This window comes from Equus asinus, chromosome X (assembly GCF_041296235.1).
Source record: "Equus asinus isolate D_3611 breed Donkey chromosome X, EquAss-T2T_v2, whole genome shotgun sequence".
NCBI lineage: Eukaryota > Metazoa > Chordata > Mammalia > Perissodactyla > Equidae > Equus > Equus asinus.
In genome coordinates, this window is record NC_091820.1 from 118600167 (window position 1) to 118888524 (window position 288358).

Genomic DNA, 288358 nt, shown 5'->3' on the forward strand with positions numbered 1-288358 from the left:
ATAGCCAAAGCTTGGACACAACCTAGGTGCCCATCAAGTGAGGAATGGGTAAAGAAGATGTGGCCACAATGGAATACTACTCAGCCATAAGAAACAATGAAATCTGGCCATGTGTGACAACATGGATGGACCTTGAGGGTATTATGCTAAGTGAAATAAGTCATAGGGAGAAAGTCAAATACCATATCATCTCACTTATAAGTAGAAAATATAAAAACAACAAACACACACACAGAAACAGAGATTGGATTGGTGGTTAGCAGAGTGCAAGCGGGGAGGGAAGAGGGCAAAAGGGGTGATTAGACACATGTGTGTGGTGATGGATGGTAATTAATTTTTCACTGGTGAACATGATGTAATCTACACAGAAATCAAAATATATAGCAATGTGCACCTGAAATTTATATAATGTTATATATCAATGTTACCATAATAAAAAAAATTTTAACTCAGTTGATGGTCCCAACAGCAGAATAGAGGAGATAGAGAAAAAAAATATATGAATTAGAAGATAAAATTATAGAAATTACCCAGTCCACACAACAGAGAGAAAATAGACTTAAAAATCATAAACAAAGCTCCATGGACCTGTGGGACTATAACAAAAGATCTAATATTTGTGCCAGTGGAGTCCTGGAAGGAGGCGTGAGAGATGGTATGGCTAAAAAAGTATTCAAAGAAATAATGTCTGAAAACTTTCCAACTGTCATAAAACATAAATCTACAGATTCAAGAAGCTAAGTGAATCCCAAAAAGGGTAAATTTAAAGAATTCCATGCCAGCAGACATCACAATCAAACTTCTCAAACTAAACTCAAAGAAAAGATGTCAAAAGCAGTGAAAGAGAAATGATTCCTTACCTATAAGGGAAAAATAGTCTGAATAATAGTAGACTCTTTATCAGAAACCATGAATGTTAAAGTCGAACAACATTTGTCAAGTGCTGAAACATAAAAATTATCATCCCAGAATCCTGTATCCAGCAAAAACATCCTTCAGGAGTGAAGGGGAAATCAAGACAATCTCAGATGCAGAAAAAATAAGAGAATTTATCACCAGCAGACCTAACTATAAGAATAGCCAAAGGAAGTTCTCTAAACAGGAAGAAAATGATAAAAGAAGGAACCTTGGAATAGCAGGAAGGAAGAAAAAACACAGTCACTAAAAATATGGATATATTCAATAGGCTTTCCTTCTCTTGAGTCTTCTAAAGTATGTTTAATGGTTGAAGCAAAAGTTATAACATTGTCTGATGTGGCTCTAAACATATGTAGAATAAATATTTAAAATAATCATATTATAAATGGGGAGGGTAAAGGGACATAAAGTATGGTAAGGTTTCTGTACTGCATCCAAACTGGTAAATTAATGACACCAGTAAACTGTGATAGACTAGGTATATGTATACAAAATATAATACCAAGAGCAATCACTAAAAATGCTATACAAAGATATACACTCAAAAACACTATAGATAAATAAAAATGGAATTCTAAAAAATGTTGAAGTAGCCCATAAAAAAGCAAATAAATAAATAAAACAGAAAATAAAAAATGGAGAACATACAGAAAACAATAAATAAAATGGCAGTCTTAAACTCTAACATATCAATAATCACATCAAGTGTAAATGGTGTAAATACATCAGTTAAAAGAAATAGATTAGCAGAGTGGATTTAAAAACATGACCCAACTTTATCCTGTCTACAAGAAACTTACTTCAAATATAATGATATAGACAAGTTGAAAGTAAAAGGAGAAAAAAAGATGTATCATGCAAACATTAATCGAAGGAGAACAGGAATAGCTATATTAATATAAGATAAACTTCAGGGTAAATAAAAGCAGCAGAGACGTAGAGGGGCATTACATAATGGCAAAAGGATTAATCCACCAGGAATAAACAGCAATCCTAAATGTGTATGCACCAAACAGAGCTGAAAGATATATGAAGCGAAAACTGATAGAACAGGTTTTATTTTGTAAAGACAAAACTCTTTCTCTACTTAGAGAGATGGACAAACCCAGAATTATAGTATGAGACTTCAACAGCCCACTCTCAACAACGGATAGAACAGTTAGACAGAAAATCCATGAAGATATAGAATTGAACAACACAACCAACCAACAAGATCTAATGGACATATATAGAGCACTACACTCAATAACAGCAGAATGCGTGGTCTTTTCAAGTGCACATCAAACATATATCAAAATAAACCACATCATGGGCCATAAAACAAGCCTCAACAAATTTAAAAGAATTTAAATCACACAAGGTGTGTCCTCTAACCACAATGGCATCAAATAAGAAATCAATGACAGAAAAATAACAGGAAAATTTCCAAACACTTGAAAACTAAACAACACACTACTAAATAATCCATGAGTCAAAGAGGAAATCTCAGGGGATATATAAAAATACTTTAAAATGAAAGAAAATAACACATATTAAAATTTGTAGAATATAGCCAAAGCAGTGCTGACAGGGAAATTTACAGCACAAAATGCATACATTAGAAAAGAGAAAAAGTCTCAAATCAGTAATTTAAGCTCCTGGCTCAAGAACCTGGAAAAAGAAGAAGAAAATAAAGCTAAAGCAATCAGAAGGAAGGAAATAATAAAGAACAGAAGTCAATGAAACTGAAAACAGAGAAACAAAAGAGAAAATCGATGAAATAAAGAGCTGGTTCTTTGACAAGGCAAATAAAGTTGACAAACCTCCAGAAAAACTGACCAAAAAAAGTGAAAACACAAATTATCAATATAAAGAAAAAAACAATAGTTAGAGCACAAACCCTGGAGACATCAAAATGATAAGGGAATAGTACAAACAACTCTACACACATAAATTCAACAACTTAGGTGATATGGACTGATCCTTCAAAAAATACAAACTACCACAACCTCATTCAATATTAAATAGGTAATTTGAATAGCACTATAACAAAATTGAATTCGCAATTTTAAAACTCCCCCAAAAGAAATCTCTAAGCCCAGATGGTTTCACTGGAGAATGATACCGAACATTTAAAGAAGAATTAACACCAATTCCACACAATAGCTTCTAGATAATAGAATAGGAAGGAACACTTCCCAATTCATTTTATAAAGCTAGTATTACCCTGGTACCAAAACCAGACAAAGACAGTACAGAAAACTGTACAGACAAATACTCTTCATGAATACAGATACACAAATCCCCAACAAAATATTAGGAAAAAATAATTCAGCAGCACATAAAAATAATTATATACCATGATCAAGTACAATTTATACCAGGATGCAAGGCTGGTATAATATTGGAAAAATCAATGTAATCCACCATATTAACAGGCTAAAGAAGAAAAATCATATGATCATATCAATTGATGCAGACAAAGCATTTGACAAAATTCAACACCCATCATGATAAATTCTCAGAAAAATAGGAAGACAGAGGAACTTTCTCAACTTTATACAGAGCATCTACATAAAACCTACAGCTAACATCATATTTCCTGATGAAAAACTGAATAGTGTACCCCTAAGATCAAGAACAAGGTAAGAATGTGCATTCTCATCACTCTTATTCAATGTAGTGTTGGAGGGTCAAGCCAGCACAATATGACAAGAAAAGGAAATAAAAGCCATCTGTAGATGGAAAAAAAAGAAAAAAAACTGTCCCTATTTGAAGATAACATGATTGTCTAAATAGACTACCCCAAGAAATCTACCCAAAATCCTCCAAAACGGAGTTTTTGTGAGTTCAGCAAAGTCTCAGGATAGAAGATAATCATATAAAAATCTATTATATTTCTACATAATAGCAATGCATACGTGGACACTGAAATGAAAAATGCAATACTATTTTAAATTGTTTTTAAAATAAAATAATGTGTAAATCTAACAAAACACATACAACATTTATAAACTGAAAACTACATAATGCTGATGAAAGAAATCAAAGATGATCCAAATAAATGGAGATACATAACACGTTCATGGATATGAAAACTCAATATAGTAAAGATGTGAATTTGCCCCAAGTTGATACACAGATTTAATGCAATTCCAAAAAAATGCCCAGCAAGATTTTTTTGTAGATATAGACAAAACTATTCTAAAGTTCATATGGAAATGCAAAGGAACTGGAATAGCTAAAACAATTTTATAAAAGAAGAATAAAGTGGGAAGAATCAGCCTACCCAAAGTCAAGACTTACTATACAGTTACAAGAATCAAGACTGTATGGTATTGGCACAGAGATAAACATCTAAATCAATGAAACAAAATAGAGAAACTATAAATAAACCCACACAAATATGTCCAACTGATTTTTGACAAAAGTGCAAAAGCAATTTAATGAAGGAAACCTAATCTTTTATACAAATGGTACTGGAGCAACTGGACATCCATAGTCAAAATAAACCCTCACCTAAATCTCACACCTTATACAAAATAACAGAAAATCGATGAAGGATTTAAATGTAAAATATAAAACTTTTAGAAAAAACATAAGAGAAATTTTTGGAATTTAGGGCTAAACAAAGTGTTCTTAGACTTGACAACAAAAGCACAATTCATAAGAGAAAAATTGATAAATTGGCCTTTATCAAAATTAAAATCTTTTGCTGTGCAAAAGATCCTGTTAAGAGGATGAAAAGACTAGCTACAGAGTGGGAGAAAATATTTATGAAGTACAATATCCAACCGAGTACTTTCATCTAGAATATATTAAGAACTGTTAAAACTCAAAGTAAAAAAAATCCAATTAGAAAATGGGCTAAACACATGAAGAGACATTTAACCGAAGAGGATGTACAGATGGCAAAGTACATGAAAAGGTGTTCGACATCATTAGCCATTAGAGAACTGCAAATTAAAACTGCTAAGAGAGTCACTACACACCAGTCAGAATGGCTAAAATAAAAAATAGTGACACCAAATGCTGGTGAGAATGCAAAGAAACTGAATTGCTAATATGTTTCTTGTGGGAATGTAAAATGGTACAGCCACTGTGGAAAATAGTTTGGCGTTTTCTTATAAGTGAAACATGAAATTTTCATGCAACCCAGAAATTTCACTCCTGGGCATTCGTCCCAGAGAAATGAAGACTTACATTCACACAAAAACCTGTCCACAAACGTTTATAGCAGCCTTATTCATAATAGACAAAAACTGGAAACAACCCAGATATCCTTTAGTAGGTGAATGGTTAAACAAACTGTGATACATCCATACTATGAAATACTACTCTGCAATAAAAAGGGTTAAACTATGCAACAACCTGGATGAATCTCCAGGGGATTATGCTGAGTAAAAGGAATAATAAAAACAGCCCCAAAAGTTTACATATGATATTCCACTTATTTAAGATTCTTGAAATGACAAAATTTTAGAAATGGAGAACAGATTAGTGGTTGCCAGGGGTTAACGGTAGGCTGGGGGCAACAAGGTAGTGAGTGTGGCTATAAAGGGACAACACAAGGGATCCTTGTGGTGATGGAAATGTTCTGTATCTTGACTGTATCAATGTCAAAATCCTGGTTTTGATAGTGTACTATAGCTCTACAAGATGTTACCATTGGAAGAAACTGGGTGAAAGGTGCATGGGAGTCTCTGTATTATTTCTTACAACTTTCATGTACACTTATGTCAGAATAAAAAGTTTAAAGTAATAATTATTGTTTTTAATTAAGCAAAAAATGAAGCAGTTATTAACTCCAGGATTAACAAAAAGTTGTACACAGAAAGACAGAGTCATCATAGCATGCTACTTGGCTCAGCAGTTATCCACACTTACACAGTTACCATAAGGCAAATACTGAATACTGATTTGAACAAAGATGATTTAATTATATGGAGGAAAAGATGAGCAGGGAATAATGCAAAAGTGCTAAATCCTCATATTCCTTAATAGAATGTCAATAGATGCTGTCTAAAATTCATATATCAGGAACTAGCACTAAAAGCATATTGTTTATCCAAATGGAAATAACTACCAGATGCAATAGTCAAAAGAGTAAGTGTTAGCCTTCTAGCAGGCTGGATGTGAAGGTTGGGAGGGAATGGGCAGGGGCTTGCTAACTAGAAAGACTGCGTACTATTTTATGTTTTACCATTATGCATGTATTGCTCTGAGAAAATCTGGTAAAATTTTAAAGGAAATTTGGTAAAAATTTTTAAGAAAGGGGAAGCATTCCTGATGGGAGATTTCTAGCTTCCACCTTCTGCAACTGTATTAACTACTCTCAGTATTAGCACCAATCTCCTAAATAACAAATCCAATGTCCTCTTCTCTAGCCTCAGCCTCCTAGACCTCTCTGCAACATTTGACATTGTTGATTATTGACTCCTCCCCTGACTGGCATGACACTGTATCTCTCCTCGCTCTCCTGTCCTTTCCATTCCCACTGCTGCAATAGCTAGTTTGGATCTTTACTAACTCTCATCAGAACCAATGCAATGGCCTCCACCCTCCTACCCATCTCTGTGCTGCTGTAGAATTTTTCTTATGAAGCAGTTCTCATCCTGTCTATTCTCTACTACAGCAGTTGGCAGCCTAAGGCCCACAGGCCAAATCCAGACCTCCACCTGTTTTGGTAAATAAAGCCTTATTGGAACACAGCAAGTCTCATTCATTTACCTCTTCTCTGTGGCTGCTTTGGTGCTGCAACAGATTTGAGTAGTTGGGACAGACATCTTCCAGCCTGAAAAGCCTGAAATATTTACTGTCTGGTCCTTTACAGAAAAAGTTTGTGGATCCCTCCTCTACTGCAAGATAAGTATGGGTCTTGTCGCTGCTCAGAAGCCCCTTTGTTTGTTTCTAGACCCCTCTTTCATATAAATCACAGTAGTTATTTCAAAACTTCTCCAGTATCTTCTAAGCCTCCTACCCTAGCATCTCTTCCTTCAGTCACAGAGAAAATAGAGGTCATCAAGTACGAATGTTTGGACTACATTCCCAATGTGCCATCCTTGCTTATATGTATTTGCTCTTGTACATACTTCATTCTTTCTGGAATGTGAGCTCCATGGGGACAGGGATTTTGTCCTACTTTTTTAAACTGTTATATCTTCAGCACCTAGAAGTGTCTACTAAGGTATATAAGCTCCACAAATCTTTGTTAAATGAAATTATCTTCAATTTCAGTAGACTAGGTGCCACTTCTCCTACCTCAAGGCTAATCCTGCCACCTGTGCTCTGGATCTCCTCTGTTCCCACCTCTCCATAGACCTCAGCTCATCAACAGATCCTTTTCTTTCCTACATCTTCAACTTTACCCTCTCCCTTTAGCACTCACTTGTGCTCATGTCTCTCCTGGTCTACATACATATATGTAAGTAACCATCTACCACCCAAATGCTCACCTCCCATCCACAACCAAATTTTTTGAAACAGTTGTCTACACACAGTCTCCACTTCTTCCCCTCCATTAAATTCTCAACCCGCTACAACCTGGCTCCAGCCCATCACACCTCTGAAATGGCTTCGGTTAAAGTTAGCAATCCCCTCCATCATGCAAATTCCTATGGAAAGTTCACAGTCTCTATCTAACTCTGTAGCACTTAACACAGTCAACCATTCCCTGCCTAGTTTTCCTCCAACTTCTCTCTCTGTCTGTCTCTCCCTACCCCCAAGTATCTGCCTATTCCTTATAATGCTCCTCTGGAGTTAAGTCCTTGGCTTTTTTCTGTACTCTATATACTTTTTCTGCATAAACTCTACATTCACTCTAATGGCTAATTATCATATATATCAAAGGTGGAAAACTGGCTGCTTGAAGCTTCATGTGGCAGCTGGGTTTTGTTTGGCTGGCTTGCCAGATTGTTTTTAACTTGAACGCCTTTGGGCAGGGCCTATACAAATCTCCTCCTTTTGTCTTAACCTCATATCAGCCCCAGCCAGGATCATCCATTTATGTTACCTGCCTGGGTCCCGTAGACATTTGGATTTGCAATTCCTGTTACAGTCATGTGTCACTTAACGACAGGAATATATCTTGAGAAATGCATTGTTAGGTGATTTTGCCATTGTTCTTCACACATCGTAGAATGTACTTACACAAACCTAGATGGTATGGCCTACTACACACCTGGGCTATATGGTACTAATGCTATGGGCCCACTTTCGTACATGCAGTCCATTGTTGACCAAAACGTCATTATGTGGCACATGACTGAACTGAGACTCCCAGAACTATATCTGCTGCCCAAACTACATACCTGCACTCCAAATAATATATCCAACTTTTTGCCATTATCTCCATTTGGATATTTGAGAGGCCCCTCACACTCAACATAGGTAAACTAAGCTCCTAACTTCCCCCTCAAATCTTCTCATCCTTCTGTGCTCCCCCTCCAAGCGAATGGCACTCCCTAACACCCAAGTCCAAGCCTGAGATTCATATTTGCACTCTATTATCCACCTTGTCACATAGATTGCACTGCTTAGCAAGTCCTGTCAATTCTATCCTTTAAAGCTCCTCAAAGTATGCCCTCTCCTTCCTCCTCATTGCTATATTTTTAATCCAGGGTCATATCATATACACTTGGATCATTGCAATAGCCTCTACAAGGCTTTTCATGACCAGGGCCCTATTGACCCCTCCAACCTCACCTCTTTACCACTTAATTCACACTTAGGTTCAAGCCTAGCACACCCAAGAACTCTCCAGGTTCTCTACACCTCAGTGACTGCATGTTCTCTCTGCTGGAAGCACCCTTCCCATTGCCTTTGTTTCAGGAAAATCCATACTCTCCTTCATATTTCAACTCAGATACTACCATCTATAGAATGCTTCTCCTGACACCTCACATCCTGTCTGGGATAGATGCCCTCAGCACCTCTCACCCATCTCCCCTACGAAACTAATTTCCTTGTGGTCAGGGAAGGTCTTCATCACTGTACTTCACATGCCTTTTAAAGTGCCTGGCACAAAATAGTCTATCAATAAGATTTTTTTTTTTAAGTAAACGATTCTCTGAGTAAAGTCTATCTCCATTAGATTGATGCCGAAGAGTCTTTGCAATCCAGTACCGTATCTGCATTTTCATCCATATCTCTCACTTTATCCCTACGTGTATCTAATGCTCCAAACAGTGTAAACAGTCAAGAATATCACATTATAGGTTTTGACTAGGGAGAAAGTCTGTAAAAGCCAACAGCTGTATTCACAAATTTAGATAAATTGCCACTGTGACTGTTGAATAAGTAACCAAATTGGTCTACTTAATTCCCTGAAGCCCCTGTGCTGGTTTCCCACATCTATCATTGCTCATGGTCTCCTCAATATCTCTTCTTATAATAAGTCTGTCCTTCATACACCAGATTAAATACTATCTTCCTGAAACCTGACCAGCTCTACCTAGCCAGAAATAGAAGTGATTGCTCTTCCCCTGAGCTCCTCCATGCCTTGGATTCTCTGACAAATATGTAATTTTGCCATGTTTTGTGGTTTTCTGTGTGCATAGTTTTGAGCCTGTCCCTGACTATAATCTCCCACAGAGCAGGGAACATGTTTTTGTTGACCTTTGAATGCCCTATAGCATCTTGAACTTAGCAGGAACTCAATGCATATTTTAAATGAATATTAAACAAAATCAGATTGGGGGAGCATTTCACCTAATTACAAATGCATTTGGCATTTGATTATCATCCCCAAAGCCAACTGCTTTGTGAATTTGAAAAAATAAAACTCATCCATGGTAATAATTAAGTATTAATTATCATGGTGGTGTTTCCCATTTACAAATATTAACATAGGCAAAAGGGGTTTTCAAAGTCACTGAGAGCAGTAGACACTTTGGTTTCCATTTCTAAAAGCAAAGCTACAGCATCCATTTCCATATGGTCTGCTTGGACAGTGAAGTGATGGCTTCAGCTTCCAACTGAAACAATATTGGCAACTCAGAGGTATCTCTTCAAGCCCTGAGTAGGTCCCCTGGAGCCTTCCTGAGATAAAAAGCTGTAATTAAATTTGCCATTGCATAACCCAGTCACGGAAAGCATGAAGGGGCTCACGTTTTCATTCCCTTCATAGTAGACATTTAATTATATGATAATTACTTACAGCTTGCTGCTCAGCTTCTACTTTTATGAAATGTAAATTAGACTTCACTCAAAAGTGCAAGATGAGCATTTAAAATACTTCACTAAATAGATTTAAGGAATTTTCTGACATTTTTCCCCAGGCCAAGAATTAGAAAGGTGATACACCTTTAAAGAAAACTTTCATTTAGACTCGCAGGAAGTTGAGTCCTTAATGGACATCTGAAAGAGAAAAACTTCCCAGGAAAAAATTTATATGGGGTTCTGAACAAGCTCAGTGGCCTCAGTAAAGCCAAAGCCTCATCTCTCAGAATAAGTCAACCACTTTATCAACTGTGCTTACTGGTGGATTCATTGACTGAGTTTTACTGGCAAGGCTGAGAACAAGAAAAGTGATGGCAATGATAAAATGATACAATTGGAATGACTGCTTTTGGAAGTGAATGTCAAATACATCTTATGATTCTTCTAGAGTTATTTTCACCTGACATTAGAATTATGGACTCCTAACAGAGGTCAAGTGGTTGGGAAAATCATTATCACCACTGCTACATTATACCTTTAAGTAGAAAACCTAGTCAGGAATACAAAGCCACAGGTCACTCAAAGGAATCAGGAACCATTCTCCTTAAACCCTGAACTTTGCATTTAGAGGCTTTGCCATTGTTTATTGCCAGCTCAAAATTTAAGAGTGTTCAGGATTACTATATTTGTCTCTTGTTTCTCATCCAGGGTCTTGACAGAAAAGTTCAAAGAAACTAGGAAATGAACAATAGCCAGAAAAGGAGAGAAGTAACTAAAATTTTCAAATGGGAAATAAATATATAGAAATTTAAGCAAATTGTGTACCATTGTTCGATCTAGGAATTCAAGGTCAATTACCAATGATAATATTAAAAGACCTTAAACTTACAGAGGATTTTATAATAATAAAACATTTTCACACAAAATCATAGCATGATAGAACTGGAAAGAAAATTAAAAATCATCCAATGCAACCCTCTTTCTCTCTCTTGTAATATATTTATTCTTATTTTATTTATTTTTATAAACTTTTTTTCTAAAGATTGGCAACTGAGCTAACAACTGTGGCCAGTCTTTTTTTTTTTTTCTGTTTTATCTCCCCAAATCCCCCCGGTACATAGTTGTATATCTTAGTTGCAGGTCCTTCTAGTTGTGGCATATGGGACGCTGCCTCAACATGGCCTGATGAGTGGTGCCACGTCCGTGCCCAGGATCCGAACCAGCAAAAATCTGGGCTGGCGCAGCGGAGCGCACGAACTTAACCACTCGGGCACGGGGCCGGCCCCTATTTTTATAAACTTTTAGTTGAAGTATAACATACATCCAATAAAGGTAAATTACAATTGTACAGGTTGATTAATTTTTATAAAGTGAGAATCCATATTACCACCACCTAGATCAGGACTTAGAACATTAATCAGCATCCCAAAAGCCTCTCTTATATCCCTCTTGGTCTACCACTCTTCTGATTTCTATCACCATAGATTAATTTTGCCTGTGTTTGAACTTGATATAAATGGACTCTCTTCTGCATCTGGCTTCTTTCTTAACTTTATATCTGTGAGATTCATCAAGTTGTTTGTTGTAGTAGTAGTTTGTTCTTTTTTTAAAAAATTTTTAAATTTATTTATTTTTTATTTTCGGATGTACACCATATTTCGAATTCTGTGTACATTACATCATGTTCACCACCCGAAAACTAATTATAGTCCATCCCCTCACATGTGAGCCTAATCACCCCTTTTGCCCTCCCCCTCCCCCCTTCCCCTATCGTAACCACCGGTCCCATCTCTAATGCTATGTGTTTTGTTGTTGTTGTTTTTATCTTCTACTTATGAGTGAGATCATATGGTATCTGACTTTCTCCCTCTGACTTATTTCACTCAGCATAATACCCTCAAGGTCCATCCATGTTGTCACAAATGGCCAGATTTTGTCATTTCTTATGGCTGAGTAGTAGTCCATCATGTATATTAAATACCACATCTTCTTCCGTTCGTCCCTTGATTGGCACCTAGGTTGCTTCCATGTCTTGGCTATTGTGTATAATGCTGCAATGAACATAGGGGTGCAAGTATCTTTATGCCTTTGTGTTTCCAAGTTCTTTGGATAAATACCCAGCAGTGGAATAGCTGGATCATATGGTAGATCTATCCTTAATTTTCTGAGGATACTCCATACTGCTTTCCATAGTGGCTGCACCAGTTTGCACTCCCACCAGCAGTGAACAAGGGTTCCCTTCTCCCTACATCCTCTCCAACGTTTGTTGTTTCCTATCTTGTTAATTATAGCCATTCTGACCGGAGTGAGGTGATACCTCATTGTAGTTTTGATTTTCATTTCCCTGATAGCTAATGATGTTGAGCATCTTTTCATATGCCTGTTGGCCATCCGTATATCTTCTTTGGAGAAACGTCTCTTCAGATCTTTTGCCCATTTTCTAATTGGATTGTCGGTTTTTTTGTTGTTGAGCTGTATTAGTTCTTTGTATATTTTGAATATTAATCCCCTAATCTTATATATGGTTTGCAAATATCTTCTCCCAATTGTTAGGTTGTCTTTTTGTTTTGTTGATGGTTTCCTTCGCTGTGATATTCCGTGCTCTTGGATTGGAAGAATTAACATCATTAAAATGTCCATACTTCCTAAAGCAATCTAGAGATTCAACGCAATCCCTATCAAAGTTCCAACAACATGTTTTACATAAATAGAACAAAGAATCCTAAAAATTTATATGGAACAACAAAAGACCCAGAATAGCCAAAGGATTCCTGAGAAAAAAGAACAAAGCTGGAGGTATCACACTCCCTGATTTCAAATTATACTACAAAGCCATAGTAACCAAAACAGCATAGTACTGGCACAAAAACAGACACACACACAGTGGGACAGAATTGAGAGCCCAGAAGTAAACCCACACATTTATGGACAGCTTATATTCGACAAGGGAGCCAAGAGTATATGATGGAGAAAGGAGAGTCTCTTCAATAATTGGTCTTGGGAAAACTGGACAGCCACATGCAAAAGAATGAAAGGAGACCATTCCCTTACACCATGCACAAAAATCAACTCAAAATGGATAAAAGACTTGAATGTAAGACCTGAAACCATGAGACTTCTAGAAGAAAACATAGGCAGTAAGCTCTTTGACATCAGTCTGAGCAGCATATTTTCAAGTCCCATGGCTGACCGGGCACGGGAAACAAAAGAAAAAATGAACAAATGGGACTACATCAAACTAAAACTCTTCTGTACAGCATAGTTTATTCTTTTTAATTGCTGTGCGATATTCCATTGTTTGAATATCCCAAAATGTATTTACCTATTCCAATGTTCATGAATATTTGGATTGCTTTCAGTTTGGTGCTATTACAAATTATGCTGCTATGAACACTTTGCACATATCTTTTGGTGCACACATGTATGCATTTCTGTTGGGTGTTTATAGAGAGAGAAGCAGATTTGTTAGGTCACTGGTCACACGTATATTCAACCTGAGTAGATACTGCTAGTTTTCCAAAGTGGTTGTACCAATTTTAACTCCAACCAACAGTGTATGAGAGTTCCAGCAGCTCCCCATCCTTACAATACTTGCTGTTGTTGATCTTTTATGTTAGCTATCCTAAAAGGGGAACAGTGATATCTCATTGTGGTTTGAATTTGCATTTCTCTGATGACAAACGATTCTTGCTGACCATTTAGATATCCTATTTTGTGAAATATCCATTCAAGACTTTAAAATGTTTTAATTGGGTTATCTATATTTTTTAATTGATTTGTAGAAATTTTTTGCATATTCTGAATACAAGCCTTTTGCCAGTTATATATATTGCAAATACTTTCTCCCACACTGATTTGCCTTTTCCATTCTTAATGGTGTTTTTTAGATGAACAGAAATTCTTTATTTTATAAGGTCCAAGAGAGAGGGCTCAAATTACTAAAACAAGGAATGAAAAAAGAGATATCACTATAGATATTATATGTTAAAAAGCTAATAAAAGAATAATATAAATAACTTATGCCAACTCTTTTGGCACAATAATAGTCTATGCATTGTCTATTTTCATCCTATAAGCTACCACCACAATATGAATTTAAAGAAAGAAAGATTAGAAAATGACCTCTGGGTTGTTACTTCACAACTATGGAAAGATTTTACTTCATTTATTCACTTAATCCACATTCTCTTACATCTTCTAAATGTCAGATATTGTAAGGTGATGGGTATACAACAAAGAACAAAAAAGGTCGGTCCTTATCCTTATGGAGCCTACAAACCAGTGGGAGAAACAAATATTAACAATAACCTTAATAGCTCATTACTATTAGGGCATGTGCTAAATAGAAAAGCTACAGGTGCTATGCATGTGTATAATGGGGGCCTCATTAGAGTAAGGGGCCATGGAAAACCGATCTTAAAGAGTGATATATAAGCTGAGACTTGAAGGATGGTTAGGAGTTTGCTAGGTGGAAGGAGGTGGAGAAGCAGGGAGGGTGAGAAAGAGAAAATTCAGAAAGAATGAGAGCCCCCTCCTAGCCCCAACACATGCACACATACACACACGTACAGACTCACATGCACAGCACGCATGCACACAGCCTACCTAGGGCAATATGAGCCTTTTAACCTAGAAACCTGAGGATTTAGCAGTTCCAGGTCAAAGTTAAAAGATGCTATGTTCTAAAGCCAAGGCAAAAGGAAGCATAGAGCTAAACTGCTGTCCTAAAATGGAAGTGGCTCTGAGGTTTGGTACCTCACATAAAGAGGTACCTAGAGCTTCAAGACTGGTAGAGCTATGGGAGTTTTACAGATTCTCCAGGTAGAGGGTATAGGCACCTTGTTCCCTGACAGTGCCCAGGGAGGTGACAAGATCTCAGAGGAAAATGGAAATGTGGTATCCAAGGAAGGCTAGACTCTAGGCCACTCCAGGGCTGGACAGAAGCCCCTGCACCTCAGCTTGGTCCAGAATCAGCAGAGCTGTCAGCCTTGAAGAGACCATGCAGTGCATAGACTGAAGACCTGGACTCCCTGTGATTGTCTGAGACACCCAGTACTTAACAGAACTCTGGGGGCCTCAATAACCACTGAGATTGAATTTTCTACCAAGTTTGGGGAGGGGATATGGTCTCTAAGTAGATTAAATCATGTTAGAGAATAAAAGAAATACAATATTTCTTTCACTCCACATTTTGGAGTAAATACATGCCCACCACGAGATTGAATACTAGGGGGAAGTAGTAAAATCTGGAGAGAGTCTCAAAGCAGTTTGGTGTGAGCTACAGGTGTCTTTTATAGGATTCCCTTGGTCATGCGTGGGGAAGGAGTAGTTAAAGTTGCGGGGCCAGTGCAACCAAACGCTCAGTGAATGAAAGAAGAAATGCTCCTCGCCCTTTCAGGGACCAATTCCAATCTCCAGAAAGGCATTCTTTCTATCTGACTTCCATCTCTCCCACAGGAGAGATACATAGAAAGTTGGGCTGCCTTACCTTAATCTATTGCTTCCCAGCAGTGAAAGTAGGCCTCCCAAGTGGCCACCAATGTTGTAGGGGCAAAAATGTGCTTCACGCTTAACTGGAAAAGAAGCTCCTCCTTGAGTTATGTGTCATTAGTGAATCCTAATGTCATTAGGTACAAGAATCAAAATTTGCATGGAAATCATTGCAGGGAATTGTTTCCTCCCCATGCTGGTATTGATTTCCCAGCGCCGTTAGCTGCTTAATGCTACTGCTTTTAATTGATTACTCCAGGGGAGTCCCTGAGAAGCAGGATTCTTCAATTGAGATGCTAGGACATTCATTGAATGTGATTCGACAACCCCAATTGACTCTGGAGACCTCTGCCTATCTATAGCGCAATCACAGCAACCCCACAAGGTTTAATAAATAATGTGGCCCTTCCAAATGCAATACTCAGGCCACAGCCCGGTTAAAAATATGAACCTGTCTCGTTCTGTTTACTTGCTAAAAAATCAATGATCAAGTCATACATTTGTAACTACACACAAAGTTGGGTATCTGAGGCTTATTTTTAAATCTCTTCTTGTTTCCACCTCTGTATATACGTGAAAACTCTAAAATGCCTGAGTTCACCCTCCTGCCTTAGTGAGCCATTGAGTGACTCTAACTAGAATCTCCTTTGACTAACCAGGGATATTGTAGTGTTCGGTATTTAGAACACCATTGTTGCTACTGAGGACTAGAGAAGCAGAGAAGTGCTGGGGTGAAAACATACTGAGATGAGGAAAGCTCAGGGAGCGCTTCAATACCTGCTAATTTACCCGAACTTCGGCAGGAGCTTCTTGTTTTCTGATTCACTTTCCTCCTAAATGTTGGCCTCAGCAAAAAGGCTGTGGTTCATCAAGTCAATCCAAATGACCAAGCACAGAGTGCCTTGGTGAGGCTGATTATAAATGTCAACCCACAAATTCAAATGCATGAGAATTTTTTTTAGAACATAGTCTATTTTGAGCTCCCATTCCTCCAGGTAATATAAAACTTAATCTCAGTCAATTCAAGTTCTCCCCACAATCTGTGCGGTTGTGGTTAAAACAAGCAGAAAGTATTTGATCTTCAGTTGTCTTCTGCTGTCCACTCTGGAGTCCACTGAGAGGTACACTGTCATGTATGGCCTTGATTGTCTCTGCACACGCATTCCACCCAGGCCTCAACTATAGCTGCACTCAGATCACTGCTGTGCCTCCTCAACCCTGAGTTGAAGCCTTCTCAGGCCTAGGGGCCCCTCATGGCTATCCAGAAAACACTTGGTTCTTCCCATACATCACCAAAGTCTAAGGAATTATGAGGCTCTCTCAAGCCCTGTCTCCTGAGATAACACATGCGGCCAATTCTGTTCTACTGCTCTGGCGCCAGTCTGGGTTCAAGGGAGCTCTTCAGGACTTGTTGCCTCCACCTCTGTGGGGAGAGGCAAGGCACAGACTCATCTGCTCACATTTCTCCATCCCCCACCCTCACATTTGAGGATTAGATTATTTCCTCAACCTCGGTTTTGGCCCCCTAGCACCTCTGTTAAGGGAGTTACCAAGGACTTTTGGTCTAACTCGTGTTCCTCTCACATCCCATGGAATTTTCATCTAGTCTTGAGAGAGAAAAACGGGCTACTATTGATCCTGCATCCTTTCAAATCTATTGTGTATGTCATGAAGTGTATGCCCTGGGTTCTTTAGGGCTTACTTCAGCTTTTGAAGTTCAAAAGCCCTGGTTCTGGAAATTCTAAATAGGTTTTAAAACTCAAAGGCTAAAAATTAACTTTTTTGTTTTCTGCTCTTCTACTGTAATAACCTTTCTCATAGGTGATAAATGTCTTTGGTGAATATGGGAGGGGCTAGGTGTAAGGATGCATGCACATGCGCACACACACACACAGAGGGTAATTTACTAAAACATTATCCCAACATGCTACTACATACTTAAGGCCATCGTAGAAACTAGGGGAGACAAAAGAAAGACAGTCTGTGTGCTAAAGGGAATACAGTTTCATTACAGAGACCATGATTTATATATCTGAGACACTCAAAAAATGCATTGTCACATATAATTCAGGGATAGCTTGAATGATACTTGAAGTGCTATAAAGAAGCCAAATAAGAGAGCTAACAACATGAACCATAGGGGTCAGAGACAGTTGCATGGAAACGATTGACCTGAAAGGAAGAAGGTAGAGAGGAGGAAGTAATAAATGAATAATTTCATCTCGAAAACTTTTCTCCAGGCAAGTGTCATGTCCCTTATATTAGGCTTTTTATGGTGCTTTCACTGTCCTCCCGCGATTTCGATGAAAAAGGCTATTTATGTCTTTTAAAAACTTATTTGCCCTAGAGCTCAATTCACTTATTATTCACCATGTACTTATTAAACACTTACAGTATGCTGAGCCCCATGCTAGGTACTATTAGGGCTATTTACATAGAAGGGAACAACCTGGATCTCTTACCAAGAGGGAACCATATAATGGGCAGTGTTGTGTAGAGCAGCAGCTCTCACATTTGTGCATGCATCAGAGTCACCTGGAGGACTTGTTAAAACACAAGCCTCACCTCCAGAGTTTCTGATTCAGTAAGTCTTTGGCAGTACCTGAGAATTTGCATTTCTAACAAGTTCCCAAGCAATGCTGATGCTGATGGTCTGGCAGAAATGACTGGCATAATGGTTGAGAACCCACAGGATTTATAGTCAACCAGACCTTGGTTCAAATTCTAGCTCTGGCACTTATTAGCTGTGCAACCCTGAGTATATTATTTAGCTGCTTTGAGCCTCTGGGTTTTTATCTATAACACTTGATACAACAAGATTCATCAAATATATTTTGAGATCTGTGTGTCTAGGTACAGGAGAAATAGCAGTGAGCAAGACAGATGTAGACTTTCTCGGTGACAACCATTAGATACAATCACAGAAGGTACTGTGTAATTACCATTGTGATTAGTACTGTAAAGGAGGGCAGGGTATATGGAAAGCAGGGAAACCCAATCCAGACTCAATGGTCAGGGAAGACATTACTGAAGCAGGCTGATACCTGAACTGTAAGTAAAAGGGCCCTTTTCATTAGTAGGGGTAGTAGGGTAGGGCTGCTACTATTTGGAGCTTATGGATGGGCAAGGGATGATGTGGCTGACGGTGTGTGGGGGGCTTCTGAGTGTGGCTAATAGAGAGTGGTAACCAGATGGGGCAAAGAGGGACATGGGTTATAGAAGAGGCAGATAAGGCTGGTGGTAGTGGGTGAGGCTAGAGGGTGTGGCTAATGGAGGAAGATGTGGCAGTGGGCATGACAGAGGGGGATTGTGGTGGGGTAATGAGGATATTGGGGAGGTAAAGCCTAATGGAAGTGGTGCATAGGAGGTCGTTTATGTTAGGCAAGGTTAGTCAGTGTGAGTCGTAAGTGATGGTGGTTTAAGTGAAATCATTATAAAGAATAAAGGGACATTAATTTAGACAAATGAATCAGAGAAGGCCTTCTTGCTGTAGTAATACTTAAGTTGAGACCAGAAGGATGAAGAGAGAGGTGATGTACGCTCCAAGCAGAAGGAATTGCACATACAACAGCTCTGAGACAGTAGGGAGTTGAGGGTTCTGTAGAAACCCAGTGTTGCTAGAGTAAGAAGAGTGAAAGGGAAAATGGTGGAAGACGAGGTTAAAGAAGTGGGCAGGAACCAAACCAGGCAGAGCCTTGTAGAAATTGGTAACGAGTCTAGTCTTTATCATAAGAGCGATTAGAAGCAATAAGATCAGCTTAACATGTTCAAAAGCTCACTCTGGCTATATCATGGATAATAGGCTGGAGGGGGCCACCAATTGGGAGACGTTTGGAGAAGACTGAAATAACCCAGCAACTCAGCACCGAGTCACATTTTTCTACTGATGGAATACCTCCATAATCAGAGCCCTTCCATGTCTTGCCTCCCCTGTGATTCCTTGCCTGGTATCCCAGGAGTGAGACTAGTTTTCCTACACAAAAATTAGTTTCCTGATCTGATTCTGGATCTGAATACCTAATACCCACTACCATAATCCCTTGATAACTGACCACCAGCTCATCTGGACTCTGCCAATCACCAACTACTTGGATGACCATTGTCAACTGCCCCACTTCTGCCTGACCAACAGCCTGATTCTTGGCTTAGTTTGTCATCGTGGATACTTACACTTGCACCTTACCTGCTTTTAGCCCTCTGTGGTCTGATTTGATTCTGAACCTACCCTGATTGAACTCCAACCATCATGTACTCAAACCTATAATAACCAAATCATTAAACCCTGAAATTACATGTTTGTCCCAGCCCCAGCCTTCCCCTTCTCCACTAAGCCCTCCTGAATTCCCAAGTCTTGTCTATTCCAATCTGGCCTATTCCACCACCACCCAAGCCCTGATTCTACTAGCAGGTATGTTGAAGTGGTAGAATACCATTCAATAATAAACATAGCCTGGTCTTGCTGTCTGAGCATGGGATGTGGACTATTTGATACTCTTGGGCTCTTGTAATTATACAACTTAGGCTGGGTAAACAAGTCAGAGATGCTCCTTTACAACATCTGAGCTCCCGGTGCAGTTCCTGGGAAGTCAGCACTCACATTTGAATGGATTTGCCTGAGGCCTCCTGGTAGTTTAATAAGTGAATCTATTATATATCCTAGATTATAGGCATCACTTGGGTGAAATCTCTGTATTCACTCTGAGGCAATAGCCCTAGGAAACAAGAAATTTCTCCTTCCTAGGTCGCTGAAACACCATATTAACTGTGTGGATCAGATACACATCTCTGAATGTGTAGGTTAAGGCCCAACTGATCGGGTCCATGTTCCTCATATTCAAGTCATCAAACTGCAAGTGGAGATGAGGGGGCAGGGGAGGGAGAGGTGATGCTACTAATAGGTTCAAAGTCCCTCAGTTTTCTAGACTTTTGTTGGAGTTCTCTGGGTGTGAGATCAGAGGTAGAGAAGTTGAGTGACCAAGTGTGATGGATGCAGACACAGAGGGCAGGTTTTTGGATTCAAGATCCTTCATTTGTAAATCTGCTACTTCTTATTGTAAAGACCAAAATAATTTGGGGGACCGGTGCAGTGGGGAGAATTCTCTCTCAGAAAGAGTCATCTTGCGAGGAATCTGGGAGGTCTCTTGATCAGGGCATGGTGGTGGCTTTGGTGCCAGGGGCTGGTGACAAGGGTTTATAGGTTAGAGCAAATAATTCCTGGGAGCAGGAAACTCAAGGCTCTGAAAAAGAAAAATGTCTGGTAGGCCTAGCCCAAAGAGCTGAAGTTAGAGGACGTCAGGAGTCCGCAATAGGCAGTAACGGCAGCAGGATGTCAGAGTACCAAAAAGAGACCAAAACCAACAGGAACAAACCAAAGAGTGGTTAGTCCTAAAGTCAGAGAGTTTGTAGGACTAGACAAACACAAGAAGTTCCTTTCTTTAAACTCACCACGAGCTCTATGGAACCAAGCTTGAAGATGGCTTAGTCACAAAGATGATGCTCACATCCAAAGTGTTGAGTTTTTGACTGGTTGGCCCCAGGACAAAGTATAATAAATGGAATTTAGTTTTTAGGTTCTCACTCTTCCCTTTTGGCACCCTCTCACCCCAAGCATCACTTGTTGCATCCAACCACACAGAACTCACCTATCAAGTCTATTGTCTCACACTGCCCCAAGGTCCAGAAATCCCTGTATCCTGGGTCCCCTCCCATGGTCTCTGACAGCCGGTCAAATCCAGGCATAACAGATTGAATGTTGCCTAACATGTTTTTCCTTTGCATTTTAGTGGAAGCTTTTAACAATGGTGTCCTTCAGTGATATCACCCAAAGCAATAAGTCTAATATTGGAAATATCTGGCTCTCCAGCATATCTGGGAGAATTTGGAGGGCCAGTATAAAACAAATTTATTCTCTTATGGTTCTGGAGCTCAGAAGTCTGACATGGGTCTCAATGGGATAAAATCGCCATGTATATATGGCTGGTTCCTTCTGGAGGCCCTGAGGGAAAAGTCCACTTATTTGCCTTGGCCAGCTTCTAGGAGCTGCCTGATTCCTTGGCTTTTGGCCCATTCCTCCATCTTCAAAGGACATCATTCTAATCTCTGCTTCTCTCACCTCATCACCTTCTCCTCTGCCTCTGTCTCCTCCTGAGTCCCATTTATTAAGATCCTTGTGATTACATTGGGCCCACCCATATAATTCAGGATAATTTTTTCATATCAAGATCCTGGGAGGCAGTGTCAAGATGGCGGTGTAGGCGGACTCTGAACTCATCTCCTCCCAAGGACACAATGAATTTACAACTACTCTTGGAACAAATACTCCTGAGATAGAACTAAAAACCAGATAAAAAGAATCCCAACAACAAGGGACAGTGCTGATTGAGGTAGGAGAGGAAGAAATTCCTTTCTGGAGAGAAAAACACCACTTTTTAGCTGCAGCACTTCATGGCCAGTCAGGAGCAGTGCTAAGGTATGCAACCTTCCCTGCAGGGGTGGGGGATCTGAGTGGTGGAGCATAACCACAATGAGCAGCTTTTGGAGTCAGTACAACCGAGATAAGTGTCATAACATCTGGCTTTGCTGGCTATTAACAACAACAGGGAATACCCCTGGAAAAGCCATCAGACATAAGGGGGGAAAAATCCTGCTCTTAAAGGGCCCACACACAAATTCACTCATTTGAGAAGGTAACCTAAAATCACCAGAAAGTACTTTGGTGAAAAGAGACTCACTTGATAGGTTCTAGGTGCATCTCAGTGAGAGGTGAGACCTCCCCAGGCTTGGACCACCTCCCCTGGGAATGAGACATTGGTGGCAGCCATTATTGTGACCTAGTAAAGATGTGCTGACACAGATGCTGCCAAACACCATTGGAGTTCTTCCCCTGGCCTATTAGCCCAGGGCTCTGCCCCACCCACTAGAGCACTGACTTAATCCAGCTCAGCCAAGGCAGGCAGCCTGCCCTAGGGCCTGGCCCCACTCAACAGCAAGCCCTGGGGCAACTTGTGGGCCCACACAGGCAGGGTGTATGGGACCTCTGCAGTGGGGTGAGCAGGTCTGCCTTTGTAGGGGAGGGTGTGTGTGAGGGGCAGGCTTGTATTGGTGGAGTGTGTGGGGCCTCTGCAACAGGACAACTGGGTCCACTTCAGTGAGTCGAGGCATTTACACAGGGTGGGACTGCGTTAATAGGGTGTGTGGACCTGTGGGCAGTGGGACTTGTCAGCTGCAGCAGACTTGTGCTTCTCAAACAGCCACATATGGGATCAGCCCCACCTTCCAAAGCCTGAAACAACTGGTTGCTACCATGCCTAGGGTCAGCCCCACTCAGCTGCACTCCAGAGAGAGCTGACAACAGCCTTGTAGGCTGGAGATGTACAGCAATTGTAAGCCACTGAGCCTAATAACCAGCCACAATGGGGGACTACTCACTTAACTAAATAAATGCAACAGGAATGTGCTATTAGGCCTTTCAGCGAACTGTACTGAGGCTCCCTATGCCCAATAAAGTGACTGACGGATCCATATCAGCCACACACAGCTGAGCATTACAACCAGCTGGCAAGGGGGACAGCTTAGCCTTCCCAGGTACCTAGGCAAGAACAATCCTACCACAACAGAAGGACATACATAGCCCAGACAGGGGACACTCCTGGGAAATGTGGAACTGGCGATGAAAGGAAGCACACTGCTAAGCCTCATAAGGCTTACATAAGACGACCTCTCCAAGATCAGGAGATGTAGCTGACCTACCTAATACCTAGATATAAGCCCAGAGACAGAAAGAAAATGAGGAGGCAAAGGAATATGTTTCAACTAAGGGAAGAGGACAAAACCACAGAAAAAGAACTAAATGAAACAGAGATAAACAATCTACCTAATAAAGAGTACAAACTAATAGTCATAAGGATGCTCAGAGATCTTGGGAGAAGAATGGAGGGACTCAGTGAGAAATGCAACAAAGAATTGGAAAATATAAAAAAGAACCAATCAGAAATGAAGAATACAATACTGGAAATGAAAAATCCACTAGAGGAACTCAATAGCAGAGTAGATGATACAGAAGAATGGATCAGCGAGCTGGACGAAAGACTAGAGAAAATCACCCAAGATGAACAGATAAAAGAAAAAAGCATTAAAAAGAAGGAGAACAGTCTAAGGAAACTCTAGGACAACACCAAGTGCACTCACATTCATATTATAGGTATCCCAGAAGGAGAAGAGAAAGACAAAGGGGCAGAGAATCTATTGTAAGAAATAACAGCTGAAAACTTTCATAACCTAAGGAAGGAAAGAGACAACCAAGTAGAGGAAACAGAGAGAGCACCAAACAAAATAAACCCAAACAGGCCCACACCAAGACACACTATAATTAAAATGTCCAAAATTAAAGATAAAGAGAGAATCCTAAAAGCCATAAGAGAAAGGCAACAAGTGACATACAAAGGAAACACCATAAGGTTATCAGCTGACTTCTCATTAGAATCCTTACAGGCTAGAAGGGAGTGGCACAATATATTTAAAGTGCTGAAAGGAGAAAACCACAGCCAAGAATACCCAGTAACGTTATCATTCAGAATGGAAGGAGAGATAAAGAGCTTTCCAGATAAACAAAATTAAAGGAGTTTATCACCAAGAAACCAGTGTTACAAGAAATGCTAAAGCATTTATTTAAGTGGAAAATAGAAGACCACAAATAGGAATAAGAAAATTTTCAAAACAAACAATAATATCACAGGTAAAGGGAAATATATAGTAAAGGTACAGATCAATCACCTATGAAGCTAATATGAAGGTCAAAAGACAAAAGTACTAAAATTATCTATTACCATGATAAGAGGGTAACAGATACACATGCACAAAAAAGAGGTTAGATATGATATCAAAAACATAAAATGTGGGAGGAGAGGAGTAAAAGAGCAGAGCATTTAGCAACAGGTCAAACTAAAGAGATGAGACAATCAACTCAGTATAGTTTGATATATACATAGGTTATTATATATGAACCTCATGGTAATCACAAACCAGAAACCTATAAGAAATACACAAATAATTAAGAGAAAGGAACTCAAATATGATACTAAAGAAAACCATCAAACCACAAGGGAACAGAGCAAGAGAAGAAGAAAGGAACAGAGAAAAACTACTAAAACGCCCAGAAAAAGGTAAAAAAAAAAAATGGCAATAAGTACATTCTTATGAATAGCAACCTTAAATGTCAAGGAACTAAATGCTCCATTCAAAAGGTATAGGGTGGCCAATTGGAAAAAAAAAAACAAGACCCATATATATGCTGCATATAAGAGAAACACTTCAGACCTAAAGACACTCACAAACTGAAAGTGAAAGGATGGAAGAAGACACTCCATGCATATGGCAATGAAAACAAAGCTGAGGTAGCAATACTTATATCAGACAAAATAAACATTAAAAAAATGTAACAAGAGACAAAGAAGGGCATTAGATAATGATAAAGGGAACAATCCAACAAGAGGATATAACACTTGTAAATATATATGCACCCAACATAGGAGGACCTAAATATATAAAGCAACTATTAAGAGACATAAAAGGAGAAATACACAGCAACACAATAACAGTAGGGGACTTTAACACTCCACTTACACCAATAGAAAAACCATCCAAACATGATATTAATAAGGAAACAAGGGCATTAAATGACACATTAGACCAGATGGACTTAGTAGATATATATAAAACATTCTACCTAAAAACCACAGAATACACATTCTTTTGGAACACAAATGGAACATTCTGCAGGCTAGATCACATATTAGGCCACAAAACACGTCTCAATAAATTTAAGATTGAAATAATACCAAGCATCTGTTCTGACCACAACGGTATGAAATTAGAAATCAGCTACAGGAAGTAAATGGGAAAAGCCACAAAAATGTAGAGACTAAACAAAATGCTACTGAACAATGACTGAGTCATTGAAGAAATCAAAGGGGAAATCAAAAAATACCTGGAGACAAATGAAAATGAAAATACGACATGCCAAAATTTACAGGACACAGCAAAAGCAGTTCTAAGAGGAAAGTTTATAGCAATATAGGACTACCTCAAGAAACAAGAAAAATCTCAAATAAACAATCTCACAGTCAACCTAAAGGACCTGGAAAAAGAAGAACAAAGACCAAAATCAGTAGAACAAAGGAAATAATAAAAACAAGAGTGGAAATAAATGAAATAGAGACAAGAAAACAAGAGAAAAAATCAATGCAACAAAGAGCTTGATCTTTGAAAAGATAAACAAAATTGACAAACCTTTAGCTAGAGTCAAGAAGAAAAAAAGAGAGAACGCTCACATAAACAAAATCACAAAGAGGAGAAATTACGATGGACACCTCAGAAATATAAAATACTATAAGAGAATAGTATGAAAAGCTATATGGCAACAAATCAGATAATCTAGAAGAAATGGATAAATTCTTAGAATCATACAATCTTTCAAAATTGAATCAACAAGAAATAGAAAATTTGAATAGACCAATCACCAGTAAGCAGCTTGAAACAGTATTCAAACGCCTCTCAAAAAATAAAAGTCCAGGACCAGATGGCTTCCCTGGTAAATTCTACCAAATATTCAAAGAAGACTTAATACCTAGCCTTCTCAAACTCTTCCAAAACCTGAAGAGGAGAGGAAGCTTCCTAACTCAATCTATGAAGCCAACATTACCTGATACCAAAACCAGACAAAGACAACACAAAAAAAGAAAATTGCAAGCAAATATCTCTCTGAACATCGATGCAAAAATCCTCAAGAAAAACCCAGCAAATCTAATACAACAATACATTAAAAAGATCATACATCATGATCAAGTGGGATTCATTCCAGGGATACAGGGATAGTTTAACATCTGCAGATCAATCAACGTGATACACCACATTAACAAAATGAAGAATAAAAATCATGTGATCATCTTAATAGATGTAGAGAAAGCATTTGACAAGATACAGCATCCATTTATGATGAAAACTGTAAATAAAATGAGTATAGAAGGAAAATACATCAACATAATAAAGGCCCTGTATGAGAAACCCACAGCTAATATTCTCAATGGAGAAAAACTGAAAGCCATCCTTCTGAGAACAGGAACCAGACAAGGAGGCCCACTTTCACCACTCTTATTTGACATAGTATTGGAAGTCCTAGCCAGAGCAATCAGGCAAGAAAAAGAAATAAAAGGGATCCAAATTGGAAAAGAAGTGAAACTGTCACTATTTGCAGATGATATGATTTTATATATAGAAACCCCTAAAGAATCCACTAAAAAAACTTTTAGAAATAATAAAAGAATACAGTCAAGTTTCAGGATACAAAATCAACAAACAACAATCAGTTGCACTTCTATACACTAACAACAAAGTAACAGAATGAAAAATTAAGAATACAATCCCATTTACAATTGCAACAAAAAGAATAAAATACCTAGGAATAAAGGTAACCAAAGAGGTGAAAGACCTGTACACTGAAAACTATAAGACATTGTTGAAAGAAATTTAAGAAGACACAAAGTAATGGAATGATATACCATGCTCTTGCATTGGAAGAATTAACATAGTGAAAATGTCTATACTTCCTAAAGCAATATACAGATTCAATGCAATCCTTATCAAAGTTACAATGACATTTTTCACAGAAATAGAACAAAGAATCCTAAATTTTAAATGGAACAACAAAAGACTCTGAATAACCAAAAGAATCCTGAGAACAAAGAAGCTGGAGGTATCATTCCCCCTGATTTCAAAACATACTACAAAGCTATAGTTATCAAAGCAGCATGGTACTGACAAGAAAACAGACACACAGATCAATGGAACAGAAGCGACAGCCCAGAAATAAACCCACACATCTATGGACAACTCACTTTCGACAAGGGAGCCAAGAACATACAATGGAGAAAGGAAAGTCTTTTTCAATAAATGGTGTTGGGGAAACTGGACAGCCAATTGCAAAAGAATGAAAATAGTCCATTATCTTACACCATACACAAAAATTAACTCAAAATGAATTGAAGACTTGAATGTAAGACCCGAAACCATGAAACTTCTCAAAGAAAACATAGGCAGTATGCTCTTTGTTTCAGTCTTAGCAGCATATTTTCAAGTACCATGTCCGACTGGTCAAGTGAAACAATAGAAAAAATTTTAAAATGGGAATACATCAAACTAAAAATCTTCTGCACAGAAAAAGAAACTATCAACAAAACAAAAAGACTGCCTAACAATTGGGACAAAATATTTGCAAACCATGTATCTGATAAGGGGTTAATATCCAAAATATACAAAGAACTCATACATCTCAACAACAAAAAAACTAACAACCCAATTAAAAAATGGGCAAAAGATCTGAACAGACATTTCTCCAAAGAAGATATACAGATGGCCAACAGGCACATGAAAAGATTCTCAACGTGACTAATTATTAGAGAAATGCAAATCAAAACTACAATGAGATATCACCTTACAGCCGTCAGAATGGCTATAATTAAGACAAGACAGAACAAGTGTTGGAGAGGTTGTGGAGAAAAAGGAACCCTCATACACTGCCGGAGGGAATGCAAACTGGTGCAGCCACTATGGAAAACAGTATGGAGATTTCTCAAAAAATTAAGAATAGGGGGCCAGCCTACTGGTGCAGCGGTTAAGTTTGCATGTTCCACTTCGGCAGCCCGGGGTTCACCAGTTCAGATCCCAGATGCGGACCTTTGCATGGCTTGTCAAGCCATGCTGTGGCAGGCGTCCCACATATAAAGTAGTGGAAGATGGGCATGGATGTTAGCTCAGGACCAGTCTTCCTCAGCAAGAAAAAAAAGAGGAGGATTGGTGGCAGATGTTAGCTCAGGGCTAATCTTCCTCAAGAAAAAGAAATTAAGAATAGAACTACCATATGATTCAGCTATTTCACTTCTGGGTATTTATCCAAAGAACATGGAAACACGAATGCATAAAGATACATGCACTCCTGTCTTCACTGCAGCATTATTCACATTAGCCAAGACTTGAAAGCAACCTAGGTGTCCACGAAGGGACGAATGGATAAAGATGTGGTATATATACACAATGGAACACTACTTAGCAATAGAAAATGACAAAATCTTGCCATTTGTGACCACGTGGATGGACCTTGAGGGTATTATGCTAAGCGAAATAAGTCAGAGGGAGAAAGTCAAGTACCGTATGATCTCACTCATAAATAGAGATAAAAACAATAACAAACACGCACTTAGAAACAGAGATTGGATGTGGGGATGTGGGAGGGGATCCCCCCAGAGGGGAAGCGGGGAGGGAGGAGGGCGAAAGGCGTGGTTAGGCACATGTGTGTGGGGATGTATTGTATCTAGTCTTTGGGTGGTGAACATGATGTAATCTACACAGAAATTGAAATATAATGATGTACACTTGAAATTTATATAATGTTATAAACCAATGTTACTGCAATAAAAAAAAAAGATCCTTAACTTAATCCCATCAGCAAAGTCCCTTTTGCATATCAGGTAACAGCTTCACAGTTTCCAGGCGTTAGGATGTGGAAATATTTGGGGTATCATTATTCACCCTACCAAAGGGAACATTTCAAATTATAACATGATTCAGACATTTTCTGTGTCTTCACATAGTTTATGGATTAGAGATTTGAAAGAAATGTGAAATAACTCAGTGTTACGTTTACCCAATGGTCATCTTCCAAAGGCTGTATGTGGACGGCAGGAGGTGACTGGCGGAGGGGGCACGCATGTTCCAAAAGTTCGGCAACGGGACATTTGGAATTGGCCTCTTACCTGAGTAACTCCACTGCCAATTAGGACCAGGCTCTGTCTTGTGCTTTCATTTGAAGCCTCATTTCATGACAATTCATTTCAGTGCTTCTGCTGCTTTTCCAATACAATTTGCTCTTGAGCCCAATTGGTGCTCTCAGCCTGGTTGGAGATTGAAGGTTAGCTTCCTTCAACTCTGGCCTTGATCAAGGAAATAGGAAGTGGACATTTGGAAAATTTATCTGGGAAGGGAGGGAAATTAAAACTGAAGGGAATCCAATTGTTCTTCAGAAATGTCTAAAGAAATTAGAGCAACGGTGACTCAAAATGACATTCTACTTAGCTCACAAGCTCCCACTTGTTTGGCACTCTGTGGGGCAGAAGATAGCCTGAGTGTCTGTGTGCAGGGAATCTGCACAAGCCTCAGAAGCTGAGAGCAAGGACATAGTGGTGAGCAAGACAAGACACTATGCAGGGCCATCACTTCGTGAAGTTTGTGTTCTAGGAAGAAATGTATCTAACAGCTACCAGTGATCATGTACTTACTATATGCTAAGCACTGTGTTAAGCACACTACATGTGTCTTGCCATTTACTTTAACCTTCATAACAACCATGTAAGGTAGCTAATATTACTTCATTTTACAGGTTAGGAACCCAAGGCACAGAGAGGTTAAGTGACTTGCCTGATGTCAAACAAGGCAGAGGTAAAATTTGAACCTAGGTATGTCTGACTCCAAAGCCCATGCTGTTATCCACTATGCTATACTGCTCCACATGGAGCCCTGGTTGGGGAATTCTGTGTTAGAGATGTGGAGGTTTATGGTACCAAATACGTCATCATACCCGCTTACTAAAACTATTCTCCTCAAGGACTTAACTACCACATTAAGGAAAGCACCAGGGACAATTTCACCAGATTTTCACGAATTATCATATTTGGGTAATGGGTGAGATCCAGGCATGTGTATATTTAAAAACAAATTATGTGATCATAAGTTAGCCAGGGCCAAAAATAACATGGCACACATATTATCGTGCAGGGGTAAACCCCCTTCTGGAGAAGAACCATGTCTGACCAGGGTGTTAATTCCGATAACCATCCTACCTGGAATGATCCTCAGTTTTCTCTCCATATGCATTTTTTAAAAGCCCTATCCAGTCATTCCCTACACACCTTACGAATGGAAGAAGCCCTAGGTCGCACATCTTTCAATCAGAAGCTTCCACGTGTCATCTGTTTCCAAGCCTCCAGACTGGTTCAGAGGTATGAAAGACTTCAAGGGCCTGGGATCTGAGATTTTAAAGAAAGAAAAAAAAAAGAAGGTATGTAAGTACCTTACCAAGAAGGTTTAGAAAAGGTTATAATTTGGAAAATTGATCATAGGAGCCAGATAAATTTGTGCAGGGCCTCAGCTTAATGACAGAGGCAGGACATCATCAAGACTTGCTTGTTGGAAGCTGCCCTTATGCCTCAAGCCAGCCCCCCTACCTCCAATACATATTGGCTCAACTCCTGCAGGTTTGGGTCATTCATTCAACAGACCTTTATTAAGGACTAATTATGTGCCCAGCACTATGCTAAACACTGCAGGGGACACAAAGATGTACAAGACACAATCCTGCTCAAGATAGTACATCTATCTTGCTATTCAGACTCCCCAGCAAGTACAGGAACTGCAGAAAAGTACAGAAACAAAAAATGAAAATTGACTCAATGATGAAGTTCACTTAACTCTGGGTCATTTTCCTTTTTGTTTATTATTTCCCTGTCCCCTTCACTCGGCAACTCCTCTCTCCCTGATCTCATTCTTTGAACCGCAGATGGCCTTTCCTCTCCCCTCCTCAAGTTACGGCCCATTTTTTGTTCTTCAATTATCTTCCTGCTGCTTCATGAAGATTTACCCCCAACTCCCTCTGATACCTGAGACTTTCACCTATTCACGGGCATCACACTAGCCCAATCCTAACACAGAGACCACCACCACCAACAACAAAAACAACACGGCCTACAGTTTGAATTATGAGACCATGCCTATCAAAGAACTGGCAACCACTTGGTGGCAGCACACCCAAATTCAAACGGCTGGAACTATTTCTAGGTGAGAAGGAACTGCCTGAATTTACAAAACTAAAGTTAGAAAATGCCAGATATGCAAAGCTAAAGTTAGAAAATGATAACTGTGTCACAGCTATAAAGTATTATCAGTTGTACTCAGAAAGACTGAATTGAGAGTATGTTGCAGCCCCAATAACTGCCAAAAGAAAGAGGGAAAGAGAAAGGAGACAAAATTTATTATGGGAGTAGGGAGTGCATCCTCAGGGCCATAGCCACAAGAAACAGCCCTGAGTCTTAATGTTTTAGCACTAACGGCAAAAAGCGTGTTGTGTCTCCATATTCCCTTAGAGAAAACTAAAGTTAGATTAATTGAATAATCCAGACTATTGGAAACAATGATAAGCCAAATGAAAACGCCTATATAGACATCTTTCTTGCTGGTATAATGGGCCATTAATAATAGGATACTTACAATAATACAAGCAGCAAGTGTATGGCTTTGGGAAATGCACTCATAGGGAGTCAAATCCTCCTCTGAGATTTGTATTAAATGTCAAATGAGTTCCCATTGATGCTGAAGGCAGTGGGCTGGTGTAGATGCCCTCCCAAGGCTCTTGAATTCTACAGAAACATAGAGACTATATTCTAGTTTTTAAGCAGCCAGAACATGGTAATTATTAGCAGCCCAGCACAACAAACTGTCCCTGATATCTTTGGAAATGTGGGGCTCAGAATAGCTTTGCAACTGGCACCTTAGTCAAATGATCTCCACTTGATTAAGGAATGCCCATGCCTTGCATCCTAGATGCCTGAAAAACAAACAGCTTTCCCTGTCTCATTAGAGCTTCTCTATTTCTAGTGGAATAAGTCTATAGTTTTCATTCATAATAAGACATCCCAGCCAAGAAGCTCAATGGTAAAAAGTAGAGAGTATTTTAGCTCAGCTGGCATGCATATGTCCAAAGCCAGTCAAAAAACATATATTGAGTTCCTACTATGTACCCACCCCTGTGCCAGCTGCTAAAGGGTAGACAGAAAAAGCATTAGCATGGTGACTGATCTCAAGTGCTTACAATCTAGTTGGGAGATAAGATTAACATATAATACAATTAGATAAAAGAATGTGTTTTGAGTTGGATTGTTCAGAGGCTAGGTGGTGGCATTAAGAAAAGAGGAAAGTGAGGGGCCAACCTGATGGCATAGTGGTTGCATGGTCCACTTCGGCAGCCCAGGGTTCAGATCCCAGGCACAGACCTAGCACTGCACGTCAAGTCACACTGTGGTGGCATCCCACATAAAATAAAGGAAGATTGGCAGAGATGTTAGCTCAGCAACAATCTTCCTAAAAAAAACAAAAAAAAGGAAAGTGAATGTGAACTGGAGTTGTTGTCAAGAACTGTGAAGGGTCTGATATTTTATTCTACTTAGAAGCTAGCAAGTTAGCCTGCCACAATCTCATGGATACTGGTAGAAAACTTGAGATTCCTGGATTAGAAATCAAGGACAATGTATTGCTCATAGCAATAGCAGCAGCCAGAGTATCAGCACTTTTACTTTGGTTCTAGAGTCCCAGTTTCTACAGGACAATGTGAAGAGGGTCAAATGACACCTGTACATGAAGTAGGTTGTATCACAGGAGAGGAACCCTGAGGTTACCGAACTCAAGCTTATAGAATCTTTTATAATGGGCAATAAGCATGCCTGCCCTTTGCACCTGAGGGAGATACTATCTCTGTATTGCAAGGCTTTTCCCTATATAAACATCCTCAAAAACATACTCTGGAACAATGGGCGATCAGTGTCTCACTTGCAAGACATTTAGATCCACAAGAGACTCGGCAGTTAGGCAAGAGTTGGTGGAGTCATGGCTTATGGTAGGGAGTGCAGATCACAGCACAAATTGCTCATGTGAATCCATGTCCATTACAAAGCACATGTCCTAAAAATGACTAATAAAATCCTAAATGGTTCAGAGCTGCAAAGGCCTTTGTCCAACATACTCATTTTGCAGACATGGAGACCGAGTCCCAGAGAAGTCAAGTGGTCCAAATATCATCGTGATGCTCAACTAGCATGTTTCTTAGACCTGATTAGACATGTATATTCTGTCCCCACTGAACAATGTCCTACTTTTATAGTAGGATGTTAGTCGAGCACCTCATTAGAAATAAAATTACTACCTGCACCAGGTTTATATTAATGTATTGACATCTACCGCACTTGTTAAATGAACCGTAAATCCCATACACTGAAGTCATTTTCCACCAAATCAAGACAGGCTTCAGTCAAAGAATTAGCATTGTGATATAGTTAATGCCTGGCATTTGCAGGGAGTCTCTGACTAGATCATTTCAGATAAAGAGAAAAAAGTGTGGAGTCACGAAATGGTGCTGACTAAATAAATCATGCTGCAAGCATCCTAATCCAGAGCTGGAAGTTTAAGGGCAATAATCAACTTGAATTGACTAGCTGGTGAAGCCATCTAAGGATTCATGGTTCTTTGTTTGCTAATGTGCCTGTACTTCACTACTTTCTCCTAGGTTCACAAGTGCCTTAAATAATACTACTTGCTTCGTCTAAGAATACCTTTGGTCTTTCTCAATTTGCATAGCAGCAGAACTATAGGAAAGGGTGAGGAGGGAATATAAGAACCATGCAGAACACTAAAACAGAACCCCAAGTATAAAAAGACCTTCTTGTATCTGTGGAGAATCTGAATAAGAATAATAATCCCAGAGCAAGAAACTTAATTGGACTTAAATATATTTTCTGGTTGGGTTTCATTAAACCTGGACCAGAAAGCCAGGAGCAAGAGTTGAACAAACGAAAAACCTACTTGTGAGTTTCTTATTTTTCATGCAAATCATGCCCCAGTGTGAGAAAATATAGCTCTTTTTAAAACTAGGAATATACTGGCATATAAAAGCCAAATACGGAATGAAGTTGAGTGTGTCCCTCAGCCCCGACCATCATCCCCCACCTCTAGGCTTTCAATGTCCCAAGGATGACTTAAAAACCATTGCTGCTTGTTACTGGCTTCAGAAGAATTAGCTTGTTCTTGCTCCATAAATTACTTTAACAGAAGACTAGTGTTGAGATCAAGGGAGGTGATAATCTCGTTGCACCTGGCAGCCCACATCTGAAGTATCTGTATCCAGTTGTGGACACGATATGTAATAAGAAACCTTGCAAAATTATAGTGTGTCCCAAAAAAAGCAGCCAAAATGATTAGGGGACTTGAAATCTTAGTCTTTGAGGACTAGTTGAGAAACCTAAAGATGTTTAGCCAAAAGAATATTTAGTGGGAAATCATTAGTGGTGTCTTCAAACTTTGGTAGGGTTCTTATTTTTAAAAATTACTTAGTCTGGATGGCTCAAGAGAACAAAAATGGGGTATTGGTATGGTTGAAAAAGAAAACAGATACAACTCAGTAAAAGAAATAACTTTCAAATAATTGCAGCTGTCTAAGAATGAAACGGGAACCAAGTAGGGCAGGATCAATCTTCTGAACAGAAAATTCCATTAGCAGTGTTACTCCCTCCCATAGGGCTTAGTACACTCATAGGGTCTGGGTGTCAGGACTTTAAAGTGGCATGCTTCCATTATACACCAGGACCCTCAACCTTCTGGCTGCAAAGCCTCTGGCTTTTTGAACCCATTAGATTAAGAACAATCCATCTTTCAGCAGAAGAGTTGGGATCCTGCAAATAAAACCTTTAGTTTTTTTCTTAGAAACTTCATATCACAGGACCATATAACGTTGGAGGAGAGGGAACTCTAAAATCATCTAAGCTTCCAATTAAGTCCATATCGCAGACCCTGTGAACCAAGGATGCCCAAGAAGGTTACAGAAGAAACACCTGTGGACAACTTGAGATGTTACATCGACCAACATTATTCTTGCCTTTAATTCTAAACACTCTTAAGTCCCTTTAAAAATAAAATTTCAACTTTCTTTGTGCCAGGCTGACAGTGCCAATGGTTTTACTCTTTGCTTCTTCTAGCATCTTCCATCACTGTAGAGCCAAGCTGGGTTGTGGCCCAATTCACAGCATCGACTATACTCTACAAGCAAGAGCCCCTGACACATGTAGTATGAATAATGCTCCCTGTAGCTCCTGCTGGGCTGTAGACTCTTCTGAATATCTTCCATATCCTTCATCCAGCTCTTTGGCCCATGCACTGTACTACATGCCTCCCTTCCACTACAAAGAGATCCACTGCAGGTGGAGTAACTCTAAACTCACCACAAAGACCCAAGGAGGTACATCTTTTCTCCGTATTACTACATTTCCACCCCACTTAAGTATGCTGAGGCATGCCTTATTGGCTCAAGACCCACTGCACAGAGAACAGGAGAAATTAGGCTATGTCTATTGCCTATCCTACCTCTCTTAGTTTTTCTCACAGTGCAGACCTAGAAGGCAAGAACTTGACCCCTTATACTTTGTGTCTGTATAAGTCTGGCTGTTGATACGTTGAAGGAGGAGATTTAGTGAATTTAGAAAAATCCTCTCTCAACAATGTCTAGCTTTCAAGCTGTATTCCTGGTATAGAATTCTATTTTGAATGTCAAAAGCCGAAGGTTAATGTTTCTTTCATATTTTCTTCTCAATCTTGTTTCCTTAGCAGTAGATGGATATCTTAAGCTAAGAAAAAAAAACATGTAACCCAAAATGCAAATTAAAAAACACATTTCTATTTTTTCAAACTATTTCCTCTGTTACATGTATTATCATTTATTCAGCATATTCATGGTATATGCTATAACACTGTATAAATCAGGATTCTTTCAAAAGCATATGAGAGAAACCCAATTCAAACTGTTTAAGAAAAAAAAAGGAACTTATAAATTGGGAAGTTCAAGGAGTAACCTTCTCCAGGCACAGGCAGATTGGAGAGCTCACACACTCTACCCTCTCAACTCCCTTCTGTGTGTTGGGTGTAGAGGAGGAAGACAATTCCTCTACTCTCTGGGTCCTTCTGGCTGGCCTAAGAATTAAATCGACATGAGACTGAATAACAGGAGAAAATCAAACACAGCTTTATAGCACGTATACGTGGGAGAAACCCACAAAAACTGAGTAACTCGCCAGAAGGGCTGAGGTCGCCACCTTAAATACCATCTTTAGCTAAAGACAAAGGAGTGTGTTTGGGATAGGGGGAGTCAGTTATGCGAGATTACCAGAAAAAGCACAGTAAACAAGAGTAAGGGTATTATGCAGATTTAAGTCCTTGCCTTCTGCATTGACAAGAGTTTCTAGAGATAAGGTCATCTCCCCTTCTTCCTGGTACAGAGAGGGACATACCTTTACAGATGGAGATTTACCTTACAAATGTAAATGTCTCTTACAAATGGTTACTTCTACTTGGTTTTCACAGCTCACCCCCTTTCTGCAATTTCTTAAAAGTTACCAGCCCAAAATAATCCTCATTCCAAAGAGATACATCTTGAGGTGGCAAATTCTGCTCCCCTACATGGGTTAATCCTGTAGACAGACTCTTTCCATATGCAAAGGAAGATGACTGCCCACAGCCCCAGTTTTATATGCTCCCAGTTTAGAAATCCAACCAGAAAAAAGTTTATATCCACCCCAGCACCCAAAAGTCAACCCAGAAAAGGCATATGATTGACCCTGCTTAGATCTGTTACCTACCTCTAGACGATTGTTGCCAAAGGATAGGATATTACAAGAGGCCCATTCTAGATTACACCATTATCACTATAGCCAGGGTTGGGGGTCATCACAATTAACAACCCTACAGGATCACATGGAATGATGGAAGGGACAGTCTCTCAAAGGACATAGAAGGTTGGACAACAAAACATCAGATGTCAACCCCACAAACATCACCTCAATCCTTAAAATTCTTCAACTTATTCTCATTTAATTGAAATAAGCTAAATATCTTTCCCAAAGTCACAGAGCTGTTTAATAGAGCTGGAATTCAAAGCCAGTCTTGACTGATTCCCAATGCCCTTGCTCTTTCCCCTGCATCTTCTATTTTTAATGTCACCTCACCCTCTTTGAGTGGTATCCAGTGCCCTCTGCTTCCATCCTTTAACCCCAGTCAAAACCTTCTCTGAGAAAAGGAGTTGACAAACTCATTGGCACTCAGCTGTCTGACACTGAGTGACCGAGATTCAGGTATTCCTCCAGGGAAAATTATAATTTAGCATGTATCAACTTTAGGAAGCAGAATGGCTTCATAATTAAGGGAATTCATTTATGGCTCAGACCTGAATTTTGGTCTTGCCTCCAATACTTGCTAGGTGTGTGATCTTGGGAAAGTTATCACTTTGAGCTTCAGGTTAACTCATTGGTAAAAATAGAAATAATACTACACACCAAACAGCCATGTTGTAAGGACTGACTGAGTTAGTTCTGTTAAAATTCCCAGCCCAGAACTTGCCACATGGTTCATGTTAAACAAATATTTATTTCCCCCATTGCAAAGGGGTAATTCAAGTTTTGTTTTTAACCCATAGATGAGGGGATTTTGGAGAAGGCCAGAGGCCCTTTCTTTCTGTTCCTCTGAAATCTTATCATAGAAATACCTTGTATGTACGGCCATGCATCACTTAACAATGGGAATATGTTCTGAGAAATGCATCAGGCAATTTCATCATTGTGAAAACATCAGAGTGAACTTACCCAAACCTAGATGGTATAGCCTACCACACACCTAGGCTATATGGTACTAATCTTATGGGGCCACCATCATATATGCAGTCTGTCATCAACCGAAACATCGTTATGCAGCACATGACTGTACATAGCTTTAGCATCTTAATTTTTTTTCACACATCTTGGCTCTTTTGATCATTTTAACAACCCATAATAGGGCAAACTTTGTTAAGCCCTATTTCACTGATTAGGAAATGCAGGTCTGGAAAAGTTGAGTCACTGCCAGAACTGAGGCTTTTGCCTTCTAATCCAAAACTATCTTCTGGTGGATAAGATCATATCTCTTGGTAGTCATAGTAGGGGAGAGAGCAGTTTCTTCTATTTCTCCCATGGAATTTTTTCCCCTCCTCCTCTTTTCCCCATCACTAGATTGTTCAGTCTGGGCTGTTTGTCATGGGTTTGTTAGGGGTGCGTGAAAAACTTCCTTTACATATAAAACTCTCTTCAGTGAAATAAACAAAAGGGCATCTCCTTTCATGGGTGGTAACATAATGTTTTGTTGTTTTAAGTTATATATTTCCCAAAGTTAGAATTATTCAAGTCTTAAATGTCACCCCATGTGAATGTCACCCTATTCCTGCCACAAACCTTTGCTTCTGGTGCTTCTCAGCAGAGATATGGTGCCCTCTTGTGAGTTTCTGCTTCACTGTCTCTGCCACCAGAAATTCTACCTGAGGACCAGATCTATGTCTGATTTATCACTATATCCCCAGCACCTAGCACAGAGCCTGGCCCACAGGGTGACAAGCTAGTCAATATTTATTAAATGAAGTGATCATTATACAAGGAGAGAACTCTTTTATTGATTCAATGACAATTAGAGGATAGTCCCTGCCCTCTAGGAGCTCAATGTCTACTTGGGAAATGTTTTACATCCCCCATTATAAGACCCTGGAGATTCATGGCTTGGTTTTAGTCATCTCTGTATCCTCATCACCTAGCATAATTCTTAGCATACCCAGTGTTTCTTAAACTTGCCCACTTAGCTACCCCTAATGGTAGAGAGGAGTAGATACATATTCCTGAGGGAATATAGAGACCTCAGATTGAAATGGCCTTCACAAGCAGAATTTTCTTTGAAGTCTTGAGTTCTACCTTAAAAATTCATATAAATATTATATACCACAACACAGCAATTTACACTTATAAAAATATTTTAAATTACTTAACACTGAATAAAAACATATTCCAGAAATATGCCCATGCCATGCTAACTCAAATACCCAGCCAAGTAGGTAAGATGCTCTAGATTCAACTTAACACTCGCAGTGGAGAGCTTAATGGCACTCTTCATGAAGGACCTGGTCTTTCCTGAGGCTAATCGGCACAGTTAGGAGTGAGGATGAATTGTGTTTGGATTTTTGTCTAAAATGACTTCCCAGAATGCCCCCAAAATGTCAAGCTTCAATTGATAAGCTTGGCTGCATCCCAGAAGCAAGGGAACATAGCCTTCTTTGGCGGAAGAGGAGCAAGGAGTGTGTAGGAAAGGTTGGCCTGCCTAGGGGCATTTTGCTCTGGCTCAGACTTGGAGAAATCCAGTGGTTCAATCACTGGCACCATCCGAAAATGTCTGCTCTGACAACAGTGGGCCTGAGTGTGTCACAAGACCATATTTGGACCAAGGGTGAGGGGGCTTGGCAGATGGTAAAAGAGCAAAACAACCTAAAAAGAAAGGGACATGGGATGGCATTACTTGAAATCATTGTTCTACAAAAAAAGACTCCAGTTGGGATGAATTAGAGAAAAATAAAAGTTTCAGGAAGCCAGTATCTATGACTCAAAGGCCAGTTTTGTGGTCGTTGTTGTACTATTTTATGGCCCTGATCCCAGTCCTTCCTGAGTTTCCAACCCAAGCTATAATCAGAGCCCTAATCCCAAAAGTCAGGTCATAAAGTGAGTGGTTGGCCACGAAAAGGACAGCTAAACTAATGTGAAAGATGCAGAATCGACCATCAGTTCTCAACTTTAATGTGCATATGAGTTGCTTAGAAATCTTGTCAAAATTCAGATTCTGATTCAGCAGGTCTAGGGTGGGGCCCAAGATTCTGTATTTCTAATAAGTACCCTGGCAATGCCCATGACTGCTGATCTGAAGCCTACATATTGAGCAGCAAGGGCCTAGATCTAGACTTCTTGCCTTTAATGCTCATCTCCTGGGTTTACTTTCAATTTTGATAATCTCTGTGTGGCCCCTCAAGATTTCAGAGGAAAAGTACAATGTGAATTTACAGCAATCAATTTTTACTGCACGCTATCATTATACTTAAGTGCTTTTTATTGAGCACTAAGCACTAGAAATAATCCTGTCTCCCCAGGGCTAAGAGAAATATATCTGGAGCAAAAGAAATCAGGCAATAGGCAACAAAAACAATAACAATTTGAGCAAAAAATTATCTCCAAGTTACTGATGCTCTGTGACCCATGACACTAATACAAATCTAACACAAGTATGGGGAAAAGGGAGTAAAATTTATGTTATCTACTATTTTGTAAGTACTCTATTATGAACATTGACAGAGAGAGCTCAATTAATAAAACCAAGGGAGGGAATTGGAAAGACTCTAAACATGCTGTCTAGCACACAGTAACTGTTCAATAAATAGAAACCTCTCAGTAAACCTGTAAACTGCCAAAGACAGTTTTTGGAAAGACAAGGCTGGTTTTGAAAAGAGCAGAGATACATAAAGGAAACTAGAAAACCTTAGAAATACAGAGGAAGACTGTATCAGTCAGAGTTCTCCAGAAAAACAGAAACAATAACATACATACATATATATATATATATATATATATATATATATATATATATATGTAAAAGAGATTTACTTTAAGGAATTGGCTCACGTGATTGTGAGGGCTGGCAAGTCCAAAATCTGTAGGGCAGTCTGGCAGACTGGAAACTCAGGGCAGGAGTTGATGCTGCAGTCTTGAGGCAGAGTTTCTTCTTCTCCAGGGAACTTCGGTTTTTGCTCTTAAGGCCTTTGACTAATTAGATGAGTCCCACACACATTATTAAGCATAATGTTTTTTACTTAAAGTCAATTGATTGTAGATGTTAACTACATCTACCAAATACCTTCACAGCAACAATTAGATTAGTGTTTGATTAAATAACTGAGTAATACAGTCTAGCCAAGTTGAAACATAAAATTAACCATCACAGAGACCATTCTAGGTCATTGGTTCTTAGCCCTGGCTTCACATTAAAATCACTTGAGTTTTCTTCTTTTAAATACTAAAGCCAGGCCTCATTCCCAAGAGGTTCCATAATTTTTGCTAGCTCCTCAGGTGATTCCAAGGATCAGCGCAATTGGGGTGGAGAACCACTGATATAGAGACCAATTCTTCTCATTTTACAGATGAAGAACCTGAGACCAAGAGAAAACAAGTGATGATTTTCCCAGCATCCCTTAATAATCAGAGGCTGGGTCTGGGATTCCTAACTCATAACCCGGTATGTTGCCAACACCTACCTCTGTCATCTTCATCCCCTGAGTAGGTGAATTTAAAAAGGGATTCCATAATATAATATCTAGAATTTTGCTTGAAAATAATTTGGTGTTGAGGTGGGGAAGGGTAGGTTGGGTGGTATAGATAAAACAAGAGTGAGCATGAGGTGATGATGGTTGGAGGCAGGTAATGAGTACACGGGGGTTCTGGTACTATTCCCTTTATTTTTATCTTAATCTGATATTGCCATTAATACTTTTTTTAATCAAAAACAAAGAAAGAGGATTCCATACCTCTGCCTAACTCTACATCAAAGTATCAACTGTAACTAACTGGCTTCCACTGGTTTTGAAGAAGCCTCCCCTACTTTTTAACTCTATAACTGGAAGCATATGAGAATAGTCTGTCAGTCATAGTTGCTTCCCTGTAAGTGTAATGAGTATTGATTCCTGGGATGTAAACTGTCTCTAAAACAATAAATAAAGAAACAAACAAAACAAAACAAAATTTATTTCATGTTACTAACAAATGGAAAGGTGTCTATTAAATAGTCATAAGTGTTGGAAAGTTAACCGCATAAAACAGGCTTGACCTTAGCGAGTTGCAAAGCACTAGAGACTGAGGTGCCCAATATTAAGCATGGAAAGATTATTCTGCTGTTGTTGGGTGGACTAGACTGTAGATGTCACTTAAGCTAAATTGGTTAACAGTGTTGTTGAAGTCTTCTGTAACCTTGCTAATTTTTGCCTAGTTGTTCTAGCCATCATTAAAAGTGAAGTATTGAAGTCTCCAACAATACCTGTTGAATTGTCAATTTCTCACTTTAATTCTGTCAGTTTTTGCTAGATATATTTTGGATCTCTGTTGTTAGGTCCATATATGTTTATAATTGTTACATCTTCCTGACGGATTGACCCTTTTATCATTGTAACATGCCCCTCTATCTCTAGCAATATTTTTTGTTTTAAATTCTATTTGATATTAGTAAAGCAATCCCAGCTCTTTTATGATTGCTGTTTGAATGGTATTACTTTTTCTATTCTTTTACTTCCAACTTATTTGTATCTTTAAATTTAAAGTGTATTTCTTGTAAACAGCATATATAGTTGGTTCTTGTTTTTTTAATCCAGTTTAACAATCTCTGCATTTTGGTTGAAGTGTTTAATCCATTTACATTTATTATAATTACTTATAGGGTAGGATTCATGTCTGCCATTTTGCTATTTGTTTTCTATGTCATATCTTTTTTTGTTCCTCTGTTACTCCTTTACTGCCTTCTATCTTAAGTGAATATTTTCTAACATACCATTTTGATTCCTTTAATGATTTTAACAATTTTTTTAATTACTTTATTAGTGGTCGTTCTTGGGCTTACAACATACATCTTAACACAGCAGAATCTACTTACAGATTTATACTAACTTAATTCCAGTAATATAGAGAAACTTTGCTCCAATATAGCTCCCTTCCTTCCCCCCTCCTTTGTACCATTATTGTTGTATATATTACATCTATATATGTTATAAACACAAAAATACAGTGTAATAATTATTGCTTTATAAGTCTTTGTCTTTTAAAGGATTTAAGAAAATAAAGGAGAAAAAATATAGAGTCTTTTATATTAACCTTCATATTTACCATTTCTGGAACTCTTCATTTCTTCCTATAATTTGAGTTACTGTTGGGTGTCATTCCCTAGCTCCAAAATAGATCTATTCCCTCTCCCCTCCTTTGTGCTATTATTGTCATATATGTTGCATCTTAATATGTTATAATCCCAATGATACAATTGTACAATTAGTATTTTATGCAATTATCTTTTGAACCAATTGAGAAAAAGGAGAAAATATATATATATATATATATATATAATATGTATATTATACATGCTTACGTACTTTGTTTCTTTGCATGTACTTGAGTTAACTTTTGATGACACTTCCTTTCAGCCTGAAGAATTTTAATATTTTTTGTAAGGCAAGTTTTCTAGCAACAAAGTCTTTGGTTTTGTTTATATGACAATTTCTTTATTCTGCCTTCATTTTTGAAGGAAATTTTGTTGGATATGGAATTCTTCATTGACAATTTTTTTTCTTTGAGCACTTTGAAAATGTCGTCCCACTGCCTTTTGTCCCACACTATTTCTGGTGGAGAAGTTGGATATTAATCTTATTTTGGTTACCTTGTACATGCTAAGTAATTTTTCTCTCACTTTTCAAGATTGTTCTCTTTGTCTTTGGCTTTCAATAATTGGAATATGATGTGTCTTGGTGTGGCTTTCCCTGAATTTATCCTATTTGGAATTCATTGATCTTCTTTTTATTTCTTCAACTATTTGTCTTCTATTTTTCTCTTCCCCTTTCCTTCTGGAATATTCGTGTGTATGTTGGCACACTTAATGGTGTCTCACAGGTCTCTGAGGCTCTGTTCATTTTGTTCTTTTTTGTTTCTGTTCTTCAGATTTCATGATCTCCATTGACCTATCCTTAAATTGACTAATTCTTTTATTCTACCAGCTCAAATCTTCTGTTAAGCCCCTCTAGAGAATTTTTCATTTTGGTTATCAGACTTTACAATTCCAGAGTTTCTGTTTGGTTCTTTGCTGTAATTTCCATATCTTTATTGATATTGTCTATTTGAAGAATGATTGTAATCATGTTTTCCTTCAATTCTTTTTTTTTAAATATTTTATTTATTTATTTATTTATTTTGAGGAAGATTAGCCCTGAGCTAACTGCTGCCAATCTTCCTCTTTTTGCTGAGGAAGACTGGCACTGAGCTAACATCCATGCCCATCTTCCTCTACTTTACATGTGGGACACTTACCACAGCATGGCTTGCCAAGCAGTGCCATGTCCGCACCCAGGATCCAAACCGGCGGACCCCAGGCCACTGAAGCAGAATGTGCGAACTTAACCGCTGTGCCACCAGGCTGGCCCTCATTCAGTTCTTTAAATATGGTTTCCTTTAGTTCTTTGAAAATATTTATAATAGCTGCCTTCAAGTATCTGTATGCTAAGTTGAAAATTTGGGCCCCCTCAATGATAATTTCTATTGACTGCTTTTTTCCCTATATATGAGTCATACTTTCCTGTTTCTTTCATGTCTCATAAATTTTTGTTGAAAAAAGTTACCTTTTTAGATTAAATAGTGTAGCAACTCTGAATTCTGACATTCCCCAGAGATGGTTGTTGTTGCTGTTTTTGTTTGTTTTTGGTTTGTTTATGTGTCTGGACTAATTCTGTGGAGCTTACGTCCCCTGCAGTATATGGCCTCTGACATTTCTGCTCAGTTTTTTTTTTTTTTTTTTTTTAAAGATTTTATTTTTTCCTTTTTCTCCCCAAAGCCCCCCGGTACATAGTTGTGTATTCTTCGTTGTGGGTTCTTCTAGCTGTGGCATGTGGGACGCTGCCTCAGCGTGGTCTGATGAGCAGTGCCATGTCCGCGCCCAGGATTCGAACCAACGAAACACTGGGCTGCCTGCAGCGGAGCGCGCGAACTTAACCACTCGGCCACGGGGCCAGCCCCTCTGCTCAGTTTTTTTATTGTTTTTTTTTTCAACTTGCCTTCCTGAGGGTTGTCCTTGGGTAAGTACAACTTAATGATCAGCCAATAATTGGTCAGAGGTTGTGCTTAAACACCTTTAACCAGTAAGGCCCATTGTCAATGGATTTGTATGTGGCTTCTGGAATGCTTTCGAAATTCAAGCAATTTACAAGCCTGTTTTTGCAAGGCCTCATATTCATCCAGGGATGAGTATCTTGCCAGGGCCCTCTCTGGCCTCTCCTAAGTGGGCACAGCCTTGCACATATGCACAGCCTTCAGACCATCAGAGAAAAGTGGGATCTTAGCAAGGACCCCTTTGGTTGTCTAATTCCTGAACAGCCCTGTTAAATCTCTGGCTGGTCTGTTGTTTTATTGGTTTTCCCCAGCCAGTATCATGATTTCCCCGGCTAACCACAATGTTGGCCTTCCTGATTGTTTGCAACTGATGTTGCTATTGTTTTTGACAACACCCCTGTCCATAAACTTTCCCACACTATGCTCCAAACAGTCAGCTCCCTCTGGCAGCACTCACTGGCTTTCCTGCCTTCTCAGGGAGAATTTCCCTGCCATGGAGCTGGGAGAGGGTAGTAACTCCTAAAACATCACAGACTCCCACTGTTCTTACCAAGATTCAGTAGATTTTCTTGAATAAATGCTTCTCAATGTGTATGCCTTTGGTCAATTTCCAAATTATGTTCATGATTGTTTAGACAACTTTGTCTAGCCTTTCATTCAGGGAGCAAAGATCATGGAGGCAGATTAATCCAGTTTAATCTTCAGAGACCTGGAGTAAATAGAACTCCATGGAATGCAGACCATATTTCTTAGAGGCCCATGACATTTGAACGTCTAGTACTATGTTTCCCAAAGTTTTATCCCTGGACCAGTAGCATCACACACACCAGTCATGACTTATTAAAAATGCAGACTCCATGCCTCTACCCTCAGATATTCTGAATCCATAGTTTGCATACTACGGTTTGAGAACCAAAGACCTAAGGCATTATCTTCATAAGTCATGTTTTAAAAAGCAAATTTCTAAGACTAAAAATAAATTGCATCAAAATTAGTCATTACTACTTCATCATGCAAGAATCTGTCACACTAACCACTCACTGATCAGGACCCTGTATCTGTTAGCCTTCCTGGTCCTCATAAAAGCCCTGCTGGCCCAAAAGCAACCTCACATGGAATTTTTGAAAAGGTTTTTAAAGATTTCATACCATATTGAAGCGATTGATTACCTCTCACAGACCCTAGACCATGGGACAAGGGAAAGGCTAGCTCTTCTGAGGAGAGCCACACTGCTAGGGAGGGCAGAGTCAGACAGAGCATTGCAGGGAGGAAGAAGGACAGGCTATAAGGCTCTTAGATATGGAGTATGCACTTGATAATAATTATGAAAAGGAGAAGGAGAGGAAGGAGCAGGAGAGGTAAGACCTGAAGGGAAATGTAGAATCACCGATTATAAATTATATTCCAAAATTAAAATAGTAATAATATTCCCTTACATGTATAGCCTTTCCAAATTTTCAAAATTTCTTTCATTTCCATTTTTTGTTTCTTCTCAAACATCCTGTGAGTTGGGCAGGGCAAGAACTATTATCCCCAGTCTCTTACACTACCTCACAATGTTGTTCTCAGTTCTCTCTATATATCTATGGAGCCAGACTTCCTGGGTTTAAATCTCTCCTCTGCCACTTACTAGCTGAGTGACCTTGGGCAAGTTACTTAGCTTCTCTGTGGCTCAATTTCTTTACCTGAAAAAATGATATGATAGTAGTACCCACTACATAAGGTTTTTCTGAGTATGAAATGAGTTGATACTTTAAAAGTGCTTAGAAGAGGGCCTGGCACATAGTATCCACTACACATGTTTGTTAAATATGCAAACTGCCAGCTGGAAAACTTACTAGCGGTGTGACCTTAGGCCTTAATATCTTCATCTGGAAAATGGGGGTGACAGTACATGCCCTGCAAAATTTTCATTAAATATACTCTCAAACATTCATGGTGGGAGTGCAAATTGGAGCCAGCCTTTTGGACAGCATTTTCACATCAGGACACACATAGAAAATGAAAATGTTTGTCAGCACACTGAGGAAAATGGACAAGGCTGCTTTCAGCCAGAGCAATTGGCCAGGGTTCTGGGCACTCTGGGCCCTGCCCCATCTGGGGTGAGAGGACCAATATCTCTGCACACCAAATGGGAATCCCTGCTCTACTGGCCTTACACTTTCCTTAAAAGAGGCCGAGAATGTAGAGTCCAAAGATCTCTGTCAGATGACCTTGGCCATTTCACTTCACCTCTCATTTACAAGTGGAGATAGCAATATTCCTTCCTGGCCTCAGAGGGTAAAGTGAGTATCAGATGAAATGATGGATGTGAAAGTGATTTGTTCCGAAACAAAGAACATAAAGACACGTGGTAGATGCTACTGTTCTTTCACATTTAAACCCCAGGGAGGGGCTTCAACACTGGGGAGACCAGAAGCCAGTGTATTTTCAAATGATACATATATGCCACTCATTTATTCTGCAAATGCTTGCTGAGTGCTCCTTGCTTGCAAAACACTGTGCTGGGTGCTGAGAATCAAATTTTCCTCTTCTGTTAAGAATAAACTGATTTGGGGCCGGCCCGGTGGCGCAGCGGTTAAGTTCGCACGTTCTGCTTCTCAGCGGCCCAGGGTTCGCCAGTTCGGATCCTGGGTACAGACATGGCACCGCTTGGCAAGCCATGCTGTGGTAGGCGTCCCACATATAAAGTAGAGGAAGATGGGCATGGATGTTAGCTCAGGGCCAGTCTTCCTCGGCAAAAAGAGAAGAATTGGCAGCATTTAGCTCAGGGCTAATCTTCCTCAAAAAAAAAAAAAAAGAGACCGATTTGTTCTTTGGCCATGGCAACAAGTAACCCCCAGAGCCAGTTTTATTAACTATTTCTTTTGTCAGTGGGACACTTTGTACTAGTAATCACACTTCTGAAACCCAACCAAGCAGCAGTAGCCCCATACCTGGGAGAGTGAGCTAGTCAACGGCAGACACGCTCCAGTAACCACGTTGCCATAGCTAAAGATGTAAAGTCCCTAAACACTTCTGCTTTTGAAGCTCACTAATTCCTGAATTCCATGTTTTCCAAAAGCCTGCATAAGGTAACCTCTCTGCTTTTCTCAGAGAATCTACACCTTATAAGTAAAGCTCTCCCTTGCTTAAGCAAGAAATAAATTCAGCATTTGGTTTCAGCCACTGAGCCTTCAACAGTATTAAAAGATGTTATATAAATACTCCAAAGATGGCCTCTGTATATTAGCTCTATGTTGTTGAATTCTTCATAGCAGGCTGGGATCTCCTAGCTCAAAAGCCAATAGACACCAAACTCAAAGTGTTACACATCCAATTCTTTTAAATATAGCCCAAATAGGCAGATTTTAGCCATTTAGAGCCTACATGCGTTGAATACCCTGCAAAACTGCACCTAAAATCTGCTAGCCATAGATAAAATAAAGCCTATAGCTATGAAAGACCACAAGCCACTGCTGCCCTTCAGAGCCCTCGGAACCAGAGGATCCCCATTGTGCTGCTGAGCAACATCACCTAGGAATGTAAGCTCCCTCTCTGATTTCCCTCCCCGCTGGAAGTTCTTTGCCATCCTCCCCTCCTCCCTTTATGGGTAGTGGCTTCTATATGGTGGCCTTTAGAAGGACGCATACTGTAGGGAACTTCTCCCCTACCCCTACCCCACCACTGCCATGCAAACCTATCAAATTGGCACCCAAATAAATCTTACTGTGTGTTGCTGCCACCTTGTGGTCATATATTTTTTCCTTGATCAGCCCTCATATGCCCTAAAACTACAAAGACGAATTAGCTTGACTTGACATTCTGCCCTCCGGGAGTTGTCAGGTTGATAGGGGAGATATGACAAATCCATTCAGATCAGTGGCCAGTTGATGGATGTAAACTATAAGTGATCAGATTTGGGAGGCAGGAACGGGTCACTGTGGGCAGGGGTGTATCAGGAATAACTTCCTGGAAAATGTGGAAATTGAACTGAGTAGTGAGATAAGTAGGCAGAGAAAAGGATATAGAAACCAAAAGATGAAATCCAAAGAAAATAGGTCAAACCACTCAACAATGGGGTGATTCTTTAAAATTTTAAATCTTTTTCAAAGACCTAGTAGAATTAGGTGCCCTAACACAGGCCAAATACTGAAAGCTAGTTTCTCCCAAGTGGATCTGTATCTAAGTAGTCTCTCAAAGGTTTTTCCCTCCAATGGTCACTGGAGTAAGAACACTGCACATGAAAATGATTGCAGGCTAAGTAATGTGTGGATCACAATACAGAACAGCTTGATGACCCACCTGTCCCTGGGTCTAAATGACCCCAGAGAGAAATAACCTTTATAAACACAGAGGAAAGATTACATCCCACCGTGGCTTTTCAAACACAAAAGAAATGCTCATAAATATTATTTGATTCTCTGGTAACAACACTTGCTCACAGGAAAACAAAGCTGTCCTTCCTCTGCTAACCCCAGTCTCCCAAAGACATCCTGCCGCCCTGATCAGGTTATCCTCCTTGAAACAAAGTAACTTTTAATAAAATGGGTCGCTGGCAGGGAAAACCTGATATGATCACACACCTGTTATAATAGGATTTAATTCTGCTTCAGATGTGCTAGTTTTAATAAAAAAGGATTGCACAAATCGAAAATAAATTACATTGAAAGGTCAGGCTTATTGCTTGTACAGTTATGTTAACTCCCCCACCGACACTTTTAGAGACTGTATTTATGAGACCTTTTGATTTGGGAAAGAGAGGTATAAAATACATCTACAATTTCTCCATTATTTGCAGCGGTATTTCATTTTCAAGTGTCAATTCTAAGCACTTAAGTATGGCATTCTTTAACAGGAGTAAATCTAAAAAGTATGAGTTGTTTACAGAATGCTGTTATTCAATACATTAATAAAACAAGCTTTTCTATCCAGTGGAAAGTTAGAAAAATCCTTCCAGAGTTTACACAGCATGATAATTCACTTTAGTGCATGTGGAGCATTATTAAGAATGTGCTGGTTTCTAATTTAAATGAATATATTCCTCTGACACAGCATCTCCTCTGCCAGAAGGGGAGCCTGCTTGATTTACTAACTAGGAATGGATGGACCAATGACCCACCCAAGATTATTTTCCTGATCTTTCTAATGGGACATTCAAGTAGATATAGTGAGTTTGTTTCTTTGCTCAGCTTCAATTAACTAGAAGTGTTACATAAGCAATTCTAAATATCCTTCGTTGTTTCTAGGTTGGTTTCATGACCCATCCATCAAACATAACAGGATATTGAAGGAACTTCTCCTATTGTCCCAAAATTGGTGACTATGCCCAAAGCTGAAGACAAATAATAATCGTCATCATCATAAATAACAATGAACATTTGCATGACATTTATCACGGACCAGACACAGTACTAAGCACTTTACAAACCTTAATCCAACTAGTCCTCATAATAACCCTATGATATAGATACTATTATTACCCACAATTTAGAGATGAAGAAATTGAAGCACAGAAAATTTAAATGAGCTGCCCAGCGCGAGACAGTTTGTAAATGTAAGAGACAGGATTTGAACTCAGGCACTCTAGCTCCAGAGTTGAAGTGTCTTATAGCCTAGACTCTGTCATATTCTCAAGAGAGCCACCAACAAATGGGACCAGACACTTTCCTCAGGGCTTATTGGACGTACTGTCATCTACTATGCTCTACCACCCTCCACCTCCAGTCTACTCCTCTGAGGCCTGGAGGAAGGGAGGATAACATGTTATTGGAGTTTTCAGGCTGGTAGAAAAGAGGAAGAGATTTTTCTCTCCCATCCACCAAAGCCAAGTGAAGTAGTGGGTGGGTCCCTAGAGAATTTCTCATGAATTTTTGGAGAACCTATAAGAAGAGGAGACTGGCATCTTTCTAGCCAGCAGGATGCACGAAGAGGTCTAGACCCTGCAAACTTACCCTCATATCTTTGGGTGGAACAAGGTGAGAATCCTTAAGAGAAGGTGATATAGGTTCTCTAAAGGCAAAGGGAATATGTGAATGTGGAGGCTAGGGCCTTCTCCTTATCTGGAGATTTCTGAAGGCAGCTGTCTTGCTGGAGTAGTCCATTCCAGGAGGACGTGAAAGAATTGTAGTGTAATATAACTTGGAGTGGAATGGGATGATAGTCCCACTCCACATTCCTGCTGCCCTTGGAAGTCACAGAAAAGAACCACAGCAGCTCTGTGATTCCACGTGAAGGAGCCTGGAGCAGAAGAGCAGGAGCCTTAGTGCTGCCCAGGCAGCTTCAGGGCCAACAGTCATGGCACTCCACATAGGGAAGAGGCCGGGCACATGAACTTCTGGGAATGACTGCAAGAGACCAGGCTGCCCCTCTCTGAGAGAGTTCTCAGTAACAGAAGACACTTCCATGAAGCTAGCCACCACTCCCATGAAAGCCACATATGCCATCTGTGTACACAGAGGGTAGCCCAGCAGCAGAAGCTACCACCAAGAGTTAGAAGGAAATCTAACAAGGGTGAGGCCAGGGGCATCTCCCTATCCCTAACAACCAGCCAGAGAGCAGTAGCAGAGGAGCTAAATTATAAGCAGGAGGGAGAATACCACGCCCCTGCATCTACTCCTAGTTTTCCCAGCCACTCATCTAGACAGCAACAGGGTAAGGAGTAATCTTTGAATCAGATATGAGAAAATTTAACAGGCTAAATTTTACTAACTGAAAAGTACCAGAAGATTATGAATAAAGAAGAGGAACTCCACAAAGCAAGGTTGCAGTCAATGTTCAGAAGACATGAAACCTTTACATGTTAATACCCCTACTAACTTAATCTTCCTCAGTGAACCAGTTATATCAGAATTCCATTGGGGGGCAGGTGCCTCGTTAGCAGGTTGTAGCAGCGTGGAAATTACTCTTCAGCCCCTCCACTTCAAAGGTTACAGCTCTACGTAAACATCCTGACCTTCCGTGGTTCATTTTCAGTTTGCCATTCCTGGATTTATGAGCAACACGTGTTGCCCAGACCACCAGCCTAGGGAAGAATACAGAAACACACAAAGAAACAGTAACAAAATTGTCCTCCTCTGGCTGGGTTCCCACTTGCAGAATTGGAGGAACTCTAGCCCCATCCGAATTCCTCCTCCTGGCTCAAGTAAAGCTATAGTAAAGGATGGAGGAGGAAGGATCCTTGGCATGTTTTGCAATTTCTGCCTTAAGCCTGATTTCCACTTGGTTCCTGGAGACCAGGTTCTGACCACTATCTCTGGGGCCTACCACATTGTCACCGCCCAAAGAATCTACTGCTGTTTGCTGTCACAGCATTCCACCTCCATGATACTGCTAGTGTCATCACCACCACTGCAGTAGTCCTCTTCTGTATTGGCACTCTTAGTCTCATACAGAAATACTACACCAGAATGTGCTCGTACATTCCAGATACTACATAGGAACACCCCGTCCCACAGACTCTGACATTTGTCCCAAAGGAGTACGCCAGTAGCCTATATGAGTGTCAACCCACCACAATGTCCTTGGTAATCCCTCTTTCCACACCTTAGCATTATCCCCACACCAAGTCGGTGGACCCTAACTCTCCTTAGATATGTATAGTGCAAGTGCTCTGTGGTCAAGCACTGTGATAATTGTATTATCACATTGAATCCTCAAAACTACTCTATTAAGCAATTCCTGGTTCGGACTAGTTTTGCCTGGAAAAATAGAAATGAAAAGGAAGCAATAGTGACTTAAACAACATGGGGCTTAGCTTCCTCTCATGTTCAAGTAGGACTGGTCTGATACCCCTACAGTGTCAGAGACGTAGATTCCTATTCTCTTTCTCCATCTTGTGTGTTGCTTCCATTCCCATTGACATTTCACAGTCCTGGTTGGCTGCTGGGGCTTTGGCCATGATGATCCTATTCCATCCAGCAGAAAGTGGAAAAGGAATGGAAAGAAGATGTCCCCTCCTTTTAAGGACACTTCCTACAAGTTGCACATACTGTTTCTGCTTACAATTCATTGGCCAGAACTTAGTCACATGGTCACATCTAACTGTAAGAGTGGCTGGGAAATGTAGTCCTTATTCTTGATGACCGTGTGGCCAGCTACAGAATTGAGGTTCTATTGCTGAGGAAGAAAGGGAAATATATTTGGGGGACAATTAGCAATCTCTACCACAGGAAGGTACAAGACTACCACTTATGACTGCATTTTGTGGATTTAGAAAAGCTGAGAGAAAGATGGGAGATGAAATCTAGCCAGTGCCCACCAACCAAACCAGTGTGTCACAGCTCAAGGTTCAGTCAGCCCAAAAGGGTGCCTTTTTGTATTAGGTTGAATCATATGAAATTATCATTTTCATACATCAAAAATGATGGTAAAAATGATATAATATCAGCAATTTCATATGGTTCAACCTAATTAATGTGACCATATCACTACTCTGCCCAATGGGGAGGGGGCGGGCCCCCTTATTCCCCAATGGCTAAATGCTAAATGTTTAGCAACCAGCTCTCTGGCGGGGGGCGGGGGTGGGGGGAAGCCCTTATTTGTAGAATTTGCTGATTTCCACGGTGTAAGTACTCTCACCATAGCCAATCTCAAACCTCCACCTTGACATCACTGAGCACAGAGTTGTGAAGATACATGCACTAGTACACCGTTACACAATATTTCCATGTACAAATATAATAATCTCAAAAGCATATATAAGTAAAAAGTAGTGAAACAATTAGGAAGTGATGATTTTTGAGTATTTTTAACATAATTTTTAATGATAAGTTTATGTAACAATTTTTTTTCCTTTTTCTCCCCAAAGCCCCCCGGTATAGTTGCATATTCTTCGTTGTGGGTCCTTCTAGTTGTGGCATGTGGGATGCTGCCTCAGCGTGGTTTGATGAGCAGTGCCATGTCCGTGCCCAGGATTCGAACCAACGAAACACTGGGCCGCCTGCAGTGGAGCACGCGAACTTAACCATTCGGCCACGGGGCCAGCCCCTGTACCAATTTTTAATAATGGCTGTGTTTAAAAATTGGCTTGCAAAATTTCCTGAAAAGTTAACAACTGGCTCTTGTGAGCCAGAATGAGGGCCAGCTAAAGGTGACAGTCCAATCACCCAGTCATTTGACCTGCCCAGCAAACTCCTTGCTTCCTTCTGTAAACTAATACCTCACCACTCCCCTCTCCAGCCCTCCAGATGTGTATGAGTTAACTGAATATTTATAGCTTGGCCTACACCCTGGGATCTCTGTCCATATATCAGCACTTCTTTAACCTCTTCTATTTATCTTTTCAGCCTATACTACCCCTTAGGGTAGTAAAATCTATATGTACTCTCCACTAGGTGAAGTCCACGTTTCCTGAGTTTATTCTAAAGCCATCTCATTAGTCCTCTAGCTACAGAAATGGCCCCCTACCCGCCCTTTCTAGGATCCAACATAAACAGCAGCTCCATTTTCTCCTTCTCCCCATCCACCCCACCTTCCAGATAACAAGAATCTCTGTCCTGTCAACCATTCTTTCTCTATGTAGAGGAAGCCTAATATTTTGTCCTTGTGGTCAATTTATCCACCCCACCCATCCATCCAGGAAATTTATTGCCATATTCTCCTTGGCTAGTCTCATCACTTTCATTATTGGATACAGATTAAATGCCTCAAAGTCCACATAAGGCCCTTAATGAAGTCCACGTAGTCCAAATTTTGTCACTCCCTACCTCACATTTCATGGTTCAGCCACACTGAAAAGCCTAGAGTTGCTTACACTCTCCCAGGTGTTTCTTGCCTTGTGCCACAGCTTTTCTCTCCACCTGAAATGGCCTCCCTTCCTCTCCCCACCCGACACAATCATGTTCACCTGTCGAATGCTTGCACGTCTCTCTTCACCTCCTCCGTGAAGCCTTCCCTGATACCTCAAGACAGGATTCATTAATTTCTCCACTGCACAGCTTCTCTACTACATACAGATTTCTACTCTTGTGTGACACGTAGGGTTGCCAGATTTAGCGAATAAAAATACAGGACACCCAACTCAATTTGAATCAGGTGAATAATGAATAACTTTTAGTATATGTCCCATGTGATATTTGAGACATATTTATGTTAAAAATTATTTATTGTTTGTCTCAAATTCAAGCTTAAATGAGCATCTTGAATTTTATCTAGAAACTCTAGTGACACCACACTAGTGTTTCTCTCTGGCAGCTTGTCTCTGAGTTCCTTGAGGGTGGGGACTTGGGCTTGTTCACCTACGTACCCTCAGCACCACGCAGTCTGTAGCACATGGTAAGAGCTCGCTAAGTTTTGGAACTCCCTTCGGGTACTATTTTGTACCATTTGAACTAGTTTACATACATCCTCTTACTGAGTCTTGCAAAAATCCAGTGAGGTTTTACAAAAACAGATATTATTTTCTTCATTACACCAATGATGAAACCAGGGACCAGAGAGAAGTAACTTCCCCAGGACCATGCAGTGTGACCAGGACAGAGCCGGACCTGAGACCAGTCTTTCTGAGTCCCTAGTTCTTTCCACTAAACTACACTGCTGTTTTTCTGTATGTGGCCACAGATTTTATGCAACTTTGCAATTTTCAGGATATTTCTAAGCTTTAAATAAATGATCATCCTTGCTTTGGTTTTAAATGATATTGTGCCGCCACTGGCATAGCAGAGACTTTAATATAGCTTGAGGAGCTTGAAGTTGAGCCTAGTGAATTTTTAATTAGGTATCAATCAAATTGAGAGACTGGTTATAAAGCATCATTTTCCAGTAAAGTCAGCAACATGGTAAATGATTTTATTGGTAAACCATGAGCTTTCTTTACATATTTATTATTATTATGTCAATACAAGTTTCCTCTATCTGCGTATGTATAGCAGTTGACAATATCAGCCACATTATTAGTTTGGTTTCCTCTGCTTGGCTAGCTTTTCAGTTGTGGTAAGTGAAGTCTGCATTCCCTGCTCAGCACTTTTGAAGAAGCAGCAGTTACAGTAAAACTTATATTAACTTGCACCCAAGTAATGAGCCCTCCCTTAATTGAAAATTTTCATCACTTAGCTCTTATGAAACAAAAAGAGGCAATTATATGAAGATGGACTGACAAACTTTATTTTTTCCCCAGAAACGTCTGACTCTGGTCTATTCAGTCCAATTTCCTGTGCCACCTATTTTCATCTAGAGTTCTACATGTTAACGGGCAATCAGCACCTTGGCCCTTACAAAGGGCCCAGCTCTCTACTAGGTGTTATGGGGTTCAAAAGAGACAGAAAGAAACTAATGTTGATTAAATGACTACTATTGATGTGGATTAAGGCTGCCCCAGCTAGAGCAGCCCAAGGTGACCTGGCCTACATGCCAAACTATACGACCCAGTGGACTTTTTTTTATGGTATGAATTAGGACCGCCCCAGGGAGAGAAGCGCAGGGCATCCTCACCTACATGCCGATCTATATGGCCAGATTCGTATCTAAAGTTATATGACCGCACAATAACCAGACCCCATCTGCACTGAAATCATTTAATGACTTTTTACATCATCTTTTCTTTTCTCCAGTAAAAATAAGTCACGTACCCATGCCTTATAAAATTAGGCCTAACCCTCAACTCGGGGCAGCAGCAGGAGCTCTGACTGCCCATGGGTCCTGTCCCCATGCAGCAGCAGCAGGAGCTCTGACCGCCCGTGGGTCCTGTCCCCACGCACCAGCTCTGCCTGCCCATGGGTCCTGTCCCCATGCCAGCAGGGGCAGCAGCAGCTGCTCTGCCTGCCCACGGGCCCTGTCCCCATGCCAGTGGGGGCAGCAGAAGCGGCGGCAGCAGAAGCTCTGACTGCCCATGGGTCCTGTCCCCATGCTATTCCACACTATTCTCTAAATAAAAGAGCACTACTGCCAGATCTTGAGAGTCTAAGAAATCTTTCTTTCGACTCCTCGGCTCACCAACCCCGCATCACTATGAGCTTCTCTGGAAAGAGTCTCAAGAAACTGGTGACTGTGGTTGTCCCCTAGGAGGGAAACTGAGTGACTGACTGGGGGACAGGGGTGAGAAGGAGACTCATTTTGCACTGCATTCTCTTGTGTGCATTTTGAAATTTTTATCATGTGCCTGTATTACCTAATCAAAGAAATTAATTAAACATTGTTTTAAATGACCACCACATTCTTTGCATGATCTAATAAATTCTCACAATGACCCTTTGAGATATGAATTGTTCTCTCTGTTTTCATAGAGAGAAAACTGGGGCTCAGAGAATTTAGGTCGCTTGCCTCAGCTCACACCAGTTAAGTGAGAGAACTAGAATCTGAACAAGGGTCTGCCGCACTCCAAAGCTATGCTAACTATGCTGCTTCCCAAAGAAGATGAAAACCCAGTATTTGTCCTCAAGGACAATCTTGTTGGAGAACTAAGACATAAAACCCTTAAGAGTTAATTACCATATTTCATTGATTCTAAGAAACACATTTTAAAAGTTCTGAAATTAGGATGTGTCTTCCAATGGGTGGCATGTTGTAGTATATTTGGTGGTGTTTTATTTTTCTCAGTGATTCAAAAGTTAATGGTGTTTTTTTCCACCAACAGCATCTTGGAGTCAATGAAATATGGTTCCAATATAATGCAGAGAATCAAAAAGTCCAAATAGGCAGTACAAGCAGTAAGTGCTGTAGGAGTTCTGAGGAAGGAGCATCCTCTGCTGTAAGAGTTGCTAGGGAAGGCTTGGCACTGATTTGAGCTAAGCCTCAGTGATTAGGTAGCGTATCTGTTATCTATAGCCACAAGAATGCTGTGCAATAAACCACCCCAAAACTCAGTGGCCCAAGACAGCAAGCATTTATTTACTATAGCTCTTGAGTCTACAGTTTAGCTGGGAAGTTCTGATCATCTAGGCTGGATTTATTCACGTGTCTACAGTCAGCTGCAGGTCAGCTAACGGATCTTTGCTAGGCTCACTCACGTCTAGAGATCAGCTGGCTGTTGGCTGATCTAGGTTGGCCTCAGCTTGGGTGAGGGATGGTGTGGCTCTGCTCCATGTGTTTCTCACATCCATTCAGCAGGCTGGCCTAAGCTTGTTCTCATGGATATGGCAAGGGAGCAAGACCAGAGGTACAAGAGTGAGCAGGAGAAAATGTGCAAGCATTTTCCAAGCCTCTGCGTGTAACATGCATGCTAACATCCTGTTGGGTAAAGCATGATATGGCTGAGCCCAGAATCCAGAGATGGGGCAGAACACACCGCCTACAATGGGAGAAGTGAAGAATTAGGTCCATCCATGCAATTAATCCATCACAGGAAGGCTTCAGATATGCAGGTTGAGGAAAGGAGGGCTTTGTTTGCTAGCCAGGAGAGATCCTGCGGGGAGAGGAGAGTCAGCCAAATGGACTGTATGTGTGTGTTTGAAGGGGTTGTTACATCAGCAAACACAGAACCAGGCTAGGCTCTAACTGTGAGTTTATTTAGCAACAATGTTTACAATGATGACACAGAATCATTGTTTGAAATAAGAATAGAGCCAATCATCCCATAAACTCAGTCTCCCCTATCTCTGCACTCAGAAGCTCCTGAGGTTCGCTCATGGAACCCTAAGTCCCTACCAAATACAGTTGGAAAACTACTGCATGGCATTCCTGGCCACAGCAGCAGGCCTAGCCTGTCTTTGTTCAACTTCCTAGGGCAAGCATAATGAATTCAGCTTGGAGTGTAGGCACTCTGGCCTGGAAAATCACCCTCCAGTTGAGCTGTCTTGTGAAACCAAGGTGTCTTCCTTACTGACCAGGGCACCATTCCTCATGTTCAACTCCCTCCAAGGCCAGAAAGAGGTCCTCATCTCAGCAGACGAACTTTAGAAAGGACACACAAACAACTTCCACTGGGATTCCAATTTGCACCCTAATAATTTGCCGAGCTTTCTTCTCTGTGATACTGGTGGATAATTAACCACCTTTGAGCTCTGAATCATGCTGAGGATATCCACAGCACTGAGAATTTTTCTTTTGAAAACAAAAGGGAAATCAATTTCAGCCAATTCAGTTGTTGCTATTTTATGAAGTTAAGGTGCTCAATGTAAATTAATGTTTTGAATGTATGTCTTTGATCAATAGGTGTAATTATTGATTGGAGTCACACAAAGCCAAAAGGAAACCAATAATTCCTGACATTTTAAGCTCTACACCATGCAGAAAAATCACAACACAACTGCACTGAGCTCAAGGCTTATGTGACCCCCTGATGTTACAAGTCAACTCTTAAAAAATGCAAACATGTTCACTCTTTACTTCCCTTCCTGTTCAAACTCCTCTGGATTTTTAATTAAAAGGATCCATAGACCAGAGTAGGGGCAGTTGCTCCTGATTGGTCACTTGTCCAGAAGGTGACTAATACAGTCCCTTATGCTTAGTAACCATATTGCTGCTTGGAAGTATAAACCAAGCAGCATATACCAATGCAGAGCCCACAAGTAAAGCTAGCCTAATTTTATTGTTGGAGGAGCACTGCAGCCCCTGCCCCCAATCAAAAGGATTACCCCATGAACTTGTCATTTGTCCAAAATTATTACTATTTGTCATTGTCAAGGTTCCCAAAGGCCTTTCTCCTCTTAAGCCCCAGGATCCCCTCTCAGTCCCAAGCCAGTTTCCCATGCTCTCACCAACACTGGCTAACACTCAGTGAATACGTACTCATGTGCCAGGCACTCAGCTAAGCACTTCACATGCATTACCTCACTGAATCTTTACAAAACTCTATGAAACGGGTAATGGTACCCTGGTCTTAATTCCAAGATTCCATTGATTTTAAGATTCACTATCAATTTAAATTCTATATGAATCATACACATGAATTGTAAGATGCATATCAAATGCAGTGGTGTTAAAATGTTCGAATCAGGAAAATAGGTAATATTGCCATTTACTGATGAGGAAACTGAAGCCCACAGGAGTTGAATAACCAGTCTAAGGTCACAAAGCTGGTGAATGGTGACTGCAGTTCAAACCCAGATCACTGATTGCAGTACCTATAAAAGTATGATCTCTTTACTTCCTTTGCCACTGGTCTCAGATTCCTTGCTCCTCCTCTCCCCAAATGCCACCTTCCATTCTGTTTCATGGAGTTCTGCTCATCCCTAGTGCCTGGCTGCAAAGGCGACACAAATGACCCAGTTTCTTCCTTCCAGAAGAATTCAAACAAGCAGAAACTAATGATCATGCCAGGAAATAAATAGAGATAGTATCATCTGGTAGATAAAGGTGCAGGATCACAGATTTCAAGATGAAAGACCTAATACATGCTGTAGTCTCTCCACCCAGCACCAAAACCATTGAAATATAGAGGAATCCTTGAAAGACATGAAGCAGGTGAGATCGTATTAAAGAGAAAAACTACAGCCCATGATCATAGGCAGTAAAATTCTGCTGTGGTAGATGAGAGCAGTACAAAGGATGCTTCATGCCCTCAGGTGGTCAAAACAGGAAGAGCTCAAGGATAACCACGAAATGATTGGGCAAAATCAAATAGGATAATTGGCTCTGCAAATCCCTCCCACCTCCTCCCCCCATGGGCCAGGTAGTAGCAACAAAAGCCACAGCAGTGTCTATCTCCAGGTAGGAACAAGTGAGTACGGGAGCCTGGATCAAAGAGACAGGGACTGCTTTAGGTATAAGGTTGTCAGACAAATTACAGGACACTCATATTTGAACTTCAGATAAGCAATGAAATTTTTTTTGATAAGTATGTCCCATATATTGCATGGGACATACTTATACTAAAAAAAAAATTCGTTGTTTATCTGTAATTCAAATTTAAGTGAAATTAAAATTTAAGTTAAAAAATTCTAACATTTTAGGACTTTAACATGCAATATAGAGCACATATTTATATGAAAAACATTCATTGCTTATCTGAAATTCAAATTTAACTGGGAATCCTTTTATTTACTAAATCTGGCAATGCTCTTCAGGAGGCTAGCGACCCTGAGGGGAATAGAGAGCACCCACATCCAGAAGTTTAGCCCCCAATGTACTCCAGCCAGCAATACGTCCTACTCTCCCTTTAAAATAGTCATAACAGTAGCAACTTCTGTCTTGTCCCTCAAGCAGATTGTGCAGAAGCAAGAAATGTCAAACATTTAAGGAAAACTCACACCATTGAAGAGGAACAACAAACTCAATAAAAGAAAACACATGAGTTAAACAGAAACAAAATTCATAGAAAAAGCAGAATAAGACCTTCACATAACTTTGATTTATTCCCCAAGAGAGATATGGAAGGACATCACATCCATAAAACAAGAATAAATGGTTTTGAATAAGAACTGAAGATTATTTTTAAAGCTATTTAGAGGTATTAAAAATTGAAATATAACTATTGAAATAAGTAGCTCAATAGATGGGCTAAATAGCAGATTAAATTTACATGCAAAGCAAAAAGGTAAGCTGCAATATGGAACTGAGAAATTATCCAGTAGAACCCAAAGAGTTAAGAAGGTAGAAAGTGCAAAAGTACAAAGACGTAGAGGACAGACCCAAAAGTTTTAACATCAGTCTAACAGAAATTTCAAAAGAAGAGACAGGCAAAATAAAGAGGGGGCAAAATTTGAATAAATAATAGCCAAAACTTTTCTATAATTGAAGAAGGATAATAAGTCTTTGATTGGAAAGACCCATCGAGTGCCAAGAAGGATAAACTAAACACACACACACACACACCCTTAGACACATTGTAGTACAATTTCAGAAACCAAGGTTTCTGAAAGAGCAGAAAAAGGTGTCAGATTACCAGAAAGGAATGGGAATCAATTTGACATCAGCCTTTCATCTGCAACACGGGATGCAAGAAAACAAGGAGCACTTCGTATTGCTAAGGGAAAATAATTCTGAACCTAGAATTCTATCAATCAAGAAATTGAGTAAAATAAAGACATTTTCAGCCATGCAAAGGCTCAGGAATTTTAACAACCAAAAACCCATGCTGAAAGAATTACTGGTGGATATATTACAGAAAGAAGAAAATTGAATCCAAGAAAAAGTAATAAGACTCAAATCCAAAACCATCAATATGAGAATTGAGACTGGAGAGCACAGGGCAGTAAAAGCATGCTAAAGTCATCATCTTTCCAGGAAGGTGAATTAGATACTAATTCCAGTGTTAGAAAAAAATATAACTTTATATGTATGTTAAAAACTTAAGCGTGATTAACAAAAGATAGAAATAAAATGTATAATTTTTCAATTTGAAAGAGGGGAGAGGAATAAAAATTCTCAATCCATTCAATAAAAAGCAGGAAGGAAAAAAATTAAGAAAGTAAAAGCATGATAGGCTTATAACAGGAAATAAGAAAGCAAGAATAACTATCTATAAACATCGGTAAACACAGTAAACATGAATGAATTTAACTTATCTATTTAAAATATAGTAAAAATGATCCAACTAGATGTTATGTGCAAGAGACACACTTAAAACAAAATGACTCACATAGATTGAAAATAATGAGTTACAAAAGGATAATACCAGACAAATAATAACAAAAGGTGAACTGATATGGCAATATTAAGAGCAGACAAAACATAAATTAAAGGCAAAAATAATTCAGAGACAAAGAGAGAAACATTATTTTGATAAAAAGAAAGAATACTCCACCAAGAAGTTATAATAGTTATGAACCTTTCTGCAATTATGAACAGAGGATCAAAATATAGAAACATGAACTGATAAATGTACAATAAGAAATCATGCTTTATATAAATCACAATCACAATAGGAGAATTTAACATATTTCTCTAAGAAACTGAGAGATCAAGCAGACAATAATTAAGAATAAAGACAATTGAATAAAACAATTAACATATATGTTTGTATTCAACAAGTAGAGAATATACCTTCTTTTTAAACAAACATAAATATTCACTGAAAAAATGACTATCCATTAGACCACAAGGAAATATCAAATTCCAGAAACATGATGTTATGTAGGCTACATTCACTGTTCTCAGTGCAATAAAATTAGTAATCAACCACAAAAAGACAGTTCCTTAAAATCTTTACACCTGGGGATTTTTAAAGAACACAATTCTAAATAACTCTTAGACAAAAGTATAAGTAAAACGGGAATTACAAATTATCTAGAACAGGACTAATCTCAACACATTGGGAAAGGGTGCTCAACTTCATTAATCATCACGGAAACACAAATCATAACAGCAATGTAATACCATTACGTATTCACCAGAATGGCTAAAATGAAAAAAAAGACAGAAAAATACCAAGTGTTAGTGAGGACACCGAGCAAATGAGAATCTCACACACTGCTGAATGGGGTGTAAATACTTAGGAAAACTGGCACGAAGCAGCTGAATACATACATACCCGATGATCCGGCAATTCCACTCCTGCGTATATACCCAAGAGAAATGTGTGCATATGTTTACCTCAACACGTGTACAAGAAGGTTCAAAGCAGCTTTGTTACTGCTAAAAACCGGAAACAGTCCACATATCTATCTATAATAAAATGGATAAATTAATTGTAGTATATATTCACACAATGAAATACTATGCAGTCAAGGATAAGGAACCACTACCCACAACAATATGGATGTTTCTTACAGATATAATGTTAAGTGAAAAAATCAAGACTCAAAAGAATATGTGCAGTATCATTCCATTCACACGAAGTTCAAAAACATGCAACACTAATCTACATGTCATTGTAAATTAGGATAGTGGTTACTCCTGAAGCGGGTGCTGGTGATGACCGGAAGGGGCACAAGAGGAGGCTTCTGAGAGGCTGGTCATGTTCTGTTTCTTCACCAGGATGTTGGTTACACAGGTGTGTTCAGTTCGTAAAAGTTCATTGAGATGAAAACTTTTGATTTGTACACTTCGTTATATGTACGTTATACTTCAATAAAAATTACAAAAAATAACGCCTAGGGATATGGCCAGATAGTACTCAAAAATAAATTTAGTCTTAAGTGCATGTATTAGAAATAAAGATTGTAATAAATGAACTAAGCTTTCAACTCAGGATGGTAGAAAGAAAACAATAAAATAAATCCAATGAAGGTAAAATGAAACATTTATATAGATAAAAACATACATTGATAAAATATAAAACTCAAAAAACCAGATAATAAAAAACCAAAAGTGACTACTCTGAAATAATTAAAAATATAAAAAATATGGATAATACATTTAAAATACTTATTTAAAAATAGTTAAAAATCTATAAACAAAAATTTGCCAGATATGATCATTTAAAAAAAGAGAAGCCAAAATAAGCAATATCAAGAACACAAAAGGTGGGGCCGGCTCCGTGGCCGAGTGGTTAAGTTCGCGCGCTCTGCTGCGGCGGCCCAGGGTTCGGATCTTGGGCGCGGACATGGCACCTCTCGTCAGGCCACGTTGAGGCGGCGTCCCACATCCCACAACTAGAAGGATCTGCAACTAAAATATACAACTGTGTACAGGGGGGGTTGGGAGAGACAAAGCAGGAAAAAAAAAAAGATTGGCAACGGTTGTAAAAAAAAAAAAAAGAACACAAAAGGGGCCTAATTGAAGATAAAGTGGAGACTTTAAAAATTACAAGAGAATACTATAGAACCTAATACCAATCAATTTGAGGCCTTAAAAAAATGGGCACGTTCAAGGAAAATACAAATTACTAAAATTGGCCCAAGAATAAACAGAAAATCTTGAATAGACCAAAAGCCATTGAAGAACAGTAGCCAAAATTTTTTAATCCCTTCTAAAAAACAGTCCCAATAGTTTTACTGACATTCTATCAAAGATTCAAGAAAGCAATATTTAAATGTAAATGAACAGAAAAAGTTCTGGAAGTATAAAACCAAACTGATATTAGTGGCTACTTCTGGAAAATGGAGGTGGAAATTATTAGTAACAAAGAAATAATCAATAATATTTTCATTTTTGTGAGAAGAAGGTATTCATGTATTACTCATATAATTTATAATTTCTTAAGAAATTGCCTTACAGTTTAAATACCAAAAAGAGTCTTGATTTGTAGCTAAATTGAAGACCTAAATGAAATGGACAATTTCCTATATAAATTACCAATATTGACTCAAAATCCACCACTTCCCAGCTGTTTGCCCTTCGGCCAATTATTTAACATCTCTGAGCTTCAATTTATTCTGTAACTGGTGAATAATAATAATATTACTTTTCTTATAGGTCTTATAAAACTTAAATGCATTAGACAATGGAAAGTACTTAGCACAGTGCCTGGCATATAGTAAGTGTTCAACAATTGCTCATTATCATCATTACTACTTATTAATAAAACAAGATTGAGGAATTACAGAGGCCACAGAACCTTACAGGGATCTCGCAGCCACCAGCTCTGGTCTGCAATTCCTGATTCCCCTCTGAGTCGATGGTGACTGGGGGCCCTTTGGGGTTCTGCCTTCTGCTCTCATTCCGGATTGTGGGCCTCACTCTCCCCTCCCACCCGCAAGTCTGATCCACTTCAGGGAAAGTCACATGGAGTGTCCTTTTTTATTTGTTTCTCTTTTTTAAAACTATTGTGGTAAAATATACATAACCTAAAATTAACCATTGGAATCATTTTTAGGTGCACAGCTCAGTGGCATTACGTACATTCCATTACTGTGCAGCCATCACCACCATCCATCTCCAGAACTTCTACACCATCCCAAACTGAAACTCTGTACCCATTAAACAATAACTCCTCATGTGAAGTCTTTTTTTTTTACTGAAATTCCCTCTTCCCTGCCTAAAGATACTAAGCCTTTGTCTCCAAGGACACTTAGCCTCTCTGAAGCTCTCCAGACTGGGTGGTCTCCAGTTCTCCAAGTCTCTAGAACGATGGTCTCCAGGCCTTTCCTCACAGTCAGTACTTTCAATGAAAGTATGGAAGTCTTCTTTTGAAATATATTTGCAGTCGTTTTAAGTCATTACTTATCTTACTGAGCTAGTGAGAACCTGTTATGGGTTGAATTGTAACCCTCAAAACTTCATATATTGAAGTCCTAACCCCTAGTACCTCAAAATGTGACCTTTTTTGGAAATAGCATTGTTGCAGATGTAATTAGTTAAGATGAGGTCATATGAGAGTAAGGTGAGCCCCCAGTCCATTTTGACTGGTGTCCTTATATATGGAGAGACACACATGCACGCAGGGAGAACGCCAAGTGAAGGATGGAGTTTTGCTGCCACAAGCCAAGGAACTACCAGAAGTTAAGAGAGAAGCCTGGAAGAAGATCCTTCACTAGCACCTTCAGAGGGAGCATGGTCCTCCCAATACGTTGTTTTCGGACTTCTGGCCTCCAGAACTGAGAAAATAAATTTCTGCTGTTCCAAGCCACCCACTTTGTGGTACTTTGTTACAACAGTCCTAGGAAACTACTATAGTCACCTACTCAAGAAAATATGATAAGGAAGTTTTCAAGGGCAATGGAGGGTTGTTGGAGTGTATTAGTTTTCTATTTCTCCGGGTAACAGATTACTCAGAATATAGGGCACTTCTGGGGAGAGTCGGCTAGGCAGAGGTCATAAGCTGGGGGCTATGGACAGTAGGGGGAATTATAAGGGTCCTGGATTCCTGGAAGACTCATAATGTCTATAACAGCCAAGCCTGGTTACTGCCATTTTCCTAGTGTTTCCGAGGATACATTTTCCAGGTCTATCTGATGACTCCCCGGGTGCCACATTATGCATAATTTCCGCCTTTTTTGGTACTACTATTTGTTCATCTAAAGAAATGCTTTAAGAGCAGATAGGCACTTGAGAGGAACCACCAGAGGGAGGCAGGCTCTCCTATCTCTAAGCTGTCCACCCTGGCATCGTAAAGCACTACCCAGTGTTCAGTTGTCATGTTGTTTAACTGGAGGCTGATTTTGTCTTTTAAAGTGAAGCAGGCTACCCTGGGAATTAGCTAGGGGCTTTGAAGACACAGCAACTGGAATGAGTTGGGATATTCAACCCACCTTTCCCAGAAGAGCTAGAGGCAGGGCCCACTTCTCTGTCAGCCACAGTATGACTTCCTCACTATAGACCACCAGCTCAGGAATCCAAGATCTTCTTTCAGCCAGCACTATTGTCTAAGAGCTGAGACTGAGGCTACAGAGGCCTGACCAGAAAGCTGCCCTGTAACCCTGCTGACCTGCCTGGTGGTTGAAAAGGCAAGATTCTTTCTCCCGGGCTTGAAACTGGCTCTTCCTTTTCATTAAAAATGCAATTGAAGGAATTTAGAAGTTCAGGAGGTTGGAATGTTCACTTGCTGAACTGGCCTTTAATGTCTCTCACTTCTCCTCCGTGTCTTCCTGTGTTCCAGTCTCCTGCCAGTGTGCCCATAACATGAAGAAAATAGCCCATTCTCAGCAAAATACCTTGAGGTTCATAAATGACAAATAGCTGAAAAGGGAGAGAGCTGTGCCTTAGTTGGCTACATAAGATTAAAATGTGTCATCTCTTATTTTTAATTATCTTTTCTTTTTTAATTTCCCCAGTGAATCTTTGCAGAAGTTAGGTAACCATAATTACAAGTCAAAAGGAAGGCCTTCCCCACAGGATAATTGGCAAGATTTTCAGCCATAATCATCTTGACCAAATATCTAATCATCATAATCAATCATGCCTTTGGCATTTGCAAAGATTTTCAAAGATCCAAAAGTGTATCCCTTTATGAAGACATCAAATAAAAAAGAAAAAATGGGAGAATTATGGCAAAGGTTAGCATTGTCACTATATTTTGTAAAGTTTTCTGAAAGGTAGTATAAGCTTTGATGTATGACATAACTCATTCACTCATGTATTCATTCAGCAGGTATTTTTTTAAGAATCTACTATATTTTAGGCCCCATGCTACACACTAGGGATATAGTGACAGGCAAGATGGACCCTGCCCTCACTGAGTTTATGAGCTATTTGGGAGATATACAATTAAAGCGGCAATTACAATAATGTGTGATATATTCTGCAAAAAATTAACTTCTTAAGGAACTGTGAGATACAATGGAGGGACATTTCTCATGGAATTGGGAGTGGGAGTGGAGTTAGGAAGATTTCCCAGGCGTGATGAAATTTCAGCTAAGAGCAGAAGGATGACTTAGTCTGGCAGTATGTAGGCAGATTGGAGTTCCAGTCAGTAAAAACCCATATGACAGGCTAACGCTGTGAGGCTGTCAGTAGAGTGCATAGAAGGAACTGAACCAAGTTCATTATGGTTGGAGTATCAGTATAAAAGAGAGAGAGGTCTGATAAAAAAAAAAAGAAATGAGGTTGGGCAAGTGAACAGATGCCAGTTCATAAAAGGTTTTTTAAAATGTGTTAATAAATTTAGACATTTTCCTTAGGCGATGGGAAGCCACTGAAGGCTTTTGAACAGTGAAGTGACATGACCAGATTTATGCTTTAAAAAGCGCACTCCAGCTGCAATGTAAAGAACTGACTGGAGGTGGGAGAAAGAGTAGAAGCAGGGAGAACAATGAGGTTACTGCAGGAGTCCAACAGAGGAATGATGGTGGCCTGAAGGGGAGTGGTAATCTATGGTGCAGTGATGGAAATGGAGAAGAGTGGAGAGATTCAAGAGATATTTATAAGATAAGATGAACACGACTTGGTGATTGAATGTGGAAAAGGAGAAAAAAAAAAGTGTCAAGGACGAGTCCTTGATCTAGGACATAGGAAACTGGGTGGTTGGTGATGCCATTCACTGAGATAAAGAACACAGGAGAAGGTGAGAACTTGAAGGGCTGTAGTGAGGGGAAGGAGATGAGTTTAGTTTGGGTAATTTTGAGTTTGCAGCACATGTGCTACATCCAGATGGAGATGCCTAATCAGTAATAGAGGAGAGGCTTGGGCTGGAAATATAACTTGAGGGTCACCATCATTTAGATTATACTTGAAGCCATCAGATAAGATTGCCTGGGCAGAGAATACAGGGCAACAAGAAAAAAGGGCTGAGGCTCAAGTCCTGAGAAATCCCACATCTAAATTCTAGGTGTAGGAAAGTAAGTACCCAAATGAGACTGAGAGGGAGAGGCCAGGAAGTAAGAGGAAAATCAGAAGAGTTGTATCATAGAAGACATGGGAAAGGAGTGTATTGAGCAAGAGGGGGTAGTCAACAATGTATGTTGCTGAGAAGCCAGGTAAAATGGGAACTAAGTGTCCACTGGATTTAATGACATGGAGATAATTTTCTGTTCCTGTATCTTACTTGTCTCATTCTTAAAATGTAGGAATTGGGTTCATCTTGATCTCCCCCAAATTCAACCAAAGTACTTTCACTCTTGTCTGCTTTACAAATTGAGCTTCTTTCCGTAAAATTTCATTTGAAGAAAAAAGTCCATGGATTTTAAAAAATTCTAATGAAAATGATAGGAACTAGACCAGGAATTCCAGCTCCAGCTGGAAAATTGGCAATGCCCTTTGGGCTCTAATATTTTGTGATTCTATCCACTCAAGATACATCTCAATCTAAACTTATCCTATTTTGCGAATATTATCTCCAAACGGTTCCTAGTATGGACCTTCAACCCTATTAGTCGGTCTCCTTATATTGTCAAACTCATGTAAGTTTATTTGCATCCCTTTCACTCCTCTGTCCATCAAAATCCTTCCAAGTCAAACTTAAAAGCTCACCTCCTCTCAAAGGCCTTCCTTGACTTCAAGTCACACTGATGGTAGGCTCCTCTGTCCTTGTTTTAGCAATTATCACACACTACCTCTAATTTAATAGTTCTCTATTTGCAGTATGTTAGTCTTATTACCCCAATGAGACTGCAAACTCCTCTAGAGCAGCAACTACGTATTTGCTCGCCTATGCCACCCCCCATGCCTGACACAGGCTACATGCTCAGCAAGTGCCTAATAAAAACCATTTTTCTCCTGAAACTGGTATGCACCCTTCCATTTTAGCTGTTAAGGCAACAAGATCAAACCCTACATTCTTTTATTTGTGGTATGTTTATTGCAAAGGATTTTCATTCTATGACATTTGCCGTAGTTAATGGGGTGGGACAGGGAGATGTCAATATTTTAGTTGCAGTAAAGCACAAAAAACAGGCAAATGCCACAGGAAAGAAAACAACAGCAGGCACTGTGCTCAGGAATCTGGAATCTTTGTTACAAAATCTCAAACCCCAGCATGGGCTTGGCCTTGAAAATGAACATTTCACACTGAGAGAGGCTCATTTTTAAAGAAGGTCAAGTTTGAGGTCATAGCTAGTGGACTGTGTTGCTTTAATAGGGACAATATAAAAATCATACATTTTCTAAACAAGGGTTGTGGGAATGACTCTGCCTTGGCTTGTGATGCATTTACCCTGGAAGAAAAGTACGTAAACATGGCTAAGACTTTCATTAAGCTATAAAAATTCATGGAGCCAATTATCTCCCTCTGAAACTCAGCCAATAAACGAAAGAGGATAAGAGAAATGGCTTGGAAATGGAAATGAGGCACTATAGAGATATGAGTGGCATCCAGGCAGTCTCTGATTTTCATAGTGGCCCACAAAAAAAAGAAGGGGTCCTTCTGGGAGGACAAAATTCAACTGAAGTCAGTCAGCTTTTATGAAGCACCTTCTGTTCCTATAAGCCTTTGCATTGAGCCCTGTTGTGGATGATATTAAAATACAGAGTTCCTGGTCCTTGCTCTGTAGAAACCTACAGTGTAGTTGGTGGAGCCAAGACAAAGATATCTGAAATAACAAAAGAACATTTACAAAGTGGTATGAGCTGAAAAAAGGTTGAATTAGCTTCAAGCACCCAGGAGATGCGGAGTCAGGGAATCACATGATGTGTGTGTGTCCACACATGTATGTGTGCTTATTTGTGTCTATTGTGGAGGAGATGGTGCAACAATCTGGGAATGGAGCTTTATCCTGAGGAAGTGTATGAGCTAGATTGTTGGAGGAAATGGAGAATTCTCTGTAACTATATGAGTAATGGGTGGAGAGGCAAAAATAAACAGGGCATGTAAAGAAAAGTATTTTAAAAGATCAGGTTATTTAGACTAGTGGGCCTTTGTGGGCAAGGATACAACTGGAGAGTTGAGCAACAGGCGTGCAAAGTTCAGCAGTGGGGAAAAAGAACAGTTGAGACTAGTTGAAGGAGAGCATCAAAACCCACAGCTAACATCGTACTTAATGGTGAAAGACTGAGAGCTTTCCTTTTAGGTCAGGAATAAGACAAGGACACTTGTTTTCATCAATTCTATTCAACATTGTACTGGTGGTTCTAGCCCAGGCACTCAGGCAAGAAAAAATAAATAAAAGGCACCCAGATTGGAAAGGAAGAAGTAAGACTATCTCCATTTGCAGACGACATGATCTTGTAAATAGAAAACACTAAGGAATCCACTAAAAATCTATTATGACTAATAAACAAGTTCAGCAAGGTTGCAGGACACAAGAGCAACATTTAAAAAAACAATTGTATTTCTATATACTTGCAACGAACAATCAAAAAGTGAAATCAAGAAAACAATTGTCTTTACAATAGCATCAAAAAGAATAAAATACTTAGGAATGAATTTTAAAAGAAATGAAAAATTTATACTCTGAAGATTACAAAGGTCTGTTGAAGAATATTAAAGATCTAAATAAATGGAAAAACATCTCTTGTTTATGGATTAGAAGATTTCATATTGTTAAGATGGCAATATTTCCCAAATTAATCTACAGACTCAACATAATCCCTATCAGAATCCCAGCTGACTTCTTTGTAGAAATTGACAAGCTGATTCTAACATTAATGTGGAATTGCAAGTTTCCCAGAACAGACAGAAAAGCCTTGAAAAAGAACAAAGGATGAGGACTCACACTTCCCAATTTCAAAACTTACTAAAAAGCAATAGTAACCAGGACAGTATGATAGTGACACAGGATAGACATATGGATCAGAGGAATAGAATCATTAGTTCAGAAATAGAACCATGTGTCTAGGATCAACTGATTTTCAACAAGGGTGCCAAGACCTCCCAACTGGAAAAAATATTATTTTAAATATACAGTGCTGGAACAGCTGGATAGCCATATGCAAAAGAATGAAACTGGACTCTTATCTCATATGCTACACAAAAATTAACTCAAAATGAATCAAAGACCTAAATGTAAGAGCTAAAACTATAAAACCCTTAGAAGGAAACATAGCAGTAAATCTTCATGACCTCAGATTTTGCAAATGATTCATAGGTATGATACCAAAAGCATGAACAACAACAACAAAAATTAGATAATTCAGATTTCATCAAAATTTAAAACTTTTGTGCTGCAAAGGACACCATGAAAAAAAGTGAAAAGAGAACCAAAAGAATGGGAGAAAATATTTGCAAATCATATATCTGATAAGATATTTGTATCTAGACTATAAAAATAACTCTTACAACTGAACAGTAAAAAGATAAATAACTCAATTTAAAATACAGTCAAAGGATCTGAAGAGACATTTCTCCAAAGAAGATATATAGATGGCCAAGAAGCACATGAAAAGATGCTTAACATCATTAGTCATTACAGAAATGCAAATTAAAACCACGATGAGATACAATTTCATATCCACTAGGATGGCTGTAATAAAAAAAGATGAACAATAACAAGTGTTGGGGAGGATGTGGAGAAACTGGAACCCTCATACATTTCTGGTGGGAATGTAAAATGGTGCAGCAAGTATTGAAAACCACCTGGCAATTCATCAAATGGTTAAAAATAGCTACCATATGACCCAGCAATTCCACTCCTAGTTATATATCCACGAGAAACCAAAACATATGTCCACACAAAAGTTAGCAGACAAATGTTCATAGTAGCATTATCCATATAGCCCAAAGCGGAAACTCAAATGCCTACCAACTGATGAATGGATAGACAAAATATAGTATAATCATACAAGGGGATATTATTCAGCCATAAAAAAACAATGAAGAACTGATAAATGCTATAACATGTAGCATAAAAACATGTAGCAACCTTGAAAACATTTTTCTAAGTCAAAGAACAGTCACATCAGACCACATATTGTATGATTGCATTTGTATGGAATGTCCAGAGCACGCATAGTTATAGAGACAAAAAGTAGATTATGGATTGCTTAAGAGCTGGGGCAGAGAAAAGGGAAATAGGGAGTGGCTGCTAATGGGTGTGGAGCTTCCTTCAGGGGAATGGAAATTCTAAAATTAGATTGTGGTGATGGTTGCACAGCCCTATGAATATACTAACAATCCTAGCTTGTACACTTTAAATGGGTGAACTGTATGGTATGTGAATTATACCTTAATAAAGCTGGTATTACAAATTGAATCGTGTCTCCCAAAAAGATATGTTAAAATCCTAACTCCCAGTACCTGTGAATATGACCTTATTTATAAATAGGGTCTTTGCAGATTTAATCAAGTTAAGATAAAGTCATTAGGTTGGTCCCTAATTCAACATGACTGGCATCCTTATAAGAAGTGGGAAATATGGACAAGGATACACAGGGAAAATGCCATGTGTGACAAATGCAGAGATTGGAGTGATGAGCTGCCAGCCAAGGAAAGCCAAGGCTGGATGCTGCCACCAGGGGCTAGGAAGAGGCAAGGGATGATTCTACTGAGTCTCAGAGGGAGCATGGCCCTGCAGACACCTTGGTTTTCAGACTTCTAGCCTCAAAAAGTATGAGATAATAAATTTCTGTACTATCTAGTTTGTGGAACTTTGTTATGATAGCTCGAACAAAATAATACAGCTGTTAAAAAAATAAATAAACAAAACAACCCAAAGAGTTTCAACTTGTATGAGATAACAGAAATAACACTAGACTAGGAGTTAAGGGACCTAAATTTTCGTCGCAATTCTCTCCTGACTCACCGTATGACATTAGACAAGTCGCTAGCTCTCTCTGAGCCTGAGTTTTCCCATTTACCAAATGCAGGGATTGGGTTGCATAATCACTAAGGTCCCCTCAAGGATGACATTCCCCTTCACAGAATTCATTTATTTTACAATTTTGAAAATGTTAGCATGGGCCCCAAATTCAAATGACACCAATAAAAAGTAGTGAAATATTTTAAAATCAAATTAACTCCTTCCATTTTGAAGCTCTTTTGCTCATCTTGAAATCTCACTGGAACTAAAATTGCCCCCATTTCTTAACATGAAATCACTCCCCAAGGCTTGTGGGGACTATGAAATGGGACATAGTTTCTGAGACACAATCCAGTTTTGAGTTAAACTCCCTTTGTCCTTTCTCTTATACCTTGTAAATGCAGAACTTCCTTTTCAGCATTGGGTTAATATGAAACCTATGTGATGCCAACAACTAAACCTCATTTAACCAAAGAAAGAAAAGGATCATTGTTATAGTTCTTGTTCTGCCTGGTATTCAGAGATGCTCTATGTAGTTTGTAAACCACTGGTTTTGGGATACATTAAAGAAATCTCAAGCTAATCTCCCTTTTGTTGTTAACAATGTACAGCATAGGGTTGCACAACACAGCAAGTGTTCAAAACGGCTTCTCCCTCCCTTTCCTATGTTTTAAAGATTTGGAACATAATACTCTTTCCTTTATGTTTCCGTTTTGCTTTTTTTTTAACTTCTTTTTATCTCTCCTGCAGTCCTTTCTCTTTGCAAGAAAAGTCACTTGACCCTCTCGACACTGGCAAACTCCATTGTAGCTCAGGAAATGGAGTACGCATCAGTTGCTGAATTGTGCACATGCCATAAAGATGTCTTTTCTTTAACAGACAGCCCTATGTGAAGTTTAAATTAACTTCCCAGATCACCACAAACCATCAGAATGATTTTTCATAGGCTGAATATTCAGTAAGCAGTTTTATACTTAGCTTCAAAATAATGAACTCCTCTAAGTGCCAAACATTGGCTTTTTGGCAACTCATTATGGTTTCTATTTAATAGCTTGCCTGTTGCACTTAAGATTTTCCAACTTCCGATTGCTAATTTGTATCAAAACTTCTTATCCTACAGGTTTTTATAAAACAGCATTTTCAATTCCATGCTACAGTAGCTAGTTTTACATTCATTCACTCATTCAGTCAGTAAGTATTTGTTGAGTACTATGCAAAGTTTTACATAGATCGAATTTTTACAAATTAAACCACATTTCAGTAGGATACATGTGTGGCTATTTAGAAGTAATCTGGAGTGGATCCTTCTTTAAAGTAAATAATCATTTGTAACAGAGATACCTTAACCTAATGTATGTTGCATTGTGTTTACGTGAGGTAAGGACTCTATTAGTTGAACACAGGTGGAACATTAATGATCCTAAGGGGACAGGAAATGTGGAGTTGGGCCCATAAAAGAGAGAAAACTGGAATTGAGACTCCTGTTTAAAATTAGCATCCTCGAAATCTACCCATTCTGTGTAAAGAAGACTAGAACAATTTCACCCATCATCTCAGGGGAACATCAAGGACACTTATGGGCTCCTGGGGGCTATGGATTGAAAACACAGTCTTCCATGAGAAGTCATATCGTAACTCTGTGGGATATTTCGGGGTGGGGGTGCCCCCATATACATTACTCACATGGCCTAGGACAATAAATTAACATAAAACTTGGTCCAGAACCAGTAAAACTCCTAAGGCTTCTGCAGAATCAAAACAAATTGTTTAGAGACACTTCCACATCATAGGATGCATGGAACACCCATAGAAAAGAGAACCCTGAGTTTATAATAAGAACATAGAAACCACATGAGGAAATTAACCACTGTAGGGAGAGTCAGCCTTCACAAAAAACAGCAGGATTAGCATCCCAAGAACTACACAAAATAAAAGGTTGAAGGAGATTATAAAATAGGTATGTCTAAAACAATTAAAAAGATAGAAGAGTAGAATTTTTGAAGAAAACAGATGAATTTGAAGAAGAAACAAAAAGAACTTTTAGAAATAAAACATACAGTCTTTAAAATTAAAAAGTAAATAGAGAAGTAAAACTGTAGACTAGACACAGCTGAAGAGAGATTTCGTAAATAGTAGAAGTAGCTAAGAAAATTACCAACATAGACAAAAATAGATGGAAAATATGAGTGATTAAAATATCTGAGGATAGAATAAGCAGAATATAATTAAAGAGGTAGTATTATTTTAAAGATTCCATTCACAAAAAATAGAAAATGAATTATAGAATAAATGAAGAAAGAGAATGGGGAAGAAGCAATATGTGAGGAGATGATGGCTGGAAATTTTACCTATTTTTCTTTCTTAAGTCACACTTATCTATAAACCCTTAAAGAATTACAAATTCACTTAAATTTTTAAAGAAACAACTAGAAGATCAGAAATAAAATGTATGATTTCCAAATGAGTAGAGGATGGAAAGAAAAATAAAGAAAACTTGATCAATAAAAAGAATCATCATTAAACATTTCTCAATAAAATGAAACATAAAGTTACCATATGACCTAGCAATTCCACTCCTAGGTATATATTCAAGAGAATTGAAAACATGTCCACAAAAAACTTTGTAAATGAATGTTCATAGCAGCATTATTCACAATAGCCAAAAAGTTGAAACAACCCAAGTGTCCATCAACTGATGAATGGATTAACAAAATGTGGTATATCTCTACAATGGAATATTAGGAAGCCATGAAAAGTAATGAAGTACTGATACATGCTACAACATGGATTGCTACAACATGAATGGACCTTGAAAACATGCAAAGTCAAAGAAGCCAAACACAATAGGCAACATATTTTATGATTCCATTTATATGAAATGTCCAGAATAGGCAAATTCATAGGGACAGAAAGTAGATAAGTGGTTGTCAGGGGTTGGGGGAAAAGCAGATTGTAAGTAATTGCCAATATGTACAGGGTTTCTTTTTAGGATGATGAGAGTGTTCTAAAGTTAAATGGTGGTAATGATTGTACAACTCTGTGAACATACCAAAAGCCACTGAAATTTACATGTTGTTAAAAATAAGAATTTTGGGCCAGCCCCAGTGGCAAGTAGTTAAGTTCAGCATGTTCCACTTTGGTGGCCTGGGTCCAGTTCCTGGACACAGACCTACACCGCCTGTCTGTCAGTGGCCATGCTGTGGTAGCAGCTCACATACAAAAAGAGGAAGATTGGCAACAGATGTTAGCTCAGGGTGAATTTTCCTTGGGAAAAAAAATAAGAATTTTAAAGTACATGAATTATATCTCAATAAATATGTTGTTAAAAATCAAAACAAAAAAGGAAAGAAGTCGAAATATATCGGTAATCACAATAAATCATAATGAGTTAAATTTAGCTGTCAAAGGCCCATATAGTTTTGGAGGCCAGTTTAACCAAATTTTCAAAAATGTATAATCCAGATTTTATATAAAATAATCCAGAAAAAAATAGAAAGAAGTTAATCTCTCCAACTTATTTTATGAGTCTAGTACACCTTGATACCAAAACTAGAAAAGAACAGCACAAAAGGAGGACAGAAATAGGACAATCTGACTTATGATCATTGATGAAAAATCCTAAATTAAGTATTAGCAAACCTAGCAATGCATTATAATTTTTAATACATATGACCAAGTGGTATTTATCCCCGCAATGCAACATTAGAAAATCCACGTAATTCACAAAATTAAGTGTCCAAAAGAAAAAATTCATCAAATCTCACTAGGTGCAGAAAAGTCATTTGATAAAATTCAACATTCATTCATATGATTAAAAAAAACCTCTTAGCCAACTTAGAACAAAAAGGAGCTTCCTTAACTTGATAAAAGGTAGCTACCAAAAACCTGCAACAAATATCATACTTAATGGTGAAACATTAGACTCATACTCTTTAGAATCAGGAAACAAATCAAAGATCCTCATCACTGTTTCTCCTCCAAGTCTGGAGGGACTTGTCAGAACAATAAAACAATATAAAGAAATGAGAGGGGATATTCTAAAGAAAGAACAAAAACTGCCATTATTTGCAAAATGATAGCTTATATAGGAAAAGCTAGAGAATCTGCAGACAAACTATTGGCACTATTAAGAGATTGCGGCAATGTTACTGGATGTCAATCGATACAGAAAATTTAATCAACTAGAAAATGTAAAATAAATTGTTTAAAATATCATTCACCATTACAAAAAATATATATATAATACACTTAGGAATAAAACTAACCAAGTATGTGTAGAATCATAACGAAGAAAATTATTATTCTATGCCAAACAAAATCCCAACAGTATTTTTTTCATAGAACTTGACAAGCCAATTCTAAAATTGATATGGAAGAGTAACAGGCTAAGAATAGCCAAGAAAATTTTGAAGAAGAATGAGGGGGTATTCATCCTACTAGATATCAATTTATTATAAAACTATATTAATTTTCAAACAATGTGATATTAGCACAAAAATAATCAAATAGACCAGAGAGCACTAAACTTTTTCTGTAAAGAGTCAGATAGTAAACAGTTCAGGCTTTTCATGCCAATGGATACAATTGAGGATATTATGTCGGTACTTAAGAAACAAGAGAACAACTCCTTCCCCACCCCACCCCATTTGCCTGGGGTGGGCCATCCCAGGCTGTGAGCAAGCTTGGTACCCTCTGTTAGAGACATTCTCTAGATGAAGAGCTACTGACCAAAGGATAAGGTGCCATTCACCAACCATCCCGATTTGCCTGAGACTGCTTGTGTCATAGCCCTAAAAGTCTCACGTCCTGAGAATCCCCTCCATCTCCGGAAAACCAGGATGGTTGGTCACTCTACCTAAAGGAGAAAGGCCTGGCGGGCTTGGAGGAGGGAAGAGTGGCTGCCACCACAGTCAGTTTCATTTTTGACTCCAGCAACACCCAGACCCCAGCACACCCTTCTCTTCTCCCAGAGAACTTGGCTGTCTTAACTTGGGCAGGTGGCCAGAGGGAAGGCAACTCGCTAAGTCACTGACTTCCAAACTAAGATTCCAATGGACTGAGATTCCACTGCTCCATGCTGGCAGTTGCCAAAAGTAGAGCCTCCAACAAGTATGCGGAGACCAGTGTGGGCCCTGGGCAGCAGGGAGGTGTGGCATTCGGAGAGGGGAATGAGGCAGAGGCGTATGCCCAGACTTGGTCTTCACCACTTACATAAAAAGACTCACTCATAAAAAGTTAACTGTAGATTAGGCAATTCTCCAAGACAGCATTCCTCTATGAGGTGACACAGGAATTAAGGCTGCTATGATTATGTGGCTCCATTTCTCTACAGCCAACCTCCATGCCCATGATGAAAGGGGGAGGGATGGAGAGAGAGGGACAGAGAGAGAGATTGACTATAGAATCACAGATATTTTACACTGCCTCAGCCAGAAGATAACCGCATCACTTCTGCTCACATTTTATTGGCCAGAACTAATCATGTGGCCTTGCAAGGGGACTGGAAGGTATAGTTTTCTCTTGTTCAGGAAGGAGGAATATGAGACAGAATTTGGTAAATACACAGCATACATAGCATTGTCTCTGCCACAAATGCTCATTATAGTTTATAAGGTGAAAACAATACAGTTTGTAATGTAAAAGCTTGAAAACAATACAAATATCCACCAAAGTGTTAAATTAAGTAGCACAAATGTATGCATTGGAATATTACAGTGAAAATGAATGGGCTAGATCTGCATGTCTAAACATCCATAAATCTCAAAAATATAATGTTGAAAAAGCATAAAAATGTGGATGGGAGGGATAAGCACCAACCTCTAGATAAGGATTACCTCTGAAGATGAAAGGAGGGAGGGTAATGACATAGTGGGTGGAAGCAGAATGAGTCTTCAACGGTATGAAATGACATTTTGTTTCTTTTTAAAAATAATCTGTGGGGCCGGCCCCGGTGGCCTCGTGGTTAAGTTCAGCACGCTCTGCTTCAGTGGCCCAGGTTCAGTTCCCAGGCATGGACCTATACTGCTCTGTTCGTGGCCATGCTGTGCTGGAAGCCCATATACTAAAAAATAGAGGAAGACTGTCACAGGTGTTAGCTCAGGGCGAATCTTCCTCAAGGAAAAAACAAATGATGTGTAAAGGCAAATTTATAGGAAAAGAGGGCTGATTAGTGGTTGCCTGTGACTGAGGGTGGGAATGGGGAGTGACTACAATGGACAAGAGAGATCTTTAAGGGGTGATGGAAGTCTTCAAAAATTGAATTGTGGTGATGGTTACACGTCTCTGTAAATCATTGTATTCTACACTTAAAATGGTGAATTTTATGGTATTTGAATCTTACCTCAATAAAGCTGTGTAAAAAAACTATCTGTAATAAATATAGAAAAATTCTATATTGTGTGACTCCATTAATATAAAAATAAAATGTTTGGATATGCATCAAAAGCTTTTTTTTAAATGATGGGGTATAGTAGTTGGTTTCTACGTATAGATCTGATGACTCCAGTCAATTGCTTTTTGGAAAGGAAACAAAGACTATGGGATTGAAAGATAGCACGGCTGAAATAATAACAATGATAACAATAACTACTTCATATTATTTGATTTATTAATTTAGATATGTGCTTATCTAAATTTTACATTAGGCATGTTGATTATCCACTCTCATTTCGTGAAGCCAAATCAACGTTTTCATCTCACTGGATCACTTTTTGCATCATCTAACACAATTTCCCAGAGCACACCATTTTTACTTCCAAATAATAGCAGAAGATACAGCATTTTAAAAATACTTATATGATGTTCTCTCTAGAAAAAAAATGTATCCCGGCAATAACTACCTATAGGCCTAACATACATAACAATCCATTTTTTCCCATTAATAATTTAACATAGTGATTAAAAGTATAGGCTTTGGAATTTGATGAGTGAACAACTGTTGAGAACTTACTAAGCACCAAGCTGATCAATCTTCACAATAACTCTTTGAAGTAAATAATGTTATTTAGCATGACTTTTCAGATGAAGAAAAACAAGGCTCTGAGAACTTGAGTAATTTACAGTTAGTGAGGATCTGGTGGCAAAGCCCAGATTCCTACTCTAGCTCTTCCTATCAAGAGTCTAATCTACCCGGAGCCATGTCATAAAACTAACCACAAGGATCTGGTGGAAGGAGAGTGTTGTCCTCAATCCTTGTCCACGTTGTCAGAGCAAAACCTTATGTTTTCAGTTCATCCAATGATTTCAGGTAATTTTAATACCAAGGGTTCTAGAGAATTCAGATGTCGTTGCCTGAGTTTTTCTGACTGTCTTTTAAGGAAGGTTCCACATTCACCAAATCATGGATAATCCTCCTGTTACTTTAACTCCATAGAGGACCCAGGAGCGTTGGCTGACTCAATAGCCAGGTAGCAGATCAGAGATGGCTGACATTCTCTGGCAGCAATGGAATAAAAAGAAAAGTATAAACCCCAAAATGAAAACAGCAGTAAAGAGACCATCAGAGAGCTCACTCAATTTCTGAAGACAGAAAGCAGATGTAGAAGTGGTAACTGACAAAACGCAGCAGAAGAAGCAATAGCCTAGAGGATGCATAGAGGGATACAGCCAAGAAAGGAGTCAGTATGCTCTCTGGGATCAGACAAATGCTCACTGTTTAGAAGTACCAGACACAACAAAAAGTAGGAGTGAGGTGAGGAACTGACAGCATAGGGATTAATTAAAAATCTGTATGTGGAACAGTTGAGTCTTCCCAACTTCCAATTCCACATGCACAGAAATATTTGCCACCAGGGAAAGGAGGCTTCTTCTCTGGAAAAATTAAACAGCTAAAGCAAAGGCCTCTGCTTTCCGATCCTTGGGAGTTCCCTACCACATCACCCTAAAGTGAAGTATACCCATTGATCAGCTTTATCTAAGCACAGAGATCCACAGCAGTTGTTTATATTTTATTTCATTATTCTTATAGATGAACAGATACCCAAGGATCATCAGGCATTTGAAGAAATTTTGCAACGGAAAAGAGATCAATAATAAACAGAAAAATGGCCCCAAGAGAAACAGCAATCGTTCAGGGAATAAAGAGAACTTAAACAACAATAAGAACACAATAATTTTTTTATCGTGGTAAGAGCACTAACATGAGCTCTACCCTCTTAACAAATTTTGAAGTGCACAATGCAGTATTGTTAAACACAGGCACTATGTTGTACAACAGATCTCCAGAACTTACTCATCTTGTATAAGTGAAACTTTATACCCGCTGAACAACAACTCCTCATTTCCCCCTCCCCCTAACCCTTGGCAACCACCTTTAAACTCTCTGCTTCTTTGAGTTTGACTATTTTAGATACCTCACATAAGTTGAATCATGCACTATTTGCCCTGCTGTAACTGGCTTATTTCACTTAGCATAATGTCCTCCAGGTTCAGCCATGTTGTAGGATACGGCAGGGGTTCCTCCCCTTTTAAAGCTGAATAATATTTCATTCTATGTATATATCACATCTTCTTTATCCATTCATCCATCAGTGGACATTTAGGTTGCTTCAATGTCACGGCTGTTGTGAATAATGCTGCAGTGAACACAAGAGTGCACATCTCTCTTCAAGATCCTGATTTCAATTCTTTTGGATATACACCCAGAAGTAGGATTTCTGTATCATATGGTACTTCTGGTGTTTTTTAGGAACCTCCAAACTGTTTTCCATAGTGTCTGCACCAACTTACATTCCCATTAACAGTGTACAAGGGTTCAAATGTCTCCATATCCTAGCGAGCACTTCTTGTCTTGTTGGGTTTTTTTTTTTTATAATAGCCATCCTAGCAAGTGTGAGGAGATATCTCATTATGGTTTTGATTTGCATTTCCCTGGTGACTAGTAATGTTGAGCATCTTTTCATCTCCCTGGTGGCCATTTGTATGTGTTCTTTGGAGAAACGTCTATTCAAGTCCTTTGCCCATTTTTTAATCAGGTTATTTTTTTGCTATTGAGTTGCAGGAGTTCCTTATGTATTTTGGATTTTAACCCCTTATCAGATATATGGTTTGCAAATATTTTCTCCCATTCTGTATGTTGCCTTTTCACTCTTTTGATTGTTTCCTTTGCTGTGCAGAAGCTTTTTAGTTTGATGTAGTCCCACTTGTCTATTTTTGCTTTTGTTGGTTGTGTTTTTGATGTCATATCCAAGAAATCATTGCCTAGACCAATGTCATGAAGCTTTTCCCCTATGTTTTCTTCTAGGAGTTTTATAGTTTCAGGCCTTACATTTAAATCTTTAAGCTATTTTGAGCTGATTTTTATGTATGGTGTAAGATGTAAGATGCCCAGTTTCATTCTTTTGAATCCCACTTACAATAGCATAAAAAAAGAATAAAACACCTAGGAATAAATTGAACCAAGGAGGTGAAAGACTTCTACAGTGAAAATTACAAAATATTGATGAAAAAAGTTAAAGAAGACACAAATAAATGGAAAGACATCCTGTGTTCATGGATTGGAAAACAATATTGTTCAAATGCCCAAACTACCCAAAGAGATCTACAAATCCAATGCAATTCCTATCATAATCTCAATGGCATTTTTACATAAATTTTAAAAAGTTCTAAAATTCATATGGAACCACAAAAGACTGAATAGCCAAAGCAATTTTGAAAAAGAAAAATAATTTTAAAACAGCATCCTCAGAGAGATTCAAGATATTGCATCCCTAAAACAAGGAGAAAATGCTATGACAAAGAACCAATCAGAGAAAAAGAAAGAGCTTGTGTAAATTTAAAATGTGATTTCCAAAATAAAATTAAGTAACAAAGTTGAGCATAAAGCTGAGGAAATTTTCCAGAAAATAGAATACAATTCTGAAAGAAAAGTACTTTCAAATGAGAATTCTGCATCTACAAACTTATCAATCAAGTGTGAGACTAGAATCAAAACACTTTCAGACACTTAAAACTCAAAAGGTTTCTCTCTCACACATTATTTCTTAGGAAGTTACTTGAGGATCTATTCCAGCAAGAAAAAGTTAACAAACAAAAAAAGACATTGAGATCCAAGAACCAGTGGCTCCCCCCAAGGACTGCAGTGAAGAGAACTCCTAGCGTGATTGCTGTTCACTAGAACTGGGGGGCAATCAGGCCAGATCGGAGCAAAGTGATGGAAAGCTCCAGGAGTGAGGTATCCATAGAAAACAACAGGAATCAAGAGACTCCTCTGATACCATGCTTAAGAAACTGGACCAACCAAATAGATGATAAAGGCAGGCGATGTCTGGGAATTAGGAATGCAACTAAGCAAACAATAACTTAGGCAATACATGCCCACAGACTCTTCTGGAAAGAACTACTTAAGGATGAAATACATCCAGGCAAGAGATAAACAAAATAAACATCTTATAAATGGAGATTCTTTGGCAAAACAGACTGGTGTTCCAAGCATTAAATCCCTGTAAACATAAAACTAAAAGCAACCAACTATGGAAATTGAGGTTATAGGTACTTCCCATCTTAAGCAATGTGGTGAATGGAAAAACTACATTCCTCAGCCTCCCCTACAGATGTGGCGAGGTGAGGGGAGCAGGCAGTGAAATATATATGTGCCAGTTCGGGCTTCCGGAAGTATCTTTTTTACCTTCTCCCCACCCCCCCCCACCTTCTACCTGCTTCTTGCCTGGAATATAGACATGATGACAAGAACTCCAGCAGCCACCTTATGACCTTGAAAATTAAAGTCACACACTAAACATGGCAAAGCAGGAAGACAGGGGAAGCTGGGTTCCTAATAAGTTCATGGAGCCCCGACCATGTCCTGACTCCCACCTCCAGTCTTTTTTTAGGTGAGAAACTAAATCCTTATGTGTTTGTCACTACAGTCAGGTCTCTATTCACTGGCAGTCAAACACAATTTCTAACTGATTCTTAGAACATGGAGTCAATGTTATCAACCTTGACAATGTGATATATTATTATATGAAACAAAAATTGGAAAAGGAGAGGAAAAAACATAAGTGTGATTTCCTCATCTTTCATAGCAGGGAGTCAATCAATATTATTAAAAGTGAAACAAGAAAGAAAAAACACAATAACACCAACCTATTGATGTTTTTTCCATCAATTTTTATCCTTACCCTTAGAGAGATCTATTAGAAACTGATATGCCTTATGTTGAATATTTTTCCAAAGTGTATAGTTTCTTCAGTTTGACCTCATTTTCTCTTTATCCCATTAAATTCTAGTACAAGTAAATTGAATAATGTAATTAAAACTATGTATAATATGACTCAAATTTTATCATAAATTGGTTCTGTATGCTTATTACCTATCTGTCTCTATGTGTGCAATGAGATATCTAGAATGCTGTTAACGTCATGTTAATGGTGGTTCCATCAGGGTGGTGAGAATTGGGGTGGTTTTAGCTTTCAACGTTTTACTTTGAATTGCTTGAATTTTTTATAATGAGCATGTATCATTTTTAGAAGAACAATAAAGTCATTTTGAAATGAGAGGATTAGAGTCGAAGGTCTCCAAAGATCTCCAAGCTCTAAAAGTCTATGATTTAATATTTTATGAAGCAAACACAGATCCATAATTCAGTGATAAAAGACCCCACATTCTTTTGTAAAAATAATCTCTCACTGCATCTTCTAGCCTCCTTTGACCACTGCTCTTTGTCTAGACTCAAGCCCTATTGGAAAAGCATTAGATGACCCCAAATCATTAACCTTAGAGGATAGTGTGTTCTCACCAACCAAAAGCAATTTTTTTAATACAAATGAAAATTTTAAAACATAAAGCATGCTATCTAATCCAAAAACAATGAAGAAACATCAACTTACATATAAAGTAGTTTTAAGATTTAATTGTAATGACGGCAAAGTGTCTACTTAGGTTGTAAATATAACTCATATTGACGTCCCTTTTCTCAAAACAAGGAATCCAAATAGATTATCTGGTAGGAACATCCACTATTCCTCTAATCTTCCAGCTCTTTCATATCTCTGTGTCTTTGCACACGCCGTAATGCTTTCTCCCTCGTCTATAATTTGGACAAACGTCATTCACCTGGGAAAATTCAGTCCCTCCTACCATTACAGGCACACCTTGTTTCATTGCACTTTGCTTTATTGTGCTTTGCAGTTATTGGGTGGAGGGCAAGACTCTCCATCAGGAAAAAGATTATGACTTGCTAAAGACTCAGATGATGGCTAGCAATTTTTAGGAATAAAACATTTCTAAATTAAGGTATGTACATTTTTTAAGACAAGATGCTAACCATAACTTTTATATGCACTGGGAAACTGAAAAATTCGTGTGACTCGCTTTATTGTGATATTCGCTTTATTGTGGCGGTCTCAAACTAAACCTACAATATCCCGAGGTATGCCTGTACAGGCCTGTAGCACTTGGTGTATACCTCTGTTATAACAGTTCTCAGGGCCATTATGTGTAATTGTGCAGGTTGTGCACTGCACAGAGGCACCCAGCTGAGGGAGTAAGTGGGAGCCGAAATCTATCCTAAGCTCAGCTGCCAAGCCAGGCTGTACCTGCCTAGAGGAAGTCTCTTTTATATTTGCACAAAGACATCTTATAAGTTCACATGGACTCTTACAATTGTTTGGATTGAAATCAGAGTTTGCTTGTCTATTGCTCCTCCTAGACTGTGAATTCATCAAGGACCTGGCCTAGAGTAGGAACCTCATGTTTGTTTAATGGATCCTGAATAAATATAAGATATAAACAGTTCCCTTAATCTCTTAACATCACAGTGAAAACAAGTGTCAGGCATTTTTTTCTCCCCTTATTTAGGTTGAAAAATATTTTTTAAAAGTCGTACAGAAAAAAAAGGAAGAAAATAAAACTAATATTTCATGCGTAGCAACTGTATGTAAAGCACTTCACATATATTATCGCATTTTATGTTCCCAATAACCCTACCCATTAAATCTTATCAGGAGCGACAATCAAAATATTTAACAACCAGTACAGCATGGGCACCCACCATTCAGAGTGGACACTGACCCAATCCCAATCAGAACAGAGTGCAGCTGTAAACAACTGCCCCACCCACGCTGGTAAGTATCAGCTGAAGGTTTGCCCTGAGTAGATCATCCCCACATTACAGATGGGCAAATGAATGCTCACAGAGGTTAGATAATGTGTCAAGTTCACATAGCTAGCAAGTGGAGAAGCTAGGAGTAGACCCTGGATGAGATTGATTCCCCAAACCGGTGCTCTTTCCCCCATACCATGAGGCCTCTCCTTGGTCTCTAAAGCCCAGCAGGAGTGTGGGAAGCGGGGTCTAAGTTTCCTGATGTCTATTCCAATGTCTATTCACTAGACTGCTTCCCTTCCCCAAAGAGGAATAACCATTGTTTATGACTCTAAAGTAATGACCCTCATTCCACAAGTCACACACAACAAATAGTCACGTTGCTTTAGAGTCACACTTCATGTCCTAATAAATCTGAGTGGGACACTTTTATTACTTTATACATTGAAAGCGTTAGCAAAAGGAGACAATTCTTAAACAATGCTCTTGGTTCCCCTTGCATTTTTTAAAGTCTATATTCTTTAAATTTGAACTACATCACGCAGTTCCTTTCAGCAAATACTCTTCAACTGCTGAAGAATATACCAAATGTAATTTTGTTCTGTGAAAGTTCAGGGCAATACTTTGCATCCTGCACATTTTACTATCAGTTGAAGAATTCTAGCTTAAGATTTCACATGTATGTTCTAAGAACATATATTATTTTTGGATCATGTTATTCATTCAATCCTTGGGTCAGTCATTGCACAGCACTCTGGCCAGGCACTATACATCATGCCAAATCCCCACTGGGAATGACAACATTCAACAATGTTTGGTTTGCTTTGAGGTTGTTTTCCATTACAGCCCTGTAGGAGCTTCTAATAAATTTGTTTCTGCTATGAAACCAATTCTTTGTAGAGGAAAGGAGATTTTTTTCTTCCTTAGATCAGTTTTACTGGAATATAATACTAACCTACAGGCAATCAACTCATTCTGATTTTTGACCCAAAATTTTTTTTTTGGAAATAAAAGAGTAAACCTAAGGAAAGACTATAACAAAAAAAATGCCTTTTTAAATACACGATTTCTTCTTTTCTTACAAAAATAAATGGTGGCTTTCAAAAATGCAAAATTTACAGAAAGACATGTTCAAATTCCTTTAGAAGAAATCGACCAAACCATGAAATACATTATTTCCAACTACACTGATGCAAGTACACATAGAAAATAATATATATATATGCCTCTTTTAATATGGGTTTTGGATCTTTTTTCTATGCAAGTCACAGGAGTGGTATTCAAAATATTTAACAACCAGTATGGCACAGACATCAGCCAATCAAAATGGAAGCCAACCCTAGCCCTGGAGCAGAAGCCTAGGCCCTCTGCTGGACCACAAATGAACCCTTTAGTTGCTGGGCGGCAAGAAGATCTCGGGGTTTTCAGGAACGGATAAGGTCAGCTGGGGTGGGGGAGACACTGGAGGAGCTCAGGGAAGGAACTATTTACCAATCATTACCAGGCATTCAGTATTTTAATAACCAGTACACCTGGTTATTAAATAATTACCTGTAGCATATTTTAATTTATATTATATTGTAGCATTAAATTAAATATTAGCATAGTATTTAAAATAACCAATACAGTGAGTACCATCTGAAAATCAATTCTGCTAGTCAATACACTGTACTCAAAATGTCCATCTTGCCTGCCAGGCCCAAGCTTTGTCCAATTACCCTACCCGTAGCCCCTGCTGCCCAGGCAGTCATGTTATACACTAAATTACTCAGCCCTTCATTGGCCACAGCCAGCAGGACTCAGTACGGACTCACAATCCAAGCACTGAAAATACATAGGCCGACCAGCAACTCTTTCTGACCTGACACAAAGATAAACTGGCAAGCCAGTCAGATTCCCAGTCTTAGGAATCTGAGTTAGGAAACACAAAAAGACCGATGCAAGTAGGAATTAGTTGTTTCCTGGCAGGAAATGAGAATGGGAAAGCTAGGGTTGGACAAAAGTGGCAGCAGTTAACCACAGAAGTGAGTATGGACATCACAATCAGCACATGAGGAAAGGTGGCAATCCAGGTGCTAGGAGTGACAGAACACAGGGAGACCTCCGTTTTGGGTTTACAAATCAAGGGATCTCAGGAACACAACTGACAGACGACCTAGAGAAATTCTCCTGGATTGAAACCACCGACAAAACCCCACCAAAGGCCTGATTCAAGCAACCTAGAACAGCAGTTTATAGAGTGTAATTCCTGGACCAGCAGCATCAACACCGCCTGGGAACTTGTCACAGTGCAAATTCCCACTGAAGCAGAAACTCTGGGGGTGGAGCTCAGCAGTCTGTGTTTTAATAAGCCCTCCAGGTGATTCCGATCCAAGCTCAAGTTTGAGAACCAACCCCTCAAGCTGGCTTTGCCCAGAGTGCCAGAATTACCTGGAAATGGACTGTTGCTGCCCTTAGAGCATCTCAGGGGTAATCCCACCAGAGGCAGATTCTCCAGTTGGTCAGATTTGCTGACCAAGGAACTCCCTTATCTGCAATACACGTGGCCTACCAGTTCCAGTATATAATTCACCATCCTCATGCAGCTGCAGGATGCAACATATACTCTGAACCAGCAACCATAGGCAGGCCCAGGAATTAAGTTGAAGATGCCACCCAAAAGTTACAGACACTGAGTCCGACAAGCAGCTTTTAATGTGATCTTTTCACATTACTTCTAGATAAAACTGCATTGTCTTCCTCCTGGAATTAGGGAAGCAGGTTTTTGTGGTTGAGGCATAATAGGTAGATTGTTTTAGGCAGAGACAACTTGGTACTGCATATAGGAGAAAGGTTAGCATATCAAGGGGCAAGAAACAGACGATAGGAAAATGTCAATTTACTGCCTGTTAGTCCACTGCCTGCCTGCAACCTCTGCTGCTCATGCTTCTAAGTTTTATATCACATGACCTTGGCCTCTAGCCATAGAGTGTACCCCTGACCGAGGTGCAGCTGTCAGTCAAACCACTTACCTACAATGTGACCGGATGCAGAAGATGATCTGTACCCGTTGATTCTCCCACTCAAAAATCTGAAGACTGCAGCAGTGAGAAATGACACCTGAAGCTTACCAAAAATGCCCTGAGGAAGAGAAGGATCTATGAAGGATTATGGCAAGGCAAAGATACAGCCAAACCAGAATGCATTGCACAGTACGGAGTTGCAAGAAATAACCTCAGGAGGCCATACACTATAGAGGCTACAGACACATAGAGAGAAAAGCAGAGATACTGAGAGAGAACGACAATGACTGGCACATTGAGAGAGACGTCATGTAGTCCTGGAGAGAGATGGAAAGTTTAACTGCCAGGATTCCCTGGCCGGTGTCCTTGCAATACCCACCTTTTCGTATTTAGGTAATGGAAGTGAGTTATCAGAATGCCTGAGGAGGGGACTACTTAAATTAGTTTGAGTGTAAGAGCAGGTGAGGGAGATTAACAAAATGAGAGACACAGAGTCAACAAGAGAGACACAGAGTCAATGACAGAGACAAAGACAAGGAAAGAGAGAAAAATACACACAGACCAATGGAGATAGAGAAAGACAGTCCCTAGAGATGCAAAGCTGGAAGGGCATTCTGTCAGAGAAAGGGTCAGAGCCACAACTCCTGCTCCCAGGAGTTTAACCTGAAATCCAACTAAAGGAAGAATGAATGAATAATGAACATACAAATGAATAAATAGTAAATACTTTTTAAATGAATAGATAAAGTTAATGACATTTGTCAGGATGGACAGAGGTGACCCTGGCCAAGGCCCAGAAAGAGCAACAAAGCTTCTGAGATCAAATCACTATGAGAGTAGAAAGAGATGGCACCAGCGGCACCTTGCCCCAACTCATGTAGTTGTAGAGGAACAGAAGGACTGGCTCTGTGGGGTGGCAAACCCCGCAACCAATCCCATCCCAGCCCTTCTGATGCCCTGAAGAAAAGTTAATGTTTCTAAAGAGCTAAAGTGTTTGAATCCCAGACCAGTTTTTGCTAGATTACCTTTGCTCGGTGGTGGCCTGGGTGGGGAACTCACTTAGGGGCCAGGGAAGTGATGGGAGCAGAAGTGTTCTGCCATACACATCAATTCAGTCATAACGGGTGACAATGTACAGTCCAGCACTAACAATGGCAGCAATGGCAATCAAGGTATCACAAACTTTGCCAACTTCGGTGGCAGCAAAAGTGGCATGAAAGCCTGTTCTCAAGCAAACAGCTTAGAGTAGCAAAGGTGGAGGTCTCCAGCCTCGACGGGGCTTGTCTGAGTTCTGGCCCAGTGCCAAAAGAGGAGTAGCAGGACCAACCCTAGACCTTGGTAAACATGTTCGACCTTGGGTCATTTCCAGACGACATAGGACATTTTGTTCTCACTGCCTATTTTGACCATGCCATTTGACCCAAAGGACATTTTTGTTCTGCATTTTGCTCTCTCCTGCACCCAGAGTATGGACCATTTGGGTTACAAGAATTCAAATTTACTAGGAGTTTAATACCTCTATTTCAACTTAAAAGAAATTTCTTTGAATGTATAAATAGGGATTTGACACCTTGAAAGCAGCTGAGCCTGTGAGAGGAAAGACATTGTGTGCCAGTCTTCCCAGTTATAGAGTTGGCACATGGCGCCTTAGGTCCTCTTCTCAGAGTACTCCTGCTTTACCAGTTTATAGCAATGATAACCTGTAGCATGGTGCCTAAGGGGAAAAAAATGAAAAGGCAGTCCCTGAAATCTGAAAGCTGGCCTGATGCTCACAGCTAGGCCATCTTATTCTCCTATTGGACATTAACAATGTCACGTAATATCAACTTCAAACAAGGTTACTCTGAAAATATGAGAGTGAGACAAAACAAGGCCACTTTGTAATTTTGTCTTAAGCACAAGGTCGAGGTCACTGTGCCCCCAACAAACTACCAATCACCACGCCCTGGCAGCTGAAATGCGTAACTGCTACTTCTTTCCCAATTACAGCTTTATCAACTGTCTCTAGCCAGCCCTTCCTATAGATAAGATTTGAGATACCTAGTCACAGAATCATCCCTGATTTCTGATAGCATCCAATCTAGAATGAACCCTCACTTCCTTAGACCCTCCTTCAATCACCTATCCAAAGCCCAAATCCTATAACAGGTTCTATCTACTATCCTCCCACTGAGGGACCCTATGGTGCCCCATGGTGTGCATTCCCTCTCCCTACAACAAGTAATAAACCCAACTTGTTCAACTACAGGTGTGTTCTTGGTGGGCTTTAGCTGCAGAGCATTGACATGCCTATAAAATACATTATTTTAATTGTCTTTATTGTTATGTTTGTGTGTGTGTGTTTTGCATTAAAGGTTGAAGGAAATAAACTTTCTATATCATATTTATGATTTTAGGGGGATAATAGAGTTTTATACGTTGAGTGTACAATAACTACAAAGAGTTTAAGGAGAACAGGTAAATAGCCAAAATTATATTAGGAGAAACTTTCTAGTTAGTTTGCATTATGATAAGTAATGTGAGTTATTAAACCACTTGAGTTCATTTTAATGGAAATTTGGTAGTGTTTGAACAAATGGGTGTCAATTTAGGGGCTCAGGGATGCATAACATTTTTTCCCATTTACAGTAATGGTGATTGCAACTTTGACTTGGGAGGATTTGCACTAAAGGAAATTGCCAGGAACAAATCACAAAGGGAAAGATTCTATTCACAAGTATGGGACGTGCAATAGCATAGATTTATCCTGAAGAATAAGAAAACTCTGGAACATCTGAGGGGTGCTGCTCACAATTTCCTCAAGAAATTAATATGAATTTCCAAGTCATAGTAAAGATAACCGATAGAACTAATCAATACAAAATAAAATGGTCAATGCCTAAAACAGCACATGGTAAAATTTATTAGAAACAAAAAACTGAAAAACTACATGTCATTTGCAACACTGGAAATTGTGAAAACTGACCTGAGAAAATGCAGACTTGGTGGAAATAACCACCACAGAAAAAAATAAGTGGTGAAGCTGCACAAGATAAAGTTTGTTATTGACTATAATTTTACAGAAAAATCACATGTTCTTGAAGAATTTAGATCTGTAAAATTTGACCCAGGGAAGTAGACCTTGATGAAAATAATGTCGACAAATAAAAATTTACAATGTGAAGTAAATTTTACATTGAAAAATAATTTATTGATAAAGCAAATCCTTACTGTAAAGTTAAAATGAAACTAATCAATCCCAATGAAAATATTTTCAGTAGAATAAAACTACAAACAGAAAAAATGGAAATGGGTTATCTGTACAGTTTAAAAAATTGATCAAGGACTTTAGTTGACTTAAGAGAGTTTGTTTCATTAAAAAGTTACTCAACAAAAAATCATCAATATTGGGGTATTAGTTAGGATACAGCTGCATATATCAATCACAACAAAATTAAAGATGGTGCTTTAAACAGATGGAAAACTATTTTCTCTCAAGATAAAGAATATAGAAGTGGAGGTACTCCAGAGTTGGTAAGGCAGTTCCATGATCATCAGGGACCCAGGCTCCTTCTATCCAGCCGCAGCACCATCCTTGATGTGCAGCCACATAATTCAAGATGTTTACTCAAACTCCAGCCATCAAGTTCACATTCCAACCAGCAGGAAAGAGGAAAGGAGGAAGAAAACCTCTCCTTTTAAGGACACTTTCCAGAAGTTGCAATGTCACTTGTTTGTACATCTCACTGGCCAAATCTTAGTACATGGCCATACCTAGTTACGAAGGAAGCTGAGTAATTTAGTCTTTTAGCCAATAGTCAATGTGAACAGCTGAAAAATAGATTGTCTTATTACTAAGCAAGAAGTAAAAGATGTATATTTGGAGGCAATTAGCAGCCTATGTCTCTGTTAGCATAATTGTGATATACATGCTTGTACTCAGAAACAGGGAGTCCAAATGTTCTTGTAGCCAAAATAGACGGGGGATCCAAACTGCTGGATCAAAAAGACTACTCATTCAAAACAGGAGAGTCAAGAAGGCAGGTACAAAATATCTTTCAGGAAGGAAGGCTCTAAGTGATGGACTCCAGATTTTCCACTGGGTTACGTACATGGGAACTCAAATGTTAGAATTTGGGATACTAATAGGGGACTGTTATTCACACACTAACTGTAAATCACACTAACACCTCAACAGAAACAGCCTGGAGTAGATTCCCCTCCACCCACATCTTGTACCCAGGCCTTCTGCAATGAAATTTTGCAGCATCTCCCAGCAAGAAGTGGAGTCAATTTCCCTACCCCTTGAATCTGGGCTGGCCTTGTGCTTTGCTTTGACTAACAGAATCTAGTTGAAGTTCTGTGAAATCTAAGCCTGGGCCTCAAGAGGCCTTGTAAGTTTCTGCTCATTCTTTGGGAGCCCTGCCAAACTGCCCAAGTTAACCCACTGGATGATGAGAGACCTGTGGCCAAGTTATCCCCACTGCCCAAGCCAACAATCAGTCAACCCCCACAACTAGAGTCATCTAGCTGATCAGCAGTCGACCATAGACATGTGAGTGAACTCAGCCAAGACCAAAAGAACCACTCACCTGTGCCCAACCCACAGAATTATGAGTTAAATAGTTGTTTTAAGCCACTAAATTTTAGAGTGTTTTGTTACGTAGCAAAAACATACTTATACAGAGCCCAACTAAAATAAAGCCAAACCAAGCTTAGATGTCTTCAGAGCCTGAAGCTGACAATTCTAAATACAATTCAGAATGTTTTCCTTCAGCATATTAAGTCCAAACCTCTGCATCCAGGGACATACAATCACTAGTTACGGTTCCATGAGGCTAGGCAGCTTGGGCAGCTTGCCATGCTCCAGCACCTACCTAGAATTGTGGAAGATCTCCACATGAGGAAAATTATAGCATGCAAATTATTCACACATAGTTTACACTGCTTTTTTTAAAACTACAAAGTAAAAGCGTCTTTTAAAAGCATAGTCCATCCATATTCAAATTTTAGCAGTAGATGTGCATTTATAATAGCATATGAAAGTATAACCTTTTCTCCTTACTATTATGACCAGCAACAGTTGCCAACTCCCAGAAGAGAAGACTCAAAATACTGTGACACTGTTGCATAGTACACCATTGTTCTCAAAGACTCAAGTTCACTCACAGTCTCATCAATAATCACAAAATATGGTAGATCATAAGAAATCCCACATAGGTAATGATTGTCATGAGAGGTTATCCAAGTTGCATTCTCTAATGGTAACTCTTGTGAAACCTTTTGTATTAGTCAGTGTGCCAGCCATATACAACATGTAATCAACCACATAGGCTGGAGGAACTGACTTGGCTACACAAGCTGAGTAAGCAGTCTAAAAAGAGTGTCCGTATTGGCCTCCAGGGGAAGGGGTTCAAATCTCCTCTCTGGTCCTCTCCCTATCCTCCTACACAAGTAGTGGAGAAGTGCTGAACTGATGGGTAAAATTCCTGAACACTTGTTGAACCAGTTTCTAGTGGGTGGAGCCTTAGGAATATAAACAATCCCATATGGGTAGAAACCCTTTCTGGATTCATTCCCTCTGGAGCTGGTAGCTCTGAGTTTTTTTCTCATTGGAATGGTAAATTCTGAGATTTGATTTTGGCTTAAGGGAAATGCTAAGCCATTCATCCTCCTCTGGTTCTGAGTTCCCGCCTGCCTCTACCCTAAACCTCCTGTGGTCAAGCCTAGCTCAGTAGAGGGCAGAACTGGGGTTTGGTGCCAACGTTCCAGTTAGTAAAATGTTACTTTGCTTTCTTTTGCTACTTTTTTATGCACATGCAACCCTTGTGGAACACACAAGGGTGGTAGGGTCAAGGAAGGATTAAGTATTCCTGAGTTTCCTGGCCTATTACAACTATAATTCCATCCCTTAATAGTACCCGGATCTCACCTCTGCCCCTAACACAGACATGGGCTCAGCAGACAGAGCAAATATATGCCCCGGGAACTGACATTTGGAGAGAAGAGTCACACAAAAGACATTGAGGTCCAGTCCTCAAACTTGAAGCACCGCTTCTGTAGGCCCAGAATATAATCTCCCATGTTCTAACAGGCAGGTGTTGCTATTGCTGCAAATATTCATTTTAGGAGCTAGGGTAGCCTTATCCGTGACTTCAAATTGTGGGAGCAGCAAAGTCTACAACATGACCTAGGTCTCCCTAAAATAAGCAGTGTGACATTTTTGGCCTATTGGATTGTTAGATCCAAATATCCATATGGCCAACTAGATGGCCGGCTCAGATTCTGTCCTCTTGATCTTGTTTTAACCTGCAACCAGGGATAAAGAGAGAATGATGGTGAGATAAAATTCTGGGGTGTCATGTGACTTCTCTAAAGTTTTCTGAGTCCCTTCTCCACCATATGTTCTCAAGTTGACTCTGATTTGAACATTATATAAATCCTAATCGACAAATTTGTGGAAAGAAGATAAATGGATAGAACAACAAAAAATAACCCTTAGTGATTTGCAAAGCCTGATCAGGAGATAATACGTTCCTTGCAATGGCTTCTCTGATCAGGTATCTGATTGGCCAAGCGTCTAATCATGCTTATGGATTTCAGAGACTTTAGAGTGTGGATGCAATCACTACAGAGAGGTAGAATTCACTAATAAAAAGGAATTGAGGCCTTTACTGCATGGGGAAAGTAGCCTCTGGGCTGAGGTGAAGAGGAAAATTTAATGAAAGGAAAAAGAGGTCCAAAAGTCAAAAAGGCATTAAATAATGCCTGTACCTCGAATGCCTTGGCTTTGAGAATCCAGTTGGCCTGGAAATAGTGGAAGGCCCTTGGTTTGCAGGTAGAATGACTAGAGGACATTTTAAATGAACTGAAAACTCTTGTTTGGGGGCCGGCGCTATGGCCGAGTGGTTAAGTTTGCACGCTCTGCTTTGGCAGCCCAGGGTTTCACCAGTTTGGATCCTGGGCACAGACCTAGGACTGCTCATGAAGCCATGCTGAGGTGGCGTCCCATATAGCAGAACTAGAAGGACCTACACCTATAATATACAACTAGGTACTGGGGGGCTTTGGGGATAAGAACAAAAAAATGTTTGGCAACAGATGTTAGCTCAGGGCGAATCTTTAAAAAAAAAAACCTCTTGTTTGGGATATAATTTGAGTTTTAGGAGTGATGGGAGGCAAACTAGGAAAGAATTAGGAAAAGAAGAAAGCTCGAGATCTTAGAAACCAGGATAGACATATTTGAAATGAAAAAAGGACATACCCACAAAGATATACCCAGACCCAATAGCAATCAGCTCTCACAAAAGTAAGGGAGCCATCTACCCAACTGTAAATAATATAGCTAACACACACTGGGAAACAGATGGAATATCATGGCAATCTTAGTAGAAAATGGGTAAATTATATTTTGGCAATGCTCTCATATGGCCAGCACAAAAACTAAATAGCATTTGGAGACTTACAGTTGATTCTAGGAGAGAAATGAATAAGGTGTCAATCCCAATTGATGATGGTGGTCACATACCAAATATTCTAGCAAAGATACGATCTTATGCAAAGTTTTTTTCTGTCCTAGATATAGCAAATAGGCTTTGGTCTCTACTACTGAAGGAGATATATTAGTTCAAAACTATTCGTGATGGGAGGTAGTTGAAGATAAGTAGTACAATCAACCTCCCATAGATATACAGAGACCCTGAAAAATAAACCACATAATTTGGTAGTCCTACATATTCTAATATCTATTATCACAGGAAGAGATCAGAAACTAACCAATCACATCTTGGGGGCAATATGGAAGGCAAAGTTGAAAGTCAATGAAAAGATATAGCTTGAAACTGACTTGAATGGCCTAGATGAAAAGATTCTCTAGTGGAAAAGCAGTGTATCAGGAAAGGGACAATCAGCTCACTAGGCCAACAGATGAAAAGGGCCTGCTTTAAGCAGGTTTCTGTAATGGTTATAGACCACGATACAGTGAGAAAGGCTAACACTCGGTCCAATTATCTAAATGAACCACTGCTACAGGGAAGGGGCACCAACTAGCATGGAGAACACTGAGAAAGACAATAACCTGGGCACCAGCTCTGGCCTTACCAAAAACTTGAGAACATTTTATACCATAGCTATTGATGATATTAGAAGGTTTCGTTTGTTAATGGAGAGAAATTGGCACCCAGTACTTTGTACCAGTGCAGAGTATCCTGATCCAGTCACATCACCCACCAACTGTCCACAGAGGGATAGATCTTCTAAGAAAAGATGCACGACGCACTATCCAGTCATTACTCTCCTGAAACACCCCACATCTTTTTATGGAGTAACTAAGGGCTAAGATCTATGCACACAGAGTGTCTTAGTTTGGGTTTCCTTACAAGCAGACAAAGATTCTAATGCAAGTAGTTTATTTAGGAGTTGACCCCAGTAAACACCCACAGGGGCGTGAGGAGGTGATACAGGGAAAGGAAAGCAGTCAACAAAGAGTGTGTTATCAACAGCTACTACTGTAGGTGACTGGAGCTTAATCCCACTGGTAAACTCTGGGGAACCACACAGATCACATACCTTAGAGTGACCTTGTTCAAGGGGTGAGAGAGCTGGGCTACTTATACACCAAATCCAATCACTTTTTGGTTGAGAGCTATTCTCAGAGGTGTTAACCCTCTAGCTCTGCCAGCTTATCACGGAAAGGGCAGAAAAGCCTTCCAAGGCCTGTGATAAAGCCCTCAGACAAAGAAATACTGACAGAAATCAGCTGGAGAACACAGAAATGATAAGGCTGAGGAAGAGGGGACATGACAGATGGCATGAGCTACATGTATTTGAACCACAGGAAAATCTTACCCCTTATCCATTGGGAAGGTTAGCTTAAGCAGACTAAATAAATGAAACATGGGGTAGAACACTGATGGAAATTTGAACTTTGATGGCAACTTGAGGATTTTAGGAGTTGATAAGAACACCTGGAGAGAGAACAATGTAGACACTGGCATTATCGTGGGCCTTGAAACTGTCCCAGAAATCTGGAATAGCTGCATTGGTTATTGCACCATAGAGGAGGAACGACAGACCACAGTGGGGACCTTTGCCAGTAACTGGGAAATATCATTTTATTCTGGTGACAGTAGTTTCTTTAGTTGGGTAGAGGCTTTTCAAACTAAACATCCAGCAACCAAGATAGCTGCAAAAATTCTAGCTCACTAAGTTCTCTTACCTGGGAAATCTCAGACAATGAACCAAATTTGGGGACATATTTCATGGGAGAATTGTGTAATCTGACAAGTAGTTTTCCATATAGCATAGCCACTTGCAGGCCAGGCAGCCAGGGAATAAGAAGGAACTGTGCAATAAAGACTGAGATACAAACGGCTATGATGAAAATGAGAGATTACCGAGTTCATCACCTTCTTTTGATTCTAAGGAAATCAGGGCCTGAGTGTCCAATGGATCAAGACAAATGCTTTATGAGGGCCTCTGTGGGAGCCCGAGGATTTTTGAAAAACCTGTTTACCTCTTGTCTTCTATAGAGGCCTCGAGTGAAGGAAACCACTCAGGATTCCTGTTCTTTTATTCACTTCCCTCCTTGCACATTCTCCAAACACGGAATCAGGTTGGGTCAGATTCCAGTACAATCGACTGGACCACTTTTGCTGGGGGGCTGGATCACTGTGCATTTATAAGATTGCATGCATGGATACAGCACTCTCTGGTGCTTCCTCTGGCCTCGAAGCAGCTGACATGGTAAACTGACTATCCTGCATGACTATCCTCCCCAACGCAGCAGCCAGGTCTAGGGCTACTACCCCATCAGTCTAGGCCTCTCATTTAAAATTGAATTTCTTTCTTGGGACTTTCAAATTTTCTATGACACTTTAATTTCTCTGTGTAAAATTGACAATAAGAGAGCTTTCATATGGAGACTTGGGCATTTTATGTCCCCGACACTGTATTATTTGGACCGTGCTATCATCTAATGTTCATTTATGGGTCTCCTTGGTAGGCTATGCTCACCAATGATGCTATACATAATCTAAGATGAAGAACAGAACAGGTGGTGAATTTTTCACTAAATATATAGTGTGGTCTTTAAGTTAACATCCTAAATAAAACTGTTTCACAAGTTTCTGAGGCTGACATCAGAAGCATTCATTGAATATCTTGGGGAACCGAATTTCACATCTCTTTGGTCCAAGAAAGGCTCATAAGACCCATGATACGGATCAGGGAAATGGCCCCATGAAAAGGCTAAAGAACTTACCTGCAGATTTTCTCCCCTATAGTAGATAGTCACATACTGCTTAGCTATTAACTCCTTTGGGTTAACAGAGAAAGAACAAGAACTAGAGATTGTTAAATTTCCATGAAAGAAGTTCAAAGACCCTAATTGTACCTGCTCCCACCCTCCAACTTCATTCCCTCTAAGAAAAGAAATGCTGAATTGATTGATCAGAGTCCAGGATCCTCACCGGGCTGTTTTTCAGTGCACAGAACTTGGGGTATCAATAAGACCCTCTCAGGAATCATTGTCTCCAGCTCAGCTGACTGTACCTGTTAATCTCATTGGAGTAGGAAATTCCAATATCTTATTTTAGGCTTCAGAGCTCTGCATTAAAGTTTGGAGCCAAAGCACCAGCTAATGAAGTATTACTTTGCTTACTTTCAGCTCCCTTGTGGACCTTACAGAAAGGGCAATTATATATTTTGGTCTATCTGGGTCCCTTAATCTAACATCATCCTAATCTCATCTCTTAACAGCACCTCAATTTCACCCCAACCTCCAAGAGAATATAAGAGTCTAAGTCCTAATAGTGAAAACAGTCAAAGGAATCCAATCCGGGGCACGGCAGTAAGAAATATGAAATCTGGACAATGAACGAAGACTTGGAAGAGTCCAGCAGACAGTGGGTTGTCATTCTAGAAGATCAATTCCTATGCTGTAAAACCCTTATGAGAAGATATGAGAGATGCTTACTTGAACCAAGGGCTACCCAAGGGTTGCCAATGATAGGAAATGTGAAAGATCTTGGTAGGGGGAGGGAGCAACTCTTTAGTAGTCCAAACCTTGTTCTGATAACAAACACCACCGCTCTGCATTCCCAGCATTGCTTATTTATTTGCTGTGTGTTTCACACTAGATTCTGATCCATTTTTCCTGTTCCCTTATAACCTGACCTCGGCTCTGATTAACTGCACACTAACAGTTTCATGTGACAGGCCAGGTCCTTTCCTGAACCGACAGCCCCTGTGGCAGAGGCAGTAATGCAAAACATTCCATTTGTTCCCCTACACTTGCCAGCCCTCTTGCATGTACACAGGACCACATGGCTAGTTTTGGACAATGAAATCTAAGTGGAAGAAACACGTCACTTCGGGGCTGAGGCAATAATAAGCCTACATGAGATTCTTCAGCCTCTCTTTCTCCCACAGTTGTAGCTGAAAAGGCCACATGTCCCAGATGGTGCAGCTACAAAACAGTGGAGCCTCAGTCAGCCTGGAGCCCTGAGTGACTACGTGGACTAGATCCTCTCCCATTCTCACATCCCTCTGACCTGCATGGGATCTGTAGTGCGAGCAAGAAATTAAGTCTTGGTGTGTAAAACCCAGATTGATTGTTATCTAAGCATAATTGTATTTCTACAGAAGACAGCACCCTTCTTCTGCATGCACGGTGCTTATTTCATACTCCTAATTCAGTTGTTAATAAATCTATTTGTTATACCCAGACTCCTCTGAACAGGCTCTGAGACAGAAGATCATGCACAAGTCAGCAAGCAAAGCTTTAACGTTCAACCAGATACACAGTAGTGAGCAATATAATTCAGTAAACACAACTATTTTCTACTGCACAAAAAACAGGAAATAATTAAATTTCTTATAGACATTTTCTTTATTATATTTTCCCACTTGAATATTTAGAGAATAATTTAAATGTAATGCATACTGACAGCAAGCACAGTATCAAATATTAGTTTTTTTAATATTTTTCTGTTCTCACCCTTTATTCCTTTAGGGAAAAAGTATTTAGATGACCTCAAAGAAACAATTATTATGCTAATCACAGTATGCAGTAACACGTACAAGCCCATACTCAATAGAAAAGAAAGCAACAAAGAAGTGAAAAAGTCTTTCTCCTCAAATCATTTTAATTCATTTTTCCACAGCCATATAAATTTAAAGTATGAAACAACAATAATACAGCTATAGAATCTAGGTTCTCTTTCAAAGCAGCGGCATATAAAACATAGAAAAGCTAAAACCTCAGCACAAGCTTCAAAAGAACAAGGACTGAGAGAATTTTGATGAAGACATGAAATGCACAAAATACAGTACACAAAAATACTAGAATGCATAAAATATAAAGCTACACATTTCAGGTAGAAAGCATTGTAAAATATATAAAATATGCAAGAAATCAAAACCAAAGAGATTTTTCTTAGAGTACCATGAATACACTGGAACTGGCAATTAGCATTTGAAGATGGGAACAAGAAAATAGCAGTTTCCCATTTAAAACTTTATTTCTAGGCTTTAGGATTTCACCTTCTTGACATCCTTCTTTCCAGAGCTCTCAGTAGCTGACTCTGCTTTTCTTTTCTGTGACTAAAATGGAAACAGATTTAATGTTCTGCTCCAATATGCACATTTTTAAATGGCCCAACAATGTTAAATCTAGGATGTAAATGCATTAAAAAAAAATTTTAACATGAATATTCACTTAAATGTTATACTCACAGTTAATGTTCTATATAGCCCAACAAACTATATAACCCAATGTAAAATAACCTTCAAAGATGTTTCTTTATAAGAAAAGACATAAAATACCCATCAAAAATAGTCATCAAGTGTCTACTTACACATGGTACTATAAATGTATTCTTATTTTAAAGAACTACTTAATATTTAAAGTTTTCTGGGCAAAATGTTATTTATGAGTGTATTATTTTTTAAAACGTTATGATAAATGTTAAAATACCATATTTCATATATTCTATGATGCACATTTCTTTCCCACTTGAGCATCTCTGAAATCAGGATGCACCTTACAATTGATGACAAATTATAGTTACTTGACAGCATTTTTTCTTAGTGGTTCATAAAATAATGCTGTCTTATAATGGAAAGCATCTTAGACTTGATGAAATACGGTAGTTTACTTCATCACACTCAAATAATATGATCTACTGAAGAGTATTTAAATTGTAGCTATACAAGGCAACCTGACTGGATTAGAATCAAGTCATCTTATTATTCAACAGTTAACTTATTCCCAAGTAAACCAAGTAAAGCTTTGCTGTCTGCCCGAAGTTCTTATTTGCACTCACAGTTCCACAAAGATCTGAAACTTATTTGATTAAATCAGAACTCCCAGGTTCAACCTCAGCCCCAGCCCACCCCACCCCGCCCCTCTCCTACTCCCCACGACAACTCTAGTCTCAATTCAAAGGATTTTACTTGCATTAGACTTCTGCTTAAAGCCATGAGGGATTTTTTAAAATACTGAGCCCTGTTATTAGGGAGTTCCTAAACATATGTTCTACAGATAGGAAAAGTGTGGTTGTAGTGTAATTCTTCTTCTGTCAAAAACAAATTAGCATTTCATAAAACCACTTTTTATAGTAGGTATCACTATGGCATTAAACATAATATAGGCATTTCAATTATGTAAAAAAATGGGATCTACCTAAAAGTTAGGAAAATGCTGAAAATTTTACCATTGGAGTTTTAGTTGCCCGTTTCTTCTTTTCTGCTCTCTCTCTTTCCTCAATTTCCATATTTTCTTTCTCAATCAATGAAATCAGAGTATTACAGCGTCTCTGGAATTCCTAAACCAAATAATAAAAGACTTAATTCCTGAAACCCAGGCATAATCTTTAAAAACGGACAATTCTTTAATTGTATCATTTCTGTGGTACAGAATTTCTAAAGTTGGTATTCTTCAGAACAATATTTATACGGGTATTAATAGATTCCACCAAAAATATGGGGAAGGGGTAAATGTCATTCAAGGGGTGAACGGGTAAACAAACTGTGGTATACGCATATCATGAAATACTACTCAGCAATACAAAGCAGAGGTACACACAACAACCTGGATGAACCTCAAGGGAATTAGGCTAAGTGCAAAAAGGCCAACCTCAAAAGGTTACATACCATATTATTCCGCTTATATAACCTTATTGAAATGACCAAAGTTTAGAAATGGAGACTATTTCAACAGCTGCCAGGGCTAGGGAAAGCGGGGAGAGTGAGTGTGGCTATAAAGAGCTAGCACAAGGGAGGCTTGTGGTGGTCCTGGTTACACAAACTACATGTGATAAAACTGCACTGAACTCCACACATACACAGACGCACAGACACAGACACACACACAAAGTGCATGTATAACCTGTGAAATCTGAATAAGCTCCGTGGAGTGTACTAATGTCAATTTCCTGGTTGTGACATTGTACTACAGTTATGCAAGATGTTAACCTGGTGAAGGGTACATGAGACCTCCCTGTACATTTCTTTACAACTTCCTGTGAATCCATAAATATTTCAAGATAAAAAGTTAACCAAAACATCACATAAACAAACAAAAAAATAAGGGGATGTTTTATCGCCAAAGTAAGTTTTGGAAGTACTCGGTTTACAACAGTCAAACAGATTTCTTTACTACAGAGCTTCTCAGAGCCTTTAAGTTCCTGATGAGCACTGTTAACCACTAGGTAGGAGATGTAGGATGCAGGCAGTTCTCAAAGCTATTCAACCAGCAGAACTCTCTTCTCCTAGGACATCTTGTGGGATCAGAGTTCTGAGGAGCACATCTCATGAAACACTGCTGTATTTGTTAATTCAGAGCAAACAACAGCTGAAAAGATTTTGCATTAACCTTTCCATTACCTATATTTCACTGCCAGCAAATCAATGCATCCAAACTATAAACAGTTTTTATGAATGTATGGTGAACATTAAACATATGATTCATTAATATGGACACTCAGATATATTAACTCTGTATACTTTGTTGTATTTTAAAGATAAATAATAGTTTCATATCAAAAGATAAATAATATTTTAAAATATGATTCCTTTTCTGTATAAGCAAAAATGTCTGACAAGATACAAAACAGCTAAACAAGCAAATGAAAATGTAGGTTTATTGGCAACAAAAAACGGTCAAAGTACAAGAATAGAAAACTCATAAAAATTAAAATGTCCAAATATTAAAGAAAATCTCACTCAAACTAATGATCAAAGAAGTGCAAAGTAAAACAATGCCATCTTTATCAAATTAGCAATAATACATGCGTGCAAGTGTGCATGTGTGGCGTGTGTAGCCAGTGTTGGAGATAAGATGGTGAAATGGAAACTCTTATTCACTGACGACGGGATGCCAATGTTACTACCTGGAACGGAATGAATAGTGTCCCCTTCAAATTCGTATGTTGAAGCCTTAAAACCCCCACAATGTAAATGTGTTAAGAGACAGGGTCTTTAAGGAGGCAATTAAGGTTAAATGAGGCCAGAAGAGTGGGGCCCTAATCTGACAGGATTGGTGTTCTTATTAAGAAGAGGAAGAGACACGCAGAGATCTCTCTCTCTCTCTACATGTGCACAGAGAAAGGGCCACGTGAGGGCTCAGCAAGAAGGTGCTGTCTACAACCCAAGGAGAAAGTCCTCACCAGAAACCAACTCTCCTGGCACCTTGATCTTGGACTTCCAGTCTCCAAAACTGAGAGAAATTTCTGTTTAAGCCACCCTATCTGCAGTATTCTGTTATGGCAGCCCAAGCAGAATAATACACTACTTTTCTAGAAAGCAATTTGGGAATATCAATGAAGCATCTTAAAAATTTCACACCCTTTGAACTAACAATTTCACTCCTAGAAACTTAATGTAAGGAAATAGTTGTATATAAAGATTTACAAAACAATGTTTAACACTGTTATTTTTAGCAGGGAAATACTGGGAACTAAATTTTTGGTAATTTGGAAATGGAATACACAGACACATCTTATTATATACATATATACACAGAAATAGCTGAGAGAATATTAACTACAACGTTACTAGTGGTTAATAGCAGCTATCTCTGAGAGTAGGACCAATGGTAACTTTTATTTTCTTCTTTATACTAGTGTGTATTTTCCAAATTTTCTGCAATGAACATTTAGGCCTTGGGAAATCTGTAACATTTTTAAGAAATGGCAAATTTTTTTAATACAGTTTTATCTTTGCAAATAAAAGCCAGACAAATGGCATACAACATAGGAAATGTTACATACAGAAATATTATCAACTATCCAAGCATTTGCTACTCTTTAAAATTCAAGCCCAAATGAGGGCAGAAAACCAAAGACAATCTAGCCAGAAAAAAAATTCTTCATCAACAAATTATTGTTTAACTGTTAAAAATAACCTTACAGAACACTGGTACATTCAAGTTTCTCATGCATCCTCAAATTACCCAAGGTTAAATAATTTAGGGAAAATAACACTGGAATTTTCCTTACTTACCAAAACAATAGTGGTTATCTTTAAATGCAGGCCAAATACTCTTCATAACTTCATTCAACAACACACATACAAATTAAACAGCATGCTATTCAATTTATCTATTATAGAAAGCACTAAAGTTGACCCTGATGAGATTTGATCGTTGGTTTCTAGGGAGACTTAGATAGAGTCTTTATGTGAAGCTGATCCTTGAATCAGTAAGCTATATCCTCCGGCTATTATTATTCTCAATAAGCAATAGTTGCCTGTGACTGGAGATATCTTTAGATACATATTCATGTTTCATATGGGTGATTCAGGAAAAAAAAACTAATACTTTTGAGACAGTCTCACATGCAGAGAGTTAAGACTATCTCAAAATAATTATAAATAGACTGGATAACAAATTCTTACCTTCATTCCTTTTAACCTGTCACCAACTACTCCAGACAAAGAAAAATAATCTCCCTAGAGAAAGGCACCAAGGAATGGGCGAGTACGAATGTTACATTCTAGCATAGGTAATGTCACTTTCTCTAGAGAAACCAATCCATTTTTTATTCACCTGCTTAAAGATTGCCTAACTAAACAGATGGTATCATAAACAGAACACTAGCTAAAAGCAGAAATTGCAAGGAAAAAGGCTAGATTACCCATAAAACAGTGATTCACTTTTTGAATAACCAAGTGACTATGAAATGACTATGAGAAGTTTCATGATGTCAAAAGCACTTCCATCCACTATAATTTCTCCTTTCACATACCTATTCTCCTAGGTTCTGATACCTCTTTATCTTCCTATTTCCCTGGGGTTACAGGGAGTAGTTCATGTGGTCTCAAACTGTTTCCACAATTCTCTAGTCTGATTATCTCTTTCTCTCACCATTCCTCCACACTGGATTTAGGAATGAAATTGGAAGGAGAAAAATAAAACACAAGAAGAGAGGAGATGCAAAAACAATAAAGACAACAGAAGAGAATAGGAAAATGACAAATGGAAAACCGTTCTGCAGTGTTAACAGCTGTGGCAAAAGAAAGAAAAAGTATCCTGTGGTCACAAGTATGTGGGAAAAGCTGGATTTGAAAAAGGTTATACAAATTTCTTCATCGCAAAACTTCCTCGGAGCTTTTAGCATTCTAATGTAGATTGCAAGGGTCAAGAGTAGGATTTAGTATCAGCACTTCCCAAATCTATTTGAACACAGAACCCGTGCCCTGCATATCATCTATTTATATATCCTGGAACAACGTTTGGTAGAAACCAACTGGGGAAATGCTGTACAGAGTAATAAGAGTGATGGACAAGGCCAAGTTTGGATCAAAGTACAAAGAAACTAGAAATGAAGAAATAAGGAATTTTACTTAATTCAGTTAACAAAAGGATCTCATTGATGATTTTTGAGCAGGAAGAGCGATGTAATCAAAGGTGTGTTTTGTACTTGGAAATACAGATTTTCAATAGTGGGAGTTCATAAAATTATAGACTCTCGAGATTAGAAAGAACCTTTAAAGATCATTCAAGTTGATGCTTGAATCCCTTCTACTAGGTCCTTGCTAATTAGTTGCCCAGCCTGTCGGAATTCTTCCAATGATGGGGTACTCACTACCTCCCAAGGCTGTCTAGTCTACCTTTGGACAAGTTAAAAATGTTCCCTTATGCAAAGCTACAGTTTGCTACCTTAAAGTTTCCAACAATTGGTTCTAAGTCTAACTTTTGTAGTCATAGAGAACAAGCTGATTCTCTCTTCTGTATGACAATACTTCAAATATTACAAGGCAGCTATAATGCCTCCATCACAATCACCAACAGACCCCCTCGAAACACCCCTCTTTTAGGCTAAATATCCTCTCCCTTTACCCATCCTTCATTTAACGCTTTTCTTAAAGGACAGTTTACCCTTGGTTATATTATTTCTTTCCACCTTTCTTACAAATTCTTTTAAACCAGAGGTCAGCACATCTTTTCAATAAAGAGCCAGATAGTAAATATTTTAGGCTTTGTAGACCACATGGTCTCTGTCACAATGGCTCAGCAATGCTGTTGCGGCATTTTGAAAGCAGCCAAAGACAACACATAAGTGAATGAGTGCGGCCGTGTTACAATAAGACCTTACTTACAGATAGTAAAATTTGAATTGTGCATAATTTTCACATGTCACAAAATGGTCTTCTTTAGATTTTCTTTCAACCATTTGAAGATGTAAAACTCATTCCTCAGCTTGCAGGCAGTACAAAAACAGGTGGTGGGCCACAGTTTGCCAACCCCTGTTTTAAACTATAGACTTTAGATTTACTTTAAACAAATTGCGCTGCCTTGGTTTTCTGTAGCTTTTTAATGGTTTATGTTTCTATTCAATGCAAAGCCACACAAGTTTCAACTGTTGAATACTAAGATATGTATCTCGACCTTTATTTAATAAATGATGGAATGTTTGCAGTGAGTGGCGCTGTCCCTTAGTGTGTGGTGAATATCAATCATGCTGGGCACCAAGTTCAAATATCCTTTGCCCCAATACTCAGCTTCAAAGCATCAATTCAAAAGGCACAGAAAGCATCGGTAGACTTGAAGTGATTTATCGAAAGAGATTAAAGAGGCTCCACATTACATTTCCTATGTACTAAAATCCTAGACACTAAGCCTACCTAAGTCTGAATGACAGAAGGTCTGTGCCTGTTATGGTTCAAAGTCAAAAGCAGGTGAATGAGCAAGGGCAAAAAAATAAACCACGCTCCACATTTGTGTTTCTAAATTTGCAGGCAGTTCTGTAAAGTCAGAATTTCCTTCCACAGTTCTTAGTAAAGCAAAAAGGGTGTTTTTTCTCCTTTGCTCTTCTATAAACTCCCTATTACTTTACCGACAGGGTCAATACTTTCGACTCTACATTTTGTATACATTTCCCAGGTTCTTTGTCACTTTGGAACCTCTATCATGCTAACAAAAAGCAATGGCATTCTACACTAGAATCTCGGGACCCAAGCACACGGGCAGTTAAATGAGTTAATATTCTAAAATAAATATAGCCTACATTTCTTAAACAAGTATCAAATGTTATGATGCTTTTACTTAACTGCTGCTGCTTAAACATTGTTATTTGTAAAATATTATATCACTTCCTCACAAGATAACATACCAGTATAAATACCTAAAATGGACTCTTGTTAGTGTAGTTGTATTTCAGATTGTTAGAACAGTTCAGTCTTAAATGAAACACTATAGTTAATAATAAAACACATGAGGGGTCGGCCCGGTGACGCAGAGGGAGTAAGTGTGTGCATTCCACTTCAGCAGCCCAGGGTTCGCTGGGTCGGATCCCAGGTGCGGACATGGCACCGCTTGGCAAGCCATGCTGTGGTAGATATCCCACATATAAAGTAGAGGAAGATGGGCACGGATGCTAGCTCAGGCCAGTCTTCCTCAGCAAAAAGAGGTGGATTGGCAGCAGTTAGCTCAGGGCTAATCTTCCTCAAAAAAATAAACAAACAAACAAAAAACAACACATGATATTTACAACTGGCTATTCAAACTTAATAATAAATAAAAGCTGCAGGGATGACAGCCAAATAAAGTCTATCACTAGAAAATGGCTGATAAAAAGAAAAGAAAACTCAAGCATTTCTTCACATTCTATCCAAATCTGACCCATCTGTAAGAGTCTACAAGACAGAAGCAAACTGAAGTAGGAAAGTTCCATGCTCCTTTGTTCACTGAATGCCTACTTTGTGCAAGAGGCTATGCTGGTCCCTTTAGATATAATCAATCACACTTAAAGGTTAAAAGAGCAGTAGTGAAAAATGACTCTGGGGTAGATGGTGATACATTAGCCAAGATGGATGGGAAAAAAAGGATGAGGAACAGAGAAAAGAGAGAGAGAAATTTGGGAATTATCCGTCTATAGTTGGTAGTTGAGGTAGACAATGGCCCACTTCCACAGAATAATATCTCTAAAACATAAATCTGATCATGTCACTGATCTGTTAAAATCTTTCAATGACTCTCTACTTAGTCTAGAGACTAATGACCAAAGACTTCAACACAGCAGACAGAGCCCTTGGTAATTTGGTTGCCATCTACTTCCTCATCTTCCAGTAGTTCCCGACTCCACTCTCCCATACCAACCTACTCACAGTTTCTGAACTTGTTGCGCTTGTTTACACCTTTGCATTTGCTGTTTCCACAACCTGGAATGTAGTCCCATAGCCAGCTCCTTCTAGTTTTTCAAGACTCAGTTCCAAGAAGGACCTCTTCTGTGAAGCCATTCCTCTTACCTAACCTTCAAGGCAAAGCTAAGCACTACTCCCTCTGCACATAATCTCTATATAGGAACTATACAAAATTAAGGCTGAAAAGGGACATTTTTGTCTTTCAAGTGTGTGAGTTAATAATATATCCCTATGAGCATAAATGTATTGGGTTTTTAATATTTTAACAATTCTATAGTCAAGAAGAGCCCATCAATACATTTTATAGTTTACCAATTTTACTAAAAATACACTAATTCATATTTCTCACATTCCATTAAGAATGTAATGCTCTAGAACATCAATATTAGCTGTTATCATACAATTAAGTACTAACACAAAATCAGAATTGTGAGTGGCCTTCTTTATGTAATTTCCTAGACTATGCTGCATGAGCAACAAACAAAAGTGGTATTGTGACTAGAGAATAAGTCAGAAAGTTTTTAATTTGACTTTCATTTTTCTAAAGTATCTATAAAGAAAATCCTCCTCTGACTGGACGGATCATTTATAAAATATCTTGTGCTGAACTAATAACCTAATTAACATTTACTATCACTGATAAACCTATTAGAAGGGAAGCAAGCTAATAAAAAGCTATAGTGATATTTTCTAAAAAGTATTTTTTCCTCTACAATTCTAATGAGGAATGTCATTTTCTTAATTTTAAATAAGGAACACAATGACAAAGTCGTGATTTGAAAACAAACAGTAATAACATGAAATTTTTATTACACTGTACACAACAGCGTGTAATTCTCTTTCTGAGATGCTATCAGAAAAATTCATTTAAATTACTACAAAAGGCAGCATAACTCTAATAACTAATTACTAATACTTTGATTCAACTCAAGGTACATGGCCACAGGCAATGTGCACACAGCCTCTTGAGCTGGCTAAGAGAGGAAAGAAAAGAGCTCCTCAGAGGTTAAAAGGCATGAATTATTTTTTATTAAAATTAAGAGTCAAAGCAACCCCGCAAAGGATGCAATAAGTGTTTACATCAAGAAATGTTCTTTATCTCAGAGAGTTAAATTCTGGTTTTTTCCCCTTTAAGTACTTAAAAGGACTTAAGCGGGTCCAACGATTTACTGATTAAACTTTGGGTACTTTCCACAAGTCCCTTCCAGTAAATTGACTAACGTGCTAGATCTTTTGGACCTCGCAGATTCTTCTTACATCTCCCAGTCACGTTAGTCTGTCACTAAAGGAATGGAGATAGTATCCTGACATCCATTCCCTAAAAGGAATGGCAAGAAAATTAATGAGCTAATGTTGGTAAAGTGACTGGCAAGCCTTACACAAAAGGTACTATATAAATTCAGAGTATTATCATTTCCTCTTATAGTCATTTGGTAAAAGTCCTTTTAATTCTGATATTTTTCAAATGTCCTCAGACTAAGACCCCATTTTAATATATTTTTCTTAGAAGGAAAATGGTAGGGCGATTCATACGCTCTGAGCTTAAAAATCTAAATTGATTATATCCTTCCTACTTGTTTATGTAGTTCAATAGAGACTGATTACTTACTTAAAGACCACACAAGCTCTCAGAGAAAGAAATCACAATCTTTTTAGCACAGAGTAATGGGACTAAAACTCATTTTTTCTTTTGTATAGCCAGCATTTTTAAATGGAGAAGAGCCTCAAAGAAATCTTCAACCTTTAGCTGGAGGCTTTCAAAGTGAGGCATATTTAGAAGTGGAGTTCACGCCTTTAAGCACTTTAAGACTGTTAGTTAAGTCAGAAGCCATGAATTCAGTACTTTGAGTTCTCTGAATAAAATATGACTACTAAGGTTTCTCCCGTTTTTCTAAGTACTTCACAGTATTTATTGGTATCTCTGGGAAAGAAAAGGGTCATCTTTAAGCAAGATTACATTTTTGAAGATAGCTTCTTTAGTAAACTAAGTTTAAAGTTTAATCATTAAAGATTTTAATTTGTACACACTGACACACATAATGAATCAAATTACATCCTCTGTATTTTTAAGATGGTATTTTTCAATGAATCAAATTATTTTAATTTCAGAAATCACAACTGCTCTTTCAAGGGGGAAGTTTCTCTTCCTAGATTGTGAACGTGATTCACTCACTATACAAGAACAATTATTTAAAATGAGGGGGGAAAGAGATCATCTAAGATCATTAATAATCCATTTCTTTAATTCCCTGATTGATATTATCATGAAATATTCCAAAACGATGGTCCAAATATGTGCGTATTTTAAAATATACTTCCTACACTCCAAATCCAAAAAAAAAAACCAGGCAAAAATTATCCATTAACTAGAAGGGAAATAAAAACAATATGATAGAAAATTTAAAAAGCAAAAAAATTTGGATTAAAATATTTAAATATGAAGTAAACTATTCTATGTTTTTAAGGATTCTTTAGAAATCATAAATTCCACCTTCCAGAAAGTAATTAAGGACAGAGGTGTCTTCATTTTTAACAGACAAAATACAGGTTTCATTTTGCAATTACCTACATGGTTAACATCTGCTCTTTGGAAAATATACATTAGAGATTTAAATCTCTTAGGAAAGAAAAAAGTAAATGTCTTGTAGAAAGAAGATGGAGGATAAAAAGATTCTTTACAAGGGAGTTAAGAGACATCTAGTGGTTGTTAATATACTGGGTTTTTCTCTTAGAAAATGAAATAAGGTCATGTAGTTCTACAGTCATGTTCATATTACAAATAATATAAGATTTTCTTTGCACTTTTGAATCTGTTTCATGCTACTGTTTTACTTTAATGATTCCAGAAACTGAAAACAGCATTAACCTCTCAACCTTTTAAAAATAGTAAAATATCACTGAAATAATACTCAAAATTCAGCAAATGCTACATCACATAAAAGGGCAGGTATGATCTAAAACATGATTCACCGACAAATGCAGGTAGGCACTTGTCTTTTACAAGCTAGTGATGCTGCTCCAAAGTAGGTCATTACACACATAACACCCCAAACTGACAAAAATTTTAAATGCATGGCTTCTGAAAGGAGTTCTCTGCTAAACATGGTCATAGATGCCATGACCTAGAAGGTACCTTAAAAGGCCAACAAGCTCACTGCCAAAGTCTTGAGATAGTCAAAATACAATCTCATTTTCACGGCTAATAGAAGAGGTATTTTACATTGTTCTTCAATAATCTATTTCAATGATCCAAAGAAGCTTGTCAAGCAACTCTTCCCTACTTCCACCCTCAGTCCTTCATGCTACAGATTCATTCTTATCTTTTTTATTCTTTTCTCAATTCTTCCTACTGTATCTTATTCATATATACACATTTCATACTCTTTTGTACAAGGATAGGGCTTTAAATTTATCCCTATTAAATGTCACGTTGTGAGAGTCAACCCATCTACCATTCTAACTACTCTAGTTTCTTTTGGATGCTGGCTTGATCCAAAGTATTTGCTAGCTCTCCCAGCATTATGTATTCCAGAAACTTGATAGGCACATTCTAACAACAATCCAAGAACACTCTAAATTTGTGTTAAAGAAATATCTGATCTTATAAAAGCATCCACCAAAATTAGCATCTTCTTTCCTTTTTATTCAACTTGAACTGAAAACATAAAATGAGTCAAACAAAATATTAAGCATTGCTTCACACCCCTATGAACTTTTGGCCAAGAAAATCATTTATGATAGAAAGCAACTACTTAAGAAAAATGTCCATTGTTTGGATTGTTAGTTTCTGTTTACTTTTAATTTTTAGGCTGTATAAATCTATTTTTGTCTTAATTACCTCAGCTGACAAAGGACTGATGATGCCAACATTAAAAATGTGTTGCATTTATTTCAATATCATCACGAACACTGCTAAGCAGCACTAGAATTTAACAGGAACACAATTCATGTTAGAAAGTAACAGAGTAAATTGCATGAAGGTAAAATAAAATATCTCTTCTACTTAATTATTCCCGTCTCATAATATTCTTATACTCAACTTAGGCAATAATTCCTTCTCATTAAAAATAAATCCTTGTTATTCACACAGTCTCAAGTATCACCAGCCTAATTACAAAGAGGAAAATGTACCTTTAAAGAGGAGAGCTCTGGTGGTCACCATATTAACCAAGTGATCAAACTTAGCATCACCCAGGGGATGACAACCTGACATAATGTGCCTCCTGATGTGATAATAATAAGTATACGTCATTTATGTCACATTCTTGCCAAACATGCTTAACCTAAATCTAACAATGAGCAAAGAATGAGATACATGTGGGACATTTTACAAGACAACGAGCCCGGGCACCTTAAAAAAGTCATTGTCACGAAAAACAAAAAGTTGTAGACTAAAAAGACGCAACAACCAAATGCAATATGTGAACCTTGACGGCACCATCAATTTAAAGAAACGGCTCTGAGAGACCCTTTTGGGACAACCGGAAAATTCTGTACACGGACCATACACTAGATGACATTACTGGATCAATGTGAACACTTCCAGGTAAGATAAGAGTATTGCAGTTATGCAGGAAAATGTCTTCGTTCTCAGGAGATGAATGCTGAAGTATTTAGAGGTGAACGCTCATGACGCCTGCAACTTACTTTCAAATGGTTCAGAAATAAAGATATTATATTTATGAATATAAAATACAGATATGTATTTCTGAATGTAGATATGTTTCTGTATTTCTGAAATATAAAATATAGATGCTATATCTATTTATAGATTCTATGTATGTATGTATGTATAAGTTTATATACAAATATATGGGTGGGGGAAAAAGCCAAGGTGGCAAAATATTAACAATTAGACAATCTAAGTCAAGGATATATATTTGGAATTTTTCAAAATAAAAAGTTGGAGGAAATAAGTCAGAAAGGAATACATACCATGGCAGTTCTAGACTTGATAAACCAGTCAAATCTAAACTGGGGAGCATTCCGTACACACTGTCTTAACTCTTCATACACGTTTTCTCTATCAAAGCCCATTTTGTGTAACATACAAATCAAGAATCTATCCTCTTCCTCAGTATAGTTCTTTCCTTTGCTGGTTCCATACTGAATACGTAACTGATGAAATGGAGCCTTGTATCTTGCAATCTGTGGATTTAAACAAAACACCACTTTTAATTAAATGTGCAAAACAATAAGTCAAAGCTAATCACCATATCAATTAAACAATCTAATCATAATCTGACAATTATGAAATATAGTACTTTGGCATCTAGGGCTTTCTTGATACTGATCCTTCGTTGAATTCTTGCTTCTCCGCGTTCAATTTGAGCCATAATTTTCTCAATGTCCTGTAATTCATTGCAACGTTCCCAAAACACAGCTGAAAAACAGAGTTATTACTTTACAATACTATCATCTTAACCAAATGAATCCAAGGAACTGTAAAATAAAGAATTAACAGGAAAGGATACAGTGAACTTCCATTGTTTACAACTAGGATTCAGATTTAGCGATTTTCCTTTCACAAAATATTATGAAGTTTTTAATTATCTATCCAAAATGACTAGGATTTCAAGATACTACAGACACTGTTTTAAAGCTATGCTTTTATTCAAACATGACATGAAGAGACCAATACATAAAGTGAAATACGACAGAGAGAGTGGCCATATAAACCTAGAAAACAGAGCTTCCTAGCAAGCAAAAACAAGAACGAAACCATTATTAACAGGTCCTTCAAATTTCCTATGAAGCAGCAATTTCTACTGAAACTGTTACTTCGCTTTTGGAACCACTCACTAATCTTACAATATTTCCAATGACCCATAGCTTGCTTTTTCTTTCTTTCTTTTTCTTTTTTTGAGGAAGATTAGCCCTGAGCTAACTGCTGCCAATCCTCCTCTTTTTGCTAAGGAAGACTGGCCCTGAGCTAACATCCGTGCCCATCTTCCTCTACTTTATATGTGGGACATCTGCCACAGCATGGCTTGCCAAGCAGTGCCATGTCCGCACCCGGGATCCGAACCAGCGAACCCCGGGCCGCTGAAGGGGAGCACGAGAACTTAACCGCTGCACCACCTAGCTTGTTTTTGAAACTTACTTGGAACAGCCTTTTCTCAAAAAGAAAAAAACACAAAGTCACCAAATTTTATAAATGAGCTAAATAATCTGACTGCATTAATATGTCACATCTCATGACTTCAGTGAAAAGCCTTTTAATGACATACTCTGCATTCTCAAATTTTTCATTTATAGAGTCTATCAAAAAAGGAATGTTAGCACTGCGATTTTTATAAGCATCTGTGTTCATTTATTCATTCTGTCCTTTATTCGTTCAACACATATTTAAATCCCTGCTTTGTACAAGATATTCACAAACAGCCAACCTCACACATTTCTTTTCTTATTGCAACCAACTACATAAACCCATTCCAATCTCCCCACCGTCTGACATGGCCCCAATTAAGCTGTCCTGAGCTAGTCATGTTACCAGGCCTGGTGTCAAATTTGAGGGAACATCTGACATATCTTTTTGAATCACTTGTTTTCTTGCAACTTCATATACACTGATGCTATTTCGAAAAAAATTCTACTTCAGAAAAATCTCTCTACACATATCCTTTTACACTCTTTTCATTCAATTCTTGCTGCTAAAATTCCTCTCTCTCATCTATTTTTCCCCTCTCTAAGCCCCCACAAGCCCTAAACTTATGTGATAAAGCTTAAGCGTAAAAGTAATGCTATGCTGGTATCAAGGAAAAGGAAGTTCATAAACTTGATATTATATTACACGAAATAAAAACTGAATATAATCAACCTCTAAAGTCCCTGATAATCACCAGGAGACCCTTTTGGATTTCCAAAAGAAAAAAAGTATTCTCTAATTAAACCTGGATTTCTTCAAACACGATCACTAGAGATAAATTAAAAGCTGTTCCTAGCCTGTATTAATCTTTGGTATATTTATTAGTATTGTCATGTTTCGTCTCTACTATTTTCCACTGCAATAACACAGAATTTCAGTGTTAAGCTAAACAGACTTTGAGGGGCTAACACAGAAATCTAAACCTATTTTGTAACATTGTTTCTATAGGGAAAAATGCTCTGGATTCCAAAGAGTTGACATTCAGACTAAATTTGAGAGTTCAACCTATTCGGAAGTTCGAAACTTCCTATTCCTACATATAGAAAACTTACCAGACATGATTATCTATTTTTAATAAGATTTCTTTCCAGAAGCCTGAGGTTGGATGCGCTGTGACATGAGAATTAGTATTAACTCCGTATACTTCAGTAGCTAACCTAGTTCTGGTCAAGAGCAAAGACACAACTGAGGAAGAGAGGAAGACGATTCTAGGACCAATCAACGGATTTCTTCACGCAGTCTTTTTAGATCTAGTCCAGCTTGCTTCAAGTTAACGGAATCCACATGACCTGCGGGGGGTTCACTGGAACCCTGAGGGTGTCTGAGGATCTAAAAGGGCCTGATGGGAATTTTCTACTTTAAGGACAACCTAGAAAGACACTAATTGAATCTGCTGAACCTGAAGTCTCAGATTTGACTTGCCCAGAAGAGGACCAAATTCCAGAGGTGGGAAAGTGGGAAACTTATTTTGTCAATGCTCATCCAAAATCCACCCTTCTTTCATCAGGCCTTTACTTGGCTCTATTAGTTACCTACTAGGGACACTAGCAGTCAGTTTGTTTTGATAAATTTTATAGTCTTTTCATAGAAATACAATTATATTTTATACTTTCATCTACACTTTATTCATAAAAGTTTAAAAGATCTCTGAACAATGGTACAATTGAATTGACACTAAAGAAATGAATAAGGCTACATTAAACACCATGTTTGAAGTCATATACAAACCTGAATACTCCATGACCTCCTCGGGGGATTTGCCCTCCACCTCTCGAGCTATATTATCAATGTCATCTCTTCCATACTTCTCATTAGCTTTAATGAACTGGTTAAAGTCTCGCTTAGTCCAGTTTGTGAATCCCTGTGAACAAAAAATTAAGCGTCATCAATAGAGGTTAAATTAACAAAACCATTTATTGTTTTATTTACTTCTAGACAATGATACATTAAAAACAGTTTAAAAGATTTAAAGAGTTCCTCCTTATAAAATCCCAGGTTTTTTATGTTGGAATCAAAAGTTGAGTGAGCATTATTATAAAAATAACTGCTTTACTACCATGAAGAGAAAGTACTTCTCTCCAAGTACTAAAAACTGATTTACAGTTCCAAGATAATTGTTTTTAATTCCATATTTTATAGATGCCTACTACATTAAAATATTAATGCATTAAAATAAAAATGCTAATATAAATGCTGAAGCCCTGATATTCCAGTACTTGAATGGTTTTTTTCGCAGATCTGTTTCCATGTAAATTAAGAGAGGTATGTGGATGCACTAAATCAAAAAAACGTGGAGAAAAAAAGGAGAATGCAGAAAAGAGTTTGTAGCTCTTTATATCATTCCAAACCACTGTGAACAAATAATTTCTGTTCAAAATTGTATTCATAAACAGAATTTCTATAAACAGAACGTTACTGGGCTCACTCAATTTCTTTACTCAAAGATAGAAAAGTTTAACCAACCAGTGTCTTAAATCTCTTTGGTATTACTAGCATGTCTGTGAATTCACAGGACCAAGAATTTGTTTTCCACTCCTTATGTCCCAACTCACATGAATGTGACACCCTCAACAGTGCAAAACTATCCCCAGCCTTTAGCTGATAAATGTTTCAGATGATCCCACATTTGTTCCTTCGCACTGCCATGATTTTTTAAAAGATTAATTATTTAGGGTAGTAGAGAAAGATGATTAAAGATGAATTCAACTACAAGGAGGGGCCAAAAAATTGATTTGAGTTCTAATTACAAACTAATGCAATTTCTCAGTTGATACTGTACAATATATTGTACATTCACAATAGACTGCAAGCCAAGTAGCATTCTAAGACCATAACTTTATTGTTGTGTTTGGTAAATAAATTTTGAAAATAAAACACGAATATTTATGTGTTTTATTTTATTCTGGGTTAAGCCCTAGTGTTCAGCCGACTACAATTATATTTTCAAACTAAACTTTATGACTTCCAGGTATTTGGCTCAAAAACTTATGCCACTCACAAGTCCAAACTCATAACTAGTGTAAATAGAGGTTGACCCATTGAAAGCTTTGCAAACTTGTGAACTAACAAGGAATTGAACTTGGTATCTCATACAAAAAAGAAGTGAACTTTCTGTTTCTAAGGGAGAGTTCTGGTAATCAGGCAGTCTCCTCAAAGACAGCCAGAGCTTTAAGCTTTTGGGAAGTCTGGCAATCCAGAATCGGCGGGCTTTCAGAAATGGGCGTGTTTAAGGATTGAGGGACTTTCAGGTGTGTCACTGAGGTTGCTACTGTTGACTAGTTGACTTTCAGAAACGCGGTTATTGAAGTGAGGCACTTGCTGATTGGCCGTTGCCTAGGAGCCTGCGCTGTCACTGATCGGCAGGCTTTCAGGACTGGGATAAGATGCCCCCTTTGCACTCCTGGTCACAATGTCAGAAAGGCATCCACCATCCCAGCGGAATATAATGTGATACATCCCTGTTTTTTGTATCTCACATATGGAGTAATAAATATTATCTGAATATAAAAAAAAAAACTTATGAATGTAATTTGTAGAAATTAATTCAATAAAATTACATGCTATGACAAAGAAAAGACCTATATATAACAAGATATAAATATAAAAACTATCTTTCAATAATTAATGTGGAAACTTTCCAACACTGTGCCTTGCATAGTGTTCAGAAGAATTTGTTGAATAAATAAATCTTGCTGGCAACTCTCTCTACTAAAGTGGTACCAGTACACATTTTTGTTTATTATTTTGCGAGGCTCTTTTATGCTATAACTTTTTTTATCTTCTACAGATTATTTTAGAAGTACGCCACTCATACTAAAGCAACAATGACCAGAAAGCATTCTTATTTTGTGCAAATGGAAATGCTCCCTATTTAATTACTATTAGCTTTTAATTATACAATGCTCAACTTTAAAAGTTTCAGAAAGTTCTCGTTTTATTAAAATTCTTCCCAAAAAAAGGATAAAAGGCATTTTGAGAATTATGAAATTATTCCATAAATAAAAGATTAGTAGAGTATAATTTCAGAGAATAGTTCACATCACTCAATAAGAAGATGCTAGTAATTTCTATCAGGGTTCATATGTGGATTAACTGACCTTATTATAATTGATAAAATACATGTCTTCTTTCTAATAATTGACACATATTTTGCATTTATGTATTTTCTAGTACAGTCATGCTTCACTTAACGATGGGGCTAGGTTCTGAGAAATGTGTTGTTAGGTGATTTTGTCGTTGTGCAAACATCATAGAGTGTGGTTTAACAAACCTAGATGGTATAGCCTATAACACACCTAGGCTATCTGGTACTAATCTTATGGGACCACTGTCGTATATGTGGCCTGTTGTTGATCAAAACGTTGTTATGTAGTACATGACTGTATTTTCAAAAGGGTGTATTCTGTGAAATGGATAAAAAATGGGGATATTTGATCTAAACGTATACAAAACAGCCCTGAGTTTTGCTGATGTGTCCAATAATTAGCTTACTGGGCCCATAAAATAAAAAGTAAGTGATCTACACCTTACATCCATTAGAACGGCTGTAATCACAAAGACAAAAACTAAACGTTGGAGAGGATGTGGCACAAAGGGAACCCTCATACGCTGCTCGTGGGAACGCAAACTGGTGCAGCCACTATGGAAAACAGTATGGAGATTTCTCAAAAAATTAACAATAGAAATACCATATGACCCAGCTATCCCACTACTGGGTATTTATCCAAAGAACTTGAAATCAACAATACAAAGAGACTTATGCACCCCTATGTTCATTGCAGCATTATTCACAATAGCCAAGAAGTGGAAGCAACCTAAGTACCCATTGACTGATGATTGGATAAAGAAGATGTGGTGTATATATAAAATGGAATACTACTCAGCCATAAAAAAGGACAAAATTGTCCCATTTGCAACAACATGGATGGACATTGAGGGTTTTATGTTAAGTGAAATAAACCAGACAGAGAAAGACAAACACTGTATTATTTCACTCATGTGGAAGATAAACTAACACATGGACAAAGGGAACAGATTAGTGGTTACCAGAGGGGAAAGGGGATTGAGGAGTAGGCATAAGGAGTAAAGGGGCACATTTATATGGCGACTGACAAATAATAATGTACAACTGAAATTTCACAATGTTATAAACTATGATGACATCGATAACATTTTTTAAAAAGTGATCTATATTTTCTTGTTTCTATTTGTTGACTAGAAATATTTCAGCCACTTGAAATATTTTACTTGTGTGAGAAGTTTTTCCTTTTCTTCAGTCTCTTCTGGTGTAAGAGGTTCAGCTCCATCAATCTTTTTTTGCTCCTCTCTTTGAGCCACAGCTGGATTTGGGATATCAGGATTCCTGGGGACCTATAAATCAAGAGATGAGTTATGAGTAAACTGTTCAGAAAAATTAATTAAGGGTGTATATACACGTATCAATCTTTAGAGTTGTTTCAACGGCAAACAATATAGAGTCACACCAGAATGACACATGATCCTCTCACATTCCTACTACTATGATATTACCCAAAAAAATCATTCTTAAATGTGCTACATGATATTTTAGGGTTAAAACCCATTGCTAAATGCCATACTACATTCTAGATTTAATTATACTGCGGGACAAAGTTCAAAAGACTGAGGACAGAAGCTTAGCTCTCCAAGGAAGCGAGCAGTCAGTCAGCAACCTATATATCAAAACTGTAGCCCCAGAGGCCTGTGTGTCACAGTGAACACAGAAGCCAGTACGGTTCAGCAGTATGGAGCAGCATTCATCGTATGGAGTGACAAAGTCACTCCGCCCAAAGCCTCACACCGCTTCTATGTGCATCTACAGCGATAACGCAACACACTGATTTAAGAGGGTAGGTCCATAACACGAAGAGGCCATTTTATAGCACTCCATTAAACATGAAAAGAAAAGAGTTGACAGTAAGCCTTCCATTGTTTGGAATATACACCTATCATAAATGACTCATTCCCTAGGGGTATCAGACAGTCATGGTTTTACTACAATGTAATTACAATACATGCTAGAGTACATTTTTCTAATTTTCATACATGTTTCATAGAGTTTGAAACTATATTGCTGTAACTTAAAAATAAATCTTTTTAAAAACTATTTATATCCAACAGTTGTTTAAATATAAAACCTACTAACTGGGCATTTAAAAAATACTGAAAAAACAGAGTCATGTGTAATCATCAGTACCAAACAATCAAATTAGTAAGTATTGACTAAATGTCTATTATGTTTGTAGCACTATGATATGTATTCATTGGAATATAAAAGAAGTAGTGGACATGGTCCTTGCCCAAAACATGCTCACAACCTAGTTGTAGAATTTTGAGCTGTACCTTAAGAACTCTAAGGCTTAGGGTGATGGAGAGGAGGGAAAGAATATTCCAGTCTGGAGCAATATGAGCAAAAACATGAAGGCAGAAATGGACAGGAAGGAGCAGACAGGGTTTATGTTAAGAAAGGATAGGAAACAAGGCCAGGTGAAGATAGATTAGAGGGCCTTTTGAAACTAAACAGTAGGCAACAGCAAGCCACCGGAGATTTTTGAGCACAGGAGTAAAGTGTCAAAACATAATGTTTTCACCTTTAAGCTTTGCGATGAATGGACTGAAGTGGGGAAGTGACTAGAAGCGAGAGAACTAGCTTAACTGTCATATCTACAAATGAGGTATGACCACCTGGTCTAGAATGGTGGCAGATGGAAATGGAAAAGAAGGCATAAATTAAAAATGAAATAGTGATAAATAGTAGTCCAGTAATAAGCATGATTAAAAATAACTTTTGTCAATAGCTAAATTCAATTTTTAAATTATAGGCACATCTGCAATTCCATTCCTAAGTATTTACCCAAAGAAATGAAATATATCTCTACAAAGACTTTTACAAGAATGTTCATAGCAGCTTTACCCATAATAGCCAAAAACCAGACAGAAGTCAATCAACAAGAGAATGGACAAGCAAAGTGTGGTATATCCCTACAATGGAATAGCAGTCACCAATCAAAAAGGAAAGAACCACTGATAATGGCACAACATGGATGAATCTCAAAAACGGTATGCTAAGTGAAAGAAGCCTTACACACAATGTATGATTCCATTTATTTATGTGAAATTCTACAACAACAGAAAAAAACTAATCTATGGAGGAAAATAATATCAGAACAGTGGTTGTCTCTAGGGAGTGGTACGGGGACTGACTGAGAAGAAGCACTTTCTGGGGTGACAGTAATGTTCTATATTTTTATAGGGGTTCCAGTTATGTAGGCAGATGCATTTGTCAAAATACGTCAAATCATACACTTAAGATTTACACATTTAACTGTATATAAATTTTACCTTAAAAAAGAATCAAATAAATACTGAACTCTGGCTAACGACATGTATGCTGAAGTGTTCCTGGGTGAAATATACTTATGCCTGCAAGAGTGAAATGCATAAAAAAATAAGATGGTTATCCATTTGGCAGAAAGCTGGAGAAATGGACAGATAGGTGATAAGGCAAACAAGATGTAAATTGGAAAATATACGTGTTGTGTACTGTACAATTATTTAAACATTTTTGTATGTTTGAAAATTTTTCATAATAAAACATTTGAAAAAAATTACAGACATAGCTTTAAAAGTTTAATAGACTTCTTAAACTGCTTGCATGTGAAATTACTTTGGCGTAAAATTTTAATTGAGAAAAACTTCTTTAACCTTAAGATACCTCTCTATCAAATATCTTCAATATTTTCATGTCCAACCATAGTTAACAAAATGAAATGTTTCATAAACATCTAATCTTATGACAGAAAACGGATAATATACCCACACAAAATACACTCTTTTTCCCATGCAGATATCCCCAATACTAAAAATTTCCCCCTTGAACTTTAACAAGAGCAAAATCAGAATATTATGTCACACCATTAGATTTCAGGATTCAATGCAGACTACTTCTACATCCACTGGTCATATTTTTAATACAGCAAACCTTTAGAATGACTTCATCAATGACACATTTACTATTTTAATTCTAGAAATTACTCAAATATATACGTGCTTCTGAAATTGTTTTGGGGCGCCACAAACCTTGCCCACCTAAAATGGCAAACTTAATCGATAAATGTTTTGTGTTCTGACTGCTCCACCGACCAGCCATTTCCCTGTCTCTCTCCCTCTCCTTGGGCCTCCCTATTCCCTGAGACACAACAATATTAAAATTAGGACAATTAATAACCCTAGGATGGCCTCTAACTGTTCAAGTGAAAGAAAAAGTCGCAGGTCTCTCATTTTAAATCAAAAGCTAGAAATGACTAAGCTTAGTGAGACAGACATGTCAAAAGCCAAGACAGGCGAAAAGCCAGGTCCCTTGCACCAAACTGTTAGCCAAGTTGTGAATGCAAAGGAAAAGTCTGAAGGAAATTAAAAGTGCTACCCCAGTGAATGCATGAATGATAAGAGAGCGAAACAGCCTTATTGCTGATATGGAGAAAGTGTCAGTGGTCTGGATAGAAGATCAAAGCAACCACGACATCCCCTTAAGCCAAAGCCTAATCCAGAGCAAGGCCCTAACTCTCTTCAATTCTGTGAAGGCTGAGAGAGGTGAGGAAGCTGCAGAATAAAAGTCTGAAGCTAGCAGAGGTTGGTTCATGAGGTTTAAGGAAAGAAGCCGTCTCCACAACATAAATGTGCAAGGGGAAGCAGCAAGCGCTGATGTAGAAGCTGCAGCGAGCTATCCACAAGATCTAGCTAAGATCATTAATGAAGGTGGCTTCGCTAAACCACAGATTTTCAATGTAGACAAAACAGCCTTATACTGGAGAAAGAAGTCATCTAGGACTTTCACAGCTAGGGAGGAGAAGTCAATGCCTGCCTTCAAAGCTTCAAAAGACAGGCTGACTCTCTTATTAGGGGCTAATGCACCTGGGGACTTTAAGGTGAAGCCACTGCTCATTTACCATTCTGAACATCCTAGAGACTTTTAAGAATTATGCTAAATCTACTCTGCCTGTGCTCTATAAATGGAACCACAAAGCCTGGACGACAGATCATCTGTTTACAACATGGTTTACTGAATATTTTAAACCCACTGTTGAGACCTACTACTCAGGAAAAAAGACTCCTTTCAAGATATTACTGCTCATTGACAACGCATCTAGTCACCCAAGAGCTCTTATGGAGACATACAATGAGATGAATGCTGTTTTCATGCCTGCTAACATGACATCCGTTCTGCAGCCCATGGATCAAGGAGTCATTTCAACTCGCAAGTCGTCTTATTCAAGAAATGCATTTCAGAAAGCTATACCTGCCATAGTGGATCCTCTGATGGATCTGGGCAAAGTAAACTGAAAACTTTCTGGAAAGGATTCACCATTTTAGATGCCATTAAGAAAATTCATGATTCGTGGGAAGAGGTCAAAATATCAACATTAACAGGAGTTTGGAAGAAGTTGATTTTAACCCTCATGGATGACTTTGAGGGGTTCAAGACTACGGTGGAGGAAGTAACTGCTGATGTGGTAGAAATGACAAGAGAACTAGAATTAGAAGTGGAGCCTGAAGATGTGGCTGAATTGCTGCAAGTTCATGATCAAACGTTAACAGATGAGGATTTGCTTCTTATGGATAGAGAAAGAAAGTGGTTTCTAGAGATGGAATCTACTCCTGGTGAAGATGCTGTGAAGACTACTGGAGTGACAACAAACAATTTAGAATACTACATAAATTTAGTTGATAATGCAGGGATGATGAAGCAGGATTGACTCCAAGTTTGAAAGAAGTTCTACCGTGGGTAAAATGCTATCAAACAGCAGCACGTGCTACAGAGAAATCGTTCATGAAAGGAAAAGTCAATGGATGCGGCAAACTTCATTGTTGTCTTATTTTAAGAAACTGCCACAGCCACTTCAACCTTCCCCAACCACCACCCTGATCAGTCAGCAGTCATCAACATCGAGGCGAGACCCTCCACCAGCAAAAACAGTGAGACTCACTGAAGGTTCAGATGATGGTTAGCACTTTTCAGCAGTAAATTATTTTTTAATAAGGTACGTACATTCTTTATGCATAATGCTCTTGCACATTTAACAGACTACTGTACAGTGTAAACATAACTTGTATATGCACTGGGTAACCAAAAAAGTCGTGTGACTTGCTTTATTGCAGTGGTCTGGAATCAAGCCCACAATATCTCTGAGGTATGCCTGTGTAAAACTTAAGTAGATAAATTATAGACCAATAGTACTAAGTTGACACCTAAAAGTTATCTCAAGTACTCATACGTCTGTCTTACTGATGGCCCCCAGCAACACTTAATATAGTTACAATATACAAAAAGTTATCTTTCGAAAGGAAACATCACAATTATTATTTGGATTTCTAGTCAGACTAAGTAATTTGTGACTAAGAGCTGTGTTCCATGAGAAAGCAAAAATCTTTTTGTTGTCTTGTTTCTTCGAAGGAGTTTTAGCAAGCATTTCATAGAAGCACGGAATCCCGAATGAAATGTGACCACACACAAAATGAAAGGAGTAACCTGAAATCAGCTCAGCGCATTTTTGGTCTACCACTGCAAACCAGGTGGCCCACGACAGTACGTTATCAAAACTCACAAAGATTACGGAAATGTCTCCATTTGTCAAATGTTTATATCCGTCCCTAAAGAACTGTTTTATTGAGGATAAATGTTAGAATGTTCTACAGCTTTCTTCAGCTTCAAACATGGCAAAACTCCTTCACTCCAAGCCTTCGATTCAATGGAATTCCTAAATGCTTTGGATTTTTTTCATTCTGCAATTGAAATTTCAATTAAGTTATCCTCTTCCAATGTAAAGATTTTAGTGAACAAGTGATTAAATACATTAAGTAACTCCCTTAAGTTGCAAGAGCAACGAAGCTTCTGAATACGTCTAACTTGCGACAAGGTCAACGCTTAGACAGCGGGGAGAACTGGCACGTACTGCACTGCTATGCATCAAGTGGTTAGGACAAAAGAAACAAATATTTCAGCCTCAAATACAACAAAATTCTTTAACTACAGATCTTATTATCAGTAATATTGCTGTGACCTTGTGCTGAGTATGGGAGGAAAACAAAATAGAAAATAAAAATGCAAATAAGAAGGCCCTCAGGAAAAATGCCTTTACCAACTGCTTCAAAACTACTGAGCCGCTCATAAGCCCCACTCCAAATCACTACAGAATAAGACTATGGGGACTCCAAACGGACAAAAGGATACTGTGCACCACAGTGCCCCCAGCCATACACAAGGCCTCTCTCCCCTGGGCTAACAATCATTTAAGCAGAAAGAGGGGAAGGAGCTCCTTTTTGAGACTCCTAACTGCATAGAGAATACCAGGCTCACTCCACTACAGCAGTTCTGTTCACCTGAGAATAAACTATTGCTCTGTTCCCTTTGTGGCTCTGGTGAGTTTTCTGGAGGCATAGGGAGAAAAAATCAATGCCAGACATCCTTGAGAAGATACTTCTAACAGTCATCAATATCACATCATCCTTGAAAGAAAGCTTTGGCAGATGATTAACACGCTATGCTCATCTGTCTATACTCTGAATTCAAAAATGAAATGCACCCAGTTAAAGTACTCATCTTGGCTCGGGTCTGTAGCTCCTGGTAAAAAATGAGAGAGACAAGGTTCAGAAAGAACCAACATCCAGAACGTATTCTTATTTATCTTGTAAATCCTCAGATAAATAGGCACACGGAGGATCAAGGCAAGTCTTTAGACAATACAGAGGCAATCCAGGATGGGGCTGAAGAGAGCACAAGGCTAGGAGCATAGTGGTAGGGGACTGAGTCTCCTTCCACCATCACCACACTCCAAGCTATCACCATCTTCTTTCATCTTGACACTTCAACAGCCTCCTGCCTGGTTTCCCTGGATAACCTCACCATTCTCTGTGTTGCAGCCAGAGTGATCTTTTAAAAATGTAAATCTGATCATACTCTACCACATAAGTTGTTTGACCTTGAGCAAATTACTCAGAGCAAATTACTCAACCTCTCTATACCTCAGTTTCCCTATCTGTATAAGTGGAATGTAGTTCCAGAGCTGTTACGAGGATAATGAGCTAATCTTTTTAAAGAACTTAGAACAGTAAGCAATATAAGTAAGTACTAAATAAGTATTTGCTATTATTATTTCACACCCACCCACTTCTCTGCCTTAAAAACATCTCAATGGTTTTCCTTTGCTCTAAAGCTAAAGTTCAAACTAATTAATATGACCTATAATAAATGTTCAGTGCTCCACATGAACCAACTTTACCCGCTCACCAGCTTCATCTCAAGTCGCTCTCCTCCCCTCCACCATTAGCAATACTGGCTTTCTTTCAGTTTCTAAAGGGGCAATCCTCCTTCCCGCCACACCTTTTTACCTGTCATTCCCCTGCCCATGCTCTTCTCTCCCATACTTCACTTGGCTAATTTCTGTGCATCTCTCTGATCTCAGCTTAAATGACACTTCCTTGGGACCACCTCTCTGATCTCCCAGTCCACATTAGATGCCCATGTTATGCTCCCTCCCCTCTAGTACCCCTTTGTAAGCACTGAAAACAAATAAATTATGTCATCACCCTGTGGTATCAGCTTAATGTCTACCTCCTCCATTAGAATACTTAAGTTCCGTGTGCTCAGGGACCTCGTCTGTCTTATTCACCACTTTATCCCCAGTGCTTGGCATAGGACTTGACACAGAGGAGTACTCAATAAACATGTATTAAATGAAAAAAAGCCCTCTTTTCGCTCATTCTCCCTCTCCCGTCATTTCTTTCTGGAAGGTGAGAAAGAGAAAATAGTAAGGTGCCATAGCATGGATTCCACACCATCTTCCCTCTCCACATTCATCCCTTTCCTCTCTTCTTACACTTTCCTCCTTCCTATCACCCTTCACAGCTGTCCCTTCACTCCTCCCTCTTCTAAGGTTTCCTCTCTCCTCTATCTCCTTCCAGTTGGCCATCACCCAACCAGTCATTGTAAGACCTCACCCCTAACCACAAACTGCCTATAATTAAAGGCACTGTTTACATTAAAACCAGAGCTGTGGTGAGAATGTGGTGAGCGCTGTATTATTGCAGGGAACAGAATTTCAGAATCTCCAAAGAAGGAGCATAAACAGTTATATCAGCAGAGATGATTTTTTTATTGCTGCTACTTGACTACCCTTGGCTCACCTCCCAAACAACATGTCACACCACTGTAAACAAAGTCCTTATTTAGGGCTGCTGAAAGAAGCGGGGTTATGTCACATGCAGAAATAGCCCAGAACGTCTGAGCAGAAAAAGCATAGCATATGAACACTGAGAACCTGGAGTTGAGACCAGCACCCCTGGCAACTCTCTTAGCTATGTGATCCTGAACAAGTCATTTACCTGCTCTGAACTTCAGTTTCCTTACTTACCATATGGAGGTGATAATAAGACTTATCTCACAGAGTTGTTAGGAATCAAATGAAGTATGTGGTAAAGCATTTCTTAAATTATAAAATACTCTACATAGATATCTGATGAATATAATGATCTAAACCTAAAATTATTATAATCCTTAATGGGATAATATATATGTTTACTTCATGAAATGTTAACTACTTTATTAATTTTACTATTTTTATTTTACATTTTTAACCTATAACTTGCCTGTTTCTTCTGGCATAGCGCCATTTTCACCTTCTTTGAAACTGGTTTTCAAAGATAATGATAATGTTCAACCATGGTTACTTTACTCTTCTACAACTTCCTAAGAACGATTTTATCCAGCCCTGTTGATTTAAATACATTCAAATTTAATCACATTTCCCTAACCAGATTATAACTAACCACTTATATTCACCTTAAGTTTCTTATTCCTATTTATATATATTTAAACTTTGATACACAAATAGCAAGCAAAGCTTTTTTGCTCTGTTTCAAATGGCAACGCTCCCACTCTGGACAAATAATAGAAACATTCTAGAGATCCACTCTAGTTCCAAAATATAAATGGGCTAACTGAACATCTTACACACATGGAGCTTTTCTAGGCTTATTACAGCTACTAATCAAAATAATTGGTCATAGTTCCATTCCTAATAAAGGTTCACAAAATAAATTTTAAAACACAGCTTCCAATTCAGAAAACAGAAAGCTTCATACAACTACAATAGTGTTAATATTTTTATAATTTTGTTCATACTATCGATCATACATTTGGTCATCCCTTTTCATTCACTAGGAAGTCAATTTCAACATACAAAAATAACCTGGCATGTCTAATCTCTCAATGTGATACCTTTAGTGTGACAAACATTAAATTTCGCTAACTAAAAATGGGTTCCTATCTACCTATATAAATAAGAACTGTGAATTCCAAAAGATCATTTTAAAATGACGTAATTCAAAAAGTAAAATGACATCATTCATTATCATGTTTACCATTATCTTTAACACCTATGTGACTAGAATCTACTAACCGCCAATAGGGCTCTTTCATCAACCTATGAGCAATAAATACAAAAATACTATTTCTTAGCCATACTAAGGAAAATGACCAAAAACTTCCTATCATTTATCATGCATTCACTTCCAATTCAACACATACCTATTGTTCTTTCTACTTATTCTTTGACCACTCGAACACTAGCACTATTAAAATAATGTTATTATTACTATTTTGAAATATTGGCTAATTCTCCATCAATCCCATTTAGTGATGATCCTACTGATGATTCAGTAATTTGATGTTTGACTTCTAGTTAAACCTCCTCTTTGATTTTAAAAACACCACTGTTTTGGTTTACTCTTATGTTCTCTCCCATTAAAATGGAACACCTCCTAGTCTAGCTTAATAGATATTAGCTTAAAAGATTATATTGTACTAATCTTAAAAAATTGAAAATTTTTATACCTTATAGCCTATTGTCTTCCGATAATAAAGAATTTCCTTTTCCAGGAGCTCAAATAAACGTGGTGGGAAAAACTGAAAATCCTGAACATTTGGCTGTTTTGGAGGTCGTGGAGCCTGTGGGAGAAAAATACATTATATATATATATTTGTTTTCAGTACGCGAAGCGAACATACTTATCTTTTACTATTTCTTTTATATACAGAAAAATAAATACAATGAAATCCATGTATATTGCTGGGCCATATTAAGGACTTTTCTGTATCTTATTATATTTTAAGGACTATAATTGGGTACTAACGCAAGTAAATCTGAATCACAGACCGGGTTACAAGAGAATTCTGCTATAAGACATAAAACCTGGCCTCATACTGTTTTACCTTTGGAACCTTTGGCTCGCTGACACGTAAAGCCTCTCTAAAGTAGGCATCCACTGCATAGTTTGCTTTGCGTTCTCTTTTAGGAGGTTCAATCCATTCCACCATACCAAGCTATACACAACACACAAGAACAAGGAGTTTAATTACTCCAAACTGTTTCATGAAAATCTAGCACATCAAGGTCACAGAAGCGTGAGAAAACCAAAGCCATCAGAAAGAATCAAAATTTGCTTTACAAATCACAATTATACATCCAAAGTTCCAAAACCTTGTATTATATACCAATTCAGGTGCAAGGATGGTTTCCTTTTTTTTTTTTCTCTGAAAGTAGGTTTAAAACTTAGTTCTTCCTTAGTAATTGAGAAGAATTTGCACAATCTGGTTAGTATTTCATATCAAAATAAATAAACGGGGGCTGGCCCAGTGGCATAGTGGTTAAGTTCACATGCTCTGCTTCAGCGGCCCAAGGTTCATGGGTTTCGATCCTGGGCATGGACCTACACACCTCTCATCAAGCCATGCTGTGGTGACGTCCCACATACAAAATAGAGGAAGATTGGCACAGATGTTAGCTCAGGGCCAACCTTCCTCACCAAAAATAAACAAACAAACAGTATCTAATATAGAAGGAAGACTAACAAAATTCTGGTAACTGTGGTTATGTGTATGAATTAGAAAATAGCTGAAAGGGGTAAATTATGTATATCAACATGACAAGCATATGTTCCCTTCAAATCAAGAGAAATATTATTCATTTATTTTCTGAGGAAGATTCACCCTGAGCTAACGTCTACTGCCAAGCTTCCTATTTTTTTTATGTGAGCCACCACCACACCATAGTGGCTAACAGAGGAGTGGTGTGGTTCCACAATGGGAACTGAACCTGGGCCGCCAAAGTGGAGCACATCAAACTTTAACTACTAGGCCATCAGGCCTGGCCCCAAGAGAAATTTTTTAATGAGATCTCTTGGTGAGCTATCTGTGGGAAAAGTCAGTGGAATCAGAAAGACTTGAATTTGGACTTTGGGGTTTTTTTTATTTTTTACTGAAATATAACTGATATACAATATTATATTAGTTGCAAGTGTACAACATAGTGATTTGATATTTTTATACATTTTTAAACGATCATGCTAAGTCTCATTACCATGTGTCACCATACGTTATTACAATATCATTGACTACATGCCCTATGCCATACATTGCATTGCCATGACTTATTAAGAAAGATCTGAATTTGAAACCAGGTGCTGCCACTTTACCAGTTGTACAAATTTGGAGAAATTATTTTCCACGTGTAAAATGTGAATAATAATACCTACCTTAAGGATTAAATGTGACTATATACATGAAAGCATTAGATAAACTGCCAAGAGTTAAATGTAAGTTATTATTAAACATTCAAAGTGGGGTGAACAATAATTCGGTAGCCTTACAAAACTTTACCCCAATATCAGCTAGAAAACACAATTTAAAAGTCAACAGACCAAACTGGCAATACAAAGTTCCGGAGTTGGTAGAAATGGTTTTTCTAGTTCAGATATTTTTCTTGATTTCACAGTGCCTAGCCTAGTGCTTTTACACGAAAGAGGCCATTAATGGTCTAAAAGAAGCCATTAATCTACAATTAATGATCCTACTCTATCTGATCTTATCTAAGGGTTGAGTTCCAACATTTGTATCATATTTTAAGAGTGGATGATAAACTAAGAAGAGTAGGATGGTTAGAGATCTACAGACTTTCAGTGTCTAGAGAAGCAAAGACTAAAGACAAACATAATGGTGGCATCCACATATGTAAAAGTCTATCAAATAGAAAAGAACACAGTTCTTTGTTGATCCATAAGATTAAAACCAATGTGGGAAGTCAAAGCAAAGTAGATTGCTACTCAATATAATTTAACAAATATGTCTTAAGTACCTATTGTATTATTTGCAAGTCAGTGTCAAGGATATAAAGATGATTAAAATAATCTCTTCCATCAAGGAGCTTATAAGTTAAATAAGTTTTCTGGGAACCAGAGAATAAAAAACACTGAAATGAACAATCCTGAGAGGAATAAGATTTCCAACATGACTGCGTTTAAACAGAGGCTGGATATGTCCTAAATGCTATAGATGGGATTTCTTAATTATAAAAAACATTAGACTAAATGACTTTTAAGTTCTCTTTTAACTCTAAGAGTCTACAAGATACAGACAGTAAAATGTGAGTTTATGTAAAATGAGAAATACCCAGAGCAGTGAAATGAGTTTTGTTTTGGTTTTTTCCCCTCAGATGGATTAATATGAGATGATAGTAATGGAAAAGGCATTTTATAAATAACCAATATTTTATTTATCTCAATCGGAGTGAAAATAAATCAATAATGATTTAAATTAACTTTCTAAAACTAACATATTGGGCCATTTAACCTATACTTGTTTGAAGGTCTAGGTATTCAAACTTGAAATAAGCATTAAAGGCCAATCCTGAGCTTTCAAACGTGGAATAAATCATGCTGAATTAGTTTGTTTTAGACAGGAGTACATTAATACAAACTTTTTCAGGTTAATTTATTGAGGATCAATGTCAGTCATTATGACTTAATCTACCAAGTATGCTTGTAAAATAATGCAACTGGTTCAACAAATCATATATGAAAATCTACCTCATTGTGTAATTCCCATGATTTACGTATAAACAACATTCTTGCAGGTTTTCAATTGTCTTCAAAGGATAATATGAACCTATTTTAAGAACCTATCTAGAAAATATGAAAAGAAAGAAATAAAATATAAATAAAATGTAATCTCAACTCAGAATATTCAGAAAATATCCTGATTTGGCCAGACATTCAACTATAAAAATACAAATCATAATTATTACTATTAAAATTTCTTTATATCTGTGAATCATTATTTTGCTGGAATTAGAAGCACAGGAAAACCTGTTATATTAGAAATAGACAAGCATTTTACTGAGTCTAATTTTCTTCTAAGAATGTAGATAAGAAGCTCCACTGATATTTAGACTCTTAACTGTTTAATATTTTTCCACTTTATAAAGCACTTTTAATACCAATAAGCCTGTGGGAATAATTGTAAAATTAATAAAATTCATATCACATAATGAGATCTAAACAGCATATTAGGAAGGCAATTTCCACCCTGTGCATGCAAGCCATCACCTCCATCTCATCAGAATAAAATATGAGTAATCTGAATTAAGGTTATAGATAAAAGAACCAGATAGCTTTAAGTCAAGACACTAAAAACTACCAGAAATAATGATAGCAACAAAGCATTATCAGCATACTAGTTGCAATGCAAATTAAAATGGCTCAGCTCTCATTTTTCAGTAAAATGAATACCCAAGAATAAGCTATTATTGGTTTAACAAAATTCATTTCTGTCAGTTAACAAATATAACAGCTTTATGGAACAATTTGAGCAACAAAATAAATAATGATAGAAAAATATCATAACTCAAAAAAGATAAATATCCACGGGTCCATGCTGATATAAATGAATAACTGAGTATATAAAGAAATGGGAAGAAGGGACAGCTCTTCCTTACAGAAAAATCCCAATTGATAAATGTAGATGGAATGAAAGAAATACAAAATTACTATCTGGCAAACACCATATTAATTACCGTTGCAAGCAACTCCACAAACAGATGCTAAAATCAGTGGGTAAAAGTTTGAGGAGTATCTCCCCCTAGGTATTTATCAATTACAAAGGGAAAATGATAACTCTATAGTGGAGAAGTGCAGCAAACACCACCTCAACTAAATGATCAAGGTTAACATCCCCAGTAATACAACACAGGGATATCACACCTTGCCTGGTACGATGTACTTGGAGGGACATAACATCCCTTCCATGGCATGCTTGCCAAAAATGCATAATCTCAATCAAATCACAGGAAAATGTCAGACAAACTCCAAGTGAGAGACAAGCTACAAAATAACTGACCAGTACTCTTTGAAAGTGTCAAGGTCATGAAAGACTGAGAACTATCACAGATTAGAAGAGACTAAGGAGACACTGCAAAAAAACACAACGTGGGTCAAGAGAATGAGAGGAGACGCCACAGACTGGGAGAAAATATTTGCAGAAGACATATCTGATAATGGACTGTCATCCAGAATTGCAAAAAAGCATTAGAACTCAACTACAAGAAAACAACCAACCTGATTAAAAAATGGGCAAAAGACCTGAATAGACACCTCCCCAAAGAAGATATAGATGGCAAATAAGCAAATAAAAAGATGCTTGACATCACACATCATCAGGAAAATGCAAATTAAAACAACACCATACCACTACACACCTATTAGAACGGCAAAAGTCCAGAACACTGACAACAACAAATGCTGAGAGGAATGTGGAACAACAGGAACTCTCATTCATTGCTCATGGGAATGAAAAGTACCATGGCCACTTTGGAAGACAGGTTGGCAGTTTCTTACAAAACTAAACATACACTTACCATGTGATCCAGCAATTGTGCTCCTTGGTATTTACCGAAAGGAGTTGAAAATCTATGTCCACACAAAAACCTGCACACGAATGTTTATGGCAGCTTTATTCATAATGGTCAAAACTCAGAAGCAACCAACATGTCTTTCAGTACGTGATTGGATAAATAGACTGTGGTACATCCAGACAAAGAAATATTACTCAGCACCAAAAAGAAATGCGCTATCAACCAAGGAAAAGACATGAAGCAAACTTAAATGCATATTACTAAGTGGAAGAAGCCAAGCTGAAAAGGCTACGCACTATTCCAACTATATGATATTCTGGAAAAGACAAAACTATGGAGACAGTAAAAAGATCAGTGGTTGCCAGGGGTTGAAGAGAGGGTGGGATGAATAAGCAGACCACAGAGGATTTTTAAAGCAGTGAAACTCTTCTAGATGATACTATAATGATGGATACAAATCATGAGACATTTATCCAAACCCATACAACACCAAGAGTAAACCCTAACACAAACGATGGATTCTGGATGATAATGATGTGTCAGTGTAGGTTCAGTTCTAACAAATGTACCACTCTGGTGTGGGATGTTGACAGTGGAGGAGGCTATGTTTGGGCGGGGGCAGAAGGAATAAGGGAACTCTTTATATTTTCTACTGGATTTTGCTGTGAACCTAAAATGGCCATTAAAAATAAAACTCTGTTTTTAAAATTGCAATGTGGGATCCCAGATAGTATCCCCTGGAACAGGGAAAGGACATTAGGGGAAAAACGTGATAAGTTCCTGCATTTGATAACTGTACTGTGGTTATGTAAGTTGTTAACATTAGGGGAAGCTGAGTGAAGGATAAAAGGGAACTGTGTACTGTTTTTTGCAATAAAGTCTAAAGTCATTTTTCAAAACAAAAAGTTTTAAAAATTACAGCCATAATGTCAGCTGAAACAAACAAAATAAATAAAACTCCCATTTCTTCATAGGACTCTTGCTGGCCATGCAGTATATTACAAGGCATTATTTTATAAATGAGACCACCTATAACAAACTCCTTCTGGCATTTAAGTATCTATATGTTAATAATAATATTAGTAGTAATATAGTTAATACTAAGTGCCACGCGTTGTTCTAGTTATTTTATGAGTGTTAACTTATTTAACCCTCAGAATCACTCTATGATCTAATTACTATAGCCTCCAGGTGAAAAACCTGAGTACCCCAAGTCAGTTAATTAGTGAGAGAGTTGGGATTTCAGCTTCAGAATCCAGGAACTCAACCACAACCTATGCTGCTTCTCAAAAACAAAACTGGTGGTAGTAGCAGCAACAGCATGAGATCTTTTGACCTACATCAAATTTCACTCTATAGCAGAGTACTGTAATAGGTAAGTGCCAGTGTTTTTTTAATAATTGCTATGCGGAGAAACACTAATTTGAGAGTTTAATGGTTGAGGATAAATTACCTTCTGTTTTTCTCTATAATCTTCTCCTTCAAACTTGTACAAACTTTGTTCAGTGTCCATTCTGAAATTTCTCAGAGAAGACTCTCCCATTTTCTGCAAGCGTTCATTCATCTCTGCAGTCTAAAGGTGAATGTATTGAAATTAGAAAATTATCACTGAATTACTTATAAAAATTTGTGGATTCTCTCTTTTTAAAAGTGGTTTTAACATGAAATATACAATCTGTTAACTTACAAGGTAAGAAGATAATGCTAACATCAAACTCAAATATAAGTTTAACTTGCTTCAAGGATTTCAAATACTTAAATGGGTTTTCCAAAGTATTCTCACTTAGGCTTTCTTTAAACTGTTTTACCATTGAAGATGTAGCCACATTATAACTGCCACTGCATATTTTTCATGGGACAAATGGCTAATGCTAAAATAAAGCCAAACGCAGACTAAACAAGACATTTTGCATACTAATATGAAACACAGTAACACAAGACTGCTCAAAATTCAAGATATGACCTCAGATACATGAAAAGTTGCTCAACATCACTAAATTATCAGAGAAATGCAAATCAAAACCATGATGAGATATCACCTCACACCTGTTAGAATGGCTATTCTCAAAATAAAAAAGAAAGAAATGTTGGTGAGGATGTGGAGAAAAGGGAACCTTTGTGCACTGTTGGTGGGAATGTAAATTCCAACTATACAGCCACTATGGAAAACAGTATGGAGGTTCCTCAAAAAATTAAAAATAGAGCCAGCCCCAGTGGCCTAGTGGTTAAGTGCAGCACGATCCTTTTCAGCAGCTCAGGTTCAGTTCCTCGATGCGGACCTACACCACTCATCTGTCAGTGGCCATGCTCTGGCATGGCTCACATGTAAAATAAAGAGGAAGATTGGCAACAGTGTTAGCTCAGAGCAGATCTTCCTCACCCAAAAAAAAAAAAATTAAAAATAGAACCACCATATGATCCAGCACTTCCACTTCTGGATATTTATCTGAAAGAAACAAAGACACTAACTCGAAAATATATCTGCACCCCCATGTTCATTACAGCATTATTTACAATAACCAAGACAGGGAAACAAACTAAGTGTCCACCAATGGATGAATGGATAGAGAAAATGTGGTGTATATGTATACGATGGAATATTATTCAACCATAAAAAAGAAGGAAATCCTGCCATTCGCAACAACATGATTGGACCTTAGGGTATTATTCAAAGTAAAATACAGAGAAAGACAGGTGGGATGTGGGGGTGGGGGTTCAGTCGTAAAATAAATAAGTCCTGGGAATGTAATGTAAGAAAATACATATAGGGGGCTGGCCCAGTGGCATAGTGGTTAAGTTCGCATGCTCCACTTTGGCAGCCCAGGGTTCATGGGTTTGGATCCCGGGTGTGGACCTACACACTGCTCATGAAGCCATGCTGTGGTGGTGTCCCACATACAAAATAGAGGAAGACTGGCACAGATGTTAGCTCAGCAACAAACCTCCTCAAGCAAAAAGAGGAAGATTGGCAACAGATGTTAGCTCAGGGCCAATCTTCCTCACCAAAAAGGAAATATATATATATATATATATATATATATACACACACATATATATATAAAATATGTATCTCTCTCTCTCAGAAACAAAAGTAGTCTGAAAAGTAAATTCAACCAATCTACAGGAAATACAAAATACAGGAAATACATTTTGTAAATGTATTATTTACGAAATACATGAACGTGGTAAAATATACCATGGGGATGGAATCAGCTAAATCTAGACATGAGCAACTGAAAAGGCAAACAACTCAATTTCTTCACCAAATAAACTACAAGGGAAATAATACATAAACTGAGGGAGAACAGACAGATTAAAATAGATAGAGATGACATATCAACCAATGGCAATGTGTGGACCTTATGTGCATTCTGATTAAAAAAAAGGAAAACTGTTTCCAAAAAAAGTACAGCTACTTATGAGACAATTGGAAGTTTGAATATTAACTAGATATTTGGTATTATAGAATTATTGGGGTTGTTCAGATGGGACAATGCTATAATGATTATGTTTTTAAAAAGAGTTCTTATATTTTAGAAACACATGGTAAAATACTTACAGCTGAAATGATGTGTCTGAAATTTGCTTCAAAATAATCCAGAAAGAGGGAAGATGAATTGGGGGTGTGACTGAGGCAGGACTGGCTGATGGTTGTTGGAAATGGGCGATAAGTACATGGGGGTCCATCACGCTATTCTGTCTACTTTTGCTTGTATTTGAAATTATCCATAATACTTTGTGAAAAAAGGCAACTTCAACACAAAATCGCAATGTTCTGAAACAGCTTATACTTTAACAAATAATGCTTTCATATTTCAAGAAATGTTCATAAAAGATTTTCAGTTAACACAATATAGCAGTAGAACATTTCTAATCCAGTGGGGAAAAAAGTCATAAAAATTCAGTCCTAATACATGTGATTTAACACAAAGTTTATTTGGCTTTTAAGTAAATACCAATGTTATTTTCAATAAGCATGAGGTATAAGGTCACTCAACTTTAAACTCTGGTTCTTAGTCTTTCTCATCAAAACTTAAACTAAAAAAAACTAAATTACCCCTGGATATAAATCTACAAATTCTTAGAACATGAGTCATTTGAAACAACACAAATACAACAAGCATGCTGAAGTACGTTGATTTTAAAGCAATCTATCGGGAAAGCTAAACGCCACTTTAACTAACCTTCTTTTCCCCTCTTTCCAGAAGAGTTGTAATGTCTTCATCCGTCAGCTCACTTTCTTTAGAAGCAAAAACATGTGTGGCCCCATGACGTATCATTTGCAACATTTCCTCTTTTGCCAGCTTGTTAGACTGTTGGTCAATGAGTCTTCCTAATTATAAAAACAAAAGTTGTACATATTCAATTATATTCCAGACAAAGCATAGCATAACAGGTCTAATCAGACATTACTACATTTAACCCTAAGTAAACCTTTATAATAATAGAAAATTAGCGAGCTTCAAAGTTATTTTTTAATGACCCACTCTCCAAGTTTTTCTCCTACCACACCTTCTATTCTCAATGTGAATTTCCTTCAGTAAAATCAGTCAACACTCAGAAGCACAGAAACACTTTTTCATGTTCAAACTTCATTTTTCAGATCAAATTTCTCTGTATGGAAAGGTACCCCTCTAATAACATGTTTTAAAAATTTGTAAACTAGACATTTTATCTGCAGAATAACATCAGGAACTTCAAAAGACATGCCATTGACATTCAACTATAAGCTAGGAATGTTCACCTGTCTCTTCCATACACTGAACACACGGCCCTAAATTAGGAAGATCAGCATCTTTCTAACTAACTTTTTTATCTCATTAAGTTTGCAAATTTTTCAGTCAACTTTCATTAAAAGTAATCTCCTTTGAAGAAAATTGCATGCATTTTTGCAAAAAAACCACCTAAGTTTATAGGTATACATACCTTGTTGTATAACAATTGAGTCGAGTCTCAGTTTAATCTCCGCTCTTTCCACAATCCTTTCTTCAACAGTGTTGTCAGTGATGAGACGGAACACACGCACTGGCTTCTTCTGACCAATACGATGTGCTCGATCCTAGTAGGAAAAACCCTAACATAAGATATTGGGTATTCTGGATAAAATGTATAATATAGCCACCATATGCTATAAAATTCTGAACATAAAATTAGTTCCTAAACTCATTACACCTGCCACTTTTGAAAGGATGATGAGGAATAGTAGCAATATCTAGAGACCCCTGGGAACAAGGAAATCTGCAAATATTCTACCATATCATTAATGGAAAACTTCCAGAAGGACAACAGGCAAAGTTCCTTTAAGATGAAAACTAGATGGAACTAAAAACTTTGCGATTAAATTACCAAGTATCTTTAAGCCACTAAATAGAAACATCTTCCACACTAGCCAGGAGTTTTGGAAGTGAGGGGCAAAGTAGTTAACTAGGATTGCTATGGTGGCAAGGGTCAGCTTTAGCTCATCATGAAGCAGTTCTTTCTGCTCACAGAGGCAATTCAGGGATCTGTAGTAGAGGGTCATAAAAATTAATGGGATATTAATATCCTTACCATACAGTGGTCTAGAATTGGTCCTATGGTTTATAGTTGATAGAGGTGACAGGTGGCAAATTCTGATAATATAAAAACAGCTGGAGGGAGTGTTTCTAAAACACAGAAGCTGCTAGAGCAAACAGGTGAAGGGAGGAGGGAGGTTGAGAAAAAAAATTAAAGAAAAGGGTTCAAAACAGCCCTTGTACTAAATATAAAAACACTAGAGCCCAGTAACAGTTTTAACACAGCACACTGAAAAAGAATGCAACACCCCTACACGTATTTAAAATTTCAAACTCAAATCAGTAAATCGTGAAAGATCAGTCATACTCCAACACTTTTAAGAAAATGAAGTGTTATCATTAATAGATTTTCCAGTTCACTAACACTGTAACTTACTGGGGCTTACTCCTATTTAACTCATATCAAACAGGGAGTTTGGCACCATGCTAAAGTAACAATAATTATGCCAAAGCATGTTGATTTAAAAACGTCCCAATGGTCAATATTTTTTCAATTCTCTATTATAAAAGAAAAGGAAGGACTTCTAAGCTATGCCTCATTGGCATGTGACTTTAATTGCTCCCAAAGACAGTCAATTGTCTAACTTCTCGGGATTTTGGATGCATAGCTATTTTGCATCTTTTTACTTTTGAAATTATATTTCTTTATCTTAAAATTTGAGTCACATTGACAGAAGTTGTAGCTCTAATTCAATAAACGACACCATGATGAAAGGTAAGAGAAATACCTCCCTGAAAATTTCTTTTTAGATAAAGGGTAGACTAGTTTTTGACGGTGTCCTTAGGTAACAAATATTTTCCTGGAATATATTCCTTTGTTATCTTTTTACCTTCTTGCCCCAACTGTTTTATTACAAAAGTTAAAATCCTACCTCTCCCAATTTCGTTGCTAAGGATTTTAATATATTTAGTTGTTAAGCAGAATAATATTGAGAAATTAACTGTTTAACCCTTTTCATTAAAACATATGCATGTGTCCTCCTCAATATTCAAGATTGGGGAAAAACGACATTTGTGTTTCATGATAAAAGCCAAAATCGACTACAAATGCTATAGTTGGATTTGGGGTGTATGTGTTTGTTTTCATTTCCTTTATTTTTGCAATTAGCATAGCAACTTCGTTTTCCAGAATAATCTATTTTGATATCTACAAAACCTCCCAAAATTTGTTGTTACCATCATAAATTATCTTTGTGCTATGCAAATAGCAACTGTATTCTGAGTTAAGATAAATTTCTGGCATCATTAAAGATTACTAACCATAGCTTGCAGATCAACCTGTGGATTCCAGTCTGAATCATATAGTATAACCACATCAGCACTTGCCAAGTTAATCCCGAGACCTCCAGCCCTGGTACTCAGCATAAAGATGAACTTGCTACTGTTAGGAACATTAAAGGCCTCTATTGCTTCCTTGTTTTTTTAATTGACAGAGGAGATGTAAGAAAAAGAGAGAAAAATCAAATTACCAGAGTCCTTAAGAAAGAAAGAAACATTTTTAACATGCATACTCAAAGCCCCACTTTATAATGCTCTTTCATCTTCAAAAATATTTAAGTATCTATCTATCTACATACTATACTCTGTGAATTGCTGTAGAAAGTATATTACATAAAGTTCCTAATCTTCAGAAGCTTACATCAATAGAGACAAATTTAGAATAATCACATAGACAAATTTAACTAAGCAAGTAATAAGTCATTTAAATTATTTTAAAAAATAATAGTAAAAATGTTTTAATTGAGTGAGAGCTGAAATATATCTAGGAGGTAAAATGTCAGATATCTCAATTTCATTCCCATTAGTTTATAAAGGATTAATAAAGAAGGTACAGTATAGAGGACCAACCAAGAGAGAAAAAGGTTTAGAAATGGGAATGAGAGCAAAAGATAAAGGTTAAGTAGACTTATTTCCATATGGCGAAAAGGGGCAAATAGGGAAGTAATGAGGAACGTCAGGAAGGTAATCCAGGGATATTTAGTAAACAGTCTTAAAAATTAATGGGATGTTAATATCCTTACTATATAAAGATCTCATACAAATTAACCAGAAAAAAAACACTAAGACCCCAATAGAAAAATGAGCAAAAAAAGGACAATTCACAGAACAAATACGAATGGCTAATAAACACAAGAATAATGTTCAATCTCACTAGTAATCAAATAAATGCAAATTAAAACAACATAATACCATTTTTTGAAGATTAAAAAAAATGATAATACTCAATGTTGACGAGGGGGCGGTGAGACGGGCACTCTCATACATTGCTGCTGGGAGTGTAAATTGGTACAACCTTTCTGGAAAGCAATTTGGCAATATGCATCAAGAGTCTTAAAAATGTTCATACCCTCTGACCCAGTAATTCCACTTCTAGGAATTTATCCTAAGGAAATAATCAGAAATGTGCACAAAGATTTATGTATAAGGACTTTCACTTTAGCATTATTTATAATAGTGAAAAATTGGAAACAACTTAAACGATCAACAATAGGGGGATAAGTTATTTATAGTACGTCCGTAGGATGAAATACTACACTAAAATTATTTTTACAATTATTTTTTACTGATATAGGAAAATACAACACAACTTTATATATAGTGTATATAATATAATATCAATTACTTATATATATTACATATACACAAAATATTGGCCAGGAAGACTTTTATTTTCCAAATTTCCTTCAGCAATCACATACTACTTTTATAATCACAAAATACAGGAAGTTCTATTTTTAATGAATGGAATGGCATGGTCAGAAGTCGCAGGCAGAGAAGGTGACTCACTGCCGCAGTCCATATAGAGGGGACAGTACAGAAAGCAGCATGGTGTAGTGAGAGGCAATTTGGTGTAGAGGAAATAGCAAAAACCTGGACGTGAATAACTCTACTATTTATTACATATGTGGTTCTGAGCAAGCATTTAATCTCTCTGAGACACAGTTTCAAGTGGAGAAAATTATACCAATACTTTACTGGGCTGCTGGGAGAACTCAATTGGAACTATAAGTTCCCTAGCTTATAGGAGTTGCTTGACAAATATTAGTTCCTTTCTCTATACAAGTGAGGAGGCCAATTAAGTAAAGTTCACAGGAACTGAGTCAGACGATGATCAGAGACTTAGCCAGTTGAATTTAGCTGCAGCAATGGAGAAAGGGCAAATCTGAGAGCTACTGAGAAAGAATTGTTTATTAACAGCTAGCAAACAATTAGAGTAAGGAATCAAACGTGGTCTTCCCCTTCTTACTGTGAAAATAGATGAAATGATTGTGATTCCCATTGCGTAATGGGAAAGCAGGGCATCTCCAAAAAAAAAAAAAAACAGTTGTGACTTTGCTATACCTAAAGTCAATATATGTAATTCAAAGTCTCTGAAGGGAGAAAATTATTTGAAATTTCAAGAAACCAGAAGAATTTGGGTATAATTAGGTAACGTCCACATTGTTCGTGAGCAGAGAGATCAGTGAGAAACGCAAATCGGCAATTTGAGGTCAGAAAGCCTACTCTTCTGCCTCAGTATCATCTTTATTCCAGGAAGAAAGGCCGTCTTGAACGGTACTGTGTGGATTTGGAGAAACCCATTCTCAAGAATAAATCAGCAAAAGCCCAATAAAGCTTCAAGTTACCATTTCAGAGAGAGTAAAATACCACAGAGTAGGGAACAGTGTAAGCTTTGAAACATCCCCATATTTGTAAACGTTATTGTATTGTTTCCCCACAGTGGGTTGCAGGAAACCCTTAATGCCTGCCATCGGCACTATCCTATGCTACAGCCAGGCTTCAACAGGGAGGTGTACAAGGGACAGAGTGCCCACTGCAGCTGCGGAAGGAAGAGGGACTCGTGCTGAGAGTCTCTGTGGCCTGATAAGGGGCCCTAAAGCTGAGAGACAAAAAGGCCTGTGTGCAATTTCATGACATGCGATATATACTGCACTACACAGTTTAAAATGCAATATATACTGTAACGCAGTTTAAAAACTGCATTCATAACAATTATAGCCAATTATCCTCACAAAATTGTCAGAAAAAAGAAGCCTAGGTATTAATTTTCCTCTTATAACACAAGTTAAAGATACTGAGGCTCAGAGAATTAAATGGCTTGCATACACTACAAAGTGGTGGAGTTGGTGCTAAAATTCAAGTCTTCTGAAACCAAGCTCAATGCATTTTCCACTATACCATGGAATCACGATCTTTGCCCAGAGCATGAGTATAGACTTAAAACAGAGGCCAAAGACAGAGCCCTGAAGGATCACAGAAAAGAGAAGATAAATTAGCAAAGCCCTCCCCGAAAAAAGTGCTTTAAAGGATTTAAAATACATTAGACCCATGACATTTGTGAGGGATAATCTAAAGAGCTGTAAGAATGTCCACATCTGAGAAAGATACTGGGTGCTGGGTAGGCTTCCTTGTCAGCTAAGCGACTCATTCCTGCACACCAACCTTTTACTACTCTAAGATCCAAACACATGATAAGCACCTATACCGACACCCCGTTTCAGTTCTACAAAATCTCTGTAAGACTGAGAATATTCCTTTTACAAAATTATGTTTCATGAGTCTTTAGAGTTGCTCATAACCTGGAAAAATCTCAACTGTTAAAACTCCACAAATGGCAAGGGTCTACTGTAGGAGGCAAATCAAGAAAAGAAAATGCCATAGAATCAGAGGTCAAAGAGTAAGCTGAGAAACAGTAATCAAAAGCTCAGAGATAGCAGAGGTTAGAGGCAGTAAGGATACAATGGTGTAGTGTCCTTTAGATAAGTGAGGATGTCTTTAAAGACCTTGGGAAGGATGACTTGTAAAGAGTCAGTGTAATGGAAGCCAAATTGAAGATCTCAGATAGAGAGCAAGGTGGCAGTGAGAAATTAATGTACCTAGCTAAAGAAAAGGTCAAAGTTCAAAAAACTCCCTAATGATGAAAAACAAGGCTTAACTGAACTCTGATTTTTGAAGTCTCGTTTTATTTTCTCTTCCTCACCTCTCTTTCTTCATGTGGGGTTTGTCCATCCAGTCGACAATACTCGTAACCACGCCACATACAATAATCCTCCAAAATATCCAGCAAGCGAGTCATCTGGCTAAAAATGAGAACCCTTGAACCTAAACCATTTCACCAAAAAAAAGCAAGTTATTCGACTTACATTAAACCAACTTGAAAGTTACAAAAATAAACATCATATGCAATATAAATATATAGCACATGAACACTCCACTAAACACACACACGCCCCTTCAAGGGATGCTCTACAGAATTATGCGCTTGTTGAGCTGTGCATTTTTAAGGCCTTCAAAATCCTCCACAAGCAATGAGATGATTTCAAGTCTACCTTTACTCCGTCCTGAAACAGAGTCACAGGTGATGGGTCCACAAAGTCCTTCACTAGACTACCACAACAGTTTCCCAACTAGTCTCCTGTTTCTAGTCTCTCATCCTCAGTAGATTCTCTATGCTGCTGCCTAGGTTCTCTTCCTACCATATAAATCTGATCGTGTCACTCTCCACACCAAATCTTCTATGAACTCCCCCTCACTTCAAAAGAGTCTAAACTTCTTCAAGCATGGTTTAAGTAATTTGGCCCCAACCATCTTCCCAGATTCATCACCTGCCACTCTACCCCAAATACCATAAGATCTGCATTCCTTTCTTTCACACCTCTGTTTCATTGCCCTGGAAAACCCTTCGCTTCCTTTTTCCCATGCTTTACTCCTACACATTCTCCATTGCTCACCTCAAATGTCATCTGTGTGACAACTTCCCCAACTCCCAGTTTCTTAACATATCACAGCGCTTATCACCATGAAATGCAACTATTCCTCCGCACTACACTGTGAGCTTCTCCAAGGGAAAGACTATTCTCTTATACATCTTTGTCTAGGCAGACCTTAGGACAATTCCTGGTAAATAGTAAGTACTCAACAATGTTTGCTGAAGGAGAGAATGAATGATTAGTGTTTATGAAAATTGTTATTCATATACAAGTCATCAATATTAAGTTATTTCACGTTAATTTAAAGATTTGTAACTCACCCTGTTCTTTGAGTTTGGCCAACAGTTTATCAAGAACTACCATTTTACCACTGTTACTGACAATGTGCTCATCAGTGGTATAAGGTGGACCAGGTTCAGCACCATCAAACAGGTAAGGATGATTACAACACTTGCGAAGCTGCATCAGAATGTTTAAGAGTCGCATCTTGTCCATCTTGCCAGCAGAGTTTAAAACATCAATATCTTTCATCAGGATTTTTGTATACCTAAAGTTTTAAACTATAATTAATCATCAACTATTAGAAAGGTTTAATGCCATCAAGAAATGTCCCTGTGGTGATCAGCTTGGATTCTCATTTAAAGACAAACAACAAGATTTGATTTGAGTGTAAATTTGATCAGCAAAACTAAGAAAGCAGTGAAGATTTGAACATTTTAACTTGTATGCTGCCTATAAACCTGTTTCCTCCTGCTTTATCATTACCAAAAATTGCCATCAGCTAATAAATATTCAGATAATTATATCTGGTAATTATTCAATAACTACAATATTTGCCAAAAGATGCCATCCAACTTTTACCTGTTTGTGCTTAAAACAATCACAATTTCTTATACATGTTGTCATAGGTCATTTCTTTCTGATTCTATAAACGTCTTTTCTAGACCTTCACCTGGGCAAAAACAGACCTACATATCTACCTGAACAATAATAATAATTATAATCACAGCCAACTTGTACTGAGTGCAAGTGCCAGGTATCAGGTCAAGGGCTTTATAGAAATCAACTTGTTAAATCTTCACAATTCTGAGATACGCACTAGTATCACGCCCATTTTACAGATGGAAATTCAGGCCGCTAAGAGGAGTCAAACAACTTACTCAGGGCCACAGAAAAGGACAAAGCCAGGGTGTGACCTTATGTCAGAATCCAAAGAATATACTCTTCACCACTATCCTAAACTGGCTTCAATAGTCGAGATATAATTACATATTATGTGATCTAATTTTATGTAAATAAGCAATGTTTTGCTTCTCTTAGCAGCAATATTACATTATTAGCATGTCTAATTTATGATTCCTTGTGACTTCCTTTGTCAATTTCCTAGTTTGCTTGTATTTATCCAACCATCCCAGCTTCTGCTTTTGTAATATCTACAATCACTGATGTTTTCACCCATCTTATTGTCACTTATTGTTATTATAGTTATTACTATTTTCACTGATGGAAAAAAGCAAGAATAACAAACGTGCCAGTGACATTAACCTTTAATTCCCATAAGCTAAGTATTATTATCCCCATTTTACAGAAGAGAAATTGAGGTTATTAAACTTGCCCAAGCTAAGCAGCCATTAAGATGCAAAGCATAGGATTCAAGCACAGGCCTATACACTCCAGGCCCATGCTCTTACCCAAAGGTTAAATAAAATACTCATCAATTTTCTGTTAAAATATTTGAACTACTTAACTCGACATTTAAACATGAAATGTGTAATTTTTGTACTAATGGCACAACTGAACCACTACAAAGTTAATTTTTTAACAAATCCTTATACATAAATCAATTCTAATGGAAATAAAAGAGCTCACCATTCTCGTTGCATTTTACTCAGCCCCAAGTAAATCTTTATTTCCTTTTTAGGAGGCAGGCTCTTCTCTACATCAGTTTTTATACGACGTAACAAAAATGGTTTTAAAACCTAAAAGTGATAGTTTTTATAAAGTTTATAAAACATGTAATATTATAAACCATATATTTCAATGACAACACCCTAATGTGAAATTTACTTCCCACTGCATCATCTGAAAAACACTACCAACAACAGCTGCCAACTTTCTTGGTAAAGAAGAACCAAGTAATGGCCACCTAGAAAATCAGAATAGGGGCCCTAAAATAGACATTCATAATTTGATGGCACAAAATACATTAAAAATAAAGACAATATTATTGATTATTGAATAAGCGTGGAAGAGCTTTTTTAAAAAAAATCTGCTGTCATATGAGCTTTTTTAAACCTTCAAAGGAAATCTGGTGAGAGTATGGATCAGAGTTTCTAAAAGTGAAATAAAAATGCAGGAAATCTCAAAATGGTTCAATATATGAATGAGGACAAAATGGTTCAATGTTAAGGAAGATAAAGATGAACAGAGAAAAAAGATGAAATAATCAGTGTATATCTGGAAGACAGATTCTATCACAAATGCCAGTGCTACTATCCATACAGAATCTGCAATGTGCCAGACAGTGCTCTACGAGCTTTACATAGCATACTGAATCCTTACAATAAATCCTTGAGGGAAATGTGATTACTTCAACTTCAGTAACATCACCAAAGTCACTCTGCTAGTAAGTGGTAGAAGCAAAATTCAAAGCCAGATCAAGCTGATTCTATAATCAGCTCAGTCCGATTCACTGTTGTGAGTCTGGGCAAGTTTCGGAACCTTTCTGAGCTTGTTTCCCCATGTCAAAAAAATTCTGATATATGTATATACCAAGCATTTTTAAATGGGGATAATGACACCTATTTCCAAGGCTGCTGCAACAATTTGTGGTAGTACGTGTGTGGAGCTTAACCACAAGCTGTCATTATTACAGATCTACAGGTGATAAGGAAAAGGGAAAAGTAAAAAACTTCTGGTCTCTGGTTTGGGCCTCTTAAACTTGTGTAGGAGAGACTCTTAAGGGTCTAAACTGCCTGTGAGACATTTAGGCAGAAAGACTCGAAGGCAGTGGGATATGTAAGTCTAGAGCTAGAAGAGAAATATAGAGACAAATTTGGAAGTTAGAAGTATACAGGTGGTAACTGAAACCATGGAAGTGGATCCCCAGGGAGAGCCTGCATGAAAAAGAAGATCAAAGACATAGCCATACAAAATACTACACTTTCAGGGACAGAGAAAGAAAAGTCCATAAAGGGGACTGGCAGAAGCAGGCAAAGAGGGAAGAGAAAATCCATTCCATACCCAGAAATCATACAAGAGTTTTGAGCAGGAGGAGTGGTCAGCAGTGCTAAATAGTACAGAGAAGCCAAGATACTGACCAAAAGGTGTACCGTGAATTGAGCAACTGGAAAATCACTTGCAAAATAAGTTTCAGTTGTATGGAATGGATAGAAGCCAGTGGTCAATGGATTCAAGAGTGAAGAGAAAATTAGGTAGTGGCGATGGAGAGGATAAACTACTCTTTCAAGAAGCTTAGCTATCAAGGGAAGAAACCACAATCACAGCTAAAGATGGACACAGTAATGAGCGAGTACTGTTTCGTACATGTGTGAGGGCGGGTGGGTATCAGTAGGGGTTTGAATTTAACAGGGGAGATATTTGAGATGTGGAAAGAGAAGAGCCAATGTGGAGGGAGAGGTAGAAAATTCAGTCAATGAAAAGGATAAATCATGGAGAAACGTCCATAAAGAAATAGGAAGAGATGACATCCAGCGTTCATGCTGAAAGAATTAGCCATCGACCAGAGAAAGCATACCTCTTCCGCTCAGGCAGAACACAACACAGATGCAGATACCTGTGGAAGATGGATAGCCTTGAAGGAATTCCTACCTAATGCCTTCTGATTTCTCTTTGAGAAAGGAATGGATACTACCTGCTGAGGGAGAAAGAGAGTAGGGGATACTTGGGATAGAAGTCTTGGGGATATTGGGCAAGGTCTGAAATAGCTGTTGTAGGAAACGGGAAAGAATGCTGCAGAAGGCCATACTGAAGGATCACCAGCATCATCAAATCCCAGCTTACATTAGGGAACACGAAATTGTAATGGTTTCAACCTATACAGTTGTATAATCTTCTTTATCAGTTTTGAGCAGCCCCAGCACAGAGTAGGTCACTCTGCTAGTAAGTGGTAGAAGCAGAACTCAAACCCAGAGAACGGAGACACAGTTACACTATTCTAGTTTAGGGCTTTCAGGGCTGAAATGGCAGACAGACAAGACAGCAAGGGAGTTCGGGAGTATTGGCAAATGAGTGGTTCAAGTGATAGAAAATGGGCTCACTGCTGGATACAGAAAAAAGTAACAGCAGAAATGGGCTGATGGATGGGGAGAAAAAGCAGGGGTCAGGGACTGAAGGTCTCTGTAAGAGAATAGATACAGGAGTAACATGAGTGAAAGAGCTAGAAGAACATAAGTTATCAAAGAATGGAAAACTGGTGTTTAATGAATGTGAGAGAGTCACCTGGTGTTGAGTACATGACAAAGAGAATGGGTGGTGGGTGAACCTGCAAGATAACTTGAGCTTCAAAGGAAAAGTTCTACACATGACAGTGGAGAAGCAGTGGCTTACAAGTGGCACTGGGGAACTAGGAGAATACTGATACGATCTTGAGGACCTGTGGAGTATAAGAGAGTGAAGACCCTCTGCTGGAGAGGATCACATTATCCACGGCTGAGAGCTGAAGCTAAAATGCTGTTCATAGATTGGCTGAGGATATAGTAGAGTGTATTTCCCAAAGAGGGATGTTGGGAGGGAGAAGCAGGGAGACTGAGCCAAGAGGTTAACCCGCAAGTTCAAATGGATTCTATGGCAGTTGGTTTTCTGGCTCCGTTACACACATTTAATTACTAAATCTTCTTGTCTGCTATTACTTACTGTGTGAAGTCTTTCCACGAGTTTTTGATCACCAAGACAATTTTTAGTGTCAAACCAAGAATCAAAGTCCTGTGGAGGGGTCAAAATTCTGCAGTAAGTGCACAGTTTTTCTTTTAATAAGCTCAATATCCTATAAATTCTTATACAACTTATATAGCAATAATTCACTTTAAAAGCACTTTCAGAGCCAGCCCCAGTGGCCTAGTGGTTAAGTTTGGCACGCTCCACTTCGGCAGCCCAGGTTTGGCTCCCAGGGGCGGACCTACACCACTCGCCATGCTATGGTGGCAGCTCACATACAAAAAAGGAAGACTGGCAGTGGATGACAGCACCTTCAAAAATATGTTAACTGTGATGGCCAATATTATCTACTTCTGAAAATAGATAAAATACTGGAGCAGTTAACAAAATCTGAACCCCATTACACAGAAACTCCATCAGTAGTTTTTCCTTAAAATGCTTTTATTAGGCTTCCCCATACCATAGTAGCATTATATCCAGTTAAGAGGAGTAGGAGTAAGAATATAAAATCGAAAACACACATTGCTAATGAAAATGTTAATCAAACGATAAAAATGATAAAGTATACAAACCAATGAATAGCTGAACTTGGTACTTTTTATTATCAATTAATATCAGTAATGAGGAAAATCAAGCTGCAAAGTCCTTAAATCATTCAATTCAGTTTGCTGCACTAGCATAACCTTGTGTTAACGACAAAAACAATGTAAATCATACATTTACAAAATACGCTGTTTTTCAAATCATACATTATGAGCTCTTTAGCACTCACCGGATGTTAATGCCTACAATAATCAAAGCTCATTTTAAAGACTCCAACTGCAAAACTAGTATATAGAAAGCCCTTCCAATTTAACCAGAAGAAAATATTGAGTGCACTATTCTGAACTCAGCTTATCTCATATCATAACCTGTAGTAGCAATGTGATATAGGTAAAGTTTAACGGGGAGGATAATCTCAAAGAAAAGAAACATTATTTCTCTAAACATCCACATTTGAAAAATTTGTACTTCAGAGCTCTTTCCTGAGAAAACAAAAACACAGATAAAGAATTACAAATGAAAAAGAACTCTAACTATAGAACTATTTCAATCTACAGTCTATGCTTTGAAAACATGTCTGTGAGCATAAGAAAATCATACTTAAAACGTCTGACTTAAACTTACATCTGCAGAATTAAAGACATCAGGCAATAAAAAGTTGAGCAATGCCCAGAGTTCATGCAGGTTATTCTGCAAAGGTGTTCCAGTCAGGAGCAAGCGGTTAGTTGACTTGAACTCACGAACGATCTCTGAAAGCTGGAAAAGTAATAGTTCCGTTAACATCGTTTTATTTATTAGAAGGCTGTACATTCAGTTCTTTATCCAACCAATGCATTTCCTGAATAAAATAAAACTTGAAAATTGATTTTCTATGGAAAAATATCCTACTTCAGGTGACACTGCCACAGTGAAGCACAAATGAACAAAATGTTCTGGGCATTTCGACCCTCACAAGAATACAGATCACAGTCATACCTGAGACCCCTGCCCCACTTCACAACATTTACTCTCCATTTTGGGTCCACAGAAACAATTAGAACACTAAGGAATCCAGGCTAGTCACTACACACAAAAATACTTCCTTCTCCCCGCCAATCATGCTCCTCTACATGCCTAGTCTAGCTCCAGCTTGACATGGTCACAATTTTTAAGCACCAGAGTTGAGCCCATTTTCCCTGATATCTAATATTAACTTTCTAAACATAAGACCACAAATTAAAGCATCAAAAGTATAAAAGAACAGTAATGTTATCAATAAAAATGCACATTTTTACAATGCTCTTAAACAATTCTTCTCTAACATGCATCCTCTTATCGGGTACTAGTTCCAATTTGAAATTAGTATGATCCACCTGGTGGTTTTGCTCCAGTTCTGTCCCTTTCTCCCAAAGTAGCCCAGTGATCCAAAGAGAAGTTCACATAATAATTGATGCTTTGCCTACTGTTGATGGAGTTGAATGGCAAGAAACATTGACATTTTTCAATGTTAACACCACACTCTAATTCACACACGTCAGATAATTCAAGGAAATGATTTTTTCTAATCCACATGAATAACATAAGGTAGCTCCTCATTAAAAAATAAATCAGTGCAAATGACATCTGGACACCAAATATTACCAAAATATTAAAATACTGTAGGATAACAGAGTTAAGCTGCAACAGGTACAGCCAATAAACACCTAACTTTCTTTACGTTAAAAACTGTGCTGGATTTTCATTTGTTTTGCATTCAATAATTTAAACCTTAAAACCCTTTTCAAAACTGATTTCCATTCACATTCCATGAATAAAATCACAATCTTCCATCACTTTTTTATTTTGAATACAGAGAAGTAAACAAACATGTGATAGTTAAAAGAAAACTTTAATAAAATTATTGAGAAGTGGCTTACCTTAGATTTTTCATTCTTTATTCTGTGAGCCTCATCAATGACTAGGTATCGCCAATGAAACTTTTTGAATACAGATTTTTCTTTAATTACCATCTCGTAAGAAGTGACACAAACATCCCACTCTCCTGGCATCATTTCATCACGAATAAAAGCAGCCTAATGCAAAATAAAGTTCCTTCTATTAGAATATGGACAAGATGATCACAGAATTAAAGCAGCAAGAGAATATTAGACTTCTAAGAGACCCTGGCAATCATTTGGTCTCATCCATTTTAGACACAGAAAAACTGAGGCCCAAAGATACCTTTGTGGTCAATTATCCAGATGGCATGCGAATGTATTCATCAACAAAAGACAAGCAAAGGCTTCCCTTAAACAAGTACAGCATATTCAATGAAGTGGAGAAGTTCCTATCGCCAGAAGATGACTAAACTACCAGGCTCTTTCTTCATACCAACAGGTCCAAAGGGACATCGGCAAAGTAACTGCTTTCTTAAGTTGTGGTTTTTTTGTTTGTTTGTTTGTTTTCAGGAAGATTAGCCCTGAGCTAACTGCTGCCAATCCACCTCTTTTCGCTGAGGAAGACCGGCCCTGAGCTAACATCCGTGCCCACCTTCCTCTACTCTATATGTGGGACGCCTACCACAGCATGGCATGCCAAGCGGTGCCATGTCCGCACCCAGGATCCGAACCGGCGAACCCCGGGCCGCTGAGAAGCGGAACGTGCAAACTTAACCGCTGCGCCACCGGGCCAGGCCCTGTAACTGCTTTCTGAACACCATATTCTTACCAAGATCCAAGCATTGCCCACATGATATGGTTTCGACAAATGGAAAGAACTCACTATCCAAGAGTGATTCCAACCTTTTGAGATCTCTTGTACATTCCTTCACTTTCTAGCAAGGATGAGTCACGTATTTGTTAAGGGGTCGTGAAAGCTCATTAATGTTTCTGTGAACTCCCTGATGTTGTTACGAGGCTACAGACATGATTTTATAAAGGAGACTTGCTCTATCCAGTATAGGAGGCTATTTACAACAGTGAGACTATTTAAAACTATTTTTAAACCTTCACAGGCAGTGGCCATGTAGTAGCCAAGTTGATTGAGAGTATTTCTAACTTGTATGAACTGAATTTCAGATGTTACAGGTCAAAATAAAACCACAAAAGTTAACAGGGAGCAGCAAAATCTATACTGAGAAGGGGCTGACTGGTACTGTAAATCTGAAATTACAGCACATAAAAAAATTAACTGTGCACTGCTAAGTAATTATTTCATAAATTCACTGTTATGCACGAAACACACTGTGGACTCATTCAACAAATATTCAGTGAGTGCCCACTATGTTTAAAAGGATTGCCTGGACTAAAGCAGAGAACAGAAAAAAGGCCTTTGTAGAGATCTCAGTTGCACCCTGGGAAGTGGCCACATTAAAAACGATAATTAAGATATTAGGGAATTAGAGACAAAATAAAGAGAACCAGGGTGTCAGACGCCATTTGGTCCTGCAAACACCTTATCTTTGTTTGATTTTGTGAGACACTCAATTTAATGGTTCCTCCTACAGTTTCATAGAACATATGCATATTTTCAATTTAAATTAGCTCTGATTTGAAATTTGTGTAACTACTTGAAAGAGTTAGAGTTAAATATCTTGACAGAATATTAAAGATTACATAATCCAAAAGGTTTCCTTTTATAGGTGACAAAATTAAGGCCCTTCAAGATTCACTCAACATCACACAGTCAGTACCAAAGCCAGAACTAAAAATCAGATCTCTTGTTTCCATGTCCATGATCTTTTTTTTCTTTGCTGAGGAAGATTAGCCCTGACCTAACATCTGTGCCAATCTTCCTCCACTTTATACATGGGTCACTGCCACAGCATGGCTGACAAGTGGTGTAGGTCCATGCTTGGGATCTGAACCCATGAACCCAGGCCGCTGAAGCAGAACACGTTGAACCCAACCACTACTCCATGGGGCCAGCCCTCCATGTCCATGATCTTTGATGCCTCTGGAGTGGAAAAGGAAGGGGTCAAAAAACCATGTTTTGGAATCACACCTCATAAACTTCAGGACTACATTAGCATCAGACAGGATCAGGAGTATCTCTAACAATATCCCAATTCAATTAAATACCTGTTGTAGCCTACATCAAATTTTTTATTACTAAAATATTGCCCTCACAAAATGTTTCAAGAGCCAGGAAACTAGAAAGACCCAATATATCTAGCCCATACTGGTACCAACATTCAAATTTGTCTATAAATAAAGATCTAGATTTTCTCTATCCATACTGACCATCAATCTCTAAGTGTTAAATATGGCACATTATTTATGTAATTAATAATTACTGGTTTTCAAACTCTTCTGACCATGGCCCACAGTAAAACTACATTCTAGGTCGCAATCCAGTAAACACATATATGTTCGAGTGTGTGTATATAGAAAGAAGCAATATGTATCCTTAATATGTATGAAACACTCTGCTTTTTTCTATTCTATTCTATTCTATCGCAGTGTTTTAAAAATTTGTTGTCACTATCCACTAAGATTAATTTCCACCCTATTAATGAGTAGCAATTTGAAAAACACTGACTTCGAAGATTAGTTTTCAAGATTAAGAAATTTTTGAAGCCACCAGAAGAATCCCAACCTCCCACAGGGGAGAGAGAGGGCAGTCACAAATTAAATACATCCACTTCTTCAAAAGCTTCCAGAGATACTTCATGAAACCCTTGGATTCCACATAATATAGCTGAAAACCACGACATACATTTTTTACTGAAACATTATGAACACACAAGCCTAGATATTTCTCTCTTGCTTATGATCTTCAAGAAATAATTTCAGCAAAAAACCAATACTTCAGAAAAGCAAAGTTTTATATGGAGTGGGATTATATTAAATAATAGCAAAGATCAGAAAGAGTTCTAAGTGACTAATGTGCTACTGGGAAATATTAGGCATAGGGAAGAATCAAGCCTGTAATTCTGAATTTATGAGACCAGTATTTCAATATTTAAATTATTTATGTTAAATTTAAGTAATTTTTCTTCAAGCAAAATGATAAGAATAAAATTATATAATTCATTATGCTACCGTTCTTTTGAGGATATCTTTTGATAACCTATCTAAATATATAAAATAGAATAAATCTTTAAACTATGTTCTCTGGAGGCAAAATAAAGACAAAGTTTAATAATATGCTTTCTAAGCTGATTATTCATTTTGGTATTTTTGCATAATTTATTATTTTTAGATTAATTCTACAGTCCTAAAATAATTGTAGCCTACTAGATTGACAAATGGCTAATTTAAGCAGAAGCCCAGAGTTTCTAATATCTAGAAATGTATGCAGACATGTATTTTTCTATGCAAAGACCAAAACTGAAAGCTGTGTCTACGCAGAAACACAAAACACAAGGCTCTCCATACAAATCAAAAAGGCCCCATTCGTGGGTGTATACATGTATAGCAAGTGAAAGCCAAAAGTCAAAAATTCAAACATAAAAAATTAAGTCATGCAAATTCACACATTTTGGGCATCAAACAGCACAAATGATAGAGTCACTGATAAGATACACTGTCAGTAAAATAAGATTTTTTTATAAAAAGTTACTTCAAAGTACAACTCAAAAATGTAATAAGGCACATGTGTATGGTGACAGATGGTAATTAGTCTTTGGGTAGTGAACATGACGTAGTCTACGGAGAAATCAAAATATAATGATGTACACCTGAAATTTATATAATGTTATAAACCAATGTGACCTCAATAAAAATAATTTAAAAATTACAAAATGCTTAGCTTAATGAGTTAGTCAAAAGTAAATGCACATAAGCACAATAATGGATTGTCTGTTATTAACAGGTAACACATCTACCTCATAGGAATTCTAGGAGAATTAATTAATAGATAAAAAGCACTTACAACAGAGCCTAACACAGAGTAAACACAACTAAAGTGTTGCTAAGTTGTAGTCAAGTTACATGTCTTTTACGGCAAGAACATGCAACTTAACCCCAAAAATGTTATTCTCGATTGCCTTTTTAAACCTGTTTATCACTTACTCTTGCATCCTTGTCCCCGACGAAACAAATAACACGGAGAGATGGGACCCATCGTTTGAATTCATTCATCCAGTTATGTAAAGTAGACTTTGGAACTAAAACCATGTGAGGTCCAGGAATGTTTCGGTAATGTTTCAGGTAACCAAGCAAAGCAATTGTTTGTAAAGTCTTACCAAGACCCTGCATTATTATGACAAGGAAAAAAATGCATCAATGTTTTTTATTTAACGCAACATTTTGTTAGTAACAACATCAGAAAAGATATTTGCCAACCATCTCACAAAGGAAGAAGTTAAAATATCTTTTTTTTTTAAGTGAACAACCATTCCAATCCTGTACTTACTGTGAGCACAAAAAGAAACCAGGAACCTGCAGGTAGAAACTTGCTCAACAAAGCAACTTTCTATTTAGGAGACGTACTCCTAAAGAAGCAAGCAATCTACTATATAATTTTTCCTACTGGTTGCAAAATTAGGAATTTTGTGTATATCACAAAGACTCGTTTCCTTTAACAGCCTGCTTAGATACCAGTCTTTCTTTCCCATTGTCCTTAACATTATTACACCCCAGGCATGAAATACTCAGACTATGCATCAAGGGGCTTGTAGCTCTGTACCTGCACCTCACACCCTTGAAGAGCTACGGAACCACAAGAACAGAACATAAAAGACCTTTGCAGCCAGAAAGGACCTAGAGACCACCTAGTCCAGTGGACTTTTTAAAAAAATAATATACTGAACACCCATGAACCCAACACCTAATCAATGGAAAAGGGAACTATGTCCTACGCTTCACGGCCTTTTAAAATAGTTTCTGGCTTTATCTATGCAAGGAATATATTTTCTTTTATAAACCTAAGCTTAAAGCTATCTTTACAGGGTTCATCCCTTCTGATATTTCACTTAATGAGACGGGTTTTATGGGTGCTATGAATCAAAATCTTAAAATGTTTATCCTCTTTAAGCAAGAAATTCCACTTCTAGGAATCCTATGGAAATAATTTGAGAGGTGCAGAAAAACTAAATTACAAAGGTTCTCATAACAGCATTATTATATGCCATATACATGTATATATATCAACCAATATATACTATATATATACACACACACACAATATATATATTATATATGTATTATACATCAACGAATCCAAATAACCAGGAATAAGGGAGATGAATAAAATTATGGTAACTCCATAAGATTAACTATTATGCAGTAACTAACAATTATTTTTACAAAAATGTTTTAATTATGTGGAAAGTAAGCAAGAATGTGAAGCAATCAGAATACCAAGTTATATATTATGATTTCAACTATGCAAAATAAATACATCCAGAGGAAAAAAGTCTAAAAAGAACTATGCCAAAATATTAACTGTGGTTATTTCTAGGTAGCAGAATTATAGCTTGCTTTTAACTTGTTTCTAGATTTTTTCCAAACTTTCTATACTTCTTAAAGTATCTTCCCTTTTTTAGTAATTAAAACATACCTGGTGTCATCATAAATTCAATATGAAGGATCTTTAGATCCTTCATGTTTAGACAGGCTGCAACCAAGAGGAGCTTGAAATGAAAAATCCTGGTCTTTCTATTGTCCAATTAACCAAGCTCCTGCCCCTCTGAGCTGACTGTAGTCTCCAACCCAGAACACTAAATGTAAGGAACTACAGAGCCTTGATTTTCGGACAGGGATAAGTACCCATGGGACTGACTACTACACTACATGCTGTAGAGCATAAATAGTCACGTGGCTCTTCTGGATAAGAGTGACTCCAAATATGGCTCCAGAGTCACATAAACATCAGCATCACTGGGTCATATAGATCTAAAACTCCCCCTGCCCTCTCTTAAATCCCATCTTATTCATTTGGTCTTAAAATACCAATCTAGGCCTTCATATACTCCCCTGATCTGCTGAATTAACGTCTTAAATGGCCTTAGTTTTTCTGTTTTGTCATTTTATGTATATGTCCATCATTCCTTAGCTTACTTACTGACCCCCACCTGGCACTCTGCTGTATCAAGACTCAATATTGCTCCTTACTTCTCTGTTCTTTATTCCATCTATTAACTTTCTGATTGCTCACACATCAAGGCATTTACATTCATCCATCCATGCACTCATTCACTTATTGTTTGGTTCATTCATTCATTCATTCAGTGTTTGGTTTATAGATCCCACCTTATTCCCAAAAGGATTTCCGGGAGCCTACAATGAACACATGGAACATAAATCAACAGTAAAATAGAAATAAAGAGAGGCCAAGGAAAGTAAGACTAGAAGGTCTCGAATAGGAAAAGGCACAAAGGACACAATGGGCAAACCGTGAAAAGTTACACACGTGCTCCATTTTGGCATTTATTTTGCCTCTGAGCTTCCTGAAAGCCAAAGCACAAACAAAAACAAAAGTACAAGCAGGTTTTTAGAACCATTTGAAGAAATCGCTAAAATTTTGTGGCCTGTGAAAGAATATGTTCTAGAGGTTATTTGGAACAATTTTAGACTTTACAAATGCTTTTTACATTATAATAACTGAATACAGCACACAGCTTCCAGGCCTCAGAGGGGCAATTCAGCTCAGGTATTTCAAATTATTACATTAAAATTCTTGATAACTGAGAATGTTTTTTTGGTACCAACTCCTTACCATTTCATCAGCCAAAATACCATTGACTCCATTTTCATACAAAGAGATCAACCAGTTCAGTCCTCGAATCTGATAATCTCTCAATGGTCCTCCTTTCACATCTGAAAAAAAAGTCAAGGATGCCTCATACTTTCATTAATACAATCAAGTAAAATTTTTCTAAAACCAAACTGGAAAAACAAAACCAACATGCTGAAGTACTCACACGAAGGGGATACCTCAAACCTAACACACACATTAGAGGTTTTCCGACTTTCCGAGAGGAGCTCTTCATCTTCTTCTTGTTCCGTGCGCCTGTGGCGGTAGCTGAAATGAAAAAAGAAAAACCGTCATTTTCAACCCAAATGCTAAGGTGTCAATGAAGTCAGTATACTCTGATAATATCTTTTATGAAAAAAAAATGAGTTATCTAAGGTCTTGCTTAGAAGTTGGTAGAACCTGCCTACATTTTTATTGATCGACTTCTAATGAGAAAAAAGCATTGTTGCCTCCAAAACCTATTTACATTGACAATAACCTTATTTTTTGAATACAGAGTTATAGTGAACAAGTGAAGAGGGAAGGAGAGCATGCGGGGAGGGAGAAGGAAGGACAAGAGGAAGGGAGGGAAGGAGAGAGGGCAGAAAGGAGAGAGCGCCATGCCGACATACTCTCCAGCAGAAATTAAGCTCTGCTTGTCATCTTTCTTCATTCGAGGACGTCCCAATTTCATGTTCAGAGGAGAGGTTGGAGATTTCTGCGCTGAAGGTTGAATGAAATGTGCAAAAAGTTCTGTCTGCTTCAGTAAAAATTCAAATCGCTTGGCTCGGTCTGCTTTCTAATTTACAAAACAAAAGAAAAAGTAATGGTTTTCTTTCTAATCATTCAAAGTTATTTAACAAACACTTACATTGCACCTACTCTGTACTATGTTCTAAGCACTTTAAACATACTAACCCATTTAATTCTCACCATAAACCTTTTAGGGAGGTACTAGTATTCCCTATTTTATAGATGATAAAACTGAGGTACAGAGAAGGTAAGTAACTTGCTCAAATTCCCGCAGCTAGTAAGCAACAGAATTTGAAAACGGTATTTTGAGACAGTTGGAACAGGAGCCAAGAGACCTGACAGACCTAGTAAACGCCACAATAAGAAATACCATGCTTAAAGAGTCAGTGTCAAAGCAAATCCTCTTTCCAAACCATATGGTTTTATTTTCCTAAATAGTTAACAAAACTAAGTATCATAATATATAATGTATCCCAAATATAACGCATATATATATACACACCAAAAACTGAACTCTTAAGAATTTTCAACCTCCATCTAGAAATAATTGAAATCTTAGAATACAGTGTCATCTTACCTCAAAATACTTTGAATGTTGTGGTACGATAATGCAATAAACATCTCTCTCTTCAATTACAGTGATCTAGAAAATTGCATTTTAAGCTAGCAGTATATAAAGTTTCTCCCCAAAGTGAGCAGGATTTGGGGGAAAAATACACACACATATAGAAGTGAAATAGTTAATATATATTAACTATTAAAAATTGATACATATAATTTCTGAAAAGGTCATAGAACTTGTACCATATGAATGCAATAAAACTTTTTTCACTAAAATCTTAAAGGATGTATACATCATTTTAGATTTTAAAAAAATGAAGATTTTTCAATTCCCAGTCACTTTCTGACCACAGGGTAGAGAATATTTGCTTGCTAATGAAGGATGCATAAATAATAATACCAGAAACTTAGAAGCATTCATTAACATAAATACAAGAACGAGACAAATATACTCAGACCAGTAGCTGGAAGGAGGCCAAAACCTTTCCATTTTATGTTATCCTCACTGGAATGTTGTTTTCAGAGTTGTTAAAACATTAACTGTGTACATTAGACGTGGCCTTAAACATTAAAGGAATGGAGTTTTGTAAAACCACTATGAACAACCAAAAAACGTACTTCATCTCTACTTATTTTTATACTACTACTGCAAAAACAACCCTTCAACAAAAAATTCAGTTCTTAGTACTTGTTAATTTCTCTTTTGAGTTAACCAAGTGTACTGGTTTTGAAAGATCCCAGGGGATAAAAGTTAGCCCTAGTTAAATTTAAAGCTAAAATATGGATTTTAGTGACTAAAAATTAATAATTAAATGTATAGCAAAGCAGTAGATGGGCACAACTAGGATTATGCTGCTTAAACATGTAATATTTTCATACACTGGGCAAATGTCCTTCCCTCAAGAAAATGTATTACGGTATTACATGTTTCCTAACGTGTAGCATTCATTCATACAGCCAAAACAAGGACAAAGAGAAAAAAATATCAGTCTGTCTTTGTGACTTGCTTTCTCTCAGCCATATTCATATTGCCACCAATATTTTCACTTAGTGGATAAAATAGTTCTAGAATAAAACACCTTATAGGGTAAAAAGTACTGAACAAAAGTGAAGCAATGTGGCTTCTGGTCCCACCTATTCCATATAGTTTCTCTGATCCTTCATTTCCTCATCTGAAAATGAGGAGATTCATCTATTCAACAAAAATCTCTATGATGGATTATATATTAAATCACTTTCCAAATCTAAAATTCATGATTCTCTATGCATTATATATACACATGTATTTTTTAATCTTTCACATCCCCTCTATAAAAATGAACTACGGTATTCACTATCCTACCCACAAATATATTTACCATTTTCTCTTCATATTCTGGGTCCATTTCCTTTTCAGATTTAGAAGCTTTAGCAGCAAGTTTGACTTGAAACGGAGAAACGTTTTTCTAGAATTTCAAAGAAAATAAATCATCAAATTGCAAAGCAAGGTCTTAAAAGTGGTCAACATCCTCATTTGAAGAAAGTAAAAAGTAATTAAATACTAAATAAATAAATCATCATGGGCCATGCATGGACCAATGATGAGAGCACGTCATGAAGCAGGGTTTATGATTAATCCAGTTCTGTGCACCTGAGGTCCAATAAAAAAATCCAAGAAGTGTGAAAGCCAGAGAAATAACATTAATTAAAATAAAAATCAAAAGGCGAAACATTGAGTCTTTTCACCTATTTTTTAATTTACAGCATAAGAAAGTGTATAACCATTGAATAGGAGATTTAAAATCTAGAATATAATATTATCAACCACAAACCAAAGGATTCGAGGAAAGTAAATATTAATTCTCAGAAACACTTTTTTATGTAATGGAAACAAGCCAGACTTTCAAAAGAAAAGACTGGTTTCTGTTCCTGAAAAGACACTATTTCTTTTATTGTCTTCATATTCTAATTAAAATATTTAAACTTCTATATGTAAGGCAATGTAACCATTTATATTTAAAATAATGCAATCTTACAGTTTCAAACCTTTGGCTTATGTTAATTTTCTTCAACTGGAAAGAAAACTATTTTAAACTATTTATATTACACAAATATTTTGTAGAAGCAGTTCCTCAGGGCTATTAATTATTAACCTTTGATATTTAACAACTTGTAATTTATTGAAAACTAACATGAATCCGCTATTTAAAAATACTGTAATTATATGGGGGTCTCATGCAGCCTAATTCTCTGTAAAGACAAGCTCATACTTGTAAATATAGATAGATCTACACAATACACCTTCTTCCCTGTAAGAAATCCAGAAATAATAAAATAAACACAAATCTACTCATTAGTACCAAAGCCGGGAGTATTTCAGTTTTAACACAGACTTTGCACAAGTCAAAACACAAATCTGTTGTGAAAACTAAAGAAATTATGTCCATTTTATTATGGCTTTTGTCAATCTATTCCTGAAAACTTAGGTCATAAATCAGCAACACAGTGTCATCTTAAACATGAGAAAAACATGGCTCCAAAAGTTAATGAATACGTCTTCTGACATTTACTAAAATTTCTATTTTGAGGAAATCCAAACTAAGATTATGGAATTTGACCCTGGTCAGGGTTCTGATTTGGAGGACTGACCAGATATTGTTCAGTTATTCTTAATTCAAATGACAACCATCTTGATTTATAGCATCTCATACGTATATATCATCTACGTGGCATGTTTTGAATGTAATCCTGGATGGATGAGAACAGAAAACTGCCAAACTGCCCTCAACCCCACACTTTCAAACTGTCACATATACTATAAATCCTATTTTATTTTCAAAGCTACAAGTAAAGGAAAATTGAGTAACAAAATCCACATCTTTATCATTCCTTGAAAAGCTATATGAAGTCTAGTTTCCGAGTTTCAAAACAGTGAAAATCACTTTGCCTCATATACACAAGTATATATCTAATAATGTGGAACACAAACTTCACTCATAGAAAAGTAAAGCTTTCGTATTAGAAAAATATTTTATGCATTAATTTTTTGCTTACCTTGCAGTAGAATACCATAAAAAGTTTAATTATACGCTAATTAAAATTCCTAATCTTGAGCAGTGCTATTAAAAGCTGTGGGTAATTACTTAATTGGCACTATCTTCCTCAACAAATTTTAAAATACCTACCTTCTAAACCTTCTCATTTGCATACGTTTTTAAAAACACACTTCTCATACCAGAAAAGATAAAAGGTGACTGAGATATTCCAATAAATTCCTTATGGATTTTATCATCTGTTAGTCTAGATGTCATGAGAATGCAGCACAAGGTCATCTAGATGCCCTGTCTTAAAGACCATGACCTTTTTCTTGACGTTTTCATTACCAAAAATACCAACTCCAATTTCCACAGTGTTAGGTTATCCAACTGTCACTTAAATCAAATAAGTTCAAGAACCAGAAGGTAAGCAAAAATACCTTTCTGTAGCTAAATGTCACAAATCAATCCACTAACTCTCATCCAGTTTACGCATCATGAAAATGCTCTCGTTCAGAGCCTATTATCTTTTTTTTCCCCTTTTTCTCCCCAAAGCCCCCCAGTACATAGTTGTATATCTTAGTTCTGGGTCCTTCTAGTTGTGGCATGTGGCGCCGCCTCAGCATGGCCTGATGAGCGGTGCCATGTCCTCGCCCAGGATCCAAACCGGTGAAACCCTGGGCCGCTAAAGCAGAGTGCGAACTTAACCGGCCCCCAGAGCCTATTATCTTTTATTTGATACACAATTCTAGGAAGTTTGATCATCTGGCTTGCCATACTACAGAGAAGAAAAGCAGCAACAGATGACATGGGCAAGACTACTAGAAGAAGGCACACTACGAACAGCAAGGAGGGATGGGAGAAGCCCAGGACTAACACATGAGTCCCACTGCAGTGACATCCCTTTTCCTTGGTGTGCAGGTGTAATTACTTTCCTCTCCCTGCCGCACCACTTGTATTTTTGTCTTTTATAGTTGTTTCAAATGATTTCATGGTTTTGTTATATCTATGTACTTTATCATAAATTTTTCCTCACGAAAGTAGATGAAGTGTTTAAAAGTAACAGCTAACAGCCTGGCAAACAAGAAAGGAGATGGAAACATTATTTAAAAATCAGCACTATACTGCAAGTGTCTGGGAAGTGGTTACTTAATTGAGGGGAAACAACCTCCTGGATCTCCAGTGCCTTCGTGTCGCCGAGTACAGTAACTGATGGACATGAGGAAAAGGCTAATTCGCGCCTTCCGTACACCATTTAGGGAGTCAGGGTAGGACGCAGTGTATTCAGATTTGGGGGAGTACTAAATTAATGTATTTGAAGAAATGGTACCAATGAAAGAACTTAAGTTGATGTTTTAGTACTACTTAGATTTTTAAGGAAAAATGAAAAATAAAAAGATGCAGTTACTACGGTAGTAAACTTCAGATATCCAGAAAGTTCCTGCCATATAGCACCTCATTTCCCTCCCCCGAGCGGACAAATGAGGTGCTATTAGGGCAATTGCTAATTAGGCTGTAGAGTTCATGAATATATGTATATCAACTCAGTGCTTATTTTGTAGGTTTTTTTATTGAGCCCCAGTCTTTTCACAATTCAAAAAATTCATACGACCTGGAAATTCAACATTTACTGCCATACAAAAGACAGTTTCGCACCTGCATCTGCCCAGTCTAGGGAATAAAAGGTACTTAGTGGCATCTCTGAATTTCCTAACATTTGATTTACATTGATGCTTGGTATCTGGCCCTGCTTTAATCATCAATATTGTCTTACTGATCCAAATATCGCACAGATCTTAAAATGCGTATGTTTTCTATGGTTTTCACTTAGCAGTACAATTGTCCTTCTGTTTAGTCAACCTTGTAACAGTAAAATGCCACTTAAGCAACTGCTGAATTTAAAATTACTCTAATTCACGGCGAAAGGTGTTAATTTCCCTCGAAAGCTTTTCATTTGGTCGTATATTATCATATAATGATTCAGACAAAGCCACTTGAGATCTCTAAAGCATAATTTTAATTACCTACCGTTTTTTAAATTGCGATATGTCTACTCGTAAACGGAAAAAAAATCCACCCATAAACGATCCGTTTCACAATTTTATTATACATCAAAAATCCTTATGCCCCGGCCTACCCTTTATCTTAATTTTTTAACGGGTCTCATAGTTTTATTTGCATGTCTCAGTCCATATAAAATATGCCTTATGGAGATAATACACATTTTCTGGATTTGGCTTTCATAGGTGTCAGAGCGGTCCCCTTCTGTACGTTAGCAGCAGCTCATCCTGGCGACGCTGGGTTAAAAAAAAAAATTTTTTTTTTTTAAAAACCTGCGTGTGTCCAGGAGCCAGCAGCGCCCACTAGGAGAGGGAGGCGGAAGCCTGGAAGGCTTGAGGCCGGATTGGGGGACCATTTGGGTGGCCCTGGAGTGAAACACTATACCGTCGGGGGCGGGGCAGGAGAGGGTGAGGGTGCACGCGCTGGAAAATTTCCTAGGCCAGCGTCCACGGTTCCTCAGTTTGGGGTTTGGATTGGGGGGGTACGACACGGAATGCTCATTTTCTTGGGGTGACACCCCCGCCTCGGCAGGCGGGGACCAAACGAACAAGGGATGATTCTTTTTCCCAGCCACCCAAAAGGCCGAGATGGCCAATGAAAGAAATGAAAGTCTCTCCTGTGGTCCTCCGCCTCCCAACCACCCGCACCTTGAAATTCAAATTTAAAAAAACGAGCCCCAGCAAAACCCCTTTTGCGTGAGTGTGGGATTGAAGGGCCCAGATTTCCCAGGCAGAGGCCGACGGGAAGGGAGGGAGAGGGAGCGAGCCGAGGAGGGGAGAGGCGGAGGCTTTTTCCTGCACGGCCCCATCCCCCACCCCGTTACCCCAGTTCCGGGAATGTGCGGGGGCCGGGGGCTGTCGAGGGGCTCCCGAGCCCCCCAGCCCCCGGATAACGGGCCCCTCCACCGCGCTGCGCCGCGCCCCGCCCCCGCCCGCAGGCGGCGAGAAGGAAAGGGGGAGGGGAGCGAATGCTAGACTGTTCCGCCGACCACCCTCCCCCCCCGCGCCCGCCCGCGGCCCCCATCCCCACCGAGCTCCGTGGGTACCTGTCGGCACCCAAAGGTCAGGGTTTGGGCCCCTCGGAGGGGCCCGGCACCGGATTTGTCCACCACACACACCCCCTTTCTATTTACCTCCTTCTTCTTCTCGCCCTTCTCTGTGGCCACGGTGGCTTCGGTGGCCGCGGTGGCCGCGGCGGCCGCTCCCTCCTCCTTAGAGGTGGACGGCCCGGGCTGCTCGTCCTCTAGGACCACGATTGTGGCGGTCGCATCAGCGGCTGCCACGGTGGCTGCCAATGCAGCGGTGTCCGGCTCCATGGCGTTGGAGCGGGAACGAGGAGGGGGACGAGGAAGGGGACGCGGGTTCCCGGCGACGGCGGTGGCTGCACTGGAAAGAGCCAGATGAAGCAGGGGTGGGGAATCACTCCGCTTTCAACCCCTTCGCTCGGCCCCCCCTTCTTTAAATAACCCTCAACCCTGCCCCACTTCCGTCCACCCACCCTACGTCATGGCCTCCCCCCGTCACCCTCCCCCCTTCCTCCACCCCCCCTCAACGATCGCGAGACTCCCCCTCCCCACCCAGAGCCCGGCCGGCCCCACACGACCAACTGTTGCCGGAGTATGGGGCGCGGACAAGGGTGGAGGCGGGAACCCACAGCCAGCAGCCCCCTAAAAATCTCCTTTCCCACACGCCCCCAACAGTCAGCCTGAGTTCCCCTCGCAGATGTGTGCAAAAGGAATCCTCTTTCCCTTAAATCTGCTCTTTGTACCTCAGGGCGCTCTCCCCTTCTTGCACAAAGAACTTTTCCTCTGCTTCTAAGTGTACCGTAGAAGGTCTTTTTCACCATTTGCAAAGCCCAGAACCCCTCCGGGGACTGCCCTTTCCCAGGTCCCTAAAGCGGGATTGGAGGTGCTATTCCCACCTTCGTAAATTCTGCAGAAGGAGAAGCACTCCTGAGTCTCTTGATTGCAGCTGCAAACATTCACTTACAAGGCAAAGCGTGACTCTTGGGTTTTATGTATATTTGCTCTATTTTCAACTCTGATACCTCTCCGATGGCCAGTGTGCAGGAGCCCTTCTTTTGCCTTCGCCAGTGAATTTTAAAACTCCTGGGGGGGAGGGGGCAAGGTCCCAACAGAACCTGGGGCAACTCATGATAAGTACCTAATATTAGTAATTGGATTGAATTACTGTGATTTTGTGGTGTGTTCTATTCGTTATTGTTTAGTAGTAATTCAACACCAATAAGATGCGTGGTCACAGATATAAAAGTATATCGTAAAGGGTGCGAAAGGATGCAAATGTCAGTCATCAAATATTATTGTTTCTATTTCTCCTCACCATTTATTTTGATCAATAATGGGAAGATTTATATCCTAGTTTTTAAATTTCAGTCATTAGAGACAAAAGACAGTAAAACATATAGGAAACAGTGTACCAAACAACAATCACAAAACCTGCAGTTTCCAAACCGAAGCAAATACTTTCCAAAGTGAAAAGAAGTCATGATTAATTTCCCTCAACACACGTTCCTAAATTACCAATCTGAAGTCAAGTGTGATTTCTGTGACTAGGAGGAAGGCACACAATTGTCTCCCAAATAGATCCATTTTTCCTGGGGATAATACCCTAAATTCCCTTTTGTTTTAAAGCTGTGACTCCTTAATATGCAAAAACTTGTGACATTTTAGCTATTATTGGTCATTTACACCTTAGTGTGAATGAGTGTGAGATCTTGTCCAGGGACTGGTTTTGAACAAAGAAAAAGAGGCAAAAAGCAAGACGCAGGTAATTGAAGAAGTGTGCCACTGAGAGAGGAAAGGAGAGACTGGTGGTGCTAGCTTTGCTCTGATTTGAATTTCAGTATGTTCTTCTCATTTACTTTGGTTTTTCCCTGTGTCCGTGTTTCTCATCCTGAAGTAGGCTTGTGTACTATCCAGTGGGTATAGGGAGTCTCAGTGTAAAAATGGTTCATATTTCTGGAGCATCAACTTTGGTCAAAAAGTGGGATGAAATTAAGTCACTTAACTGATCATTTGAAACACGATTTTTTCTATTAAAATGTGCACATGTATTAAGGAATGAACTGCGGAGTTTGAAGTGTCTCCAGATAACCGCTTGAGACTTCCAGTTAGACATCCTAGCCCTTCCCCACTACCTGTTCAATCTCCTCAGTCATTAAGGATTGTTTGATGGGAAGTTCAAAAAGCACTGACAAAGAAGGATGCTTCAACGCACGCGTGCCCCTGACTTGAGAAGAACCTTTCCAGACAAGGGCAGTGGAGGACTTCTTTTTCACCAAACTACAGCTATGGGAGGACAGAATTCCCCTTTCATTGCCTGGGGCTTCAGAGGAGAAAGGCTCAAGAAATGTTTGTTGTGTATTGATATGTTCCCACTTGCAAGGGTACTTTGTCCCTTTGTATTTCTCATTGCCAATGTACAGTATTTCAGTTACATTGTGGGCTAACTGCACTCTGGTGAGGAAAGCTGGGAAACTCACATCCCTGCATAACACCTTTTCTGTGGGAACGTGTGTTCTACGTTCCAAAAAAAGAATTTAGAAGTTGATTTGAGGGACAGAACATAGTTGTATGCTGGCGATTTTCCACGTATGTATAATGTGATCCTTTCTTTTCAAGGTGACACGGCTAAAAGTGCTACCAAGTATATGAGTTCGGCTGGAAAGGTCAATGCTTGGTCCATAGGTCTTGCTGCAGGATTCATGTAAATATTGCCCTTTGGCTTGTGGCAACAGCTGCTATTTACAGAGCATGTGCTATCCTTATTTGCAAATCTGCCTAAAATTCATGGTCTGTAGACTTTGTTCAACGAGTCATCTCATTTCTGATCCTACTCAGCACCTTGCTCTATCTGCTACTTCTCCTTATTATGTCTTTTCATTTGAAATGGTTTTTAATCGCTCTATTCCATTGAGATTGGAGAACAAAGCAAACTTTTACAGAAAACCTTGGGGCCATATTTGAGATCCTCAAAATGAACCCTAGTCTACTGAACAATATGTTCATTTGGGCAGATTGTGAACATTGTAGAGGATATTCAATAGTCATTTTTGCATAGCTGAACTTGTTTAGTAGCTACCAGAACACATGTCTAGTGGTGGTATTTAAAATATTTTTACAAAGTTCATAAAGGCAAGGTCAAGGGCTTGGCGTTCCTTCTCTTATCCTGTATCTGAAATTTGTCGTTGAAACCACAGTATGACTTAAAACCACATTGCGATCCCACTGATCAGTGTTCTTCAGAAGTTGGTACAAAGGATTCTGGTCACAGTATTTTGCTCACCGCTATAGTAACCATTCTGCTCATATTAGTATGCTTTTTCACCATTCTTCTTAAAGACATTTATGCTAGTGGGATCTTTGAAAATGTCACATTTCCTCGGTGCTCTGTATGTAAAGGGAGCAGTAATGGTAATAGCTAGTATATGTCTACCATTTCTTGAGCACCCACTATTGTATCAGGCACTGCACTAGGTTCTTTACATATGCTATTGCTAATCTTCCCAGCAATTGTATGAAATAAATATTATTACCCCTATTTTACAGATCAGAAAACAGAGACGTAGAGAGGCTAAATAACTCACCCAAGGTCCCATAGCTAGTGAGTGCCAGAAGCCAGATTCAAATCTCAGACTGTCTGGCTCCAAATCTCAACTTTCCACTTCACCTTTATTAAATTCTCTGGTCTTCACAGGACTTGACAATGTAAATCATATTGAGAAAATGACTGCAAAATATTTCTGCTATCTGTCTCCATCGTGTTCCCTCTGGGTTTATGAGGAGACACTGTCACTCTTAAGGCTCCGATAGCATGAACAGCCAGATAATTTCTTTAGCTCTACACAGAAGTTGTTGTAAGGTGGAAGTTGGAGAATAACTTGGGGTTCTTGCATATACCCAAAGTAAATTCTTGGAACAGTAATGGGACTCAGGACAGTTAGAGTGCAGAGAGAGGGAAGAACCTAACAGAAACAACTCAAATGTCCAAGAAGAAGTGTTTGGCAAAATATTGTACAGAGCATTCATAAATGGAATACTGTGCAGTTATTGTGAAGGATTATGTAAATATGTATCTGTTGACATGGAAATATGCTCCTAATATATTGTTGAGTGAGAAAAGGCAAGCAAGAAAATAGAATGATCTCACTTTTGGAAAAAGAAAAAAGAAACTATTTACATAAATAGATTTCCACCAAGGAAAAAGTCTGGAAGGTTCTACTCCAAATGTTAACAGTAGTTACAGCAAGATGGTGGGATTATGGGTGACTTTTTCTTATTTTTGCTTTTCTATTACTTCTAATTTTCCTCGATGAAGGTGTTTATACTTATATAATAAATAAATAACATTTTAAAAGATGAATCAAAAATTATTGCTCAAAACTGGACAGGTTGAAATAATCCCTAACAGAAGGAGTAGGAGCTACTAGACAGGGTGAGTCATAAAAAGGAAAAGAACAATTTCATACTGAAGACAGAGTGTAGTTGTTTAATGTGTAACGTAACAGAAGAAATATAAATTACTTTGCTATTTACAATAATGTTGCCTGGATAAGGAACTGTTTTTGACATTATTGTTTTAAGTTGTGTGTAAAAGGATTTTTCTACTTTTAAAAGTTATCACACGAAACCTAGCTCAGGAAAAAGATATAGCAATTTTTTAAATACTTCTCACCCGGAAATTCTACATACCCATGCATGCCCCAAAACTTGAAAAACATGCTAAGTAATGTGAATCGAGTTTGCTGAAAGCAGGTTGTGAATACTACAAGAGGAAGAATAGCACAATTAGTACAAGCTTGGAGTCTAGAGTCAGAAAGACTTGGAGTTTGAATTCTACCAAATTGTTAAACCTCCCTAAGCCTCAGATTTGCATCTGTAAAATATAATAAAACCCAACTCAAAGTGGCTTTATAAGAATTTAATGTAAAAGTATACATAGAACACTTAGCATGGTCTTGGCATGTAAAATGCACTCAATGGATGAGAGTTAACAAAAACAAAAAAGCAAGATGATGCTTTGGACTTCAGCCTGAGCCAAGGAAAAAGCAAGGTTATGAGAAAGTCAGTCCTAAACTAAGGTGGGAATAAGGCAGAACTTTCGTTTGCCCAGTTAATTTGCTATGTTCATTATCATTTATTAGGGTCAGCAGTTTGGTGCAACTACACTTTCTCAAAGGTAAGTTCTGAAGAAAGGCAGTAAATGAGGGAGAAGAGGGCAGGACACTTCCCTATTTAGACTGTGACCTCCTTGAGGACAGGAACCATATCTCATTCATCTTTATTAAAAGGCTACATGAAATGAGGTGGAGGGAAGGGGGTCCAGGGGCTGACTCCCAAACTGTATTGCGTCCTCCACCCTCCACACATACCATTCAGATTTTATGTTGCCCTCTGTGGTTCCTCCCACTTTTCCTCCTCTAATTTTGCCCTAGGTGTCCATTTGGGCCAGATTTCATATGCATAACAATATATTTATAGAATACTTTTTAAGGCTCTTTTACAGCTTACCCACTATGTGTAGAACAAAATATCAAGGACTATGATGTCTCACAAAGAAAATGGATTGGGTCCTTGTCCTGGGCCTAAACCGGTGGTCTCAGACTTCAACACATCAGCATCAACTGGAGGGCTTGTTAAAGCACAGGCCCCACTCCCAGAATTTCTGAATTCCTATTTTTGGGGTGTGGCTAGGAATTTGCCTTTCTAACAAGTTCCCAAGTGATGCTGATGCTGCTGGTCCAGGGACCACACTTTTGAACCAGTGACCTAGAGCAGGGATCAGCAAAGTTTTTCTGTAAAGAGCCGGGCGGTAAATATTTCAGGCTTCGTGACTGTAAGGTCTTCGTTGCAGTGACTAAACTCTGCTGCTGTAGCATGAAAGCAGCCATAGACAATAGGTAAACACATAAGTATGGCCGGGTTCCAATAAAACTTTATTTATGGACGCTGAAATTTGAATTTCATATAATATTATTCCTCTCTGGATTTTTTCAACAATTTAAAAATATAAAAACCATCCTCAGGTTGAGGGGTATACAAAAATGGGCCTCAGGTTGTGTTTGCTGATCTCTACCTGAAAGAGATTCATTATCTAAGGAAGACAAATGCAAGTGGAAAAAAGAGATATAACAAAGCAATAAACATATGAGAAGGTGTTTAACCTCTATAGTCATCAGGGAAATGCAAACTAAAATGACAGTGCGATATTGCTACACATCCATTCATATGGCTAAAAATTTTTTAAAGATTAACAATACCAAGAGTTGGTGAGGACAGGATGCAGTGGGAACTCTCATATACTACAAAGAGTGTAAATTGTACAACCACTTTGGAAACCAGTTTGGCATTATTTACTAGAGCTGAACACATATGTACCCTATTGTGGTAGAGAAACAGAGACGTGCAACCCAGATTCTCCGTCAAGGAAGGACATTCTGCGCAGATATGGGGAATGCAGTCAACAGATAACCTCCAGCTGCCATCACCTTGACTGTCTGCTGCAGCTGCAGAGTTCCTTTGCCCAAGGTCACGTTCTTCCGAAGGTGAATGAACAAAGCAGGAGTGTAAATAAGTGAGGTCTGACGCAGAACACATCGATGGGCACTACTTGTTCCAAAACTCCATGCCAAGTTGGCTCAAGGTTTCTCAGACTTGTATCACGGTTCATCTTCTCCCTCTGCCCAACCCTACTTCCTCCGCCTTTCTTTTCCAGGTGTTGGTCTCTAATAAATATCTTGCACTCAGCACTCCATCTCAGCTTTTCCTTCTGGAGAGCCCAACCTGCAACACCTTTGACCCGGTAATTCCACTAGGAAAATACACCCTAGAGAAAATCATTCATATGCACACCAAAAGCTATATACAAGAATGTTCATAGCAGCTTTTACTTATAATACCAAATACTGGAAACCACCCAAATGTCCGTCAACAGGAGAATGAATGAATTGTGATATATTCATATTTTGGAATACTATACATCAATGAAAATGGCAGCTATATACACCTACATGCATGACATAATATTGAGTAAAATAAGCAAGGTATAAAACAGTGCATACTGTGTGATGACATTTATATAAAGTTCAAAAACAGGCAAAAGTATTTATGGCTTCATTCATAAGTGATAAAACTAGAAAGAAAAGCAAATAAATGATTATCACAGAAGTCAAGATAGTGGTTATGTCCAGAGGTGATCTTCAAAAATTTTAATTACCAGTGTGACTGAAATCTTGACCAATCCAAGCAGACAGAAGCTGAGTATTCTGGAACACACTGAGTATGCAGAAACAGACAGAAGACAGAGTGTGCCAGACCAATACCAGCCCCTGTTTAATTCTGGGGGGGCAGAGGGAAGAAGAGATGGTCAGAGAGAGAGGCACCTGGTTTGAGGGTGTCTCCCTAAATGCTAACAATGTTTGATTTCTTGGCCTGGATAGAGGTTGCATGGGCATTAACGTTATAATCATTTGTTAAACTGTACATATATATTTTATGCACATTAAAAGAAGGAAAAGTAGACATACTATAGAAAAATATAAGTAAATGTTTTATAAACGTTTACTTTAAAAAGTAGAGCTATAGGGGCCGGCCCGGTGGCGCAGCGGTTAAGTGTGCACGTTCCGCTTCGGCAGCCCAGGGTACACCGGTTCGGATGCCAGGTGCAGACATGGCACCGCTTGTCAAGCCATGCTGTGGTAGGTGTCCCACATATAAAGGAGAGGAAGATGGGCACGGATGTTAGCTCAGGGCCAGTCTTTCTCAGCAAAAAGATGAGGACTGGAAGCAGTTAGCTCAGGGCTAATCTTCCTCAAAAAAAAAAGTAGAGCTATAAAACACTGACGAGGTGGTGGGGGAGTGAATTTAAGAATGATCAGAGCTCATCATGTGCTTATTCATTCTGTGACAATATGATACAAAACAGACCTTGAGAAGTTTCAAGAAGTTCTATAAGAGGTACAAAGAGATACTGTTACTCCGAAGAGGAAGCGTTCTTTTCCAGCTGAGAGGTGACAAGAGAAGAGCTTCAAAGAGGAAGGACCATTTGAGGTGAGCATTGAAGAATAAAGAGGATTCCAGTAGGTGCAGTTGCAGAGGGGGTTGGGGGAAAAGATAGCATTAACGAGATGGAAGTAAGAAGAAGTGATCAAGAAATTAAATAGTCAAATTGATTAGAGGAGCAGCTTCTTTGGATGCTTAAAACCCTTAGGAAAATTTTAAGTCATACATTATTTTCTGCAAAGGATAGTTATACGTCCTGCAGATACCTATCGAATAACTACTATGCCAGGTGCTAGGTGCCAGGTATACAGCCATAGCAAGACAAACAAGATTTTGGAGATTACATCGCCTGTATCTGGACTTAATTTCTTTCTAGAGGCACCATTCTTCCTGAGAGCAGAAAACAATCTAGACTCATCCACATAGACTCGGTCAACTCAATGTTGTTTTTGTGTGTGCGTCATTTCATGTTTAAAGTCAACCAGATTTTGGAGTCACCCCCTCCCTCCTTCGTGGCCCTCATGTTGATTTTGAACTCTAGAGTTTATGTAAGACTGAATTAGCAGTGATGGGGAGGAGGCGTCTACTTCTTGGGCTCTTGGTATATTCTGCACTGGCCTTCCCTGAGATGTATGAAGTCACCCTGTCATGCATCCCTGCTGCCATCCATCCGACTCCACTTCAGACCTCTAATAGCATGATCCTTACTGCCACCCAAAGCTGCTTCCCCTCATCATGACCACAAGACCCCAACTTCTAAGTTCTCTTTTCCTACTCTCCTCCTTCTTCTCAGTTCTGAGGTTCTTATCTACTAGGGTGGAGGGATGGGATGAGTAACATAACACATCTTGCCCAAGTATTCTTCCAAAATCTTCTTTTCTGTCTTACACTCTGAACTGAGACATAAACCGATAACCTAAAAACAAGAGTATGTTCTGCTCTTCCTTTGTCACACCTGCAGTGGAGGTGAGACCAGCCTCTTGTGTCACGGCCTGCCTGGAGAAGGGACACAGGGTTGAGGGTAGAAGGGAGCTCAGGTAGGCTTCATAGATCAGTCCACTGGATCCATCACGGTGTGGATTAAAATGTTACAAATAGACAAAAACAGCTTTCAAGACCTGATTGGAATTCTTGAATTTTGTGCTTTAAAAAAAATCAGTTTGCTTACTTTAATAATTTTATATTTTGTTTCTAAATGATGAGATTAGAGAGACGGTTTTACTTGGCAGATAATTTTTATTCCCAATAAGCTGAAAACTGAGTTGAATTTAGCCGTAACTCTATTTTCTCTTGTAGGGTTTTCAAAGTGCTAGAGAAATCTTTATGTGCTATGTAAGAATTTTGATCAGATAAATGCAACTTATGGGTCTGATGAGTATCATCTTGAGAATTCGTAGAATTTTTCATTTTTATGGTCTGTATTTCAACATCAGCATCTTTTTGATTCTTTGTGGGTATATATTAAACAGTTTATGACCATTTTTTAAAAGCTTAACACTCTATAAAGATCAAGACCAAGATGGCAAGATAAGCAGTATTTATCTGGACAATCAACAGAGTACCTGAGTCATGAGCACACCCGTCTGATTGCCACTAACTGCTGCACGTGTTCAATTGCTAAGGGAAATGCTGGGTAGAGCATAAGGAGTGGTCTCGGGAGGTAACCCTGGAAAGACATGTCCAGGACACAATACTTGGAGCCTTAAATGTCAGGCTAACTCCATATTCTTTCAGTTCAGCCTCTTCACTTTCTGAGGGGAGGAGGAAAGTAGGCCTGGGCAATGCCAGACCTGGCTATGGGATTCTCAAAACAGAAAGGAGACCCTAGCATAGGAGAATGAAATAGGGGTGGAGGGCAAAGGGAATTAAGAAACTAGCCAGGGCAGGAACAAAGTAGCAAAGGGAAGGGGGGACTTAGAGAGGGGAAGAAGGGTCTGGAGGGCCTCCTTTCCCCAAGGAGGCCAGCTCCTCCTGCCTGCTTGTGCCTCTCAGAAGTTAATGAGCCTTTCTCACCCCAAATTCTATACAGAATGAAAAGTATAATTGAAAATATGTAAATAAAAATGAGCTTTTCTTTATGCTGTTCTGTATGGAAAGCAATATCTATGTTGGATTTGTGTATATGAAAAGCAAGGCTTTTCAACTAGTGGTGATTTAAAAATCAATGAATCATTTATGCCTCCGCTTGGCCTGCCTTCCAGCCTCTGGCTGCTGACTCACCTATGCGAAATCTTCCTCCCCAGCCTCACTTGTGTTAAGTAGGCCTGTTTTTGCCTTTGCAGGCCCTAAGCTATCTAGCTTATGAAGGCTTCAGCCAGTATCATATTAAACATATTACAATGCATCCACATCTTGCATTAAATATTTATAATTTTGCTGTAAATTTTTGAAAGGGCTTTTGTAATTTTGCTCTTGAAATTATTTGTCTGTGCATAACTAATTTAATTTATAATGGCTGTGATTTCTCCACAATCATTAGGCATACTTGGAAAGTCTTGGGAAGTGAGAAGTTCCAACCTAAAAATTGTTTGCAAAGACAATGGTTTTAAAAATAAATATGAGATTTAATAATTAATCACTTTGATATGTTATATTTTGTAGCCATTTAATTAAATTGCTATGATTTTTGAGTTTTTTATTTTCTTTTAGTGTTTTATAGTCTCTTTTTAAGATCTCAGTTTTTTTATTTTGTCTCTAAAAAGCCTGTAAGTCCTAAGCACTTAGTTATAGTTGTCTAGTGGATAAAAGACAGGCACTGAGCACCCATTTAATTGTATGTCTGTGTTTGTGTGTGAGTGTGTGTGTGTGGTGGTAAAGGTGGTAAGACTCATGTTTACCTGAATCTATAATTTCATTTATTTGAATTTTGTTCAGTGACCATTAACTCTTTGCATTGGATATCTCTTATATGTAAATACAAGTATCTGGCATAAGACCTTTATTCTGTTAGGCAAAATACCATCTGATGATGATAGGTGAGAACGATCAGAGCTATACACTAAAAATTTACTATAGAACTGACAAAACTTGGATTATTGGATATCATAGGTAAAGGAGAAGAAGAGTTCATGGATAAACCTCAAGTTTCAAACTTGGGTGACAAGTAAATAGAGGTGTCATTAAGAACCATAGGTAAGTCAGACGATGGTTGGGAATAAAATAACGATTTTAGCCAACTTACAAAAATGTCTTAACACATCCAGAAGCACATAAGTAAGCACAGTCCCTGAAGTGGTGCCAAAAAAGGAGAGAAAACAATTTTCCACAGGATCAGGCCCAGGGAAATGATTAAATTAGTCAAGCTTGCCTTCATCCCCTCTGCTGGTGCTAGGCTGAGGGGATACATATCTTTACCCAACTTTGACTCCAGGGTCAGCTATTTCAACGCGTCCTAAACACCATTTCAGACTCCGTCACCCCATGACAGTCTGCTCTGCCTGCTGTACTAATTCCTGAGCCTACTGCACCTTCTTGGTATATTTTCTCTGCTCCTGCTTTCCATCCACCAAGCATTGCTGGAGAAAGGTACAGACCGGTAACTTTACAGTGCTGATTTGGAATTCACGCCACCTGCCTCGCGTTGGGCTTTCTCTGCTGTTCTAAAACCCTTTATTAACTTTTCTGGATTCACTGTCAGTCTCCAACAGTGCCTGTTCCCTCCTTCTCTGCCTTATTCAAGTTCCCAAACCCTCTGCATCTAACTTCAATTTCATCAGATTAAATGTGATAACTCAGGTAGAGCAGTTACCATAGTGCCTGGCACATAGAAGGTTCTAAATAAACACTTAGTGTTGCTACTGTTAATATTGCATGAACAGCGTAATGTGTTAGTTGAAAAGCTAGGAGTCTAGTGGCAGGCCCCATGGCCCAGTGGTTGGGTTCACACGCTCTGCTTCGGCAGCCCAGGTTTTCACCGGTTCGCATCCTGGGTGTGGACATGGCACCGCTCATCAGGCCATGCTGAGGGGGCGTCCCACATAGCACAACCAGAGGCACTCACAATCAGAGTATGCAACTATGTACTGGGGTCTTTGGGAGGAAGAAGAAGAAAGATTGGCAACAGATGTTAGCACTGATGCCAATCTTTTAAAAAAAAAAAGGTAGGGCTTTAGAGTCAGACATAAGTTTCAGTCCTGATTCTGCCATTTACTAACTAACGGGCAAGTTGCTAGACCTCTCTGAGTGTCAGTTGTCTCATCTTTACAGTGGAAACGATAAGATTACTACTTTACAGGGATTTCAGGAGGATTAATGAAAGTATGTACGTAAAGCCATGAGGAGAGTGTCTGTCGCATGAGTATTCAATGTTAGCCACTGGTATTATTATTATTGTTATTACATCCACTTGTTACTTTTTTTTGAGCAAATCATCACCTCCCCTGTGAGAGTTTCTCCACAGTCTTTAGTGTCCTCACCTCAATGTATTTCCATTCTTCACAACCTCTTATTCTTTACAGCAAATATTTGAGTACCCCACTATATGCCAGGCACTGTGTTGGGTGCTGGGGATACTGTAGACTCGGAGGAAGAACTCTCTCTCCTTTTCTCTAAGGTTGATTCCTCCATCTGCACCTTGGATGCTCGTCCTTCCCAATTACTGAGGGATTTTTCTTGCAACCTTTCTGCTTCCCTCTTCTAATACCTTAAATGTCCCCTTCTTTGCTAGCTCCTTCTCATGGCTTTAAAGTGGCTTCAAGTTTTGGTAAGTATTTCTCTTTGACTCTTCTAATTTAATTAAAATTGTATTTCACTCCTTTTTGCTTCCAAACTTCTTCGATATGTGGTCTCTCGTCTCCGTTTGCTCATGATACAGTCCCTTCTCAATACCCTGTCATCTTGTTTCTACCCTGACCACTTATTGAAACCACTTATTTAACAGTCTCCAGTGAACTCCATGATACACCCAGAGAAAGTCTCTCAGTCCTCATTTTCCTTGTCCTGTTTTCAACATTTGACACCGCTAACCCTCCCCTACATATTATTTCTTTGTTTTTCATTTTCATTGATTACAAACAATTTAAAATGCTAGAAAGTACACAGGATAACATATATGTACCCACAACCTAGTTCTAGCAAATCTTGCAACATCAACTTTCAGATTGTGTTTAAAGAAATAAATATTACAGATACAGTTGATGTTCCCTGTAGTCCGCTCTCCAGTGTCAATCCTCTCTCGCCCTTGCATTTGGTGATGATCATGCCCTTTCATGATTTATATACTATTACTATTATGTATATCTATGTAGCCATAAGCAACAGATAATATTTTCAGACTTTATATAAATGGTATACCATACATGTTTTGCAATTTTCTCTTTATGCTCAACATTATATTTTTGAGATTTAACTCCGTTAATACATCAAGCTTGAGTTACTCCTTTTAATTTTGAAATAGTATTAAACTTCATGGATACCATGATTTATTCATCCATTCCCCTGCTGATGGACATTTAATTTGCTTCCTTTTTTGGTGAGATTACAAATAATGCTGCAATGAACATTCTTTTACATGTCTTCTAGTGCACAAAGGTTAGAATTTTGCCCAGGTCTGTAGCTAGAAATGGACTTTCTGAAGGGTATTCCCTATCCAACTTTATTATACAATGTCACGTTGCTCTTCATAGCAGTTCTGCCAACTTATACTCCTTCTAGCAGTGATCGGAGTTCTATCTGTTCTACATCCTCGGCAACACTTGATGTCGTCTGAATTTTGAAGTTTTTGCCAACCCGACGGTTGTGAAATGGTATCTCATAGTTTTAATTTTCAGTTTCCCTGAATTGTAATGAAGTAAATCATCCTTTCATGTCTTTATTGGCCATTTGGGTCTTTTTTTCTCATTGATTTATAGGGGTTTTTGTACATTCTGGATACTCATTCATTCATTCATTTAATCAATATTTTTCTAGCATCTACTTTGTTTCAGGAATGGTTCCAGGCACTAGGAATGCAGCAATGAACAAAACGGACAAAAATCCATGCCCTCATGGAACTTTCATTCTAGTGGGGAAAGGTAAACAGTAAACAAAATTGCGAAGTAAGATAGAATAATGGCTAATGATAAATGCTCTGGAGAAAAATAAACAGGGAAGAGGGGTGGGTAGCATGTGTGTATGGGCGTGGGAAAGGAAATTGTTGAACTGCAATTTTAAATAAAGTTGTCTAGGAAGGCCTGACTGAGAAAGTGACATTTGAGAAAAGACCTGAAGGAGGTGAGAGTGCAGGCAGAATGAACAGCAAGTTCAAAGTCCCTGAGGCAAGAGTGTGCCTGGCAAGTCCTAGGAATAGCAAGGAGCAGTGTGACTAAGCAGCAGGAGTTGGAGAGAGTGGTGGGAAAGGAAATCAGATAGGTGATGACAGCTAGAAGTATAGAACCTCATAGGTTATCTTTTGTCAGTTATATGCATTGAAAGTATCTTCTCCCAATCTGTGGCTTGTCTTTTAACTTGTTTATGTTGTCTTGAATTTTAATATAGTTAAGCGTAGCAGTCAATTCCTTTATTTTTGTGTTGTCTAGTGTCTTAAATAGTCATTTTCATTCCCTATTCCAAGCGCATAAAGATATTCTCCTGTTTTCCTCTGAAAGTTGTCAAGTTTTGCTTTTCACATTTAGATCTGGAATCCACCTGGAACTGAATTTTTCTTCTGTGGTGTGAGGTAGGGAGCTAATTTTATAATTTTCCATATGGATGATCAAGAGTCCCAGCAGCATTTAGTAGATAATCCACTCTTTCCTCACTGATTTGAAAGGTCACATATGTTGCATATCAACTTTCCATCTTTGTTTGGGTCTGTCTGGGGGCTCTGTATTCTGTTCCATTGGTCTATGTTGCTCCATACCACACTGTCTTAATTACCATAGGTTTAAAATCAGTCTTGATAGTTAATCCACTGTAGATTCTCGAGCAAATGAAAAACACAATTGAAGCGTTACTTTGGGAAGAATATTCTTATGACTTATGTCATAAATCGTATGCTTGAGTTCCACTGCTGAACTTCTGTACATATTCTCATGTAAAATGGTCAAAGGGGATGTCACAAAGGCTAATAATAAAGTGATAGCAGTGTCAATGGAGAGAAAACAAGGAATCAAAAAGCAATTCCAAAGAAAACATTAGCAAGGTTTGTTGACTGATGGGATACAGAGAAATTAGGAGCAAGGAAGAAAGCATATGGCTTTGAAGTTTCAAGCCTGAGTGGCTGTGTGAAATGATGATGAGTTAGTTTTGTCATCCAGTGTTGTCAACAGTGGGGTATACTAGGCAAAGGGTCCCGGTCCAGGATATATATTTGGGCGTTGCCTGCTTAGAGGTGACCTAGAGGGGCTGCAAAGGAAGAGCAAAGGTCTGAACTTTGGAGATGTTTCCGATTTAGGAGGTGGAAGAGAAAGGGGAGAACATCTGAGAGGGAGGATAACCAGCCCGGCGCATGTCAACCATAATAAGGATTTTTTGAATGGATGATGTGGGTCCTATTGGCCCAACGCCTTTGAGTTCCATCATAGGCGTGACTGTGTTTTGTTTCTGCGGCAATCTTCAAAGTGCCCAGAAGAATTTCGGTGTCACAGGCAGCACTTGAAACATATTCCTTGCTGGACGTGGTCGAGACGCCCTCGGTCCGTCGGGTCTCTCGCTGCAGTGCCGCAGCTTGGCCACAGGGGGCGGACTCTGCGGCGGCCTGGAAAACTGGCGGGGGCGCGAGGCGCCGCTCTCTCTCGGGTCAGGCTCTCGGCTCCCGGCTCCCGGCTCTGGCTCCCGGCGCCCGGCGCTGAGCCGCTCCTCGCACGACGCGCCGCCGAGGCGGGCGGGTGTACGGACGCGGGGGCCAGCGTCGTCGGATCCGCCCGCAGTCCGCAGCCCGGCTGAGCCCGGAGGCCGCCCGGATGGAGCCGCCGCTCCCGGTCGGAGCCCAGCCCCTTGCCGTATCCGCCCGAGAGAAGGGGGAGGGGAGGCCGCGCGGGCGGCGGGTGGGGGTCGGAGAGATTGAGGCCACGGCTGGTGGGGTGGGAGCGGGGGCGGCCAGGCCCGGAGGCCGAGCGGGGCGGGGGAGGGAGGCGGGCGTGGGAGGCGCTGCCTCTGGTACAGGGGAGGGAGGAGGGGAATGGGGAGGAGGGGAGGAGGGCGGGGGGCGGGCAGGGGGCGAGAGCCTCCCACCACCCCGCACCGCGCCACCCTTCCCTGGCTGCGCTTCTAAAAGAGACCCTTGACTAGCGCCCGCATACTGTCGAGGGTATGGAGATGAAGGGTCCTCTCCGGGAGCCCTGCGCTCTGACCCTAGCCCAGAGGAACGGGCAATATGAGTAAGTAACCACCTGATTCCCACAGAGGAGGGGAGCCTGCCATTACCTCCCAACCCCAAACCGCGACAAGCCACCCACTGTCCTCCCACTGAGGCCGCGCGGGCAACAGGTTCAGGCCCAGGTGTCAAGTGCAAGTGGTTTAACCACGGGGCTTTCTCCCCAACTTCCAAGCTGCTGGATTGCTCCTGGCAGTGTGGCTCAGTGGGAAGACTCAATGGGCGGGGAAGCAGGAAGCCTGGGTTCTTTGTTCCAGCCTCTGCAGCTGACACATGTTGTGTAACCTTGGGCAAGTCAATAAAGCTTTCTGGGCCTCATCAGTTAAATAAAAACATTAACTGCCTTACCTTATAGCCTTTGGAGTTTTAACTGGGAGAATAATAAATGCGAAAGTGGTTTACAAAAAGGAAAAGTGCTATAGAAACGCTTCATTATTAACCTTACAGAAGTGCCTTTTCTTAACCCCATTCAACTGGTTCCTCCACTCTCCCCACCCCCTTATTCCACTTGCTTGAAGGCATAGTCATTAATTCAGTAATGGTTTAGTGTAGGCCAGTAACTGCCTCACTTATTGACTTGACTGTTAGAAAAAATAATGAAATGTGTAGAAATATAAACGACATTTGGCACTTTATCAGTGTGTTACCTTCCACTCTGCCTTGCACATACGAGCTCAGTAAGTACTGTTGACTGATGCATCAAAAGATTATTTTGATAAGCTATCACCATAGTTACTGATCTCACTCCCTTACCACTAATGCCTCATCTTGAAAGTATCCATGGTGACCACAGTATGTCAGAGGCCCCTCTCCTTGTGTGCCCAAGCCGCCTCCTTTGGTTATTCACTGGTTTCTTGACATCAGAGTTTAAAAATTGTTGATCACTTAAATCCTGCCATCTGCCAACATTGGATTCTGCCTAAAAACAATTTTTCTCAGTCCCCGCTTTTAGATTGTCCGGTCAGTCTGTGTCTATGGTGTCTAATTTACACAGAAGAAATTCCCACTGGCCTATCCTGCCCTTTTCTGAGACTCTTGGTGACACTGTAACTGGACATTGGCTGGTTCTGTGAAGTAGCTCTTCCCCAGCTCCTGCCTGGTCGGTTCTGTTGATGTGGGAAACTCATATCACTTTTCCCAGATTTCACCAAACCTTGAAGGACCAATTTAAGAAAAGTAAATTTAACAGAAAAGTGAATTGAAAAGTGGAACACCACTGCCGCTTCCAAAGGCTAGAACGGATTGGACAGATGTGACCCCCTTGGGCAAATGAGTAAACATTTGTGCCTCGATTTCCTCTCCTGTCAAAAACAAAATGAAGAGGATTGAATAAAATAGCTACATTGTAGAGATGACCGCAGCCGGGGATTTGGTCCCCTGGTTCACTATGTTTGTAATTCTATTCAACTAATAAAGGAGTGAGCAGCGGCCTTGAGATAAATATCCCTTTCTATCTGGACTCTTGTACCAGAAGAACTTTTAAAGGATGGTAGCTCTCCTGACTATTTGTGTCCTCCTCACAGAGAAATCCAATTCTTGTGTTCCAGTTCTTTGTAAGTTATGGGAGAATAGCAACATCTAATACTTAATGGCTTGATATGTACCAGGTACTCTTCTAAGCACTTTTCATAAATTAGTTTATTTAACCCTCACATGAGAGTTCCTGTGAAATAGTCATATCATCACCCCCCTTTTCTAGATATAGAAATGAAGGCACAAAGAGGTTAAGTCACTCCTTCGCAGTTGGGAAGTAGCATAGCTGAGATATGAACCCATGTAACATATCTCAGGATTACATTGTCTGAGAAGTTTCTTTTGAAATCATTTATTGGAGACCCCTAATACTATCATACCATCTATAATCCTCAGGTTCTTGTTTCTTGGGTGCCTTCTCTGACTTGGGTGTCCAGAACTTTTTAACTTTTGGGTTTTTATCCTTGAATTTGAAGCCTATTTAATCTTTAGTTCCGTGGTTCCTGCTATTGAGCATAGGAGAAATTTACTTGCCAGACTAACATTACAATTAAAAATTGTTTTTTTTGGAAACAAAGAATCAAACACTAACATTCATTTTTTTCCAGGAAAATGGATTATGACACAACCTGTTGTTTCATCTTTAACCTTCCTTGAACAAATCAAAGTATTTCCTAGGGATAATGCTGAGTCTGCAGTCACAATTTGTGACTCTTTTCCGTCTGACAACTACCAAATTCTTATTTCCATTGTTTTGCTATATGCCTATTACTTTTCATCTTTCTGTTCTGAAAGGAATGAGTACACTTAGGTAGAATTTTTATGCTTATTCTTAGTCCTCTCTCTTCCTACGGTTACTAAGACATAATAGATATTCAATAAATACTTGTAGAATTGACTTAAATTCCCAGTTTATCTTTGTTTTGTGGTGGGTTTTTTTGGGGGGAGGGGTGCATTTCTTCTTTTATCGAGATGTAATTTACATATAAAATATTAGTTTAAGGTGTACAACATCATAATTTGGTATTGGTATAGTTTGCAAAATGATCACCACAGTAAGTCTAGTTAATATGTATCACCATGCATAGTTCCTTTTTTTTTCTCTTGGGATGAGAACTTTTAAGATTTACTCTCTTAGCAACTTTCAAATATACATTACAGTATTATTAACTATAGTCATGTTGTTCCTTATGGCCTCATGAATTATTTATCTTATAATAACTGGCCGTTTGTACCTTTTGACCTCCTTCATCTATTTTGCCCACCCCCATCCCCCACCTCTGACAACCACCAATCTGTATCTATGAGTTTGGTTGGTTGGTTGTTTTTAGATTCCACGTATAAGGGAGATCACACAGTATTTGTTTTTCCCTGTCTAACTTATTCCACTTAGCAAACTGCCTTCAAGGTCCATCCATGTTGTCTTTTTTGTGATGGTTTTTAACAACACGGTCCATTTGAAGCTTTACCACTAGTGGTCAGCAGCATTTTTAGTCTACATTACTTTGAGATTATATTGGTTTTGTGTTCATTTTCCTCAAAATAAGCTCTTCCTCCTTGACCCTTGCTTTGTCAGTCTTTTATCTAGTTTCTGGTCTCCATCTGGATTTATAGGACTCTGCTCGATAAAGGAACTTTGCAGGATGAAAGGGGCCTGCCCCATATTCCTCTTAGTCACCTAAAATAGAAACCCCAGCAAATTAGACAAACAGGATCAGAGCAGAAAGACAGCGTTAATACTTTTATTTCGCTTAGTTCTGTCTAAGCTATTCCTTGCCCCCAGTTGTCTCCTTCAAAGTTAACACATTTGAAAAAAAAATTCTAAAAGCTAAAACAACAAGCCTCCCAAGAGACAACAAAACAGAAATCCAACGCTTCAAAACAATGACATTTTTAATGACAGAAGTTGAATGGTTGTATTTAGAAATGCATCTCTGTTTATAGCTTGATTAAGCTAGTTTATTTAACCAATATTTATTGAGCATCTATTAGGCAGGAGACAAAACTGAATACGGTAGGGTCCTTGCTTTCAAGGAGCTCCAATCAGTGAGGGAAATAAATATAACTGTAATGGAATGTGTAAGTGCTCTATTACAGGAGCAGGCAAAGAGGATGAGGCCCACTGGTTCTGCTAGGGGGTGTGGGGGAAGCTTCACAGGGGAGCTGATGTTTGAGGTGAGTCTCAGGAAGAAAAGAAGAGTGTTCCTGGCAAAAAGAACCACCTGAAGAGTGCTTGATTTGGGGGAAGCTAGGAGATGTTCAGAAAAGCCACTTACCAGTAGATTATACCTTGATCCTGGGCGACTAAGGATAAGCAGTAAATGGAAATTAACATTTCAGGAGTACATAGGAATTTAGAAGTCTCACATTTCATACTGGGGGGCCAAGTTCTTCCGTCATGTTTACCTAAAAATAGCGTCATGAAGGGGCTGGCCCTGTGGCCGAGTGGTTGTTTGCGTGCTTAGCTTTGGCGGCCCAGCGTTCACCGGTTCGCGTCCTAGGCGTGGACTTACGCACCACTCATCAAACCGTGCTGTGACGGCATCCCACATAGAAGAACTAGAAAGACTTACAACTAGGATTTACCAATATGTGCTGGGGCTTTAGGGGAGGAGAAAAAACAAAAGGGAGATTGGCAACAGATGTTAGCTCAGGGACAATCTCTCCTCAAAAAAAAAACCCAGCATGAAGTTGGAAACCAGAGTAAAAACACAAGGGATGTAAAGGCAATCTGGTGATATCTGCTACTTTGTTGGTCACTGGGGTTATTTTGAGCCATCCAGCTGGCTGGGAACCTCCCCTAAATTCTCCATGAACCTGTATATTTGTTTGAAGAGATAGAACCATTCTTTGATAAAAGCCGTGGGAATATAATTGGAAGACTAATTTATGAAATTTCTAATTCATTTCATCAAACTTGAGGAACTGCTGTGTGCCAGGCACTGTGCTAAGTGCTGGAAATCCTATGGTGAAGACAACTGTAGTCCCTGCCCTCGTGGAGTTCACACCTAGCTACTAGTTCTTCACTCTGGTATGCATACTCTGAAGGTGTATTCACTGTAATTCATGCTCATAAGATTGTAAGCTGTTTTTAAGACATAGACTGTTATATGTTCTTTATGGCATAGGACAGTGTCGGTATTCAAATACTGATCACCACTAATATCCTTTTAGACCTAGAGCAACATCTACTTGTCACAATGCTCAGATCCAGAGATCGAGATATAACAAGTCTAATAAATACAGACTAGATTTGTGTAAAACAATATAGCAGTGTATTTTGTTGTTAAATGTTTGGGTTTTTCAGTAGCTATTCGTTGATGCATTCTTCTGTTTCCTAGGTTAATAATCCAGTTGCACGAGAAGGAACAGCATGTTCAAGATATCATTCCTATAAATAGCCACTTTAGATGTGTTCAAGGTACTAGCTTTAATTGCTTAGCTAGTTTTATGATGTTTTTCCTTGGTCATTATTGCATTGTGTGATACCATACATATTTTAAATTTGTCACTGCACATGAAATGTAGTACTCTTTGCATAAAAAGATAACATTACTAACCTACCATTGAGAAGATGATGAATGCTTTGTCAAAGAGTGCTGAATGATTATATTGAAAAATATATATATATATATATATTTGTGGATTTAAATGACATCCTTGTGTTTAACTGACACACTGCTCATTGTAGAGTTTCAAGGTTGCTTGGCTTCACACACATTCAGCACTTTCTCCCCACACTATTTGAAATTAAAACAATTGGTAACATGCCTTGCCAAACTGTAATACCTTATATTCAATTGTGCTGAATCTCTAACCTTGACATTGTTGAATCATAAGAAAATTGACTCTGGGGAGGAAATATTTGGCTTCCTGCCCTCAAATTTGGAGACAGAGAACAGATCATCTGTTGTTTCATCTGCTACAATGAGACTCAAAAATTGGGAGGTTTTGTGTAGGAGGTGTTGCTTCTGTCATCTCACATTGCTCTAGAAAGGAAATTGATTACTAGAGAACAAATGCCTTATGTTTCCAGTGGCTCCATTGGCTTCATCAGACAGAAGCATTCTGTATCAGCTGTAGCTTCTTGAAAAACTTGAATCCTACCTTGCATGCGTTCTTTCTTAAACTACACTGAACTTTTTTGATCACAAAAGTAATATATATACCATAAAAAGTTTGGAAAGAACAGACAAGTATAAAGAAAATAAGTAAATTTCCATCCTTCAGAGATAAACACCTAACATTTTCCTTTTTTCTACACATGTAACTTTTAGGGTGAGTGGGACTCATACTATATGTAGTGTTTTGTGCCACATGCCATCATATTATGAGTGCTTTTCCATGCTATTAATAACTATACTATTCCATTTTATGAATGGCCCATAACATAATTATTCCCCTGTGTTTGACATTTGGGTTATTTTTCACTAGTATAAATAGTAATGTGATGAACATCTCTGTACATAAATCTTACTGCACATCTCTTATTTCCTTAGGATTTATTACTGTAAGTAGAAATACTAAATGGGTATGACTTCTTAATACAGCATGTGTTAAGAATTAAAAATACCCACAATGAATAGTATCCACATCGTATAGAAGAAGGAAGTCGTAGACATTTAGCCTGCCTGGTATGAGAGGGACATAATGACCAAGGCACCTGTATGCCATAGTAAGTTGCTGTGGTCACCTCACTTTTCATGGTCTAGCACCTTTGTTACATACCCAGCCTCGTAAGGAGGAGGAAAGCCAAAGAACATGACTTTAGGTTAGTGTTCTACTAATGCTATACCTTTTTGTACTACTTCTAGCGTCTCTTTTACCCTGTTTCTCTTAGTATTGTTTTTAATAAGAAATAGATGGCAGATTGTTAGATTGGAAGCTAGGAAAATATGTGTGCGCACACACAGTAGTCCCCCATGACAAAAGGAACAGTTACTTCCTTGAGTTTTCACATCCATTCTGTTTCCCAAACCGTGCATCTATTTTAAAAAGTCTGTAAATACTCAGGTTTAAAGAATTAAAGTTACTGAAGACCAGTTGTGAACGTATAATACTTTTGTCCTGATGCCCTATTGTCCCTTGCTTCATCATGCTAGTAAGCGTATTGAGACTATTCTCTAACGTTAGACAACTTAGTTCCTTACCAGTTGCTTCTGTTGTTCCTGAATAACGGAGCCAAATATACAATCCAGGATTGTGAGGGAGCTAGAAAAGGCTGAGACTACATCGTCTGGCCAAGGTAGATCCAGGATAATCCAAGGAGTCAGTACCCAGAGTTCAGCTAGCCAGGAGAGTGTACCTGGTGCTGTTGGCCAAATCCAGGGACGGCAGAGAGGAAGAGATGGGTTGGGTCTAGACGCTAGAGATAAAGAAAGGAAGTCCAGGAGAGCCATCAAGAGAAAAGAGAACTCTGAAGTCAGAGACTGTGCTTTGCCCCATTTCATGTTTTATACTTCCCTGTTGGGTGTGGTAGGCCTTGGACCCAGGGTATTAATTGTAGCCTGAAGATGAAGAACTTCAGGTAGTCTCTGCTCCTCTAAGGGGCAGGGGTCGAGGTAATGAGATCCCTGGGAAATTTTCAGAGACGAGATCTGAGTTGACAATGGAATTCACCTCTGCGCCTTTGGGGTCACTTCCTGGGCTTTTTATAAGAATTAGATTATATTAAATCAGTGTGTTATAGTTGAGGGGAATTAAACTCACCTTCAGAACTTGAATTAACGTATTGTTCTATTCTGTACTATTAATTTGTCATTCCTTCATTTGCTTTGAGGCGTCCCATTCAGTTACTTGTTCAGATCAGTTTTCTCTTAGTTGAGTTGCTCATAATCTTTAGAACCTAGTGCTATTAAAATCTTTTTTAAAAAATGGTAGACAAAAAAGCAAAGTACTTTTTAAATGTGTTCTGAGACCTAGGAGGAGTCATTGAGAGAAGCAGTGATGTAGTTAGGCATATACTTTTGGTTTTAATGAATGGTTTTCTCTTACTTGATCCTGTTCTTTCTTCTTTTCCTTCAGAAGCGGAAGAAACTCTTTTGATTGATATAGCTTCAAACAGTGAGTATCTTTCTGAATGGAGTTGATTTTCTTTCAACAAATATTTTCTTGAATACCCACTTGTATATTTAAGACACCTTTTTTGGCATATCTTTTATCTTACCACCTTATCCTGTATTCACCATTTCCTTAAGGCAGCCATACAAATTAGCCTTGCCTCCCAAAAACATTTAGGCTAAGCATAAGAAAAAGCTAGTGGCTGGCAAGAATCTTTAAAAAGTTGAAAATATCTGATTTTCTAGTGCTGAACTTCTTTGAGTTACTGGTATTGTTACTATCAATTAATTCATTGCTGTGGAATTGATAATTGTAGGAAGGGCCAGAAAATGTTAAAGCACATGAGGTTTGTGAGTGTTTTTTTTTAACTACTGTTATGTTTTAAGCTTTTTTTTCCCCACCCACTTTTTATTTTTGCATGTTAAATCATAATGTTTTCCTTTATTTGTGGTATTACTTGGGGAGGCTGCAGAGTCCCTCTTGTACCAGGGATACCTTGCTTGTACCAGGCCTATCTTATTTTCTTAAAACAATTTTGGTCTTTTATTTAAGCCCCATCCCCTCAAGGCATCCCTTTATCAGAGGGAACATGGTCTTCCTTCTCACTCTTTCCATTCTTTCGTTTTTATCTGTTTGAAGCAAATCTTCGTGGACTTTCTGTGCAAGCTGTTCTCTGTTTATCATCTAATTGTACTTGTTACGGGCACCTGAATGCTACTGTGACTATTCTGTAGTTGCTACAGAAAAGAGTATGTGACCTCATGAATCTAAATCAAAATGGCTCCTTTATCTCTTGGTTGAATCCTTGGATGAGTGGGACTTGACCCTTAGGCTTGGGGCTATGGGTTATGCATAATTTTGTTTAGACACAGTCCCTCTCTTGGCACTAATAATTTCCATTGAACAGTTTAGGTAGGCTTTTTCTGATTTCGGTTTTATTATTCTTTTCTTTGGTCATGGATTTTGGAAGTCTTAAGGGCTGATCCTGAAAAGCTAAGTAAACCCAGCTGCTGACTTCTACTCCAGTTATCCAAGAGAGCAAATAACTTAATATCTATGTCTTATTGTGCTTAGAAAGGAGAGGGCAAAAACAACACTAAAAAAGCAAACTCTGAGCAAAGGCCGTTCAGCAGTGACTGACATTGCTGCTGAAATAAGATACCAAGATGTCCTGTTCTTGGTGTGGAAATAGATATTTGATCCAAAGCTGAAAAGTTAAAGTGACCTGTGCCTTTTCTCTTATAAACACCTAATTTATGGCATTAGTTTTGTTGGCCTCTCCTACATAGAAATGAGCCATGTGTTGCTCTGTCCAGAGTTCAAGTTACTGGATCATAGGGAGAGAATGGTTAAGTAACCACTTGAGTAAAACCCTTTGTTATTTCTGCTCATTTAATAATATTTGCACTGAAACCAGATTTTATCTTGATCCTTGGGCTTCATGGGTAAACCTTTAGAGTACACAGTATGTTGCAAGAGAGGTGCCTGGGTTTGTTAGGCAGGCCTAATTTTAGTGTAAGTGTGTATTCTCCCATTGTGTGGATGTTGGTGCCTGGGTTTGTTAGGCAGGCCTGATTTTACTGTAAGTGTGTATTCTCCCATTGTGTGGATGTTGGCATTAAACATTTTAAAATATTTTTTTCTGATTATGGAGGTAATATATCTTCATTATATACAATTTGGAAAATTCAGAAAAGTTTAAAGTATCAAATTAAAATTGTGTTCCTGCAATCTAGAGATCACCACTGTAGTTAACAGTTTTATATTTATCTCCTTCCAGTCTTTTATTTATATTTTTACATACTTGGAATGCTTGTATGTAGTTTTTATCCTGCATTTTCTTTTAACATTATATTATGTCCTTTTTCCATGTCATTTAAAATTATTTAAAAACATGATTTTTAATGACCAGTATTTCACCATAGATATGTGCCAAATTTTATTAAATTAACTCCTTTATAAAACTAAGTCACTGTAAAGGACATGGTATATCCCTCTACTTATTCAGGTTCTCTTTATATCTCTCAGTAACGTTTTGTACTTTCTTTATATATATCGTGTATTTGTAAGTTAAATATTTTATGGTAGATTTTATTTGTTTGCTGCTATTGTCAGTGGGAATTTTTTTCTCTTATCTTCTAATTGCTTATTACTACTATACCAAGCAGCTATTGAGTTTTAGATATTTATCTTTTATCTAGCCACTTCACAGAAAAATATTTTTAATTTTTTTTAGCTTTGTTTTTCAGTTTTGGTAGACAACCCTAGCCATCTGCAAATAATAATTTTGTCTCCTTTCTAGTAGCTGTAACTATTAGTTTTGGTTCATGTCTCATTACCCAGACAAGGATTTTGAGACCAGTGTTAAATGATGATGATTTTTGGTTAGCTCCTGATTTTAGTGAGAATGCCTCAAGTGGTGCTTCACTGCTGAGGAGATTATTGCCTATTGATTTGACTTTTTTTTTTTTTTTACACATTGGCACCTGAGCTAACAACTGTTGCCAATCTATCTTCTTTTTTGTTTCTTCTCCCCAAAGCCCCCCAGTATATAATTGTATATTCTAGTTGTGAGTGCCTTTGGTTGTGACACAGTTTTTTTAAAACCATATTAAGGAACTGCATTTATTTCAAGTTTGTGTGGTTTTTAAAATTGTGAATGTCTATTGAATTTTATCAAACGTCTTCAGTATTTATAGAGATGGTTGTATTGTTCTTCCTTATTTGACGTGTTGATGGACTGTATTATACTAAACCCTGCCTGATTTTTTCATTATTCAGCAAATATTTGTTGAGCGCCTTCTATTTGCCAGGCACTGTTCTAAGTGCTGCAGAATCAGTAGAGAACAACATAGATAAGCTTGCTGCTCCTGCTTTTGTTCTTGCTTCTGTGCTGTTTGCTACTAGTGTCGCATAGATGCCTGTGGTCCATAAATTCATTCTATAAAAATATGAATGTGCCAGGCTCTGTGCTAGGCTCTAGGGATATAGCAGAAAGCAATATGGCCATGGTACTTCATGAAACTTAGTGCAGGAAACAGACTTTAAACTGATAAGGTATAGATACTTACATAATTGCAGTTTTGATAAATGCTATCAAGGAGAAATACAAAGGGTTTTTAAGAGGACTAACTAAATTAGGCAGGGTGGTAAGGGAAGGCCTCTTTGAAGAAGTGACATTTAAATTGAAACCAGAGGGGCCAAGAAAGAGACAGGTAAAAATGGAGGAGAGATGAGTATTCCAGGTCAAGGGAACCAGATATGTAAAGGCCCCAACTTGGGGAGTAGCTGGGCATTTTCTTTGAAATGAAGGAAGGCCAGGGTACATGGAACGAGGCTTGGGCACCAAGCTAGGATGGGCTAGGGCTAGATCCAGTAGGATCTTGTAAGCTGTGATAAGGAATCTGGATTTTTAGATTTTAAAAATGGGAAGAATATGAGAGATTTTATGCTGGGGTGTCGTCATTTGCGTGGAAGCCAGTTAGAGGCTGTTTCAGTAGTTTAAGCTGGAGAATATGGTGGCAGTAGAAATGGAGAGAAGTGGACAGATTTGATAAATGTTTGGGGAGGTGAAATCAACAGAGGTTGGCTTGGGTGTAGAGGGTGAGAGGAAGAGAAGTGTCATGGATGAATCCCAGGTTTCTGACATGAATGTGGATGATGTACTATTTGGGGAAATAAGAACACTGCAGGAGAAATGAGTTTCCTTTGGGGGTTTATGAATTCAGTTTTAGCTATGTTTAGTTTGAGATTTCTTTGAGACATTTGAGTGTAGATAAATTGGCAGTTGAATATATGCATGTAAAGCTCAGAAGAAAGGTCTGGATCAGAATCACATAGATGGTATTTGAAACCATGCGAGATGATATGTCACGTATAGTAGCCACTAGTTACACGTGCCTCTTTAAAGTGATGAGAAATTAAATTAGAAATTCAGTTCCTCAGTTGTACTGGTTACATTTCAAGTGCTCATTACATGTATGGTTATTAGTTACCATATTGGACAGCATAGTTATAGAACACATCCATCATCATAGAAAGTTCTATTGGACAATGCTGATATAGAGTGAGAAAAGAGGTTTAGGATTGAACTCTAAGGAACTCTACTCTTTAAAGATTAGATAGAGGAGATACCTTGAAGAGCGCTAAAAATTAGTGACCAGAGAGAGCGAGACAAACTAGGTGAGTATGGTATCATAGAAACTTTTGGAAGAGCCTATTTCAAGCAGTGGCCAACTGCTGATTTCTGCTGATAGGTCTAATAAGATGACTGAAGAGTATCCATTGGATTTAGCAATATGGAGGTTATTGGTGGCCTTATCAAAGCAATATCAGAGGGGTGGTGGAAGCCAAAGTCATATTGGAGTGGATTAAAGAGAGAAATGAGAGGTGAGCACTTGCTCAACTGTGTGTTTTAAAAGAAATTTGACTGCAGAGGGGAATATAGAGATGGACTGGAGTCGGAGAGACATACGGGGTCCAGGAGATTTTTTTGTGTTTAAAATGGGGAGGATTTAAAACACGATTAAATGTAATGCTGATGGGAAGGAGCCTATGAAAGGGAGAGGTTAAAGATATTGGGAGGACGTGTCTAGGGAGTGATCGTTGAGAGTGAGATTCCTAAGAGAATGAGAGGAGTTGTAATTCAAAGAGAAGGTGGCCTGTGATAGGAGTACTTTTCTTTCTTCTATCAGAAGGGAAAGGAGAAGATGTGCAGAAATACAGGTAAGTTTCCATGTGATGGCTTCCATTTTCTCTGAAGTATGAGGTGAAGCAATCCGCTTGGAATGAGAGGGCTTGAGAAGAGGGCATCCAAAGATTGAGGATAAATGAGAAGATGTGAAATAGTTGTTCCAGATAGTAGTAGGAGACGAGTTGACTATGGGAACTTAGATTGCTTCCCATCATAGAGGGCCCAGTTGAGGTTGAGGTTAGCAGTCAGTTTATAATGATGGGTGTGTGTGTGTTTTACTGTGTGTGTGTTTTTTTTTTTTTTTACTCCCTCTGTGTGTGGTTTTGTTTTTGTTTTTTTTACTCCCTCTGTTTGCTCAGATATAAGTACCGAGAAGGCAGTTGGATTTCTGAGGGTTGGAAGTTAGCCAGTAGGTGCTGTGAAAGAACAGAATAGTTAAGGCACTTCTGGGCTTTTGCAACAGAGTGTGGTGATGGCATCTTTTTGATAAAAAGGGAAGTGAAAGCAGGAGAGAGTGAATGGATATTGACAAAATGGAGAAATCAAGGGGCTGGAGGTTCCCATATGAGCAAGTAAGCTGGAAGGAGTAATAGGTCAGAGTGGGAGATTTGGATTAGGGATTTATGAGGTGGTGGTGTTTCTGTGATGAAACGTCCAGGGTGGAACTGAGGAAGTCCCGGTTGGGACTGAGGGAGTAGATGGCTGAGATGGGAGGGGCAAGGTCATTGGATGAGGAAGTTGAAGGTGTTGCCTGGGTTTTCTGTGCTAATTTTGAAGGGACCCAAAATTAAGACAGGAGTTTGAGTGGAGAGAAAGTCTTAGGAGTCAGGTATTGAATCCTGGATTCAGAAGTTTCTAAGAGGGATGGTAGGTCATCTCATGGCGGAGGGAACGGAAGAAGCTGGTATAGCCCAGTGGGTGAGCCACAAAGGAGAAAAGATTTCTCCTGAGGGAGGAATAGAGGGAATGGTCTGGAGATGGCATTAGGACAAATAAGGACACCGGTCTTAAATTACATAGGGTGTGAGAGACTCTATTAAAAGCGTCCACTTCAGAGGGCTGCAGGAGGAGTGCTACTCTCAGGGGCCAGCCAGTTTGTGCAGGTGACTCTGATTTTCAATCTGGGTGCACATTAGAATCACCTGGGGAGTATTTTAAAAACTACCAGCACCTGGGCTTCATCTCCAGAGATTCTGTTTTATAGACCTGGGGTGGGGCTCAGGTTCAGTATTTTCTGAAAACGCCTCTGGTAATTCTAATACACTCACAGTTGAGAATTACCGAGAGACGCGGGGAATGTTTAGAGGAGAAGTTGAGGATATAGGAGTGTTTACTGATTACAAAGAGGCCGGGGGGTTTTGGAAGGGAGAAGAGTAGAAGGTTGGGTCATAGGGTAATTTGTCCTCTTTCCCATGCAACATGGTCAGAGAACATCTAGTGTTATTTGGTAAGCAGTTTCTGGAATCTTCTACTCATTAAATGGGTCAGTTTATTTTTTATATTTGCTAAAATGTATCTTTCAAGGATTGTGGGAAAGAGAGAATATGGGGTGTTGTTCTAAGTTTCTGTCAGATAGAAACTGCTGTTGTTAATTTTTTTCTACTTTTTATATAAATTATTTGAGCAAGGGAGTACTACTTGTGCCCTGAAGGAGTTTTCCCTGTATCTTCAAGACTGCTCTTAATTGTCAGTCTTTATTCATACCCCTCTTTTTTCTCCTCCTTGCAGTGGCACCCTCATTAATTTTCTTATCTCTAGTCTACTTGGGTGCCTTCTTTTTCATTTTTTTGTTGATTTTTGTCTTTCTTCTGATCACTAAATCTTTGAAGATAGAAACTGAAGGAAATGCAAAGGAAAAAAGGAGAGTCAAAGGTTCAGAAGAGGATTTCCACCAGAGGAAACTAGGATTTTCATTTCATTTTCTCATCTGTAATTTACAAGTGTGAAAGAATCTGATTGAACAGTCATTGATTAAATGCCTTCTGTCTGTAAAGTCTCACATCATTGTCACCAATAAAGTGACCAACTATCCCAGTTTGCCTGGGACTTTCCCAGTCTTAGCTTTCAAAGTCCTGAATCCTGAGAAGCCGTCAGTCCCAGACAACCTTGGGAGACCATCAAGAGTGTTGTGTTGGATAACCTGTATGTGCAGCCTGCCTCCTGCTCTCAAGGAGCAGATGGTTTCCAGGGGTGTGGGAAAGCAATATATGTAATCAGTCAGTTAAAATAAGAATATAAACAAGTATATAGGCTTCCTAGATCACCATATCCAGACAGTTGATACAGATGATAACTAGAGAGCATCATAAAAAGGAAGACTATGTTATATACGAAAGAGACTAAAGTCTTAGATAACTTTGCTTCTACTTATATACTGTTTTCCAATTGGCCATACTTGAACCAGACCACTCCTGAACATAGATCATTATATTACTTTTATAAGTTTATTCAAGACATACAGTTTCCACTTGAGGTAATGAGGTATAGATGCTTCTTTTCAGAATATATCAAATCAATCCCACTATTCTTTTTTTTAATTAGTTTGTAAATTCAATTGTCTAGGTATAATGTGAACCTAGGAACAAACCATCCTGTTTGCTCTATTCCTTTCATGCTTTAGATACTCTTACTATATGATCTGGATTTGAAATGGTAGGGATTTCCAGCTAGGAGATGGGAGGAGGGTGCTTGGGGAATTGGTCTTTTGCTGGAATTTGGAGTACCCTGCATTGATGTTTGAGAGATATATCAGAACATAGAAAACTCTGACTTTTTTAGTATGTGTCATATCGCTACATTGGGCCGTTCCTTTACACAGTTCATCAGCCCCTTAGGTTTCCCTGTTTGCCTCGCCCCCTCCGCCACCACACCGAATCCCTTGATCCTGCAGACATGCTTCCTGCATTAGAGGTCTGGGATCTTTGTGATCTGGACCTTCGTCTGTTAAACTGCTAATGTGAGAATATGATCCCAAGAAAACATTGTATTCCATAGCTATATGTGTATGGATTTCAATTCTTTTTAGGTGGCTGCAAAATTCGGGTTCAGGGGGACTGGACCAGAGAGCGCCGCTTTGAAATCCCTGATGAGGAACACTGTCTGAAGTTCCTCTCAGAGGTCCTTGCTGCTCAGGAAGGTAACTCAAGACTCAGCAGTTTTCTTTCTGCTATTTGAATGAGAGTGAAATTCTGACATGCTGACACAGAGGCAAGCAGCCGTTAGCCAAAGTACCGTATCCCTTGAGCCTTGATAGCTGATTTGTTTATCTTCAGGAATGAACCCAGGGATAGGTTAGGGAACAAGTCTATTCAGCTTTAAGGACACTGAACCAATTTCCAGAATCTTCAGTGTCATGGTATGGACAGCTTAGTGCAAACTGTAATCCTCCTTCTGCCCCAAAATGATCCCAGATCTGCCCTCATTTTCTTAGTCTCTTCCTTTACATTCACGAATGCTGCTGGCCCCCTGCATTTGAGGAGTGCTGAGTGAATGGCTTTTGGTTATGGTAAATTCCACTCAACAGAGGGCTCCCCAGTTTCTGACCATGACACTTCTCTCTCCAGCTCAGTCACAACTTCTTGTTCCAGAGCAAAAGGACTCATCCAGCTGGTACCAGAAATTAGACACTAAGGACAAACCTTCTGGTTTTTCAGGTACTGAAAAGATTCTTTTCTCCCTGGTTGCTATGTTCATTGCATAGTCAATAGATTTTATCTGGATGGATAAGATAACGTGGATTAATGTCAGTGTCAGACACTTTCTCCTATGGAGTGGCTTTATCGAGTCCATGCCCACTGACTGATGTTCACTCCTGATCCTTTGTGTGGCACGTCAACTCTTCAGGAGCCAGCTTAGCAGAGTGGTAAAAAGTGCAGGCTCCAGGGTCAGACTGCCTGGGTTTGAATCCCAGTTCTGTGACTTACTAGTTATATGACCTTGGTCGCATTACCTAACAACTCTGAGCTTTCATTTCTTTTTCTGTAACGTGGGAACATTTTTAATAGTACTGACCTGATGGAGTCTTTGTGACAATGAACTGAGATAATGATATAATCCCTTAGTATCAACCAGGCATTGTGCTAAGTCTTCAATAAATGTTAGCTCTTATTATTCAGGTTCCAAATTAATGTAACTTACTGTTGTTCTAGTTAATATGCCAGTCCTTCAGGGACAGATGTGCTTCTTCCCTCAATCTAAGTTATTGCTACCCTTATGATAACTTTCTGTTTGGTGATGCCACTGAGCAAATAGCGATCAAATCAAAACCACTGAGGGGGCTAGCCCCGTGGCATAGTGGTTAAGTTCAGTGCACTCGGCTTTGGCAGCCTCACTCTGCAGGTTCGGATCCTGGGCGCGGACCTACACCACTCGTCAGCCATGCTGTGGTGACAACCCACATGCAAAATAGAGGAAGATTGGCACAGGTGTTAGCTCAGGGCTAATCTTCCTCAAGCCAAAAAAGGAGGAAGATTGGCAATGGATGTTAGCTCAGGGCAAATCTTCCTCAGCAAAAAAAAAAAAAAAAAAAAACCACCAAAAAACAAACCAAAAAAATCCCAACTGATCAAAGCAAAGCCTTATGTATCCTAGATAAGTTGGATGTTGTCTTTTCCCACCTTTGACTCTTAGTTCTGTGTCCTTCAGGGATTCTTGGATTTGAGGATAATTTTTCATCTATGAATTTGGACAAGAAAATAAATTCACAAAATCAGCCTATGGGGATTCATCGGGAACCCCCACCCCCGCCCCCTTCAGTGAATAGAATGTAAGTCCTATGTCAAAACATTTCCCATGTAGGAGACTTTCCTGTTTAAGGCAGTTTCACTTTTGAATTTCTCATTATTGCTAGGCTTCCACGTGACAAAGAAGCTTCTAACAAGGAGCAGCCCAAAGTGACCAACACCATGCGGAAGCTCTTCGTACCCAATACCCAGTCTGGACAGCGGGAGGGTCTCATCAAACATCTCCTGGCAAAGCGAGAGAAAGACTATGTCAACATTCAGACTTTCAGGTTAGTCTCTCTTCTGCCTACTGAGGTATAGCAGAAAATGGCCTGTTGATATTTAAGGTATTAGTTTAATTAGCTTAATTAAGAATCAAAGTATAATAAAAAGGAATGGTCAGCTGATTCAAGCCCTTGTCTCTATGCTGGTCTATAACATACATATCCAAAATAATGGAAAGGCTACAATTTCCCTTGGATTTTCTAACCACTGGTGATACCATGTCTACTAATGTTTCTGTCCGCTCTTAGAGAACCAGATCAAGCTTACATGTACTAGAGAATTATCCCCTAGCACATTCCATAAGCAAGTGTGTTTATCTGTCTGGCCTGCTGGATTTTTTCCCGCCAATACTGGAAAATTAAAGGCCACCATTACTACTAGATGTTAACATACTTTGGTAGGTTAACTACAAAAAGTTTTGCTCAGTCCTCTTGATTGGAAGATCTGTCTTGGATTCTTTCCTCTGTATTAAATTTTTCATTTCACCTTTACTTACTGATATCTTCTTTTCTGGACCCAGTGTGTCTGGTGCATGCTGTGGTGTGGCGTGTATCCCAGTGTGCAAAACAGCAGTGCTTTTCTTTATTTGTGAACAGCATGTACCCTTATAGTCCAAGATTCTGCTCCCATCTGCTGTCCCATTATGCCTCATTTATTCTAATTCAATCATGACTATATTCCTATGCTAAAGCTTCCAGTTCCTCATATTCCCCATGATGCTTATATTTGTATGTAAACAGTTAAGACAGTCATGAGTTTTCCCTTCTGCTTTCCCCCTTAATACTACATCTGCCTCAACAGAATTTCCTACACAGATGTCCTTGTAGTCCTTTGGGAAGTGAGTTTTTGGATTCAACTACAGCTCCTTACAGAGCACTTATCCATGTTAGATGTGCTTACCTCTTTCGCATCCACAGGCTCTCCCTTCAAGGATGAGTTTGGATGGAGTTTAACTGAAAGGAAATGTGGTAGAGCAATTCACTTTGTGTTTTCTAAATAGAGACTTGATTCCTTTGTGTAGGTTCACCTAATGTAAAATTTAGAGAGAATAAGCCCACTGCCTTTGTGTTCTATGTGCAAGAGATTTTTCTTATGTGTGTGGCAAAAACATTTTGAGAATTTATGTTGGCTTATTTTGAACATACACCTGTATAGAAGTGATGAGAGAATTTCCATTGGTTCATACTTGACCTTCGTTTTCAAATTATTGTTTCGTATTGTGTATTAGATTTTTTATTGGAACTTGGAACGTGAATGGCCAGTCTCCAGATAGTGGGTTAGAACCTTGGCTGAACTGTGATCCGAGCCCTCCTGATATCTACTGCATTGGGTAAAGAACACGTCTGCACTTTCCTTTTGGCTCTATGTTTGGTGTTAGTTTATGTGACATTTTGCCCTCTTTTTTTTTTTAACTATTTGATAAAAACCTACTGTAGACTGTATGTGAGAGTTAACTTGTAGGTCAAATTTGTGAGATGAGAAAGGAATGCTACCTAAAATGGTGTAAGGAAGCATCTAGTCCTCTCGAAACCCATAGAAAACTTTGTTCTTAGAAACTGAGGCTTGAGGTCAATTCTAACAGTGACTATTCCTATATATAAGAAAAGCTCCACTGTTATCCCTCTTGGAGGTGTTTGGTTTATGTTTTGCATAGCCTGTGCATATACTTGTGGAGAGTCTTCGAAAACAAAGCTGCTTGTCCGTACTGATCACCTGGGTCAGCAGAGCAGTTCTATAAAATTTCTCTCTCTCCCTTTCCTTTTTTCACCTAATGTCTCAGAGAATGGGACAAGAGGTAGTCAGAGATAATTATGGGATATGTATAGATCTCACATCCTCTCGTTTTCTCAGATTCCAAGAACTGGACTTGAGCACAGAAGCCTTTTTCTACTTTGAATCTGTGAAGGAACAAGAGTGGTCCATGGCTGTGGAGAGGGCTTTGCATTTCAAAGCCAAGTATAAGAAAGTAAGCTGCTGTTAATTATCTTTTTTTGGTATACAACTAAAAAGAACTTGCTAGAAGTTATTCTGTTATCTATAACTTATTCCAAAAGAACAGTTTAGTTGAATTCTTCCCCATGTGTAATATTGAAATATGGCAAACTAATCCTTTATACCTATTTCCTAGAAAAAAATTTTCCTAAGCTTTCTGATCCTCTGTTTTCATTGCTCAGGTAGCTTTTAGGAGAAAAAAAGAATTTTATTATTCTCATAACAATAATTAGCTCAAAATAATTACATGTAAAGTAACTGATTTGTACAGTAAGAGTTTAAGATTAAAATTGTTCACTGACATGGTCAGAACTGGATGTTCAAACAGAAAAGCAATTTGAAGCATGTGGGTGCATAGGGTATGCTTTGGAATCAGAGCAAGAATAGGTGTCGTGAAATTTAAATGAGTTCTAAATTTGGTTGTAAGTCAGGAGTAAAGTTGACTTTGGCAAGGTGGGCCAATTTGTTGGTCTTTAGAAGGCACGTGGTAGAGGCTACCACAGGAGTTATTTGAATTACAGGGCTGCTAAGCCCTTTAAAAGGAGTCATCTGTCTGAGTAGTTTTTGTCCACATCTTCTAACAGTTGATGTAGGTAATTAAACTCCTGAAGATGTTGTTCCTTTCATATAGGTCTCTGACTAATACGTTTTTCAGACATATTTCTAGCTCTAGTTCACAGACTTAAAATAATCAAAGTAAAAAGGATTGCTGTCTTATAAATTTTAATTTCTTAGGAAATTGGAAACCAGAAACCAGGAAGGAGAGGCAAAAAGAACAAGTTGGGATACAGGTTTCATATTTATTAATTGGGTTTTTAATGCTGCCTACTCCTGGTAGGCTCAAAACTGATGAAAATAATGGATCTAGAGCTGAGTGTACTCGTTGTCCCTGAAGACTTAACTCTTACTGGTCAGAGCCAAATTAGAGATTCCCCAGAGAAATTTTGTTTCCACTTTATGGAGTCCACTGGGAAATTAGAAGATTTGGATTCAGATTTTGGCATTGTTGTGTCTCCTCGGTGGGAAATCAGTTGTGGGAAGTTAGATATGTGACAAAGAGTAGTAGCAAGAACCTTTTCTAACTCCCTGGAACTCATAGGTTCAACTAGTCCGCCTTGTTGGGATGATGCTCCTGATATTTGCCAGAAAGGATCAGTGGCGATATATCCGCGATATTGCTACAGAAACAGTTGGAACTGGAATCATGGGGAAAATGGTGAGTTACTTTGGAAATGAGCTTGATTATTATTTGTGTGCATGTGAAGTTCAACTGCTAGTTGTGTCTTTGTACTAACTATGAATAATTACTCTTGCTCACAGGGAAACAAAGGTGGGGTAGCTGTGAGATTTGTATTTCACAACACTACCTTTTGCATTGTCAATTCCCACCTGGCTGCCCATGTGGAGGACTTTGAGAGAAGGAATCAAGATTATAAGGACATCTGCGCAAGAATGAGTTTTGTGGTCCCAAATCAGACTCTCCCGCAGCTGAACATCATGAAACATGAGTGAGTGGTCAAGTCTCCTTTAGCCTTTGAATCGTGGGGATGAGAAGAGACTAAACGTGATGAGAGATTGTACAACTGTGAGGAGTGAGGGATTATCGTGTAGGTGCTGGGGTCACAAAGAAGAGAGAATTTTTGAGGAATAGCAGATTGATTGAGGCAGAGAAATCCGATTTGCTATCGGAGGAAAGGTTAGTTCTGTTAGTGAGCATCTAAGAGTAATACTGGCCGGGGTCTGTCACTTAGAGTCAGTTTTTATTATAAAATAGAAATGTTCATTGTAATTCTGATAAAAGATAAAATTAAAAGTAAAAATCTCTCATTTCTTATCCTCTACTCTCCCCAGCCAGCCCCTGTCTCCAAAGGAAACCACCAGTTAACAGTTTGGTGTGTATTCTTCTAGAACTGGGCTGTCCAATGTGATGGCCAGTAGCCAAAAGTGGCCGTTGGACACTTGAAAGTAGCTAGTCCAAATTGAGATGTGCTATAAGCATAAACTATATACCTGGATTTCAGAGACTTAGTAGGGAAAATTATAAAATATCTCAATTTTTTAATATTGATTACATGTTGACATGATAATTTGTATATGAGTTAAATGAAATTTATTGTTAAAGTTATTTTCACTTGTTTCTTTTACTTTTTAAATGCAGCTACTAGAAAATTTAAAATTACGTCTGTGATGTGAATTGTATTTCTTTTGAATAGTGCTGTTCTAGACTTTTCTCCATGCACATACAAGCACACACATACTCGTTATATAGGACTATATTATTCTATTTATTGTGGAACTCTTTCTAAGCCAGTATGTATGTGTATATCTACATTATTCTTTTTAATAGCTGTGACTCATTAAGAATAGGGGTGGTGGAGATTTAAAGACACTAATGGATCAGTAGCATAATATGCAAGAAAGGTTAGTGAAGGATGGGAGTTAAGGATAGAAATGGAAATCAGTTGAGGGATGGATTGGGTGGTAGAAAATGATTAGTTGTAAAGAAATTAATACTGGTAATTAAAATTCTGAGAGGGTGATGTGATTTGGAATAAGTGGTTTGAAATGGGAATTAGTAGGAAAATAAAACATAATTTAAGGGTATTAGAATCAGTAGAGAGTAGGGTAATGGAGGAAAGAATAGGGAAGGGTAGTGATATTGGCCTGTTTCCATATGGTCTCAGCAATTAGGATCATGTGGAATTCTGTTTCACTGTAGTAAAGTCAAGGCCTTGACGTTAATGGTCATAAAGTTGCCCTGAAATTCCTTGAATTCATTTCTCTAGGACTCCAGAAATTGCACATTGCATTTAAGATTAGTAAAGAGATCCATGTGCAACTTGAGATAGCTCACAGGAGAATCCATTTTGGTGTGGTAATTTCAGAGTCTCCCCTGTGGGGCTCTCAGCACACCTAGGGGCCTGGTGCTATCATTGGGTGCCTGAGGATCCTGTGGCATGCCAGTCTCCTTCCTGCCTGGGACTTGGACTGCAGATCTGGGGCAGGGCTAGACAGATTGGCTATAGCCCAGAGCCGTGGACCTACTTTTGCTGGTGAGCCCTGCCTGGGAGAGCTGTCATTCAGACCACGCAGACCTTAGTGGAGAGCCTGCAGAACATCAGGGCTCAGAGAGGCAGAAAACGCTCAGATTCTCTTCCCCTAGAGACCTGGCAAGCAGCCAGGCAAAATTTTGAAGCTAGTCCAGCAAATAAACTACATGCTTCTCTCCGGCAGTTAACTCCTTGGCTTCTGAATCCCATACCTATACTGTGTTTGCCTTTGTTCTTCATGAATGAAGTGCCTTTCCTCCCACCTATTTTGTAATCCCTGGTCTCTCTCAGGTGTTGATAGTACTTGGCCCCAAAGGATAGTTACCCCTTGTCAGATAGTGATAAATGAATCCTTATCAATCATTACCCATATTTCTTCTCTCCATTCTTCTCTGATTGATTTTTTCTGCTAATTATTGCTACTTTTGTTCATGTGCTTCCTGATCCTCAGTGTTGTCATCTGGTTGGGAGATTTGAACTATAGACTTTGCATGCCTGATGCCAATGAAGTGAAGAGTCTTATTAACAAGAATGACCTTCAGAGACTCTTGAAATTTGACCAGGTAAGTAAATTTTCATTTTGTAGATATTTTCCTGGATGGCAGATAAAATTGTTAGGTTTATGAGATGGATGAGTGGGAGGTGTGTCTTACTTCTAGGAATAGATGGAAAGGTCTCATAGTCTTGGGAAAACAGTGTGACTAGTGATGCAGTGAATACACGCAAGGTTTGTAGTGTTTTTATTAAGTGCTTAGATGGGAGGAGGGGAGATAATGTTAGTGATAAAAGTAAATACAACATTTATTCATTAAGTCTTTATCGAGAAGAGATTTCAGAGATTTATATAAATGAGTTGGAGAATGGGTGGGGTTAATTGGAGAACACTTCCTGGAGGAAGTGGGCCTTCAGCTATGTTGATGTGGTTTGGCAGAGGAAACAGGGAAAGCTGCTCTATGATTACTTGGCAGGCTCAGCAACAGCTTGGAGGTAAAAGAGGGAGGCCCTGTGAGGGGTTGGGAAACACAGAAGAGAAGTTTGGGATAAATAGCACAGACTGGGATCTGGTGGTAAATGATTGAGAAGTTGGGGCTAGCTGGTTTATAGATGTTAAAACCTGTTGGAAAAGCATTGATTCAGTAACATTTATGTAAAACTTGATATTCAGGAACCTAGTTTTCCATAAATTTGCCTCCAAACCTGGCACATGGCTTGAATGTCTTTAAATCCTTATGTGAACCTTTTTGATCTTCAGACATAGTCAAAATTCAGGTATTTTGCAGTAGAATGGTCTTTGTAGTGAGCCTTTCTTGGCTGTGCCATCCTTCACATTGAGATTAGCTGGCTAATTTCTTTGCATTTCTTCCTCTATCTTGCCTCCAAAGGGGGTACAGTTGGAATAAATTCTGAGTCTTATGTAATTCTGGTAAAACATTAGAGTGAGGATAACTTTCAAAACGATCTGTAATGATTCATTGAATTTGGCTTTTGGAGTTATCCATTCAACATTTGTCTGCTTTTTTAAAAAATTAGAGTTTTACTAGATGGTTCCTGTCTAACTTCAGGGAACTTATGATTATTCAGATTTTATTCTTCCATTTTACCTGACCTCTATTGGCAATAAAAAATTAATGATGTACTCATACTAAGCATCCTATCTGTGGGTGAGTTTAGATGCTATGGGAATGGCAAGATTTAATTCTTAAGGTACAGGAATTTTATTATGTACTCTGACAGTTGCAAAGGCTGTGGAACTAGATGCTTAGAAATGGCTAATCAACGTCATTATCACTTATATTAAGATGGCATTACCCTGCTTATGTAATGCTTCTTCCTATCTCTAGCTAAATATTCAGCGCACACAGAAAAAAGCTTTTGCCGACTTCATTGAAGGGGAAATCAAATTTACCCCCACTTACAAGTATGACTCTAAAACAGACCGATGGGATTCCAGGTAAAGTAACAAGAACCTCCTCATGGAATAGGTTAAGGCCTGATCTTATTTCAATTTCTCTGTATTGGTGAAGGGCTAGGAATTTTTTAGGTCATGCCAGAAGCAGATATAAAATCCTAATGGCTCAGTGCTATTACGGAAGAGTATTTAATTCATGTGTACTCAAAAGTGAGCTTATCTAAGAAAGTTTACTTCTGTGTCAGGACTGTTGAAGTTTTGTGGGCTGCCTGCAGTGCCTCACTTCTGTAACCTCAGCAGACTTGTGTAGATTTTTGCCTTCCTGATCTCACCCATATTTCCTTTTCCTTACCTATTGCCCTGTTCTGTTTTTTCCCAAACTGTTTCTCAGCTGTTTAACTCAGGACACCCAAAGCTGTAAACAGAGAGCCGTGAAAGGTTCTTCTAGCACAGTGGTTCTCAATCCTGAGTACACGTTAGAATCGCTTGGGGGACTTTTGAAAATACCGATGCCTGGGCCCAACCTCTGCAGCTGCCAGAGAAAGCTGGGAACCACTGTCTAGGAGGCCCTCTAATTTCCTAATATCCCCCAGTAAAGCGCCCCTGTCAGTACATTCCCGGTAACTGTTTGTCTTCTACCTACTATTTATTTCTTGGTTTCCCATGGTTTCCTAGCTGGCTGAACCCAGAAGCCTGAAAAAGAAAGAATCCCTGGGCATATTCAGCTTCTTTAGGCTCAGACAGCACTAGGGTCGCATGGGGAGGTGTCTGTATCTCTGTGCTCTGAGGGAGCTGGTCAGCAAGTGAAAAGTGACACTGGCAGATCTGGTACACTTTGCCTTGTTTCTTCCACTCACCTGACTTGAGAGCCAACTGAAGAGCTACTGATAAGAACTTATTTGTGTCACCTTCTGGATCAGGTGTACAAGGTGTTGCTTATTTTAATAGAATGATGAATAGGCTTTTTCTCTACCCTTGGTATTCCATGGGCTGTTATATGTTCAGACTTGCATACTTAGATGTTAGTTCATCCCTATTAGAAGAAGCTAGACTCGTCCATAAAAGTCCAGGTTTAAAGGAGAAATCTCTACTATTATCTCCAGAGACTAAGCCCAGTATAGAAATATAAGATGGGAATTTTAGATTTTATTAGTTGTCTATCTGTTGTGAAGTGTCATTGCAGTTCATAAGCAAAGGAAGGGGAAGGGTTCTGAATATAATCCTGACCTGAGGATATTTTGAGAAGGTGCTGTTATATTATCTCCCTGGGAGAATGTTGTTGAAACTGTAATCCTAATCTTAGGAGTGCTGTCTATTTATTCATTGGCTAAACTATTCATTGAGCACCTACTTTGCACCAGATACTGTGCTAGGGGCTGGGAATTCAGTGGCAAACAGGCACAGTCCCTTCACAGAGCTTGCAAATACAGCAGGGAAGATAATAGTTGGAGTCGTTAGAGAAGAAGCATGTAACAAGAGGGCCTAACCCAGGTCTGAACCAGTGTGGTAGGTATTACGTTCTTGTGTGGTATGTTCTCTTTATAATTCCTTTCTTTATTTGCAGTGGGAAATGTCGGGTTCCAGCCTGGTGTGACCGAATTCTTTGGAGAGGAACAAATGTTAATCAGCTTCACTACCGGAGTCACATGGAACTGAAAACCAGTGACCACAAGCCTGTTAGCGCCCTCTTCAATATTGGGGTAAACACTTGTTTGTTTGTTCATTTATTTGTGTGTTAAGTATCTATTCTTAGAGCATTATTTAGGCTCAGAACAGATCAGAAATTCAGTGAGCCATAAATGTTTCCATAACTAAATAATCTTTTGCAGCATTGAGAAGTTAGTGCCCTTGACCCTCCTAAATGCTGTCCATATGGCTCTTCATGCTCCAGGCCATTTAGTGACACAGATGTTTCTCATGCTGCCTAATGGCTGGGTAGTAACCTTAGCCTCTTAAAGTCGTTAGACATAAAGAAGAGTTAGAAGCTAGGTTTTAAAGGATGAGTAGCTTCTCATCAGGTAGATAGTAAGGAGGGAAAGAACGGGAGAGAGGTTCCAGATGGAGGGGTGGGAACAGCAGGAGCAAAGGCACTGACTGGTCAGGATAGAATCAAATCTGTGTATTACCTTAAGAGGCATATTGTCAGCCCTGCTATAGTGAAGTCTTCCTATCCAGGAGCACAGGTTTTCAATTTTTCTTTAACTTTACTGCGTCCTGGGCTGGATTAGTGGCCAATTATTTAACTTTTTGTCTCTGTTGTAAGTAAAGTTTTTCTTTTCACATTGTGTGTTCTAGCAGTGTGTTATTAGTGTGCAGGTTATATCTTGGGATCTCATTGATTTAATTTATTACAGCTAGTACATTTAGATAATTTCTTGTAGATTTTCCAGACCTGTGGTCACATAATCTGTCAGAATCTATATAGTGCAGTGCTTGATAGGATGGACTTTATAACTAGACTGCTTAGATTTGCATCCCAGCTCAACCACTTTCTGTGTGACCGTGGAAAATTTATATAAACTCCCTGTGTCTCACTTTCCTCCTCTATAAAATGGGGATAACAATGGTACCCAGTTACGAAGATTAATGAGGTAAGACATGGGAAGAGCGCAGTAGGGTAGATTTCTTTCCTCTATGTATATATCAATTTTTAGGGGCTTCTGAGATAGATTATCACCAACATGTCTTATCTTACTCCTGTCTTAAAGAGGAATGACTTTGGGCCTTTTCCTTTGTGTACAAAACTAGTTCTTGGTCTGAGAATAGCATCTAAATTTCATCGAGGCACTCATGACTTGACTTTTGTCCATCTTGATATTTTAAAATAATAATAGTAAGTACTCCTCAGATAGTAGCTAGTATGTGCCAGAAACTCTGCTGGGAAATTTATACACATCTGATTTACTCCTCACAACAATGCTTAGAATTAAATATTTCTCATTTAACAGATGAGCAAATGGAGAACTAACTAGTTTAAATAACTTCTTAAACTTTTTTTTCTTTTTTTTTTTGAGGAAGATTAGCCCTGAGCTAACTACTGCCAATCCTCCTCTTTTTGCTGAGGAAGACTGGCCCTGAGCTAACATCCGTGCCCATCTTCCTCTCCTTTATATGTGGGACACCTACCACAGCATGGCTTTTGCCAAGTGGTGCCATGTCCGCACCTGGGATCCGAACTGGTGAACCCCAGGCAGCTGAGAAGCAAAACGTGCCAACTTAACTGCTGCGCCACCGGGTCAGCCCCCTAAATAACTTCTTTATGAGCATTCAGCTAGAAGGAGAGCTGAGATACAAATCTTAAGTCTCTTTAACCCCCAGGCCTACAAATGCTCTTTCCACTACCCCACAATGCCTCTATAGTTCCAAAGAACTTACTGACTAGATATACTCTCACATACTACTTTTAGCCCACCTAATTTCTAGTTGTGTACTTGTGGGCTGCCCTGTTTTCTTCGTTTGAGTTCTCTTAATCCATTTTTAAAAGGATGTCTTTCCACAAACACTAACCTTTTTGGTTTAATCAGCTACGTTTGGCTTTTTTGTTTGTATTTCTTTTCAGAACCTTGAAATATTTGTAATGCTCCATACATATTAATCCAGAGCTCCCAGGAAGAGATTTAAAAATTTCCCATGCTTCCTGTGTATTTTTGTGTATCTTCAACAAAGATCTACTTTTCTAGATTTTAATACTTTTAAAATTACATAGGAATTCAAAAGTACTTTCTCTTTAAAAATAAAAAAAAAATTAAGCAAAATTTACAGATCAGGCTGAAGTTCTTCAATCCCTGTTCTATTCTCTACTCCCACCTTCGCCTAAAGCCCCGCTCCCTAGCCAGGCCAACTATCCTTAGGAATTTATATCTTTCTAGACAAGCACTGTCTAAGAAGTCTGTGATGATGGGAATGTTCTAGATCTGTCCTGTCCAATACAGTACCTACTAGCCTCAGGCAGCTACTGATCACTTGAAGTGTGGCTAGTGCAACAGAGGAAACTGAATTTTCAGTTTTATTTAATTTGAAGTAATTTAAATGTCCATGTGTGGCTACTGGCTGTTATATTGGATGGCATAGTTCTAGACCTTTGCATATGCTTTTCTGTTTACCTGTACACAATATAGTATTCTGTTTGTTGGTATGTATATATCATAAATGGTCTCATACTATATGTGTTGGTCTGCAGTTTGCTCTTTTTTTCAATTCAGTGGTGTGTCTTGGAGAGCTATCCATGTTATTACATAAAGTTATAGCTCATTGTACTTTTTTCTTAATTCCTAATTTTGTCAATAATTTCCTTTTCTAAAATGGATGTATCAGGTGGTGACATTCTATGGTGTTTTTCCCCTTCATTATCCTTGATGTGCCATTAAGGGCTGTGATATCCCAGTGAGGAAAGCTTTTATTTTATTGAGTAACCACCCCATATTTTGGACTCTTGGGTATACTATGATTAGAGGCTTTAAAAACCACATTATTATTTTTTTTTTACCACCCTTCGCATCAATGACTGTTAACAAAGGAACCAAGTGCTCAGTGGCCAGTTAGCTTCTGAAGACTTGCTGTGGGCTAGCTGAGGTAGGGTTCCAACACCTGCACTTGGTAATGGCATCTGTTGCATTGGTTCTCAGACTTTGGTGGATATAAGAATTGCCTAGAGAACTTTAAAAAATGCAAATGCATGGGCCCCATCCCTGGAGTTATGATTAGTAGGCCAAGGCATCTGCATTTTTAAGACCTTACCAGACTTGGTCCTGTTGCTTACGTGGTATTTTAGAAAGGGTCTCACCCTAGAGGTCCAGATATCACCTCTGGTATTAACTGTGGCAGGAAGCAACTTAGTGGATCTTTTTGTATCTCGATATTCTCAACTATCAGAAGAAAAAGAATCCTTGCTCTGATAGCTTCACAGGTTGTTGTGAAAATACAATGACATATATAAAATACTTTTTGAAATAAGAAGTTGCACAATTTTGTAAAAGTATTAAAGTATAAAATTCCTCTTAACCTAACACTATGGTATGAACCCTGGTGACACTAGTGATTTCTTGCTCCTCAGTTCTCTAAGCACTATGGTTCAGATATGTAAAAACCTCCCCAGTGTTTGAGATATTTGGCTCGGGTTTGATGTTCTTATTATCCACATTTGCTTTACAACCTCTACTGTATACCTCAGTCTTTTTTTTTTTTGACATCGAATTTGTGAAATTTTCTATTCTAAAAAGAAACTGGGATCTCAATAAGTTAAAACGCTGTTAAATCTGTTCATTTTGGGCATCAATTTGTGTGAAGTTTTAACAGAACACAGCTAGATCAGGAAGCTGAAAGTGCTGTGTCAGGTGGGAGATTTTTGATTATTAGTCAAGATGATTTGTCTCTCTGTTGTCACGCTTCTGCTCTAATCTAGGGCATTTTGGGTCGGCCATTTTCTAAAATGGCTGTAGGTTCCTTTTACTAACATAGCTTTATCATATAATCTGAGCGTTGTGCATGGCAGCTAATAGTGTTAAATGCTTTAATCACTTTTTCTGCTGTTTCAGCACTTTCTGATCATTGTTAGAAACAGTAATAGGTGTGTTTTGACACTCATTTTGTGCAGTGCAGGAAATCATTCTTACCACAATTGTCACATTTTCTCCACCTCCAAATAACTTAATGGAACGAGAAAATATTCTTCCCAAATATTTATTATTGCCAAGCTTCTTAGCACAGAGGTTTAACTTTTTCAGGAAGTTAACCAATTAACCTTACCTTTACCTTAAAGTGTGTGATTCTATAATGCTTAGTTTAATTTATGTTTGTTTTAGTGACCTTTTAAAAATTGTTAGACTTAGAGATATATAAGTTGAGAGCACATAAGACTGAAATAAGGATCTCTTTTCTTTCAGGTAAAAGTTGTGCACGGAGCAAGATATCAGAAAGTGTTTGAGGATGATATTTGCACCACAGTTTATTTTAAGTGATTGCTGTAATGACCAGTTTTAAATTGTTAGGTAATCTCAAAGGAAGATGAGCTAAGAGCACGTCAGACTGAAAAGAGGGTTCTTTGTCTTTCAGGTGAAGGTTGTGGATGAACGGAGGTATCGGAAAGTGTTTGAAGATATTGTACGCATCATGGACAGAATGGAAAATGACTTCCTTCCTTCCTTAGAACTCAGTAGGAGAGAGGTGAGCAAAAATACACAGCCGCCCTTCTACTGCCTGTTGTGGTTAGCACAGGCCAAAACATGTTACTTAGAGAAGGCAACACGGCAAAGTGGTGAAGACCATCTATGCTGAAGTCTCCTGGCACTGCCATTTAGTAGTTGTATGACCACAGATGAGTGTCTTACCCTCTCAGCCACAGTTTCCTTTTCTAGATAAAGGAGTGGTTGCAAGAATTACATGAGTTAATACATTCAAAGCTCTTAAAACAATGCCTGGCACAAAGTAAGCCCTCAGATGTTAGCCGCTCTAATTTAATATTTCAGAGTTCCTGGTTAATTCATATCTCAGGCACCAGGACTTGGTCACGGGATGAATGTCCTGACCCAAGGTTGGGTATCCTCTTAGGATCCCAGGAACAATCAGAGCAGCCTAAGGAAGTAGCAAGAGCTGCCTAACTCCTCCTCTGTCGGTATGAGTATAATAATACTCAAGAGAGGATGGTGTTACTGCTGGTTCAGTTAGTGAATGCATACGGCAGTTACACACTTGGTTAATAATTACCTTATTTTTTATTCATATTCTCTGTGGAATAATCCACTGACTTCCCCTACTAGTGATGCATGTTTGTGTCTGTCTGTTATTCCCCAGTTTGTGTTTGAGAATGTGAAGTTTCGGCAACTACAAAAGGAGAAGTTCCAGATCAGCAACAATGGACAGGTTCCCTGCCATTTTTCTTTCATCCCTAAACTTAATGACAGCCAGTACTGCAAGCCATGGCTTCGGGCTGAACCTTTTGAGGGCTACTTGGAGCCAAGTGAGTTTTCCCTTTACCATTGTCTCTGCTTGCAATGTCCCATCTCCTTATGACTCTCATCCTCTCCCTTTGTTTAACTTCCTGTTTTCTAACCATATGTGTCTTACCTTTACTGTCATTATTTTGGAGATACTTCTTCTGTGTGTCCAATCTTTTCTTCATCACTTGATTTTTTAGAGGACGCTTCTTCATTGGTTCTCATCCCCTTTTTGCTTGTCCGCTGGAAGTTTCTGTTACCATGTGTCATCTCTTATGTTTCAGATGAGACAGTGGACATTTCTCTTGATGTGTATGTCAGCAAAGACTCTGTGACCATCCTGAACTCAGGGGAAGATAAGATTGAAGATATTCTTGTCCTTCACCTGGATCGAGGCAAAGATTACTTCTTGACCATCAGTGGAAATTACCTCCCAAGTTGTTTCGGGACATCCTTAGAGGCTTTGTGCCGAATGAAAAGACCAATCCGAGAAGTTCCTGTTACCAAACTCATAGACTTGGTAAGAAACATCCTAAGACATGAACCTCCTTTAGGTATAATTTTCACAATACTTAAGTGATGTCCTCATTTTCTCTGTGCTTTCTCTTTTGGCAGGGGGCGGGGGTGGGGGGCTGTCAAATGATAAATAAGAATAAGAACGTCACTTTACTCTAGCACTACTTTCGTTAGATTAACCTAAAAGGAAAGAGGAGAGGGTAGTCTGTAATTGACTTTTGTCAGGAATATAATAGATAATACTAAAGTTCACGTAATTAGATTAAAGGCTGTCTTCTCAAAGACATAATACTTATTTGTTATGCTCTTCACACTTTATCATGTCCCTTTGGTATAAATTAGCATGTATGTGAGGTACAGTAAGTGGGGGAGGCAGTATTCTCCTCATTAAACATATGAGAAAATTAAGGCACAGAGACAATAACTTGCCCAAAGTGGGATAAGTTAGTATCAAATCTGTTGCCCAGGTTTTCTGACTCCCAGTCTAGTACTCCTCACTCTGTTATCATATCTAATCCAAGTCGAACTTGGCTGCTTGTTGCAGCTCAGATACCTATAAGTGAACCTGCCTCAGAACCCCCGAGGGCCCTTACACAAGCTCAGGTCCCTCCCCCCGCTCACCTCTGGTAACAGAATCAGAATCTCAGGGTGTGGGGCCTAGGAAGCTGCATTTTATCAGCATCCCAAATGATTACAATGTGCACTGAAGGTTGGCGTATGTTTGCTGTGACTCACTAAACAAAGGAAAAGAGTAGGATTTCCCTTTGCTGACCTCAAGCTATAATATCAGTGTCCTTATGGAGGAAATATTTATTATCTTCAGTAACATAAATTGATTTAGTAACAAGTTCGTCCTATTAAGAACTTTTCTTCTAAATGAAAATATTGTTGGCTTTATGTGCAGACTTCTTTGGGCTATAAAAGGGTATTCTTGGTCTTTTACCAAAGAAAATTAAGTGACATGACAGCCATCCGTTATCATTACCATTAGTATTCACGTTGATCCTTTCCGCCTGCTGGAACAGTGATTGTATCATCTAGCGGGGAGGGCTAGACCAGCAGGCAGGCTGCTGGCTTGTCTGAGTGTGATCTGTTCTGTTGCCATGGAATTGTTTTAGCTATGACTCAGATGGCAGATTAAAACACTCTGAGTCCAGCCTCAGCATTCTTTCTTGGAATTATGCTTGTTTCCCTAAAGCCTTCATGACAGTGTATTACCTCTGAGAGGGAACTATTTTCTTCAGAAGTTCATATCCTGACATTCTCTTATTTGTCATGATTCTTGTTTTTTCTTCTACCATCATATTCCTGTCTTTCAAATTTAGTATTTTACCTTTTAGAATATACTCTAAATGAAGTTGTTTCCCTTTCTTTACTACCCACTTCCCTCCATCCCAAACACCATTTCCCAGCTGTCTTTGTCCCAACTTTTTATTATGAAAATGGCAAATGTGCAGAAAAATTGAAAGAACAGTACAGTGAACACCCACATTCCTTACATACGTATATAGACATATACATTTTTTGCTGTACCATTTTGAGATTAAACGGTGATATGTCACTTTACCAGTGAACACTTCAGCCTGCTTCTCTTAAGAAGGAGGATAGCTTCTGTATATATAAGCACAATATCATTATTACACCTAAGAAAAGTAGCCAGTCCATATTCAGATTTCTCTAGTTATCCCCAGGATTTCTTTTATAGCTTTTTTTACAGTGAAAATCTGATCTGGATTCATGCAGTACATTTAGTGAGGTCTCTGCAGTCTCTTTTAGAGTCAAACAGTTATCCCCTTTTTCTCTTTAATGACATTGACTTTGTGAGAGTCCAGGGCAGTTGTCCAGTCAAAGATCCACCATTTCCTGAATCTGTCTGATTGTTTTCTCCCAGTAATTTTTTAATCTTATCCTTTCATACTCCCTCCTCCAACCTTATTTCCTATAACCTGGAACCTTGCTTTAGTTTTGGTCAGAGTTGGCAAAGACATTATAATACCTTTTACTGTAATTGTCCTGTGTTAATTAAAGGGACTGGAAGGAGGCTCAACTAGCATAAAAAATTTTTTTATTTTGTTTAAAATATTGTCAGGTAATTCAACCATGTTTGACCATGAATATGAAGTAGCAAAAATCTTTAGTGGAGTCAGTGGCTCTGTAGGAAGCCCCTTTCCTTCTTTTTGTATACAAATGATTCAAGGTTTGAAAAAATAGAACCTTGATCATTTTTTAATTACAAAATTGCTGAGTTCTTATTAACTTGTATGTGTGTGGTCATCATTTATCCTTTTAAAGCTTTTATTTTGTAGGATTTAGGATTCTGATTCTTTTCACAGCCTTTTGCATTTCAGTCTTAGTAAGTTCCTGTATCTCATTGTTGAGGAAATTAGCCATATTAGTGTGGGGCAGTGAAGGAGAAATCTAAGATTGTCTGTACCCCATTCGCAGTACCTTCCCACTCTGCTTTGACTTGATTTTGAGGTTCTGAAATGCTTTCTTAGGTTTGTTCATGTTTGTTCCAAGACCCAAGATGATATTTCAAATCCCATGAGACTATGCTATTAATAATGGTACCTGTTGCTTTCTTATGTATTATTTACTCTAAAATTTTGGAGAAACCAGAAATGAGTTCAGTGCCTGCATTGACTCTCCATTTACTGTTTCAGAAAGATTCTTGTGCCATATCTTCTTTCCAGCAAATGCGGAATGAAGTGACTGGCCTAAGTCCTTTTCAGTCTTCCTGCCCATACAGCTAAATTCTAAATCAAGGTTAATAGGGAGTTTGGTTAGAGATGATCTAAACATTAACTACCTTTACTGGCTAATGTCCAGTGTGTTTGCTAAGTCAATATTTTGGAAAGTCATTTAGAAAGTCCATGAGAGTTATGGAGCTTGTAATTTGTCTTAACAATAGATTCCTTTCCTGTGCTGTTTACTCAAGCCTTTACATGCCATAAAAGCTTATTGATTGACCAGCTTATCTCTTTGAAAATCAGTTTCTCGGAATCAGTCTATTTTGGCTTTAATGAATAGTTGATGCATGTAACATTAACATGACTAGAAATGAGTTCGGCACATAACAAAGTGAACTAGAGAAGTGACTTGGGGTTCACCAAAGAAGTATTTTGAGTCAAGTCCGAGTATTTAAGAAACTTATGTTAATATATTGGGTGAGCAGGCTCTTCCAGGCATAAGGGGCATCGTGAATAAAGGTTAGAAGGTGAAAGCAAAAAGACCATGTATGAAAGATTATAAGATTTCCCTTTGAAGAGGAAAGATTAAGGATAAAAGTGTGTGAAGCTGCTTAGGGCAGGGGATAGAGAGTCTCAAAGTCAACAGATGAATTTATGCCGGAGGGCATCTAGAACCATCAGAAGGCTTTGATGAGTAGTATGAGGTTGTAAATTGACACATTTGGAGGAACATTGTGGTGTTGCTTGTAGACTAGACTAATGGAGAGGAGACCAGGCTTGAACTCGCCAGATCTGGTTAAAGTTTGGCTTGTAAATACAGAGATGAAAAAAGTTGAGGGATGAGTGGACAAACTGTATTTGCTTGGGGACATGTCTATTAGGAGAAGCATTATCAAAAATTTGAAAAAATGAGAATAACAGCTTGGTGATTAATTCATCCCCAGTGCTCGCTCTGCTGGGTATTTACTTTGTCTTCCTGATCTGACCACCCATTTCTTCTCCTGTGAGATGTATGGTTTGTGTTTCTTCTCTTTGCATTTCACATGAACTAATCTTTTCTAGAAATTCAGAATCTGTTCAGTTTTCTGCTTTTTATTTCTAAATTTGAGTCTCCTTCTAAATGACCCTTTACATTATTTTAGCTGCGTTTACTACTGGGAAAGTTCCTCTAAGGGTGAATTTTGGGGTGAAGCGTGAGTTGCAATGCATTTGTAGTGTGTCAGTGTTTCCCCACTTGGGGAATCGTGAACTGGGTGCCTTTTTTTAATGTGATCAATGCATAGCCTTTTGCAGAGAGTGGGTAGGTCAGTTGAACTAAGTGACTAGCAGCAACCTTAGGACTACCTTAGGAGTATGTTGTTTATTAGTGAGGACTAAGTTGTGTTTCTGTTTTCAGATTTGAGCCAAGTGTTCATATAAATGTAATTTACATCTACTTTATGCCGTATGTAGCCAGAGAAGTAAACTCTCAATGTAAGCCTGCTGCCCCTCCACCAACAGCTAATCAAAGTCCTTTTGAGTCTTCTTTCAGAGTTTTCTCTTGTATCAATTCATTTTTTAAAAAATATTATTTCCACATCATTAAAGAGTCTACCCTCTCCTTGACCTACCTTGCTAGCCTTTTAATGATGCCTTTTGCCTCTATCTCCCTACCCTTCCATTTTTCCTCTTCAGGTCTGTCAGACTAATCTTTCTGTAGTATAGCTTTGAGGCCTATCACTTCCTTGCTTAAAGGTAGTTCAGTGGCTCCCCCATGCCTGCTGAATGCAATCCAGATCGTTTTCCCTGTCATTCAAGGTCCCCCAAAGTCTGACTTCAACATACCTTTTTCAGATTTATTTCCCGCTATTTTGTCAACATACCCCCATGCTCCCCACAAACCAGATGACTAACTTTTCTCCTAATCTCACCTTGTGATTTACCTTCCTGCACCTTTGTTTATTTCTTCCCCTTCCACTTGTAAGTCCCCTCCCTATCTCTACCCTTTAAAACCCCGTGAACCTTTTAAGGGCTAGTTAGGTCTCATCCCCATTGTGAAAAATCCCTCTCAGAGCCCCAACTGAAAGTCATCTTTCCTTCCTTTGAACCCCTATTTTGTTTGTTGTTTTAACCATTTATTGAGAACTCGTGTTTGTGAATTATAACAATATCAGGCCATAAATTGTGGGACTCCTTACCCCAACTCAGTTGCAAACCCGAGCCAGGGGCCATGTCTTTCTCCTCCGTGTAGTCTCATTTCTCATCATCCCCATCCCCTAAAGGCACTTAGTACCATTCCTTGCACTGGTAGAGGTCACTGCTCGAAGAAAACTTCTTTGAGGGCCTAGTTTGACAGGTTAGTATATAAAAACTCTGCCTAGTTTTACTCATCGTGTCATGTGGCGTGTATTCATGGGAGGGAAGATAGAGAAGTCTGTCAGACAGGCAGATTCTCTATTTGTTAATAAGTAGTCTTAAATTTTAGAAAAAGTTGTGCTCCAAAATTGTGTTAAATTACATGTTTGGTACTCTGAATTAACTTTCACATTAAAAAGTATTATAATTACAATGCTATAAATATTGTATACTTTATAAAGCACTATTACTCTGGTTATTTTTATTTCATTTTATATGTGGTATTTAAAAGTTTAGGTAAAACCACAAAAGCATGTTTAATTCATAATGTACCTAATAATACTAAAAAACCTAGCCACCAGATAGAACAGTTGTTTGGGGGAAATGCTTTCAGCTTTCCCACTTGGAATGTCGGGGAACACATCCTCCCTCCCTCCCTCAGCCCCCAGCACGTCTCGGACAGGAAGATCGAGCTTTTGCCTTTTCCTATCAGACCTCAGCTGTGTGATTTATACTCACGTTCTTGGGGGCCCATGGCAGGGTTGGGAGGATTCCAGTTGGGAGTTTCTGGGGAGGTGCAAGGAGCTTTGAGAGACCGGACCTTCTGCTGGCATACTGCACCACCACTTCCCCACCACCCCTGGGTTTTAGGGTGCTTCCCTGTCCCTATGAGGTAAATAATAGTCTCCCTGTTTTAGAGATGAAGAAACTGAGGCTTTATAAAGTTTAGTAACTTGCCTGAGGCCTGTACAGAATTAATAACAGGCAGAGCGAAGATTTGTACCCAGAACTGTGTAACACCAGTGCCTGTTCTCTCTCCACTAACCATGCTGCCTTGTGACTGGAGTTTCTCACTGTCTTTAGCTTGTTCTTGAGTGGTACATTCTCACAGCTTTCCCCTGCCTCTCTGTCCAGGAAGCAGTCACATTGTCCTTTTTGAGTTGTCTAAGGAAGCATAATCGTAATGACTATGGAGTCAGTCACATGTGAGTTCTAATCCTGATTCGGCCCCTTACTACCTAATAGCATGACCCTGGGTAAATAATTTAACCTCTCAGAGCCTCAGTCTCCTCATTTGTAAAACGGGAATAGTATCTACTTTGCACATGTCTGCAGACTAAATGACATTGTATATGAGCACTTTGCACGGTTCCTACTACATGGCAGATGCTCTCTAAGTGGTGGCTGTAGTTATTGTTGTTCTTGGATTGTAATAATAGCACAAAAGACAGAGATGATTAAAAAGGTACCTTCTTATCATTTCACCGCATATGTATATCAAACCATCATGCTGTACACCTGAAACTTATACAGTGATGTATGTCAATTATTTCTCAATAATACTGTTAGGGAGAAACTGAAAAAAAAGTACTTTCTTCTCTGCTTCTCTTATTTCTCTTATACCCTATAGGAAAACACAACAGGGCATGCCAGGGGATCTTCTGGTCCCCAAAGTCTGAAATGACATTAATTTACATTTCAGAAGGACCTCCAAATTTGGGGACTCTAGGGACCTTTGGGGAGAGGAGTGTGGGATACCGCTTAGGAGGCTACCTAGAGTGAGAGGAATGGCAGTGGCGGGGAGAGAAGCTTACCATCTCCTTCTGAATGGCCACTGTCGGGCTTACAACCAAATTCTTCCATTGACGTGACATTAGGGTGAGGTGAGAAGCCACACAGTGCAACAGCAGGGCCTGCCTCCAAGCAGCATGTGGAAAGAAGACAGCAGCGGGCATTTGGCTGGGTCAGCTGGCAGCTGCCAAAGAAAACAAAAGCAAAAGGACTGCACATGCATATTTCTTGAGTGATAGTCTCAATAAACTGCACAAAAATTTGATATGCATAATAGAGAACTTTGCATATGAGAGTGTGTTCCTTTTTCAATAATCATGATTTATTTGAAGAATTTAAAGCTGTTTAAAGCATATGTATCCAGTAAGCTAGTGAGTTCTAATAATACTGATCTGTTTCTAATTCTGTAAATTAATTCTAATCATTTTCTATCTGTCAATGACCTTCTTTTCCTGCTCTGCTCTCAGGAAGAAGACAGCTTCCTAGAAAAGGTAATGCAATCCATTGGTGGTTGTGAGTTTCCCTGTGCTTGATTAACACTTAACTGTGGTCCCTGGAATTTGTCCCTTAGGCTTTCCCGTATCAGAGACCTCTAACTCCATGAGAATCCCTGAAAGTCCTGCCAGCTGTCTTAAAGTGTGTCTGAAGTACAGGAAAGATATTTACTGTACTGGTCAAGTCATTGAGACCCTGCAGATAAAAGCACTAGTGCTCAGGATTCCAGGCTCAGACTTTTGAAATGAGAAGTAACTGAAGAGCTGTCTTGATGTATCTGAAAGCTCAGGAGGTAGAGGAGGGTACCGCTTAACTGTCCTCCTTTTCCAGTGACAGTAAAACCAGAAGTGGATTTTTGTTGCAGTGAGAGTGATTCGGGGTTGGTGATAATAGTGATTAGTTACTGAAGGAATGCATAGATATGGTCAAGAAATAGAGCATAGAAGAGAACCATAGAGCTGAACAAGATCATAAGGGATCATCCGTCCAGCTCTCTGCCTTCAGACAGGATAAGGTGTTTTCTCCATTCTAATCAACGAGACAACCAAGGCTCAGGAAGGTTGAAACACTCGCTAAAGTCATACTGCTCCTGACACCAGGGGTGTGGGGTGGAGGGGACTGGAACCCAGGTCTGCCGAATGCCTAGTGGAGGAGCCTAGGGAAGCACTCCTGCAGTGCGTTGCCGCCTCTCCGCCTTCGAGCTGGAGAGTGCCTGGCCCCACACAGGACTGTCAAGTAGAGAAGCGCGGGCTTGAGAAGCGTTCTTAAAGCACTTCCACTCAGGATCTAACGTGCCCTCACCATCTGACAGAGTTTAATGTTTCAGTGCTGGGGACACTGTACTGTTTTTGTGCTTTAGTTTTTAGCACTAAGGTCACAAAGTGTAGGCTTATCAGGCACCGAATGTGTCTCGTTGAAAGAAGACAAAGTGGGCCTGGTTTCCCTTTGAAAATTAGAGTTCAGGATAATTTGTGGGCTTTTTAAAAACTATTGTTTCTTGTGCATGATCTTTCTCTAGACTTCAGAGACATAAGTATGACATTTCATGTTATCATACATGAATTTGAAAGTGGATAGCCGATGGTGTATATAACCTACTGACATTTTATTAACCTTTTTAAACCACTAAGGATTGAGACGACTCTGCTTCCCAGCCCTTTCCTGTTAATAACAGGCCATGTTCTGCCTTTTCATCTTGGACAGTGCTTTGTATTGCCTTAATGCCTTAGTACAGGAAAAGTGCCAACTGGATGTCAGATTTTTTAAAAAGTACATGAATCAGTGCTGACTAATTTATGTATGGTAAGTTTGGAGGCATCTGCTAAGGAATCTGTACATGTGTTGCATGTGGTCCAGAAAATGAGCAGAGTGCATTATGGACAGTGTTTTACCTCAGAAATCATGTGTATGCCTGGATTTAATACTTGCAACTGGAAAGACGTTAGTGGATGAGCCACTGATAGAATTTCTGCCAGCTATAGGGAACACGGATATCAAGTGCTGGAATCCCAGGGAAAGAAAAGAAGGAAGCAAAATGAATGTGAAGAAAATAGATTTTAAATGGTAACCAACTGTCATGCTCCCTTGTCTTCCTCATTCCCTTAGAAAGGTGCAGCGGCTTTAAAAGGTCGCCGGTGCTTAAAGAAGGTGATGTGAAGAAGAGCACTGAGCTCCTCTGTAGTGTACACAGTCTCTGGAAGGAGTGAAATGCTTCTTTTCCGTCCCTTAAAGTGACATGGCTGGGGGTTGTGGATGGAATTAACAGAATTTCCTAAAGTTGAACATAGATAATATATGACCTTTAGCTGGAGGTGGAGGAGGGGAGAAGATGCAAAAAATAGGTCACCGTTTTCTCCACTAGGATTTTTCTGAAGGCTGCCTTCAGATGCCTTTTAACCTATTTCAGACATCTTTATAATTTAGTTTATAGTTGACTATATAAACATAAGATAATTGAGTTTATTCCCCAGCCATTTTCAAGTTCAGATTTAGTTATTGATCTAATTTACGTCACTTCTGGGTTTTTCTCTTAGATTCTTTCAGGAGACTCTAACAGAAAGTAGAAAGATAGGTGAAAGGAATCAAAGCCCTGAGAAATCTTTGCTGAGGTACTAATATAAAGAATAACTTCTGGACTCAGACTCGACATTTTTGTAGTATATCTGGCTTTTGGTGTGCTGTATTCAGTTTATTATTTTTGGATCTTAACGCTTATAAGTTTAGTGCCTTAAGATTAGATCTTCTGTCAGGTTTGAAATACTCATGTATGTAGGTTTAATCTGGAGAATTATCTTTAATTCCTGAGGACCAGAGAACCTCATTTAAATCAACAATGAGAACTGTATTTGTGGTGAGACCTGAAAAAAGAATAGGTTGAAGTCAACAAAAACTGAAGTAGATGCTGCTCTCTCAAAGTCCTATATTAACAGTTGTAATTTAATGGTCCACAAGTTTCTGGTGGTGTGTGGACTCTACCCTGACTGTACTGCTGGGCCACTGGTTCTCAGTGTCACCCTTGAAAGGATTTACAACAGCCAATGAATCCATGTGATAAACATCATAAACCCAAGTAGAATGCTTAACAGTTAAGTGAAACATCTAGAAAAGGAGATCCTTTAACTGTGGGAATCAGTATTGAGTGCCCTCTGACCAGGGCTGTCCCCAGTGAGAAAAATAGGAAAAATCATAAGAGATGAAGATCAAATTGTACTCCACATTAGCAGGATTTGAAGAAGATTAAGTTACACACACACGTTCTTATTAAGATCCCTTTGATTCTCATCCCTTTTCATCTCTTAGGAGAAATCCCTTCTTCAGATGGTTCCCTTGGATGAAGGTGCCAGTGAGAGACCCCTTAAAGTCCCCAAGGAGATCTGGCTTCTGGTAGATCACTTATTCAAATACGCCTGTCACCAGGTAAGTGAGAGAGGGCCTGCCCTGCAACTTTGGAAGGTGTGTGAGTCCAGTGGGAAATGATAATGCCTCGTGTCAGTATAGTGCTTTTAACTTCCCCAAGCTCCCTCCAGAACAGCACTGTCAGATCGCCTGGGCAGATGGAGGTATCCCTGTTTACAGACTTGAGAGCTGAGGCATGCCAGCTAAGTGATTTACCTAAGATGACAGCATAAACATAGTGGCGGAGCTGGGGCTGAGGCTGTAATGCCTGCTTTAGCTGTCATGCAGGCAGTGCAGATTTTAAAGTCCAAAGCAAACTTCAAGCCCGTTTCTTTAATTTGGTCCTCATTTTTCTTTTAAACCCTATCTAAAATATTGGCCAGCCCCCACCCATTCTCCCAGAAAAGAGAAATTTCTTGGGACCAAGCTGAAGGATAATGTTTTCTTATCTACTGAAGAGTAATAGAACTTGAAAGCAAGGTTTAGTGTGGACATACCATTTACTCCTGCCCTAGCATTCCATAGTATCCATATTTGAATGCACTTCTACTGTTTGGACTCTGCCTTCTACTTGTCAAGAGGCTAGAAGTGGGGATACCTGGTCTCCTGATCTAGCCATCTAGTCTCCCCTGCCATATCAGGTATAGGCTAAAACCTTTGAAGGTAATTTTCTGGTTTGAAATAAAATTTCACACGGATTATAGAGATGATAAAGGGAAAAGGTGCCATTGTCGCGCCTCCTTTCCTAATCATGAATCCCTATGCATACCACCCTTCCCTTTGCTTCCTGCTGCTCTCCTGATTCCTGGGTGGTCTTCAGAGTTTTAGGGCTGATTATTTTGCCTTGTTCCATTCATTGTGACCTCTTCGGTAGGAGGACCTGTTCCAAACCCCTGGAATGCAGGAGGAGTTACAGCAGATCATTGATTGTCTGGATACCAGCATTCCCGAGACAATCCGTATCCTTTTCAGCAAAAGCTTAGGAAGCTGGATGAGTACTTGGCCAAACTCTTCTTCCTACCTACGTTTGATTTTTGTGTTTCCATCTTTATTTTCTTCATAACTGTCTTCTGTTATAAGGTAATCATTGACCATACAGTTGTTTCTCAACTCCTTTCAGGAAGCTTTTACCTCTCTCCGCGTCAGACTCTTACTAAAAGAAATCAAGGAGTAGATAACAGTGACTTTTAATAGGCATGGAACATAAGACCCACAGCACTGGACTGTGCTGCTTCAAGTGGTTAATCACTCCCGCCACCACGTGTACTGTCACTAGAACAGGGAGGAGGATTGGAAACATTGGTGACTAGTTTCCAGGACTGATCCAGTGTGAACTGTCATTCTGCAGGCTGTATTCCCCTGACCCTCAAGTTGGGCCAAACCTCCCAAGAGTCTTTGATCAGTTCTATAACAATTCACCTACAGCATACCTGGACCAATAAAAATCAAACCCCAGTTAGGATCAGTGTGCCCTGAATAAGAGGAAGGAAATAGTCCCTGAAGGAGCTTGAGGAAGGACGCAGCTGGGTCTCTGTGTGGCCTTATTCCTGGAGCCCCTTTCCCTTGACTTAAGTCAATCCAGCTGGCAGTAATCACTCTGTGGCTGAAGCACTGCTCATTTTCCTGGAAGCCCTGCCAGAGCCCGTCATCTGTTATGAGCTTTATCAGCGATGCCTGGACTCTGCTCAGGATCCTCAGATCTGCCGACAGGTGAGTTTTATTGCTCTGAAGATGTGTTTGGGGCAGGTTTCCCCATAGAGAAATCATCAATTTTACAAAGCCAGATGGGCAGCCAGCTATGTGGTAGGATGGGTCTCGATCTGTTATTGATGGCAGGACACCAGCATTGAGAGTTGGGACCCTTAAATCTTAGGTTGTGTCATTTCCTATTGTATTTGCCACCCTTTTCCAGTTGGCCTATTGAGTAGAGTGGCTATCTCTACTCTGCAGCACAATTGGTGAAGCTGATCATACATGAGGTTCTGGCTGACATTATCAGGAGGGGTGCGTGACACTTGTGAACCTTTCTTCTTTTGTCTTCTTGGTGTTTTTTTTTTAACCTTGAGATGATGTTGATGCACAATAGCTGATGATACCTCTGAATCAGACTAGTGAATATCAAGAGGAGCTCCCATCCATGCTAAAGACATTGCAGAGAAAACCATTCAGCTTGGCAGATGCCATAGCTACCTGGATGGAGAGATGGGAAAAGACCTCCTTGTGAGGCAGATTGTGCATGTGAATGTTTAATGACCACATGGCCTGGTTATTGAGTGGACAGGGACCAAACAGTATGACCATTCCGACTTGGAAGTTATCATTTGGCCGGTGCTGTGTTGGTCGTGAGTAAATAAAGGAAGGTTGTGATAGATGAATGGGGTCCTGTCCTTACAGGACCTGTCCTTGGATTATAAACTCCTTTTTGGCAACTATAAGCTCTTTTTACTCCCTTCTTCCACCTGTTCTCACTGTCGACCCCCTTTTGTTAAAACAGGTGATTTCCCAGCTTCCAAGGTGCCATAGAAATGTTTTCCGTTACTTGATGGCATTCCTTCGAGAACTCTTAAAATTCTCTGAATACAACAACGTCAGCACCAACATGATTGGTAAGAGTACTTTATGAGAATGGCCACATGGGGGTGTTGGTTGGGACAGCCTGTGTCCAGTGCACATAGTGTATTCCTTCCTTAATGTCCAGGCACATGACAGTCACTTCCCTTTCACTGCTCTCGTTCCCTGGCCCCCAGCCCCTAGCCCTGAGGCTTTGCTTAGGTTGTGTCTGACAAAGGGTTTTCCCCTTTGCTTTCTCTCGCCCTGTAGCCACTCTCTTCACTAGTCTTCTCCTAAGGCCTCCACCCAACCTCATGGCCAGACAGACTCAAAGTGACCGCCAGCGTGCTATCCAGTTCCTTCTGGGTTTTCTGCTTGGAAGCGATGAAGACTGATAAGTCTTTTCCTCTTACTACTCTCCGAGATTCTAGAGACAGAAGATCTCGGGCACCAAGTATTTCAGAATGATTTGAAAGTCATGCCACAGGAAGGGTCTATTGCAGATTTTCGAGGCTGCTGGCGTGAAAAAGTTCTGTTTCTAGCGCAAAAGGAAAAGAGTCTCCTAATCCCTCCCCTACCATATCCTACACAGCAAAATACTTTTAGACTTATATTGCCAAGCCAAAGTTACCATATTTTGGTGTTTTTGTGTTCTCTTTATAAGGCAAAGAGATCTGTATTTATACTCCTTTACCTGGGGATGTGTTTGTTGCCCTCCTTCCCAACTGTCATTATTGTCCTTAGCATCCTAGGCCTACATTCTGAGATGTTCCCATTCTAGGCCTACAAGCACTACTTACTGTAGCTCAGACTTGTCTGTAGTCCTTTGTCTAAAGCACTTTTGCCCCACCTCCTCCCTTTGCACTCCACTCCACTAGTACTATCATGTCGAAGGCAGTCTGAGTGAGGCTAGTGACTCCTTGGGTGTCCCCAATAGTGAGTTAACCATCTACACGTGGTTGTTACATGCATTTGTGCATTTCTACTACGGTGCGTCTGTATGTCTGTGTAACATTGGCCTTTTCGTGGATCTGCACTGGGTGGAACCATATTCTCTTGTCTCAGACCATATTTAGTAGCAGAACTTTAGGAACTACTAGAGATGACATCCCATCGATGTGAGAAGAATCACAATCAGAGTGGAAGCGCTTTGGGTATTTTAAGAGTGAGAATGTTCATGTTTGACAAGTCCTACTTCCTACCATCCATTTCTGTTCTTATTTAAATTTCACATGAGATCTAATCCTGGGTGTCTGTGGGACCCATCCCCCACTTAGAAATCCGCCTCCGGAGCAACACTTGCACCACAGTAAAAAAGGGAGTCTGCACCTCAAGTGAGCCTCTCTAGAGATACTCCTCCTCCCCCCAGCAAGGGTATTGAAGATAACCTTTAGGACCCCCTTTCTCCAGTCTCCAGAAGTGCCAGGGGGCAGATGTTGCCCCCTCCCTCATCAGGGCTGACTCTGGGCTCCACAGCCAGCTCCCCCTAGCTCCCAGGCACCTTATCCAGTACTGTGTAAAAGAGACTGTCCAGTGGGACCAACCAAGCAACTTTCTCTCCCACCCGAGACAACCCTTGAGCTTTTCATTTACTCAAGCTCTGTGGGGCAGCCTTTTTTTTTTAAATTAATCTATGTTGGTTGGCAAACCAGCCACAAGCCACTGACTACAGAACTGCCTGATGCAATTGACTTCCTCCTGGTTTTCTTTCATTAAAACCACCCTAAGTTGACTCATTCTTGCCTGTTAACGTTAAATCCAAGGAGCCTAACATACAGGCTCTGTGTCTGGTCCTTGGCACTGACTCCTGATGCTTCCAGCACACCAAAGGAGAGAGCCAGGGGAAACACCACCACTGAGGGTTCTCCAATTCCCCCATCTCCAAAGTTGAGTTCTTTGGGGGAAGAAAAGGTACGTAGCCTGCAGTATGCTGGTTAAACCCTTTCCTGATTGGCAGTTACAGAACTAGGAGTCAAGTTATTGGTGCCAAATAGCTGCAGATCTAATAGGTTGGGGGCTGGGTGTTGAACTTACTTAACAGAAGACTGCGAGCAGAACACTGTGGTCATCTCCACTAGGCTAGCAAGTTATCACAGGAGAGGCAGTTTATAGAAGCTGGGGCAAGGTTGTAATACAAAGACGGGGAAATGCCCGTCCTGGGTGCATTTTCTAGTCTGTTGCCAACCTGGGAGCTTTGGGTGATCAAAGATGTGGTTAGTGGGGGCTGTGTACAGCGTCCTAGCTCTTTCTTCACAAGGCAAATGCACTAAGTTGGTTTAATGCCTCAGCCTTTTTGCCAGCTCTGGTCCTGGGATGTACACAGGTTTGAGGGTTTCAGACAATCTCTAGGTAGGGGAGACAAAGAGATAGAGCAGACACAGAAATCTGCTTCCCTACTGTGCCTACTCCAGCATCCCAACCTTGAATTCCTAAGTACCTCTAACGTACTGCTTCATAGCTCCTCTCAAGGAGTTCAGATCCAACTGGTATGGAAGGACTCTGCATCTATTGTTTTAGGGAAGAAATGGTTCAAACCCATGTGGCGACGTTGCATTAGTCTCCCTCTCACTGTTTTCTGATTCTTCTTCTGTAATTGTTTGTTATATTTCCCCAAAATGTCTTGGTCACTAAGCAAAGCTGCTAGTGGGATTCTGTATTTCATGTCATCTTTTTTATTATAATTTATTGCAAATTTTTTTTCTGAATAAATATATGTTGTGTGAAAAATCAAAGTGTGATCTTGCTGAGGAAGAGCTGAGAAGGGAGGCTCATGTCACTGGGTCTCCCTTGACTGCTGCAGTCTTCCCAGCTCAGTTCTTGTCTTAGAGGGAAGTAGCATAAGAATTCTCAGTATATTTGCCCTTGGGGAGCAGAAGAAGCCACGTACTTTCAGAGGCTAATAAAGAAGTTACAGTGCTTTCAGAGGCCAGCCAAGGATCCTTATTTTAACCCTGGGGATTCAGACAACAAAATAACACTGTTATGAGAAAGGATGCTGATTCTTAATGCGCGTAAATGTCACATTGGGTCAGATCCATGATTGCTCCAGCCCCAGAAATCTCACAAACCCCAGCGTACACATTTTGGGAGAACCCAGTTGTCCTTGCCAACCTAGCCTCAATAGTTTAGGCATGCCCCGCAGACAGCCTGTTTTCACATAATTCATTCTGCAACGCTTGAAAACCAGTTTTGAACTTTTATTACCTCTTGGGGTGGCAAAGTCCATAAATTTAGTACTTTTTTTGGCTTCAATCTGAACTCTGACACTTGAGGAGGAAACCCCTAATTTGAGCACAATGCCTGTATTCCCCTGCTCATCTCCATCATGAATTTGCGCATTCTGATTCCATGCCCTTTGAGACTGAAGAGGCCTCAACTGGAGGTTTCTTCTCAACCAGGGCCTTCTTCCAGTTCCCTCTGACTGTGAGCTTGACCCTAATGAATGTGCTGATTCAGTGTTGTCATGAACAGTTTTTCTAGCCCCACCCGAAGCCTTGGCAGAAGAAAGTGTTTCCTTCTGAGAGTGATTTCTCTGCAGCGGATGGAGACTGACACCCGGTAGTTTTTACACAGCAGACAATGTGGTGGAGCAGCCTCAGTGACCACCTTTCCAGAGGTTAGCAGCTGCATCCCAGGCTACTGTTCAGGAGAACTGCTGGGCCTTTCTCACTGCAGAGCAAGTTGAAGTCCTGGCTCTTGGTGTAGCCTAATAATCTAAAGCCACATACCGCCGCATTGGGATCACAAAGTTAGGGAGAGAAACTTAGTGATGGACTAACCTAATCTCGTTGTTCCAAAGGGCAAAGTCAGGCCCAGAGGGGACAATGAGGGACTTAAGCATAGTGGGGAAAAAAGAGTTTAAGCTTTGGATTTAGACCTCTTTCTTTTTTCTAACTTTTAAAGTTTTTTTTTTTTTTTTTTTGAGGAAGATTAGCCCTGAGCTAACATCTGCCACCAATCCTCCTCCTTTTGCTGAGAAGACTGGCCCTGGGGCCAGCCCAGTGGCCAAGTGGTTAAGTTCACGCACTCTGCTTCAGCAGCCCAGGGTTTTGCCGGTTTGGATCCTGAGCACGGACCTAGCACCACTCATCAAGCCATGCTGAGGCAGTGTCCCACATACCACAACTAGAACGACCACAACTAAAAAATATAGAACTATGTACTGGGGGGCTTTGGGGAGAAGAAGGAAAAATAAAAAATGAAAAGACTGGCCCTGAGCTAACATCTGTGCCCATCTTCCTCTACTTTATATGTAGGACGCCTGCCACAGCATGGCTTGCCAAGCTGTGTGTAGGTTCGCACCTGGGACCTGAACCAGCGAACCCTGGGCTGCCGAAGCAGAACGTGCAAACTTAACCACTGTGCCACCGGGCCAGCCCTTTTCTAACTTTGTATTACAAAATATTTCAAGCATGTAGAAAAGTCGAAAAGAAGGATACAGTGAGCATCCTATATACCCTTAACCTGCACTCAACAACTATTCACATTTTGCCACAATTGCCTTTATCTCAGAGAGCCCTGATTTTCAATCTCGGTTCTGCCCCTCCTCACTGTGACCCTGGACTAGCTAACCTCTAGTTTCCTAGCCTATAAAATGGAATGGGAATAGTACTGATCTTATATGACTTAACTACATCAATCTCATCACTTCCCTCTTGAAAACCCCTCAGTGATTTCCGAGTGCATTTAGAAGAAAATCCAACTTTCCGGCCCACCAGCCATTGCGTTATTAAATGAGAAAGAAACGAAGTAGCAAGCATAGTACCTGGCACGTAGTGGGTGCTGTATAGATGTTAACCTATGTCCCGCCGCCCCGCCCCAGCTGTCTACTATATTACATTGACTCTACGACACTGCGAAGGCTCTCTGGCTCTCATTTGATGTTAACAACCTTGTCAGGTAGGTAAAATTGGACCCCATGCTCAGCCTCCTCTACTGCCCTCCTTCCCTCTACCACAGATACACCGCCGTGCCACCTTCCATACTTCCGTATTTCAGAGTTGGCCGCAAATCTTGGGAGTGGGGGTGAGGTGTAAATGAAAGGATGAATACTGAGCCCCATCACCAGCATGTGACGTCTGGTTACTGTCAAGCCTCAGGAACCACCCCCACCGCTCTGCCCATTCCCCCATCAGCCTCCCTTTGCTCTTTCCCACGCGGCTCTGCCCTGCCTTGGTAGTGCCTGGCTCCTAGCCCTTCTTTCATCATCTGCTTCGTGCATCAATTCCCCGTTTCCACCTTTTGCTTCTCCTCACCTGAAATGATTCTTACCCAGCCAATGCTACCTCTCTTCTATGGAAGCTGCTCCCATCCCCCAGCTCCCTGGGAGGAGAAGAGGGGCTTGTCTCTTCCTTGGTCACACTTGGAAGCCGTGGTTCTGTGCCGTTCACTTTCCCCATCTTCAATTTGGATGAGTGGTTCTAAACCCTGGCTACTCTAAAGTTATCAAGGGCGTGTTTCTCCAAGTTTCGTCCCCAAACCAACATCACCTGGAACCTGGTCTAAATCAGTGCTTCTCAACCCTAGCTGCGTAACCTGGGGTACTTAAAAAATACGAATGCGTAGGCCCCACCTTAGACTGAATGCCTACCAGTAACCCTCCCCCTCCTGCCACTGTATTCTGACACTGTCCTTTCACTCCTACCAATGAGCTAAGCTCTTTCCCACCTCAGGGCCTTTGCACATGCTGTTTTCCCTACCCAGAAACACTCTTTCATGCACTTTAGAATGCCTCAGCCTCCATCTTTGCTGTACCTAATCCTAAGTCACCTCCCACCTGGTCCCATTCACTTTCTTTGCTCTCATTCCTGGGCTTCCTGGCACAGCATGCTGACTGGCTGACTGGCCCTGGGCCTGCCATATACCATTCATTCCACAATTCTCCTCTTCATCTCTTGCTGACCTTTCATAGATCTGCATCTCAGGGACCAGGGAGACAGGAAATCGTAGTGGTTCTTCACGTAAGTCCAACAGCCAGACTTCCTGGGTTCAAATCCAGCTCTGCTACTTCATAGATGTCTGACCTTGGGCGAAAGTTAACTGACTGCTTTGGGCCTCAATTTCCACATCTTAAAATGGAAGTAATAATAGTACCTTTCCTCATAGGATCGTCATGAGATGAAATCAGCTGTTACGTTTAAAGGACTTGAAACAGTGCTTGGTGCATAAGTGCTAAGTAAATGGCAGCTAGTATAATTATTCCCAAACCCTCCACTGGCCTCAAGGCCCAGACCCCGCTTCCACTGCCCTTCAGCCCTCAGCAGGTGACTGCACCCTTTACTTTGCGAAAATGTCAAAGCGGTCAGCTGAAGCAGCCCTCTCAAAGCCCTGCCCTGATATCAGAATGTCTCCAGCTTCACCTCCTTCCTCCCCTTTCCCACCTGTCTCAGAAATACGTGGTCCTCCTCCTTGCTAAGTTCAGCTCTTCCACTGCACTTTGAGCCCTTCTCCTCCCACCCTCACTGGATTTGTTCCCGTCAGCCATCACCCCTGTCCTTGCATCTTCAATAGCAGCCATTCAACAGGCATCTATTGCGCGCCTGCTGTGTGCCAGGCGCTGTTCGAGGTCCTGAGGATATAGACGTAAACGTGATAAAGTGGCTGCTCTCACGGTACTGTCACTGGGAAGGAGGGGCAGGATGGGGTAAGCAGACACGGAAATAGTGCACGAGGCAGCCAGAGATCACGACGAGTGCTCTGGAGGGAATAAAGCAGCGTGATGTGCCAGTGGGCACGGCAAGGGGACTTGGGCAGGGAAGGTTGCTTTGAGGAGGTGATTTCTGAACTGGGACCTGAATCTCAGGAAGCCAAAGACCCTATACCTTGATTGATTGATGATTACACAGTATATACAAAAAAAGAAAGCCAGCCATGCAAGATCTGGCAAAGAACATTCCAAGCAAAGGAAAGAGCAAATGCAAAGGCCCTAAGGCAGCAAAGCCGCTTGCAGAATTCAGGGGCCAGCAAGGCACAGTGGGCGTGCTGGATGAGAGGTGGGAGGGACGTGGTCACGCAAGCCTGCTGGCCCGGGAAAGAGGCGGCCTTTTGTTTGCCATGCAACAGGAAGCCAGGGGTGGCTTTGCTTGGACCGATGTGGTATGAGCTCCTTCTCCTAACCTTACTAATAAGAATAATCGCTAATAACTATAGCTATCGTTTATCCCAGGTACTGTACTAACACATCTAACCTCACCTTTAGCCTTGACAACCATCTCATAAAGTCCTACTTTATCCCACTTTCACAGGTGAAAAAAGCTGAGGCTCAGAAAGACTACCTAACTTGGTACTCAGCTAGTGGCAGACCAGAATATGACCCCAGACCAAAGTCTGTGCTCTTAAACACAGCCACTATCTCCCCAGCTGGGGTGGAGGTGAAAGAGGGGATGTTCCTGAAAATCCCCCCCTCTAGCTACATCCTAAGATTTCAAGTCAGCTGGATAACCTGCCAGTAGCTCAAATTCAACCTGACTTCAACCCTGATCAGCTTCTCCTGGCATCCTCTTCTCTCCCATAACCCAGGCTTGAGCCCTTGGTTATTTTTGGCCCCTGCCGCACTTGTAATCAGTCACTAATTGCAATTCAACAAATATGTATCAGGTATCTGCTAAGTGTAGGCCGCTATGCAAGGCTCTGAAGGAAAGCAAAATGAGTAAGACTGGTCATCATAAGATAAGACATAGATAATATGTTTTTTAAAAGAAGCAGGAAGGGAGGAAAGGGAGAGAGAAACAGAAGGAGGGACAAAGAAAGGAGGGGAGGGGAATGGAGGGGAGAAAAGGTGTGATGGAACATCCATGGAAAGGGGGCCAAGGTCAGGTCGTTCACAGTGTCCTCCATCCATCCGGAGCCTCCTTTCCACTGCCCACTTCCCACGCCCCACCGCTGAATTCAAAACCTCATTAACTCAGGCCTGGGGTATCCTTTTTAATCCCTTTCTAACTAATTTCCGGTGGCTCCAGAATTCTTACCTCTCCCTTTCAGTCTATCCTCCACACATCATTGCCAGACTAATCTTCCCAGTGCACTGCTTTGATGTCACTCCGCTAATCAAAACCCCTCTGGGCCCCTCACCCGCACTTACCACAGAAGTTCCAATTCGTCAGCTTGGCGTTAAAGCTCTCCTTAGTTTCTTCCTCCCATCTCTCCAGCCCAGTCTCCCACTCTTGATCTTCTCTTCCCTCCTCTTCCCTAAGCTCGTGCACACTCTCCACTTTGGCTCTGTCTGTGCCCCCTACCTGGAATCCTCTAGCCCCCACCCCTCCTCCTGTCCAAACCCTATCAAATTCAAATGTCACCTCCTCCAGGAAGCCTTTCCGCATGACTCCTGCCTCCCCTGAACTCTCAGAACCTCCCTTTGTACCACTAAACACACCAGACACTGAAGGATGCTGTTGCCCCTCTGGGACTAGAAGCTTCCTGCAAGTGGGAACCAAGCCGGCATATTTTGGGTTTTCCCATGATACCTTGCAGAGAGCAAGTGCTCAATGATAATTTGGTTAATAAATGAAGGTTGTCCCTCGAAGCACTTTAAGGCACAAGTCTGTATACAATAGGTGTTCCTGAAGTGTGTATAGGTTTAATTATTCATACTGAGCTCTGTTAACTTTAGAAGAATTCACGTGTGTGTGTGTGTGTTTGTGTGTTTGTACTTGGTAAATTATATTAATGTAGTCCTAGAAGATAATAGCTTTTAGCAGCTGCCCAGTACTATTTCCTATGGTTTTTTAGGCAGCAAAATCAGTCTTGCTGAATTTGCTTTTAAAAAGTGATTCTCAAGGTTCCTCAAAACATTAAAAATAAAACTACCACATGATCCAGCAATCCCGCTTCTGATTATAGATTCAAAAGAATAGAAAACAGGGACTCGAACAGACACTTGCACACCCATGTTCCTAACAGCATGATTCACAGTAGCTAAAATGTGGAAGCAACCCAACTGTCCGTCGACGGATGAATGGAGAAAGAAAAAGTAGGATAGCCACATGATGGAATGTTATTCAGCCTTACAAATGAAGACACTCCTGATACATGCTACAATGTGAATGAACCTTGAGGACATCCTGCGAAGTGAAGTAAGGCAGTCACTAAAAGACACGTACTGTACGACCCCACTTGTGTGAGGGATCCAGAGTAGTCAAAGTCGTGGACACAGAAAGTGGAAGAAAAGGGTGGTTGCCAGGGGCTGGGGGAGGCGGAAATGGGAAGCTGTTTAATGGGTGCAGAGGTTCAGTTTAGCAAGATGAAACGTCTGGTGGATCTGTCACACAACCGTGTAAACATACTTCACACTACCCAACCGTGCACTTCAAAATGGTTACAGTAGTAAATTTTGTTACATGGTTTTTACCACCACTTAAACATTTTCAAATTTTCTTTTAAGTGATTCTCAAAAGGTGAATCTAATCACATCACCCCTCCGTTTAAAAGCATTTGGTGGCTTCCCGGAATTCTTACCAGGACCCACAGGGCCCAGCAGGTCTGAGTGTCGCTGACCCCAGCCTCCTCCCACATCCTGCCAGCCCCATTCTCTCAGCTGCAGCCGCTGCCCTTGACTGCTCTCTGCTCCCTTTTACCTCAGAGCCAACTCCTGTGCTCTGCTCTGCTCACACCCTTTCGTCTCCTCCAGAGCGCTCATCGCAGTTTGTAATTACACATTCATTATCTGATCAAGGTCACTCTCTTCCACCAAGTCAGGAACTCTGCGGATGCAGAGACCACGTTCTTTTTTTTTATTTGCTTACTATGGTGTCCCCAGCACCTAACCTAATGCCTGGCACCCAGTAATCTGTGTCATCTGTAACTCTGGTGTTGGCAAAGACAAGGGAAAATAATGTGTGTCTGCTGCTCGTTAAAGGGTAAATGAGTGTCACCTTTCTAGAAGCGATATGGGAATATGTATCGAGAGTCTGGAAGCATTCATAGTAGTAATTCCGTTTCTAGGAAATGATCCTAGAGGAGCACAAGGTGTAAGTCCACGGAGGTTCATCCCAGATTTATTCATTAGAACAAAAAACTGGAAACAATCTGCCCAGCCTTCAGAACCGGAAGGTGGTAAAAACACTGTAGATTTTTATGGATAAAATATTATGCAACCTTTACAAATAATGTTGCTGAGGAATGGTGACATGAAAAAATGCTAAGATGTAACACTGAGTGGAAAAGCAGGATATAAGAAGGTATGTACGGAATGTTCCCGAACTTAAAAAATCCTATATAAAGATAATACATAAAGATAAGACATGTGTACAACATGGTGACTGTAGTTAATGGTTAACAACGCCATATTGTATATTTGAAAGTTGCTAAGAGTAGATCTTAGAAGTTCTCATCACAACAAAAAAAATGTGTAACTATTTATGGAGACGAACGGTAACTAGACGTTATGGTGATCATTTTGCAATATATGCAAGTATCAAATCATTATGTTGTACATCTAACACTAATATAATGTCGTATGTCAATTATACCTCAAAAAATAAGTTTAAAAAAAGAGATAATACATAGGCACAAAAATGGTGGAAGTCGATGCTCTGTTCTGTAAACAGCAGTCACCCCTAGCTGGTGGCATTGTGGGCAGTGACGGCTCTAGAATGTCTATAAAGGAAAGTTTAGAGGCCATTCAAAGGGAGGCTGGGGACTTTCCCTTGAAACTGCCAGCTGCCTTTGCAGAACAAGCAGTTTTCCCTTAAATCGTATGTGTATTTGGAGTGACTTTGGGGTGCTGATGGAGATTATGGTAAAGCCCCCAAGCCACCCTCTGGTGCCAACTCAAATGATTTTTTTTTACTTTTATATTTGTCTGGTTTTCTAAATGTTTTACAATGAGCATGCATTACATTAATTAGATAATTACATTAATTAAAGATTGGGGGCCAGCCCCGTGGCCAGTGGTTAGGTTCACACGCTCCACTTTGGCAGCCCAGGGTTTCGCCGGTTCGGATCCTGAGGGTTGACATGGCACCACTCATCAGGCCACGCTGGGGCAGCTTCCTACAGAGGGTCCTTCAACTAGGATATACAACTATGTATTGGGGGGCGGGGGGGAGAAGAAGAAGAAGAAAAAAAAAGATTGGCAACAGATGTTAGCTCAGGGCCAATCTTTAAAAAAAAAAGAAAAGATTAAAGAAAACATTATTTCATAAAAGAAAGAAACGTCTGTGTGTTGGGATGAACGGACACAGTGTCCTGCTGAGGCATGGAGGTGGCTGGAGAGGGCCTTGCGGGCAGGGAGGCGGGCCCACTCCATCCCAGGCCTGCTCTGTCGCTCGCATCTGCAGGCTTCTTTCCTCTAGCTTCTGGCGTGTCAGACCGGCACGCCACCAGGCAGACTCAGGGCTCCCCAGCCGGCCAAAGTCCCATCTTGACTGTGGGCCTCAGGGCTCTGTAGGACATGGTGCTCTAAGGCACATCCACACACAAAGCACACTTGCAAGAGCCATTTGGCGATCATGGGCCACTCCTCTACCTGTAACAGTGGCGCTGGCTCCGAAGACTAAGGATCATTTGCCGATTGTAGCTGTAGCCAGTAGATGGCAGAGGAGAATGTTTCCAGTTGTAAAACACATTTGAAGCTGCAGTTACTGCTGTTTCTGGTTTTGCGATTCTTTCTTTCTATTTTGAGGAATTTGATTGACTGTTCTCCTTACAATCTCTCACAGCCTAAATAGTCAACAAAAACAGAAACATTTTTTCAGGACTAGATTGAAATTATCTAAAGGCCATGGAGGTTTCAGTCCTCTCTTTCGCTGAAAACCAGGTGGAATTAAATAATATTTTTTTCTCTTGCGTCCTTCACTATCCCTCAATGTTTCAAGTTATTTAGAAAGTTTCAGTGAGGGTAGGGAGGTAATTTTGCCACTGAAAGGTGATGACTTAGATCTTCTTTGGAGAGGGGTCAGCTGAGGAGGAGGGATGGAGGCGATGAGGCAGCTGGAGGGGGAGGCACAAATGGGAATGGGAAGGAACAGAATGATCCTTGGCCAGATGATTGGAGAGGAAGTAGAAAGAAAGGAGGCCAAAGGGTTTATGGGTTGGATCATGTACACCCCCCCCCACAAAGTCATACATTAGCATCTTAACCCCCAGTGCCTGTGAATGCAACAATATTTGGAAATAGGGTCATTGCAGATGTAATTAGTTAAGATGAGGTCATATTGGAGTAGGATGGGCCTTAATCCCATATGCCTGGTGTCCTTATAAAAAAGAGAACTTTGGTCACAGAGGCACGCACACAGGGAGAGCGCCATGTGAAGATGAAGGGAGAGATTGAGGTGACGCATGAGCCAAGGAATGCCCAAGATTACCAGAAAATCACCAGAAGCTGGGGAGAGGCCTGGAACAGAGTCGCCCTCGCAGTCCTCAGAGGAAACCAGCCCTGCCAACCTTGATCTTGAACTTCTGGCATCCAGAATGAGAAAATAAATTTTTGTTGTTTAAGCCACCCAGTCTGTGGTAGGACAGCCCTCAACTTACAATGTTTCGACTTAACGATTTTTCAGCTTTACGGTGGGCAAAGGTGATCCGCATTCAGTAGAAACTGCACTTTGAATCTGAATTTGGGTCTTTTTTCCCAGGCTAGTGATATGTAGTAGATACTGTCTGATGACGCTGGGCAGTGTCAGCGAGCCACAGCTCCCAGTCAGCCACGTGATCACGAGGGTAAACAACAGATACGGTGACAACTGTTCTGTGCCCACACAACCATTCTGTTTGTCACTTTCAGTACCGTATTCAGTAAATTACATGAGATATTCAACCCTTTATTAGAAAGTAGGCTTTGTGTTAGATGATTTTGCCGAACTGCAGGCTAATGTCATTGTTCCGAACACGTTTAAGGTAGGCTGGGCTAAGCCATGATCTTCCATAGGTTAGGTGTGTTACATGCATTTTCGACTTATGATATTTTCTATTTACAGTGGGTATATCAGATGTAACCCCATCATAAGTCGAGGAAGATCTGTACTTAGTTACAGCAGCCCTTGAAAACTAGGCTCTTTGGGACAAGGCTCTCAGGGGCAAATGAGATGATGGCAGAAAATGCACGGAATTGCTTTGCTCACCCCCAGGACTGTATGACCTGATCCGAAGGAGTGATGGCTAGAGGATAGAAACCTTCCTGCTCTGTCAGTCTATCCACCCTCTCCCACAGCTACAATTCTTGAATCATCTCCACTTGCTGTCCTTGCTTTCTCGCCTCCAATCATCCCTCGACCATCTCTAGCCGGTCCCTCCAACACTGCTCTCATCAAGGTCACCATCAACCTCCGTGTTACCAAAGCCAAAGGTCATTTCTCAGTCATCACCCTCTCTGACTCTCAGCAGCATTCCACCCCTTCTTCTGGAACAGTCCCTTCCACCATGCTGCCAGGACCTGAACTCTTTCTGGCTTTCCTCCCACCTCACCCACCACTCTGTCTCAGACTCCATCACAGGCTCATCTTCCTCCCTGGCCATACTGCTAAATGATAGCACGTCTTAGGCCCTAGGCCTGGGGCTTGAGCCACTTCTCTTCTTACTCTTTCTTCTCACTCCATGAACCCCACTCACTCCTCTGTCTGCCATTGCGACCTCTGTGCTGGTGAATCCCAAAACTCTCTCAGTGTCCTTCCTCACTACCGTCCACTGCAGACATATTTACAATAGCATCACATCCCATTCAGGTCTAGATTCTAAAGTCAATTTCTTCAGGCAAAAATTGAATATACCCAGAAAAATCCCTTAAATACCCCCAAAGTGAAATAATGCTCCCAGGAAGCATATCACACACACACACACACACACACACACACACACACACACACACACACCCCCCCCCCATACAATGGCATCTTTCAATGTATGACCCATACTCAGCCCAGAGAGATAGTTATACCATGAGAGGCATGGAAAAACTGAGACCCACTCGAGGAACAGGAGACCCACTTCTTCATTTCACATTCATTCCAGAGCACATGCTTCTTGGCCAAAGGGCAAGTGGAATTACTGGAATACTTTTCATTGTCATTTTCTCTCTTTCTTTGGCAGTGTGAGTAGTGTTTAATTCAGGTAAATCGAATGCTTGTATGAAACAAGGCGCTGGAGATCTCCACTTGGATGTCCCACATCCATCTTAAAGGCAACATATCCCAGACCAAACTCGTTGTACCCCCACAAACCTCCTTCTCTTTCTGTGTTCTCAATGAACAGCAGCACCATCCCACCCGAGCAATCCTCGCGTCCCTTCTCTCCTTAGGCAGGGTGAGGGGTGGCCCAGGGTTGGCTGGTAGTGTGCTTGGCATCAGCCAGTGAGCTAACACAAATGGTTTGTGTCAGGCAAGGGGCAGATACCTATGTGCAATGGCTCTGGTTGAGATTTAGACCTAACCCAGCAACAGTCTAGGAGACCCAGAATGTCCGATGGCCTGCTCTGTGAGGGTGGGCACAGGACGTTCTATTCAGGGACCTGAGCCAGACGCCCAGCCCACCTACCCAGCCACAAAGGCCCATTTGAGATGTCTGTGAAGACTCTCAATGACCCTATATTTGATATGGCACTCTCCTGATGTATAATTCACCTCTGGACAAGTTTTGTAGAATTAGGTCTCAGTTGCTCTCAGGGGTTGGCAAACTATGGCTCATGGGATTCAGCCCGCCATCTGTTTTTGTAAATAAAGTTTTTTGGAACACAGCCATGCTCATTTCTTTACATGTTATCTATGGCTACTTTTTTCCTTTTTTTTTTTTTTTTTTTTTTTTGAGGAAGACCAGCCCTGAGCTAACAACTGTTACCAATCCTCCTCTTTTTGCTGAGGAAGACTAGCCATGAGCTCACATCCATGCCCATCTTCCTCTACTTTATATGTGGGACGCCTACCACAGCATAGCTTGCCAAGCGGTGCCATGTCCGGACCCAGGATCCAAACCGGCGAACCCCGGGCCACCGAAATGGAATGTGTGAACTTAACCGCTGCGCCACTAGGCCGGCCTCTCTATGGCTACTTTTGTGTACCAAAAGCAGTGTTGAGTGGTTGCAACAGAGACCGTATGGCCTTCCAAGTCTAAAATATTTACTATCCGGCCCTTGACAGAAAACGTTTGCTAACCTCTGCTCTAGACTGTGGTAATCTGAGCCCTCCACCACTGAAGGCTGGGACCCCTTATCAAAGCACCCACAAACCTAGAAGTTGGCCTTGATAGTAAGTACACATCACATAGTGTTTAACTTGTTGGACTTCACATATAAGTGCTCAGAACAAAAACAGAGATAAAAATAATGATCTAGGGGCTGGCCCCGTGGCAGAGTGGTTAAGTTCGCGCACTCCGCTGCAGGCGGCCCAGTGTTTCGTTAGTTCGAATCCTGGGCGCGGACATGGCACTGCTCATCAGACCACGCTGAGGCAGCGTCCCACATGCCACAACTAGAAGAACCCACAACGAAGAATACACAACTATGTACCGGGGGGCTTTGGGGAGAAAAAGGAAAAAATAAAATCTTTAAAAAAATAAAATAAAATAATGATCTAATGCAGTGATTTCACCCCCCCTGCCACTCAACGAGCACAGCCCTAGAATGAGCATGAGATACATGGGAGTCGAGAATTTGCCATTCCCTCCATCTCAGCCCCCATGTGCTTCTCCCTGCGTGAGCCTCTTACCATGCTGAGTGTGACTCTCATGTTTACTCTTCAATATGCCATGTTGGGACAACTGGGTAGCCATCTGGAAGAAAAAACAGCTGGATCCATACCTCACACCAAACCAAGGCAAATGACCCTCATGAGGAACTGAGAAACTTCCCCTGCCTGAAGAGGTCACTGGCAGAATAGTCAGGTTGGAGACAGGAAAGATGACTGGTGTCTTGTGGGCCCCAGTGACTGCAAGGAATTGGGTTGTTTTCTTATTTTTTTTAAGATTGGCACCTGAGCTAACATCTGTTGCCAATTTTTTTTTTCTTCTTCTCCCCAAGACCCCCTAGTACATAGTTGTGTATTCTAGTTGTAGGTCATTCTAGTTGAGCTATGTGGACGCCGTCTCAGCATGGCCTGGTGAGCAGTGCCGTGTCTGCGCCCAGGATCCGAACTGGTGAAACCCTGGGCCACCGAAGTGGAGCATGCGAACTTAACCACTCGGCCACGGGGCCGGCCCCCAGGAATTGGGGTTTGATGGAGCTGGTCTGCAGAAGGTGGACCCCTTGGCTGGGCAGAAAGTGTCTACCTTGAGCCTCTCAAATGTGTATCTCTCAGAGCTAGCCAGGAATGGGGACTAAAGTAGACAGTCCAGGATGGAGCAGGCCAGTGGCTTATATAAGGTGAAGCTTCAGGAGCGTATCTTGTTGTCACAGGCAGACCACAGCCCCTCAGCCCAGGAGGTCAGGCAAACTGTTGATCATTAGTCAGTAGAAAATAGCTGGGGCGCCGCACAACTCAATGACCATGACTATGTTCTCCGCTCCCCCCCCCCCACCTGCCTGCCCTGATCCTCCAGAGGTCCTCATTCTGGAAGACTCATAGCCCATGGAAAAGATGGAGCGATTCCTGTTTCATTTTTCAAGTAAACACCTGGAGACCCTGAGGGGAAGGGAAGGGAGAGAGCTTAAGGACCTCAGACCCGAGCTGGTGTCTAGATCCTTGCGGAGGCTCAAGCTCAGCCTCTGAGACGTATTCATTATCACAACAAAGCACTTTCCATGTATTGACTCATGTAGCCTGGGTGAACACCCTATGACGTATTATTGTTATTCTCGTGTTACAGATGAGGCACATAATAAGTTGCATATTTCTCCAAAGTCCTGGGCCCAGGAGAATAGGACCCAGCGCCCCCAGCGGCCATGGCAAAGGCTGATGGCCAAGATCTGCTAGAAAGCAGAGGACATGCCATTCCTAGGGGATGGCTCACCATCTCCAGCCGGATGGCACTGGAGACGCCAGCAGTGGGTCAGTGATCACCTCAGCCTCCCTATCACAGCCTAGGGTGTCCCCAGGCACCCACAGCAAGTGTCTGGACTCAGAAGGCAAGGGAGGGGGCTGCATTTCTTAAGCTGGTCTCCTTAGAAGACTTCTTCGGTTACTCCGGACAAGCCTTGCGCTCCACTAGACCAGGTCATCTGAGGCCTGATATCTCAGCTTCCCTGCTTGGGGCACAGACCCTTTGGCTCTGGCCACATGTGCACAGGCTCTGCTGTGCAGGGGACAGAGGGTGGGACATTTGGTAGGTTCTTTCTGACTGGCTGGGATCCCAGAGAGGGTGGTGGCCGGCTGGAAAGTTGGGCAACCACCCTCTATTGTGGCCAGGCCCACTGCCTAGTTGGCAACATGCCCACCATGGCAAACCCATTGTGAAACCCAGACTGCCCCTCCAGTTTTCTGGTGGGATGTCCACGAGCAGGTGGGGAGGGGGCGTCCTCAAACACAGCTACCTTTATTTGTAGGCTAGTACCTATCAAATCTGGAAAGCTGGGGATTTTGGAGACTCTGGCCAGTTCAACCTGGAGCACTGTCCTGAGTCCTGCCAAGAGCGGAGACGTCAGGGCCTAGTTTGATTCTTCAAATGTCATCTTGGGCTACCTCTCTACCAGCAATTCCACCGAACAGATATGTTGCTCAGATCCATAAGAGCTGAGGCGTGCCAACAGAACTCCTGAGGGATGGCCACCAGGAGGGTCAGGACCAGTGTGCCCTGCCAGGGGAGAGATCAGGAATGTAAAGCTCTCCTAGCGGTCTACAAACCGGTCTCCCATCTCACCTCGGCCTGCAGTGCGCTTTATGGCCACTGGGAGGCACTGTTGTGTCACAAGAATCTGAGAGGCCAGGCCACCATTCCAGTCCCAGCCTTCTGGGGGGTGAGAAAGCCCCTAGAGAAACCTGCGGCATTCTGGGAATGTTTGAGATTTTCCTCTCCAGCAGGAAAGATGTGTCCCAGTCAGGCCTGGGCTGGGTGCCTCATGCTAGCCATTGCAAAAAGTGGTGCAGAGAGGCCAGACCCCTAAAGGGGCCTTAGCCTGATTCCAGGCACCAGACTGTGGCTGATTAGCTGGATCAAACAAGGGTTGAGACTGAAATGCAGAACTAACCCGGTGTGGGACCCAGAGGGGCCAGGCAGGAGGCAGGCCAAAGCCCGGACGGAGAGGGGTCTGGAGGATAGCGTGGCTCCTGAGTTCAGGGGTTCCCCGGGACGTTTTAGGAAAGACCCTTGACCTTGCTGTGTGTGGTGGTTGGGCAGGGTGCAGTTAGAGAATCCAACACAGTGCAAGCAGCCCAGACGAGATTGGGCGTTCTGTTTGCCGCCTCTTCTCACTTTCCCTCATCCGTGTCATCCCCGAGTTCTTTCATTTCTGTATCCTGAATACTCCTTGAATTTGTCAACTTCTATCCAACTCTACTACCTCCATCCTAGCCTCCATCATCTCTCCTTGATGACTCTAAGATAGGGCTGCTGGATAACATACAGGATGCCCAGGTAAATTCGAATTTCAGATGCACAAAGAATAATTTTTAGTACATCCCATACAACATCTGGCATAGACTTATACTAAAAATTGTTCTCTATCTGAAATGCTGATTTCAGTGGGCATCCTGGGTTTTTTCCTCTTGTTTTGTTTTGTTTCCCAATCTGGCAACCCTCCTCAGAGCCTCTCTGGCCTTACACCTCTACAGCGCATTCTCTACCAAGCGGCCAGTATGCACTCACAGAAATTCAAATCTAGCTGTGTCCCTACCCTGCTCAAAGCCCCTCAAGGATTCTCGATGACCCAGGAAACAGATCCAAGCCCTCCTCATGGCACACAAGGCCCGCCACGCCCTGAGCACCAGCCAGCTCCCGACTTCATCCCCGCTGTCTCCCAAACGCATGCTATGGCCCCAGCATATGAAATGTTCTGTAGTCCCTTACATTTGCCCCGATGCCTTCACACACACCCATCTCTGTCCAGAAGGCCCTTCCCCCAGCCACCTGAAGAACTCAAAGTCAGTCGTCAAACTCAACTACCACTTCTTCTTGCCAAGATCTTCTCAACATGTCACCCGCCTCCCCCAAACCAAGCACACCCTCTTTGCACCATATAATGACCTTTAACAGACCACTTATTTAACTGTATCAAAGTGATCCCTTTGTTCGTCTGTCTGCCCCGCTAGACTGTGGCCCCTTTCAGGGACGGGTCGTAGTGTTATTCATCTTTGTACCCACAGCGTACAGCACAGCACCTGGCCCAGAGTGGGGCACTCAATAAATGTGTGAGGCATGAATGAATGGGTGAATGAATGAATGAATGAATGAATGAACAGAAGTAATTCTAAATTTCCTGTAACCTAGATGGGTCACTGGCAGCTACTGCAGTTACAGAAGGGGACACCAGGGGGCAGAATAACCTCAGATGTGTTTGGCTTGTTGGCGGAGTGGTTCAGAGAGCTGCCTCCCTGGCATTGGCTCCCCTCTCCCGTTCCAAGGAGAGTTTTTGTTGGTGTTTTGTTTTATTTTTAAATCATGGAAACACAAAACAGGAAGGGACTTTAAGAGACCATACAGACCAGCCCTCTGCTTTCAGATAGTTAAAAACTTCTTTCCGTTTCCGTTTAATGCCTGCTTTCAGTTAAAAACATTCAGTTATAGTCAGTTAAAAGCATTCTTTGGTTTGTTACAGAACAATCACAGAGAGGTTAGGAGACTTGCTCCAAGTTCCGCAGTGAGGGAATGGTTCCAGGCGGCCTGGGACTCAGAGCCTGGCGGACAGGATCCCATTTGGTTCGCACGTAGCCCTGTGAGGGAGGCGCCATCATTACCTTACACCTCAGGAACATGCACAGAGATGTTGCCACTTAGCCGGATCACACAGTGGGAGAGCTCGGACTTGGACGCAGGTCTCCAGTCTTCCTCTCTAGTGCCCTTACCTCCCTCACTCCCTAAGCTTTGCTTGGCTTTTGTGCATGTTGAGGGGATGCTATTTCCCAGCCGCTTTGCAGCGGGCATCATCTGGGCTCCCACTGTGGGAAAGCCTGTCTGTTCTGGGCCTGCCCATCTGAGTCAAGGTCGGCTGCCGTGCTGGCCTCAGAGCCCTAGATCCTCAGCACCCAAGCCTAGAATGTCCTTGTGGACCTGAAAGCTTTCTGTGAATCCCAGGGGAACCACTGGGCTCTGGCCCAGGCCCTGTGACAGCTACAAACAGGACCGGGATAAGGGTGAGGCACTTAGGGTGCAAAATTTCGGGAGATGCTGACCCGCTTGCCAGGTCGGCACCTGACAGTGAGCACCTCCTGACAATTTGTGTTCTGGGTGCTCACTTGCCTCACCCTCGCCCTGGCCCTGGGCGCAGCACTGAATACAGACCCGTTCTCCCGTCTATCAGCTGCTGGGCCAGCCTAACCCCAGAGAGCCCCAAGGAGGCAGGGGCCGCGGGAGCTCATTGAAAGAAGCTCAGATGGATGGCGAGTATTCGGGGCCGGTGTTTCACACTGTGTAACCGGTTCATTGTAGAGTCCCAGCTCAATGGGATACAGAAGTACAATGATTTTCTTTTTCTTGAGACACTACCCCCAACTTGGGAGAGGTCTGGAGGCCTCCCCACTCTAGAGTCCCCTGATGTGGGAGAAGCTATTCGGCCACTACTTCTTCCAGCCAACCTCCCCTGCATCCACACTTACACACACCCGCCGCCAGCAGTCTCCCCAAAGGCCTTTGCTCCTGGGGTCCCCTCACCCAGCAGCCAGCCCTCTTGGGTGCAATAAGGTAAGACAGCTCAAACCTCACTACCTTCTGAGACATCCACTTGACCCGAGAAAGTGCACACTGCTTGGCTACACCACTGCTGCCCCTGCTCGCTGCCCTGTCCTATCTCTCCACTTCCCCTCCAGTTGGCTCTTGTAGGCTCAGGGCAGGGGCACAAGTCTGCTCCCCAACAGATGTCGAACCAGGAATGAGATGCCACTCTCCTCTCCTCACAGGCCCCCTCATCTTGATGGCATGCTCTTGGAATCCCCCTACCCCGCTGGGGGCTTGGGTGAAGGAGAAGCCCCAGCACTAGTCTGAAGCGTCCTGAGCCCAGTGATGCCCACCTTCTGCTTATCTAGACGGGATGGGAGGGTCTGGGAGCAGGAGAGCTTGTTTGGTAGGCTCTCAACGAGCCTTAAGGGAAGCGTCGGCCCCTGCTGTTGGAAGTTCCTTGGCAGTTCTCTCCTGAGACTGTCGCCAGTTCTAGGGCTACAGGAAAAGTTCCACTCACATCCTGTTGAATGTCAACTGCATAACTCTGTATGCCTCTGTTCCGACTCCCAAGGATTGGAGATAAAATGAGTGCCCTCTATTGACCTCGCTGTTTTCCACTGGGCAGAAACGAGGCTTAGAACACCATGGCGCCAGGAGCAGAGGAAGGGATTTGCTGGGGCCCGATTCTCAAGTGAGGGGTGCTTTGAGGAAGCAAGAAGAGCAACTCATCACCCACTGGATGCATGCCTCGGGCAACTCATGGAAATCTCTGAGCCTCAGTTTCCTCATCTGTGAACTGAGGATAATACAGATGTCTCGGGAATGTAGAAAAGATCAGATGACATCAAATATGTAGACGCAATATCACTGTAAAGTGCTGGTCCAAGGAGTGAGGCTATTTTTGTGTGTTTGTGTGAAGAAGATTGGCCCTGAGCTAACATCTGTTGCCAATCTTCCTCTTTTTGTTTGAGGTAGATTAGCCCGAGCTAACATCTGTGGCAATCTTCCTCTATTTTGTATGTGGGACACCACCACATCATGGCTTGATGAGCAGTGTGTAGATGTGCGCCCAAGATGCAAACCCAAGAACCCTGTGCCACCAAAGCAGAGCACATGAACTTTAACCACTAGGTCACGGAGCCGGCCCGGTGGCTAACTATTAACCAGTTAGAAGTAGCCATCCCTCCCCTCAAGGAGCTTGCAGGGGTTGGGGAGCAATTCCAAACAGATGATAATGGAGGCTGTTCAGCAAGGGGCAGGAGCAGCTGGTGAAGAGCAGGGGTCTTGGAATCTGATGGTCCTGGGTTCCAGCTCAGCTACGTGCTAGCTGTGAGACTTTGGATAAATCACTTCCCCTCGCTGAAGCTCAGTTTCCTCACATGTAAGGTAGAAATGTCAACACCTCCATTGGGATCCAGGAGGATCAGATGAGTCAGCATCCCAGAAATATGAGCTGGCGGAGGACTTGGTATGTAGTGGTGTATGATAAATGTTGCTCATAGCTGTTGTTACTGGGAGATCAGCAGGCATTACAAAGGGAAGGGGTAGCCAGGGAAAGTTTCTTAGGGGTCGTTAGGCTTGAGCTTGGCTTTGAAAGCAGAGAAGAATTTGGAAGGTCAGATGGAATAAGATGCTTGTAGGTAAGTCTTGCCAAGCATTAAAAAATAAAGCAAGGCCCCAAAGTCCACTTCCATCCTTTCTCGTGGATGGCCTAAAGAGATGGTCAGGCAGGTGGCCTGGCCCAAGAGGGGCATACCAGTGAGAAGTCACCGGAAAACTGAAGTAGTGAAATGGCCCTCCTGCTCCTGATGAAATTCAAAACTCCTCCCAGGCAGCGGAGGAGTAACCCTGGGCCAAGCTGTGTGGTCTGCCTCCAATTTGTGACCCAGGGTGGCCCTGAGACCCTAGGCCTGTCCCTCCAGCCCTCCCCTGAGAAATCGGTCCTTAAGAAAGGGCCTCCTGGCTGTCAGTGGATAAATGAGGGGCCCCTTCCAGGGGACTGGTATGCATTTCAATGGGGGCTTTCTGGAGACAATGCCTTACCTCCCAGGGTTTCCCAACTTTTTAGCAGCTGGAGCTCTCGTTTTCTTACTTGAAACCTCAGTGGATTCCCTGAGCGGTTTACGTCTTCATTATTGGCTGAATTCCAGGACTTAGGACTCAGGAAGCACAATTTGTGTCTGTCTGAATTCTCAGGACTCACTGGGTCCGTACCCAGTCTTGGGGACAAGCTGACCCAGAGGGAGAAAGGCTTGCTTCTTGTTCATACAAAGTCTAATACAGGTTGGACAACAGAGCTGGGCTGTCTGCAACATGTGCCCCCAAGATCTCCATAGCAAGGGAGAGATGGAGAAGCACGAGTCTCAGTCAGCGTAGGCTGCCGTGACAAAATACCACAGACTGAGTGGCTTAAACCACCAACATTTATTTTCTCACCATTCTAGGAGCTGGCAAAGGCCAAGATCAAGGTGCTGGCTGATTCGGTTCCTGGTAAGAGCTCTCTTCCTGGCTTGCGGACTGCCGCCTTCTCACTGCGAGCTCTCCAGTGTCCCTTCCTATAAGGGCACCAATCCTATCAGATCAGAGCCCCACTCTCGTGACCTCATTTAACCTCAATTACTTCCTTAATCCTAATACAGCCACGCTGGGGGTTAGGACCTCAACCTATGAATTCGGGGAGGATGCAATTCAGTCATAGCACATACCAACTCTTAACCGCCTCAGCCCAGAAATGACGCACATTACTTTCGATGACTCTCCCTCAGTCAGAATTAGTCACGTGGCCCAAACTTCACCGCAAGGAAGGCTGAGAAATGTAGGGGAGCGAATAGATATCTGTTGAGTATGATCTTTGCCACACACTGTCTTCTGGGCTGAGCCGTGCTGAAGAAGGAAAGTCTTGAAGGTCAGAACACAGCTGTGCAATGCAAGGTAGGAAACACACACACCTAGGACTGTCTGCCAGGTGGGTCCGAGGAGCCAAGACCTGAAACCTGATTCTGGATAGGATTCTTGGGGGTGGGGGGAGAGTAAGAAACTTGTCCCTGTGTTTGGTATATTTTGAGGTTTACTATGTCTCCCGCCCAGGATGTGAACACAAATGTTTCATCACAGATATTATCAATAGATACTCAGGAAATTCAGATGAATTGAGCAAAGATTGGGCTTTTTATTCCATTTTTAAAAACTGACATATTGATTATTTCCCCCCAAAGCTCTGTTTCTTTTTTTTAAAGATTTCATTTTTCCTTTTTCTCCCCAAAGACCCCTGGTAAATAGCTGTATATTCTAGTTGTGATTACCTCTGGTTGTGCTATGTGGGACGCTGCCTCAACGTGACCCGACAAGCAGTGCCATGTCCGTGCCCAGGATCCGAACCAGCGAAACCCTGGGCCACCGCAGCGGAGCACGTGAACTTAACCACTCGGCCACGGGGCCAGACCCCCAAAGCTCTGTTTCTTTTTTAAAAAATAATTTCCCACTATATATCAATAGGAAGAGAGCGAACAAAGTGTTGCCAAGTAGGCGTCTTCAGGAACCTGCTTTAATGATGAGAGAAGCCGGCTCCAGAGCTGCACAGCCGTGGGTGATTTCGAATTTGCTGGAGAGGCTGTTCTTTTACACAGGGGAACTCGGCATCACTTGGTGGCATTTGGGAGGCAGTATGGCAAACCCACCTTCTCACAGCGCAGCCACTGGACGGACTCGTTCAAAGTGTGAATTGGTGAAGTCCAAAATAGAGAAGCACAGGAAACGTCCATGACCTTGCGGGGCAGCCCTGCGTCTGGGTGCACATCTTTCCCCGGTTCTGCTCGAACATAGATAATTGAACAGCACGTCTTGACAGGTTGTTTTAGGGAAAAATCTCAGTCGTCTGAGACTCTTTTTCAATGCTTCCCTTCCTGTGGCTTCCAGCCCGCACCCGCCTCTCCAACCTCATCCCTCTGCCTAATGACCCAGGCGCACTGGCCTCCACTCTGTTCCGAGAGACCCCAAGCCCTTTGCTGCCCTAGGGCGTTTGCACTTGCTGTTCCCTCTGCCTTGAATGTTCTTCTCCCAGATCCTTGCAGTCTGCTTCCTTTTCATCTTTCAGGTCTCAGCTCAAATGCCGCCACCTCACAGAGGTCTGACTACCCATATAACGCTATAAAGTCCCCGCGCCTCCTCCCCGGCCACCACACACTCGTATTCTCTGTATATCACCCAGGTTAGTTCTCTGGTAAGGATGATCACAGTCTGCGCCCACCTGTTCCATTACTCACTTGTGAATGGCTTGTAAGTGACTTCTCAGGGCTGGACCTACTAGACTGCGTGTTTCCCTGGGGAGATAGGGACTGAGGTCTCTACAGCCCTTGTCCCCCCTGTGGGAGCGGGGGCATCGCCGACTCATGTGTAAGAACATTTGAGTCCCCAAGTCGCGGGAGAGTTACCACAGCCCTCGGTGAAAGTCGCACACGAGATTCACTGGCCGACTGTGTAGAAGTTTAGCACTCACTGTGTTCTAGGGCTTTAGGCGCTCGCGGGCCCGGCCTGCCTTCACGCAGCTTGCAGTTGCTGCGGAGGACACCAGAATCAAGTAGTTGCACTGCTCTCCTAACCATCGTCATCATTATAGTGATACTGATAGCAGTACTGACAGCTAACACTTACATTGTGCTTATATATTTTGTTCTAGGCTTGGGGTGAGGGGGAATCTGGGTCCTCTCCTAGAGACACTCGCTGTCTAGAAGTAACAATACTGGGACTGGCCCCATGGCCAAGTGGTTAAGTTTGTTCGCTCCTCTTCGGCGGCCCAGGGTTTCACCAGTTCAGATCTTGGCCACAGACCTAGCACCGCTCGTCAGGCCATGCTGAGGCGGCATCCCACATGCCACAACTAGAAGGACCTACAACAAGAATATACAACTATGTATTGGGAGGCTTTGGGAAGAAGAAGAAGAAAAAAAAGATTGGCAACAGATGTTAGCTCAGGGCCAATCTTTAAAAAAAAGCCAAAGAAAGAACAATACAAGTAAGTGACACTTATATAGTGGTTATTAGGTACCATGCATTGTTCCAAGCACCTTACATCTATTAACTCATTTAAGCATCACAGCGGCCCACTGAGGTAGGCACCATTATTATTCCCATTTTTATAAACAAGGATACTGAGACTCAGAGAGGTCAAGTAAGTTGCCGGAGGTCACACAGCCAGTGAGTGTGCAATGAGCTATTATTGGTCACTTCCCCGGGGAATTCCCCGGTTTCTGTTGTGGTAGTTGTTGACCTAAGTCACTTAGGAAGTGCTACTTCAACTCCTCCTGCAGTTTAGATCCTGTCTGTTGATAGTCATGGTAAACAAACAATGCTGTAGGAGACCCATGTGTGCCCAGAGGACTGCCGAATTTTCTCAGCGATTTTGTATGCAACTGAATAGCTTTGAACCCCAGTCAACGAGGCCCTTCCTCAAGAGTGACAATTGCAGTAACCGATCTTGGCAGGGAAGTCATGTTTATGAGGATTTTTCTTTGTTCTAAGTTAGGATCTCACACTGGCCAGTTTAATGGCTGTTTTCCCAAACACCCTGCCTCCCCCCAGGACTGGCTGAGAAGGCATGACAGCATAAATATCAGCATATTTTGTATAGTGCTCAAAAAGGATAGAAATCGGTGAATGCATTCATTCAACAAATTCTTCTTGAGCGTCAACTATATGCAAGGTACTACTCTTGGTGCTGGGGCAGTGAGCAAAATAGCCTAGAGCCCCCTGCTTTCCTGGTCTATACGATGTGATAGAGACAGATAGACAATAAAGAAAATAAGTGAAAAATGTCATTTGATGATAAATACCACTGGAGAAAAATAAAGCACAGAAGGGGGAGAAGGAGAGCCGGGGATGGGTGCAATTTTAAATCGCGTGGTGGGCGTAGGCCTCACTGAGAAAGTGACTCATGAGCAAAGATCTGAAGGAGTGAGGGCATCTCCTGTCGCCTAGGTGGAGGCCTTTGTGGACACAGGACCTTGGGGACTGGCCTGGCTTGCCAGCACCTGGGAGGTGCAGCTTCTCTTTTTGACTCTGTTCATGTGTCCAGCAGCTGTTGAGTGGGGCTTGGCACAAGCAGCTCAGACCAGGGGCACCCACCCCCCCTGCCAGGGCTTGGGAAGCTGCTGTGTTGAAATGGTCCCACCCCATGCCTTTCCTGCCACCGAAGGGGCAGGTGGACAACCGCAAGAGGCTCCCCAAAGTCTCAAAGGGGCAACCCTCCTCCCCAGCGCTTTATCAATTCCCCACTGAGAACCTCAGCTGGTGTCTGTCCTTCTGGCTTTGTATCTTGAGTGGGAAGGCAGCCCTGGCATAGGCCCTCCCTCCAACCCCCAGCAGCCCTCTCTGCAACATTTGCACTAAAGACATGTTTCCAGGGGCAGGCGGTGGTGTAGTGATTAAGTTCACACAACCCTCTTTGGCAGCCCGGGCTTCGTGGGTTCGGAACCCAGGTGCAGACGTACACATGGCTCATCAAGCCATGCTGTGGTGGCATCCCACATATAAAATAGAGGAAAACTGCCACAGATGTTAGCTCAGGGCCAATCTTCCTCACCAACAAAAAAAGGAGAGATGTTTCCAAAGCCTGAGATGTGTGTGTGTGTACATGTGCGTGCATTGGAAAGGAGGTGTATCTCAGACCTTCACATTTAATCAATTCATGTCTTTTGCTTCGAGCATAGGACTAATGAGGTCGTAGTGGTGGATTCCAGTTTCTTTCATTCCTTCAACAGCATAACATGGGGTATGAGCCTGACTCTAGCATCAGATAGACTTGGACTTGAATGCCAGACCAACTGTATACTTGCTCTATAACCTCAGACAAGTCACTTTGAATCTCTCTGAGCATGCATTTCTCATCCATAAAATGAGGCTAAAAAGCAGCACCTTCCACATAGGGTTGTCAAGCTTACATCAGATAATCCTTGTAAGGTGCTTGGCACACAGCACACGTTCCATTAATGGCAGCTGTTGGTACTATTAATTAGCAAGGCCTTGCTGAGCGTGCGCCGTGGGCCAGGCACTGTGCTAGGTGTGGGAGAGTTAGGAGGAACTCAGAGATGAGTCAGACAAGGGCCGACTTGGCTCTTTTCCTCCTCCACCTCCAATCCAGCTGCCTCAGCCATGAGACCTTGGAGTTGGGTGTGTAAACACCTGGTGTGGGTCCCACAGGGTCCAGTGCACCACCCACGCCCCCAACCCCCACACACTCCTCACTGCTATAGACACAACTGAATGGTAATTCAAGGCCACCAGCGGAGCAGGGCATGCACTTCCAGCTGTGCATCGGACAGGGGTGGGGCACCAGTGCAGTGGAGACTGTAACCGGGTCACCATTTTTCTGTTTCCCTCCTCAGCTTCTTGGCTGTTGGCAATGCGTCATCACTCTCTACCATTTCTTGGGAAGTGGCTTCCCCTCCTTGTCAGAGACTTTTCCCATTATTTTTTGTGCCTTTCTCTTTTCACCACCTGCTCACTTCCAGATCTCCCACTCCCCAATCCTTGTCCTCAGTCACTGCTAGCCTCAGTGGTCAGTGGATCCCTCATGTCGATGGGGAGGCTCATAGCAGTCTGGCTTACTGGGCACCAGAGCGTGGCCCATTGTTGGATGCTGTTGGGAAGGTGGGGAGAGGAGAGGAGAAGAGACGACTTGGTCTCTGCCCTGGCTGATGGAGTGTGTCGTACAGGAGAGAGGGAGGAAACGCAAGAGGCGTATGCGCATAGCCCAGTGTGAAACCATGCTCCTGTCCTTCATGTCATGGAAGAAGCGGGGAAGAGCAGTGAGGGCCACAGCAAAGCAAGTGGGACTAGGGCTGGACCTTGAAGGAGAGGAAGGATTGCGACGGGGCGGGCAGACTCAATTCTGGCCCAGTGGGATGCAATCAGCCGTCTGAGGTCTGGTAGCAGGGACCAGTGGGCAGCGAAGAGTAAAGGAGATGTGGGCCAGGCCCAGGCAAGCGGTGGCGGACGCAGGTGCTGGCAGAAGAAGGCACAAAGGGACCTTTGGCCATATGGTTGCAGAGGGTGTGGGGGTAGCCCTTTCTCTCTAAACCTTATTCTGTTCTCTTTTCAGCCTTTCTTTTCTGCACCACTCCCTTATTCGCTCTCCTTGCTTTGGGTCTCATCTTGTCCTCCCCTCCTTCTGAGTCTCAGTGATTTCATCTGCAAAATAAAGGTCCTCATCCTGGGGGCTGGTGGAGTCACCTCTCCTGCTCTCCATCCCAGTTCTGAAATCCAATTCAATAGGAACTGCTGCCTTAGGGCTGCTCTCCCAGGCGCGGCCCTGCCGGCTCCTGCAGATGTATGCGCCGGAGGGGAGGCGTGAGGGGCCGGACCCTGGGTGCCCTGTCCTGCTTGCTTCCTGGGGGTTGTGGAACAGGCCTGTTTTGCTTCTCACCCAGGCTGGAGACGTGTGAGGATGCCAAGTCTAGAAGTTGCTTTTCTTCCAGAGTCAAATGGCTTCCTCTCAGCACCAGTACCTTTAAGCTGAGAAGGAAGCCAGAAGAGAAGATCTTTGATGTTGTTCAATTGAGAAATCCGTCAGGTGGGAGCGAGCCCGGAAATGCCGGAGTGAAGGACTCCGCGGTCGCTGCACTGGCAGGGGCACAGCCTGGACTTTGTTTTTTGATGGCAAACGTTCCCGACATAAACACAGGCAGAGCAGGGAATAACAACATTCGGCCCCCAAACAAACAAAACAGGAACGGGACCTGCCTCGCACGAGGAATGGCTCTCGCTGCAATGATGCTGCTCAAGGGGCCTTCACTGTGGAATTTCCTGCTTTGAGCATGATGAATTTTCCATTCTTGTCCCTGAATGAACACCGGCCTTAGAGCTTAGTGGATGGCAGTGGGGCTCGGCAAGGCCCCCTGGAAATGGGCAGCGCCGTCTCAGCTGGGCCTGGATTCAGAGGAGCATGCCTCCCTTATGAGCCGGGCCTGGGGTGAGCGCTGCTGCACCCCTCAAAGCGCCACAAGATCCATTGCCCTCAGGTGCCTGAAGACTTAGCTGGAAACCACCTTCCCCTTCTAGCCCGTCTTGGACTACTCCCCTTCATGCACCAAACGCTGCAGCCATAACAGACTCATCTCTGAGGTGGCCATGTTTTCTTGTGCTCCTGACTCTCTGCTTATTCTGTTCCTTGAGCCACTCTGCCCTCGCCCCGTTTCTGCCCATCCAAGAGGCAATGCAGCATAATGGTTATGAGCATGGACTCCATCTAGATTTGATTCTGGGCTCCGTCACTTACCATCTGTGTGGCCTTGGGCAAGTCATTTAACTTCTCTGTGCCTGTTTCCACATCTGTTAAATGGGAGTGATAATGGCACTTCATGGGGTTGTGGTTAGCCCCAAGCAAGCTATTATTTGTAGTGCACTTAGAAGAGTATCTGGTACACAGTAAGCACTATACAAAATGTTAGGAATTAATATCCAAATCCTACCATCTTTCATAGTTAGCTCAAATGCCACCTCCTCCGTGAAGTCTTCCTGATCCACCCAAGCGGAAACGCTCTCTCCCTCCTCTAATTTCCCATAGCCTTTCAGCTGGGTCTGTCCCAGGGAACCAGCTACATGTCTTGGCGTCATGACAATGTATGCACAGGATTCAGCTACCTGAGGGCTGGGACCCCTTCCGTAACTTCCAAAGGGCCTTACACCCAGGAGGCACTCAATAGATTCTTGGTGAATGATTGAATGGAGTTGAGAAGGGGTGATAACAGGACCCAGGGGGAGAGCACAGCTGCTCCTCAGCCATGACTGGCCTCCCCTTGGGAAGGTGAGGGACCCATCACCAGCGAGTCGTGTGTGTAACAGTTCTGTGTGTCACAGCTGGCTCGCGCAGATCCGCCACTCCTCCCTGATCGGGCCTTCCTTGTGAGAATCGGCAAGGCTGAGGCACAGTGGACAAGGGATAGAGTGAAGGGGTATGCCAGCCACCTCCCCATGTTGCCCCTGGTGGCCGTGAGGCAGCCTGGACCGCATCTGGGCTGCTTTATGCCGGCTCTAGTCCCGGGATTCTTGGTCGACAGTACAGCCAGATCAGTCAGAGCCAAATCCCGCACATGTCCTTCCCCCAAAATGCACCTTGCCTCTCTTCTTTCCATACAATTGACCCAGTTCCTGCTGCCCTTGGACCTCCAGATGCTGCCACTTTCCTTCCCTCCTGCCTGAGAACTGCGAGCACGTCCGGCACCTCCTTGAGTCATCATCCTCTGAAGTTGGACTTGGGCCTTACCGGGATGCTGAGCTCTTTCCTTGGTGGCCCCAAGCACCTCCATATACCTTCAATTACCCTACTCTCCGAGTTTTGGTCTTTGCCTGTGCTGCCTCTTGCTGAAATGACTTCTCTCCGGGCCTCGAGTGACCATGGCTTTTTTGCAACTCAGTGAACATCACTAGGCCCCAGGCAAATTGAGGGCTCTCACTCCGGCCAGCCTATCCCACCTTGGTACCCTGTTCCAGGACTTCTCAGTCTTTTTGGCACCACAACACACTCTAAGCACGCTCCCCATTGACATACTCAGGTTGTGATAACAACTCTACCCCCGACACTCAAATTTGTAGTAATCATGGCCACAACTATTAGCGATCCTTAACGGTTGCTCAAGGGTTCCGCATTGGGAAGACAGGCTGGGGGTCTTGTGCAATTCCCACCACAGAAGCTACAACCCCACCCTTTTTCTCCCATTTAAGAAGACTTGCCAGAGCGAAAGTCACCTTGTTCTAGAGGTAACTCTGACTCCACTCTTATTTATAATAAGAATAATCCTGAACTCACCCTCGTTTTAATAAAAGTCACTCACTGCAAACTTTGGTACTTTATTAGTAGTAACACACCTCACAGCTGATCTGCCTTAACTCTGTTGATGACAGCAATGGCCCCGTTCAGAGCCTACTCTGGAATTCGATTGCCTAAAAGGAGTTGTAATGAGTGGCCCTCCCCTGGATGTCTCAGCGAGGGTAGGAATGACCGTGCGTCCAGATGGCAGGCTGCCTCAGGGGCCAGCACCCGGGCTATGCACACAGCAGCAAGAGCTTGGTTCAAGCTGCCTTGAACACCGGGAAGCAGCCTGCTCACCAGCCCCTAGGTACACACCACAAAGCTGGAGCCCATTCAGATAAGGCCAGCAAAGTGACCCGCGGACAGTATTGTACAGGCTCTGTAGAGCTGAAGACCGAAGATGCAGACACGCTTCAGGAGATGTGTGGGAGAGATACAGACACAGGGAGCGCTTCAATGAGATGGAAAAGTTCTGAGAGATTATGTAGATCTCCACTGTCCAAAATGGCCAACAGCAGCCCCACGTCGCTATGGAGCATTGGAAATGTGGCTAGTGCGAAACAAGATGTGCCATCACTGCAAAACAGATTGGAATTTGAAAATTTGATATAAAAACGTTAAACATATCATTAATCATTTTCATGTTGAATACATGTGGAAATGACAATATTTTTGATTTATCAGGTTAAATAAAATATACTATTAAATAGATATATTACAAAGACGTACAAAGACACTTTAAGGGGTGAGAGATATGTTCACTCTCGTGCTTTTTGAGACGGTTTCACAGGTGTATACATATGTCAAAACTTAAACTGTATATCTTAAATATGTGCAGTTTATTATACGTCAATTATCCCTCAATAATGCTGTTAAAACCTTCTATAGTAGCTCGCCAAATTACTACCTGAGAAGATCAAAAAGAACTAATTTCACCTGTTCATTTTTTTCAATGTGGCTATTAGAAAATTTAAAATTATATATGTGGCCTGCATGATATTTCTAGGGACAGGGCTGACCTAGTGATTCTAGTCCATTTTACAGATCACAAAATTGAGGCTCAGCGATGGGAAGGAGCTTGCTCATGTGAGGAGGGGGAGAAAATTTCATTGATGGCAGGAATCCATAGGGCAAGAACTACTTACATTGGTAAAAAGACTCAGAGAAGTTCTTGAGGGCAGAAAGTGGTACCTGTCCTTGACCTTCACACCCTTGATAGGTACCAAGGCTTCAGGGGGCAGGGGAAATTTTGGAGCAACCTCAAAAACCCTGGAGGGAAAGGGTAAGGAGCAGAGCAGCAGGGGACAGACGAGCCAGAGACGGCAGAAGGCTGTGAGCTGTGTGTGATGTGAGCCCCCTGGACTCCACCCCCCAAAGACCTTCAGTAAATTCTACTCTCAGTTTCCTGATGGGAACTGAGGAGGGGTCTTGGCTCCATGCCTTGCTCAATGTGGTGAAAGCAGAGACCATGCCCAAAGCTGCAGACACCTGAGCAGCACAGGAGGCCATGAGAATATCAGTCTTCCCTATGCCTCCACCCCAAGACATCCGCAAATACCTTGGACAGGGCTCTTGACTTGCACAGGTCATGGCAAGGGGTGGAGGGGGGCTCCAAGAAATGTCCTTTAGATCTCGTGGGGCATGCAGGACCCTGGTAACTTGGGGCTCCGCTAGTATGATCAAAATTGTAAAAGTTAAGAAGAACATGATCAGTGATTATAGGTGTATTTCCCTCCTCCCATCCCTTAATTCAGCAATCAAACCAAAAAGGATTAAGAGAGTCTTTGCTATGTGCAAGGCCAACCTCCACCTCCACTGTGCTACGTGCTGTGAAATATAGTACCAAAGTTTGCAATGAGTGACTTTTATTAAAACGAAGTTGGGTTCAGGATTATTCTTATTATAAATAAGAGTGGAGTCAGAGTTACCTCTAGAACAAGGTGACTTTCGCTCTAGCAAGTCCTCTTAAATGGGAGAAAAAGGGTGGGGTTGTAGCTTCTGTGGTGGGAATTGCACAAGACCCCCAGCCTGTCTTCCCAATGCGGAACCCTTGAGCAACCGTTAAGGATCGCTAATAGTTGTGGCCATGATTACTACAAATTTGAGTGTCGGGGGTAGAGTTGTTATCACAACCTGAGTATGTCAATGGGGAGCGTGCTTAGAGTGTGTTGTGGTGCCAAAAAGACTGAGAAGTCCTGGAACAGGGTACCAAGGTGGGATAGGCTGGCCGGAGTGAGAGCCCTCAATTTGCCTGGGGCCTGGTGCTGTTCACTGAGGTGCTCATGGAAGGCGTGGAGGTTTGGCAATGCCCAGCGAGACCACTCTGGGGTGGGCCAGAAAGCAAGAGAGCAAGCAATCTTCGAGACCCAAAAGCCCTCAGAACCAGCCTCTCTTTGGGGAAAGAAAGCATAAGCCTGGGGTCAGGCAGGGGAAGAGCTATAGACAATCACCGTAAACTAGCCCAGCTTTAGGCCTATGCGGCACTCTGCCGTGGGGTGAGGGAGCTGCCTGCCTTCCTCGGGGACAGAGAGGGAGGCTGGGAGTGGGGGCTGACTGAGGCCCTAAAGCTCCCAAACTCTAGGACGGCCATGTGGGGCCAGAGGGAAGCTGCAGTTTCTGCTTTTGCAGCTGCAGCGGCAGTGAAGAAAGCGGGAGGGCATCCTGAGGCGGGAAATGCCTATCAGTGTCATCCCCAGCTGCTTCCGGCTTCCACCTTCAAGGATTCCGGCTCCTCTGTGTCCCCGCCAACCCATCTCCCTTACCCCAGGTTCTGGCAGACAGCTGTGCGCCCCCCTCAGGGCCCACGTCACAGGTCCACTGAGGGGCTGTCAGCTCCCCATTGTTCTCGGGGCTTCTCTGGCATTCCATTGGCTCACAAGGGGAAATGCCTGAAGCTTCCCCCCTACCTCCTCAGACATGCTTGGCCAAATAGTCATCACCACTCCTGGCCCCTCAAGGGACACTGCTTGAGAGGATCAGGCGAGGCTGACCGCACCACAAGGACACCTACTGGAGGCCAAAGATGGAATCTGAGGGGCTACCTAGGCCTTTGTTGGGTTCACCCTAAAGACCCCAACAGGACATCTTTTCTCTCTCCCTCCTAAGCACATACACACAGTTACCCCACAGTTACACACACACGCACGCACACACACACACAGCCAATCTTACCCATTTCCACACAGCTCTGCACACATTCTCACATGCACGCTCCCACCCCACCCGTTCTTCTAGGGAAGGCGTGAGGTGTGGCAGGGTCAGAAGCTACTTTCCTGTGGGTGTGAAGTGGGACTCTTCCAGAAAGCCTTCCTTGACTATAGGCAAACTTTCCTGAGTGGCAGCTGCTGCCAACCCCTGCCTACTATGTGCCAGGCTCATAGGCACAGGGAATACAGTAGAAAACACAGCAGACGAAACCCCTGCCCTCCTGGAGTTTATGTTCCAGTAGGGGGAGAGGAGAACAATAAACAAAGAAGTAAAATGTATACATGGTGATGAGTGCTGTGGAAGAACAGGGAGGCCAGTGTACTTGGAGTGGAAGGCTAGCAAGAGGAGCAGTAGGAGGTGAGACCGGGCACATAATGAAGGCCAGATCCTGCAGGGCCTTGTCTGCCACCGTATTGGCGGAGACGGGGGTACTGGAGGGTTCTGTGCAGAGGCCTGACATGAGCTGGCTGAGAGCATAAAGGATGATTCCAGCTGCTGGGTTGAGCATGGACTGCAGGGGGACAAGGACGGAGGCAGCGAGAGCAGTTAGAAGCCTCTTGAAACAATCCAGGTGGAAGGTAATGGTGTCTGAGGCCACGGTGGCAATGGTGGGCACGGTGAGGAGTAGGCGAAATCTAGATAGATTCTGGACGTAGAGTTGACAGGATTGCCCATGGATTAGACGCTGCCGATGTAAAAGAAAGAGGAGAATCAAGGATGACTCAAAAGGTTTTCACCTAAGGCACTTTGAAGTTTCCATTTCCTGCAGAGGGGAGAGAATCAGGTATTTACTGCGCTAGCAAGCGGAGAGAACCGGGCACTCAGTTACTGCCGTGTTAGGTTTGAGAAGACCATCAGATCTCCAAATGGAGAGGGTGAGCGGGCAGTGGGCTACACAAATCTGGAACTCAGGAGAGAGACCTATACCTTTCCCGTGTGTGTTTTCATGCTTTTATGATGCATTGTGTCTATAAACAATTTCTAGGATTGCTTTAAGAGTGTTTAAACTTTATATAAGTGATACCATGTATGAATCTTTTTTGCAACTTGCTATTTTTGCTCAACATTAGGCTTTCACAATTTATCATGTTGAAATGTACAGTTTTTTCAATTCAGCTCTATGATATTTCATTGTATAATTATGCTTCAACTTATGTCCTCATTCCTCTATTAATAGATTTAGGTTGTTTGAATTTCTAGATGTTTCTTCTGCTTCTACGGAATGTGATGCAATGCTTTCCGGTGCTAGGCACACAGATACTAAATGATTGAATATTTCTAGTCACCTCCATCTGTGTGTCTGGGACCATTCATCCCCAGGCAACAGGGAGCAAAGCGTATCTGTTGATTTCATTGTGCCCTATTCACTAACCCGGGTCCAGCTAGACTTCTCCCTGCTGATCTTGGGTTAGCTACGCTGCCCAAACTGCTGGAAAGTAACAGCAATGGTCTGCACTTTTGAAGTTACCCCCAAACTTAATGCCTTAAAACAATGAGCATTTATTATCTCATGGTTTGTGTGAGTCAGGAATGGGGTGCAGCTTAGCTGGACCCTCTGTCTTCGGGTGTCTCACAGGCTACAGTCAAGTCCGGGGCTGGAAGCACCTCAAGGCTCAAGCGGGAGAGGATCAATGCTGCAGCTCACTCAGGGGGCTGTTGGCAGGAGCCTTCAGGCGCTCACTGGCTCTTGGACTTAGAGCTTCCATTTCTTACCGGCTATCAGCCACCCTCAGTTCCTTGCCACGTGGAACTCTCCTTAGGGCAGCTCACAACATAGCAGCCGGCTTCCGAAGAGCAAGCGGGGATGGTGAGAGAGAAAGACAGGAATCACAGTCTCACAATCTAACCTGGGAAGTGATAGCCCATCACCTTTGCCATATTCTATTTGTACGAAGCAAGTCACTAGGTCCAGCTCACACTCTAGGGGAGGGATTAGACAAGGGCGGGGATACCAGGAGGTGGGGATCATGGGGACCGTCATAGAGACTGCCTGCCACAGAAACCAGAGGAGGTAGGTGGGCGCAGGATCAATGGGATCAAATGCCTACAGAGGCATCAAGGAGGATGAAGGTGAGGGGGGCAGGGGGTGGAAGCCAGACAGCATGAGCAGGAAGATGGACTATGGGCTCAGAGAATGAAGGCATCTGGCAGAGCCATCTGTCTCAGAACTTTGGTGCTGAAGTAAAGTGTGTGTCAGTAGAGGGAGGTATCAGTGGAGGGACGGAGAGGCTCCGAGCACGTTTGACGGCCAAGGGGAAGGAGCCAGTGGAGAGGGAAACATTGCAGATGGTGGAGGGGAAGGGGACAGTGTGGAGCCAGACCCCTAGGAGAGGAGGAGGGGCATCTCGGCATCTCCCCCTGAGCCTGTATGTAGCACACTGTAGGTGAGAAGCACTTTTACATGTGCATTGTTATTTGATCCTCATAGTGACCCAGTGGGGTTGGCAGAGCAGATTATAGCATCATCCCTATTTTACAGATGAGGAAACAGGTGCAGAGAGGGGAAGTGACTTTCCCGAGGTCATATAGCCAATAAATGTCTGATCCAGGGCTAGAATTCAGGTATTCTGTCTCTGAGTGATTCAAGTCCAGTTCTGGTCCCTCGCTAGGCCCCAACACATTCAGCATGCTATTCCACTGCTCAAGAACCACCTTGGCTCCCTTGTGCCTGTGAAGTTGAGGACATCTCCTCATCCCAAGGGGACTGAATGAGAGAGTACAGTTTTAGTTAAAGCGGGTGGACTACAGCTGGAAAGGAGTGAGAACTCCTTGACTGTTAAGGGGCTGTAACTCATATTGAGTGGCTTTTTGGTAGGATGGGGCTGTGGGGAAGACCCTGCAGGGTGGTCTGGTGAGATATATGCTGTGGGGTCCATGGGATTCTGATTAGGCCCAATGAGGGAGTGGGAGTGGGAGAGCTGCCGAGTCCATGCGGTTCCAGCAGGGCCCCTCAGGGGAGGCCCGTGGCTAGGGAGGCTGGCTCTCACTGTGGAGTTGCTATCCCCATGATTTCCTCTCCCGGTCACTCAGTGCCACTGCCTCTTCAGGCAGCCAAGTGAAACAGTCTCCATCCAGGCCTGGAAGGCTCCAGCGAGATCTGGGCAGTTGCTGCTCTCCAGCCTTGGCAAGGCCTGTCATCCCCTTTCGGCTGGAGCCCGGCCCACTTTGGGCAACATTTGGGAACTCACTGGGGAGGTGGCAGTCTCCCTCTGGGAATCCCTGCCTCGGGCCCACCCCCTCCTCCACCATGGCCTGAGGCCTTCTGCAGGAGACCTGGAGAACCTTGACATTGGGGGTTGTCTCTCCCGGAAGGCAGGAACCCAAGCCCTGCCCTTTGTGAGCCCCAGAGCACACACAACTCACCCTGACCCCGGGACAAGGAGCCAATGACAACCAGTCATCTGGAACCACCTGAGCTACAAGGGTCCTCAGAGACCTTCTAGAGCCTCATTTTTTAGATAAGGAAATTGAGGTACAGAAGAGGCAGGAGTTTAGTCCGAGATCACAGAGCTGCTGAGTGGCTGAGGGGGAGGGCCATAGACTGACAGAGACTCGATGCTGAGGAAGAAAGACAGCTAAGGCAGGAGCTCTTCAAAGCTGAGTATAAAGGAGTTGATCAAGCAATGCTTGGGAAGGCCTGAGAGCGGCATGCAGCAGTGCTGAATAAACGCATCCTAAATAAATGAAAGTAATTGGTTTGGTGCTGCGGGGGGGGGGGGGGGGGGGGGGAGGGCCAGACCACAGGAGGAGAAAACTCTGCCCTTCTCCAGGTCCTGCTGGGTCCAGGTCTGCATCAACGAGATTGGAATAGCCATCTGGGCTTTCTCCCCAGGGGACCCAACTCTGACCGGAAACTGGAGGAGTGACCATGGGGGGGTTGGGGAAGGGAAGCCCCACCCTTACTAGAGACGAAGAGCACCCCCACCCTTGTTTTCCTTTTCCCCTTCTGTTTTTTTGAGTGCTTACTTGGTGCCAAGTAGTATTAGAAACACACACACACACACACACAGCGCTGATGCACAAGATCCGCAGGTGCCAGGCACTATCGACACCTCCATTTCACCGATCAGGAAAGAGCTAATAAGTGGCCACGTGGTCCGAAAGCCTGTGCTCCTGACAGCTAGACTACAGTGCCTTTTGGCTGCGAAGGGCGGCTTGTAGTGGAGCTGCTGCCCTGGCTGATCAAAGGCCCTCTCACTCAAAGCCACCCCTGCTTGGTGGTGGCATAGCAGGACAGAATTTGGGGTTGCCAATGTCCCTCATGCTTCCGTACAACCTCTACCTGTCATGGGGCCTGAGGTGCTCAGCTGAAGGGCATGTTAAGCCATTGGCCCCCACGAAGGCTTTGACCTGAGTCTCTCAGGCCTCTGCAGAGACAGCAGGGCCCCAGGAGACGGCACCAGGGCGGGGATGTTTGAAAAGCAAAGGAGGAGGGATGTGCAGGGCAGCCCGTCGTGATCTCTATTCACTTAGCACTTAGTAAGCACCTACTATGTGCCTGTGCAAGGGGCTGGGGCTACAGCGATGGGCCAGAGAGGCCTGCCTCTGCAGTCACAGAGCCCAGTCTAGAGAGGGAGGGCAACCAGCAAACAGCTACACCGTGGAGTGACAGGCCCAGCAGGGGGGCAGTGTTCTCATGGCCCACGTCAAGTCCAAATCCAGTGTGGCGCGCCAGGCAAAGCCTCCCGAGGACTTTACTCTTTCAGCTGAGATCTAGTCTGATTATTGCCACAGCCCAGTTTCCAGAGAGGGCCACTGAGGCCCAGAGAGGTCAAATGACTTTCCCAGGAACACACAGTTAGTGAGTCACAGAGCTGGGCCACAGAGTCAGTGCTTGGACTCCCAGTCCGGCACGCTCCCCACTGCAGCAAGAGCAAATGCAAAACAGCTCTGAAGAAGGGGGCGTTGTGCAACGGAGGAGAGGTGCGAGGCAGGCAGGGTTAGAGGGAAAGTGATCCTACAGGAGGGGAGGGTGTCCAGGGGGACAGGTGCAACCTGACAGAGCTTAGTGCCCCTTGAGCCCCAGAGAGGTCCCGGGAAAGCCTCTGGCCACAGCCCGCACACTCCCGCAGTTCCTGGAGGCCGCCAAAAGAGGGCCACACCCACCAGGCCACCAACTGGGGAGGTACTTCCATCTGTTACGGAGCTCTGTCTGTTACTGCCTCAGACCGTCCACGTGACAGACGGATGCGGTATTCATGACACCTTCCCCCAAATTTCCATGGCAACTAGGAATCGCCATCCCCCCAACCCAATTCACAAGATGTTCTGCCTGTTGTGACCAGCAGCTGTGTCAGGCTGTGAAGAAATAACACAACCGGCCTTCAAGACTGGATTTGCCCTCCAGGCATTCCTGATGCGGCAGAGTTGGATGTGGATACTAGGAGTGGGGGCAGGTGGCAAGGGGTCTCAAATGCTTCAAATGCATCCACCTGTCTTAGCTCAATGTCACCAGAGAGGCCATGGCTCAGCATTCATCCCAGAATCCCCTGCTGAAGTGATGCTCGGTGTTGATAGACCCAAGCTTCAGTTCACCCCCAAAACTTCCATTTTCTCATCTGCTAAATAAAGATAACTATGCCCGTCCAAATGACTTGTTATAAAGAAGAAATAAGATGACATCTAGCACAGAAAGCATCTTCTAGCAAAATGTCTAACACATAGTAGGTGCTCAAAAATGTGAATCCAGAGTGTCCATTCTAAACCTTTTTGCCTGACGCCATGATGGACCTTCTCTCCTCTCTGGGTCCTTGTTACAACCTCCATGAACAGGTAGAAAGACGGAAGCCCCAGCGGTCCTTGGGAATTTGAAGAGCCCAAGTTAGAGGTCCCCAGAAGTTCATAATTTCCTGGTTTATTGGGAGTGGCCCTACCAGCAGAGAGTCCTGGGTTTTAGTCCTACTATACTAATGGTTGGCTGTGGGGCCTTGGGCAAGTCACCTGCCCTCTCTGATCCTCCCTGATCTCTCCCTCTCCATCTGGACCATGAGGGCCTATCCTAGGCCAGAAGTTTTCCAGATTGCGTTCCACAGATGACTAGGTGCCTCGGGGGACACTGTGGTGGGGAGCGGGATAAGAATGAATGGGTGAGGCTCTGGGCCCTCTGAGCCGGCTTTGCTGGAATCCACATGTGTTATGACTTTAAAAGTAGCTTGAAAACTCTAGCCCCATGCTCCTGACTTTGCTAGGGGGAGATGGTACCTTGGCTGCTTCCTCAGCCCCAGAGAGTGTGAGCCCCGTGGCCTGGGAACAGCCACACCAAGAGATGCCCCCCATCCCAAAGGTACCCAAAGCTCCAATTTCTCTAACGCCAACCAGCCTAAGCCCTCTTTCTGCCCAGCCCTTCTCCCTGCCGGTCCCAAGGGCCCAAACCCAGGCTGCTTCGGCCAAACACACCTCCAGGAGTAGTATGATGAGGGGACCTGGAGCAGAGAGGGGGCCTCCGAGGGGGAACAAGTCCTGCCGGCTGGCTCTTCCCCTTAGGAGGGGACAGCAGGGGCCAAGCCCCCAGGACACTGTACCAGTAGCCCACCTCCCAGGGGATTCTTGCTGAGTGTGGCGGGTGGGGGCCTAATCTGCATTTGGGACAAAGCCTACCCGGTGCTTGAGTGTTGTTGCCATGGAGACTCAGAAAGGTGTTATTAGCATCTTTTCAACTCGGTGGCCCTGTGTGGTCCAGTCCCGTGCAATCTTAGCAGTAGCGCACCATCACCCTAGCAACCCATTAGCCTAGTGTTGTTACCATGGAAACCCCAGCAAGGCCGATCAGCCAGGGAACTTCCCGAGGAGATGTGCACTAGGGGATCCACCCATGGCAGTGCCCACCCCACAGGCCTCCTAACTGACAGTGACCCACTCCTCAGACACTCAATGATCTTTTCTGGAGTGAGCTTGGAGTCAATGTGACAGAAAAGAATTTGGTCCTGTAGAGTGGCAGAGCTATGCCTCGTTACCATGGAAATGCAGCTTTTAAGGATCTCAAAGCACGATGCAAAACTAACTTTTGGAGGTTGAGGCTGGCAGGAAAGGAGGCTGTGAGCCTGTCCTTCGTGGACTTGTCCATTCAATCATTCATTCACTCAGCCTGTATTGAGCACCCATTAATCCAGTGAGCACTGTGTGTGTCCTGGGCTTTTCCCAGAGGAACCACTACTCACTCACTCTCCTCACCTGAAAGAGGAGTAGTGAGGTAGGGGAGCATCTTTCTTCCTGCTTCAATCTCCGTTTGAGGAGAAGATGTTGACATGCCAAAGGGAATGAGATCAGAGGGTCTGCATGCACAGGGGGTGGGGGAGCAGGGAGACTGTTTGCTTTCTATAGTCTCCTGTTTTTAGCCTACTCCCTGCTTGAGTGTTCAGGGAATTGGGATCTTTGTGTGGTCTGGATCACCAAAGGCTTGGGCAGATATACGAGAAGATTCTAGCAGCCACAGCTCTGTGAAATCAGAACAGACTACCTTGGTAAGTAATGAGCTCCCCATCACTGATGGTGTGCAAGCAGAGGCAAAACAACTGCTCAGTGAAGACTGTGTAGAGACCATAGAGCACAATGATTAAGAACACAGGTTCTGGAGCCAGATGGCCAGGCTTCAAATCGTGGCCCGAATGACTAGCTATGTGACTGAGGGCAATTCTTCTTAAGCTTGTTGAGCTTTGGTTTCCTCGTCTGTAGGATGGGGATGACAAGAGTATCTGCCTCATGGGGCTGTTGTGGGGATTAAATGAGTATAGTATATGGAAAGCACTTAGAAGAAAACCTAGCACATAGTAAGTGCTCAATAAAGACTAGCTTGTATTATCTAATTATGGCTCAACTAAGGTCCCTGATAACCCTGGGATTCTACATGACTGTTGGTTACAAGTCATCCTCAACACCCTGGGGAGAAAAAAGGGATTCTGGCAAGGGCGAGACTGGCCCCCCGGCTGGGGAGCCGGCTGAGGGGAGCACCTTAGAGCTTGGCCCCCACTCTTTACATGTTTCCAGCAATGGTCTCCTTTGCAAAGTGCTTTCGGATTCAGTGTCTTAATCGAGCCTCAAGACAATGCAAGAAGTACAACTGTCATCCCCATGTTATAGATAGGGGAGAGGAAGCTCAGAGGGAGAGAGTGGCAGAACCGGGATGGAAGCTTCCCCTCCATCACACTGCCTCGCAGTCCTCAGGGCTGGTGTATGGGGAGCACAGCAGTTGGAAGGGGCAAGTCACGGGGTGGGCAGAGGAGGAGCCCAGCCCAGCAGTAACCCGGGAAAGCAGCTCCCTGCTCTTTGCATTTCTCCAAGGAGGAGCTGAGGGCAAAGCTCAGGAGACAGAGGAGGGTGTTTCCTAGAAATACTGCAGGTGTTGCTGGTGTGCCCCACCCCCCTGGGCGAAGGACAAGGCTCGGCCTGCTCATGAGCACTTACTTGAACCTGAACTTGAATCCTCTGGAGCTCCTACCCCTCTGAGCTCACTCAGAAAGCTGGGCCTTTGGGCAAATTCCAAGGGAGTCATTAGACTCTGATCTAACATTTCTGTTCCCAACTTAACGGCTCGAGTATTTATCTGATGGCCAACGGCCTCACCAAGAGATTTTCCTTGCTGAGATTAGTAAGGTGGGCTCCTGTTTTCATGCTATGTGGAGGGGTGATGAAGAAGGGTTGTGAAAAAAAAAAAAAAAACTTTCAGTTAGGCTTGAGAACAAGAGTGATACCCGAGCTCGTGGTTTCCTGAAGCTCTGGGTTAAAAAATATATATCACCTGGGAGTGTGGGAAACGAATGTGGGGGACATGGAAAATCTTTAATAACCAGCACGGCACGGGCACCAACTGGTCAGCAGAAGCAGCTAAAAAAGTCAGCTTTGACTAAGTCCAATGGATGCCCCTCCGACACACCTTGGTCTTTGCTCTTCTTCACGCCTCCTGCAGAACGGGACAGATAAGGTGACTTCCCTTCAGTGGCCCTGGCCTAGGCTTGGCGCAAGCAGTAAGAAATCCCTGCAGTTCCCAGGCTCAGCCAGCAGTGGGCAGCCTCTCACGCCACACTGAATTTCACCTGAAGGCTAACAGGCCTGGAGGAGAAAGGGAGGCAGAACGCAAGGAAAGTAGAACATGTAAGAAGATTTCAGTGTCTGACCAGCCTGTGAGTGGGCCCAGGCGCACCCAGCCACCCACTCCTGTGGGTATGGGGCCTCAGCCCCTCCTGCCCGGTTGATGAGGTCGATCCAGCGTTGGGCAAGTTATCAGGAGATGGTGTCTTAGTTACCACAGCAGGCCCTGCTCTAGCTCTGCCCAGCCGGGAGCCGGGAAGGGAATCAGCCAGCACACACAAGTTGAATGGAATCTCTCATTCTGCAAGTCACGGCCCCTCTCAGGGGCCCACTTCCTGTCTGTGAAATGGGTTGAAGAATAAATCACCTCCGCTCACTCCCTCCTTGGGGCTTGGACTCAAGCGGGCTGCTCCCTCTGCCAAGACTTCCCTGAGGGCTCGGGTCCCACTGCTCCTCAGGGACGCATCTCGACCCCTTTCCCAACTGGGTCGTGCACTCTCTCTACAATAAACTTCCTAGAGCCCTGTGCTTTTCCAGAGCGCCCTTATCACAGTCCAGGGGCAGACCTTCCCTTGTGATTTGGGAAAAACACGGGATCTCCCTCACCAGGTTGTAAGGAATGTGGCACACAGTAGGCACTGAATAAGTGCTTGTTGAATGTTGAGAAATGAATTTCTATAGCTCTTTGCAGATGACAAAGCACTTTCACATGCAAACCCGGCACCCTCTGAGGCAGGCATTTTTCTCCTGGTTCACACGTGCGTCTACTTTTTAGTGCACCACACATTTTAACTTCAGAAACTTCACTTGTGCCTCACGGCAAGCCTATGAAGAAGCTAGGCATTATTATTTCCATTTAAGAAACGATAAAACTGAGGGCCTGAAAGGTGAAGTATGACCCAAGCTTAGGACTTGGAAGAGCTAGGATTTTGAAGTCTCCAGGTCCCATGCTGGAAGGTGTGACCACTAGGCTGCCCCGTCAGTCAGCCCTGTGGGCATCGTCGCCTCCATTGTGGTTACAGCCGTGCTCAGTCTGGCAAGAAAGTGTATGGTGGGCACGCACATGGGCTTTGAGGGGAGACAAGCCTGGGTTCCCATCTGGACATCACCTGCCCGTGACTTTCAGGACTAGGGGAACATCCGGTAAGGCTTCCTGGAGGAAGTGGCCTTAGCTGGCGCTTGAAGGAAGAATTTGGGGAGGTAGAGAGCTAGGAAGTCCGGGGAGACTAAAGGAGCGCCAGGAAATGGGGTTGAGTGACTTAGGCTGAGGCCTTCCTGGCTCCGCTTCCTGAAAGAAGTGTCTGAAGCTTACTCCCTCACAGCTTCGGCTGGGGCCAGGGCAGCAGCGGGCGGTATGGAGGGCCATGCAGCAGCCACAGGCAGCGAAGGCTGTCACGCCCTCGCCACACACCCTTGACTTGAAGCAAGGCGAGGAGCAAGTCTTCATCACTGTCCCTCCTCCGCTGTCACCTACATGGTGTCCTACACAGAGAAGGCATTTTTCAGCTGATTGTCCAGGGGATGGGTTATTTTGAATCGGTCCTTGGGGAGGGGCAGGGAAAATGGGCTTTTCTTATGCTTGGGCTCTGAAAATGCTGGCACTGAGTTGCGGGGAGGTGGAGCCACTTCTGAAACTTGCACAGGGCGTGGATCCTGAAACTTGCCAGGCAATTTGGGAGCAAGGATGAGGGTGGAGAGGGCTGAGGTAGCCCAGGGTCACCTTGGGGTGGCAGAGGAGGGCAATCAGATTGGAAGTCTTGGGAACTGCAGGGTCTGAGATCTCTGAGGTGATGAGCTGGAAGGGGCAGAGTGGTGATTCCTCCCTCCTGAGACCCCTCCTGCACCCCCCTCATCCCTGTGTGGTCACCCGCCCCCGCCGCTTTGTTTAGTTTCCCTTGTCTTTCCACACCCCTCACACCTGAGGAGCTGGGAGTTCCGAGAGGAGGTGAGAGAACTCTAAGCCGTGAGAAAGTTTGGGAGCCTAGAGACGGTGGGTGAAACCTCATACCTATGCCGGGTCACCGGCCTCTATCTCCCCACTTGCTGGGAAGGGAGCCAGAGGTGTCTCCACCAAGCTGGAAAGATGGGCTGCTTCTTCCCAGCCAGCCAGGCCTCCTATGGTCCCTCAGACGCAAGCACTCTGCTGTTCCGGGACTGAGGGCACCAGAGTGAAGCCCTCCCCACAACCGAGAGCTGACTGCAGCCCTTGAGTGAATGCCTGGCATGTCAACAGTGACTTCAGCTTCCTTTACAGCAATGTCACCTTATGCCTCTTGTTTCATTTTCACATACCACAGGAGATCCTCAGCTGAACTTAGCCTTTCTGTGCCTCAGTCTCCTCAGCTATAAGATGGGGTTGTGGTGGGGACTGAATAAGTCAGGACGGGGGATGTGCCACCAGTGCTTGGCACATAGGAAGCCCTCCCTACGTGTTTGCTAGTATCGTCTAGCTATGTCCCTTTAAAAGGGTCACTGTCCCTTTCTGAGTCCCACTTTCTTCATCTCAAAATGAAGGGATTTGGAGGGCTGGATGACCTCCCAGGCACCTGCCGGCTCTGCCCTTCTAGGATCCTATGTCTGAGGTAGAGAGAGCAGAGATTGTTGCCCTATGAAAATAGACGGGGGGGACTGGGACCCCCAAAAGATGAACTGACCTGCCCAGGGGCACACAGCCAGGTACAGGCCCTGCTGGGGTTAGGAGCCAGAGTGCCGAGCCTCTAGCTTCAGGCCACTGGGCTGGCTCGGCTGCAGCCTGCCCATTCTTTAATGCCCAGGGAGGATCCGAAAGCACTTCTTCTGCATGATGGGGTACATACGTGATGGAGGTCTGCGCAGCCTCTGCGGCCAAGGGAAGCTTGTGAAGACCCGTATAACCCAGCGCTGGCCTTCCTCACGGGCCAAGGTTCCCGTTTCCTGCCATATGCTGCTTTCTTCTCACAGAGCACTGATTCCCTCTGGAGCGTGGGCCTGAAGCATCCTCACTGTTTACTGGGAGCCCCACAAAGCCCCATTCACCGGCAGATGCTTCACGCCCCCCCGCCCCTTCAAGGTGACCTGGGCAGGTGAGGAGGCTAAGGCCCAGAAAGGGCCAAGGAGAGACTTTGCCAAGCTGCCCAGCAAGCCCTGGGCACAAGCAGATTCAGGACGGGCACTCCGGTTTCTGGGCCTGTGCCCTGGTGTAGAAAGGACCCCGAGGGCCTGGTAGGGTTCCTGGAGCAAGTGCCCGGCTTTGCAATCCCAGCCCAGGTGCTGCCCAAGCTAACGCTGCCACAGGAGAGAATGCTGAGGGCCCAATCTGTCCCTGGGGAGGCCCTATGGGTTGTCTAGGATACTGGAAGTTTCCAGTGGCCAAGGCACACTCAGTGGGGAAGCAGACCCCTAGGGGGAGCATGGCAGCCGACTCAAGCTGAGGACACAGCCAGGTTTGAGGCTCGACTCGCCAATTAGTGGCTCCGTGAATTTGAGCAAGTGACTTGACCTCCCCGAGCCTGTTTCCCCATCTATAAACTGGAGATAATGACCGCTGCCCGGTCCACTTCTCAGGGGTAGAGTGAGGCCTAGTGGAGATGTTAGCTCCCACTAACGAGCTTGTGCCAGGGGCCGCACACTGTACCCAACACTTTACCTGCATCATCTCATTCAATCTTGACCACAGCGCTCAAAAGTAGGCAGAGGATCCCGCCCGATGCGGAAACGGGGCTCCTTGAGACCGAGACGCTGGCTGTCAGCTCTCAGAGATAAGTAAAGAGTGGTGCCGGGATTTGAACCCTGATCCGACCTCCAGACTTCCCTTTCCACTGAAAGCACTTTGTTAGCGTGATTATCAGATAGCATCGCACAGAGACCAGTTCACAACCAGTTTATTAAATTCCCTTATTTCTAGACCTTGCTGCAGAAGGTAAGTCTTCCCCTCAGGCCCCAGACAAGGGTTCAAGGGCTGAGTTGAAGGCCTCACTGATACTCCATGTGACACAGGGTTCAGCAAAATGTGGCCCGCCACTTGTTTTTATAAATAAAGTTTTATTGGAACACAGCCACACTCATTCATTTACGTTTTGTCTATGGCTGCTTCTGCACGACAATGGTTGGCTGGAGCAGTTGGTACAGATACCTGCAAAGTCGAAAATACTATCTGGCCCTTTACAGAAAAAGTTGACTGACCCCTGGGTTGAAACATTCGAGGAAATGGCTTGGATGTGACTTTGGCCTTTGGCTGAAGTCCAAGGCAGCAGCCAGGAGAGTGCCTCTCTGAGAACTGGCCAGTATGTAGGGAAAACTGGTTTTTCAAGGGAGACCTTCCACTTTGGAGGTTCCAGAGAAATGTTGGCTGAGTCAGCAGCTCCTTATAGGGCCGGGAGCAGAAGGTAGTAAGTCTTTTCTGCCATTCCCTTGGCACTTAGCTGGCACAGGCTCCCTCTAGTCAGAAATTGAGAAATTTCAGTTGACTAACCTTTAGGCCTGAAAATTACAATTCTATAAACACCTCAGAACGGCCACTCAGGCCAGGCCCTGGAGTTCCCTCGGTGGCAGCAGAGGAGCCCAGCCTGGATCGGGGGTCCCAAGTCAGCCAGGGCTGTGGGGGAGCCTAAAATATTAGCCCTCAAAGCAGCCATGGCTCATTTTACACCACACCTGCGGGCTGAAAAGCCGTGTGTGGTCTGAGTCTGTTCGCCTCCCTAATCTCTGTCATTTCAGAGGCCGCCTAATTTCCAGACGGATTTGAATGGATTGGAAACACTGTGGTTTTTCAGGTTCTCTGAAAACTGCTTCAACCTCTTCCTCCAAGACTTACGGTCAAGAAACAATCAGTTGTCAAGTGAACTCCTTTTTCTTTTTTGCCTCTGCGTCTTCAAAAACAGCCCCCTACTCTGATTCTATTGTATTTATCTGGTCAAGTCAAGAAATGGCCAAGGGGTGGCAACCCATATGTCCTGCCCTCTTTCGACTTGTCTAATTATCTTCACAGGCCACCAGCTCCCCTTTTCCTCACCCCCTGCCCTAAGGAGGTCAGACTTGCAGCCACCCACTAGCATCAAGTTGACTACATATGCCCAGAGGACCCTGGTGACTGCTCCCCTTTCCTTGTCCCTGCCTCCACCTCCCGCTGTCCTCCCACCAACTTAATCAAATGTGATTGGGCCTTCTGGGGCCAGTGTTAGTTGGGCAGCCTCCATTAGCCTTTCTCTGATCCCACCAGGCCACACCATGCCATCTATTTTTATCGCACTTACTGAGAATACAAAGCACAGTTTGTACTTAGGTCTCCTCTAATCAGGGCTCCGTCTAGAGTTTGCATTCTAGAGTTCTAAGTCCAGATTCTAGATTCACTTATTGGCCGTGAGCTTTTGGGCAAGTCACTTCACCTCTCTGAGCCTGTTTTCTCACTTGTAAAATGGGAATCGTGGTCTGTGTTGCCCAGTTGTTAGGATGATAAAATGAGTCGGCATTTTTGTTTTTAAAGAGTTTTGTCAACTGTTAAAGGGCTACAGACTCTGGGTCAGTATTCAGTTCTCCTGCCACTACCCGCTTCTCCTTGGTTTCATGTGAAATTCGAGCTTTGGGGGTGATTAGGGAGCCAACAGAGCAATCAGCATGAAGCCAGCCCGCCCCAAACCTCCTTCCTAAACCAGCTCCTCTGACGACGAGTTTGCCTAAAAGTCAAAGTAGTAATTTTGAAAGAAGGCATTTTGTACCAATTTTCCTAAGAGAAACTTCTAAGATAATGTCATATTTTTAAATCACTATGTCACAATCTGCAGTATTTGTCAGTGATGTGATTGTTTTGCACGCTTGTGGGTGGCTTCTTCTATTTTATCTCCTATTGAGCAGTTCTATGACTTCTTAGCAAGTTTGTCTGAAGACCCTTTCTTAAAATTGTATATTTCTAGCACTAAATACTTGTCAAATCTGTGGCATTTCCCACAAGATTTAGCGAATGCACCTTTTAGATCACTCCTGTTTCCTCCTCGCGGACTTATTTTCTGCGATGTGTACGCCTGCGTGCACCTGATGAGTCGATTAAACAAATTAGCATGTTACCAATGTTCCTTTCTGTTCGGCAAGATATTGGCATTTTGACAAGCGTGAAGAAGTGAGACACATGGGGCAGAACGGCGTCGAACTCCTTACGTTTTATTTTGCAGGCTATCTCATTCATCAAGCAACTCTACTTCGTGACGCATAAAACGATACATACAAAGTCATTACCAAATGTATTTATTGCAGGAAACATAACATTTTTCAAGAAAGGCAAACTGGCTAAAAAGTCCCGAAAGTGTTCAAAAGTAGATAAAAATAGAAGACACCCACCAAGGATACAAAACAATTTTTAGTAGAAGTTGTATCTTTAGTCAAAATGTTCTTAAATAAATGGGTTTTTAAAAATTCTTCAAATGACACTGCAAGAAAAAAAAAATAGGACACCCAGGCAGATGCCAAAACACTTAAAAGTGGACTAAATTTTACGTGAACCAGTCATTAAGCGTACAGATTCCTTTTGTGAGTTTGTGGGAAATTGGTTTGAGGCCATTTGACCCAGAACCAATTTGGGATGCAGGCACTTACCTCCCTGCACGTGCAATATGTGGGCATGGGGACAACCAGGGACCTCAGGGGACAGGAACGCCCCTCCTGAAAGCGACCTCCATGAGTAAGGGCAAATTGTCAGCTTTTAATTCTTTATTATAAAGACATATTTACATGGAACAATCTTTACAAACACAGTGAACACAATTATGGGAAGGGGACAATTTCTTAATGAAAAGGGCCTTAATATCTTTATATAAATTAGTATAAGAATCATACACAACCACTTTAAATAAGACAGCCCCCCAGCCTCCCACTGTCCTCTGCCCTGTGTCTCCTGACTTTCCCAGCTGTCCCTCGTTTCCCCCCTTCCCCATGGGGCTGGGCAGCTGATGCGGCAGGAGATGCAGAGAGGAGGAGGGGGAAAGGCCCGGTCCCTGGTAGGGGCGTCAGTGGCGAAAGAGGCTTTCTGGACACTGGCCAGCCCCCACTCCGAGCCTGAGGGGTGTGGGGGAGGCAGGAGCCCAGCCTGGCTCCCCAGGGCGGGCCTGGAAGCAGCAGCAGCAGCAGCAGCAGTAGTAGTAGCATTAGCAGCAGCGGAGGTAACGGGGAGAGGCGGATAGGCAAACCTCGGGGTTATTGTGGGACTCGGGGGGCCCTGACTCCCCCTGCCCCCATATATACATAGGTGGCCATCAGGCTCTTGTCTTCCCTTTTCTCCCTCCCGGGAGGCCTCTGGAAAAAAAAGCCTGCTCAGACCTACACTTCCTCCTATCTTCCCTTCCTCCTTTCCTCCCCTCCCTCCCTTCCTCCCTTCCTTCTTCTTCTCCCCCCCGCCTCCCCTACGATGGACAGGTCACTGGGAAGGAAGGTCCAGTCAACAAGAAGGGAAGGCTATTGAGTCCAGTTGGTCAAGGCCCCGTCCTGGCTCCTGAAAACCAGCACTGGGGTTGCAATGGTAGTCTCAGTGCCCGAGCTGCCCCCATGAAAATACCCAGGGTCTGCGAGTGCTGCAGGAGAGGGGCAGCTGGCCACTTACAGAACTTTTCCGCTCAGATTGGGGAATGGACCAGTGGAGGCAGGCCAGGGAGGCGGGAGCAGCTCCGTCCCCACACCACCACGGGGCAGTTCACGGCCGGCTAGCCTCTCCCTTCCCAGCTACCCTCAGCCCCGTCCCCGGGAAAAGGCACTTAATGGATTTTGAAAAAACATGATCAAGAGGGAAGAGGACATCATCAAGTGGGAGTTCGGAGACCTGGGTCCTCATTCTGGCTCAGCAGTGACCCTGAGCAGGTCACTACCCCCTCCAGGCCTCTGTCCTTATAGGAGTTTGCAGAAGGAGGCAGAGCTAAGAGATCTCCAAGGTTCCTTTTGGCTGTGATTCTTGACCAAAATGATCCTCCTGCTTGGTTTTTGGTCCTGGGAGAGTATAGAGCCATCTCAGGCCCAGCACCCTCTCCTCCTGAGGTGGAGTTTGAACTAGCTGGGGTGGGAGTTGGCAGGTGGGGAGGGTATGAGAACACAGGGGAAGGTGAGAGAAGTGACAGAGTACTTCACGGCCCCGCTCCTTCACCTCTTCCCTAACCCAGACAAGCATCAGGGTGAAGAAGAGGCCACAGCAGCTCTTCCTCCTCTTCTCCAGCGCTTCACCCTTTGCCAGAGCACCAACCCGCTTTCCAATGTCCCCCAAGGCACCCTGTGTGCATCCCAATGCCCCAGCCCCTCTGACTGGAGTCTCTCATTGCTCATCTCTCTATTCCCCTCTGGAGGCTGGATGAAGGGTCCAAGTGACACAAAAACATGGGATCTCCTGGAGCCCATTGAAGAAGGGAGCTTCCATTAGGCCCCCAGGGCATACCTGAGGAAGGAAGCGCCTAGTAAAGGGTTAGGTGTTAGATGCAAGAAGTGGGGACCAGAGTGGGGGGCGTGCCAGGGACAAGAAGGACGGTCTTCCAGTGCAAGGCCTCCAAGGCCAGTCTGGGGAGGGGCTGGGCAGAGGGGCTGAATGGATCCTTGTGAGAGAAAGGGAACCACCCGCACCAGGGGCAGGACCACGCAATTCAGGGAAGCTGGTGGGTGAGAAGAAGCGGGACCATCAGCAGCTGGGATGGGTGCAAGATGAACGGCGAACGGGCGTGAGGGCACCAGAGAAGCAGGCCAATCTATAGAGTAGAGAGAATCGCAGGGGGTGGGCGCTTCAGGGCCTCTCCAGTCCTAAAGAGAGAAAAATGACCAGAGAGAAGTCAGTGACATGTCTTAGGTCAAGGAACCACCAGGGACAGGAGAGGAGACAGCCTTCATAACCCCCCCCCATGACCCTGCACCAAAAGCCCAAGGCCCCTGAGTAGATGCCACCCTGTCCCGGCTCCAGGGGGAGGGACACCAGGCCGGCCCTGAGGGGCAGGCTTAGGCCCTGCTCCCTCTGCTGCCACCTTTGATTTTTCTCTCCTTCCCACAGCTCTGGGCAACTCTCCTCCTGCTCTCTGCCTGCTACCCGCTAAGGCTCCCCGCCTCCCTCTCTGCCCCCCTGAGGATCCATACTGCACAACTGTAGGAATACCCTGGGGGCACCCCTCTCCAGCTCATCAAGGCTCTTCAGGACTTCTAGAACTCTCCAAGTGGGCTAGCCACCCAGGCAACAGGGTGGAGAGGAACCAGCACTCAACTCCTGGGGAGTCAGGAGATTGGCCTTAATTGTCAGTCTCCTCTCTGGGCCTCCATCTCCTCGTCCATAAAATGAAGGCGCTAGATAGGTGCTCTGTCAGCCCGGATGTTGTGTGCTGCCGGGACTGGTTGGTGCAGGTGTCTGGCCAGCGATAAGCAGCAGGGTCACCCAGCTGCCAGGCTGCCACCACCCCCCAATCCCCTCAGTGCCACGCACTGACCAGAGGCTCAAGTACCTGCTTCAGAAAGGCATGGGGCCCTTATGGGAGAGGCGCGGCCGCTGGCGGCGGAATTTCCTCCGCCCTCCCTGCCAGGGCCCTGGTCCGTTTCTCGACCCTCTGGGCTGCACCAGGTAGCGGACATCGCCTTCCTCCAGCCCCTGCCCGTCAGGAGGCTGCAGCAGGGGCCCTGCAGGAAGGAGAAAGCCTGTCATCAGGAAGGCTGATGGAAAGGGGCAGGGGTCCACGGACCACAGGCCCACGGTAGGGGGCAAAGTCTCGATGCGGTGGCGCTCCTCATAGCTTCTGCTTCTGCTTGTTTTTATCTTCCATCCCGATGAACAATTTAGAATTTTTACACTATCCCGGGGCAAACGGAGCCCACTACTCACATCTTGCAAACTATGTACTGACTTTACATCCTTTGGACAGTTCTATCATGTTTCTGACAGGCACAAACATGTTCTTTGTTTATAAGATCACTGGGGGTGCAGTTTGGGCATTACACCTGTACTCGGCCGGGGCAGAGCCGGCAATAAGCCCGCCCCCCCCGCTGCACCCTTGCAACCAATACACTTAAACATTTCAAACACACAACATTTCAATGAAATGACCGCCCCCCATGCACCCATCGCCCAGATTCAACAGTTATGCACGTGGAGTCACATATGCTTAGTGATCTCTTTTCTTTCTTTGCTGAGGTATTTTACAGCAAATCCAGAACATCATGTCATTGTACTCCTCCATCCTTCAATATGCAGGTGACCCACTTTTCGGTACCAGAGATCTCATACGTCACCCCTGGGCATCTCACCAGTCTTTAGGCATCTCTGGGGCTCACTTGCTCCTGTGGCCGCCCTGGGGGTGTGGCTGGGGGTTTGGCAGGGAAGTGGGGTGTCTCTGACTCTGCCTGCCTGTGCTGAGTTCTATTCACCCTCTGCCCAGATTTAGAGGCCAATAAATATTGCATGAATGAATGAGTGAACAACTGAGTGAATGGTCACCTGAAGCAGCAAGTCCGTGCATGAGGAGGGGGCGGGCTGCTACAGTTGGCACGTCCCCACTGGATGCCCTACCTCCTGTCATCTCCAGATCACACCCCATCCTGTGTCTGATGCAAATTCCTTCCATTCCAATCCCAGCCGGCTTCTCTTCTGCTCTGGGGGGGCAGGGGGCTCCTTTCTAAATCTGTCCACATCTGGCTTAGAGTAGAAACCACTCGATGCCAGACCAAGCGCTGACAATGGAATCCAAGTGGTGCTGGTGTTCTTGGGTGTGAAGACAGAGCAGGCACCTGGGCCAGCTCTCATGGAGGCTGCAGTCCAGCCAGGGAAGGCGAGCTGCACTCCAGAGCAAGCCTGGCTGCCGGAGGCAGGCAGAGCAGGGAGGTGAAATGGTGCTGGGCACGAGGCGGGCTGGCAGAGTGCTTGTGCGACGCCCAGTATGGAGCTGGACTGCAGAAATAACCCCCCCTTCTGAGGCCGGTGATCACAAACCCCAGTCTCTCTCCCCTGCACCATCAGATTTGCCTTCAGCTATATCCCTGTCCGTCAAGTCCCATTTCCATCCATCCAGGAATCCCCATCACTAGCTCACAGTTTCCATAGAACCACCCGTTGGCTGCTAGCCCCCCAAACATACTCCTGGCGGCTCCTCCTTCCCCCTCCCTGCCTCCAGCATCCCCATACTCGGGTTCATTCCTTGGCCCCTTGGCTCTTGTGATTCCTCCTCCATTTGCACACAATTTCCAGGCATTTATCTCCCTCATGGGCCAAAAACAGACGAGGTTTGTCCTTAGGACCCTCCCTACCCAGGCTCCCGGGGCCTGCCGCTGTCCACGCACACTCTCACCCAGACACACGCCCCCACAGCACACACACACAAACTCTGTAACCCTCCGTCCTCCCTCTCCAAGAAAAGTCATAGACCCCTTAGGACCTGCTGTTCACTGGCCAGACTTCTGTGCTTCTGGTCGGGATGGGTTAATTTGTGACCTCCTCCTCCAATGAAAATTACCTAATCTGAATTAAAATAAAATTATATTTGTCCTTTGGGGCAATAGGTATGGATGGAAGTAGGAGGTCACTTCCGTCTGTCATAGAGCTACCCTCTTGATGCCATCTGCAAAGGGGCTGAGCTGGGGTGGGAGAGGAAGGAAAGGCCCTTACTAAGCCCCCCACCCCAGCTGCTTCAGCTTCTGCCCTGTGTTCTCGGGTCCCCTCAAGGCTGTTCGTGCCCACTGAGGGGGCTAGGAATGATGCTGATGAGGAGTCAACACCAGAGAAATAGTCGGAGTAGGAAAGGCTGTGCTAAGGGTGTGGCCAGGCACAGGGGAGCTCCCTAGGGGCCTTGGGAATTTAAGAGAGGCCTTGGTTCTCGGGGCTATGCCCTTGACTACTGGAGGAGGGACAACGGCACAGGCTAAGGCCCCAGGGGTACAGTAGGCAGGGAGACAAGAGGCACAGTGCCTGGACAGGGAGGGCATCATCTCCAAATGCTCAGCACCCAGGACTGAGTGTTGGTGGCAGTGAGGGAGGGAGGGCTGGGGGTGGAGGGCCTTAAGTGGGGGAGGCCAAGAGCCAGGATGGGGAGCAGGAATGGTGGCTCAAACTCTGGCCAGGGAGCTGTCTAGACTCTTAAGTTTGCAGAGAACTACCCTGAGATGACTGAGCACTCAGCCAGGCTCTGGAGAGCAGCCAGAAGCCCCCGGCATCTTGCATCCCATTGAGGAGGGGGCTCACTGTCTTCCTGGTAGCCGGAAGTCTGCAGCTTCTCCTGCATGCTGATCCCATCACCCACCGGCTTCCTATTCTTGATTCTGAGTCTGGTTCACCCCAAGATAAGCTGACACCTGAAACCCTGGCTTTATGCTGTCCGAAGGGACAGATCAGGGGCTGTTGGTTCTCGTCACTGCAGAGGTCCCGGCTGTACAAAAGAATTCCCCTGTAGAAATGGGGGCCATCCCCAGCGCACTGAAATATTTTTCTTCCAACTCATTTGCTACTTAAAGGGAGACTGGGACAATCCCCTGAAGAATCTCAAGCCTAGAGGAACTGGAGCATTGTTCTCCAAAGTGCCACCAGCAATGAAGCTACAGCATCTCCACACTGAGAACCACAGTCAGGGAGAGAACAGAGTTTGATTTTCCTGCAATCTGAACTCCAACCCAGCCAAGGCACAAAGAGGTACATGCGACTTTTTAGGACCACACCAACCTCACCAGGAATGACACACTTGTTTTCCTCTCACCATCCAGCCTATCTTGTTATTGCTTTAAAAGCCCACACTAGTGCTCTGGTGAGAACCCTACTGGCTACGTCCCCTCCATTGCTCCAGGGTCCTGCATGTGTCTCCAGGATGGGGTGTTCTTCCTTTGTCTATCCAGCCCCCCAGCCCAGTGCCCTGAGCTATCTTCCTGTGCCAGCTTTGTCGCCCTCGGACACGTCATGACCCGGCAGCCTGGTCCACCACTTCACACGCATGAGTCGTTTGCTGTCGAGAGACCTGACTCAGGTTATATGGGTGCTTAGTGCTTAGTGATTGGGGATGGAATGCAGATGCCCCCTCCCTAAGCAGGAGGGGTGCAGTAGGCTGTCCTCACACTGTCACTGTGACTGCAGGCTTCGAACTGGGGCTGGGGAGGAGGAGAAGAAGAAAGAGAGAGGTGCTCAGAGAAAGATCAAGGGACACTTGGACCTGGCCCAGCAGCTCCCAGGCTCAGAAGAGTAAAGTGTATGTCAGGTCAGGAGGCAGTGGAAGAGCATGTGTGTGTTGGGAGTGGGGGGGCGCATTCCAAGTCAGGACAGTGTGCTGAGGAAGAAGCGCGGTTTTCAGACCTGAGACTTTGACTGGGGACCCTGGCTGGGGAGGACATGCAAGTCTGGGCCAAGGGTGAGGTGGGCCTGGGGTCCCTGTTTCTCACCCAGGATGGGAGGCAGGAGGAGCAGGACATGCATACCTGGACCCTTGGCTGGTGGCCACCTGCATGGAGGTGCCCCACCTCGGCTCCAGGAGAGATCACGGGGTGGAGAAGTTTCCAATGCTAGGCTTAAGAAGAACATGAGGGCAATGAATTTACTCAAATCAGGGCGTGAAGACAGATGACCTATTGAAGAAGCGTGAATTAAAGCAAGAAGTGGCAAGTCTGGGCCAGACACAGCGTTCCTTCCTCTTGAAACCAGCTCTCCCCTTGATCAGTCCTGCCCCAACAGCTGGGCCCTGAAAGGGTTTGAGTGGTGGTCTGTTGGCCAACAGTTCCCACAGCCTCTGGGGGAGCACCAAGTGTGTACATCAGGAAGCCCCAGCTTCCTCTGCGATGCCCTCTCTGCACCCATTCTTTCTTCCCTGAAGGCACCTCCTTGGACTACTTGCCATTGGTGGTATCACATTGGGTGTCTTGTCTTGCCAACTGCACTGCATGGTAGGCTCCTGGAGGGCAGGCCCATGTGGTGTCCGCATTCCTATCTTTTGCTCTCTCCCCGCCATTGCCTGACTGATGGGAGTTTCTGAGGAAAAAGCCTGTTCCCCTCTTACCAGACAGGTGGCTGACCCAGCACTTAGGCCCTGAAGAGGGAGACCTCTGGACAGCTAGCTGAAGGCAGGTGGTGCCAGACTCAACCAATTCACCTTCCTGAGAAGCCAGGCAGTGCTCCCAGCGCCAGGGCAAGTGCCAAAAGGCAAGGGCAGAGAAAGGAGGCAGCCTACAAAGACAGGCAGGTGGGACCCCGCCAGGCCCTCAGAGGCTCCTCGGGTGCAGGCCATACCCCCACCCTGCGCCTTTCCTCTAGGAAATTTCCTCCTCTGCCCTCTCCTTCCCTCTGACCCCACCTCCCTAGGACTGCAGCTCTGGCACTGGTATTAGTCCACCTGGTCTTGGCCTTCCCCTTCTGTGGTGCCAGGCAGGCAGCAGTGACAGCCAGATCACAGGGCTGTGGCAGCTGGAGGTGAGAGCTGGCAGCCCCAGGAGACACTGACACACAGAGGACAGGCAGCCTGGGCTGGGGCTACTGGGGTATGGGTGGGGACTAGGCTTCGGGAGGGCAAGGGACCACCAGTGCCAAGTATGCCAGGTGGGGGGTGTGGTGCAGGTGGGGGCAAGAAGACTCCCCCTCCCTGAGCTGCATGGAGGTATCAGGTCGGGCGCTGTGTTCCGTGGGTTGGTGCCCGGAGACAGGGGGACTAAGGTGAAGCATGCCCATGCCTGGGGCAAAGGGAAGGCCGGAGCCTGGATATGGAAGATCCAAGTTCCTAGGGCGGCCAGGAGGCTGTGGGGAGGGCCTCGTGTGCAGGAGCAGAAGAGCAGACCAGACAGGACCTTGGGGTAAGGGAGAACACCAGCCTGGCCCGGCCCTGCCCGGCTTGGCCTGGAGGAGGCTGCCTCTGCTCATAGGCAGGCTGAAAGGAGCAACAGCTGGGCTCCACGCGCCGCCTCCGCCGCGCGCTCTTGCCTATGCAACAAGTGTCACGTCTGCATCTTGGCACATCATCACATCATCCCCAGGGGCCCGCGCCCCCCGGACCGGCCGGCGGCCC

General features: G+C 41.2%; 3 protein-coding genes, 2 long non-coding RNA genes and 1 other non-coding gene across 16 annotated transcripts in view; 3 read left to right on the top strand and 3 right to left on the bottom strand.

Moving 5' to 3' along the window:
- Positions 1-27374: 27374 nt before the first annotated feature.
- LOC123282365 (uncharacterized) lies at positions 27375-90748 on the bottom strand. The gene is made up of 3 exons (XR_011499734.1): positions 89984-90748; positions 30504-30620; positions 27375-29528 (listed from the first exon to the last, which is right to left on the bottom strand). It is a non-coding gene; the product is annotated as an uncharacterized lncRNA (long non-coding RNA).
- An 11076-nt stretch (positions 90749-101824) lies between these two features.
- SMARCA1 (SNF2 related chromatin remodeling ATPase 1) lies at positions 101825-169770 on the bottom strand. 7 transcript variants are annotated; one of them, XM_044763667.2, is made up of 25 exons: positions 169368-169770; positions 164519-164605; positions 162479-162645; positions 162034-162134; positions 161829-161929; positions 159182-159361; positions 155105-155260; positions 153834-153965; positions 152646-152714; positions 149640-149749; positions 148091-148317; positions 147041-147162; positions 144407-144442; positions 143320-143472; positions 141431-141563; positions 140689-140837; positions 137958-138077; positions 132031-132141; positions 131653-131766; positions 121992-122114; positions 118473-118605; positions 115861-115979; positions 115532-115744; positions 103669-103779; positions 101825-102556 (listed from the first exon to the last, which is right to left on the bottom strand). In XM_044763667.2, the coding sequence occupies exons 1-25, from the start codon at positions 169548-169550 to the stop codon at positions 102485-102487; spliced, it is 3222 nt and encodes a 1073-aa protein (XP_044619602.1). In that variant the 5' UTR covers positions 169551-169770; the 3' UTR covers positions 101825-102484. The 7 variants fall into 7 exon arrangements, with proteins under 7 accessions (XP_044619602.1, XP_044619606.1, XP_044619605.1 ...); XM_044763671.2 differs by having other exon boundaries at positions 101825-102625; positions 169368-169756; XM_044763670.2 differs by having other exon boundaries at positions 103638-103779; positions 169368-169756.
- Positions 164731-164802, top strand: LOC123282788 (small nucleolar RNA SNORD112). The gene has a single exon (XR_006523025.1). It is a non-coding gene; the product is annotated as a small nucleolar RNA SNORD112 (small nucleolar RNA).
- A 15270-nt stretch (positions 169771-185040) lies between the features above and the next one.
- OCRL (OCRL inositol polyphosphate-5-phosphatase) lies at positions 185041-233934 on the top strand. 5 transcript variants are annotated; one of them, XM_070502306.1, is made up of 24 exons: positions 185041-185173; positions 185476-185551; positions 190362-190441; positions 193045-193083; positions 200799-200909; positions 201337-201426; positions 202418-202538; positions 202623-202784; positions 204008-204109; positions 204631-204745; positions 205871-205987; positions 206092-206279; positions 208273-208384; positions 209663-209772; positions 211295-211430; positions 215782-215892; positions 216520-216685; positions 216947-217182; positions 224242-224265; positions 227069-227185; positions 228039-228123; positions 228747-228874; positions 229659-229770; positions 233644-233930. In XM_070502306.1, the coding sequence occupies exons 2-24, from the start codon at positions 185484-185486 to the stop codon at positions 233646-233648; spliced, it is 2535 nt and encodes an 844-aa protein (XP_070358407.1). In that variant the 5' UTR covers positions 185041-185173; positions 185476-185483; the 3' UTR covers positions 233649-233930. The 5 variants fall into 5 exon arrangements, with proteins under 5 accessions (XP_070358407.1, XP_070358406.1, XP_070358408.1 ...); XM_070502305.1 differs by lacking the exon at positions 233644-233930 and adding an exon at positions 229985-232446; XM_070502307.1 differs by lacking the exon at positions 224242-224265 and having other exon boundaries at positions 233644-233934.
- Positions 233935-279537: 45603 nt separating this feature from the next.
- Positions 279538-288358, bottom strand: part of APLN (apelin) — a 9742-nt gene continuing 921 nt past the window's right edge. The window contains exons 2-3 of the mRNA XM_044764073.2: positions 282845-283016; positions 279538-282158 (exon numbers count right to left, since the gene is read on the bottom strand). Coding sequence (XP_044620008.1) covers positions 282850-283016 — 167 coding nt within the window. The 3' untranslated portion in view covers positions 279538-282158; positions 282845-282849. The remainder of the gene's footprint in view (positions 282159-282844; positions 283017-288358) is intronic.
- The window catches only part of LOC139042697 (uncharacterized), a 9142-nt gene continuing 3807 nt past the window's right edge, over positions 283024-288358 (top strand). The window contains exon 1 of the long non-coding RNA XR_011499742.1: positions 283024-288358. This exon is cut by the window's right edge and continues 60 nt beyond it. This is a non-coding gene — a long non-coding RNA (uncharacterized lncRNA).

Bases quoted from the DNA above. Each gene is read 5' to 3' on its own strand.
- SMARCA1 (XM_044763667.2), bottom strand. From the start codon at position 169,550: ATGGAGCCGGACACCGCTGCATTGGCAGCCACCGTGGCAGCCGCTGAT. The intron at 159,362-161,828 runs GTAAGGAGTTGG...ATAATAATGCAG, and splicing joins GTATTTTGGCTGATGAAATG to GGTCTTGGTAAGACTTTACA. The intron at 122,115-131,652 runs GTATAAAAATTT...CTTGATTTATAG, and splicing joins GGAAGACAATAGGCTATAAG to GTCCCCAGGAATCCTGATAT.
- OCRL (XM_070502305.1), top strand. From the start codon at position 185,484: ATGGAGATGAAGGGTCCTCTCCGGGAGCCCTGCGCTCTGACCCTAGCC. The intron at 201,427-202,417 runs GTACTGAAAAGA...TGTGTCCTTCAG, and splicing joins CAAACCTTCTGGTTTTTCAG to GGATTCTTGGATTTGAGGAT. The intron at 215,893-216,519 runs GTGAGCAAAAAT...GTTATTCCCCAG, and splicing joins TAGAACTCAGTAGGAGAGAG to TTTGTGTTTGAGAATGTGAA.